The sequence below is a fragment of the Podarcis liolepis genome (assembly GCF_965112155.1).
Source record: "Podarcis liolepis genome assembly, chromosome: 3".
Classification (NCBI taxonomy): Eukaryota; Metazoa; Chordata; class Lepidosauria; order Squamata; family Lacertidae; genus Podarcis; species Podarcis liolepis.
The window spans coordinates 6,361,103-6,649,460 of NC_139557.1; the positions used below are offsets into that span (position 1 = coordinate 6,361,103).

Below are 288,358 nucleotides of genomic sequence, written 5' to 3' on the forward strand. Positions count from 1 at the left end.
TTATGCGCCCCCTCGCCCAGCTTGTCCGGAGTTTTGGGCTGGGTTGCCATCAGTATGCTGATGACACCCAACTCTATCTGTTGATGGATGGCCATCCTGACTCGGCCCCAGACACGCTGACCAGATGTCTGGAAGCGGTGGCTGGATGGTTACGTGGGAGCCGGTTGAAGTTAAATCCTTCGAAGACAGAGGTCCTCTGGCTGGGGCGGGACGATATGGGATCGAGGGGGCAACTCCCATCTCTTGCGGGGGTGCAATTAGTGCCAGCACCGTCCGTTAAGAGTTTGGGTGTAATCTTCGATACCTCCCTCTCTATGGAGTCGCAGATTACAGCTATAACAAAGGCGGCATTTTTTCATCTCCGCCAAGCTAAGCAGTTGGCCCCTTATCTCTCTCGTCCTGACCTAGCCACTGTGATCCATGCGACGGTCACCTCCAGACTGGATTATTGTAACTCGCTCTACGTGGGGCTGCCCTTGAGACTGACCCAGAAACTCCAGCGGGTGCAGAATGCCGCAGCGAGACTCCTTACGGGGTCTTCGCTGCGGGATCACATTCATCCGGTGCTATACCAGCTGCACTGGCTCCCGGTGGAGTACAGGATCAGGTTTAAGGTGCTGGTTTTAACCTTTAAAGCCCTATACGGCCTAGGACCCTCGTACCTACAGGACCGCCTCTCCTGGTATGCCCCACAGAGAAACCTACGGTCTGCAAATAATAACATCCTCAAGGTCCCAGGCCTCAGAGAGGTTAGGCTGGCCTCAACTAGAGCCAGGGCCTTCTCGGCTGCGGCTCCAATCTGGTGGAATGCTCTGTCACAAGAGACTAGGGCCCTGCGGGACCTGACATCTTTCCGCAGGGCCTGCAAGACAGAGTTGTTCCGCCAGGCTTTTGGTCAGGGCGCAGCCTGACTCCCTCCTCTGGCAACCTGCACAGAATTTTGTTTAATCGGTTGCCATCAATTTGATTTTAACTAATTTTTATAATGAAATATTTTTAGAATGTGTTATTATTTGATTGTTTATTTGATTGTTGTTAGCCGCCCTGAGCCCGGCTTTGGCTGGGGAGGGCGGGATATAAATAAAAATTATTATTATTATTATTATTTGTAGAGAGCAAGCTTTCTGTAGAGCAAGAGGCCTTCAGCACAACTTCTGCCATACTTATAAGGTATTCTTGTCTCAATCTCATGCTACAATCACAAATGATCTGAGGTTGTTTCTGTGAAAAACTGTGGAGGAAGAGAGAGATAAGCACTAGCTGTGAGCTGCGTAGGCCCTGTATAATGCAGGTATCTCTCTGGGGATCTGATGTGGAGCAGCGTATCTAACGGCTGCTGTGCTGCTTCCTTCCACCTCTGCTCCACTTGTGCATCTGTAAGTAAACCAAATATTGCAAAAGCAGCAAAAGCGGACCCTCCAAGTGTCCCTATTTTCTAGAGTGACTCCTCTAATATTAACCATCTTTGACCCTGTGGTGGTAGGGGGAGGCTTCTTGCTAATGCTGCTCTTGGGTTGGTGCTGCCCAGATGGCATTAACATCTCAGATAACAACAATCAGCAGATTGTTGGTGATGCTGCTGGGTGCTGCCCAGTTGGCGTGAACCCGCAACAGGGCATACTTGGTGAAGGTTCCACCCTCCCTGGTGAGGCATGTCTGTCTCCTTCATTAATGTTCAGATATCCGATGGTGGAAAGACACTGTTCCTGGCAACCTTGAAATTATTAGCTGTGATGGCTACTTTGAGATGTTCTTAAGTACATTCAATAACATTTTGCTAATTTGTTCTTTACCACCCTGTGCTCATTTGGGAAGAAGGGCAGGGTAAACATTTAATAAATAATGAAAATAATTTTTAATGGAAGCCAAACCAGATAATGATGACAGATAATGGGAGAACGAGGAATACAAAGTGAGGTTGCAGGGAACCAGGCAGAGGGCCTTCTCGGTAGTGGCACCCACCCTGTGGAACGCCCTCCCATCAGATGTCAAGGAAAGTAAACAACTATCTAACTTTTAGAAGACATCTGAAGGCAACCCTGTTTAGGGAAGTTTTTAACGTTTGATGTTTTATCGTGTTTTTAATATTCTGTTGGGAGCTGCCCAGATGGGCGGGGTATAAATAAATAAATAGTAATAATTATATTTTGTTTAAGCTGAGGACAGCAGCCATGAAGCAATGAAATAATCAAGATAGCACAGAAACACAGACAGTGGTGAAGAGTTTGCACCGCCTCAGTGACCTTTTTATAACTCTGAGACCGACGCATCATATTGTAGTACAAAAAATAGGATGACTTCCGGTTTCCTTGGTTTGCAACACTACAGCATATTTTTAGAGGTAAGAGCCTGGGTGGTAGGAACCACACAGCAATTATCATGAAGACATTAGCTAAATGAGCAAGCTTTATCTTCCTCCTCTCTCTTCCCTTTTCATTGTGGAACCACTGACACATTTGTAGTCCTGTCAGCATTGATGACTTACAGGAAAGGCTAGCAATGAGTAGTTTCCCCTTAAAACATTAATTTTTAGAACTCAGAAATAATGATGAAACATGTACATGATTAAGGGTTGAGGCATGGTGTACGTGACCCTGCCCACTTTTCCCCATTTAAAAAAAAAACACGTTCTTGCTGCTGCTGTTGTAATCATTCCTTGAGTCCAAAATGAGAAATTTGTTCAGGGACTTGAAATTATACTACATGTAAGGTTATGGGGTTCAGAGGCGCTGTGCTGTGATGACCTCCAGTTCCACACGTTATGAAATTATCAGAATTTCATATTTGCGGACGTTAACTATTTACCAGTACTGGAAAGCTTTGGTGCTCACTTGTTTTAATGTTTTGCCCTCTGTCCCTCTAACTGCTCAATTTAATAAGATTCTGCTTAAGTTAAAGATTTTTGTCTTTGTGGAACTGGAATGATGAATCTGTTGGTGATCTCCTTTTTACACTGCAGGGAGGCCAGAGTGAGGCTGATTCCTCCAGAAATTTAGTACTCTTCCCAGATATTTTGATATTTTCTGTTCATTTGATGATTATGGCTACATTACCGATAAGGTAACTGAATTCAGTGAGCTAGTCATCAGTACAAATTAGGGAGCAGGTAATAAAGTCAGAACGTCCTTTTGCTCCCTTTATAAATTCGCCTGGTTTCTTTTTATGCTTTTGAATTCTAGTGCTGGAGGAGACTCTTGAGAGTCCCATGGACTGCAAGAAGATCAAACCTATCCATTCTTAAGGAAATCAGCCCTGAGTGCTCACTGGAAGGACAGATCGTGAAGCTGAGGCTCCAATACTTTGGCCACCTCATGAGAAGAGAAGACTCCCTGGAAAAGACCCTGATGTTGGGAAAGATGGAGGGCACAAGGAGAAGGGGACGACGGAAGACAAGATGGTGGGAAAGTGTTCTCGAAGCTACCAGCATGAGTTTGACCAATCTGCAGGAGGCACTGGAAGACAGGAGTGCCAGGAGTGCTCTGGTCCAGGGGGTTATGAAGAGTCGGACACGACTAAATGACTAAACAACAACAATTCTGTTTGTAACACATTTCATTGTTCTTTGGCATAATGAATTTATGCATTCATTCAAGCAGGTATGTCACACAGCTTTACTAAGTTTTGGGGTGCACTACACTATATCAATCCCACTTTTAACAGAGAATTTCCCCACTCACTCTGGGGAAAGAAACCAGAGGATCTTGATTTCTATCATTCTGTCTGTGCATTATCATGCATTTTTTAGCAGCAATGTGTGCACACATTTTCAAGCTTACCTACCACAACCAAAATGGCTGATATACTCAGAAAGGTACTTCTGGATCAGGTACTACACTCTGTGGGCCATCTGTGTTGTGGTGTTGTAGCCTTATGAGGCTTTGCCCTCGGGTGGGAAAAATATTGCGCCTGGGAAAGGGAAGTGGGAGTCAACAGACACTCAAGGAATAGTTAAATGCAAGGATGTGAATTGGCAGACAGAAAGAAACAGAGCAGAAGGCTTTGAAAGCCGCATGGGACAGAACTGTTAAAAAAAAAAAGACAATTAAACCCAAGGGATTAAAAAACCCTAGGATTACAATACTGACCATTGAGGAAATCCTCAAGAAAAATGCCCTGTTTTCTCCAGTCCTTGCAGTGTCTCCACTCAGGAACGGGTGGCAATTTCTCCCACGAACTTGGCAGGATGTGCACTGGAACTGCTGATGCCGATCCGAGCTGTTCACCACAGGGACGCCTTGGACCCACATCCCTTATCCTCAGGGAATCTGTTTTTCCCAGCCAAACGCACCAAGAAATGTAGCCTTATGAGGCTTTGACCTCGGGTGGGAAAAATATTGCGCCTGGGAAAGGGAAGTGGGAGTCAACAGACACTCAAGGAATAGTTTCGGAGAAAAGGCTTTTATTTCTACCATCCATGAACTGGTAGAAGGAGCAAGTGTGATAAGTCACAAAAAGCATGCACGAGTTCACAATCATGTGCACAAGCATATATACCCCTTTCTAGTTCCCTCCCCCTTTCTCCTCCCTCAGGAGTCCTGCCCCATGTTGAGGTTCCTGAGCATGTACAGAAAGCTGTCTTAGGACTATTGTGGACTCTTGGCAGGAAAGGGGGTTGAGGGGGTTTTCAGAGTGTTCTCGTTGTTTCATTCTTGTGCTTTGGCATGGTTCCCGGAGAGAAAGCAAGTTGCAATGTGGTTCTGAGAAAGGCCTGAGAAGACAATGGGCTCTGTTCTCTACCTTGTTGCAATCTTTTTAGCTACAGCAAGCGGAATGTTTCTGATGCTTAGCTGCTGAGAAAATGATTTTGAAAAGCTTTGAGAAGCTTTGAACCTGCTTGGGGGGGGGTGACTTCGGGCCTAGGTGAGGTCACCTGTCCTCACCTTCCTTGTGTCATCTTGACACACTCAGTCCTGCCCTTTAGCATACATTCATTCTGTTACATCTTTGAGCAGTGCAAGATTCCAGGCCTTTCCCAGGGTTGTCTCCGTTGGAAAGAGCAAGGCACAGCAGAGGCTAGTGTCTTTAAGAAATATGTTCTATTAGCACATATTTACGCCTGGAAATCTGCAATGGAGGGGGTGCAGAACCCCAAGTGTCTCCTGTTGCTCCTGTCATAGCTTCAGCAAGCTGGGGTTCAAAGCAGCAGTCAGACATGGCTCCCAGTATCTGTGTTGCAGCACCTCCAATCAGTCAATCAGTCAGTTTTATTGCACATAGCCAAAGGCTGCCGCAATGTACAATGTACAATGCACCTCCAGTCAGTAAAAGGCAAAGGTAAAAAGATCAAGGACCCCTGGACGGTTAAGTCTAGTCAAAGTCGACTATGGGGTTGCAGCGCTCATCTCGCTTTCAGGACGAGAGAGCCGGCGTTTTTCCACAGACAGCTTTCCGGGTCATGTGGCCACCATGACTAAACCGCTTCTGGTGCAATGATGGAAACCAGAGGCACACGGAAACCCTGTTTACCTTCCTGCTGCAGTGGTACCTATTTATCTACTTGCACTTTTTGGCGTGCTTTCGAACTGCTAGGTTGACAGGAGCTGGGACAGAGCAATGGGAACTCACCCCGTCATGGGGATTCGAACTGTCAACCTTTCGACTGGCAAGTCCAAGAGGCTCAGTGGTCAGTAGCCAATATAGCTCTGACTTCCAGCTCCTGCGTGGACTTCTGGCCTGCCCAGCTGTTTGTGGAGGCCTGGCCTTTGCCCTCCTCCTTCTTTCCAGCACACCTCTTGCCAAAAACCCAAACCTCCCATAAAAGGGCACTTTCTCCTGTCAGCTCACAGTCCTCCCCATCGCCTTGGCAACCCCTGTTTTGCACAGACCTGTGAACTTTCTGTGTAGGTGCCTGGCATTGTTTCATAAGAGTTTGCATTCAAGCAGCCCAGCCAGGAATTCCTTTCCTAGCACATTTCTGTACCTTGCATTTTCCTTTCCTCGCTAGATTCTGACATTCATTATTGGGTTATAATAATAATAATAATAATAATAATAATAATAATAATAATTATTATTATTATTATTATTATTATTTATACCCCGCCCATCTGGCTGGGTTTCCCCAGCCACTCTGGGCGGCTTCCAAAAGAATATTAAAATACTATGATACATCAAACATTAAAAGCTTCCCTAAACAGGGCTGCCTTCAGATGTCTTCTAAAAGTCTGGTAGTTGTTGTTCTCTTTGACATCTGGTGGGAGGGCGTTCCACAGGGAGGGCGCCACTACCGAGAAGGCCCTCTGCCTGGTTCCCTGTAACTTGGCTTCTCGCAGTGAGGGAACCGCCAGAAGGCCCTCTGTGCTGGACCTCAGTGTCCGGGTAGAACGATGGAGGTGGAGACGCTCCTTCAGGTATACTGGACCGAGGCCGTTTAGGACTTTAAAGGTCAGCACCAACACTTTGAATTGTGCTTGGAAACGTACTGGGAGCCAATGTAGGTCTTTCAAGACCGGTGTTATATGGTCTCGGCGGCCGTTCCCAGTCACCAGTCTGGCTGCTGCATTCTGGATTAGTTGTAGTTTCCGGGTCACCTTCAAAGGTAGCCCCACGCAGAGCGCATTGCAGTAGTCCAAGCGAGAGATAACCAGAGCATGCACCACTCTGGCGAGGCAGTCCGCGGGCAGATAGGGTCTCAACCTACATACCAGATGGAGCTGGTACACAGCTGCCCTGGACACGGATTTAACCTGTGCCTCCATGGACAGCTGTGAGTCCAAAATGACTCCCAGGCTGCGCACCTGGTCCTTCAGGGGCACGGTTACCCCATTCAGGACCAGAGAATCCTCCACACCTGCCCGCCTCCTGTCCCCCAGAAACAGTACTTCTGTCTTGTCAGGATTCAACCTCAATCTGTTTGCCGCCATCCATCCTCCAACCGCCTCCAGACACTCACACAGGACCTTCACCGCCTTCATTCAACCTCACTTCAGAGGTGTCCCCCCAAAAACCCTTATAACAATACCTTGGCGACATCGTTCCTATCAATCAGGTGGCACTGTGGGGGTCTATACTAGATGGCACAAGTCAAAGAGGGGATGCAGTGCATCCATACCAGTGGCGGCAGAACCCGTTGTGCTGCCCTAAATCTGCTTCTGTCAACAGCCCCTGCAGCCAGCCTTGGCCTACTTACTATTCAAGCTCATCCAAACCAGACTGAAGTGATAGATACTGCAGTGCTCTTTCTAAATGAGGCTTCCTCAACCTTGGCCCTCCAGATGTTTTTGGCCTACAACTCCCATGATCCCTAGCTAGCAGGACCAGTGGGAATTGTAGTTTCAAAACATCTGGAGGGCCAAGGTTGAGGAAGCCTGTTCTAAACCATGGTTAGCAAACCTGAGGTTTCTCCAGATGGTGTTGGGACTTCAGTTCCCATCAGCCCTCGCCAGCATGACCAATGGCCAGGGATGATGGAAGTTGCAGTCCAGTGACATCTGGAGGCCCACAGGTGGGCAACAGTTGGTCAGGAGTTACCAGTACCAGTCAGATCACCCAGGAACTGACCGGTCCGGTACGTTTCCACAGCAACAGAATTCCCGGACTTGTAGCAGAGCGGGCACAGCGAGTGCTTGACTTGTGAGTGAAGAGAGAGTCCACATGCTGTAGTTCTTCTAAACTAGACAGCTTTATTTACATCAGACAGATAAAACAACAAGCACTCCATCAGAAACAGCAGACATGATGTCTCTCTGGCTCTCTCCGCAGAAAAGTGAAAGTAACTCACAAACAAAGAACTCAGCTTTCCCGGATGTTGGGAAAGCTCCTCCCCAGATGCAGGACACACAGAGATGTTAACCCTGTAAACACCAAACCTCACACCCCCTCTTATCCTGCACTGAGAGAATGTAAGTGTGACCACTTACCCCAAACACAGACCTTCACAGAACTCCCCATGATGCTGGAAGGTCAGCGGTTTTGTGAACTCATCTGCCAGGTTCTTCGAACTGGGGCAATATTTCAGTTCCACTAATCCCAACTGAACACTCTGACACACATTCTGGAAACGGATGTCTAGGTGTTTGGTTCTAGCCTTAAACTGCCCAGACTCTGCCAATTTCAGACAGGGTTGTTTGTCCTCCCAAACTGTGATGGGCAAGCAACACTCTCCGCAGATCTCTTGAACCAAGCACACATAGAACTCCAGTTCCCTGCAAATCTCAGACAGCGCACTGAACTCAGCCTCAGTAGAGGAGAGCGCTATGAGACTTTGCTTTCGGGACTCCCACCCAACCAAAGAGTCCCTGAACTTCACCACCATACCAGAAACGGACTTCCTGTCTTCCAGATTCGCCCAATTGCTGTCTGCCCAGCACGTCAACTTGACGTTGCCCTTGGCTGACTGCTTGAGACAGAAGTCTTTGGCATCTTGCAGGTAACGCAGCACCCGCTTGACACCATTCCAGGCTTGTACGCTTGGGCTTGTAGCTTCTAGGCTGAGCAGATTGGTAGCAAAAGCTATGTCAGGAACAAGAGACAAGGAGCAATGAGGCTTCCCATTCTCCTTTAAGGGTTAGTGTTGAAGATGTGAGGAGAAAAATGGATTCAATGCAACTTCCATCATCATTTACTGCACAATTTATTTGATTCTCATAACTCCTTATCAATGATTCAGTCTTTTCACAGGCTGGTTGTTATTCAGAGCAAATCCTGTCCATTTTATGGCCAAGACCAAAAAAAGAAGATTTGCTTATCTCAGCATTAACCATTTCTTTCTATCTGGTGATTAAGCTACTTCATGAGATAGACTGGAGTTGTGAAATTCAAACTAATGAGTATTGAACTCATTCCACTTTCACACAGCTTACATAAATTCATCTGTCTATGCTTTTTGCACAAGTTGTGTGTGGTATCTGTTTCATTTTTTAAGTGGAGCTCATTATAAGTATGTAGAAGCTTCTATGAGTTGGGCTTGTACTGGGAGACCCAGGTTCATGTTCTGGCTCAGCCACGAAGTTCACTACCAGTCACTACCTCTCATTTTATTTTATTTTATTTTATTTTTATTATTATTATTATATATATATATATATATATAATTTTTATTATTTTATTTTATTTTAATTTTATTTTATTATAAGGTGCTTTTAAATTATTCTGTGAAAACTGAAAATTCAGAAATTGTTTGCTTGTGCAAAAACAAAGATAAAATAAAATGTTTCCAATGATAAAATTGGAAATATGTAAATATATACATAATGTACATAATTTGAAGTTAGCAACAGTGTTGTACCCAAATGAATCAACTTGGGGGCCAGTCCTAAGGGTTTTTAATCCTAATTAGACACATGTTCAGGAGGCAGAGAGAAGAGAGGCTTTGTCTCTTTCCCCTACTCCAAACCACTTGTTTAATCAGAGTTTTTAAACCTTAATTAAACATATGGGAGGGAGGCAAGCAGTAGTGAAGTAGCAAGATTTGCCCCACTACTGTGTCTGCATCACGTGGCCTCACCCCTCCCACTCTCCCTCTCAGTAACCAGCAGCGATGTGTAGCATTGGGAAACCAGGTAACAATGCTGCCCTGCCCATGCCACCTTGTTGATCACTTTCGAAAAGTATGGCAAGGGAAGGAAAGAAGGGGAAGAGATTCCTGAGACAATTGCTTGTACAGTGTGCTTTAAGAAAGCCAGACAGCCTGTCTTCAAAATGTTGCAAAGCAGCACCATATTGGGGGAATGCTGTGGTGGCTAGACATGAGTTGAGCTTTGCTCAGCGACAGCTCCAGCTTCCAATCCAGGACTAGAATCCAGTCACAGTGCTTGGGGAGAAGGGATGGTGAATTGTTAAAGCTAGTTAGTTGGAAGTCACATTTTTTTAAATCATTTTTTATTTTCTTCTTTATATTTCATCATCATCAATCTGTATTACGGTCCAGAGACCCAACAAAACATTACAAATTAATACAGAGTTCATACCATCTACCTCCAGGTTAATCAAGCACTTTGTTTGGAATATAGGGCTCGTTTGTTATTGCAACCACCGATAAAAACTTTCTCTTTTTCCTTTTTCTTAGGAGAGTATAGTGCTTATATTTTTTATTGCAATTATGTCTGTACAGTGGTACCTCTGGAATGCAACGGGATCTGTTCCGGAGCCCCGTTTGTATCCAGAGCAGAATGCAACCTGTGTCTGTGCATCTGCGCGTGCATGGGTCATGATTCGCCGCTTCTGCGCATGCTCATGACGTCATTTTGAGTGTCTGCGCATGTGCGAGTGGCGAAACCCGGAAGTAATGCAACCTGAAAATGCTCAACCTGAAGCGACTTTAACCTGAGCTATGACTGTACCTGGCTTTATTCTGTTTATTTGTATGATTTGTATTTTTCCTGTTTTATTGTATGATGCATAAGTATAAATAAAGTAAAAAAGACTCCCAAAAAAAGAAAAGAAAAGAAAAAGAAAAAGAAAAAAGCAGGAAACACCAGAGTAGAAGGTTCTGGAAAGCTGGAAGGGGTAGCAGATCCTGCCTCCGTGAGCCTGATATTCCTATCCATGCTCTAACCCAGCAACCTTGACAAACGACAGTTCTGGGTGGGTGCCATTTTCTGGTTCACCTCAGGCAGCAAGGTGTCTTGGGCCAGCCCTAGTTCCCTGTCATAACTTTGGGTTACAGCTTTGGGTTAAAGTTACAAGCCCTACTCTTATCTAGAATAGCGGCCTGAAGCCTGTGGCTTATTCAGTGACCACAGCAGTGCTGGCTGTGTGGATGTGGGTGCGTGTGAGACAGAGCGTGTGTATTTTTATACATGTATGTATTTTAAAAATAATAATCCTCACCATTCTTCTCATTGGCTCATCAAAGCAAGAAAGCAAGAAACAGACAGAAAAGCAGTCCATTTTTCAAATATATATATATATTTCCATGACATTAGCTGTAGTTCTAATACTCTTAGGGCAAATAGAACTCCATTTACTTCAGTTGGGGTTTATTACAGATACACATATATGCGAAGAGGGTTAGGATTCGTTAAAATACAAAACTCATTTTACAAACAATTCCCCCCAAACCACTACCATATGCAGAAATCATAAGGGTTACGTAACACTTAGTCATGCATCTGCCTTAAAGTAGCATCTTCTTTACTTGGTGGTACATGAGAAAACTTTCCAGACTGTTGTGACGAGGCCAAATGATCCTGTTTTGGATAATGGGAAGGTATAGAAAGCGAACAGGACACAGGCATATGAAATACTGTGCTAATTCTAAGACAGGTTATTGTCAAATAAAAGTTTCAGAGTTATAGCCACCCTGGTATCTGTGAATGAGAACAGGGTACAGATAGCCAGTTGTGTGGAGAAACCCATGGAACAAGAGGCACTAGTATTTTGCTAAAGCTTATAGTTCTTCACTTTCCAGTCCTGGAAACCACTTGAACGGCCTTGATCCATTCTGTACGTTCTGCGGAGGTGGCTGCTTGCAAGATGTAGTGGACCTCATTTGCAGTAATGATTTCAAACAGGTTGCCCCCGACATCATTTTTCTTACCTAATTGTGAGAAAAAGAAGACTGTGAGCAAAGGAGTCTGGGAGCTGTTTCAGTTCTTCTGGCTCAATGGTCTCTTCCATTTTCACACGACTCTCGCAAATACAATTGAAAATCTTCCAATTTCCACGTAGAAAATCAACTCTACATACATATATAAGCCTGTATTTCATTTGAAATTGGGAGTCATCATGCCAGCATCATGGTTAGCTAAGCCAGTGACCTAGCATGGTGGGACTCTAACCTGAGCCTGAGCCAGCACTAATGGTCAGAAACGGTGACTGTTGTTCCCACTCCTTTTTTAAACCTCTCTCATGCTCTGTTTAGGCAGTGTATGGATATTGAATACTGATACTGAAAAGACAGAATAAATCACAAGAAAATTCTAGCCAATGTTGGTTTTACCTGCAGATTTAAGCATAAATGAACAGATCAAAATGCCTTGATGACAAGGAAATAGGGATGGGGAAGGACATTCAATTCAGCTCACATTCAAAGATAATTCTATCTAATTGACATATTAAGAGGGAAATGCTGACTTTTTTTCATGTGACTGCCCCAGTTTGGGAATCAGCAAAACGGAGTGTTTGAGCCATTTGCTTCCAGGCCTCGAATATGTTAAGAGGCAGGGGTCACCAACCTTTTTAGACCACCAGGGACATTTTGAATTTTGAAAGCATGCTGGGGCTGCCATAGAGGGGATGTGGCATAACACAAAACTAGAGTGGCAACCACCCCTTGACCAGGGCCGTCTTAAGTATATGTGGCGCGGAGTGCATACAAAGATCCGCCTGGCGCCCCCCCTCCAGGTTGCCCAGAGTTGTCGACTTTTTTTTAGGGTGCTGCTCAGAAAAAGAAAACAGGAAACAAAAAGAGCCCAGCGCAACAAACCAGCCCGAGGCATCGGCGGCTGAGCAAAGCTTGGCACCTCGTGGTGTAAGCAGCATGCGCTGGGTGGGCCTCTCCACAGCCCTACGCCAATCCCAGGTGCGCAGGAGGGTGGAGCTGCCTGCCCACCTCAGCACCTTGCTGGCTTGCTCGCCCCCAAACTCGCGGCGCAGAGCTGCCCACAGCAGAAGAGCCCGCCGCGGCGTTCCGACCAATGTGCGGGCTCTTCCCCGGACTCCAACTCTCGGGCCCCGGACTCTTGGCCTGGTGCCCCTCAGATCCTGGGTGCCCCACACCCCTGGTGCCTATGGTTAAGACGGCCCTGCCCTTGACAATCTTATGCATGGTGTTATGTACTGAAGTTCTCACCCTGGGCCAGCAGGGGGATACTGTAGCTAGTTTTCACTCAGGTCTGCATATGCAAATAAGGAATTGAAAGTGACGTTCAGTGATTGGATAGTTACAGAAAGTTGCTACTGTTGTTTTGTAGTTGAGCTCTATATAAGCAGGTTGGCTGAACCCCTCAGCCCTGTTCTGGCCTGCGAATAAACAAGAGCTGTCTGAAGAATCGCTGTGTCGTCTGATATGTTCACCCACAACTTAACAAATACGATGGAAAGTCAGCTATGCATTGCTGTTCCTCTCTAAAACCAAGAGGTAGCATTCCTCAGTACCAGGAGAAATCTACAAGGCAGCCATACCACTCTTGTTTCTCAGAAATCTCTTAGAGAATTTCGGCACATTTTGCTTCACAACTTTCTTTCTGAGAGGACTGGAGACTTACTTGAAAGAAAGAAGGAAGGAAGGAAGGAAGGAAGGAAGGAAGGAGAAAGAAAGAAAGAAAGAAAGAAAGAAAGAAAGAAAGAAAGAAAGAAAGAAAGAAAGAAAGAAAGAAAGAAAGAAAGAAAGAAATGTCTGAGGCACCTGCCTAGGGGCACCACCAGAAGTCTTACAAAGACTTCTTAGAATGAAGCATGAACATGCACAACACGAGGGACAGTCTCTATGTGCTGCTGCTTACCATCTGGTGAGTCTTCAACTGCTGTCACCACACAACCCCTCAAGTGAATGGCTCCAAGTGGCTCTTCCCCCTGAAATGTTTCAAAATCAAACCATTGTTAGCTTGGCTAAAAACTCATTTTGGAAACCATTTTTCGCTTCCAGCTGAAACCAACACAATAAAAATTATTACGGCCATCAGTGTGTGTGTTTATGCAGGCTATGGTGTAATCTAGGAGGAAATTATGAAGAACTTGAGTCTCTTATCTTGGTTAAAAACTCATTTTGGAATGAGATGGACATGGCTATGGCTGTGTGTGTGTGTGTGTGTGTGTTGGCACAGGCTATAGCATAGCTGTCAACTTTCCCCTTTTCTTGCGAGGAATCCTATTCGGAATAAGGGAATTTCCCTTAAAAGAAGGGAAACGTTGACAGCTATGGGCTATAGGCAATCGAGGAGTAAAACCAGAAAATCGGGGTTCTTCAGTGTAGAAGAAAGGTGAAGGAAAGTAGGTTTCACCGGGAGTTATTGACATTATGAACCATGTGGAAATAATGAAAAGGTTTCCCCCCCCTCTCTCAAACACATAACGTTAGAACTCAGTGTGTTGGCAGGAGGGTCAGAACAGATGGAAGAAAAACTGTGCTAGAACAACAGAACAAGCCGCAAAAGTTGGGGGATGGGAGCCACTTTGCTGTCTGAAGCTCATTTGCCAAAGGCTTTCTGAAATAGGTGCATTTTGTACTCACTGCACACACCCAAAAATTGGGATACCTCCCCTTTATTGAGGTATTTATTAAATGTGACTAAACTAGAGAGCTGTTTTATACAGCTTTTTTGGCTGCATAAATCTATTCACTTATTTTATTCACTTATTTTAACTTCGGGCTGCCATATGTCAGGATTTTTGCGGACATGTCCAGGAATCAGCCAGCAGAATGGCGTCCAGGTGGATTTTTGCCGAATTTGCAAAATGTCTGGGAAACCAAGATGTATGGTGGGGAGGGGTGTCATTTTTCAAAAAATAATCCATACAAAATTCCAAAAAAGCCCCCAAACTTCTTCCTTTTTGTGTGGAGATGTTCCTAAAAAGAACTCAACAATTTTGACCTAATCCCCCCCCCCAAAAAAAACCCCCACCTCAACAACTTTGCCTGGATTTTAACTTTTGTAATATGGCAACCCTATTTTAACTAGCCCATGTTTTAAATAATGATTGTACCGCTGCCATTCAGATTTTGCTTCACTTTGCATTGTATTGCATTTTTATTACACATAAGCTTCCTTGCGTGGGGTTATGCCCTGAAAGATGGCCTATAAATAAGTTGATAAAATATATTAGAATATACAGCCCTGAAGATACAGCAGCAAGGATTCTAACAGCAAGAAATTGGAAAAGCGAAATTATCCCATCAAAGATTGAGTGGCAAGCCAAATTGATAAGAGTACTTACAATTAGCAAGGAGAACAGGAACAGTGAGAGGCAACTCAACACAAGAAGTTACCATAAGGAATGAATAGTAATTAAGGAATATCTCAAAGGGTACTGTGACCATGAAAACTTCCTGGCAGATACTGAATGAGCCATGTCATATAAAGTACAGTGGTGCCTCGCAAGACGAAAAGAATCCGTTCTGTGATTCTCTTCGTCTAGCGGTTTTTTCGTCTTGCGAAGCAAGCCCATTGACGGATTAGCAAATTAGCGCTATTAGTGCTTTTAGCGGCTTTTAGCGGCTTATCGGCTGATCGGATCAGCTGATAAGCGGCTTAGCGGCTTAGAAAAAGGGGGGGAGGGAAAAAAACCAGCAGGAACTCGCAAGACATTGTCGTCTTGCGAAGCAAGCCCATAGGAAATTCGTTTTGCGAAGCGCCTCCAAAACGGAAAACTCTTTCGTCTAGCGAGTTTTCCGTCTTGCGAGGCATTCGTCTTGCGGGGCACCACTGTAATTGTTGGATAACGTCAGATTTAAGATGAAGAGAAACAACTTTAGGAAACTGTGTAAATAATAGCTTAAATGTGAAATGGTGCAATGGGTTTAGTCGGAAGTTTCTTTTCTTTTGCTGATGTGTACTTCAGATGCAAGTATATTCTTTTTCTACTTCTACTTTTATTTCTTTTAATTCCTTTTTTCTTTTTGTTCTCCCCCCCTTTCTATTTCAATTCTTTATAATCTTTATAATTTATGGAATGTATGTAATGTATGTCGGTATGGAATGTATTTTATTTTATTTTTTATAAGATGTTTATTAAAGTTTTCAAACGGTATGGAATGTATTTTAAGGTTTTTCTTGTTCAATAAAATAAATAAATATTTTTTAAAAAGAAGATACTTTTTTTTTCATCAAGAGGAGAGGTCCCAGCAACTGAACACAATTCACATAAACAACCCTGCCATTCAAACCAATGATTCTGAAGGCGGGTTTCATATCAAACGTCCAGCAAAACCACAGAAAATGGGCTTACCCCTGCAGGGTCATAGTAATGCATGTAGGCAGGGTCTTCTCTCAGGACAAACTTTCGTACTTTCCAGTTTTTCCTCCGGTGCCCCTAAATAAATGTAATGAATGTATGACTTTCATTTTCTGCATTGCAATAACAAATCCCAAAAACAGAACTGGAGAACGCTGTGGTAGCCAAGCGAGAATGTTGTGATAGCTGCACCCAGCGGTTTTTTCTGGGGGGGGGGGAGTTGGGGAAATTCACCAAGAAGTAATTTTGTTTTTATTTTTTTGTTTATTGCAGATCCAGTCACATTGCAACACCTCCCCCCCGCCCCCCCGGGCAGTGTCTAAATGTAAGATATTGTTAATAAACTCAAGCAGACAGTGGTCTGGATTAGAAATGACCACAACTTTATTGATTACAGATATAGGTGGATTTTTGGCTCAGGCATTGGGTGTATATCTGTTCCAGCTCCCCTCTCCCCCGGCCAAAAAAATAATCATTTAATTTTAAAAAGGTATGTTCCTGCTCAAAAAATCCCCTGGCTGCATCCCAGGAATGTTAGAAGCAGAGTATCCATGGGTTTTGCTGGAATTCTGCTGTTTTTGCTTCCTCAGCACAATCAAGACCCTAAAAGTTATTTTATTTTATTTTATTTTAGGGATGTATATGTCACCCTTCTATAGAATTCCCAATGCAATTAAAATTGACCTCTAAAACCAATTGCCACATACAGTATCTTCACTTTCAGAAGGCTGCTGGTTCTTTCTTGGGTGGGAAATAGCCATTATAGTTTGGCAACGACTGCTCTAAACTATTTTTCCCATGAACCATTTGAAAATTGTTAATCACCACTTCATGATTCTTTCTGCCTCTTTTAGCAATTGCAATGCAATGTGCTAGATGCTGTGTGATTTCTTACTATTTTCATTGCTTCCTTTATTTCTTATATTTCATTTGCCTTCCACAGAATTCAATTTGCAATCCAATAAAGTACAATATAAGAAATTAAAGAAACAATAAAAAAATCAATATGTCAGTTTAATGTGAACATGCTGTGGACCACCTGAATAAAGCTCACAGACCACTGGTGGTCTATAGACCCCAGATTGGGACCCTCTGGTCTAGAGCACAGACTATAATGAGTATTATTCCCAAGAAGGAATGAAGATCTGTGGCAACAGTTTTTACAGGTCAGTTGTAGACCTTAGGCAATATATTGTTCAGCCTCAAACTAGCTATAATGCAAGCTTTTCTTGCACCAATGCTTACATCCCAAAAACCTCTTAAAAGTGTTCGCTTGGGTAACTCCAAATACACACCCTTTTTAAAAAGTGGTACTTTTGCTTCCTTATACGTAAAACTCAGTATCTCTTGAAATAATTCAGACTGAAGAATGTCTCTAGAGTACCAGAAAGAAAATACAACATTTAGAATTCATTTCCCCTTCACATTTTGGATACTGTGCCACTTATATTCCTGAAAGTGCCTCAAAATTGACGGCCAATGTTCTACTGTGGATTCAGTCTGTGATCATTTCCTCTCAGTGCTGCAATTTCTTCTTAGGATTGCATGAAGCCAGTGACAAGCTCCGTGAGTCACATGGTTATAAAGTCTTCATATGCCCCGTGCGTGACGGCAGTGTTGCAATTCTGTTGGAATTGGGCAAAACCAGATCAATTGTGACATCCCCCTTGGAGGATTTGAAGGATGCCCTGTTTCACCAGCTGATCGCCACTGAGCAACACAGCAGAGCACAGCACAGCTATGAGAATCAAGAGAGGTTTCAGCATAGGCAGTTTTCCTAAGAAGGCTTATATTTCTGTACTATATTGACTGCTTTTCTGAGCCATCACAGCAAACAAGGTCTATACCAACCTGTTTCAGTAAACATCCCTGTTTGACCACTGCGCCTCTGAATTCTTCCTTGAAGATCCCATCATCATCACTGGAATTCCCTTCACTGAAGAATCCACTGTCTGCCTGTTTTAAGGAAAGAACAAGACCATGTTGCTAACGTCACCTGAAAGAGTTTTGATATGTACTGAGTGAATAGGATCCAAACTGCAGCAGTTTGATTGGTTCTAGAACAATAGGATCCAAGATGCAGCAGTCTGATTGGTCCTAGAACAATAGGATTCAGAATGCAGCAGTCTGATTGGTCTTAGAACAATGCAGCAGTATGATTGGTCCACAGGAGCCACCCAATTCAGCTCCAGGTGGAAGTGAATCTGCAACCTGATTGGCCTACAGGAGAATCCCAGAATCAGCCAATCACATGCAGCCCATTGTGTAAATAATGTATATAAAGCAGATATTGTGAGGGAACTTTCATTCCTCGCTACTATGAGCTGAATAAAGAGCATGAAATCCACACTCGACTCCGAGTATATTTCAATTTTGATGTGTCACTCTAGATTCATTGCTTTGCAATGAAGGTTAAAAATATTTCTAAATAAGACAGCAAATAATGTCAGCATCTGCTGAACTTTCCAAAGCTTCCAAACAAATAGGCTGTGAGCTCAATCTCTCCCCTATCCCAACACTGGGGTCCCACTTTATTTGTCATTCTTTTACCTGGACTAGAGACTAAGATTTATGCATCGTAGTGAATACATGCACGATGCACAAAGCATGTATATAGGAAGTATGCACCAAATTCCTTTTTCCTTTGTGGCAAACAGCATTTTAAGTTACTTCCTCTCCGGTGTGATCAGTAGAGGCTCAGAGAAAGTTCTCGCCTTGCTTTCTTGTGCACACAAGTCAATATCCGAGCGAAATGGATTGAGCAACTGAAATGCAGAATATGGGGAGTACGCTTTCTTCCTCTCACTGGTCACACTGGAGCAGGGTGGGGTGGGGTCAAGGGAGGGTTAAATAACTCTTGTCTTCATCTGCATTCTATGAAAAAGAAATTTAGAGTGCCTAATATAGGGAAGCCCTTGTCATGGAGGAGTGAGTCAGATGGCACAACCAAAATTGTTCAGCAACAAAATATGGCATGTGTTTGTTTTTCTTTCTTTAAAAAGTTGCCAACCAGAGTTGTAGAATCTCAGGACTGATTATATGGGACCTTGCCAACAGCTATGCAACTAGGATTCCCTTAGACAGCATCAGCAAATGAAGTTGGCAGTCTAGATAATCATGCATACAGAAGACTGAGAAGGCCAGTCTTAAGGCCACACTAGTTGTGGAAGTGAGAGCTGGACCATAAAGAAGGCTGATCGCCGAAGAATTGATGCTTTTGACTTATGGTGCTGGAGGAGACTCTTGAGAGTCCCATGGACTGCAAGAAGAGCAAACCTATCCATTCTGAAGGAAATCAGCCCTGAGTGCTCACTGGAAGGACAGATCCTGAGGCTGAGGCTCCAGTACTTTGGCCACCTCATGAGAAGAGAAGACTCCCTGAAAAAAACTCTGATGTTGGGAAAGATGGAGGGCACAAGGAGAAGGGAGTGACAGAGGACGAGATGGTTGGACAGTGTTCATGAAGCTACAAACATGAGTTTGACCAAACTGTGGGAGGCAGTGGAAGACAGGAGTGCCTTATGAGTTCCTCCCAAGCAGAGGAAGGCTGTGTTGAGGGGGTGAGCGCCTCCTCTGGGCCTGTCTGGCATAGGACCCTCCTGGAGCGAGGGGTCAGAGAGTCTGTAGGACTGGGACTGTCTCTGCACCCTTGACCTCTCAGGTCTCCTGCTTCTATCAGTTCCCAGCTCATCCCTTCTGCTGACTGCTCCTCAGTCCACCCCCCCCCCCAGGCTCTGGGCTCTAAGGTATGGTTACCAGACGTCCCTGTTTCCTGGGGACAGTCCCTGGTTTTACAAATCTGTCCCCAGACAAAATTTGTCCCCGGAATGTCCCCGGATTTCATTTAATGTCCCCGGATTTATATTTTAAGTGTTGTAGATTTATTAGTAGGGAATGAATGTTGTGTGATTGGTTCAATGGCACAAGACACATCATACATATGGGGACTTCCGGCGAGGCAAAATGGAGGGCGCCACCGCAGCGAGCAGCTCCTGAAGCCAGCAAGAGCCAACTGCGCTACCAGGCTGGCTCCAGGCTGCTGAGACTGCCACTGCCAAGGGGGAACCACTGACCGCCCCCCGTGACCCAAATCGAGCCGGGCGGCACTCCGGGGCCAGGAAAACCCCGGAGCCGATGCAGGGAGACATATATTTCAACACACATGCACATATATACAGTATACACCTACTCACAGAGACTGCATTAGATGAGACCCTCATATTGCAGCCAGTCTGAAAAGCTATATTTTCTAGGGTTCCCGTGCTCCCCCACCTCCAGCAATCCCAGAAAGTAGTGTCATGCATTGCTACTTACAAAATAATAATAGGCGTCTTCATGGTCAAGGAAGGAAGTTTCTGACAGGCCCTCCAGTGCACTCTTGGATATATCTCCAGCAGGCTGAAAATAACCTTCGTTCAACAGGGCAGATGCCAACATTTGGCCCTCTTGGCGATTCCTGCTAGAGTTGTTTGACAGGAGCCAATCAACCACACAAGTACCTAAGGGCAAGGAAATGAACCAAGGTGTTTGAGCAGAAAGGCACAAAATGAAGTACTGCAGACTGCAAGCAGTTAAGCAAATTAAAGAGACATGTTCTCAATTAAATTCAAATTGCAATTACAGTTTGGAAATATGAAGCCAGCGGTGACTATATCTGGGCTTGGCTTGAGCCAGGTTCTGCCAAATATTCCAATTGCCAGTGAATATGTACCATATTTTTTGCTCTATAAGACTCACTTTTTCCCTCCTAAAAAGTAAGGGGGAATGTGTGTGCGTCTTATGGAGCGAATGCAGGCTGCGCAGCTATCACAGAAGCCAGAACAGTAAGAGGGATCGCTGCTTTCACTGTGCAGCGATCCCTCTTGCTGTTTTGGCTTCTGAGATCCAGAATATTTTTTTTCTTGTTTTCCTCCTCCAAAAACTAGGTGCATCTTATGGTCTGGTGCGTCCTGTAGAGCGAAAAATATGGTAAATTATATGAAGTATTTAGGGCTGTGTCCAGTCTATATTAAAGACTAACAAATTTGCTGTGGTATTAGCTTTCAAAACTCAAGCCCAATTCATCGGAAAGCCTTGACCATGCGGTTTTCACATTCTGTCTACTGGAAACAATTTCCCCTCTCAATGCCGCCACATTCTGCCCAATATCTATAGGACATTTTTCTCAGGAACTGGCAGGTTCAACTATTTTGGAATGGCAACTGACATTTTCCTCCAAACAAACTGTTTCCTGTCGCGACTCCATTTTCTAGCACCTGTTTTACTCAACGGAACATTTTTTGAAAGGGAAAAATAAGAGGTCTTTACCCGTAAAGCAGTGGTTGAAGATTTTCTTGTCCTTTTCCAGCTTCATTTCTCGTATTCCTTTGTCGGGGTCTTTCATTGAGAGATACAGTTCACTGTGCAGTGAGAGAAGTGAGGCAGAATTAGGAAACAATGTTCGACTTGGCTCTTTGGGGTTTAAATTCCTCCTGCAAATGCATCAAAGGGACTCTGCAAACTCCAGTCCGGCTTGTGGGCCGGTTAAATGACCCCCGTGGGCTGTTTGTGGCTCATGGGCCTTAGGTTGCCTACCCTTGCCTTAGACAGGCATAGGAAATGCCCAGATCCTCTAAGAAGGCTCACCTCATGCTTTTATAACTTAGACAACTAATAAGTGGCCTTTCTATGAAAGCTTTTGTCCATGCTTCTTGGGAGGAAAGCAATGACAAACCTAGACAGCATCTTAAAAAGCAGAAACATCACCTTGCCAACAAAGGTCCGTATACCGTAGTTAAAGCTATGGTTTTCCCAGTAGTGATGTATGGAAGTGAGAGCTGGACCATAAATAAGGCTGATCGCCAAAGAACTGATGCTTTTGAATTCTGGTGCTGGAGGAGACTCTTGAGAGTCCCATGGACTGCAAGAAGATCAAACGTATCCATTCTGAAGGAAATCAGCCCTGAGTGCTCACTGGAAGGACAGATCCTGAAGCTGAGGCTCCAAGACTTTGGCCACCTCATGAGAATAGAAGACTCCCTGGAAAAGACCCTGATGTTGGGAAAGATGGAGGGCACAAGGAGAAGGGGACGGCGGAGGACGAGATGGTTGGACAGTGTTCTCGAAGCTACCAGCATGAGTTTGACCAAACTGCGGGAGGCAGTGGAAGACAGGAGTGCCTGGCGTGCTCTGGTCCAGGGGGTCACAAAGAATCAGACACGACTAAATGACTAAGCAACAACAACACAGTTGAGATAATCATACAGACATAAGTCTAAACACAGGGTGCTTCCAGGCTGTCGCTGTTTTCAGATGGAATTCAATCACATCCCAGCAAATTCAGGTTGCACAATTAAAGTTGATTTGGAGCTCTTGCACAATAAATCTGCTTCCCTCAAAGACTGGACTTTCTGCTTCTACAGAATGTTGTGATGGCCACCAACTTGGATGGCTTTACAAGGATGTTAGACAAATTCATAGCACCTATTTCCCCTTTCAGAGGCAGGATGGCTCCAACTGCCAGCTGCTGAGAACCACAAGTGGGGAAGAGTGTTGGTCTACAAATGTCCTGCTTGTGGGTTTTCAACACATATCTACTTGGCCCCTTAAGAACAGGATGCTGGGCTATAAATAGGCCTTTGGACTGAGCCAGCAGGGCTCTTTATGTTCCTATCCTAAGTGAATCTAAGTGAAAGTCAAATTGCAAGTGGACTTGGAAACAACAACAACAAAAATCAACTTCCTCTTCTGTCAATTAATATTTTTAACTTTTGTAATCTCAGTGCTTTGTTCTAGCCAGGTTCTGAGTTTCTTGTGTGTTTTGGGAATAGGGGAAACAAAGCTTCGCTTTATGACAATGCCTGGTGCCTACCAATCTGCCCACCAGCTACTGTCACAGGAAAGCAAAGAAATGATGACTCAATAAAACCAGATTACTACAACCCAAGCGTGAATGCCGTTAAAATAGCTCCACACACATATATCCTTTAAATAAATAAAAAGCAGCTTTGAGAGATGGGAATTTGGAGAAGAGGATGTGTGTGTGTGTGTTTAATCCTTTCTCTACTCACAATTTTAATATGTTGTTTTTTTTCAGGCTCCATTGGGGGATAAACAACTGGGATATGCGATTGGGGGGGAGGGAGAGCTGGGGAAAGGATGACGCACTCCTCTACCTCCCCATCACTTATCCAGCCCAAATTTCCATCTCTCAAGGCTGCTTTTCTTTTCTTTTTTGAAATCATAGCATCACATTTATGTGTAATTAAAGGTAAAGGGACCCCTGACCATTAGGTCCAGTCGTGGCCGACTCTGGGGTTGCGGCGCTCATCTCGCTTTATTGGCCAAGGGAGCCAGTGTACAGCTTCCGGGTCATGTGGCCAGCATGACTAAGCCGCTTCTGGCGAACCAGAGCACTGCACGGAAATGCCGTTTACCTTCCCGCCAGAGCGGTACCTATTTATCTACTTGCACTTTGATGTGCTTTCGAACTGCTAGGTTGGCAGGAGCAGGGACCGAGCAACAGGAGGTCAGCCCATCGCGGGGATTCAAACTGCCGACCTTCTGATCGGCAAGTCCTAGGCTCCGTGGTTTAACCCACAGCGCCACCCACATCCCTATTTTGAAATCATAGCATCACATTTATGTGTAATTAGCCCCTACAGAAACAAGAGGATATGTTCCTGCCTTTTAAATTAATATTTGAAGAAGTCTATTTTAACAAACCCCAGGTTGATGGTGGTTGGAAGCTTAATAGACTTCCTGGTGGATTTCCTAGAAAACCGTTGACCTCCCGCGATGCACTTAATGGCCTTCTTGATGTCTTTCACCCAGACATCTCTGTCCTCGAGATGAGAGGCTTGGAAGAAGTGGTCCTGTTGCTTGGCGGTAGTGAGCTTCATGACAAACTAGAAGAGAACCATTTCATAATGATTTACACTTGTCCATTGCATAAGGGCTGCATGCACCCTAGACCTTTAAAGCACATTTTCCCCTTCAAAGAATTCTGGGCACTGTGGTTTGCTGAGTGTTGCTTGGAATTATAACTCGTTGAAAGGCAAATTACAATGCTCAGAATTCTTTGAGAGAAATCATATGCTTCAAATGTGCTCTAAAGGTACACTGTGTGTGCAGGTTTCATATATTTGGCAGCACAGCTTATATGAACAAGCAACTAACAGAACAAGCATGCACTTGCCTACTCAGAAGTAATTCCCACCAAGTTCAATGGCGCATATGCCCAGGTAAGTATGTATAGAGGTAAAGGGGACCCCTGACCATTAGGTCTAGTCGTGGCCGACTCTGGGGTTGCGGCGCTCATCTCGCTTTATTGGCCAAGGGAGCTGGCGTACAGCTTCCGGGTCATGTGGCCAGCATGACTAAGCCACTTCTGGAGAACCAGAGCAGCGCACGGAAACACCGTTTACCTTCCCGCCGGAGCGGTACCTATTTATCTACTTGCACTTTGACATGCTTTTGAACTGCTAGGTTGGCAGGAGGAGGGACCAAGCAATGGGAGCTCACCCCGTCGCAGGGATTCGAACCGCCGACCTTCTGATCGGCAAGTCCTAGGCTCTGTGGTTTAACCCACAGCGCCACCCGTGTCTCTTAGTATGTATAGAATTGCAGCCTAAATACAGCAGTATAAACTGCTTAAACTGGGCAAGCTGGGAAGGAACTGTAATGTAGTATGGAACAGAATAGAATTTTTACACCATTATCTGCTCTTAGAATCATAGAATTGTAGAGTTGGAAAGGACTTTTAGGATCATCTCTAACCCCCTACATTGCAGGAATATGCAGGTGTCCCATCAAACCTGCAACCTTGGTTTGATCATGCAGTACAGAAATAACCAGGAAACAATCGTGCTGATTTATTGTTTATACACAAAGACACAACATAGCAAATGCTGGGTATCTACTTTATCTTAGGCTAGGGAATTAGCACAATCCACACACTATTGAAGAAAATAGGGTTGTATCCAAGGAGTGCTCAGAATAGACCCACTGAAGTTAATGGAAATGACTTGGTTAGGTTCATTCATTTTAATGGGTTTGTTCTAAGTTGGATACAACCGTTTGAACTGAAAGGGACTTGGGATCACATGCATGCTTTCCAAAGTAGGACTATTTTAAACTATTGCTCTCACGTTGCCCTTTCTGGAAAACTGCAGGTCTAATCATCTTTCTGACTTCTCTGGCCAGACGGATATCTGAGAAAGGCACCGAGCACTCAGACTACTACAGTGTTCCAGGGGTGGAAACACTGAATCAATTTGCCCCAATCTTGGAAGACTAGCACAGTCTGATCTTGTACATATTAATTTGGAAAGAAATGGTCCCATACAGTTCAGCAACAGTTACATGCTCAGACTGCTGTTCCTCCTAACTGAAGAGCATTAGTTCCAGCCAACAATTCCTACTGCCCCTTACTCAGATATGTGAGTTTTTCGGAGACAGAGAAGCTGTCTCGCCACAATATCAATAGTCCCCAGTTCTTTATCTGTGTGAAGAACTGCACTGTCAAAGTATAGTCGAGATGCATGCTGGACCTTAACCACTCTGTTTCATGTAAATTCCCATAACAATAAAAATCTGTCAAGCAAGGGTTCGTCCACCCTTCCGCTCATCCCATGCTTGGTTTTCTGCTTTCCCCATCTTTCTAGACACAGGCCCAAGTGATTTTGCCATTGTCCCACCACAAAACTGGAACAGCAATCCATGAAAAACCCAAAGGCTACTTGTTCTGACTGGGTTACTCCAGCGGAAGGAGGCAGGGCAAATGGAATAAGCCCTGAGTCTATCCTTAGAAAGAAAACAACCAGCATTGTTTTCTTAGCACAGGGCTGGGGAAGCCAACAGCTTTCCAGCTGTTGGTGGACTACAGCTCCCATCATCCCTGACCGTTGGCCGTGCTGGCTGAAGCTGATAGGTGTTTGAGTCCAACATCGTCTGGTTCCCCACCCTGTCTTAGCATTTTGCTGGGCTGAATTTGCCTGGCATCCTCTCTAAACACTAGGAAGGCTAGTATCAGCTTCTGCAGCCAGCAAGATCTGACAATATCTTAACTACAGTGGAAAAAACCTAATCCAGAGCTTAAACCCCCCACCTTCCTGCCTGCTTTCTTCAGTGTACTTCAGAAGAATACTCACCATTCTTTTACCAAAATCCTGGCAGGGACTTGTGAAGGTGCTTCCCTTCAGAGGAATCATTCCTTTAGGGCTGTTGTCTGTCTTCTTCTTAAAGTATTCAATTCCGTCTTCTAACAAGACTACCCACATAGGTTTCCAGGTGTTAAACATGCTACCCTGTATGCAAACAAGTTTAAGACAAAATTATCTATGCATCCTGTGACAATGCCAATGAAAGCATTTTTAATGAAGTTGCATCTAAATAAATCCTTATTTACCCAAAACATGTCAAGCACCTATTAATCCCCAAAGACACAAGGAGATTCTAAAAACAATGTAACATACAGTATTAGGGTTATTTATTCATTTCCCCACCCATACATTTAGATCCTTCCTTTCTTCTATTGTGGAACCCAATGGTTCCCAAGCTTCTTCTTTGGCGATCACTGATATCCGAGTAAGGTGGTCTTCCATGAACATGGTTTTAACAGTGAGTCCGTAAGTGACTGTGGAGGCCAACTCTGGATCCACATATCCTTACACAATGTGTCTTCCTCCCTTTCATCCTGAGTTTGAGCACAACACCTTTGGTAAAGGCTGTTCTCCAATTGGCTCACATGCCAGTGTTTTCCAATTGTCAGTGTTTATACTACATTTTTAAAAGATTTGCCTTGAGAGAGTCTTTAACCCACTTTTGTTGACCACCAGCATTACGCTTTCCATTTTTAAGTCTGGAATAGAGCAGTTGCTTTGGAAGACGATAATCAGGCATCTGAACAACATGACCAATCCAGTGGTGTTGATGTTGAGGAATCATTGCTTTGACACTGGTGATCTTTGCATCTTCCAATACACTGGCATTAGCTTGTCTGTCTTCCTAAGTGATGTGTAAAAATTTTTGGAGACACCATTGATGGATACTTTAAAGGAGTTGGAGATGGCATTTATAAGTGGTCCATGTTTCACAAGCATGCAGTAAGGTTGGTAGTACAATACCTTTGTAAACAAGCATTTTGGTTTCCCTGCGAATGTCCCAGACCTCAAACACTGTGCACTTCAATCAGGAGAAAGCTGCACTCGCAGAGCTCAGGCGATGCTGGATTTCAGCATCAATGTCAGCCCGTGTGAAAAGATAACTGCTTGGGAACCATTGGGTTCACAAGGGCTGACATTGATGCCAAAATCCAAATCAAAACGCTGACCTTTAACGTTGATGCTTTAAAGGTGCATCAAATGTGCTTTGTATATATGGGGTTGATCTGTCCTTATGTGTGTATTCTACCTTTTAATGAAATGAAAGGAGTATACAACAGGCACAGGCACAATAGAGCTTTGGGTTCCTGCAGAAGTCCTCTCCTCCTTTTTTCAGCTGCCATTCTGGAAGAATGCCTTACTCTTAAAAAATTTGATGTTTGCTGCACTGGGCTCCTCTGGGAAGAAGAGAAAGATGCAAATTAAATAACTAAGTAAATTGTGCCTATTCCTAGAGCTGGGAGGGGAATCTGACTGACCCGATATTCAAACACCTTAGACAATATAATTTTTGTATCAAATGCCATGTGATCTCTGCAGTAGTCTGAAAAATAATAGGGGAGCAGGGGGTTAAGGGAAAAGGAGTGCTGAGCATTATGGAACAGTGGTTAGGTTAGAACAGCATTTAGTGGTGACTTGCAATTTCGCAGTTCTGTATAAAGTGTGAAGCAACTAGCTTGGTTACTTAATTCTCACACTATACTGGCTGTTTTGAGGTTTCTCCAAGAAGCAAAAACTAACATACCGATATCTTAAGAAAACAGGCATGTATGGCTTTAGGACAGGGTTTTAAAAACAAGATGTCCCTGATTATTCAACAGAGGCTGGTAATTTGTGATTAGGAAAATAACATATATATGATCTGTTGTGTACCTGTAAGTGGTGGTCAGCAGGATCGCACTACAACATAAAGTAGTTGAAAAGAAGAGGTCTCTAAAACAAGACCCATAAAGCTTTAATTAATGGCTGCCCAAATTGGGGTTTCTGAATTATTTGATTCAATCGTGGTTTGAAGGCCTAACGTTGCCTCAGTTCAGAAGCTCTGTACACATCACAGAAGGATGTCATTGCTTGCTCAGGTCAAGGTTGCGCCAGGGGATGGGATGGGAGGCAGAAAGGAGAGAGAAGGGGAAGGGCCTGAGAGGGCGCTATAAGGCTCAGGGACCAGCACGACTGCCTTTGAATAATGACTGCTCATTGACATTGGACAGTAATGTCACACTGAATGTAACTGACCTGCATGAAGGACTCTGTGACTGGAAACAGAGAGACGGTATGCACTTTTAGTAAAAACACATTAGAAAGAAAAAGAAAAGGAAAGTCGCTTTGGATAGAAGGAGTTAAGTTAACACAAAGGGCTGTGCTCACGGTAAAAGTTGAGCCCAGAATCCCTTTTCAGTGCCAGGTCAACGCCCTGAAACATGAGACATAACCATTCAAGAAAGTGCTTCAGAGCAGCACAGAGTGCCTTGCCCTCACCACAGCACAGTTATGGTCACATAATTGTACTCACATGAGATTAAGAAGCAAAACTTAACAGGGAAATCATGTAGTTTCCCCAGCACTTCTCAACTGAAGAAGCTGAGAAAACCACAAGGTGCTGTCCCGTGTGAAAGCGAGAAGCATTCTCTTTCATTACAATTTGTATGCTGTTTGTGACATGTAGTGCAATTCTGAGGACTAGTAGAGAGGTTGCATTCAACCCTGGGTTTGAGATTCTGTCCCCTGGTCACACACTCAGATTCACAGCCCACGGACTTACACTGAGCTTCCTTGAGTCCCAAGTAACTCAGTACAGTCGTACCTCGGGTTACATACACTTCAGGTTACATACGCTTTAGGTTACAGACTCCGCTAACCCAGAAATAGTACCTCGGGTTAAGAACTTTGCTTCAGGATGAGAACAGAAATAGCACAGCAGCAGTGCAGCGGCAGCAGGAAGCCCCATTAGCTAAAGTGGTACCTCAGATTAAGAACAGTTTCAGGTTAAGAACGGACCTCCGGAACGAATTAAGTACTTAGCCTGAGGTACCACTGTATAGGGTTATAGCTTCAGAGGTCCATTGTATACCGTTAATTGCTTTCTCCGTAGCTTGCTGTTGTTACCTATTCATACTGTAAGGCTTCGCAATGCAAACCACTAGGCCGGTCCTGGTTAGGGTCAGGGACATCTGGAGATTTGCCGGCACATCTTGGCAAAGCAGTTTATATTAGCTGACAAGCAGCTTTTTGCTTCAGCGGCAGCACCATGACCAAGGCAAGGCAGCCGCCATTTCAGATCTCCCACAGTGACTCAAATGATGCTGCGTCTGATCAGCTGCTGCTGCCTGGTTAGGGATCAGAGCTGGGCCTGGTTAGGGATTCCTTGAAAGGGGAAGGGTTGCAGTTCAGAGCATAAAGTATGCTTTGCAGACAAGAGGTTTCCTGTTTGATCCCTGGGTAGGGCTGGAAAGGACTGAAGTCATGGAGAGCTGCTGATCAGCGTCAATCATACTGAACTAGATTGATCAATACTAAGATTGTAGGACTTCTTTTTTTAAAAAAAATGATATTTATTAATATTTCAGAAACAATAAAAACAAAATCCAACATTTAAACGTTTAAACATTTAAACTACAAAAACAAGATAAATAATAATACACAGTAGAAAAACAGTTGATAGAAGAAAGAAAGAGAGAGAGAAATAAAGAATAAAAAGTAAGAACAAAGAGAAAAGCCAGAAATCAAAGCTAGAAATAAGTTAATATTTTCAAATCTTATATTTTCTTCACTAGTTTCTTGACCTCCTCACACCTCCCATTTTGTATTCCAGTTCAAATCTTAAATTCAGCAAATCCTTACCCTCTAGCATTTATCCTTACTCCCTAGATTAACCTTTTGTTATAAATATCCATTTCTAATTATCAATCCCTAATTACATTTTCTTAAGCATCTCTTTACCAGTACCACTTATTTTCAATCAAACGTCATTTCAACATTCCTTAATTTTACAGTGCTTCTGCAGGTAATCTTTAAACTTCTTCCAATCTTCTTCCACCAACTCTTCTCCCTGGTCACGAATTCTGCCAGTCATCTCTGCCAGTTCCATGTAGTCCATGACCTTCATCTGCCATTCTTCCAGTGTGGGTAGCTCCTGTGTCTTCCAAGATTGTAGGACTTCTTACATGTATGGGATGTCTGTTCTTTGTGCACGAAGGCCAGAGAATCTTTGCTGCCTTCTGTGATACCTTACGGCTTTATCATGGCAATGTTGTCCTATTTCATGTAGAGTCTGATTTTCTACATTGAAATCGTGGCTACTCTCTACTTCGGAATTGCTCCCAAAGTTCTATCCTCATACGCATTGTGCACCATCCCAAAAGAGACTTGTAGGCTCTGGCTTGCAAATAATTAATGGGAGATTTCATTTCTGAAAAGCTTGTAGGGCTTCACAGGTTGTGATGTACAGAAGAGACAAACTGTGCTCTCCAGAACTGATAATCAAATGACTAGGGCTTTCTCTTCCTGGCACGCAGGCCTGGAGCTTGCAGTAATATTTCCAAAGCAAGCTGGAAGAAGTTTGGCTTTGGAAACCCCAACCCCTGGAACCCAAACTGAGTTCATGTAGGGGAGGGAGGGATTGGTTTCACGTCCTATGGTGTAGTAGGTTAGTCAGATGGAAAAGAGGACAGAGCTCCTGTAACTTAAATAATTATATAGACGCAGAGCTACACTTGCTGAAATTCCTATGCAATTAGTAAAGAAGCAGGAGACCTGGCCTCTTTTGCATCTACACCCCCCCCCATGTGCTTTTGTTTTAACCCATTGTTGCCGACTCTTTCAATCAATCAAAGAACAGAGCCAAGACATAAGTTGCCTGAATATTATTCTCAACTGAATAATACTTCTTTTCTTTTCTTTTTTTAGGAGGGGAAGAGATAGAAAACTAGAAGTGTGGCCTCTGGGCAACTTCCCCAAAATACCACTTCTTCTTTCCTTTGAGTCTGTTACACCACATGCCTAAACACAACGGCTGCTCCCAGAAGCCCCACCTGCTGAACCCCGAGAGCTGTACCACATATATTCTGCTGGTAAGTCAAGCCCATGGCCAGCATGCCCCAGATGAGAAAGCCTCCCCACATCTGTTGTCATAACCTAGCCCCAGATAGATCTATTGATTTGGGTTCATTTGCATCTCATTTTTCCAACTTAGGTTCAGGTCATTTCTGCAGGAATGTGCAAATATTTATCTTTCTAAATTCCCGTGAAGACTTGCTCACATTTTAGTGCTGATTTCTCCCAGTAAACAAATTTTTTTTTGGTATGTGGAATTACTAACACATATATTTTTTGCAAAACACTCTCCCTGAATATAATGCATTTCTGTATGTTAATATTATTGTTATATGTATTTTTATCCACATTTAACCCTCATATATTTCTTGGCTAGGGAAGTGGCAAAATTCAGAGAAGTGTGAATCTGGAAGAATGGCTGTGTTTTGCTTTGTGTATTCCCTAAATTCATTTCTTACCTTTGTAAGGAGCGTCTCCACCCCCATCGTTCTGCCCGGACGCTGAGGTCCAGCCCCAAGGGCCTTCTGGCGGTTCCCTCATTGCGAGAAGCAAAGCTACAGGGAACCAGGCAGAGGGCCTTCTCGGTAGTGGCGCCCGCCCTGTGGAACACCCTCCCATCAGATGTCAAAGCGATAAACAACTACCTGGCATTCAGAAGACATCTTAAGGCAGCCCTGTTCAGGGAAGCTTTTAATGTGTGACATCTTAGTGTATTTTTGGTCTCTGTGGAAGCCGCCCAGAGTGGCTGGGGAAACTCAGCCAGATGGGCGGGGTACAAATAAATAATAATAATAATAATAATAATAATAATAATAATAATAATAATTATATAGCTGACTACATTCTAGCCATGTAAAAGTCAGAAGTATACACACACACACAGAGAGAGAGAACTTCATTCAGGCAAGCAAGAGGCATTATTGCAGGGAAAGAGCACATTCCAGCCAGGCAAAAGCATGTGGAGCATGGCTGCTGAGGGCAGTGGCCTGGAGAGAGTCCCAAGGGCCAGATAGAGATGCTAGGAGGGCCACATTCTACCCTAGCCCTGAGGCCTCAGACCAGCACATCTCATGAATCACCCCCTTCCATATGAATCTGCTTGATTCTGAGGCCCTTCTGGTTTTCCCTTCACCAGCTAAAGAGAGAAGGTCTTTTCAGTTGTGGCACCGAAACTATGGAATAGCCTGTGAAAAGAGGCCCCATGCCTTCTCCTGCTTTTAAGACTAATTCAATCCAGTGGGCATTTTTTTATTTGAGCCTTTGATATGTCTTTTGTCTGCTGTTGATAATGGTGTTTATAACACTGTGTTATGACACTGCTGTTTCCTTGTTAAGTTTGTTTTGAAGAAGAAGAAGAAGAAGAAGAAGAAGAAGAAGAAGAAGAAGAAGAAGAAGAAGAAGAAGAATTTATTATTTATACCCCGCCCATCTGGCTGGGTTTCCCCAGCCACTCTGGGCGGCTTCTAACAAAACACTAAAATACAACAACCTATTAAACATTAAAAGCTTCCCTAAACAGGGCCACCTTCAGATGTCTTCTAAAAGTTTGGTAGTTGTTTTTCTCTTTGACATCTGGTGGGAGGGTGTTTCACAGGGCGGGTGCCACTACCAAGAAGGCCCTCTGCCTGGTTCCCTGTAACTTGGCTTCTCACAGCGAGGGAACCGCCAGAAGGCCCTCAGCATTAATTCATATGAATTGCCCCAGAAAAGTAGGGTAGAAATGTCCAAAATAAACTTTAGGCAAAGATGAAGCGCCAGCTCTTTTGTTCTTGTTTGTGGCACTTAGAATTCCCCAACAGAAAAGTTTCTGCTTTGGCAAGTTCCTTATCAGCACACAAGAAGCCTCTTTTGGTTCCTCCCTTGCCATCTTACTTGGTCTTGTGGTCTGGGCATTTCCTTGTAGGGTTTTCCTACTCATCAGACATTCCATCTTGTGGGATGTGGGTGTCAATTACCCCGGAGGATTCTCATTGGTTTAGAGAGAAAGATCACTTGCTTTAAGTTCAGTCTTCTGTGGTCTCATCCAGCATCAAATAAATATTTATTATTTGTACTTAAAGCCTGCCCTTCACCAGCTGATGCCAGCTTTTTTGGCTAACCCATCTTCTTGGATTATGATGTCTCTCTATCCAATTTCTCCACAACAGGCATAATTTCATACGTAGAATCATAGAATTGTAGCGTTGGAAGGGACCACGAGGGTCATCTAGTCCAACCCCCTGAAATGAAGGAATCTTTTGCCCAACATGGGGCTTGAACCTCACTTCACGTGAGGTGAAGTGTCTCATGCTCTACCAACTGAGCTATCGTGGAAGAGGCATGTCTGTCCTGTCCCCCTGCCCCGCTTGCCATTGCATGCTCACAGAAAACAAAAGGCACTCTATATTTCAAACATAAATATTACCGAGATTAACGAAGGCTTTTACGTTCTACATAAGTGCCCTGTCCTTCTGCCTGAGAGTTATAGCTCTGAGGTTCACAAGCTCAAGCATAGTGAACTAGGCATTCCAGTTTGCTCAGATCAAGCATTGCCCTCCCACAGCTTTTGTCCGAAATGGTCCGCACATACCTTCTTGACGAGGTATCCTTCCCTGATATGCCTGGGTTCTCGCTCGGGTTCCATCTCTGCGCTGCTCCTTCTGCTCCAGCAGAATTCAAACACATCTGGCAATGCAAAGGTTTCGCCAGCTGCATTTATACAGCTGTCACTTTCGCAAATCCCTCTGCTTGTTAATCACATGAAAGCAGGCTCATTTCCTCTTCGGGAAGAAGGAAATGCAGAATCATGTGTACATGGCAAGTTAAGAACTTTTAAAAATACAGTATAAACTAATAATAACATTGTTTACACTGAGCTCTTAGCACAAACTGGGTGGGGGAAATAACCACCAATGTATTTTCTTTTTCCAGAAGTCTCAGAGAACAGAGCTTCTCTTGTTAAATTAAGTGAGTACACATTTTAAGAGGTGCTCTTGTGGAGTGGCAGCCTGGGATATTTGACCCAGACAAAAACAATGAAGTTCTCCTAAGGACAATGACCCGGCAGCAATGGTATCACAGCACATCTTTTCAGCTTTGTTTAGGATAAAGAATATTGAAGTAGGATTCTCCCCGGATAACTCTGGTCACCAACTGAGGTTTAGTCAGGAAGCTCTGTTGCCTGTTCCATCCATCATCTTTGGATAGCAATGGTTATAAGCCATGCTTCCCCCCTGCCCATATGCTGATAGGTGGAGTTCAAGGTTGAAAGTCCTTAACAACTTGGGTCCAGGTTATTTTTTTAATTATTATTAAAGATTTTCTTGTTTTACAGAAGTATGTGTAATGTCTCTCGTATTTTTTCCATGTAACATTTTTACAAATCAGTTTCATTTGTTGAGACATTAGAGGGGGAAAAGGGGTGGAGGGGGGGGAAGATGGGTGGGGGTGGGGTCGGGTGGCGATGTTTCTATTTTGCTTAATTTATGTAGGGTTTGGTGTCAGCGTTGCTCGTGCAGGTTCTCTGCTGTTCATCTGTGTTTCTTTGGTGGTGAGAGAGGTTGGGGTTGGCCTAGGGTGTGGTTGTTTGTTTGTGATTGGCTGTGGTGATCTTTGTTTTCATGTGTGAGTGGGGTGGGTGGGTGTTTTGGGTCCAGGTTATGTCAAGGTCTGCCTGGTGTCCCTGCCTGATCACCAAGGTCTCTGTGGGCATCACTGTTAGCAGTCTTCTGTGGCGTGGACACATGGCTCAAGTCCACCAGGAATCATGCATTCACTATTGTGGGCCCAAATTTGCGGGACTCCCTCCAATATGAGGTCAGGCTGTCCCCACCCCTATTGAAATTCCAGTGCCAGCAGGCATGTTAACTCAATTCTGATTTTATCATTTTAACCTCTTTTCATTGTCTTGCATTCCATGTACACCACTTAGAGGAGCTTCCTGTCTGAAATGTGGGGGTAACAACACGGACCGTGATATGTTTGCTTTAGTTTTCACATTGTGTTTAAATTGTGTACAGTGGAAACCTCAGGTTAAGAACTTTATTCGTTCTGGAGGTCCGTTCTTAACCTAAAACTGTTCTTAACCTGAAGCACCACTTTAGCTAATGGGGCCTCCCGCTGCCGCCGGAGCACGATTTTTTCTCATCCTGAAGCAAACTTCTTAACTCGAGGTACTATTTGTGGGTTAGCGGAGTCTGTATCCTGAATCATCTGTAACCTGAAGCGTCTGTAACCCGAGGTACCACTGTACTATAAACCACTCTGGAATTTATCAAGGGTGATATACAAATTCTCTAATAAAGAATCACACAGGGATGACCACACATACATAACACAATAACAGCAGAGTGGAACATCTGCTCTTGGAGGGCTGCGATCAGGATCACAATAGAATAAGGCATCTGAGGCATTTTGAACACCCAGATGTGGGGAGCCTCCAGATGTTGCTGGACTCCAACATGGCCAACAGAAAGGTATGGTAGGAGCTGTAGCTCAACAAATCCTGGTGGGACCACAAGTTTCTTCAGCGCTGTTCTATATAAAAGACTAAATAAACCCCAAAGATGAAGCATTACTACAGAAGGAGAGCTCTGCTAGAATTCACTGCTTTTTAAAAGAAGCATATATAACATAAGGGTCAGAATAGCGTGCAGTGGGAGAAGGATTTGTTGCCACAGACACAATCCAGTGGTAGAACTCCAGTCATATTCACAATTGAAATGAATGTGTTAGCCATAGGGCATATTTTCCCAGGGACAAAGCACAAGACATTCAGTCCTAGAACAACTCAATATCCTCGCAAGGGCTATGCTGAGGAAAGATGTCAGGGTGCCCCGCAATAACTGCATAAGAACAGTATAGTTACTGCAGGTTTTTGGGGGGTTTTAAAAATCACTCTTCCTGGTAAGATTTAAAAATTGCATGCCTACTTCACCATAGTCTACTCGGCTGTTATTCTCAGTTATAGAAGCGCCCTCTTCTGGTACTAGAAGCAACCAGAGATATTTATAAAATGTTCATTTCTATGGATGTACCGTATTTTTCGCCCCATAGGACGCACTTTTTCCCCTCCAAAAATGAAGGGGAAATGTGTGTGCGTCCTATGGGGCGAATGCAGGCTTTCGCTGAAGCCTGGAGAGCGAGAGGCATCAGTGAGCACCGACCCCTCTCGCTCTCCAGGCTTCAGGAAGCTATCCGCAAGCCTTGCAAGCCCGGTGGGAGTTCCCGCGGGCTCACAAGGCTTGCAGGCAGCAGCCTGCAGCCCCCGCAAGTGTCTGCAAGCCTTGTGCGCCTGGCAGGAGGTCCCGCCGGGTGCGCAAGGCTTGGAGCGGCAGCCTGTCGCCCGAAGCATGGGGAGCCCTCCGGAGGGTGCCCCGTGCTTTGGGCAGGTGAGAGCAAGGCTTGGGACGGCAGCCAGGGCGGGGGGGGTATTTTTTTAAATTCATTCCCCCCCCCCCAAAAAAACGAGGTGCATCCTATGGGCCGGTGCGCCCTATAGGACGAAAAATACGGTACCTATTTTGGAATGCGTTTGTGTGACAGCCCTCTTTTCTTTGATTGTAGTCAAATGTGACACTAGACTGCTAAAGCTTCAGCTAAACTGGTAGATGGAAAGCAAGGTTGTAACAGACGCTCCTCCTACACGCTCAGGTTCAGACATACAAGAATTTTAGCGTTGCCATATTTCAAAAAGTAAAAACCAGGACACCCCGAAAATTGTTGAGGTGGTTGACTTTTTCCCTCTCCTCCCCCTTTTTTTAGAAAAATGCCAAAAAAACGTTTTTGATTGACTTGCCTAAGATCCAGGACAAAGTCCCGCCTTTCAGAAATCCCCCCCCCCCTGCAGACGTCATTTCCACCTTTGAAATCCCAGTAATGTCTGGGGAAATCTGGACATATGGCAGCCCTAGAGTATTTAAACCCATCTTTGAACACATACAGATTATCTTGCAGCATTTACTGTTTCTTAAAGCCCTGGATAAATTTCACATCTTATAGCAAATTTGAATTATTTTTCCCACTAGGAAAAGCCCTCATATATGTGCATCCTAATCTTGCTAGGGGTTTAATATGCATTCAGTCTTAGGGTAGCCAGTTGACCAGAAAAAAATTGTCTAAAGATTTTTCTCTCAGTGCTGCTGGAGTGCATTTGACGATGGGCAGACTTTGGTAATACAGTGCCCTGGGTGAGGACAAAATTTGGTGCCCCACCCTTCAATATTTCTTATTTTCACAATAATTCATTTTGGTACACTTGCTTTTTAGAGATCTTCTCAGACTGTGCCATATAAATATAGGGGGTATTATTATTATTATTATTATTATTATTATTATGAAAGCCAGAGAGTTCCAGAAAAACACCTACTTCTGCTTCATTGACTATGCAAAAGCCTTTGACTGTGCTGACCACAGCAAACTATGGCAAGTTCTTAAAGAAATGGGAGTGCCTGATCTCCTCATCTGTCTCCTGAGAAATCTCTATGTGGGACAAGAAGCTACAGTTAGAACTGGATATGGAACAACTGATTGGTTCAAAATTGGGAAAGGAGTACGATAAGGCTGTATATTGTCTCCCTGCTTATTTAACTTATAAGCAGAATTCATTGTGCGAAAGGCTGGACTGGATGGATCCCAAGCCAGAATTAAGATTGCCGGATGAAATTTCAGCAACCTCAGATATGCAGATGACACAACATTGATGGCAGAAAGTGAGGAGGAATTAAAGAACCTCTTAATGAGGGTGAAAAAGGAGAGCGCAAAATATGGTCTGAAGCTCAACATCAAAAAAACGAAGACCATGGCCACTGGTCCCATCACCAGCAAATAGAAGGTGAAGAAATGGAGGCAGTGAGAGATTTTACCTTCTTGGGCTCCATGATTACTGCAGATGGTGGTAGGAGTCACGAAATTAAAAGACGCCTGCATCTTGGGAGAAAAGCGATGACAAACCTAGACAGCATCTTAAAAAGCAGAGACATCACCTTGCCAACAACAGTCCGTATAGTTAAAGCTATGGTTTTCCCAGTTGTGATGTATGGAAGTGAGAGCTGGACCATAAAGAAGGCTGATCGCCAAAGAATTGATGCTTTTGAATTCTGGTGCTGGAGGAGACTCTTGAGAGTCCCATGGACTGCAAGAAGATCAAACCTATCCATTCTGAAGGAAATCAGCCCTGAGTGCTCAGTGGAAGGACAGATCCTGAAGCTGAGGCTCCAATACTTTGGCCCCCTCATGAGAAGAGAAGACTCCCTGGAAAAGACCCTGATGTTGGGAAAGATGGAGGGCACAAGGAGAAGGGGACGACAGAGGACGAGATGGTTGGACAGTGTTCTCGAGGCTACCAGCATGAGTTTAACAAAATGCGGGAGGCAGTGGAAGACAGGAGGGCCTGGCGTGCTCTGGTCCAGGGGGTCACGAAGAGTTGGACATGACTGAAGAACAAAATTTATTATTATTATTGTGTTTAGTCATTTAGTCGTGTCCAACTCTTCATGACCCCATGGACCAGAGCACGCCAGGCACTCCTGTCTTTATTATTATTATTATTATTATTATTATTATTATTATTATTACTTTGCGCCCCCTCAGCTTGGCACCCTGTGTGCTGGCGGAACTCCCTGCACCACCCTAAATCTGGTGCTGATTTGACTCCACCTGTCGATGGACTGTTAAGCAAGTAGGGAAGAAAAGAGTCAAAAGCTGTTTGCTAGAATTATAATAAGAAGGTAACAAATCTACAAAGCAGTTGATTCTGTTAAGCCTATAAAAAAACCCAGTTGTTTTTCTAGGCAGGAGAAAAATCCCAAAAGGTATGAAATGAGCTAATTAAAAAACCCCCACAATGCCACAACTGAGCTCACAGCCTGCAGCATAAATTTCACAGGATGTTATTTTTAGAGAAGAGTAGACTTTCAGCTTCATTCCACTAATTTAAAGCCTCCACATTAAAGTGCTGAAGCCTTCCTAAACCAAATGAGTCTAAACAAATGCACACAAAAGAAACATTTCCCAGTTTCCCCTCACTGTTCCAGATACTCTGGCAGCCACATCTGGATGGCCACAAGCTGAGAAAGGCAGAAAACAGAAAAACATAATATGCCCCAGAGTAGGTCTGTAGCCCTTGCCCCCTAAAATGTATTCCTATGCCTATTATTAAAATGTGAAAAGGAGATCTTGGGGGCAGGAGTTTTATTAAATACAGTGGTACCTCGGGTTAAGTATTTAATTCGTTCTGGAGGTCCGTTCTTAACCTGAAACTGTTCTTAACCTGAAGCAACACTTTAGCTAATGGGGCCTCCTGCTGCCGCTGCGCCGCCAGAGCAAGATTTCTGTTCTTATCCTGAAGCAAAGTTCTTAACCTGAAGCACTATTTCTGGGTTAGCGGAGTGTGTAACCTGAAGCGCATGTAACCTGAAGCGTATGTAACCTGAAGCGTATGTAACCCGAGGTACCACTATATATATATAATTATAATAATAATTTATTATTTATACCCCACCCATCTGGCTGGGTTTCCCCAGCCACTCTGGGCGGCTTCCAACAAAGTATTAAAATACTGTATATATGCCACAGTATCACAATACCTTTATTAGAACCAAATAAAGTATCACAAAATGGTGATCAAATTTTTGGATTCTCCATTGGACAAGATGCTGAGGGGAGAAGAAAAGTGTATTTACCCTCAAGCCTGCAATTCTTACGAGAAAGTGGGGGTGGGGTGGGGTGGGGGGATCACAGCAGCCATAAATGGATTAGTCTCAATAGACAGTTAACAAGATCTATATTTATCACATGACCATAGCAGTAGACCTTTAATAAGCACAATAATTATCAAATGTTTAATTTGGACATGAGGAAACACTCGTCACTTACTTGTGGAGGACTTGTGTACAGTGGTACCTCGCGTTACATACGCTTCAGGTTACAGACTCCGCTAACCCAGAAATATTACCTCAGGTTAAGAACTTTGCTTCAGGATGAGAACAGAAATCGTGCTCTGGTGGCACAGCGGCAGTGGGAGGCCCCATTAGCTAAAGTGGTGCTTCAGGTTAAAAATAGTTTCAGGTTAAGAACAGACCTCCGGAACAAATTAAGTTCTTAACCTGAGGAACCACTGTATATGCAAATGTGTGTGTTCCCACCCATGCTTACAACAATTGAGAGCAAAAAGGCCCTGAAAGCAGTGGGGCTCCCAAGGATTGAGTGCCAAATTTACTTCAATGAAGCATTATGACAAAGCCACAGCATTGATAGAACTTGGCCCACATTTAATTAATGAGATGAAAAAGAAAGAGCTTTATTCTAGGTCTATTTATTTGCATCATTTATTATTCCCATCACTCTTATTTATCAAACCCAATAAAAAGTTATTTAGATAGGGAGGGAGGGAGGGAGGGAGGGAGGGAGGGAGGGAGGGAGGGAGGTAAATAATAGATAAATGATAGATAGATGATAGATAGATGATATCGATGATAGAGTAGATACTGGAGACAGAGATAGAGATAGAGATAGAGATAGAGATAGAGATAGAGATAGAGATAGAGATAGAGATAGAGATGATAGAGATGATAGAGATGATAGAGATGATAGAGAGATAGAGAGATAGAGATAGAGATAGAGATAGAGATAGAGATAGAGATAGAGATAGAGATAGAGATAGAGATAGAGAGATAGATAGCGCTCTTAGTAGCTCTACCACTCTCAGAAGCTTGAGGAGATACTGGCCCAGGAGAGGGCATTTTCTGAAGGACCACCTCATTTGTGAAATTCCCTCTCCACTGCCGTGCATCTGTCACCTTCATGACACATTTCCTTGAAAGCATTTCTGAACCCTGGTCTTTGACACTTGAGACATATATTTTCAGGACCCACCCCATTTTTGTAATTGTAAGTTATCTTAAACTGTTCTCATCTTCTGCAGCTGCAACAAAACATCTCTCTCCCATATCGGTCTCCACAGCCACAGCAGGCTCTATAACCTTCCCACAGTTTGACTTCACCCCCAAAAGTGCACTCCTCCACTGTCTCCCAAAACATATGGATGCCAACACTACCCAGGGATTTTTGAGTGAAGAGTAGGTCAACAACAACAACAAATTATGCTGCAAAACTCCCAGGACAAGAAAAGAAAAATGCCACTCTCCCTTTGTCTACATAAAGCTGTTTGTTCAAATGGAATAAATATAAAAGGCCGGCAATGGATTTAAACTCATTATAGATCCAGCCTATTGTTTAGGAGAAAACAAATTCAAATCAATACTTTCAGCTCCACACAATTTACCCAGGCATGATATGCCCCACTCAAGCGAAAGTTCTAATTGATTGCTCATTCTAGCCAATGTGCTAGTCACTGTTCTGGCATTCTGCCTTCTGCTATTAGTTCTGCTAATAGTTTGACTACTTGTTTCTATGCATCTACCTTCCTGTGTTATCATTTGTTACTCCTCAATTGGATAATGAAATGTTAGATTAGCTGGAACTCACAAGGTTTGGGCTCTGTAGGAATTAAATAGCTAGGGGGAGGGCGTTTACATCGAGTAGCTGTCTCTTAGCAGTGTGTAAATCAGTTTCTTAGTTGGTAACTGTCCACATCTATGGTGCTGAAAGAACCCTGGGTGTCTAGACAGGAGCAACTTTCAACCCCATGTCAATAATTTACATTGCTAAGACATACTTAGAGCTAAGTTAAACATCTTTATAATGGGAATGAGCCCATCATTTTATTTTATTTTCAATTCTAGTCTTCTTCTCATATGCCAGCACCAGTATTGTACTTGTTGTTTGCCAGGCATTTTCACCCCCTGCCCCATGTGCTTTCGATTCTCCAAATCTATTTTGCAAAGTATTGCAGTAACTTTCCTTGTTGGCCAATTTATCATGTTGGTATGACACAGCCAGATGCCTTTCTCACCTACGATTATGCAAGTGTTCTAAGGGTGTGGCCTCAGGATGACTTTGCACAAATGACCTACTTTTTTAGTACAGCCTTAATTGCCCATTTGCCTGTACAGTCAGGATGATCAATGAGTGGTAAAAGAGCAATTTGCCCTGTTTTCCCAGTGCAAGTGGCTATCTATCATCTATCATCTATCATCTATCATCTATCATCTATTATCTATCTATCTCTATCTATCTATCTCTATCTATCTATCTCTATCTATCTATCTATCTATCTATCTATCATCTATCTACTAACTTTGCATTTAAAATATAAGTTCAAATAATAATAGCTGTAGCAGTAAGCAGGTGCTACAATATGAACCCTGACCTTAAAAATGTAATACTCACAAGCATTTAGAATGAGCCCCAAATACAAGATGATATCCTGACCACCCTCTCACCCTCATCATGTGATATAAAGTGGTATATCTCAGTTCATCATAACTGTAGTGTTTATGTACAATACAGTACAATGGATTTTCCAAACACCCCAAAACTGAATTTAGGTAAATTTGGGGGGAAATAATTCAGTACAAATGTAAACTCCACTCTTGAAAATAGCTGATGCTCCCCTTTCTCATGCACACTTTTCATGTACAATTCACATTAGATTGCTTTTTAGTTCCATGTCCCATCTCTCAAAACAATGCTGAAACAAAATTTTAAAATTCCTTCCAGTGGCAGCTTTGTTGTTGTTGTTTAGTCGTTTATTTGTGTCCGACTCTTCGTGACCCCATGGATCCATCATCTGGACTAGATGATTTGAAATGCTTGAGACAAAACAGTGCATTCTATTTGTGATTTTGGCAAATGTAGTGTGATTCAGTGGGTGAGTTTCATAATCAGGTTGAATATCTCTGAGGAGTGGTGGTGAGGGGGATATCTCTGGACTACTCTCTCCTGTCTTCCCTGACCGTTACCCTTGCAGGCTAGGTCTGATGGGAACTGGAGTCAAACAACATCTGGTGGGCCACAGGTTGTCTAGTCCTGGGGTAAGGAATCAGTAGAGGACTAGATGAGACCAATGATCATCCAGACCATTTCATATTAGCCTTTCTATTCTTTCTTTCAGACATTAATTAAAAACTAATAGAGCAACTCTAACTGTCTACTCAAAAGCAAGACCCATTGAATTTAGTGGGGCTTACTTGCAAGCAAACAGGATTCAGATTGCAGTACTATTCTGACCAGGTATCAGACGTGGAGTCCTCAGAGGATGAACCAGACATCGCAGAGGTTGAGGACTTGCTAAATCCAAGCCTGAGGAGCCCCTTCCAGGCTGCTACCTGATGAACAACCCCTGGAACTGGCAGAGGAGGAGTGTGCCCCCCTTCCTCCAGAGTGCCTGCACCAAAAGCCTCAGGTCTCGGCATGGTAAAGGTAAAAGGACCCCTGACCATTAGGTCCAGTCGTGACCGACTCTGGGGTTGCAGCGCTCATCTCGCTTTACTGGCCGAAGGAGCCGGCGTACAGTTTCCGGGTCATGTGGCCAGCATGACTAAGCCGCTTCTGGCAAACCAGAGCAGCGCACGGAAACACCGTTTACCTTCCCACCAGAGCGGTACCTATTTATCTACTTGCACTTTGATGTGCTTCCGAACTGCTAGGTTGGCAGGAGCAGGGACCGAGCAACAGGAGCTCACCCCGTCACGGGGATTTGAACTGCCAACCTTCTGATCGGCAAGTCCTAGGCTCTGTGGCTTAACCCACAGCGCCACCCACGTCCCTCTAGGCATAGTATCTGTCTACAAACCCAGAGCCAAGCTACTTTTGAGCAACTGCAACTATTCATGAGTAAGGGAGTCCCTAATACTCCTTCACTACCAGCGGTTGTGGTTAGGGTGTCATTTAGGAGCCCAAAGTATATATGGCTTCCCCTCCTGAGTCTTCCAGTTTGTGGAAACAAAGAAAAGTCTTTGGTAGCTAGTTCCTGGAGCTGATTTCCCTGCCTTGTGGTGTTGTGTCTGGCCTAACCTCCCTGTGATGTTAACCTTAGACTGTCGCCTGGCCTTGTCTCTGGATCCAGCGGCGTAGCGTGAGTTGTCAGCACCCGGGGCAACGCAAGTAATTTGCGCCCCCTAACCCGGGGCAAGGCAAGTAATTTGCGCCCCCCCAACCCCTAACCTGCGAGTTGCCGCGCAAACAACGCTGCTTGCCCGGAGGAGGATGGAGGCAGAAGCAGCCGCCGCCTGTGGCTGGGCCGAGGGGATGGCGGCGGCGGCAGGGTGCAGAGGCTGCCTGTGCCCGGCCAGGCGTCGGTGGCGGCGTCGGCGCTGCTGCAGCGGCTGCTCCTCCTGCGAGCAGTGAGCGGAGCGCAGCCACAGCGACGGCGGGGGGGGCGCGCGCGCTAGGGCGCAAGGCTGGCGGTGGCGGCGGGGAGCCCGGCGGAGGAAGGAACTTGTCCCTTCCCTCTGGACTCGCGCCCCCCCCAGATGTTGCGCCCGGTGCGGTCGGCACCCCTGGCACCCCCCACGCTACGCCACTGTCTGGATCATGTTTGGACCTAGACTAATTATGTGTGCTTGACCTTGATTTGCTTGGACCGGGCTGCATCTGCAACCCTCCCCACACTGATGAGTACTTTGGTGAAGGCTTAGATCAGGGGGCCGGTCCACTGTCCCTCAGACCTTGTGGAGTGCAGGACTATATTGGGGGGCGGGGGGGGGGGGATGAACGAATTCCTATGCCCCACAAATAACCCAGAGATGCATTTTAAATAAAAGCACATATTCTACTCATGTAAAAACACCGGGCAGTCTCCCCAAATAACCCAGAGATGCATTTTAAATAAAAGGACACATTCTACTCAGAAACTCCCAGAAACTCCAGCGGGTGCAGAATGCTGCAGCGAGGCTCCTCACAGGGTCTCTGCCATGGGAGCATATTCACCCAGTTCTTTTCCAGCTGCACTGGCTCCCGGTGGAGTACAGGGTCAGATTTAAGGTGCTGGTTTTGACCTTTAAAGTCCTTCACGGCATTGGTGCCAAAGAAGGATAGAACTTTCTTTATGTATGCAACAACAGCAGCAAGAATACCCATCGCAAAGTACTGGAAGACACAAGATCTACCCACCCTGGAAGAATGGCAGATGAAGGTGATGGACTATATGGAACTGGCAGAAATGACTGGCAGAATCCGAGACCAGGGAGAAGAGTCAGTGGAAGAAGATTGGAAAAAGTTCAAAGATTATTTACAGAAACACTGTAAAATTAATGAATGTTAGAATGATGTTGGATAGAAACTAAGTGGTCTTTTGCTGTAATGCTATAAGGGAATATGAGAAAATGGTTATTAATGGGGGGGAATTAATGTTATAATATTTAAAAATTGAAGATTAAGATGAATGAAGAGGGGAGGGATTTGCTGAATTAACAATTGGAACTGGAATACAGAAAAGGAAGGCGTGAGGAGGTCCAGGAAATAAGCAAATGAAAAATATGTGATGGAAAGATTGAACTGTTTTTTAACTATTTTTATTTTGTATTTTTCTTTTTTCTTTTTCCTTTTTATTTTGTAATTTTTTGAAAATCTTAATAAATATCTTATAAAAAAAAAAAAAAGTCCTTCACGGCTTAGGACCCTCATACCTATGGGACCATCTCTCCCGGTATGCCCCACGGAGGACCTTCTCAACACTGGCTCCGGCCTGGTGGAACGCTCTGCCTCATGAGACCAGGGCCCTGCAGGATCTGATTTCTTTCCGCAGGGCCTGTAAGACAGAGTTGTTCCGGCTGGCCTTTGGCTTGAGCCAATTTGATTCCCCCCCTTTCTTTTTCCTTTCTCCTCCTGTGATGAGGCTGCATTTTAACATTTTAATATTTTACTGTTTCAATATTTTAATGTTGTATTTTAATCTTGTTTTTAAGTTGTATTCATTCAACTTGTTTTTATTATTGCTTGTTAGCTGCCCTGAGCCCAGCCTTGGCTGGGGAGGGCGGGGTATAAATAAAAATTATTATTATTATCCTGACCACTCTTCCAAGGCAGCCCCATGTGGAATGCATTGCAGTAGTCTAATTTTGAGGTTCCTGTGGTCTGCATCTCTGTGGCTAAAAGTTCATTCAACTGGTGTAGTAGGCAAAACTACTGGCCGCTGCCATCTTTGGTTCATCCTGTAATAGCCAAACTCACAAGCCCCTTCAAGGTGCAAATCTTCTCTTTCAAGGATGGGTGCGTGGAACCCCATCCAGAATAGGCTCAGCACTTGATCCTAGATCAACCAGATTGCTTCCCACCAATCAATCTGAATTAACTTTCAGTTTGTTAGGCCTCATCCAGTCTATCACCATCAACCAGTAGCGTAGTGTGGGGAGTGCAGGGGGGGGCCGGCCGCACCGGGCACAACATCTGGGGGTTAGGGTTAGGTGGCGCAAATCCACGGGTTAGGGGGCGCAAATTACTTGCCTTGCCCCGGGTGCTGACAACCCACGCTACGCCACTGCCACCAACTTCGGACACCTGGACCTCACTACCTTGCTGGGACCTAAGGAGAGAGCTAACATTGATGACACCCAGCATCAAAACCCGACCAGCAAGTATGGAAGATCATAATAAAACCTATACAGTGGTACCTCAGGTTAAGTACTTAATTCGTTCCGGAGGTCCGTTCTTAACCTGAAACTGTTCTTAACCTGAAGCACCACTTTAGCTAATGGGGTCTCCCGCTGCTGCCATGCCGCCGGAGCACGATTCCTGTTCTCATCCTGAAGCAAAGTTCTTAACCTGAAGTACTATTTCTGGGTTAGCGGAGTCTGTAACCTGAAGCGTATGTAACCTGAGGTACCACTGCATTTATTTGGGCGCCTACTGAGAAGACCCTAAGAAAGCAACTGTACAGAAATGCATTGCAGAAAATCAGAAATATTTAGGGAGGGGGCGCCATCCTCGCTCAGGGCACCATATTCCCAAGGTCCATCTCTGGATGTATGATCTAGTTGAGACCCCTGTCTTGCAGGGGGTTGGACTAGATGACCCCTCGGGGTCCCTTCCAACTATCAATCCACGGCACCCAAAGCCCAGCTTCTTCGTGGTGCCCCCCCCCCCGAGAAGATGCTCGGCAGACAGCTGTTTCCACCCGGAGCGATTAAATCCGAGCCAGAGCCCCCTTCGCACTGATTTTCGTAAAGCAGCCCCGCCCGAAAGGCGCTCGGGGGGTTTCCCTTCTCCGCTGGCCGCGTCTGACCGAGTCCGCGGGGAGGGGCCCGGCTTGGCTGGGGGGCGGCCCAGAATCAGGCCAGCGGGGATTAACTTCCGCGCCTCGCCTTGCGCACAGACCAGCGGCGCGCGCGCTCCGCCCGCCCCGCCGCTCTTTCCGTCCGCACCCGAGCGCGCACCCGCGCGGGAGGGGGGGTGGGGTGGGGGTGTAGCGGGCCTCCGTCGTCATCCGTGGCGAGGGGGATCCGGGCGGAGATCCTGCCCTCCTCCTCCCTCTCCTCTTCCCTTGGCGCCTCCATCCTCGCCGAAGGAGCGGAGCGCAAAGACGCAGCCATGGCCGAGGTGCCCACCGTGGTGCGGATCAAGATCTCGCTCAAGATCCAGCCCAACGACGGGCCCGTCTACTTCAAGGTGGACGGCCAGAGGTTCGGGCAGAACCGGACCATCAAGCTGCTCACGGGGGCCAAGTACAAAGTCGAGGTGGCCATTAAGCCCGGAGCCATCCAGGCCACGTAAGTGGGGACCTACCTGCCTTCCTCACCTTTCCCTCCCCAGGGCAGCTTCTGCGTCTTGCAGCGCGCCTGCCCGCCCGCCCAGATTTCTTCCCTGGCAAAGGGACAGGCTTCCATCTTTATCCCCGTTCTTATTATTATTTCCTTTCGGCATCTCTGCGTCCTGACCCCGCACAGCGGCCAGCTGGACCCGCAGCGCCAACGGGACCTGGGCAAAAAAGGAACCGAGCCCCCTTGCTGCGTTGCGCCCGAGGAATAAAGCGCCGAGCAGCCTGCCAGCAGAAAAGGGCCGGTGCGGGTGCAGGGAAGGGGCTGGAGAGGCTCGGCTCGAAGGCCCGGCGAGGTGCGGCGCTGGAGACCGGAGGAGGGCGATGCCTAGGGGATGGGGGGGGGGGAACAATCCAGCGGATCTGCCCGGCGTCCTCGCTCCGGCTTTGCTTATGTAACCGGCCTCCCCTCCTGCGCGCATCCTCTAGGGGTGTCTTGGAAGCAGGGCGGATCCAGGGCTTCTGGAATTAGGGGACACCGCCCCCCGTGACCTCGTGCAGAGCTGCAGGTGGTGAGGAGGGGCAGCAGCAGCAAATGGGCCTAAGGTTGACTCCTGGACCGCCAGGGGACTGATCCTGGTCTCTGCAGCATCCTTTACTTCGGAATTTGTAAGGGGGTCGCGTTTGCCAGCGAGAGATTTACTTAAAACATTCATTTTCTGACTTCCATTCAAACGGTTGTTTTTTTTTTGAGGGGTGGGGGTATTAGGGTAATGTCAAAGACAAAATCACTAGAATCAGGACCTTAAAGCAATAAGTGCCGCAGCATCCAAATAAGCCTCTCTCCAACCCAGACCCTGCTATCATCATCATCTGAGGCCTCTTCTTTGCCCCCTCCTGAAGAGGCCAGGAGGGTGACTCCCCGTTTGTGGGATGTGAAGATGTTTGTCTATAACCAGTCCTTTGACTAGCATTCTGTGCCCTTTTAATTGGAGGGGAGGTTGGGGTTAGTGGGTTGCTTTTGTTTCATTTTGCATTCTCATTTTGTTGTGAACTGCCCTGCGATCTTTGGATGAAGGGCAGTGTACAAATTTAAGAACTAACTCACTGAATAAGCAAGGTAAAATGCAGCAAGCTAATGGGCCCCCAAAGTCTGAGGTCCCCCCCTTTCCTTTCCTTTTACTTTAAGAAGGTATTACCTTTTCTACAGTGAAGTGGAGCTTATTCCCAAGTGAAGTTGCAAACCTTTCCCCCACTTGCCTGGCAGAGCTGGATCTAGGGGAGGGCTACTGGTTTGCCCACACTAGGTGCTGAACCAAGAGGGTGCTGCAGGGGGCGTCGCAACAATGACTTGGAACGGAAGGCAAGAGGCCACCAGATTTTGGTGTTGCACGGGGTGCTGCTGAAATTCGAAAGCCCAAAGTCCGCCACTGTAGCTGGAAGCAGAACCCATTGAATGAAATATGAATTGCTTCTGAGTAGCATCAGGCGGCAGAAGGTCCATTTCATTCCTGAAGCCGTGGTGGTGCTATGCTCCTAAGTGAGTTTAAATGTGCATACACATGATCACATGTTTTATCTGAGGACTGACAAACTCCTTGCTTGTTTTCCTCCCTTTCAAAGCAAGGAATGGTGCTTGCACCAGACACACATCTTGCACTGTGCTCTCTTTGAACCAAGGCCGTAAACCTCACTTAACACAATATTGCTGCACTTCCCAGCTCCAAAATAGATATGCCTGGTGGACGTAATGTGAATAATAGATCCTGTTCTATTTACTTAGAAACTTTGAAGCAACTGTCCAGGCACCATACGGTGATCCTCCCAGGGGCAGGGTGATCGGAGCGGTGGTGATCCGCCCAGGGGGGATTTTGTCACACATACACCCAGGATGACACCCGGGGTGGACCGCCCCCCTTCCTACGCCCCTGACACCATAGCTCCATTTCTGAAGTGTTGGTAGCTGAGCTGGCTGTCTCTAAGGGAGGTTTATAGCTCAGTGGTAGCGCTTTGCCCGCACTAGGTCCCAGGTTCAGTCCCAATAATCTCCAGGTAGGGCTGGGGAAATCCTATACCTGAAATCCTGGAAAGTCACTACCAATCTCTGCAGACGATACTGAGCTATAAAACAGTTTGCTATGTTCAGAGGCTCCCATAGGACAAACACAGAGGTATTTTCTTCTGAGTCATAAAAGGCAGGTTTGAAAACAAACCCCTCCAATTTCTCCTTGTTACAGCCCAATTTTCTTCTTTGGCTTTTGTGGCGTTTCTGTTCAAACTGTTCGACTTATTACTCATTTGTATTAATTGAGATTAGTGGCACATAATCAAATTGTTTTGAACTGCAGATATATGACATAGACAGATACCTGCAAAAAGAGTCGCCGGCATATTTTAAGGGCATCCCTTGGGGAGGAGAGAATATGATTATTTATCTCAGGGCAGTTCACAGCATAAAATACAAAATAAAAATGCCAAAAAAGAAAACAAACCCATAACCCTCTCTCCCACAAGGACATTTAAAAGTGATGTGAATCATTCAAAGGCCTGGGAGCCTAAAGATGTATAATGAAGGTACCAGGCAAGCATTCCACAAACAGGGAGAGCATTCCACAAACAGGAGCCACTGCAGAAAAGGTCTGTTCTTGTGTTGCCACCCTCTGGACCTCACGTGGAGGAGGCACATCTTCTTTGATGGCCTCCTGAACAGAAAGTGGTGGAATTGAATACTTCTTTGTTTCTTGAGAGTATCTGTCCATTGTATGTCCCCCCCTCCCGCACTGTAATGAATGACAGTAGCATGCCACTTGTACTGCCTTCCTCCCTCTGTTACATTCTGATATATGGACAGAAAACTAAAGGGAGCTGGTTATAATCATGGCAGATGTTTGCTTGTAAACCTTACTTTCTCTCTCTCCACATTAGGAAGAGACGCTTGCTAAGAATATTAACTACTCTTTCAGGACTATGGGTATCGGGGGAGTAACGTTCCCCCTGGAAGAGAAGTCGAGAGACCCCCAAGCTGTTACCTACACTGGAATCTACGATACAGAAGGCGTAACTCACACTAAAAGTGGCGAGAGGCAGCCCATACAAATCAACATACAGGTAGTGTGTGTTTTGGGGTGTGGGGTAGCATAAGTGATGTTGTCTGGGCACGGGCAGTGCATTCTGGACTGTTTAAAAGGTATAGCACTTGAGAACATAGCACTGTCTGTTGTAATCCCCCTTTACCTTGGACTTCTCTCTTTTTAAGCATCTGTGACAGCGTAAACCTCCAGAGGCCGACTGGCCATTACTCTGCAGAGCCCATGACCTCAGCTGACCCATTCATCGCTCCAGTTCACCTGAGGTTTAAGGAGCGACATGTGGTCATCCGTGACTAGACATATTCTTGCAGCAAAACTGGGCCATTCAGAGGCAAGCACAATGCAGGCTGGGACTGACAGGAGTCCCACATTTTCTAGAGGGAACCAGGTTGGCTTCTTCTGGCTTGGGCATTAGTTTAAAGATATGCGCCCTTGGCTAAAACACTCAGAATTAGCTGTGGCTGACCATTAACATGCTAGCATTTCCCATGTTTTTCATCATCTCTTTATCTTTATTGGGAGACTCCAGTCAGGGTTCTTGAATCCAGAGCAAAGGATTACAGCTTTTCCTTTCCCCTGCCATCCTTGGTGGTGAGGTGCAAGGAATCTTTTACTGCTGTATTGTGCTATTGCAGCAATGTAAGCTGTGTGGCACTGTGGCACTGTGGGTTAAACCACAGCGCCTAGGACTTGCCGATCAGAAGATCAGCGGTTCGAATCCCCGCAATGGGATGAGCTCCCGTTGCTCGGTCCCTGCTCCTGCCCACCTAGCAGTTTGAAAGCACGTCAAAGTGCAAGTAGATAAATAGGTACTGCTCCAGTGGGAAGGTAAACGGCGTTTCCGTGCGCTGCTCTGGTTCGCCAGAAGCGGCTTAGTCATGCTGGCCACATGACCCGGAAGCTGCACGCCGGCTCCCTCGGCCAGTAAAGCGAGATGAGCGCCGCAACTCCAGAGTCGGCCACGACTGGACCTAACGGTCAGGGGTCCCTTTACCTTTAACCTGTATAGGATTCATGTTCACCCATCTCGCCCCACTCAAAGAGCAATCTCTGCCATATAGACACATAGCAAAAGCTACCAAATCTGGCCAAACTGTGCCCCTTTAAAAGTTATTTAATCCCTCTGAGTTGCATTTTTCAGCTTATTGCATCCTCTGTCAACACATCACCTCTAAGGTGTTGTTTGTTACTTATATCATCTTTCATATTTGGCTGTAATACCCACACTTTCCATTTTGCAAGCCATCTGCATCTCTGTTAGCTGTGAACACCTTTATAAGATCACTTATTTTCCTTCTCTGTTAAGAGCTTCTGCATCTCATAAGCCTTGCATTCTTATAACTGTGGAATGGAGGCCACCTTTCAGAACTGGGCTTTGCATTTCGGTGGAAATGGAGGGTGTTGGGGGCAGGATTCCTGGCCCACTGCATCAGATAGCCACAAAACTGCAAGGTGTATGCATATAAACCATGATGATTGCTGAGCAGCCTGCATAGTAAGACCAGGAGAATGGAACAGCTGCCATGTCTGGTAATAAACTCACACAGGCAGGAGACATGTAAAAACCAGTACCTTGCAAGTCTAGGTTTTCCTTCCTGGCATCATTGCTTTGTGCAGTTTTGTGCTAAAGGCACAGGATGCACCTCTGCAGGAAGAACGCTGACCTGGCAAGCCTGAGAGCAGGTGACACGGCAGAGTTCCAGCCTTTGGACCGATTTTAACATATCTGTAGTGGCAGAAACATCATGGTTTGGGAGTTGGGCTCAAATAAGCATTGCCTTGCACAGGAGCTGAAAGCCTAGCTGTTACGTAAGATCCCTGAAAATCTCCTATGAACAGATGTTCCGATTGCAAACATCTCTGGCATGCCTAAGCAATTATTCCTTCACTCATCTTAAGCCTGGGTTCCCCAATGTGGCACCACAGCCTCTTCAGACATCTTCCACTCTCCCCACCAAGGCCCTTTGCTCCTTCCATTTTTTAAAGCTGTGGCCTTTGGGAGAGGTTTGGTTGCCTATTTTATCTATGTTCTTATTTGGGGGGAGCATAGGTGCTTTGCCTGCCTGGGCTGGAGGTGAGCATCCTCTGTGAAATGGGTGTTCTGTGTGCCTGTGACAGTTCTTAAATTTCCAAATGTGCCTCCAGGTCCAAAAAGGTCAGAGGTCCCTGGTTTATGCTGTCAGTGGGAGGCTTATCGTGCAACTCAGACATTCAGTGCGGCAGCATTTGCACTTTGGACATCCCTGCCTATTGAGAACCTTCACAGCAGTCATTTTGGCACCTGCTAAAAGCATTCCTGTTTAGACAATCCTACCCAGATGCTTTAAAAGTTTTGTTGATTTTAATCTGTATTACCATATTGACCTGAATATAAGCCTCACTTTTCCCCCAAATTCTGACCGTGAAAAGTTGAAGTGCGGCTTATATTTGTGACCTTACGGTATGTGGCCAGGAGCACAGGGCAAACAGCAGCAGGAGCGCAGCAAAGTGGGGCCCCTCCCCACATCTAGTCCCCCATCCTCTTCCCCCAAGGCCAGGATGCCCCCCCCCCCCAGTATGCAGCCAGAAGCAGCGAGAAAAGGAGCAGCTTATATTCGGGTATTTTTTCTTTTTTCTCTCCCCCCCCCCTTCAATTTTAAACGTGCGGCTTATATTCAGGTGCGGCTTATATTAGGGTCAATACGGTAGTCGCAATTTTTTCTCGATTCTGCTGTTTTATCTTTTGTAAACTGCTTTGAGATTTATTATTATTATTATTTTTACCATCAAGCAGTGTATAAGTTCAGCTCATAGGTTTTACAGTTGGAAATGTGGGCAAAGTCATGTGCATCCTGGTTAACCCTTGCCTCCCCTTTTCTACCATTCTCTTCTTGTGAGGCTAACAGTTGCTAATTTCATTTGTAAATTCCTTGGGGCAGAGATCTCTCTCTCTTGTTATTCTGTCAGAAGTGTATCCTGGGGCCACTATATAATCTAATAACAAGCAAGCCCCCCCTTCGTGTCTGTTAGGTGAGACTCCGAAGCTTCTGATTCTGACTAGGCTGAAAAGTCATCCTGGAATTTGCTTACAATAATCACTGGTCTGGAAAATCTTAGATGCATTTAGATGAGCAAAGGTCAGCTCTTGATCACTGGGATGAAGGCACTTGACAAAGATTAGCTGTCAGTAATAACATGACCAACTGCTTTCAATTCTCTCTCTGTCCACCCCATCTTTCAAGACCTTTTGATTTAAGCAAGTCGAATGTAGCTGCAACAAGTCTTTGTCAGCTGTGATTTACAGTTTCCGTTTTCCAGTGCTCCTGGCCTAATCATAATCATAATAACAACAATAATGGTTTATTACTTATACCCCACCCATCTGACTGGTTGCTCCAGCCATTCTGGACAGCTTCCAACAGAATATAAAAAACATAACGAAACATCATCCATTAAACACTTTCCCAAACAGGGCTGCCATCAGATGTCTTCTAATAGCTGCATACTTTATCTCCTTGACATCTGATGAGAGGGCATTCTAAAGGGTCAGCACCACTACCAAGAAGGCCCTTTGCCTGACGCCCTGTAACTTCACTTCTCACAGTGGGGGAACCACCAGAAGACCCTCGGAGCTGGACCTCAGTGTCCAGGCTGGACGATGGAGGTGGAGATGCTCCTTCAGGTATACTGGGCCAAGGCCGTTTATGGCTTTAAAGGTTAGCACCAACACTTTGAATTGTGCTCGGAAACGTACAGGAAGCCAGTGTAGATCCTTTAGGACTACTGTTACATGGTCCTAGTGGCTGTTCCCAGTCACCAGTCAAATTCTGAATTACTTGTATTTTGTGAGTCACCTTGAAATGTAGCCCCACACAGAGTGCATTGCAGTAGTCCAAGTCATACCAGGTCATCATTTTCAGTGGACATAAATGAAGTTATTTCAAAACTATATTGGTGGTCACTGCCTCTTGAAGCAAGCTAATTTCTTGCTGATGTTTCCCCAGCTGTGCATTTTATTTGTGCAACCAGTTGCACCAGGTTCTACTTTATATACTAACGCAAGAGACATAATTGTAGGTGAAAAAACTAAGAGGTGAAGGGGTGGAAATTCACAAAGTAATTCATTGGGGTTGCAGTAGGGTTGTGGTTTTGCCACAGTTCTGTAGAAGCATGGAGCGTAGTGTCATGAAAGGGAAGTGAATAGTTTAGTTTATTATTATATTTATACTTCTGGAAGGAAAGGAAAGGAAAGAGTTTGCTCATGAGCTTTTCTGTCTATGGTGCAGGCCAGTCTGGTCTACTGCGCATCTTGACTGGGGAGATGCAAGGGCAAAATGTATTAGGCTGGTCCTGTACTAGAAGACACATGGGCAATTGCAGCCGAAATATAGAACAAGATTTATGGTAGTTAGGGTGGGGCTTTACTGAGAGTAAGGTAAAGGTAAAGGGACCCCTGACCAGTTGTGGCCGACTCTGGGTTTGCGGCGCTCATCCCGCTTTACTGGCCGAGGGAGCCACCGTACAGCTTCCGGGTCATGTGGCCAGCATGACTAAGCCGCTTCTGGCGAACCAGAGCAGCGCACAGAAACGGCGTTTACCTTCCCGCCGGAGCGGTACCTATTTATCTACTTGCACTTTGATGTGCTTTCGAACTGCAAGGTTGGCAGGAGCTGGGACCGAGCAATGGGAGCTCACCCCGTCGCGGGGATTCGAACCGCCGACCTTCTGATCGGCAAGTCCTAGGCTCTGTGGTTTAACCCACAGCGCCACCCGCGTCCCTTTTTCTGACAGTAGACCCATTGAAATTAATGGACTTAACATGGTCCTGTTCATTAATTTTGATGCATCTACTTTGAATAAAAATTAGTCACATTCCAAAATATATTTTATTACATTTATATCCCACCTTTCCTCTGCTCAAGATTGTGGACATGGACTTTTCTGCCGCCATTCAGGGCTATAGCCAATGGGGGAGCAGTCAGTATCTCTGTCCCTGACCTTTTCCCAAGGGCACCAGGCCTCCCACCTGTCAGCAAAGGGGGGGGGGTGGAGTGGACCTGTGGCTTGTAGAGATAACAGATAACCATTTCATCTTAATCCTTCATTTACAGAGCATTCAATGAGTCAAAAGCCAGGTAAACAGGGAATAATTGCTTGACAATCAAGCTAACAGGGAGCCCCAGCCCCATAACCCCCCCCCCATGGTAACAGGATCTTAGGAAAACAGGATAAGTTAGACAAACACACCCAGGTATTTTAAAGTCATGTTCTTTTGTGCAAACCCTTTCAATTTACTCTTACTTTTTCATTTTCCCTTTGGTCATACAGTCTTAGAATTCCTCAAATGATCTATTACACTCTGAGGAGATCTACTTAAGGTTGAATGAAAGCCACAGACAATTCTACTATTTGCAGAGACTTCTCCAGCCTCTAACTACTTTTTATGCCCCTTATGAACAAATGTGTTGAGTTGTGTGTGTGTGTGTGTGTGTGTGTGCGCGCGCGCATGCGCAAACACACGTGGGGGGAGGTGCTGAACTGGGTCTTTGCCCTGGGTGACAGAAAGTCTAGTTTCTGCCCTGCCAAATTTTATGCTTGCAACAAATCTGTCAGATAGGTTAGACTGAGAGCCTATGACTACTGGCCTAAGGTCACCCAGTGATCATCATGGCTGAGTGGGGAATTTGAACCCTGGTCTCCCAAGTCCCAGCCTGAGACCCATGTGCAAGTTTTCTTAATTTGTAACTTATTCAGGTGGGAGAATTCAGTTTTCTTTCGTAAGAGAATTTAGATGTATTATTACTTCATTATTTAGCAAAATTTATATACAGCTTGATTGTAACATACCATGCAAGTGGTTTATAAGAAATATCTGAATTATCAATAAAAACAGTTTAAAAATTAACCAAAATGCTTTAAAAGCAGTTGCAATCAGCAGTAAACTAACACGAGATTAAACACATCTTGTCTATCCTTACAATAGTCTGGTAATTGGCCCACCTGCAGGTCCATATGGTAAGTGGTGTCTGATCCTAGAGGGGTGACTTTGTGTGTGGTTTTTCAGCTACAGTGGTGCCTCGCAAGATGAAAAGAATCCGTTCTGTGATTCTCTTCGTCTAGCGGTTTTTTCGTCTTGCGAAGCAAGCCCATTGACGGATTAGCGCTATTAGCGCTTTTAGCGGCTTTTAGTGGCTTATCTGCTGATCGGATCAGCTGATAAGCGGCTTAGCGGCTTAGAAAAAGGGGGGAGGGGAAAAAACCAGCAGGAACTCGCAATACATTGTCGTCTTGCGAAGCAAGCCCATAGGAGATTCGTTTTGCGAAGCACCTCCAAAACGGAAAACTCTTTCGTCTAGCGAGTTTTCCGTCTTGCGAGGCATTCGTCTTGCGGGGCACCACTGTACCACAATTTTTTAAGCATCTTCGTGCCCCATATGAGTTGCTGTGGAATGAAGCCAGATTTGATTTTGTTTTGGCATAAGTATCTGTCATAGAAGTGGCCGACTCTGGGGTTGCAGCGCTCATCTGACTTTATTGGCCGAGGGAGCCGGCATACAGCTTCTGGGTCATGTGGCCAGCATGACTAAGCCGCTTCTGGCGAACCAGAGCAGCGCACGGAAACGCCGTTTACCTTCCCTTTATCTACTTGCACTTTGTGCTTTTGAACTGCTAGGCTGGGAGGAGCAGGGACCGAGCAATGGGAGCTCACCCCGTCGCGGGGATTCGAACCACTGACCTTCTGATCAGCAAGCCCTAGGCTCTGTGGTTTAACCCACAGCGCCACCCACATCCCTTAAGTTTGGTAATAAGCTGCAATTCAGCAACTTCTCTTTCCAGTCTATTTCGTTTCTGATTAGACACACATAGGAATGTGTTGCTACTCACGCCACAGAGTTAAGCAAGCACTGTCCTGCAAAAGCTTGATTTCAAATAACTTATTTTATTTAATGTGCAGCAACTCTGTTAATTCTGATACAGTTGTTTAGGTTAGTATTTGTCAGGGTACAGGGCATTCACAGGACCTCTGATTCTGCAGTCGTGCAAATTTTGCAGCTCTTTAAGAAAAAGAAAAAATACTGTATTTTCCATTTTTTCATTAAATCTCACTTTTTCTTTATTTTTCTCACTCTGTCCTTCTATAAATGAAATTCTTAGAATCAAATAACAGTAATGATGATGATGATGGTTTTTCTAGCTCTTAACAAGAAGTGAATTGGGTTTGCTCTCTCCAGGTCACTGACATCGGTGCTTTTGAAACAGTCTGGCAAGTCAAATTCTACAACTACCACAAGCGAGACCACTGTCAGTGGGGAAACAGCTTTGCCTGCATTGAGTATGAGTGCAAGCCGAACGAGACCCGCAGCCTCATGTGGATCAACAAAGAAACCTTCTTCTGAAGCAAAGTGAGGCAGAGGAGAAAGAACAATCTCTTGGTTGAGTGAACCTCTCTTCAGACCAGTGCAAAGCCTTAACAGAGGCGCTCTGTATAGATGCTTTTGTTTGACAAATGAGACTTCAAAGCACACACTCACTTGGGGATAAGCTTATTTTGAAATCGATGGGACTTGTTTCCAAGTGAATGTGTTCCAGATCATGGGCGTAACATCAGCGTTACTGGGATTTTGACATTTATCCTCTTCCCCAATCTGACTGTTCCCACACCTTCGCTGTAATGAACACTGGAGGTGTGTCCATCGAGGTCTGAAGTAGGGTTGCCATATTTTGAAGAGCAAAAGAGGAGGACACATTTGCCAACTTCTGCTTTTAAGTATGGATCGTTATGACGAACTCTCATTTTACATACCCATGAAAAAGAGGCCACTGTCCTAGAAAAAGAGGACATATGGCAGCCCTATCTGAAGGCTCCTAGCTATGTTTATCCCATGCTGCAATATGTTGGTGACAGCTTCTTGTGCTTTTTGTTTAAATCACTGAGCTCCTTCACCCTAGTTAGTAGGCGCTTCAATGTGGCCTGCCTGCCACGTGCCATAAACTTCAATACACCTACCTACCTACCTACCTCTTCCTAGTAATCTCTTTCTACCATGGCACACACAAAGAATATAAATTCCCAATGATTGTACACCTGGTACCAGAATAGTCACACAACCCTAATCAAGCTGGTTGTTCTAGGGGAGGGGGTAAGGAGAGTGTGATTGTTGGATCTTGTAAAACCTTTCCTATCCTGTGAGATGTTGTTTTCCTGTTTCCCAGTCTCTGAAACAACTCTTACAGTCAACAGCAGTGGTGGAGTTCTTGAGAAGTGTGTAAGAGAGTGGTGAAACGATACGTCCATGGTTTAAGTTTTTTTTGTGTGTATAATGCTAATACCTGAATATGCAGTAATTCAGTATAATGGTCATGTATCAAGCGCATTGGGTTTTCAGGTTACCAGTGATATTTTTGTATGTGAAATGTAACGAAACTGGGCTGCTAGTCACTTTTGAGCTGCAAAAGCTCTGTTGCACTGAATGACAGCCTTTCGGGTTAAGCATAATCACAACAGAGCTCTTTCCAAAGTAAAAGGAAAGTTGCATAAGCTTGCATAGGGGACTGAACTCCGGTGCTATGTCCTATGTAAACCTGTTTACAAAGCTGTGACAAATGAGAAGCACATTCTTATCTCTAATAAAATAGGTGGAAAGTTGCTTCGCTCATGGAATAAAGATGGTCTTGTGTCTGTGTAACCGTGCATACCAGCTGCGTTCATGTGAATAATTGAAATTGTTATAACTTTTGACCTTTGTAATAAAGGAGCTGGAAACCTGTGTTTTCTCTCTAGGTTTTGTCACATTTTACTTAACTGACATTCATGTCAATATGTGAACTTTTTAAGGATAGGTATCCTTGTGCAAATTGTACTTCAAATATACCAAATTAGCAATTCTGCCTCTTTAAAACAAGCTCTTTTGCTATCACATTTTTATAATTTATTTATTTTTATCATAAATTTTCTTTAAAAGGCCACTTTTTTGGGAAATGCCCACCCAAAGCAGCTTATGATTAAACCCTTTGGGTCCCTTCTAACTCATAAATTTAAATGATTCTATGATATCCAATGCCATACTCAGTGTCATACTCAGAGTAGACCCATTAACCTTTGGGTTATTGCTTTTAGTGGGACTGGCATGGGAAACAAAATCAAGTAAATCCCCCCCCCCATTGTTTTATGATAAAAATAAGGTGAGGCCTCCATGTATGTCTTTGCAGGATTGATGTCTTGGTATCTGCATAGCACATGAAAATAGGATCCCCTCAACTTGGAAAAGTGGGTGTGGTGTTTAGTTGTGAAGTGTCTTGTTATTTATCTTAGATCAAAGAATAACCCTCATGAGCTTGAATACTGCCAGGAATAACATTGATCGTGTCAGGTTTTTTTTTTTAAAAAAAACAATTTTAGAATTCCCTACATGAACCTTTGATGAATTATGCTCGTCCTTCAAACACCAAAAGATTCAACACTATGGCATTAAAAAACAATTTTATGAGCAGACTAGATTGCCACTATAAAAATGGTCTGCTACCGAGCCATTGTCTTGCACCATTCAAAGGGATTGATGATAAATAATAACGATGACCACTTACGTGTAGGTTTCACTTGTATAATTAAGAGCTGCTTTGTTTCTGCCTGCAGGAAAAGGTAGTTTTCAACGCTGTTGATAAAAAAAAAAAAACCTGTAACAGCAGAGTAGTGTAGGATGAATCATTAATATATCTAAATAAATAATTTCATTAGCCATCAACACAGTCTGAGCTGTGTAATCAAAGCATATTACCAGAAGAAACCCCTCTCAACGAGGCCTCATAACGCGAACAATCTGACAGCCCTTATCCAACGTTTCTGTATGCCTTTTGACTGTGTTTCTCCCTGTCAGAAGGTTCACCCAGGACTACCATTGCACTATCACATTAGCAGCAGTTGCTGGAGTGTTTAAAGGAGAGCTTGCCTTTGCAGAATTGCGCTCAGTTCTAGTTCAGGGACCCATCACTGACTTTTCCCTACCAGGGACTTTTCCCTACTGAGCACAGTTCTGCCACTGCTGGAAAGGCAAGCTCTCCTTTAAACACTCCAGCAAGTCTTCAATTATTTAGTTGTTCCATTTTTCCAGTCATTTCCCCACAAGTTGCCAAATGTGCTTTTATTCATTTATTACGGGGAGAATCCGACGTTTCACAAATGGACGTTTGCTTGTGCAATGGGATTTCATCTTTCTTTTCTCCACCCTGCAGATCCCTGCCCAGACCCCCCAACTCCCCAGAGCAGTTTTTCAGGGTACATGGGGGAAGAGGTAGGTGAAATATCTTTGCAAGAGCAGAGGTCCATCCCGCTCATGGATGGACAGCATGGAATACAACCCTTGGGCATTTACTTCCCATCCCCTGCCTGTGATGAAATCAAACACAGGACAATTTACAATAAAAGAGCTTAAACAGCCAAAATGAGCAAGATAACCTTAGAATAAAGGTTATAACATTTGGGGCTTTTCGTTTAGAGAAAAGTGTTAAGTTGTGGGTGAACATATCAGACGACACAGCGATTCTTCAAACAGCTCTTGTTTATTCACAGGCCAGAACAGAACTGAACTGAAAAGTTCAGTCAGCCTGCTTATATAGAGCTCCAGTACAACGTAACTGTAACAATTTTCTTAAACTATCCAATCACTGAACATCACTTTCGATCCCTTATTTGCATAACTATCTACAGTGTCCCCCTGCTGCCCCGGGGTGAGAACTTCAGTACATAACAAAAAGGGGAGCGAGAAGGGACATGATAGAGATGTTTACAATTCTCCACGGTCTGGGGAAAGAGGAAAGGGCGATGTCTCTGTCCCTCTCATAATGCTAGAACTCAAGGCCACCCAATGAAGATGAATGTTGGAAGCCTCGTGGCAGTCAAAGTACGTCTTCACACAGCACATAGTTAAAACTATGCAATTCCCTTCCACAAGAAGCGCCGTATTTTTCTTCCTAAAAAGTAAGGGGAAATGTCTGTGTGTCTTATGGAGCGAATGTGTGGTCCCTGGAGCCGAATTGCCCAGGGGAGAAAAGCAGATCATGGTTTGTTTTTTTTAAAGAGGGAAGTGGGTGTTGAAACAAAGCCGCTGATCGTTTGCCGATCGGGGAGAGAGATAAGGGACGCGAGAGATAAAGGAGGCTGCCTGGGAGGGGGGAGGTAAAGACAGCAAACTTGCAAAGGGGGGAAACAGGAAGACTAAAGCAATAAGGAGAACACTTCAATCTCCCAGGACATTCTATACAAGATCTCAAAGTAGCTGTTTTACTACAAAGGAATTTCAGAAATAGACTGGAAAGAGAAGCTGCTGAATTGCAACTCATTACCAAACTTAAAACCATGGAGAGACCTGGTCTGAACAGAGACATTGGATTCTTATCTCATTATACATGACTTAGCCATTTCTCACCTTCTCACCCCTTGCCTTTTCCTGTAAGACCTATTACAGTCGTTAAGAGTCGTCAACAGGCTCATCTCAGCTATCTGCCAATCTCCCATTCCCACCACCCTTCTGAGTAATACCCCTCCCCACCTTCTCACTATATAGAAGGATCTGGCAACTTCTGTTTCAGTGTATCTGAAGAAGTGTGCATGCACACGAAAGCTCATACAAAGAACTAACTTAGTTGGTCTTTAAGGTGCTACTGGAAGGAATTTTTTTTATTTTGGCAATAAGGAGAGAAATTAGAAGAAAAAGAGGAGCAAAAAACAGCAAAAAAGACACTAAGGCAAACAAGAGGGAAGGGAGTGTTGAAAGGAAGCAGCTGATCGGTGGGACTGGGAGAGAGATAAGGGATGCTACGGAGGCTGCCTTTCCATACTTTTCCTGAGGACCCCTTAGTCCTCAGAAGCAACTTCTTGGGCAGTGGGAGATGGAACTAGGAATTTTTTTGGATACTCCACCATGTGCTAGCACAAAGTCACCATTGGGTGCTGCCACATATCAATAGCAACACACTAGAAACGTATATCATTTCATTCCATTTTAAATTAGCATTCCTATGTTACCATACACAAAGTAAATTACAAGCTGAAAAAACAACAAAATATACAACAAAGATCATACACCTTACAAAGGTATAAAAAGAAAGGCAAATGACCCCTGGACAGTTAAGTCCAATCAAAGGCGACTATGGGGTTGTGGCACACATCTTGCTTTCAGGCCGAGAGAGCCGGCATTTGTCCACAGACAGCTTTCCAGGTCATGTAGCCAGCAGGACTAAACAGCTTTTGGCACAATGGAACACCGTGACAGAAGCCAGAGTGCACGGTTTGAATCCCCACAACGGCGTGAGCTCCCGTTGCTCGGTCCCTGCTCCTGCCAACCTAGCAGTTCAAAAGCAAGAGGAAGCAAAGGCTTGGGGGGTGGGGAAAGCAGCTTTTTGTTCTTCTTCCCCCTCTTGCTGTCAGCTAGAAAGACTGGTCCGTGAAGCTACGGCAGCTTGGCACTTTCTCCCCAGCCCTGAATATTTCTTTTAAAGCAAATATACATAATTATTGACAGAGCAGTCCAGTGCCTTTCTATTCAGAATTTAGTTCCACTGTGCTAAGTGGTGCTTGCTCCCAGGTAAGCTGGTACCGTGGTACCTCAGATTAAGAACTTAATTCATTCCAGAGGACCGTTCTTAACCTGAAACTGTTCTTAACCTGAAGCACCACTTTAGCTAATGGGGCCTCCTGCTGCTGCCGCGCCGCCGGAGCACGATTTCTGTTCTCATTCTGAAGCAAAGTTCTTAATGTGAGGTACTATTTCTGGGTTAGCGGAGTCTTTAACATGAAGCGTATGTAACCTGAAGCGTATGTGCCACTGCATTGTGTTTTTAATATTCGATTGGGAGCCGCCCAGAGTGGCTGGGGAAACCCAGCCAGATGGGCGGGGTATAAATAAATTATTATTATTATTATTAGCTTCCCTCCCTGACATCTACAACATGGGCAATCGTAACACTCACTTGCCTCCCAGGTTTGCTGTGAGGATTACAACGGGATAATGCATATGTGCACTTGAAAGCACAACAAAAATCTTAGATATTATTATTATTTTCATACCACTCTCTTCCATTTCCTCATTTCCATTTCCTCTTCCTCACACCCATAACCCATCTCTGTTTCTGCTTTTTTCTTTCCTATCCAAAAGGTTCCTTTAAGCACCAGTATGAGCCCATGGCTTTGTATTTCTCTCCCCCCCCCCCCGTCATCCATTACACAACCACAAAATAATCCCTTCTCCTGTCCTTGCTATTTCCAAAGACTCAAGTTTTCTTTGCATCAAGTTTACAAGCAGTTTATATAAAAGGAAAGCAGGACTGCTGGATATACTTATGTATCAAAGCCCTTATGGTTGTCACAGAAGTACATTTCTTTGGTCTGATTTGGATACATGACTCAGGTTATTCTTCTCCCTCCCTGCAGTATACTGTAGAAGAACATGTTCTACTTCCCCACTAGATGGTGGTAAGAGGAGAGAAATAACTTACAGCACTAGCTTCACCAAGAACTCCCAGGTTTCCTTATATACACAGAGAGATTTTTCTGTTGCTGATCATTGTTGTTGTTGTTTAGCCATTTAGTCATGTCCGACTCTTCGTGACCCCATGGACCAGAGCACGCCAGGCACTCCTGTCTTCCACTGCCTCCCGCAGTTTGGTCAAACTCATGCTGGTAGCTTCGAGATCACTGTCCAACCATCATGTCCTCTGTCATCCCCTTCTCCTTGTGCCCTCCATCTTTCCCAACATCAAGGTCTTTTCCAGGGAGTCTTCTCTTCTCATGAGGTGGCCAAAGTATTGGAGTCTCAGCTTCAGGATCTGTCCTTACAGTGAGCACTCAGGGCTGGTTTCCTTAAGAATGGAGAGGTTTGATCTTCTTGCAGTCCATGGGACTCTCAAGAGTCTCCTCCAGCACCATAATTCAAAAGCACCAATTCTTTGGCGATCAGCCTTCTTTATGGTCCAGCTCTCACTTCCATAGATCACTACTGGGAAAACCATAGCTTTAACTATAAGGACCTTTGTTGGCAAGGTGATGTCTCTGCTTTTTAAGATGCTGTTCCTGATCATAAGCATGTTTATTTGTACTTAATACAGTAGTAGATAGGTAGCCGTGTTGGTCTGCCATAGTCAAAATAAAAAAATTCCTTCCAGTAGCACCTTGAAGACCAACTAAGTTAGTTCTTGGTATGAGCTTTCGTGTGCATGCACACTTCTTCAGATACACCGAAACAGAAGATGCCAGATCCTTCTATATAGTGAGAAGGTGGGGAGGGGTGTTACTCAGAAGGGTGGTGGGAATGGGAGATAGGCAGATAGCTGAGAGAGCCTCTTGACGACTCTTAACGACTGTAGTAGGTCTTACAGGAAAAGGCAAGGGGTGGGAAGGTGAGAAATGGTTTAGTTATGTATAGTGAGATAAGAATCCAATGTCTTTGTTCAGCCCAGGTCTTTTCATGGTTTTAAGTTTGGTAATGAGTTGTAATTCAGCAGCTTCTCTTTCCAGTCTATTTCTGAAATTCCTTTGTAGTAAAACAGCTACTTTGAGATCTTGTATAGAATGTCCTGGGGGAGCTTCCGGTCGGTGCCAGCGCTTAATGGCGGTCCTAGCCCCGAGCTCCGGGGAAGGACTGCTTCGCAAGTTCGGGTCTTACCTGCTACGGCAAGCGGGGGACCCCTAAAATCCCAGGCGCTGAAGCCTGAGAACAAGGAGACTCGGTGGGCACCTTTGCGCCCCCCGGTACCGTGAAAGCGACACCGGGAGCGAGCGCGGTGCTGAGAGTCGCTACCCAGCCTGCGAAGTGAAGCCGCGTCGCCATTAGCGGAGAGCGCCGATTCCTTCCTGAAAAGAAAATTCGGACTGAATTCCCGTGAGTAAGACTTGAAAAATAACGGGGACCCTCTAAACTTTAAAATTTGAACTAAAAACGGGGGAGATCTAAACAAAGGAAGTCTGCCTCCCCCCGACTGCATGAAAGTGAAAGCAACAGAGCTCTAAACTTGCATCCGTTTAAACCAGCTCTTTAATCAGCTAAACCGGACATTTGGACCTTTGATCTCCCCTCCAGCTAGCAGGGCAGAGGGGAGGTGAATTGGACTAATAATTGCATGATCTATTGGAAGTTAAAAATCTCTGCCGTCTCACCCATCTGAAAGTATGAAACGGTCTGCCTTTTTTTTTTTTTTTTTTAGCACACTGAACTGACTTTTCCCTGTAAAGTGATATTTTGATACAAAGTTCCCACAGTGTCTGGCTACTCTGTAGTATAAGAAGAAATAATACAAACTGGATAACTGTGGCAGCTTAAAGCTACAAGCTTTCTAGCAATATTGATTTGGACTGTGTTAAGCTCTTGTTTTGTATTCTGGACAATCTCCCCTGTTTTTTGGTACTTGGAACATTGTTCTATGGCCATTTTGATTTGCTCCCTCTAGAGGATAAAGTAAAGTTTGCCACAGCTTGACAGTGGAACTTTCCAAGGGAGAAAATTCCCGTGGGAAGTGACCTTGACATGAGTGGCCCACAAGAAGAGATAGTCACAAGAGCTAAGACCAAGCACCATCAGCAACAACAACAGCTGCAGCAACAACAGGCAAAGAAAAGAGGATCAATTTCAGGCCCAACAACTGGAGCAGCAGGAATAGCAGGACAAGATAAAGGGACAGCCGTCTCTATGGAAGCTGTGACAGATGCGCTGCTTAAGATCAACCAAACTTTGGAGTCTTTAACAAAACAGACCTCAGAGAACACACTAAAATTAGCAGAAATTTCAGTAAGATTAAACCAGAATACAGAATCTATAAATAAACTGGTGGAGGAAAATGCCACTACGCGTCAAATTGCGGAAGATGCCAAGGCTACGGCGGGAGAGACACAGGAGAAATTAGAGCCGATTGCCAAGAAGGTCTATGAGCATGACTCAACTTTGGCCTTGTGGGACTTACAGAGGAAAGAGAGAAACTTAAAATTAAGACTGATCCCGGAGAACGAAAGAGACAACCTTGTGGAATATCTGACACGGGAGTTTGTGGACTGCTGGGACCTTGAGGAAGACGAATTCAAAATTACGACTGCTTTTAGATTGGGAAAAAAGCAAGACAGAAAGACCCCGAGAGACTGTTTGATTACATTCAGATCCAAGGAGGAAAGAGACAAAATATTAAGACTACACTTTGAAAAGGCCTTGCAAATTGGAAATTCAACTGCACAGTTCTTCAAAGACATCCCAAAACATATTTTGGATTTAAGAAACTTCTACAAGGACTTAGCTCTTCTGCTAAAGAAAAATTCCATCCGTTTCAGGTGGGAGTTCCCACAAGGACTGTCATTTGACTACAAGTTAAAGAAGGTAAAAATAAAGACAATTCAAGATAAAGAAAAATTTTTGGCAAGATATCAGGAGGAGCTACAGAAGGGGATTGTGGACGTACTTGGAGAACAGAGGAGAGCACTGGAGATCCTGAATCTCTCGACTGGACAAAAACCACCACCATCAGAAGAAGAGCAACAACTTGGAGCTGTTGGAGGAGCCTTAGAAAAATAACAAGATGGCTCTGCAATTCCTTAGTTGGAATTGTAATGGACTCAATGTGCCTTTGAGGAGAAGACAAGTATTTCACATACTGAATAGAGAACAATTGGATTTGATATGTCTACAAGAAACTCACATAACCAGAGCCCACAGGAGACTACTTATAAATAAAAGGCTAGGACAAGAATTTATCTCATCAGACAAAGTCAAGAAGAGAGGAGTTGTAATATATGTTAAGGAAAAATGGGCTCCAAAAATGATATTTAAGGATGAACAAGGGAGATATCTGGCAGTGGAAATACAAATTCAAGGAGAAAAATTTTTAGTGGTTGGAATTTATGCGCCAAATGAAGGCAAATCGGACTTCTTTAAGAGACTTCATGAAACTCTTTCTGACTATTTGGATTACAATATGATAATCATGGGAGACATGAATGGTGTGGTCTCCACCAACATGGACAAGGCACAAAGACTAACAGTTAGTAAAGAAGGGAGACTCCCTAAGACTTTTTTTGAAATGACAGAAAATATGGACTTGATAGACATATGGAGAACAAGGAACCCTCTGGAGAGAGAGGGAACCTTCTTCTCCCAAGCAATGACGACCTGGACTAGAATTGATCAAATTTGGGTTACTAGTGGAATGGCTCCAAAGATTAAGAAAGTGGAAATCTGCCCAAAAACTTGCTCCGACCATAACGCCGTGAAGATGGAGATGAAACTTACAACAACTGGTCAATTCAGATGGAGAATGAATGACACCCTCTTTCGGGACAAGGAGATTCTTATGAAGGCCCAAAAGACTTTAAAAGATTATTTCGAAATAAATATGAGGACCGACGTGGAGAAAAGAGTGATCTGGGATGCAAGTAAAGCGGTCATGAGAGGATTCTTGATTCAACAAAATTCAATAAAGAGGAAAAAACAAAACGAGAAAAAAGAGAAGCTATTGGAAATGATAAAGGAAGGAGAGAGAAAATTAAGAACAAAACCAAAATCTCAGGACATCTTAAGAGAGATCAAGTTATATCAAACACAATATATGGAATTGATGAACCAAGAGATTGAATGGAAGATAAAGCAAATGAAGCAAAAGACTTTTGAATCAGCAAATAAATGTGGTAAACTCTTGGCATGGCAATTGAAGAAAAGGCAGAAACTAAACACAGTTACAAGCCTGGAGGTGGATGGAAAGAATATATCTAAACCTAATGAAATTAGAAACTGCTTCGTAAGTTATTTCAAAAAGCTTTACACTCAAGGCCCCCAAAATGAAGAAGATATAGACAAATTCCTGGGAAAATATGGATTACAAAACATCTCTCATCAAAGTAAGATGGACTTGAACCAGAGAATCTCAGAACAAGAGATAGAGGCTGCTATTCAGAACATGCAATTGGGCAAATCTCCGGGACCAGATGGATTGACTTCCAGATACTACAAATCGTTGAAGGAATGGCTAACTCAACCACTAAGAGAAGTGTGCAACGAGATCCTTGAGGGAAAAAGGGCCCCTGAATCGTGGCAAGAGGCATATATTTCACTCATACCAAAGTCAGAGACTGAAAAGACCCAACTTAAGAACTACCGCCCAATATCACTCCTCAATGTGGATTACAAAATTTTTGCAGACATTTTGGCAAAAAGATTTAAAAGAGTATTGATGGAGAAGATTCATAAGGACCAAGCAGGTTTTCTCCCCAAAAGACACCTGGCAGACAATGTAAGGAATGTAATAGACATTCTGGAAAAGCTAGAGGTGAATATAAACACTAAAGCAGTACTGATTTTTGTGGACGCGGAGAAGGCCTTTGACAACATTTCTTGGAGTTTTATGAGAAAGAATCTTCATGGGATGGGGGTAGGCCAGGGTTTTGAGAATGGTATGGCTGCAATATATTCTGAACAAAAAGCTAAACTGATTGTAAATAATGTTATGACGGAGGAACTTAAGATAGAAAAAGGAACACGACAGGGGTGCCCGATTTCCCCATTACTTTTTATTTCAGTTCTGGAGGTGTTGCTGAACATGATAAGAAATGACCAGCAGGTTAAAGGTGTGCAGGTCGGAGCTAAACATTACAAGTTAAGAGCGTTCGCAGATGACCTGGTATTGACTTTGCAAGAGCCAAACACTAGTACAAAAAAGGTTTTAGAAATAATACAACAGTTTGGCCAGGTAGCTGGATTTAAGTTGAACAAGCAAAAAACTAAAGTTTTAGGGAAAAACTTAACAGATATGGAAAAGGAGAAATTTCAAGAGGAAACAGGTTTGACTGTGGTAAAGAAGGTGAAATACCTAGGGGTTTATTTAACATCTAAAAATCTGAATTTGTACAAGGATAATTATGAAAAATGTTGGTCAGAAATTAAAAAAGATCTAGAAATATGGTCAAATTTGAAACTGTCAATGCTAGGCCGAATCGCTGTGATTAAAATGAATGTATTGCCTAGAATGCTTTTTCTGTTTCAGACCTTGCAGATTCTCGACAAGATGGAATGTTTCAAGAGGTGGCAGAAAGATATTTCGAAATTTGTCTGGCAGGGCAAAAAGCCCAGAATTAAATTCAAAATATTAACAGATGCCAAAGAAAGAGGGGTTTTTGCCCTGCCGGACTTAAAATTGTACTACGAGGCAGCAGCTTTCTGCTGGCTGAAAGAATGGATGCTCCTCGAGAACACTGATATCTTGGATCTGGAAGGTTTTAACAATGCTTTTGGTTGGCATGCATATCTTTGGTATGATAAAGTAAACAGCGCTTTTAAAAATCACATTGTTAGGAAAGCATTGATTAATGTTTGGATAAGATATAAAGATCTATTGGAAAATAAAACCCCTAGATGGGTGTCACCAGTGGAGGCCAAAGCAGTGAAGAGACTCAATACGGAGGCCGGATGGCCGAAGTATTGGGAAATCTTAGAACAGGATGGAGACAAGTTCAGACTACAAAGTCAGGAGAAATTGAAGCATAAAGTTGGAAACTGGTTTCAATATCGTCAAATAATGGAATTTTTTAAACAGGACAGGAAAATTGGTTTCCAGGTGGAAAAATCAAAATTAGAAACTGAACTGTTAGAACCCAATACTAAGATTTTATCTAGAATGTATAACTTGCTGTTGAAATGGAACACACAGGATGAAACAGTAAAATCTGCTATGATTAAGTGGGCTCAGGATGTTGGACATAACATCATGTCAGCTGACTGGGAATGGTTATGGAACACCGGTATTAAATTTACGGCATGTAATGCCTTAAAGGAAAACATTATGAAAATGGTATACAGGTGGTACATGACCCCAGTCAAGCTGGCAAAAATCTACCATTTGCCTGATAATAAATGTTGGAAGTGTAAAGAGACTGAAGGTACCTTTTATCACCTTTGGTGGACTTGCCCGAAGATTAAGGCCTTCTGGGAAATGATCTATAATGAAATGAAAAAGGTACTTAAATGTACCTTTCCCAAAAAGCCAGAGGCCTTTCTTCTGGGCATTGTCGGCCAATTGGTGACAAAGAAGGATAGAACTTTTTTTATGTATGCTACAACAGCGGCAAGAATACTCATCGCAAAGTATTGGAAGACACAAGATTTACCCACTCTGGAAGAATGGCAGATGAAAGTGATGGACTATATGACATTGGCCGAGATGACAGGCAGAATCCGTGACCAACGAAAAGAGACGGTGGAAGAAGACTGGAGAAAATTTAAAAGTTATCTGAAGGACTATTATAAACTTAATGAATGTTAAAAATGTCGTGGTTTTTAGAAACAAGGGGGTACAGGGATATATGGTCAGAAGATAGAAAAGGACTAAGTTGACAGAGATTTGAAAGCAATAATTGGGAGTTGCTAGTTGAAGTATGGACATTGGGATGCAGAGAGGGGGGGTATGGGGAAGTCCAAGAAAAGAGGTTTATAAGAAAATATGTACGAAACTATGCGTGTTTGTTTGTCATTTTCATTGTTTGTTTGTCTTTTTAAAACGTTGTAAAACCAATAAAAATTTTATAAAAAAAAAAATATAGAATGTCCTGGGAGATTGAAGTGTTCTCCTACTGGTTTCTCTGTTCTGTGATTCTTGATGTCAGATTTATGTCCGTTTATTCTTTGGCGTAAGGTTTGGCCTGTTTGTCCAATATAGAGAGCTGAAGGACACTGTTGGCATTTGATGGCATACACAATGTTAGACGATGAGCAATTAAATAGTCCCGAGATGGTATGTGTGATGTTGTTGGGGCCAGTAATGGTGTTGTCCAGGTGTATGTGGCAGCAAAGTTGGCATCTGGGTTTATTGCAGGCTCTGGTGCCAGTGTCTGTGTTAAGTCTGGTTGTAGTATTATTGTGGGTTAGGAGTTGTTTAAGATTGGGTGGTTGTCTGTAGGCAATGAAAGGTCTTCCTCCCAGAGCTTGAGAAAGAGAACTGTCATTGTCCAGGAGAGGTTGTAGATCTCTGATGATGCGTTGTACTGTTTTAACTTGGGAGCTGTATGTGATGACTAGAGGTGTTCTGTTATTTTCTTTTTTGGGTCTGTCTTGCAGCAAGTTCTCTCTGGGTATCAGTCTGGCTCTGTTGATCTGTTGTCTAACTTCATCTGCTGGGTATTTTAGTTCTGAGAAGGTTTGCTGTAGATCCCTTAGGTGAGAGTCTCTGTCTGTAGAATTGGAACAGATGCGGCTGTAACGTAGTGCCTGGCTATATACAATGGACTGTTTGGTATGTTTGGGATGGTAGCTAGAGGCATGTAGATATGTTTGTCGGTCAGTTGGTTTGCGGTATAAGGTACTTGTACATGGACTTGTACATTGACTGCTTCCGCCACAGAATCCAAACAGATGTGACCAGAAAACATCATCGCTTACAACAAAATCTAAACCATGCTGAAAGGAGAGCCATAAATAATCTCAGAAACAACCCAGACATTATAATTAAAGAAGCAGACAAAGGTGGAGCTGTCGTCATCATGAACAAAACTGACTACATTCAGGAGGCTCACAAACAACTTTCCAATACCGCCTTTTACACAAAATTGGACTCAGACCCCACACAAGAATACAAGAAAGAACTAAACAAGATTGTTAAGGAGCTACCCCCACACATCCAAGAACAGATCCTCACCAACACACCAACAGAACCTCGACCAGGAACTTTCTATCTTCTACCCAAAATACACAAACCAGGAAATCCAGGACGCCCCATCATTTCAGGTATTGGCACTGTTACAGTGGGTGTCTCCGGTTATATGGACTCTGTTCTGAAACCATATGCCATCAATGCTCCCAGCTATGTACGTGACACCACAGATTTTCTGAGGAAAATACAGTCTTTAAATAATCTTCCCAACAATACTATACTAGCTACTATGGATGTGGAATCTCTGCATACCAACATCCCACACAACGATGGTTTACAAGCCATAAGGAACACCATATCAGATAAAACCACAGCGGACCTTGCCACCAAACTCTGCCAATTTGTCCTTACCCACAACAACTTCAAATTCGGTGATGACCTGTTTCTTCAGATCAGCGGCACAGCAATGGGCACCCACATGGCCCCACAGTATGCCAACATCTTCATGGCAGATTTAGAACAACGTTTCCTGAACTCCTACCCACTCAAACCTCTCTTGTACCTGCGATACATTGACGATATTTTTATCATCTGGACACATGGTCAACAGACCCTGGACACCTTTTGTTAAGTCGTGGGTTGACATAGCAGCTGGCACAGCGATTTCTTCAAGTAGCTCTTTATTATGGTAAGCTGAAATAGAACTGACTGCGAACAGCTCAGCCGGCCTGTATTTATAGGCAGCCGGCTGTCAACATTGTAACCACAACAGCCCAGAGTTCCCGCCTAAAATAACTGCCGCGGACCTGAGTGAAAACTATCTACAGACCTGAGTGAAAACTATATACAGTATCCCCCTGTTGGCCCAGGGTGAAACTACACTACATAACACCCCTCCCCACCGAGATAAGGCGTTAGTTACAATCGTAATGGTTCCCTTATATACAGCACTACGCGTAATGGTTCAATTAAGCACAAAAGCATATCGGTTACATTTCCCATACTTAGACCAACAGTGATACCTGTCCAACAACATAGTCCTTTAAATAAGTTGGGCGCTTGGAAACTCTGCCAGACCGCCGGGGACTGGTAGCCAAGTCCGGAGGGCCACACAGTTCTCGCTGAGGCTGTGGTGCGACCCTAGGTGGCGTTGGAACCAACTCCCCTGGATCCGCTGCTGTGGGTGGAGCCTCCGCAAGTGGAGTGGTCTGAGTCTGTTCTGAAACGGCTTGGTTCGGCTCCACGCTGGCAGTTTGCGAGGGAGGTGTAGGTGGGGCCTCGCCATCTGTACGTGTCTCTTCTGGAGCCGCAAGCGCAGTTGGGGGCACCTCGGTAGTGTCCAAGTCCCCAACCCTGCGCCTAAGCTGGTCTATGTGCCGTCGCCACAAGCGTCCGTCTTCGAGTGCCACCTGGTACGAGCGAGGTCCAGTGACTCCCACTACTGTGGCTGGCACCCAAGGGATGTCCCCCACATAGTTCCGGGCAAAGACCTGGTTTCCTGGGACAAATGACCGTGGTGCGTTGGCACAGCCTGGGGGTTCAGCCACGGCAAAGTCTGGGTGTAGCCGGTCGAGCGGTGACCTGAGGCGGCGGCCCATAAGCAGTTCAGCAGGACTCCTCCCTGTGGCCGCATGAGGGGTGATGTGTTGCACGAACAAGTATTCGGCGACCCGCTCATGCCAGTCTCCCCGGTCCAGGCGCGCCAGTGCCTCTTTTGTCGAGCGCACCATTCTTTCTGCTTGCCCGTTGCTGGATGGATGAAAGGGTGCCGTTAGGGCATGGCGGATGCCCAGTCCCAAAAGATACCGCTCAAACGTGCCTGACGTGAACTGCGGTCCGTTGTCAGAGACAAGGACATCAGGACACCCATGCGTTGCAAACAGGCCTCGCAGCACCCGGATGACAGCTTCGGTAGGGGTGGAGGGCATCAGGGCGACCTCCAGCCATTTGGAATAGGCGTCCACCACTACCATAAAGGTCCGGCCGTGAAAGGGGCCAGCCAGATCGATGTGCACCCTCGACCAGGGTGTCTTTGGCGTCTCCCAGGTGTGTCCCTTAGCTGCCGGTGGTGCAGGCCTCGACTCCTGGCACGCTTGACAGGCGGACACCCAGGCAGTGATGGCATCGTCCATATTAGGCCACCAGACGTAACACCGAGCCAACGCCTTCATTTTGACAATTCCCGGGTGGCCAACGTGCAGAGCCTCCAGGACGCGCTGACGGAGTCCCTGGGGAATCACGACGCGGTCTCCCCACAGCAGGCAGCCGCGATGAGCTGAGAGTTCATGTTGTCTGGTTGCGAAGGGCTGGAACTCCGATGCAAAAGGCCCTTGTGGCCACCCCCTCCACACCCAGTTGAGCACCCGGCTGATGGTGCGATCCTGGGCAGATGCGGAGGCCACAGTGGCAGCCGATACAGGCGCTGCCGGAAGATCCTCAATCAGAAGGAGCGATGAAGCTGGAAATGCTGGAAGAGGGCAACGGCTGAGGGTGTCGGCATGGCCCATCGATTTCCCCGGGCGATGGATGAGCCGGTAGTGGTAGGCAGCCAGGAAAACAGTCCATCGCAGCATGCGTGGTGAGAGGACCGGTGGAGTTGGACGATCACCGGTGAGGAGGCCCAGGAGTGGCTTGTGGTCAGTGATGAGGTCAAAAGTCCTGCCATAGAGGTATTCATGGAACCTCTTCACTCCAGCCACAAGTGCCAATGCCTCCTTGTCGAGCTGGCTGTAATTCCGTTCCGTCGGAGATAGTGTCCTGGAAAAGTAGGCGAGCGGTGCTTCTCTTCCATCTGGAAAACGGTGACTAAGGACAGCACCGATGCCAAAAGGTGAGGCGTCGCAGGCAAGGACCAGCGGCCTGGATTCACTGTACTGTACCAGCACACTGTCTGAAGAAAGGAGAGCCTTGACCGCGTTGAAGGCCGCCGTCTCCCGATGACCCCAGGCCCAAGGAGTCTTAGTGCTAAGGAGTCGGTGAAGAGGCTCAGCCACTGTGGCTTTGTGGGGCAGGAACATGTTATAAAAGTTCAGCAGCCCCAGGAACGCCTGCAACTCCGTTTTGTTCTTTGGGGTGGGGGCCTGCTGGATAGCGCGGATCTTGGATGTGGTTGGATGCAGACCGGAGGCATCGATAAGATAGCCCAGGAACTCTACCTGTGGAACGGCGATCTGGCACTTCTCCCTCTTTACCTTGAGCCCGGCCTCCTGGAACCTGGTCAGCACGGCACGGAGGCGCTCGAACAGCTGCTGGTGTGAGTCTGCAGACACCAAGACGTCATCAAAATATGGTACCACGCCCGGAAGCCCTTGCAGGAGACGCTCCATAAGGCTTTGGAAGATGCCAGGAGCCACACTCACCCCGAACTGCAACCGGCGGCAACGGAATGCCCCCCGGTGGGTGACGATCGTCTGGGCTTCAGCAGTGGCATCATCGACTGGCAGTTGTTGATAGGCTTGGGCAAGGTCCAGCTTAGCGAAGACCTTACCCTCATCCAGGGAATGCAGCAGGTGTTGGACAACAGGAACCGGATAAGCGTGCTGCTGAAGTGCCTTGTTGATCGTGCACTTGTAGTCAGCGCAGATTCTCACCGACCCATCTGGCTTGACAGGCGTGACGATGGGGGTTTCCCACTTTGCGTGGTCAACCGGCTCCAAAACTCCTTGGGCGATCAGTTTGTCCAGTTGTTCGTCCACCTTAGCCTTGAGAGCAAAGGGAACCCGGCGTGGCTTTAGCTTGATGGGGGCGACTTGTGGATCAAGGCTAAAGGAGATGGGCGTACCTGTATATTGGCCCAAGGTGCCGTCAAAAACCTCGGCAAAGTCTTTGACCAGACCCTCAGTCTCTGCGTTAGAGATGCAGTTGATGCCGGTGACTTCCAGGCCGAGGGCATCAAACCAGTCTAGCCCTAGGAGGCTTGGCCGCTGACCTTCGACCACCACCAACCGGAGCAGGCCCGAAAAATCCTTGAAGGCGATCCGGAACCGGCCAACGCCTACCACGGGAATGTCGTTTCCCTGGTAGTCTCTCAGGTGTACGCGGTGAGAGTCGAGTTGCCTTTTGGACACTCTGAGTACCAGTCTTTTTATGGTGCTCCATGACACGATGGACAGGGCAGACCCAGTGTCGATCTCCATGGCACATGGAGCTCCTTCAATGAGCACCGTGACGTTCAGCTTGCGTCGCGTAGGCGAGTCGGTTTGGCCAATCGTGGTTCCAGACGGGCAGCGGCAGTTGGTGAGAGCGAAACAACTTTCCTTGGCAGACTGGAGTGAAGACTTGGACTTGCGAGTCGATGAAGGGGGGGTGTCAGACGGAGCCGATCGGCAGACCTTAGCGATGTGGCCCCTTCTGGAACACTTCCTACAGATGGCGTCTCTGAATCGACACTTGGCACGGGAATGGTTGCCTCCGCAGCCAGCACATTCCGGTTGGCCCTTGGACTTCTGTTGGAACTTCCTGCGCTCCCGCTTTGTCTGGTGCACGTCATCGTCTTCACTGGAGGATGCCTCCTCACTGCTGGCCTCTTCATGATGCACCGGAACTGGCTCCCTAGCCAGACGCGGGCTGCTGGACTTGCGGATCTCCTGGGCGGAGCGTTCAGCAGCTTCTGAGGCCACAGCCTCCTCAATGGCTTTCTGTAGCGTGAGGTCTGGCTTGGCTAGGAGGCGCCGTTGCAGATGGATGTCCCGGACCCCGCAGACGATTCGATCCATCAGGGCATCGTCTAAGTCTCGGAACTCACAGTGCATTGCAGCCTGTCGCAGGGCGGTGGTGTAGTTGTTGATTGACTCCCCCTCTGCCTGGTTCCGGTGGTAGAACGCATGGCGGGCAGCAATCTTGGACGGCTTTGGTGCGTAGTGGTTGCGGAGCTTCTCTTGGATCGTGTCCCATGGTGTTGCCTGGACTGCTTCAGGCGCAACCAACGCTCGGGCCGTCTCAAACACCTCAGGCCCACAGAGGCTGAGGAATAGGCCCCGCTTCCGATCCTTTGATACTGCTGTCAGCTCGTTGGCTTGGAGGTAGCAGTCGAGCGAGGTAGGAGTCCCACGATTCAGAGGCTGGCGCAAACGGCGGTAGAGGCACAAGTGAAGCCATGATTCCGATGCCGGCGTGAAGGGCGATGGATGGAACACAGTGCTCTAGCCAGAACAGTCAGCTCTGAATTGGTTCTGCCCAGTGATTTCGCTCAGTGATTTCGCTCTGTGATTCAGCTCAGTGATTCAGCTCAGTTCAGAGGCTGGCCGCATCTGGCTGTGCTCTGATGTCCATCCATCCCATCTTCGTCGCCAGTGTTAAGTCGTGGGTTGACATAGCAGCCGGCACAGCGATTTCTTCAAGTAGCTCTTTATTATGGTAAGCTGAAATAGAACTGACTGCGAACAGCTCAGCCGGCCTGTATTTATAGGCAGCCGGCTGTCAACATTGTAACCACAACAGCCCAGAGTTCCCGCCTAAAATAACTGCCGCGGACCTGAGTGAAAACTATCTACAGACCTGAGTGAAAACTATATACAGTATCCCCCTGTTGGCCCAGGGTGAAACTACACTACATAACACCTTTCACCAGAAATTTAATGATTTTCACCCCACAATCAACCTTACAATGAATCAATCTATGCAAGAAATACATTTTTTGGACACTACTATAAAAATACAGGATGGGCGCATAGACACCACCTTATACCGCAAACCAACTGACCGACAAACATATCTACATGCCTCTAGCTACCATCCCAAACATACCAAACAGTCCATTGTATATAGCCAGGCACTACGTTACAGCCGCATCTGTTCCAATTCTACAGACAGAGACTCTCACCTAAGGGATCTACAGCAAACCTTCTCAGAACTAAAATACCCAGCAGATGAAGTTAGACAACAGATCAACAGAGCCAGACTGATACCCAGAGAGAACTTGCTGCAAGACAGACCCAAAAAAGAAAATAACAGAACACCTCTAGTCATCACATACAGCTCCCAAGTTAAAACAGTACAACGCATCATCAGAGATCTACAACCTCTCCTGGACAATGACAGTTCTCTTTCTCAAGCTCTGGGAGGAAGACCTTTCATTGCCTACAGACAACCACCCAATCTTAAACAACTCCTAACCCACAATAATACTACAACCAGACTTAACACAGACACTGGCACCAGAGCCTGCAATAAACCCAGATGCCAACTTTGCTGCCACATACACCTGGACAACACCATTACTGGCCCCAACAACATCACACATACCATCTCGGGACTATTTAATTGCTCATCGTCTAACATTTTGTATGCCATCAAATGCCAACAGTGTCCTTCAGCTCTCTATATTGGACAAACAGGCCAAACCTTACGCCAAAGAATAAACGGACATAAATCTGACATCAAGAATCACAGAACAGAGAAACCAGTAGGAGAACACTTCAATCTCCCAGGACATTCTATACAAGATCTCAAAGTAGCTGTTTTACTACAAAGGAATTTCAGAAATAGACTGGAAAGAGAAGCTGCTGAATTACAACTCATTACCAAACTTAAAACCATGAAAAGACCTGGGCTGAACAAAGACATTGGATTCTTATCTCACTATACATAACTAAACCATTTCTCACCTTCCCACCCCTTGCCTTTTCCTGTAAGACCTACTACAGTCGTTAAGAGTCGTCAAGAGGCTCTCTCAGCTATCTGCCTATCTCCCATTCCCACCACCCTTCTGAGTAACACCCCTCCCCACCTTCTCACTATATAGAAGGATCTGGCATCTTCTGTTTCGGTGTATCTGAAGAAGTGTGCATGCACACGAAAGCTCATACCAAGAACTAACTTAGTTGGTCTTCAAGGTGCTACTGGAAGGAATTTTTTTATTTGTACTTAATACATTTATAGCTTGCTTTCTGTGCAATATACTCAAAGCTCACAACTTCATTTTAAACAATCAAAAACATATTGCAGTGTCAGTGAATCACTGACAATTAAAAATGAAGCAACTGCCAGAGGTTATGTTCAACAGAACTTGATTCCTGGTAAGTGAACACAGGACTGCAACCTTAGAGCATTTTCATAAACGTGTGGTTCATTCCGATTTTTAAAGAGGTAAAATTTGCTTTAGCTGGAGGGTCAGAGGTTCCCCGTTCCTGCCTGTTGCTATTATAGTAAAGAGCCACTGATAGATCTCATCTCCGCGACAACATTCCCTTCCTTTCCATTCTGAGGCTGTAAACCTCTTTCCGTGAAAGAAAATTTAACTTAAATCACTGGATCTAACTACCAAGTAATGAACATGGTTGGAACTGCACTGCAAAGGTGAAAAAGGTACCAGCTTCAATGTCCAGGATCTCCAGGTAGAACTTGGAATGTCCTCTGCCTCAGACCCTGGAGAGATGCTGCCAGTCAGTGAAGACGATTCTGGGCTAAATGGACCAATGGTCTGAGGCAGCTTTCTATGTATTCTGTGTTTCCTGCCTTTCCTTCCTTCTATCTTTGATCAGGAAACAGTAAACCACACCCGCTAAATTTATGCCACTTTCTGCAGCAGCGACATCAAAATTACATAATATCTTGACCTTACAAGGAGTTGAACAATGTAGCTGTTCAACTGTTTCTCATAAGTTTATCAAATGGCAATGTAGAGCTTTTGTTTATTCTAAAACTCCAAAGGTATGTCCAACTGTGTACGTCCGTTCTTCCACAGTTCTAGAGATTCCATCATTTGAATTCCTTCCTCCTGGGAACTATCTTCCCTTAAGGTGAAGATTGATCAACAGCAATTAAAAGGTAAAGGGACCCCTGACCATTAGGTCCAGTTGTGGCCGACTCTGGGGTTGTGGTGCTCATCTCGCTTTATTGGCCGAGGGAGCCGGCATACAGCTTCCGGGTCCTGTGGCCAGCATGACTAAGCCGCTTCTGGCGAACCAGAGCAGTGCACGGAAACGCCGTTTACCTTCCCGCCAGAGCGGTACCTATTTATCTACTTGCACTTTGACGTGCTTTTGAACTGCTAGGTTGGCAGGAGCAGGGACCGAGCAACGGGAGCTCACCCCGTCGCGAGGATTTGAACCGCCGACCTTCTGATCGGCAAGTCCTAGGCTCTGTGGTTTAACCCACAGCACCACCCGCGTCCCCCAACAGCAATTAGCAGGAGATAAACTTTAGTTTCATGTGAAGAAAAAACTACCTGCTGATGTATGCATATCAAACCTATGTTAAAGGCACAAGAAAATGAAAGGCCTGCTCTTTGCCTGGCCAGTTGGCAACCCTATGCAGCTCAGAACATCAGAGTACATCTCATTATTGTTTCTGAAAGGTACAAAATTTCATCACCCAGAAGACATGGCTATTTCTGGAGGGAAATACCTGATCATAATATAAATATTCCATTGTTCGCTGTAATAACTGTAGGAAATACTATGAAATATCAAATGGAAGCTGTTGTAAGAGACTCCAAACTTGCTAGTGTGTGAATTTGACCACTAAATTCAAGCTGGCGGCGGGGGGGAGGGGAGCTAAGTGATGATTATGCAGATGCCGTGGGCCCCCAACTTCCATTGGTCCCAGTCTGTCTGGCCAAGAGTCAGGAATGATGGGAGTTGGAGTCTAGGTACAGCTCCAGGACTGTAGGTCTACCCCCACCCACCTTATTTACACCAAGCAGCCAAATATTTGGTGGCAAGTCCCCCACTTTCCAGCATATTTGAATTACGGTAGATGATAAAGCATCTATTCATTAAGCTCTGTAATTGCCAATATCACCACAAACGGAGCTCAGCTTTAACTAGCAAACTGTTGAATATGCAAGCTCAGCTTGCAGCATAGTTGCCAGTCCTCCCATTTGCTTAATGAGAAAGCCTCAACTTCTGTAGTAGGAAGGTTAATAGTAACTGCTCTGAATCTTGTCCCTGGAGGCGACGCTCTCTCTGTATGTCACAATGCAGTGATGTACATAGCCAAGGGACAATCAAGCTTAAAGCTCCACTGTTCTAATCATCTATTAACTAGCCCGTCACATTCCCTTTGGTCTAGTTTCTATTATGTACTCCTCTTGATACTTGCTGTTAAGTCTCAGCAATGCTAATGGGAATTGTACAACTGGGAAGACTAAACAACTGAGATTTCAAGAAGTAGTAATGACCTAATACCCAAGTAAACATATTTTGTACGAGATACTCATTATACCAAAGAACGGGGGTGGGGTGGGGGGAGGCTTCTAATACCTTTGCTGCCATAGCACCCTCTGCATCTGCCAAGAGGGCCAGAATGGGAAAGTCCTGAGCATTGAGGAAGCCCTGGTCTGAAAGGAAAAAGCAAAGGCAGAAGCATGCGGGCAGCCACTCACGTTGCCATGTCAAGAACACCCCATGCCTCCCAAATGACCAGGGTCTTAATGGGCTAAACAACCATGGGCAAAATGCCAATGCCAGTTTGTATGCACTGCAACGCTTCAACAGTAAAATTTGGACCCATGTTACAGTCAGGATCTCCGCTCGGCCAAGCTGATAAAGCTCATTTTCTTCCCCCGAGTCCTTCAGAATCGCCTCCCGACGTGTTTAACGACCTGAGCCTTTGAAAAGGCCTCAGGCACATTCTTCGGCAGAGTTTCCAGCACAGGAAAGAGACGAGAGGTTTGGGCTACATTGCAAAGAGTTTTATTTCTAAGCTACGCAGACAGAAAAGACATCCTCTCTCCTTGAAAGCAGAGAGCAACTGAACAAAGGAACAAAGGAAACAGGAAACCACTAACGTCACATCCCGTCTCCCGTCTCCTGTGAGACTTCCAACAGTCTGGAAGGACTCTGGAATATAAACAGAGTCCTGTGATTCCAAGCAGCTGCTCAGTGGCAAAACAGAAAGTAACAGTTACGGCGTACTAGTGTATAGTGTCAGATCAGATTAGGTGGTGCTGCCACGGTGGCACATCCCGTGGACAAGACTCCCCCCCCCCCACCTGCAGGCCTCAGACAATCTCTGCATGGGCCTGGACCATGGGCCTAGAGCGGCAACTGAAATATCTGTGGCCTTGAGGGACGCTTCCATCACTTCCTGCCTCTGCTATCTGGGCCAGGAACTCAGTGAGAAAGCACTGACTTGTCAGACTGAACATCCTGCTGCTTGGACAGCCATTTCTGGACTGGGGGAAACATACATATTCTTGTTGCAATTATGGACATTGTCATGCTGTCTATTGCTGGGGCAGGGGGAGTTCTCAGCCCAAGGACTGCATGTCCTTTTGGGTGGCTTTCTGTTGTTGTTTTTTTAAAGTGATATTTATTAAATTTTACAGACCATATAAAATTACAAAATTAAAAATAGGAAATAGAAAAAAGTAACAATAATAAAAGAAAAAGAAATACAAAAATACAAAGACAAAATACATAAAAAGTAAAAAAAAGAAAAACGTTAGAAAAAAGTCCATATTTTCATATCTTATATTTCACTTGTTTCCCGACCTCCTCACACACCCCTTTTTTGTATTCCAGTTCACATGGTTAATTCAGCAAATCCTTACCCTCTATCGTTTATCTTCACTTAATATCTTAACCTATTATATCTATATATTTCCAATCATTGTCAATCCATATTTACATATTCTTGTTAATCTTTTTACCAATACCGCTTATTTTCAATCCTACATCCCTTTAACATTCATTAATTTTACAGTATTTCTGCAAGTAATATTTAAATTTCTTCCAGTCTTCTTCCACCACCTCTTCTCCTTGATCTTGGATTCTGCCGGTCATTTCTGCCACTTTTGGGTGGCTTTCTGGGCTTTTCATGCTGGTGGCAGACACAGCCACAGGCAAAAGCGGGCGGAACAACAACTGCGATTTTTATCTTTCTATAGTAGGCTAGGTTCTACACACACTCACACGCCCCTCTGTATCCGTCACCCAGGTAAGCAATACACATTTTCAGAGTTCAAAGCTACATTGCAGCCAAGTCAAGGAGGGATATGGCCTGGGGAGAATTAAAGGGGCTGACAGAGATGCCTGAAGGCCCATATTTGGCCCCCGGGTTTCAGGTTCCCCACCAATGATTTTACTTACTTACTTATTTACTTATCTACCTACAGTATTTTTCTGTGTATAAGACAATGCTTTTCGCTTAAAAAAAACTAGGCAAAAATTGGGTGTCGTCTTATACACAGATAGTGAATGCAGAGGGGGGGGACGTGCGATTAATGGCAGCAGCAAGCAGGAGATTGGCAGCGGCGATTGGTGGTTGCGGCAAGGCCTGCTGGCGATTGGCTGTGGCTGCGGCAATTGGGCAGGTGATTGACGGCTGTGGCGAGGTGTGCGATCGGCAGTGGCTGTGGCAAGCAATCGGCAGTGGCAGGAAGGCGGGTGAGCGATTGGCGGAAGTGACCTCCCCCACCCCACCCCTAAAAAGCTAAACAACTTAATTTTTTAATTTTGGATTAAAAAAGAAAGGGGGTCGTCTTATACAGGGGGGTGTCTTATAGACGGAAAAATACATACATTGCATTTATATCCTACTTTTCCCCCTGCAAGGAGCTCAAGGTGGCATACATGGTTCTCCCCAGTGGCGTAGCGTGGGTTGTCAGCACCCGGGGCAAGGCAAGTAATTTGCGCCCCCTAACCCGTGGATTTGCGCCCCCTAACCCTAACCCCCAGATGTTGCGCCCGGTGCGGCCGGCCCCCCCTGCACCCCCCACGCTACGCCACTGGTTCTCCCCCTCTTCATTTAATCCCAACAAGCCCTACGAGGCAGGGTTAGGCTGAGAGGCACTGAGCAGTCTCTCAGAAAGTTCATTTAGTAGGCAGAGTATATATAATCCGAAGAAAACAATAAGCCCCCCCCCCGCCCCGGTTTATGTGTTGAAAAATATGACATATGTATTCAGTTCTTCCCTGTATAATAGATGTCTTCATTTTAGCCTCGTATTATGAGAAACCACAAGAGTTGGAGAAAGTTGAACTCAGTCTTATTGATTTTGCCCTTTCTGCTTTGCGCTACCATCGTAATCACTTCCTCTTTTGGTAAAGTGAGTATGTGGCATGTAGTCACACGGGACCCAAGAATCGGCTGGAGGAAGACAGTTTTAAGGAGGCTTCTGCAAATGGAATGACCTCTGAAGTTTTCAGGAGAGGGTTTTAAAACACACCACCTTTACCCCCTCCGCCCAAAATAAATCTCATTAGCAAATTAGCCGTTAATTCCATCTTTTTATTACAATAATTCTTCAGCTGAGCTTTCTTTCTTATCTACTAGCATTACATGGAATTCAGAACATTTCAACCAAAGAGGAACACCCTAGTCTAAGAGACACTAAGGAAGAACTTCCTGGCCTGGAGGTAAACTAGGAGGAGACACTCAAATTTGAGATGGGTGTGTTGATGCGTGAAAAAAGCACTGTGTTGTGCCGTGACTATTAGGCCGTGACTATAAGGCAGAACACATGAGGCAGAAATCATTTACATCTGAGCACAGATATATTTACCATGAAGAACAATTTGCCCTTCCAGTACTGGAAAATGGATTCCGAAACACGTTGTGCTTGAAAGGTAGATGTAGTGAGTATTAACAATTCAACAAGAACTGCAGAATGTCCTAGTGTGCCCAATAATGGAGCAATTTGTCATGTACTAACTGCATTCTGGACCAGAATAGATGCTATGGAGCAAACATGCTTGTTTGGTCATGAGTCTGTCATCTACATTTAAAGCAAAAGGGGGACATGATGTTAAGGGGAAACCGAACCTTTTCCCATTTTGCTTTCTCACTTCACACATGACCTGATTCACTTCAGATATGCGAAATGTGTGCCTGAAGCGACATAATGCAGAAAGTAAGGTGGGGAAGAGTTCAGTTAACGGCATCTGCAACCACCTTATGTTGTGAAAATAAGATCTCCAAACCAATCTGTGAAGAAGCATGGCTTCCCAATAATGTCTACTTTGAACTCCTTGGGAACATTTAATCAACCAGGAAAACATATTAAAATTTGGGGTTACAGATGGTACATTGCAATTAATTGTAGCAGAACATATAAGGACAGTCAGTATCTCTATTGCGATGCAGAAAACACACACACTCCTACACATTATGCCCTTACTTTCATTACAGGTTCAGAAATATCCAAGACACTGTATAAATGCATTTGATACATACATAAAACAGATTAACAAAACCACTGGTTTCCAGGAATCTTATTAGTATATTGCTCGCCAGTACACAGATCAATGCAGCAAATCAATTTCATACCAAGGTTAAAAGTAAATACAATCCAAAGCTTGTTTACTCAGAAGTAAACCCTATAAAAATCAATGGGGCTTACTCCCATGTAAGGATAGAAGAAACTATCAATTTTAGTTCCTTCAGTTTCTCACTGTTCCAATAGTAAATTCAATTCTCTGTGTTTCTGCATCAATTTGCAATTTTAAAAAAATCCTCATGAAAATTCTTCGACACTTTCTTCTAATAAACACATTTTGGTATGCAGTTTTGACTAATGTACAGATATTTGCAAGCAATATAATCCTAATGTAATGCATTTTTGTATGTTATTTTTACTAATATATTCGTTTTACACAACACCCCCCCCATATATGCATTGGCTGGATTGAGAACGGCATTGTAAAATTCAGATGAATTTTGAAGGTTGGCTATGTTTTGGTTCTCGTACTGTTTCAGAAAATGTACATTTGATAAATTTGGCTTTAAATGCAAACTGAATCAAATTTCTCCCCCAACCCTATTCCCAGATAAGTGGGGTTTAGATTGTAGCCTAAATCCATAACAAAGGCAGAGAAGCCAAATCTGATTCATAAGGTATTTGAGTTTTGCTGTTTTTGGGACCTGTAAATGCATTCATTTCATGTAATCCGAGACGTGAAACGAGGAATGGCCTCACGCAGAATCCATTTTCAAGGAAAACTGCACTTATACACTATATAAAAATTGTCCAAGTTTTACTATTAGACACCCCACAATTCTAGTTCAAACCATAGAAAGTAAACATCAAAAAATCATGACGACATCACTTGAAAACAATTTATGGCATTATGAAAAAACAACAACAAAAAGCATGCTAGCCGAGTCCTAAATGAGAAGCAGCTTTGTTTGTATAGCATTTAATGGGCCCCAATGGGAGCAGGAACAGCTGTGTAAAGCTTGGTTGTCCAATTTTTCCTCTGTATTTACATGTTACCCTTGTTTTATGGGTCGAAAATGCCCAGGGAGTCTACAGACACGCAGTCTGATTATTCACAGATCTCAACATACTGGGTTTATAAAACGGCATCTGGGCTGCGCAGTAAGCATGAGTTCAAACACCAAAAACCAAAGAAAGAAAGAACATAAGGGAAGAAACTGAACATTGTTATCCTGAGGTTGATTACTATGGGGCCAAGAAGGCAACTTCTATTATATTTTAATCTGTTTCGTGTGACTAAGAAAATGTGTGTGATTCCTACCCTGGGAAGTAAAAGGAGGCAGGAAACACTGTGTAGCTTTAAAACAAGCCATGTTGACTGGAGTTGGAGTCCCAGTAATGGCTGGCCATAGGTTTCCTACCCCTAAAAGAGACTTATAATTTTTATGTCACTGATCTTCCTAAGGGACGCTGCATACATATACTCCAGTTATATTTGCTCTTTTATATCCTTAAGTGCCAACCTTGCAATTCGAAAGCATGTCAAAGTGCAAGTAGATAAATAGGTACCACTCTGGCGGGAAGGTAAACGGCGTTTCTGTGCGCTGCTCTGGTTCGCCAGAAGTGGCTTAGTCATGCTGGTCACATAACCCAGAAGCTGTACGCCGGCTCCCTCGTCCAATAAAGCGAGATGAGCGCCGCAACCCCAGAGTCGGTCACGACTGGACCTAATGGTCAGGGGTCCCTTTACCTTTACCTATCCTTAACTGTATGGCTGGCAAAGATATAGAATTCTAAGTTCTATGAATCAGTGATGCCTTTGGGTCCACAAAGGCATCCGTTTTATGCAACTCACGGAGTGGAATTTACCTAAATAGAGCATTTGCCACAAAGAGAATGAATGGTAGCAGAGACACATAATCAGTGCAAGCCTGATGAACATAAAGAGGGAGGACTTGGTGTACTAGGGCAACTATTAAAATGTCAATCCAATAAAATAACACTGTGTCCCATGTTGACTGATAATTTAAAAGGAACATTAAGTAAGCATTTCTGCTTAACTTCTGGCCTCTATTCATATCTGCACCTGTAGAAACAAGCCAAGGGGATGGGTGGGCAAGGAAGTAGAATTTCAGCTAAAATTTAGGGCGTCTGCTTTCTACTCCTCTGCATCTGTAGGGGAATTCTAAGTTCCCATAAAGGTAAAGGTAAACGGCGTACAGCTTCCGGGTCATGTGGCCAGCATGACTAAGCTGCTTCTGGCGAACCAGAGCAGCGCACAGAAACGCCGTTTTACTTTCCCGCCGGAGTGGTACCTATTTATCTACTTGCACTTTGATGTGCTTTCGAACTGCTAGGTTGGCAGGAGCAGGGACCGAGCAACGGGAGCTCACCCCGTCGCGGGGATTCGAACTGTCAACCTCCTGATTGGCAAGTCCTAGGCTCTGTGGTTTAACCCACAGAGTTAAGTTCCCATACTGGAGGTCAATAATAAGAAGGTATGAATCAATAAGCATTTATTGCATGTCCCCTATGCAGAAGTCGCTACAAAGGATTCAGTTGCAAAACAAGCATAGATATAGCAACCTAAAATCATAAAACCAACCCCTTCATTATGTTAGTTCAACACAGAAAGTATATTTTAGTGATACTAACCAATTAGCAGTTTACACCTTTTGACATGCGCAGTTAGTCTCATTTGTTGCTACCCTATTTTACATCGTCAGCTAGGCACAAGTGCTTAATCTACAATTCTCTTTGAAGCTGCTACAGCATTTGTTGCATTCTCCATCTCCTGATGTTTCTAATGTTTTCTGTAACATAGCTTGCCTACTCCCTTTCAATCATGTCAAATATGGCCTTGTTTTCTTTCCACCCAGAAGTTTCTCTTCAATGCAACTTCACTAAACAATTTAACAATTTTGGCTCCCACACATCTTTCATTGAAGGTCTGCCCCAAGTTGTTGAATGGAACCTAATAACTTTGCATGGACTGCAGCATTAAGGTACAGTCCCACATAGTTTACTACATTCAAATCCCATTGAAACTGACGGGGAGTAAACATGTGCTGGACTGTAGTCCTCATGGCCATTTCAGTGGTCTTGTATGCAAAAATAAATAAATCACACACCTAGGAAAGCAAGTCCAATCTTAAACTGTGATCTAGGACCAGTTTTAGGACATTGGATGCATTTGAAATAATTTCAGTGGACAGGCTCTGGGTATTTTGGTGACCAAGCAGGAGCCAAACCAAGAACAATAGGACAGGCACCAGAGCATAGCTGTCAGCTTGCAGATTTGAAAATAAGGGACCAGCAACCTCGGAAATAAGGGATCAGCAGCCAAAATAAGGGATTTTCAGAGCACAGGTATGTTCGACTTCTGAGCCCCTCCGAGCCAAAGGCAGAAAGCCCAGCCAGCAGCCAAACAAAGCCTCAAGCGGTGGTTCCCACAGCGCAGCAACCCGGCAAAGGGGATGCAGCAAGGAAAACCACCGTCACTTCTCCGCTGGGAAGCGCTGAGCAAAGGCGAGTCCCCAGGCAATGCGGCCGTTTGATCGGCACAAGGCATGCAAGCTCCACCCCCAGTCATTCTTAGACTCCTTATTGGGTGAGCATCACAGCCAAGCAACACCGTTGGAGCCTCCCTCCTCCCTGGTTGGCAGGAAGGGAGGGAGAGGAGCTGCTTCCTTTGAAACCCGGGAAATTTAAGGGACATTATCAATAAGGGACAGCAGCGGGACACGGCGCTGGGATAAGGGACTGTCCCGCCAAATAAGGGACGGTTGACAGCTATGCACCAGAGTCTGCATTTAGCATTTAACGCAGCAGACCAACATATTTCACAATATCCTGCCTCATTTTGGAAACCTTGTATCACCAAGGTGATATAAACTGTATTGGTAGCCCTAATGCACCTAAGGTACTGTACATGTCAGCAGAGGAGCCAGAGGAATATAACCCCCTTAATTTCCCAAACTTTTCAGCAGCCTTCAAAATGTATTTGTTTACTTTTATTTATTTTTCACCTTCCCTCACGGAATTCTGCTCTGGTACAAGCCTACCCATACAGAGTGATCACCTGTGGATGCCATCCTCCAGCTTCTCCTCTCACCTGGGTGCTGATGAGAGGAAAAGGCTTTCATGGGGGTACTCTGCTTGTGGAAAGCTCTTGCCATAAAAGTTTGCCTGGTGTCTACTTTGATGTATTTTCCAGGTCCACTGAAGACCTTTCTGCCCAGGCCTTTTAACTCATTATTATCTGTTCTAATTACACTGCTTTTATCAGCCATCTTTGGACTTGATTGTTGGTTTATTATGCAGTGTGTTCCGTAGTTTGTTCTAGCTGTTTTATTTGCCCGCAAAATATTTTGTATTGATGTGTGGCATATAATTTTTTTTTACATATATAAATCAAGAAGAAAAACTTGCTCCATGCCCAAATCTTGCTTAGCCAACTCTAAAGAATGTTAACATCTCTCTATGCTGGTTGTCAGGAGACGGGTACACTAAACATGGAATTATAATAAACATTAGCCCAATGTTTGTGGAGCTTCAAAAATGGCTCACACTGTGAGCCTTTCCAGACCATTTAAACATTGTAGGAGTTGCATAATTCCTGCACTATGTTGCTTAAGGTCGGTGACTAAGATGGCAAAAGAACATTTATATGTTCTTTCTTTGATCCGCTGTCACTGCTAGTTAATTGTAGCCTGCAATATATCAGGCATGCAAGTCCAAATTATTCAGCACCTACTTTTGCTTTAAAATCTAACAGTTATGCTGGAAAAGATGGCAAGTAAAGGAAATGTGGATTAGAATGGGATTTTAAGTGGGGGCTGGTTTAAAATAGAAAATACCGGTAATTCCCGTTGAAATGGAGGTGGAAGTCATAAAGAGAAAGAAGATTTACAAAACTAGATGGAACGCTTTGTACATTTTTAGCACACTGTTGAATCAGCCCTGGTGCACAACGGCTAGAAGGTTTAACGATTTCAGTGATATAACTGACTACACTGACTACTAAATAAATATCTAGTTATGATAATAGTACAGGGAGTTCAAGGGACCTGGATTTAGTTCTAATGAATCATGGGAAGGAGGCCAACTACTGCAAAGCAAACACATATACAAACACCAACCTAATTGTTTGGGTACTGCAACAGTGCAGCAGCAAATTTGTGGAATATCACTTGCTCTAGTGAACGGAAAATACTGCACAGAAAAAGAATCACAGCATGAAGACACCATAGCTCAGCTGTACTGAAAAACTCCAGGGCCCCCAGTAAAGCACCATGCTCAATTCAAAGCTCTTGTCTTGATGGTTAAAGTCCTACATGGCTTAGAACTGAAATACTGTACCTGTCTTCTTTCACATCATTTTGTTGTTGTTGTTGTTTTGTTTCTTACTGCTTTGTTAGACACTCTGACAATATAATATTGGCACAATGGACAGTACAGTGGTGCCTCGCAAGACGAAATTAATCCGTTCCGCGAGTCTCTTCGTCTTGCGGTTTTTTCGTCTTGCGAAGCACGGCTATTAGCGGCTTAGCGGCTATTAGCAGCTTAGCGGCTTTAAGAAAAAGGAAACAAACTCGCAAGAACTCGCAAGACGTTTCGTCTTGCGAAGCAAGCCCATAGGGAAATTCGTCTTGCGGAACGACTCAAAAAACGGAAAACTCTTTCGTCTAGCGAGTTTTCCGTCTTGCGAGGCATTCGTCTTGCGGGGCACCACTGTATGGTGCAGGGGCTGCAGACAGGGTTGGAGTAGGCAAGGTGATCCCCTTTCCTCTGAGAATATGCAAGGAAGTATTTTCTGTTCCCACGTATGGCCCAAAGCCTGGGGCTGCAAATGAACATCAGGCAATTAGTGTGACAGCACACACCAATAAATGTTTACTTGGAAGCAAATCCCATTGTGTTCAAGGGGGTTTTTACTCCCCAGGGAGTGTGTTTAGAATTACAGCCTTCTTTCAACAATATAGATGGATAAAATTATGATTTACAGAACAGTTCTATTGTACTATATTTTATAAATAACCATGCGGGGGTGGCAACTATTATGCTTATTTCATGTGTGGTTAAGAAAGCGAAAGAGGTAGCGATTTACCAAACTCATCCAGAGTTGCTTTGTTTGGGTAGAGATTGGAATACAACTCTAGGTCCCAATTTAGGATTGCATCTCTTTGACCACATGCAGTAGGTTTCGTATATTTGCCAGGAACAAGGTGGAGTTGGAATTCTCTATACATAATGCACTATACATCCATAAATCAATGGTTAAGGTTACACAAAGCTCACAAGCCATCTTTAATTACACTGACAGCCTACTTACTGTAGCAATAACTTATTCTTTGAAACATAAAAAATGAACTACAGACCCTCATCCATTACTCTGGAACCTGTTTCAATCATTACATAGAACGCCAAGATCATAAACTAAAAATGCCCCCACTATACTACTGTTTTCCCAATGTCCTCATCAAACATAGAAAGATAAAAATAATGTGACTAGGCATAAAAATACCTGGCTATTGCAGAAGTATTAAATTTCAAATAGATGCCCTACTATAGTATTACTAAGTATTAAATTTCAAGTAGGTGCCCTACTATAGCATGATCTGGAAGCATATACTATGTCCTCCATTAATATACTATTATTCTTCCTCTCCTTTACCTGTAAGCTTACCGTAATTTGAGACTTAATGTGGGGGTTTTTTTGTCTCAATACTTAGAAAGTAAAAAATCTTTCCACATTTGCTATTTCCTCGTGAACATACTTTTTAAAAAAAACAATATTTGGGGGCAGCTGTATTCTCAGTTTTGGGGGATCAAAACTCTTTTCCTGGACAGCGACCCATACTGAATAAAGCAACAATACTATACACAAGTTATCTGGCAGTAAACTCAATTGGACTCAGTGGGACATACTTCTGAGTAGGCATATATGGGTTTCCACTGTAAAATCTTTTGAACAGTAGTCTCAGATTTGGAGTGGTATACTTGCCTTTTTCAGAATTATAAACCCTGGGGTTATATTTCCCATTACTACCTGTAAATGAACAAATACTTTGACACAGCTGGAAATCCTGGCTTGTTAGAGTTTAGGTATACCTATCATATATTTATTATGATTACGATATTATTACAATTTATGACCCACTCTTCACCCTACAGTCCTAGGGCAGTCTACGATAATTAAAATACAATATTACAAACAGTTTAAAACAACTTAAAATTACAGATATAAAGCACATTTGCTGAAGGGTGCATACAGATGGTGCTACCCTCCAAGCTTCTAAGGGTGGTGGAACAACCAAGAAGGCCCCCTCTACTGATCTGAGTACACAAGAGGATGTGTAGGGAAGGAGCAGTATTTTGGGTATTAGGGGCCTGAGTTGCTTAGGGCCTTAAACAATAACGTAAGTACCTTGAATTGGGCCCAGGAATGAGCTGGCAACCAGTGCAGCTGTTTAAAATGTGGGTTATATGAGCTCTGAACAGAACCCCAGCCAATATTCTGGCCACTGCATTGTGGACTAGTTTCTGAGTCACCTTCAAGGGCAGTGCCACACAGAATGCATTACAATAATCTAATCTGGAAGTTACAGAATGCAAATAGAATGCATTACAATAATCCAATCTGGGGTACAGTGGCCTAGTCATCTCAGCCCCAAAAGGGGCCGTAGCAGGTGAACTAGCCAGAGCTGATTTCCTGTGGAACTTAATATACTGCTATATTTTCTCCAACAGTAGAAGAATGGCAGATGAAGATGTTGGACTTTTTGGAGCTGGCTGACCTGACTGGAAGAATCCGTGATCAGAAAGAGGAGGAATATCAAGAAGAGTGGAAGAAATTTAAGGACTATTTAGCTAGATATTCGAATATAACATACCGGTAAGTAGAATCACTTGTAAGTACCAAATTGGCCTAGGATTAAAATATCTTGAAATTTATAACATTATGGACTGAAAATATTATGAAAAGGAAGGAAGACAGAAATTTGAATAAGTAAATTTTATTGGAAAATAGATATTGGAAAACTGTTACAATGAGATTTATTGAAATTCAGTTAGGAGGGATTTGAGGAAGTCACTTAACAATGTAAACTGAATTGGACCTTTAACAGTTAGGTTTTTATATGTTTGTTTTTATTTCTAATACTGTAATGTTTTTTTTCTTTTTGTGTGTTTGTTTTAAATTTGGGAAATTAATAAACAAACTGAAAGAAAGAAAAATATTTTCTGACAATGCCAACCCCCAGCCTTGGCCAATATCCTTTTATGATTATCCCATTCAGTGATGGTTCTGTAAAACTTTCTGTAATGGTAATGGTTCTGTAAAACTAGAATTAAAAGCTTCCTATTTGTGATCTTTGCCCCTGTAATTACTTCTTGTTCAGCAACCACAATATTACTAAATAATTGTTTTTCGTTAGCCAATTCAAATTCTCCATAGTTTTCCAATTTTTTTGTTTTTGTGTTAAGATAGGTAGATAGTGTTTAAAATTTACAAGGCGAAGAAAAAAGTTAATTTGAAAAAATCAGTAATTGCCTTTTGGTAAGAACAGGAACTTACCAAATAAGGGACAATATGGTAATGCTATATTCCTGCTCAACAGGAAACAAATACAGGATAGAAATCATAGGGAGAATGTTTATAGATAATCACACTACAGTATAACCCTAAATAGCTACCATAACACTTCACCAGTCCGTACTAGTGTTGCAATTGCATTTTAAACTAGGCTTTAAAAAAGATGGGAAGACAATACAGAAAACAATGATATGCAACATGTTGGCAACAATGCCTGTATTCTTCTTTACAAGTGAGTGCATGAAGATAGCAATTCCAGATTAAACAGATAATATGGAAGCAACATTGTTTCCTCATTGTAAATAAAAACGGTTGCTTGTTAAAACCATTGCCTCTCAATGGCCTTTCTTCTCAGATTTATTTGGGAAGACTAACACTGAAAATTATTTTGGAATGTGGTTTTGATTCCCCCCCCACCATGGAAAACATCTATTGTTGACTGTAGACAGATTCAGAGAATGTGACAGCAAATAATCAAGATTTTACTTAACAGGCTTGCTCTTTTGCAGATAAAGTGGCAACAGTGAAAGAAATGAGATTCTAAGCATCAGGAATACAGTGGTACCTCGGGTTACATATGCTTCAGGTTACATACGCTTCAGGTTACAGACTCCGCTAACCCAGAAATAGTGCTTCAGGTTAAGAACTTGCTTCAGGATGAGAACAGAAATCGTGCTCCGGTGGCGCGGCAGCAGCAGGAGGCCCCATTAGCTAAAGTGGTGCTTCAGGTTAAGAACAGTTTCCGGTTAAGAACGGACCTCCAGAATGAATTGAGCACGTAACCAGAGGTACCACTGTAACTTTATGATGGTAAGAGCTGTTCAACAGTGGAACGGACTCCTCAGAAAGTGGGGGACTCTCCTTCCTTGGAGGTTTTTAAGCAGAGCTTGGATGGCCATCTGTAATTGATATGTTAATTGAGATTCCTACATTGCAGGGGGTTGGACTAGATGGCCCTTGGGAGCCCCATAGAATCTATGATTCTATGAATAGCAATAGACAAATTAATAACACTAAAGGGTCTCCTATTTCTCAGCTCGTATTTCTCTATTAACTTGAATAACATTTTGAGGGCCTGGCTACTTTACACCTGCTAAAACAAATTTAACTGAAAAACCTTCTGTTGGAGCTGACACAAGTTAGTCAAAGTTTCTGTCTGAATTGTGATGATCATTTGATGCCAAAATCATCAGCTATAAACATGTCATTACCCAAGGGAAACAAAAGAACAAAATAGACACCCAAATGCTTCTTGATATTTACCACTTAGGTAAGATCGCAAATATAAACATCCTCCAAATTTGAATACAATGCCCTGTAACATTCTTCAGACATATGCCACAACATTTGTCATTTTCCCCAGGTCAAACACCCTATTAAAGCAGGCTAATTTTCAAAAGAAAATCATTTCACAATATTTTAAAAGTTGTTCACCTACCTAGAATGATTCAAAAGAATATCCCATAAGAAAAAAAAGCCTAAGACTGCAACCCTAACCCCACTTACCCAGAAGCAAGTGCAACTGGATTCAGTTGAACTTACTTCTGGGTAGATATGGTTAGAATTGTGCTGTAGATTATGATAAAAATTCTCTATAGAATATTCCAAAGACATTTCTCACCCCCACCTATTTCCTGGGCTACCTATTAAGCTCACATATGCATGCATTATTGAGATGCTAAGCCCACACAATGCTTCAGGGAAGTGGGGGAGAATAGCAAAAATTAACTGCTCTCTAGTTAATTGCAATAGCTTTGAAGTTGTATTAATTCAAATTTAAACCCGGAGTTGTAACAAGATAAGCAATAAGAGCCCACAATTTTTGCTGCTTTTTCATTCAAACCACCTTCATCCATACAATTCAGGAATTCAGTAGACTGGGTCCTTGCACACAGCCTACTCCTGCTTTGGAACAGGAATAGATTAGTATAATATAGCAGTATCTGCTGCTAAGAAGGAAAGCAGAAGTGCTAGGCCCCATCAGTGGCGTAGCGTGGGGGGTGCGGGGGGGGCCCGGCCGCACCGGGCGCAACATCTGGGGGTTATTGTTAGGGGGCGCAAATCCACGGGTTAGGGGGCGCAAATTACTTGCCTTGCCCCGGGTGCTGACAACCCACGCTACGCCACTGGGCCCCATCACTAACTAGGGACAGCACATGTCCCTATGATTCCTCACTGCCCACAGAGTGCTTGTTATATAGCTGTTGCAGTGTTCCTCCTAGTGGTGGTGTGTGCCGCTTCACCGCTAGAGGTGAAATGGGAATTGCTGCCCTGCCCTGACACTGCTGCCGCCACCTATACCACCCAGCCACCTGCGGAGAAGCATAGCTGTCAACCGTCCCTTATTTGGCGGGAAACTCCCTTATCCCAGTGCCGTTTCCCGCTGCTGTCCCGGATTGATGATGTCCCGTAAATTTCCCGGGTTTCAAAGGAAGCAGCTCCTCTCCCTCCCTGCCTGCCGGCCAGGGAGGAGAGAGGCTCCAACTGTGTTGCTAGGCTGAGTTGCTCACCCAATGAGGAGTCTAAGAACGACTGGGGGGGTGGAGCTTGCACGCCTTGTGCCGATCAAATCGGCCGTGTTGCCTGGGGACTTGCCTTTGCTCAGCGCTTCCCAATGGAGAGGTCACAGTGGTTTTCCTTGCTGCATCCCCTTTGCTGGGTTGCTGCGCTGCGGGAACCACTGCTTGAGGCTTCGTTTGGCTGCTGGTTGACTAAAATCCCTTATTTTGACTGCTGATCCCTTGTTTTCAAATCTGTAAGTTGACAGCTATGCGGAGAAGTAGCACTGGCATCGATTTTGGGTGAGAACTCATGTATTTTGAAAGATCAGGCCCAAAAGATGGCTGCTCTGACCCTGGTCCCACCTCCATATCTGTCCTCCATGCAAAGACATGGTAGTGACCCAGTTTCTGTGACTGTAATGAGTAGATATTTACAAAAGGTTTGGATTTTATTTGTTTTCCGCTATGCTCTACATACCTTTTCCTCACCTAAAAATACTAGATTTTATTTAAACAAGCCCAGGGCATTCCCAAATAATCAGCCCAGTGTCAGAATGGTGCTTTATTTGCCATGTTTTACTTCAGAGAAAGCAAGAAAATTGTTCAGAAAATAATTAAGTAGTCTTGTTTTCTTTTCAATTTTTCGGTGTGCATCCATCAGGAAATAATACACATGGCATCTTGCTAAATAGGAGCTGTAAAATTAAACTGTCAGTTTCCTGAATTCACATTGGCAAATATGCTCAGCTGCAACCAATAGAAAAGTTCACATTTCCATGAACATTTTTACACATGGGATGGTATTTCTCTTATTTATTAAGTAACCCTCTTTCTCTTGAGTTTTGGGAACTGCTAACTTGCCTTTTAAGAAGTAGTAACACAACCATTTCTCAAAACATTAAAAAAGACAGAGGAACCCTTTCTAAAAATAAATGTGAGTTTGTACAACAGTCATGAAGAATTATATGTGTGTGGTTTAAAAAAGGCAGACATTTTAGAATGAAACTGCACATGCCCGAGGGTTCACCCGCTTTGCTTGGAAAAGCTGCTTATGGCCTTTTAAGGGTCAGAGGAGAAGATTAGTTAATTAGATGGAGTCCCAGGCCCTGAGTTAACTTACAAGTGAAAAATAAGGCAGCTAGTGACAGATGTGAAAGAGGTGTGAGGAAATTGTAAAGGGCAAGACTCTAAAAGACAATATAGAAGATGATGGTATATCAAATTCAGTAGGTTCCTTGCAATGAAGTTTGTTCCTATAGTGAAATAAGATAATTTACATAAATAAATTATGCACATATATTTTATTAGGCAAAAGGTCAAGTTTCAAGCAATATTGCTGAAATATAAGTTATAATATATAACTTACTGCTTATGTTAAATGTTCTTATTTAAGGCAGCAAAAGCCACTGTGAGAGGAAAACCCCACACATATTTTGACATCTAGAAGCCTTCTCAAGGCTAAGATAACTATGGACATTTATGTAACAATAGCAACATAATGGTTTGTTTACCATTATTCAGTTCACTTCTTGGAACCTATGGTATGGTTAGTTAGTTTCTTGGTTCTTATGCTCTATCTGGTCAAGAGCTACTGAGATAAACAAAAGGCATTATTTAAATATCAGCTCATTATTTAAATAACAGCTCACAAGAAGATAATTACCGTACTCTACTGTATTTCAGTACTGTAGTCCAACACTTAGAATTAAGCTGTATGAACATTATTACTTAATATAGATATACAGTGGTACCTTGGGTTAAGTACTTAATTCGTTCCGGAGGTCCGTTCTTAACCTGAAACTGTTCTTAACCTGAAGCACCACTTTAGCTAATGGGGCCTCCCACTGCCGCTGGAGCACAATTTCTGTTCTCATCCTGAAGCAAAGTTCTTAACCTGAAGCACTATTTCTGGGTTAGCGGAGTCTGTAACCTGAAGCGTATATAAGCCGAGGTACCACTGTATATATATTTGGTTGCAGCTGTAAGACACCTGCCCCTCAAATCTACTATATTTTCTCTAACGGTAGTCCCCCCCCCCATACTTATATGTACACAGCCGGTGGAAGATGAGGGGGCAAAGGAAGAAGAGTTTGGATTTGATATCCCGCCTTTCACTCCCCTTCAGGAGTCTCAAAGGGGCTAACATTCTCCTTTCCCTTCCTCCCCCACAACAAACACTCTGTGAGGGGAGTGGGGCTGAGAGACTTCAGAGAAGTGTGACTGGCCCAAGGTCACCCAGCAGCAGCATGTGGAGGAGCGGGGAATCGAACCCGGTTCACCAGATTACGAGTCCACCGCTCTTACCCACTACAGCACACTGGCTCTTACTGACCAGCTAGTGGCAGATGGGCTCTGTACTGGGACAAGGGTAAATCTTGCAACATAAAATTGCTGGTATGCTTTTCTGCATATGTGGCCTTGGTTTGCTGCATTTGTAGCACCGAAGTGACCTCTCCAGGGCGATAGCCTGGGCACTGTGTATACAGGACTCTAGTGACCTTGGTGCTCTGTGCCCTTAACAGCATTTTGCGTAGAACAGACCCATGTCTGGACATACTCTTGATAAAAAGAATGAGATAATAAATTTATCAGGCGACTCTTTTCCTATCAGTTTACCCTATGTGGAAGCCATATTGATGAAGCTTATTCCCTAGGTAAGTTTGGAAACTTCCATGAAATGCAGCAATCTATTTTCTGTGATGGATGTTTTAAAGCAGAGGTTGGGTGGCAACCTGCTCATAGCTGTCAATCTTCCCTTTTACGGTTGGAAATTCCCTTATTCCAGTGCCGTTTCCCACTGCTATCCCGGATTGTTAGATATTCCGTAGACTGTCCCTGGGACAAGTGAGCCTGCTGATCCCTGATTTTTGATCCCTTATTTTCAAATCTGAAAGCTGACAGCTATGAATCTGCTGTGGGTGCTTTAGTTGAGACTCCCCCATTCAGGGGCATACCTATGGGTTGTCCAGGTTGGTGCGGGCCCAGGGAGGCGCAAAAAATGGTCTCTCCACTTTGGCTTGGAGAGGAGAAGGAGTCCCTGGCAGAGGATGAAAGGCGACGAAGAGACTGGCACAGCCTGGAAGGTGGTGAAGAGCAGTCCCTGGCAGAGCGTGAAACACAAAGAAAAACAGAGGTTTGGGGAGGTGCCGCTACACAGCTCCCTGCCAAGAGACCCTAGGTACACTTCTGCCTGCATTGCAGAGGGCTGGACTGAAATGTAGCCTTATGAGGCTTTGCTCTCAGGTGGGAAAAATACTGCGCCTGGGAAAGGGAAGTGGGAGTCAACAGACACTCAAGGAATAGTTTCGGAGAAAAAGGTTTTATTTCTACCATCCATGAACTGGTAGAAGGAGCAAGTGTGATAAGTCACAAAAAGCATGCACGAGTTCACAATCATGTGCACAGAGTTTACCGTATTTTTCGCCCCATAGGACGCACCGGCCCATAGGACGCATCAAGTTTTTTGGGGGGGAAATAAAGGAAAAAACTTTTATTTCCCCCCCAGGCGCTTGTGGGGCCGGCAGCGGGGAGAAGCGCTCTTCTCCCCGCCGCCCGCCTTGAGATCAGGTCCAGGGACAGTGGGGAGACGCGCTGCACCTCCCAGCTGTCCCCGGAGCTTGCGGGGCTGGCGGCGGGGTCTCCCCGCCGTCACCCTCCAAACCACTTTGGGAGACAGCGGGATGGCGGCGTTCCGCCTCCCTCTGTCCCCCGACCTTGTGGGGCTGGCGCTGGGGCTCTCCTGAAGCCTGGAGAGCGAGAGGGGTCGGTGCGCACCGACCCCTCTCGCTCTCCAGGCTTCAGCGAAAGCCTGCATTCGCCCCATAGGACGCACACACATTTCCCCTTCATTTTTGGAGGGGAAAAAGTGCATCCCATAGGGCGAAAAATACGGTATATACCCATTCCAGTTCCCTCCTCCTTTCAGAGTCCTGCCCCATGAGTTCCTCTGAGCATGAACAGAAAGCTGTCTTGGAACTATTTTGGACTCTTGGCGCCCTTCCCAGGAAAGGGGTTTCAGAGTGTTCAGATACGTTTCAATCTCTTGTTCTGGCATGGTTCCCGGACAGAAAGCAAGTTGCAATGTGGTTCTTTAGCAAGGCCAGAAGGCATGAGAAAGGCCTGAGAAACAATGGACTGTTCTCTACCTTTGTTACAGCAGAGCGGAATGTTTCTGATGCTTAGCTGCTGAGAAAATGATTTTGAAAAGCTTTGAGAAGCTTTGAGCCTGCTTTGGTGGGGGGTGACTTCGGGCCTAGGTGAGGTCACCTGCCCTCACCTTCCTTCAGCATGACCCTCAGGGGTCCCTTCCAACTTTCACGGCCTTATGGATTCTAATGCTGGTTTACAGGCGCTGCCACGCCATGCTTGTTTTGGCGTGTTGTTTCTGATAGACGCCCCTATTCCCTCAGGGGCGTCTAATGGCGCAGAGAAGCACCAGAAGCCTGTTTGCATCTGCACCTGCCCTCCAGGGGCAAAGCCGTTTGGCTCCAGCCGCACATTCAGCGGGGTGGCGACTGCCCTCTCCAGCGCAGCGGCCATTGGCGGCTGACGCGATTTGAGCGTCGCTTTTCAAGGCGAGAGGGCGGAAGCTTTGGGGTTTTTTATTTTTGTGTGTGTGTTTGTGTCGTGGGGGGTGCTTTTAAATTCAAGGCTTTTCCTCACGCGGTGAAACCAGAGCACGAGCTGAGGCCTGGGGCTTATAATAATAACAGTAAATTTTTATTTATATCCCGCCCTCCCCAGCCGAAGCCGGGCTCAGAGCGGCTAACAACATCTGTTAGCTTGCCCCATTTCCAACGCCCCTCACGGCTAAAGCCGCCATTTTACAGCTTCACTCTTCTCCCCCTTCTAACGCCTCCCCCCCGCGGGTGACGTCACGCGCACGTCCTCCCTCCCTCCCACGTATGCAAATGAAGCCCGTGGTTGAAGCGGCGGCGTAGTTGCCCGGATGTTGGAGGCTCCTCCCCTTTGCTGTCGACCGTTCGTGCTTCGGTTCCCCTGTCTCTCTCTCTCCCTCCCTATCTCTATCTTTTTCTCTCTCTCTCTCTTTCCTCCTCCTCCTCCTCCTCCTTCCCCTCCCCTTCCGCGAGGCTGCGGGTCAGCGCGAGCCCACTGCGGCGAAACCGTCGTCGGCAACAACCACAGTAATAATAATAATAATAAAAAGGAGGGGCGGCGGCGGCGGCGGCGGCGGCTCTTGAGGCAGCGCTTGCGAAGGGACCGAGGAGCGTGAGGGAAAAGAGGCGGAGGAGGAGGAGGAGGAAGGAGAAGAGAAGAGGAGGAGGAAGACGACGACGAGGAGGAGGAGAAGGCCGGCACTCGGCGGTGGATTCGGCTGCGGGGAGGCTCTCGAGAACCCGCCACCATGGTAAGGACCTTCGCCGGCCGCCGCCCCCCGCCACCTGCAGGCCCTGAGGGGATCCCGTTCTCAACCGACCGCGGAGGGGGGAGGGGAAGGGAGCGAAGGCGGCGGCGGCGAGCTCTTCCTCTCTCTCTCCCCCCCCCCGCCGCGAAAGGAAGGAAATGAAGCGCCCCCCCCCCGCCCCCGCTTTCGGTGTGGTGTTCCTATATATATATATGAGAAGAGGCGCAATCCGCTCTCTCGCTTCCTCCATGTCAGGCCTTCTCTTGAGACCCCCCCCCTTCTGGTAGAAGGCTCCCCCGCCCCCTCACCCACCCGCCAGCAGCCCCCGTATTTCCCCACTGGCTTAGCGACCTCCTTTCCGCATCTCATCGAGAGGCGCCTTCGGTGTCCCCCTCCCTCCAAAAAAACCCCGACACCGCACCCCAAACCCTCCCCGCAAAAGGAAAAAAAACGACACCCCCGCACGCAAAAAAAAACCCCCCAGGACCTCGTGTGTGTGTGTGTGTGTGTGTGTGTGTGTGTGTGTTTCTCTCCTATCTCTCTCTCCCCCCCCCCCTTTACTAACAGTGGCTTTCCTGCTTTTCCGGTAGTTGCCTTCACCCAGCAGTGACCTCTCTTTCCCTGCAGTGCCCCACCCCTGGCAAAGAATTCGTCTCCTCAATATGTGCTGTATTACTTTAACCTGCCCCCCCTCCCCACGCACACACTTTTCACGCGTTAGTTTTCTCCCCTCCCCTCCTGCGATTGCTTTCTTGAAAGCGCCCCTCTTTTCTGTTACGAACTCCTCCTCATCTCCCTGTAAAGGAAAAAATCCTGCAAATTTTCTTCATCCCACGCAGCTCCTCTTGCGTATTCGCACTGCTTGCTTCGCAGCAGCGGCAACCCCCCTCTCCTCCTCTGCAACCTTTTCTACCTTGTATAGCTCGCTGTCACCTACTAGGCGCCCTTTCTTCTTTCTTCCCACCTCACATGTGTGTATCTATGCCTGTATGTATGATCGCACAGCGATAGGAAATCTGGCACACGGCATAACATGATCCTGCCTCTGCGCCCCGAATAACAGCCACGGTTATGGGTGCTTGGTGAAAACAGATGGCGGGACTCTGTATTTCACCCACAAGCATGCTTTGAAGCAACTGGAAGAATTTGCTTTTGTTTTAAGTGTGCGTGTGTGTGTCTCTTTTTAATCACCCCAACTGGTAGTGAAGAGGGTGGTTAATGGGTAACTAGTTTCAGGTGGTTAGCTATGCTAGTCCGTTGCAGCAAAAATGGTTATTGCAGCATCTTGTAGATTTACATATTTACTATGGCATAAGCTTTCATGGACTAGAGGCCACTTCATCAGATGTGGCTGCAATCCTGTGCATGTTTAGTTGGGGATAAGTCCCGTAGAGCACAGTGAGACTTGCATCTGAATAAGATTGCTTTTATAAATCAGTATTAAATCATCTTGACTATGCGTATATTCAGCTTTATGCTATACATGCCTGCTTGTTAGTATCACTGTGTTCCATGGAATTTACAGCCAGGTAAATGTGTCTAGGATCTTGCATAGGATCCTGCCTTTCTCAGTAGCTGTCTTAACTGTTTTGCCCTGTAGCATTCACAGACTTCACAATATTCCTTTATCCAGTTTTAACTCCATTACTCTGCCTGAACTTCCACATAGTGAAAACTCCTGGATTTGTGTTGTGCTGTAATGAAATGTGTTCATAATTTTTCATTTCCTGGTCAGATTTATATTAATTTCTTCTTGCAGTTGCCTCTACCTGTCATATTCCTTTCCCTTTACTGTCCACAAGCAACCATAGAGAAAGGTCATTCTAATTTCATTTGAAGCCTTGAACCCATTTCCAAAATGATTACTAAAGTGTCATATTATTCAGTTGCCTTTCAAGCATAACCTGCACAGCAATTTTTATTACACTTTTTATGTAGCCTTCATTAATCTAGACTATACTTTACCTCAGTATCCTCATTATAATTGTCCCAACACCATAATTTCCCTGTATACACCACCACAAAAATAATCCCCATTCACTGATCTTTCTCAGTGGTCCCTGAAGTATACAGATAAACCCCCTCTTTACTAACCTTCTGCTAGGTGCTAATAAACAGACATGTTCTCACCATTTAATGCATTAGCCACCCTTTCTTCACCATAGGAATGTGTCCTCCACTTGTACACATCCTCTTTCTACAAATTTTTATTTTATTTTTTAAAATTGCGACTTAAATTTGTTCAGGGGTCTTGTGCACCAAAACATAAAGGCAGGATTAAAAAATAATAATATTTTTCTAGTGTGCTGGTTGGGATTTTTTTGTGTTGTGTTTTTTTTTGCTGTGGTACAGCATTGTTTGATCTTCATATTTTAACTGAGATGCTACAGTGCACATAGCCTTTGCACAAAGCATGCCTGATAATATGTATTTCAGATTCATTAAGCAATGTTAACTCCGGAATATAGGAGTTGATATGTCCATGACCATTCAGGTTTCAGTGGATAAGGAAGATGAGGTAGAAAGGAACTGCCTACCTAAAAATCATGGCGATCAAAATTTGCTGTTCACTGCTATAAAATTAATCTAGTAATACTACTGCTGTAGTATTTTATGTCAACACTAGGGGTGTCTCCTGCTTGCTGCTAGTGCCAAGAATCAACGCCCTTTTCTACAAACATTTGTTAGCTTAAATTATCTATTGCCTTTTCTTTTGTAACAAAATATGTTTTTTTCAGGGGGGGTAGACTTGGAAAAGGTTTATGCCATAGCTTGATTTTTGTAATATGTCAGTTGCTTAAAATATTTCTTATTTGTAGCTTGTGTGTACTATATCTTCAAGGCTGAAATGGTTGTATATTGTGAATTAGAAATGTGTGTCAGAAAAACACAATATTAAGGTGAACTGTTTTAAAAAGTGACTTAAAATGTGAGCCATTTGTTGAGCATAATTCAAAATAGTTGCAAGCTACATTCTTTAACAAGGTTCAGCAGCATGTACTGTTTTTTATTACCTAAACAAACAAGCAAAAAAACCCCCAAGGCTTCAATCCTAAGTATGTATGCTTGAAAGTGTTTGCAATAAGTGATTTCAACTAAGTTGTACTCATAATAGATCCATTGACATCAATAGACAAGTTACTTAAATACGTTGATTTCAGTAGGTCTACTTTGAGTATGGCTAATTTTGGATACCATCCAATTAAAGTTAATCAGATTTTGTTGTTAGGAAACCTGGTTTGGATAGGTTGTTAAAAAGAACTACTTAAGAATAAATAGTTTTGAGGGGTTTCATTATAACAATTTGCATTTCACGTTCAAGTAAACTCAGAGCGGTTCATAATCGTTTTAAGAATATTCTGGTGTGCAGATTTCTCTATTTTATGAAATCTATCATTATGTTACAGGGTTGTTTTGGAATGTTAATTGCTATTCATATTTAGCTAAGTTTCAGGTATTTCTATGCAAGTGGTGATAAATCTGGTTAAGAGATGAATAGATGAAGCCTTTAGTTTTCATAGGGTCTACCAGAAGAATTCCACTTTTAAATCCTGATTGTTGCCTGTTAGATTATTCAAGCATATGTGTCTTAATCCAGGGATTAAGCGCACCCAGGAGTTGTGCATGCCCAACAGGTTTTTGGTCTTAAAACAGCAGACTTCCTTGCCCTATCGCAAACTTATTTTTTGAAATAAATTGTCCCTAATAGAGTAGTACAAAGCAGCCTGGTCACACAGAAGTGGCATTGTGGTTCCCTTGATTGTCACAACTATCACTACTCCACCTGCAGGCCTAGCAAACCATTTAAAAAGGATTCCATGGGCAGTTGATGGACATGCTTATTATTTGAGAAGTGCTGCACTACATTCATACATAATTTTATTTGTATGCTGACTTTTCAGAGTTGAAACCTGCTCAAGGCAGTTTGCAACATGTAAAAATTACATAACTGCAAACATAAAAAGAAGTAATAATAAGCAATAAATAAAACAGCAAAAAGTACACAACCAAACTGAACAATTTCCACCTAAATCATAAGAACAAAAATAAAGACCCCAAAATTATTACCAATAGAATTCTCTAAGTAATATCCCAGCCCAAGAGTCTGTTTAGCAGCCTCAGCTTCTGCAGCTAGAGTGAGGTGGAAAAAGACCCACAAGGCAGGGAGCAGGTCTTCAGATCTCACAGCCATGATGATACAAAAATTATAAACCATCTTCTTTATATATTTTGTAGGCATATATACTGTACACTTTGGGCCTCTATACACTTTTGCTGCATTCATTTTTTATTTGTAGAGAAAATGTGTATTTATTATGCAATCTTCTCTTATTAAGTTTCTGTTGCTAGGATACCATATGTTACCATCGTTCAGGTTGCAATATTTTGTATTTCGCCAAACTTTTGACTGAGATTAAAATCTGTGACCGAGATTATGACTCCCATATTTATGTGCTGGATGTGGAGGGGATTCTCTCCAAGGACTGTGAACAAGAGCATCTCCCTGCAGAGGACTTGTCTCGACAGGCATTTCCCAGCCTGAGCCTCACCAAAATGTCCCCGGGACCAAGATGAGAGTAAATCTGAGGCCCACAACACATTGCTCAGGATGGACAGTGAGGCCCACAAGATGGCTGCTGAATTTATTGAAACTGACACTGACTTCCTCAGGCCTCGCCAAAGCTTGGACTTGGCTGAGAACAAGGGACTCCATCTTCCTTCTGGAAGGTGGAGAGGAGGCACAGTCAATCCTGTGCAATGCTTTCCCCACAGGTCAATCAAAGTCCCTCTTCTGTAGTAGCCTCTGTAGTATAATCAGTTCGTCCTCAGTATTTGAGATTATGGCCTGAGTCCACCTTTGAAGAGAGCATTGACTATAAACCCTTGACCAGAGCAGAGTTTAGAAGTAATGTAATACCTATTAAATAAGGTTTAGTCCTTGATAGTACTAAATAGCCTCACAGTTCATGGTTTGGGGGAGGAGAGTCTGAAACCCTGGAAAACCACTACTGCCAGTCAGAGTGGACAATAATGAGCTAGATCAGGGGTCTGCAACCTTTAAGACAAAAAGAGCCACTTGGACCCGTTTCCGAAGGAAAAAAAAACCTGGGAGCCGCAAAACCATTGTGACATTTAAAGCATGCACGCCGCTGCCCTCCAATCTGACAGCGGGCGGGAAGGTGACGTTGGGACGGTGCGTGACTAATTTACGCACCGCCCCCATGCGACATCACAGCCAGTACAGTGCCCGCCACGGTGGGGAGTGTCGGGGCGCACAATGCGCCTCCTCCCCTCGCTAGTATCCGCCCCGGAGCCGCGGCAAAGGTGTAAAAGAGCCACGTGCGGCTCCGGAGCCGCAGGTTGCAGACCCCTGAGCTAGATCAATCAAGAGACAGCTTTTTGTGCTTCTCCTTAATAGCAAACTTTGCTAGTGCATTGTGTGGCTGGAGTGTTGCCTTCTGGATCTTTTATGTGATGTCACCAACGACGAGGGACAAGCTCTTCCCTAGTTCCCCTTCTCAGGAGCTTTCAAATTCCATCTTTTAATCAAGCAAGCAATACTCAAGAGACTATGCACTGTATTGCTTCATTTCAGTATGGATAATTTTAAGTACCTAACTTTTAGAGCAAGCATCCTGGAGAGGGAAGTGATGGAGATAATGTGCTGTGAAGCTACTACAGGCACACATCCACACCTTGGCCCTGCAATACAGAGATGTTTTCGGAGAAGAAAAGAAAAATACTGAAGGGGATTGTGAACTTCCACGTTTGGATTAACCACAGTTTAGTGTTGCATCTGACCCTAAACTACTGTATTTTTTCTTGTATAAGACAATGTTTTTTGCTAAAAAAAATTATCAAAAATTCAGGGTTGTCTCATGCATGGATGGTGAATGCACAGGTGTTTTCTTTTTCTTCTTTTTTTTTATTAAAAAAACTACTTACCTTCCCACGGCTGCTGTGAAAAAGCTGCTGGGACCGCCATCCCTTTCACTTACCACTTCTGCCAACCAGGCGCTGGCAGGGGTTCCTAAGCTGGTGCTTTGAATATTTAATAAAATATCAAAGTATTTCTGTTTGACATTTAGAATACTGATTTCTTAATTTGGGGTTCAAAAAAATAGAGGTCACCTTATACATGTGGGCATCTTATACACATAAAAATATGGTAGCTAATGTTGATTGTAGTTAGTCAAAACCAGCCAGCTTTGTAAATTGTGGTTTGTTTTTCCTACCCAGCGTTAAGCATTATTTGCAGTTTATCCTTATTCAAACATTATCATCATCATTAATAACAATAATAATTAATAAACAACAAATTTATTTACCCCGCCTTTTCCCCTGATGGGACTCAAGGTGGCTTACTGGTTAAAGCAAAAACTGCTTAAAACATAGCAAAATCAATAATAAAAATGCAGTTAAACAAAATCATTAAAATACAATTAAGCATCACAACGATTTGGGTTTAGTAAAAATGAAATCAAACAATTCAGAGCTTCTCATGGCTGCACCAGAGGAGAAAACAAACTGCAAGAGCCAGAGCCCTACTGCAGTTTGTCCTCATTTACCCTGAATCACATTAGTCCATGTGTGCAATTAAGCACAAAATATGTGTAAAGTAAAACCTTGCACAAATTTACTGGCATATGCCAGTTGTCAGCTTATTTAGCCCCCCTCCCCAATGTTATTACTTCATATTTTAATCAATATATTTCTAATCAAGAAGCTTCCAAGAAATATTAATTGAACAGCTGTAAGGGCAGTTCAAATACCTTTAGATAAAGCAATACAGTGGTACCTCGGGTTACATATGCTTCAGGTTACAGACTCTGCTAACCCAGAAATAATACCTTGGGTTAACTTTGCTTCAGGATGAGAACAGAAATTGTGTGGCGGCAGCGCAGCAGCAGCAGGAAGCCCCATTAGATAAAGTGGTGCTTCAGGTTAAGAACAGTTTCAGGTTAAGAACGGACCTCTGGAACGAATAAAGTATGTAACCAGAGGTACCACTGTAATTAAGAACAGGAGAATAAGCTGTATATTTCATAGTGCTTCCTATGGCCTATCATTTTGAATTTCAGTTTATCAGTAAACATTAAAAACCTCAAAGATGCATATCTTTTAGAATGTGAGCAACGTGGGATTAGTTTTCTAAACTGAGTTGTTGTTTGGATCAGATGTACATGCATAAATAACTTTAATAGGGGTATATGTTCACTTTTCTGTTACTTCCATTGTTGGCAGATTTGCAAGTAAGTAATCAGTACTGACCAGCTTTTGAAATTCCTCCATTTCAAGTATGCTGTGAGGCATCGTGGATTGAATTAAATCAAGGCAATTTAAATCAACAGGGGGAAATGCCAATTTAAATAAGTGATTTTAATCATGTTTCCTGTTGATTACTTCATATATTTCCTAAGCAGTGGTGCAAATTGAATATTAAGCCATACTAATTTACAGTTAAATAGGGTATTACTTATATTGTTTCTTTCACCACAGTCTTGTGTGTCACACTATATATATTTTGCAGGTTTTCCTCCCCCCCTTTTTTTACAATAGAAGGAATGGGCAGAAACAAGTGTGTGAATAGACTTCTGTTTGCACAACAGGAATTCACTACTTCTCCTGTTGTTGTTGTTTAGTCGTTTAGTCGTGTCCGACTCTTCGTGACCCCATGGACCAGAGCACGCCAGGCACTTCTGTCCTCCACTGCCTCCCGCAGTTTGATCAAGCTCATGCTAGTAGCTTCAAGAACACCATCCAACCATCTCATTCTCTGTCGTCCCCTTCTCCTTGTGCCCTCCATCTTTCCCAACATCAGGGTCTTTTCCAGGGAGTCTTCTCTTCTCATGAGGTGGCCAAAGTATTGGAGCCTCAGCTTCACGATCTGTCCTTCCAGTGAGCACTCAGGGCTGATTTCCTTCAGAATGGAGAGGTTTGATCTTCTTGCAGTCCATGGGACTCTCAAGAGTCTCCTCCACACTTCTCCTGCACAGCCCCAAAATCTGTTAGAGTAGATTTTTAGGGTTTACAGAGGACTGTGGGAGAGACGGGGGACTGCAAAGTTCCATTGAGCAAACAGAAGTCATTTAAGCTCACTTGTAGACAGTGTTGTATGCAACCCAGTGTCTTTAATATATTTATTTTATAAAACTTTCTTAACACGAGTAGCCATGACAGTTTGAAAGATGGGAAGTATGGGAATATAGGAACCTGAATCCTGGATGATGTTACATTCTTTTCAATATCTTTCATTTCTGCTTCACTTTGCCTTAGCCTAGCCTCATAAAAAGAAGGTGGCAAACAAGAGATAAAATGCCCATGACTGATAGTTCTTTGGCAGATAGGTTGATTTCATCAGGTGGAAATGAAATTCTTACGTTTAGTAAGTACAAGCATAAATATTCATATCTGAGAAATTGCCAGACTGATTCAGCTTTTACATAGAAAAACCTTTCTGTGTAAGATGTATTTGGTGGAGGCATTGAACCCAAGGGCTAACACTTTTTTATAACCTGATTTTTTATATAGAGAAAGTCTTGCTTCTTCTTCAGTTTGTTTTGACGCAACAAAGGGATTTCTGGACAGGCAAAAGAAACCTAAAATCCATTTGGACTCTTGGAACCAGTTTCATGCTTCTTTGGTTCCGGATCTTTGTTCTGTGCTCTGTGTATAACTTTTTACTAATAGTCAGCAGTAGTAATTAACTGTATATATAAACAAGCTGTTATTGTTCCTTAATTCTGACTGCATGTGATTATTCATAAATCTTATCCAAAGTCATTTTTGACAGTTTTTATAATACTAGAGGTTTGCTACTAGTGACACTTAGGTTTGGGGGGAAATAAATGCTCAATAAAGTTCCCTAGTTAGTCAGTGGGCATCAATTTTAACTGCTATGGCTTCATGGAATACTGTTTCATGAACAAAGGCATAATAGGTGTGTAGCAAGTTATCACTAGTAATCTTTCTGGTTTTTCCAAGGTCTGGTTAACTAGTGACCAGATTTTGCTTCCTTTCTTCTCCCTTCTATATGATTTAGGTTTTCTTAATTGTCTGCTGAAATGTAAAGGTAAAGGGACCCCTGACCATTAGGTCCAGTCGTGGACGACTCTGGGGTTGCGGCGCTCATCTCGCTTTATTGGCTGAGGGACCCGGTGTACAGTGGCCAGCATGTGGCCAGCATGACTAAGCCGCTTCTGGCGAACCAGAGCAGCACACAGAAATGCCGTTTACCTTCTCGCTGGAGTGGTACCTATTTATCTATTTGCACTTTGTGCTTTCAAACTGCTAGGTTGGCAGGGCTGAAGTGAATACTGTACTGCTAAATAGGTCCATTTCTGCGCTGTACCTTTTCCTTTGGCATGCTGTAATCTGGATAGTGCACCTGAGTTGGATAGCTCTTGTGGAACAGAGATGACATTTGGATGATTCCAATTTATAAGCAAATATTTGTGCTCATTGCTTCCAATTTAATATTAGAGACACAACATCAGTAGCAAACCTACTACTTTATAGCAGTGTTTGTGGTCCCCTGATTTACCTACATGTGCATATATATATACAGAGGATTTTTTTTAAAAGTTAGCCATTCCCCCCACATGACATCCAAAGCAATTTTAATAAAGAACAAGTACTACAGATCCTGAAGAGAAAATAACTGTTGCTACATAACTTTAGTCTTTTGACTGGAAATGCTCGGAATCTATACTCTTCTTTATAGAAAATTATAAATTCTGCTTATGGCTGTGGTTTTGAAAGGGCACATTTCTCATCAAGTATTAAGTTAACAGTATAAGAGTTGAAAATGCTAGTGTTCCTGTCCTTTTTTTATAGTGTGACTGTTTTGCCTTAAAAGGTTTCATAGATTGGTAATCAACTTTTCATAATGCCTTTGCCCTGGAGATTGTTTTGTGTTTGTCTTAATTCCAGTTAAGATAAACCAAAGTTGGCCTTGGATTTTGGTTTCCATTTTCTATGCTATCAACTTTAAAATTTAGGTGAAGTGCTTCTTTGTTATTTGATAATAAGGAATCGAACTTGCACTGATCTGTTGCAAATCATCTGGTGGCCTTCAGATAGATTCCAACCCCACTTCTGCCCACTCCTCCTTTTGAAGATGAATTGAGCTATGGCAATATCACAGTCCAAGCTGGTTTTTTAACAATGCTACTGTTTAAATGTCTGTAGAGAGGGTTAAGGCATTTTCCTCTCTCTTAACCACTAAGCAAATGAACTATTCCAGGTGTGTCTGCTCTATAAAAGTGGAGTTATTATATATTCTTTTTAGAGATCATGTATAGGACCCAAAATTACACTGCAGGCAGTGAAGGATTGATGTTTCTTTAGTTTAGTACAAGTATTTTCTTTAATTGCTTGATTTCCAACATACTAGTATGCATCTGTGTTTTGTACTTTTTGATGTAACATCTGAAAAGGTAAGATATGCTTCTCTCTGCTATAATATGTGTGGACCTGACATGTTTTGGATCAAATCCTTATCATTCTTATGAAAAGCAAAGGATATTTTAGGGAATAAATCTCATTTCAAGTGACTGGAGTATATTCCTTTCGTCTAAGAGTCAGGCTGAATTTGTATCTTTAAAGAGAAATTAACATACAGTGGTGCCTCGCAAGACGAAATTAATTTTTTCATCTTGCGAAGCACTGCTATTAGCGGCTTAGCGGCTATTAACAGCTTAGCGGCTTTAAGAAAAAGGAAACAAACTCGCAAGACGTTTCGTCTTGCGAAGCAAGCCCATAGGGAAATTCGACTCAAAAAACGACTCAAAAAACGGAAAACTTTCGTCTTGCACGTTTTTCGTCTTGCGAGGTACCACTGTATGTATTTTTTATACAAACTTGTGTCATGGAGCTGTGCTGATTCCTCACAATGCCCCTGTAACTGACACACACCACTTAGCATTCTGTGTCTCAGCTGATTGTGGCTCTCTCCCATTTCCTCTGAATGCTACAAGATCTGTATTTCTACTACTCTGAACCATAAAACTTAATAGACTCTCATAGCCTGCCTGACCTCTGGTTGCTTTTAGACCAAAGAAGAGAATCTCTGGCTCTGCTGGTGTTGTTGGACTACATGTTCTATTACTCCTCTCCAACAGCCGTTCTGGCTGCAGCTATTGAGAGTTGAGGTTCTGATAATATCTGGAAGACCACAGATTCTTAACTCCTAATTTAGACCCCCAACCCACTTGGTGAAAGTGAGATCTGACCATAGAAAACTATGGAGAAATCCAGGAATTCACTGTAGTTATGAGAGGACAGCAGAGTCTTCCCACCCCACATTACCATACAGAAAGTAGCAGCTAACACAGACTGTCTCTGGCTTTCACTGTGAACCTGACAGTTCCCCCACTAGACTATTAGATAAGTTGTTTTCTTAACTCCAGTCCCTCAGCCTTGAAAACTTACAGATGATTGCTGCACTGTTTTGGAGAAACTCAAACATTATCTGTCTTTTTAATTTTCCATTCTGATAGGCATTCAGTCACCCACGTCTGCTACTAGAGCAGTGGTAGGGAACCTCTGGCCTGCAAGTTTAATTTTGTCAGGCAGGGGTCCTAATTTGGCCTGTGAGGCTGTTTTCCGCAAATCTCACCATTTGCCCCACACCTTACATGATACACTTCCAGTTGGTCCTTGGCAAGTTAGAATTGCAATGCATTTCCAATTGGCCCTTGGCATGTTGGAATTCTTGTAAGTGCCAGCTAGCTGCCGATGGGTCAATCTGTTCCCTGCCACTGATGCCCCTACCAGATTTATTGTCTATGCTCATGCAGCAACAAATCCAAAAGCACAATACTGTTATAAATTCCCATGGCATCTTAGCCGCTATGTATCGATAATAATGATGTTCCTAATGATTTGCAACTTTGCTGTCACATACACCCGGACAACACCATTACTGGCCCCAACAACATCACACATACCATCTCGGGACTATTTAATTGCTCATCGTCTAACATTGTGTATGCCATCAAATGCCAACAGTGTCCTTCAGCTCTCTATATTGGACAAACAGGCCAAACCTTACGCCAAAGAATAAACGGACATAAATCTGACATCAAGAATCACAAAACAGAGAAACCAGTAGGAGAACACTTCAATCTCCCAGGACATTCTATACAAGATCTCAAAGTAGCTGTTTTACTACAAAGGAATTTCAGAAACAGGCTGGAAAGAGAAGCTGCTGAATTACAACTCATTACCAAACTTAAAACAATGGAAAAACCTGGGCTGAACAAAGACATTGGATTCTTATCTCACTATACATGACTAAACCATTTCTCACCTCCTCACCCCTTGCCTTCTCCTGTAAGACCTATTACAGTCAAGCCCTCCCAGCTATCTGCCTATCTCCCATTCCCACCACCCTTCTGAGTAACACCCCTCCCCACCTTCTCACTATATAGAAGGATCTGGCAACTTCTGTTTCAGTGTATCTGAAGAAGTGTGCATGCACACGAAAGCTCATACCAAGAACTAACTTAGTTGGTCTTTAAGGTGCTACTGGAAGGAATTTTTTTATTTTGACTATGGCAGACCAACACGGCTACCTATCTACTACTGGTTCCTAATGATGTTACCTATGTATGAAAGCTGCCAATCAATACATGGCCTATTGATTATTTGCTCATAGCGTTGTTGGAGCTACTTAGATCTGGACAAATCTGTGGGAAGGGTTTGGCTAAACACCTATAATGGTAATTTGAGATGCTTCACAGCTGTTTTGAACTACCATGCACACAGATATGTTGCAGCATTCTCAGTGGGCACAGAATACTGGCTGTTGTGGTCAAGGGGAAGAGGAATGGAGTGAAGCAACTTAAACCCTAAACAGAAGCACTCTACACTGCAACATTTTGTTACAGGACCCTACTTGTTTTTGTCTAATTAGGCTACTAATGGACAGAGTTGGTTTTGGAAGGAATCACCTTGTGTGGTTACATTTTAAAGTGTCGTGCAGCTTAGTATTTTTTCCTCCATTTCTGCAACTTTCCACAATTCAGGCAATCATTTGGAATTTATTTATTCCTGAAGGAAACAGATTGGGTCTCTGGGTGCCCTTCCATGCATATAACTAGTCCTTCAGTGAAAGGAAGAGCGTGTGATCCAATGGAAGCTTCCACTTAGATGAAGATTGGCTCCTCCATTCTATATCATACTACCTTTTTAATCTGTGACACTATCTCACATGCTGTTCCTATGAGTCCCCCAAACCTTGGGAGCAGATTTTTTTGAGGATTCAAGTTGCTACATGAGGGAAGGGAAATATGTGAAAATTACTTTTCTTCTGGTTATGTGTTGGAAGCACCCTTTCTGTTGCTGTGGATGGAAATTATTTCCTACCTTTGAAGAGCTTCTTAAGTTTCACCTGACTATGTTGTGTATATTGAGTGTTCCTGCCTCTCTGGTGCTTCTCTTCTGGTCTCTTGTGATCTTTTAAGGCAGTTGTTGTCCACAGTAGGCATGCATATAGCTGCTTGTAGCAAGCTCTGAAATAGGCATGCATATTGAAAAGTGCAACACTCTTAAGAAAACTGAGCTACATATTTGCCAGCAATTGTAGCAGATTTCAGAACTGAGTGGGATTAAGGCAGGCTCAATTTGTAAAAGAGGGTCTTTCTGTTTGCATTAATATTGATGGTCATTTCTCCAATGCAAAGGATTAATTTTAAATAGAGGCTGATTTAGAAAACAATGATGTCATTCTATCTCTGTTCTAAGGGGCATGACTTTATAATATTTCTAAAAATGCACAGGCTGGTCATTACTGTTCTATGGTGAAGAAAAGCTACTCTGTCATGCTTAGAGGCACATATCTTTTATGGCTAAGTTTTGACTCTAAATACAGGATTTGGAACTGAGCCCTCCAACCTTCCAGTTATTATGTGAATGATATAAGTAATTATTTCAAAATAATCACATTAACTAGCACAGGGCAACTACTTCCATTATAAGCAAGTGTTTAAGTCATGGAGTAGTATTTCTAAAGGTCTAGTAAATTGTGACATATTTGCTAGCCTACATGGAAAGGTAACTGTGATCTGATGAAGTATCCCTTAAGAAAGCTCATGCCACAGTAAATTATTAGTTAGTCTATATAATGGAAGGCCGGGTTTTTAAATCAAAGTAGTGGCGAATGGAAAACTGATCTGTATAAAAGGTTGGGGGAAAGACACTTTCTAAATGAACACATGGCTCATATTTTATATAGAGGAAAAGAAGTGTAAAATCTCTATTATGTTACATCTGCAGCAGCAACGCCAGGCAGGTCCAACACCAGTACCAGGCAGGTCCGGCACCAGCAAGCAGCCGCACCATTCTTCTGTGAGTTTAATAGAATCAGAAGTAGCATATTCCTTTTAATTTACTACTATCATGTTTGTCCTTTCAACAGTCCTATGAGGAGGTAGACTATTATTTCCATTTTTCAAACAGAACTGCGCCTAAGGGTCACATTTATAGGGAGTCTGTAGCTGAGATGGGACTTTATCTTCTAGATTAAAGTCAAGGTCTCTGTTCATTGACTCTCAAGTTAGACCAACCTGAATAAAACTGGAATGAGGAATTAATACCAAACTGAAGTATACTTGAAGAGGAAAATAGATGTTGAGTGTGGATTTTTTCATACAGAACTGAATTTTGAAGCTGAGCAGGTGTGAGGCTACAGACCATGCTCACTGAGTGAAGTAACCTCAGATATGACATAATGTCATTAGCTTTTTCATGTTTTTGAAGTATGAATAGTTCTATTTCGGTCTTGCATTTATGTCTTAACTGTTTAAAACTGATCATTATGAAAGACAAAAAATCAGGAAATTTTAGTTGCTAAGAGTACAGGGTAATGTTTAGATGGGAGCAAAGTTCAAAAATCTAGAAAAGCACAACTCCAAAAGTGTAGTTAACTTTATATTTGATGCAGGAGCACTGATCCAGGAATTCCAAGCCTTAGCCACATTTTAATAGATTCAAAACTGAAGAACCTAACAAGACATCACATGCATTAGAGTTTTCAGTGGGAGTTAAAAATACTATATGATCCTTTTGCATCAAAGCAAATGCATTTTGTACCTTAAAGCCTTTTTTATTTTTGTAGAGCATTTTTCTACCAAATTTTATGTAAATGTTTGGAGTTTAAATGTACTTTTTCTTGCCCTTCAGTGGCAGAAGACACTTGGTGTTATGGATATCTTTTGTTACTACCCTTTAGTATCTGTTTTATTTATTTGTTAAATTTCTAACCTACCCTTCCTCCCAAAGGAGCCTAGGGCAGCAATTTTCCTTGATTTCACAGTTTGGGCTAGCTTTATAAGCACTATTGTTTTAGTTTTTAAGTCTGTAAGTAATACTAAATTAATTAAATACATGTCTATAGTTAGTTATATGTTACTTGCCTTCTGACGGCTTACAGAAGAGCAGCAGCTCATTGCAGTTTCTGTACTAGGCACAGGGGAGGCATGAAGTGCTTTATGCCTTCTCCACCAGCCTGTTCATTTGTCATGCACTTGCCTGTGGTTGTCAGGATAGTGCCTAAATACAAGGCTGTTTCAAAAACACTTAGGTAAATTAACATAATTTATCAGTATTTCTATCTGATTTTTTTTTAAAAAAAATCGTGGAGTGTGGACCTCCAGCTTGAGCTCATTTCTCTTTAATTCAGTGTACCTTGCTCATTATGTTACTTACTTTTCTTTAAGAAACATCAGAGCAGCTTATATCCAACGGTGTTCCATCCAGGCACTTTATGTCACACTAGCTAACTGTTCAGTTTTGTTCAACAAAAATAAAGATGAATAGGAGAGTGGTAGGTTTGTCCTGCTTACAGAGGTTTCTAGGTGGGCTTCAGGGAAGATTCTAGCAGTGTTTGAAATTAACAAGGTGCCAGGTGCATTTTGCACCTGACTATTGGCCACTTGCAACCAAGTGAAGATGCCTGGGCATGGCACCTGACATCGCCGCCATCTGGAGAGTCATGCCTGGGGATCATTGGATCTTGACGCACACTGATACCCCATCCTGTAGATTTCTATCAGTTATATTTTACATGCACAATCAGAATGAATTTCAGGAACCAAAATGCATTTTTCTGTGCAGCCTGAGTAGGAGCAGTGAAAAATGTTGTAGTTGATTGTTGTAGTTTGCCTTCACTTACCCCACCCCACTGCCCTGCTCACAGTTGTGAAGAATATTCCTATGTTATGAATGGTCACCATTAAGAAAAAGAGGTAGGAATAGGTCAATATATATATGTGGACTGTCCCTGGATCAAGAGACTTTTCTTTTTTAAGTTCTCAAAGTTCTTAATCTAGCGGAAGGTTGTCAGATGTTTTAACTGTTAACTAGCCAAATGTTTAACTGATAATCACAGTCAGGCCCATCAGTTGAAAAATATTCCTTTAGAGCCATCTTGCCCCCAAATGGCAAGTATACATTCTGTTTTGGCGACTGCAACCTTAGTTTAAGAAGCCATTTGGCGCCTGGCTTATATATGAGTTTCTAACACTGGTTTCTAGGCTTTGTTGGAACCACCATATCCCATAGCTCTACCACACATTTATTTAATCACATTACACCCTACTATTCCTCCAAGGAGCTTATATTAGCAAATGTGTGGTTATCCTATATTCCCCTCAAAATCTGTTTGAGGTAGGTTATCTGAAAGAGAATAGCCTGGTTTGCATACAACACTCAGTGCAATCCTAACCATGTCTACTCAAAGTAGGTCCTACTGAATTCAATGGAGCTTCCTCTCAAGTAAGTGGAGTTAGGATTGCAGCTTAAGTAAAGGTTTATTAAGCTACTGTATGTTTAATCATTTGATATTTTTTTTCCTAGTGGCTTAACTAGGTTTGTTTACTGTCAAAAAACAAACTCACTGTTTGTTGATTTAAAAACCTTGGTTAATTTTAACTGTTGCTTGGCATTATGTGCAAAACACTGTTCCTTTCTTAAGTGTAGATTGTTTGGCCACCCATCCTGGATGCTCATTAAGTCACAAAGGCACAAGGCTAGAGCACCTGGAAGACAATAACAAAAAACATGCACGAAGCAAGCTGCAGTTTCTTTGGTCATCTATGAGTTAACTTGTGGTTAACCATGGCTTAGTGTTGCATGAACAGGTCTTCCTATTGTTTTCTGATTTAGAACCATGAGATAGTTTTGATGCAAGTACATCTTATTCCTTTGCTAAGCAGAGCACTCTTGAAAATTGAAAATTTATGAGTAGATTGAAGAAAGCAGAGAAGGCTTTTTCTCCTTTTTAATTCTGATTTTGTTTTATGGGGTAAAAACCACTTCACAGCCTGAAATGTATTATTAAAAGCATGTATGTGGTGATGGTTGTATACATGCATATTCACACAGGTTTGGAAGAATATACTTTTGGAGGGACAATGCACTCACCTTTCCCCAGAAAATATGGAGAGTGCTAGGATAGACAGTTGTTATTAGTATTGTGTTGTTAGTTTTTCAGTGCTAGTAGAACCACAGACTCACTCTAGTAGAAAGAACTGCTACTATGTTTTGGGAGGGGAGAAGTTAGCACTTGCATAGGACCACAGGAGAGGGTCCTGGTGTGCACTGGTGGAGGAAGACGGGTGCGGGGGAGTGCACCGCCCCCGGCAGTGTTATCCCAGTGGGGTGCCATCATGGCTGCCCCCCCCGGCTGCCCCCCCCTGCACTGGGCACCATGCCCCTGCAGGCGGCACGCCCTGGGATGTACGCCCACCACGCCCCCGCTGCTCTCCGCCCACCCCCCCCATACCCCGGTGCCAGAGCACTGCCACTGCTGGTTTGTTTGTAGTCATGGTGGCTAAACCCCTAGAGGTGTGTGATCCTAGTGGGCTTAGGGGTGGAGATCCACAATCTGTCAGAAGAAATCACTGTCTCCAACCCCTCAGATATGCCTGCCCAAGCATTGCAGGCCAAGGAGCTGCCTCTGGTACCTCCCCTGGCTGCACAAGAGCCATCTCCTGAGGAGGTAGCTGGGAGTCTCTCAGATGCTGAGCTGGTCCTTAACCCCTTAGCCATTGCCTAGAACACAGAATCTCTGGCATGTTCAAACCTAACCCAGTTGAAGGACTACTTGTCCAGTCTAGGAACTCAGCTGTTTGCTGTGCTTGCACCACTCTTCAAAGGGGATGTGTAGCTTGTTGGTTCAACATCTTAGCTCATGCTTAGCCATGCCTTTTGGCTCTCTTATACCCACTGACTCCTGTAACCTGTGACTTGCCTTATATACCAATCTGGTCTGGAAAAAAAAACCCTTCAGAAAAACCGGAGTTGTGAGTTCCAGTTCTTTTTCAGTCAGGGGGAGCTAGGACACTGTTATCCTGATGCTGTGGTTTTAGGCATACTGTGCTACACATAGTTGATCAGAGAAGTGAAGCATTGCCCATGTGGGTCTGGTCAAAGATAACCATGTGAGAAAAGCTTGTTGAATATTAGGGTTTTCACCCATGTTACTGAACTTGGCTCAACTCAAAAAGGGTAAATTCTTAATGCTAGTATATGAATTGGTTCCTCTTACCTTTGTCGCCCAGTGATGAGAGAAAGCCCAGGTAAGCACCTCCATTTTAAATATAGGAGCATGCTGAATGCACACTCTCTGGCTTCCTTTTCTGACTTACCGTAATCACTTTCTTGTCCAAAGGCTGCAGTAAGTGGCAGCTTTGTGGCAGCCTTCATTTTCTGTTACCAGAGCCTGCTATTAGAATATTTATCAATCTTGCTTAGTGCAAAAGATGGTGTCTGTAAGCTCATGTTTTGGGGGAAGAGCATTGTTGTAGGTGAAATCTGCTTAACTAGGTATTCAGCTAGTCACATGGTGAATTTGGAGGATTTGTTAGGATAAAAAAAGTTAGTAAGCATCTTATACACAAGAAATTATAATACAATGAAAAACATTATTCATTTTGAATTTTTGTACCTTTACTATTGCTATTTATTTTTATTGTTAATGCTCAACTTGGTTTGTGTAAAAAACAAATAAAATGTAAAAAAACAACAACCACAACTATACACCTGTGATTCAATATGGGGTAAACCAAACCTGATTCTGGAATCTAGTCAGGTAAGTTATCTTTTACTTTCACTTTACCAGTGTGTTGCTTTACAGAGTAGCGTAAGCAAAAAAAGACAGAATCCTGCTCTTAGGCTCTTGCAATAGTAAATTAGAAGGGAGAGAAGCACAATCCTATGTTCTGTCTCTTCCACCCTCCCTGAGCCAAAATTCCTGGCAGTAGCCACTGAATTAAGTGTAGTTTGTACTTAACTAATGACAATAAAAGCAGGAGTTGCAATAGCTGGCCCAAAGTACTACATGGCAGGAACAGGGGTTCAGTGCTTCCTTTAAAATAGCTGCTAGTTGGTTTGAGCTAATCCTAGACAAAAATGAGCCACATACACAGTATGTCATAAGAGGATTGTAAAGAAGTGTTTTGAAAAGTAACTACAAAATAGCTACTCTTGTGTTTATCATACACTACTGTTAAGATTCTCAAACTACCCTGGGTGGGATCCAGACTCAACCTCAGTAACTGAATGAATAGAGGGATGATTTTGGTGATTACTCCCTGTGCCCCCTCTAACCCCTCCCCCCCAAAAAACCCCCACCCTGCTCTGGAGCTGACACTGGGGAGGGTGGGATTACTGAATATAGTGTCTCCCTCTTCTCCTCCTCCTCCTCATAAATGCTTGTTCTCTAGAGCTCCCACAAAACCCCTGTTGATCTTGGCATTGCCACTTATTTTAGGAAAGTGGAAGAAGTAAAAAACTGTTCTAGTTCAATAAAGCATGCTATAATCACAAGTAGACTAAAAATCATTGGTGCTGAAGCGTAACAGTGGCTGAATGCTGTAACAGCTTTAACCTGACCTGATCCTGGTTGTAATCCTAAATCCTGCAATCCCCTTTGCCGTGGTTCATTATCTCTGATGTCTACATTTTTAAATGCTCTGTTCAAGAGGTATTAATCTTCATTTGAATTCCTTTAGTACTGAAGGTCACTTATAGAAGGTCACTTATTTTAACTTATTGGTGAAAATAATAACTATTAAATTTGGACTGGCATGCGATTGTTAAATCTAAAGGCTCTCTTTATATAAAGTTTATCAGTTTTCTAAACCTCAGATCTTGCCTAAACATGGTATCTTAATTTAAATTATTCTCTGAATCATAGGTTTTCAACCTTTTGAGTCCACTGCTCCTTTGACTAACTACATTCTTTCTGCGGCACCCTGCAGGGCTCAGGAGCCCAGTTATGTCACCCCTTGCTTGCAGGCTCTCATCCTTTTTCAAACACCCTCCCTTTTGGAGTGTACCCTCAGCCTTCTCTCCTCCCCCCTCTACTCGGAAGTCCTCTGGGCAATTACTGTTGCCGTCCACTGCTCTAAATCATTAACAAACACAACTTCCATCTCTTTTTCTGTTTAGTTTGCTGTGACACCTTTGTTCTCCAAACCATCAGCAGAAACCATAGTTCCGAACTAAATTTCCACTTTGGTAGAGAGGGCAAGTGATGCTCATGGTTTGGTGTTTAGCTGCCACAGCAAACTAGGGGTAGCCTTAAACAGGCAGTCATGGGGAAAGAGGGAGTTTCCCAGTCCTTCAAACCATTGTAGTGTTGTATCAAGTTTTTATAAATCAGGATTTTAAAGGGGATGCCTGGCTTCTGGGGTGGGGAGGAATAATTTAGGATGAGCTTTTGACAAAAAGAAGCTCTTGTAAGACTGAGAACAGACATTGAAATTAAGACTAGGAGTTGATTATAACTGTCTGGCCAAAATGTGCATTTTAAGAATTGTAGCAAGTTCAGAAAAGGGATGTCATTAATTTTTCTCCTCTTGGGAAAAATTATTTGCAGACTGTCTGGCCAGCTCAGAACTATCCCCAGCTACCTTGCCATCTCTCCCTCCCTCCAGAGAGAACTTTCCCCCAAACAAATCCCATTTCCAGGTGAGGCAGTGAAGCAGGCAGAATCCAGACCCACCACTTCTTACCCCACATCCAAAGAGGAATGCCCCATTTTCTTTCATTTTGTTTGCAAACCCCATGATGCTTTTTCAGTCACTAAATCCTCAACCCCTCCAAAAGCTTTGTTTTGTTGAGATGGAAATCTCCCTCTAAATTGCGGCTGAAAACTTCTGTTCTGCCAGGCCTATGCAGACAATGAAGAGGTATCTCCCACAATGGGTTACTGATCTTTGTTTTTAACTTTGCTGTTTTTAACTTTTTAGCATTTTATGCTTTTATTGTATAGTTTTATTTTATTTTTACTGTTGTGAACTGATTTGATACATTTTGGTATATATTTTAATTAATAAATAAAGTATTAATTTATGCCATTAAATTTATATGCTGCTAGATTTCGGAAAAAACTCAAAGTGGTTTAGAGGCACAGAGCAAAAGAGACAAATGGCAAAGTTCAGATGGGGCGGGCTGAGGAAATTGGCAAAACTGCTTAACCCTCTTCACCGGTGAGATTCCTTCATTAGCTCAAAAAGTCTTCTGTGGATGGAAGGAATGTCTCCACGAAAGGCATTATATAATATCCATTCTGTGAAGTCTGTAACTGAATTCTGTTGAATGTCCAAAAGCAGTAAAGACGTTTTCAGAAATTGGAATTTCTAGATTGCATATCTGGACTGAGGGTAGTGTTGTTTTTTCCTATTAACCCATAAACAAGAGTTATTATTATCAGCAGACAAGTATGGTGTTTACATGATGTACAAACTAAAATTTATTTTGAAGGTGAAATGCATATAAACACACCAAGTTTATAAGTTGATTCAAGAATACTTAAATGTTGGGCAAAACTATCATCTTACATCCTTCCTTTGTTTTGTTTTTGGCAATAGCTTACTTTCCTTTCTGCCAAGTTTCAATTCCAAGAAGCGACAAAGTATAATTTTACTGCAGCGCTTCTTGTGGGAGCAGAGGGAGAGTGATTCATGTTGACTGAGGTAATGTGTCAATACAATATCCACTAAGATGGACACTGTCATTTTACTATGGTAACTCATCCATCAATTCTAGGAAACCAAGAGTCCAGTCTAATACCTAATCCACTACTTCTGCTTCCTTGGCTGTAATTTGAGCAGGTGGAGCATTTCTTCCTAATTTCATTGAAACAGTAAAATAGTAAAAATGAAAATTTCACATATATTATGACCTGTTTTTCAAAGCTGCCTGTTTCCGTGCATCATGTTTTCCACATTCCTTTCCACATTCTTCTCTGTTGGTTCATTGATCTCTCTCATACTTTCAACTTAATACTCCCCTCTAGTAAGAGAGAGAGAGTGTGTGTGTAGGAACAATATAATTATGAAATTCTCTTTTAAGCAATCATAGGAAAACAGTGAGTTCGCTTTTGAATGGTTCCTCGGGGTCAGTGTTTTTTAAAAGAGAAAAGATTGCTCCTGTTGCAGATGCTCCACTACACACAGGTCCTAATTTGCTTGAAAGTGTGGAGATATAACTTGCCTCTGGAACAAAATGTGATTCTCTTACCAACTGAATCCCATTTAATTTATGTCTAGTCATGCTGAGGTAACATGAAACTTTTTCTTTTGAGGCAGAAGACCGTAGGTGTCTTACTTGAGTTATACAGTTTCATTCCTACCCCACGGGTTGTTGGTAACAGCACATTCCATCAAAGCAACATGGTTTGGTAGACCACATAGCCTCCAAATCAATGAAAAGTACGTTTGATATTTCTCTATATGCTTAGCATTGCTTTTCACTAAAGGGTTGGCCAAGCAGGTCATTGTGTTCATTAGCCATCCTGTCTAAACTTCTTTTCTCTGTTACTTTTGTATTGCACATAGGTTAGACTGCTGTGTAGTTTTCAAATTAAAATATTTGTGTTGCCTAACTTTTTTCTCTCTGTGTGCTTGGTCAGTAAAAGGACCACATTCTCTCTCTCTCCACTTTTCAAGAAGTGTCATGGCAATCAAACATCTCTTGGACTACAGTGGCCTAGTGATGTGTAGGCCTCAGCATTCATTGTTTCTGATAATAGGGCAAAATAGCTCAGAGGAACTTTAAAGTTTTTGTGTTGAAAGTAAATACTTTTTACTTTGACCAAATACTTTTAAATGGTCAAACATTTTAAGGGCCTGTGATTTAAACTCCGATGTCTCCATTCCTGAGATCTACTGCTGTGATAGATCTGTGCATTACAGCCAAGTCTTAAGTTGATTCCTCTCCATGACTATAAATAGTTAGTGAGTCATAGACAACTGCTCCCCAGGTTAAGTGTCCGTCAGCTGTAGACCTCTCTTTCTGTCCTCTGGTTTTCAGTGATCTTAATACTAACCTTTCAGTATCAGGTTAGAAAATCTTCACTGCTTGAAGTCTCCTTTTTCATCCTCCCTCAAAAGTTTGACCAGATTCCTCTGTCGTTAAGAAGAAAAATACAAACATGACATTAGCTGTGCGCTTTTCTGAGTTTGCTATATTACCAGTCTGGAGAGTTGAACATTATTATGTTTCTTATTTTCAGAAGACCTTGTTACAACCTGATACATGCATTGCACCTAAAGAACCCCATTTGAAGTCCGTAACTTCTTTTTCCATTCCCTCTTAATACTGTGACCGGATGCAGATTCTAGGGCTTCCATATCAGTTAATTCCCCCCCCCCACCTTCCCCCCCCCCACTTCCCTCCCCCCACTTCCCTCAGTTGCACTGTTTACCATTCCATCCAGAAGTGTGGAGCCTCAGACCTTGGGACCAAATGCAGACTGCCAGCCTCTCTTGTCTGGTGCTTTACCTTGACTGTACTGTGTCTTTGAACTGTAGTAATGGATTTTGCTTGCCTGGATAGAGGGATGTAGTGTAGGAACTGCTGAGTTTATGTTGCTGAACCATAGCTTACCGCAGATAGATAGAAGTCACATCTGTTGCTGCAGCCACTGCTGGCATGGGGCCCATGCAGGGTTGCCCATGAGCCAATGAGGTCCGCTGGCTGAAATGAATTCACAATCCCTAATCTAACATGATAAAGAGTTCCGGAGAACACAAAAGCTTGCACCCTATCTTGTGATATTTTGGTTGGCTTTATAAAAATATTTCCCTAATATGGATTTTTTGGAATAAAGCTGCACAGTGTTTGAACATACAGTGGTGCCCCGCAAGACGAATGCCTTGCAAGACGAAAAACTCGCTAGACGAAAGGGTTTTGCGGTTTTTGAGCTGCTTCGCAAGACAAAAACGTCTTGCGTTTTTTGCAAGTTTGTTTCCTTTTTCTTAACACCCTTAATACAGTTGCGACTCTCATAGAACGCGGTGTGGTAGCCTTTTTTGAGGTTTTTGGCGATTTTTGAAGCTTTTCCAAAACTTTTCCGACACCGTGCATCGCAAGACGAAAAATTCGCTAGACGAAAAAACTCGCGGAACAAATTAATTTCGTCTTGCGAGGCACCACTGTAGTCACTGGTTTGCACTCTAGCTAAGCAGTGTACAGCTATATGGTAGGCACGCCTGCATTTGCTCAGTTTGGGGTGATGCATGAATTGTGTCCACCTAGAGAAAGCAGATCTGGCCGTAATGACACATGATACAGCATCATCCTAACCATGTCTACTCAGAAGTCAGTTCTATTAAATCCATTGGGGCTTACTCCTAGTATATTATAAACTGTATAGATTTGATAGTGTCTGTACTTTTCTCTCTCAGTACTTATTTACTTGGTTATGCCAGAATAACCGAGTTGTGCTATGGTGTTTGTAGAAATAGGTGTGTTTTATCCTTGAGTGACTTTGAATGTTCTTGGTGCCATCCTTTGCAGTTTTTCTGTGAGTGAAAAAACCCCAAACTCTGTTGTGACAATGTGATAAGCAGGTGCTTGGGATTAATGCTAGATTTGATTTGGTTTTATTTGAGTTTTTACTCCAGATGTTACTGTGTGTTTAATTGGTTTTGTGTTTTGGTTGTTCCATTATTGGTATGTCAGCTCAGTTGCTAAACAAATCGGCTCCCAAATGCCACAAACCTGGAAGTGTTCTGGTTTGCGAATGTTTTTTAGAAGCTGAATGTCCGAAGCGGCTTCTGCTTGAGTGCAGGAAGCTGCATCAATCGGAAGCTGCGCCAACAGTTTCAGGAGTCAAACGGACTCCCAGAACGAATTAAGTTTGAGAACCAAGATACCACTCTAATTTGTTACTGTGTGTGTGTGTGTGAGAGAGAGAGAGAGAGAGAGAATGACCAATGAAAAGGGTTAAAGGAATACTGTGGGAGGTAGCATGGAGGAGGAATTGCAGGAGTAAGGGGTGCTAGGTGAAAATCACCACCCTTCCTCCAGTGAGAGCCTCTGCTAGAGACCCTTCCACCAATCAAAGGAGCTCTGATATTTGCAGGAAGGGTATATTTGGATCCAAATCACTGACTAGGCTCTCACTTTGACCAGTTACTGTGCTAAAAGCCTCAAAGATGACTTAAGGGTGGCGCATGCTCATGGTAGCTTTGTATACCCAGGTTCAGCACATAATTAGGCTTTGGGAACTGTACTGTGAAAAAGCAGTGTTTTTCTTCTGATCCACCTCCATGTTCTTTGCAATTAGCAGCTATGTTGGCTGCCAGCCACATAGAAATGTTGAGGATGTGTGCCGATTTGATAAAATAGCATAGCTTGTTGTGCAATTTCAATTGCTTGTACCCCTTTAAGTCTAAGAGCAGAGCTATAGGATTTGGAGGCCCAGGTGGTATTGCCTTCACACCTTAGAGGTAATTGGGAGGATTTATGGTAGATAAAGTGATTCTAGCTGTGAATTAGGTTGTGAATTTTGTATGCGAAGACTTGTTAGCTGATGGAAAAATGTATCACCACCAAAGTGTCAGTTCTTTGGATAGGTATCTTTTTGGGGTGGGAAGACGGGAGAGTGACATCATCAAAATGGTGACGAAAAATGTGCTTATAGTTTATTTACAGAATTGTTTATTTAATTCACTTGCTTGAGGTGTTTCAAGCTTGCACTCTTTTTCAAAGGCAGCCCTGTGAGTTGGTTCTAAAGGCCCAGATTATTTCCATTCTCCAAGTGACCCCAAATAGCAAGGAGCTCAGAAGTAATCTGAACCTTTAGAACCACAAGCACTGTACACCAGAAGTGGTTTAGTCATGCTGGCCACATAACCCAGAAAGCTGTCTGTGGACAAATGCCGGCTCCTTCGGCATGAAAGGGAGATGAGCGCCACAACCCCATAGTCGCCCTTGGCTGGGCTTAACCGTCTAGGGGTCCTTTACCTTTACCTCTTTACCCCTGGAAAAAGAGCACACCTGAGGATTCAGTTAAATCAAATGACTACCTAAATAGAATTCTTTTCAGGAGCCAAGAGCTCTTGTCTTTTTCTTTTTTTGTTACAAGACTACCGTGAACTCTGTGCATTCTGCTCTGACTCAGCTGAAAGGCTACTGTAGAAATGTTCAATAAAGGTTATTGAACATTTATTTTTCTAGAAAAAGAGGCGCTGGAACTCAGCATGAACACCTCCCTTGTTCTCTTATAATGACAATGGCACCCACCTGAGAGGTGTTGGAACTCAGTTCTGGTGAGTTCCTGCTGAAAACAGCTCTGGAAATGTCATAATACAATAGCATCAATCTAAGTCATTCTCAGAATGCACACATTGAAATAAACAGGCTTGTTACTGCAATCCATTGATCTCAGTGAGTGTACTTTTGAGTATTACCTGGTTGGCTTGTACTCATAGTGTTTCAGGGTGTTTTTTCCATATATAGCATGTAAAATCTTGAGATGTATTTAGACTTGGACCTGTTCTGTTCTTACATATTTTATATGTAAATTGATTTACTCTTTTATTAGGATTTTTATTAGCTGCTGATGTTTTTCCTGGGAATAAATTCAGTATATCAGGAATTATTATTTATTATATTTCTGTCCCACTTTTCCTCCCAAAGGAGCCCATGGTGACAAACCTCAAAATGTTAAAATAATGCAATTTTAAATAAAAAATAAACATGTTAAAAATATTTTAAAATAATCATTTAGAGCATCTAAAAACATTTAAATAATAATGTACCTCACAGTTATTAATTTCAAGGTTACAATATCCTGTAACTTTCAGACATCAAATGCTTAATTAAATAGGATGTTTTTGAATAGTCACTAACGAGGGATACAACTTAGCAGGAAGGAGATTCCACAGACAATCACTTCTGAGAAGGCCTTGTTGCAGGTCTGTGCCAAGAAGGCAGCAACCAGAGGTGGCACCACTACCTATTAATGACTTAGAATGAAATTTCTGGTGTATGTGGTTTTATAAAATAAAAACAGGAAACAAAAATAGGTATATAAAAGATTATTACTTAACTTCACAAAGAGTCTATAAAGGTGCATTTTTAACTTTGTTTCCCCCTTTTTTTTCAGGGAAATGAGGCAAGCTACCCACTGGAAATGTGCTCACATTGTAAGTTCAAACCTACGTTAACACTTTTTTCTACTAAGCTATGATTTTGAAGCTAAGCTATATAATGTAATTGTAACATCTTTATAACTTATTTCATAATTTTATAAAGTATGTCTTAGTGCAGTTTTTAGTTATTGCATCCTTGTAATGTATGCTTCTTCACGTGAATACTTGGGGTTGAATCCAACAACGTTTGTGCACAAGCAGAATGGAATTCCACTTGCACAGTATGACGTCCTCACACTTCACAATCAGTTTCAAAGGGTAGGGGATTGAACAGATATTGGTGGTGTGGTGGGAGCGTGGCTGTGTGTGTGTGTGTGAGGGGAGAGGGAGATGAAATCCTGTTGTGTAAGTGGAAGTACGCTTGCACAACATTGAATTGCACCCTTACGTATTTATGGTAGAGTCTAAACCAGCAATTAAAAGCCCATGCTAATGTGCAGAATGTGCATCTATTCCGGTACATCATCTGTCATGCTATCTGTTCAGAAACCTCCTATATAGCCTGAGACCTGTGAATGTCTCTGCCCTCCACATAGAATCATCTTGCCAGACAGGGCTTCCACCTTACACGGAGACACACTGCTCATGTTGACACTGTATGTTTCAACACACGCACAACAGTATTAGTAGGGCTATTCACCCCCCCCCCCCGCATTTCAATATGAATTTGGTAATCCGGATTGGCCCGGGTGCGATCCAGACTTGATTCCAGAATTGAGATGGTGATCAGGAAAAACTAATATTTGCAAATCTAAACAAAAAAGAGAGACAAGACAATAAACTAACCACTGCTAATAGAATGAGGGCCTGGTAGTATAGGAAAGAATTACACGCATCAAGAGAACAGCTGTGCTTTCAAAAATAGGGCCAAAATTGGAGGAATGTGTGACACTGCCCTAAATAAGATAAGACAGACAAGAATTATTATTTTTAAAATAAGAGGATGGGGCTGCTGGTTTTCTTCCATCCTTTCTTTCCCCAATCAAACATGGGTATAAGGCTGGAAAGGACTAGAGAAAACTCAGACAAGCTGAAATATTAACAAAACCACCAAACTAACTGATCACCAACTTTTTCAAACATTCTTATATTGTGTCTGTTCAGCATTTAGGAGACAGTGAATTTGGGATTTCGAATAATATCTCCAGCACAAACTGGTTACACAGCCCCGGTTGTTAGGCTAAGACACCCTTCTGGGTTTCTTGAATATGACATGATTCTATGACATAAGAATGTAACTAAAGAACAGAACAGTTTTATTGGGTACCCTTTCAGTCTTTAGCCAGCAGGCCCAGCTCCTTTGAGTTCTCTCCCACTTCCCAATTTATCAAAGATCCATTTTTAAATTGTAAACCTTTAAAACAAGGTTACATCTTGCCTTCTGTCATTTATAATCACAAAGTTGCACTATCTAGGTTTCAAGCATCTGCACTGGTTTCTTCTAGTCTTCTGGCCTTGATTCAAGAAGTTCTACATACTGAGGGGGATCACTTTATTTTCCTGTATCCTGACACAATCATTGAAATCGAGCAGTTTAGAAGCGAAATGGTGTGCAGGAATGCATCTTTCACAGTAATTCCTACAATATTCCTATAGGCATGGCTCACCTTATTTTCACAAATGGTGGTCTGCATAAAATCACCAGTGAATTCATTATTATGTTTTGATTTGAAACAAGAATTAATAAGTTCTATCTTCATCATAGTAGCTACTCCTGCACATGAATTTCATAAATTTTGAACAGCATAAATATACAAAGAGGTGGGCGGTTTCCTAGCTCCAAATTATACTTCAACTTTAGACACCTAAAGCTGGGTGTCTTCTGAAGGCAGTATGAGGTTTTCTTTATTACAGCAGAATTGACTGACCGCATTTGACAGCCCTTTTAATTATTTGCATAACCTTTTTAAAAATGCTATGTAACTCCTATGTGAAAATTCCAGAATAAAGTTCTGCTAGAATTAATACTGTGACCATATTCAGACAGAGCAATCTTAACCCTTATCTAGGGAATGATTGGAACAGCTGAGCCACACCACCATCACAATCAAAATTCTGAGTAAAAAATGGGGGGATGTTTTGAGGAGTGGTGCCAAGGGACCCAGATCAGACCCCTTTTGACGGTGAAGCATCTCCCCCATCATTAGTGAGCCTGGGCTTCATTTTACCCCCCAGAAACAAACACCAGAGGGTTAGAATTGCTCTCTCAAACTACCTTCTTCAATATGAGAATTCCTTGTTTTCTCACAGACACATTTGAATTCTGTTCAAAGGAGAAGTAAAACTGCAAATATAAAGCATTTTCTGCAGCCATCGTTGTTTATAAACTGCTAAATGGCAGGTTTGGGTTTGTTTCCCTGTTAGATGCATGGCAAGTAAAGCTAAACTGTTTTACTCTGCCTTTCATTGTGACTGCAACTTTTCAGGTGTTGATTTCTTGTAACAGTTGTAGTTTGAACAAACTTTTAAAAATCGATTGTGTTCCACCTTTTGAGGGAAAATTTTTAGCCAAACTTAGAAGTTTTTCAGTACTCATGCAGAAACGAGGTCCTGGAATGAGACCATGCCCATCCCATCCATCAAGAAAACAGATTTGATTTTCTTTTCTCCTACAGAAGAGACAGCTGTGGTGAATTCAGTTCAATGCAATCTAATCTAGTATCTGAATAGCACATTTTGTATTTCTACCTAATCACAAGGAATTGAAATTGATACGAGATTTAAATGATTGAATTTCTTTTTGAATGAATATTAGCTGACTCCTTTTTGAAGATCCTTGATGATGTTATATACGGTTTAACAGAGCGAGTCTATGATCAAGCAGGATGGATGTTTATATAGTTGAGCAGCCATGTGACTAGAATTAGCTAGTATTATCACTCCTTTGAACATTTGAGTCAGCATACAGTAGTTTATAGTGAGCTGTAAGGTTAAATGTGTCATGGCATGCCCTGTGAAGAAAGGTAAGCAATTTGAATTGGTAATGTTTAAAGCTAACTCTTTTGTATAGAAGTATGTAGAGTTACTATATACTTTTAAAGAAAGACCACTGCATTACAGTGTCATTGCTTCATATAAAATAGTACAGTGAACTGTTTCTAACAATATACTTTTTTCTCTTTGCTTCCACCCCAGTTGATGCAGATGAGATTAAACGATTGGGAAAGAGGTTTAAAAAGCTTGATTTAGATAATTCTGGTTCTCTGAGTGTGGAAGAGTTCATGTCTTTGCCTGAGTTACAACAGAATCCACTGGTACAACGAGTAATAGATATATTCGATACAGATGGGAATGGAGAGGTAGACTTCAAAGGTAAGAAGCCATTCTCTCTGGATATATTAAATTTAATATGGGAAAGCAGTGTGTTCACACTTGGACTCTAGTTAGAACATTCTGCTGAAACTTGGCTTTTTGGTTTTTTTCAGCGCAATCCTATACATGTCTGCTTTTTCAGTCCCATTTAGTTCAGTGAGACTTACTCTCAGGTAAATGTGTGTAGGATTGCAGGCATTGTTTGAATTAGTACATCCCATAGAATATGTGTGATAATTTGGTTCTTTGCTTGGGAAATATTTCATGAAGTAAGGAGGAGGAAATGGAATAGTCACCGTTTTGGGGTACTATTTTGTGAAATTTATGTTGCTGCTCAGTTTTTGGGGGAAGGACCTCTAATTTTCCAAGTGCATAGAAAGTTGTCAGCCCCACTCACCTCACAGAGTGTTTGTTGTGGGGGAGGAAGGGAAAGGAGATTGTTAGCCGCTTTGAGACTCCTGAAGGGGAGTGAAAGGCGGGATATCAAATCCAAACTCTTCTTCTTCTTCCTATAGCATTATAGGGAACATACCAATTTAAATAATGGTATTATGTAAGATCATTTCCCTTAAGATCTAACTTGTGACTAAGGCTGCAGTTTTATAACATACTTATGAGTAGTCCCTTGAACCCAGGGGGGTTTGCTTCTGAGTAGGCATGCATACGATTGTGAATGCTGACAACTTATGTGAGGCTGTTAACTGCCAGAACATATTTAAAAACTTATTTTGGCTTCCACTTACTTAGGCTTGTTTGAAGAAAGTCATAATCCAGCAAAAGTTCAGCAATTTTTCCCCTGTTTCAATGGGAGGTATTTTAAACATATTCTTAATTCTCCCATTAATTCAATATTACTTAAAGGAGCTTTACTTTGGCTTCATAATTTGGGGGATATATTACATGACAGAAACTTAGCTCACATATTTGGCTATAGTAATCTTCACTGGTTATTGCTTGTCACTACTGGGTTTGACACACAAAATTTAGAATGTGAACATTGAAGCTCTTACTTTAAATTCTAAAATTGGTCGCTAGCTGACCTTAACTAGGATGTCAATTTCAAAAACATAAATAGCTGCTCCACTGAACTAATACATTTTTTCTGCAAACAGTGGCTGGATCTCGTGCATGTATACAGATAGTGGCTTAGGTCTGTGAGTTGATAATATGCAATTCATAATCTCATTGTAGTAATCATCATTTTATGCCCTTGTTTCCTTTGTCAAATCTTACCTCTAATTTTTCTATTTGCAGCATAGGTCCCAAGGGGGCAGGGTCTAGGAATGAGCAGCTTTCCTTCATACTAGTACTGGCTCAAGTTATTACCCAGAGTACCTGGGTAATGTGGAAATCTGGGGCCTTAATAGGATTATCCTTTCACCCATATGCACATCTGAGCAGTATTATCCATACATTCTCTCTTCCCCCCCCCCTAAACAAGGGAAGAGAAATAATAACCTGGAGTATATTTTATTTTAAGCATTTATATTCCACTTATTTGCACTACCAAGACACTTTGGCCTCCTGAGATAGGGTTGTATCTAATAGCACCTTCAAGCAGTGAACTTGATCATTCAGGAGGAATGCAACGCTATCCAGAACAGAGCACACAACCGTTCCCAAATGAGACAAACAGTTCAAATAAAACTATGGAAGCAATACAAAGCAAGGAGTTCAGGAAGTTTTCTCCCTTCAGTTTTAAAGGGAAAGCATGCCAGGTATGGTAAACAGTAGCCTCACATTTGAAGATGGTTCCGTCTGTCCTAGTACTCTAGAACTAGATATTCCAGTGAGCACAACCCAGCTATACTGATGTGCTCTGCCTGAAGGTATTCTTCTACCCAAGAAAGTATCAAAGATGTGCATAACTATGGAAGCCCTTTAGTTATGTTCTTATATTGCAGGACACTTACATTTGTATATTTTAAGTCACCACCTACTTTTAATTCAGCCTTGACATAGTTTCAAGCTTTTGGATAAGGTTAGGATTTGCATTTAAAGTGTCGTTTGTGTGCAGCTTTTTAATGAAAAGCCACAATATTACAAATTAGAAGGATGACTTCAGCACTTAAAAACTATATTATGTGTGTTTAATAATTAGAGGCCTGCTGCTCACATGCAGTTTTTCTACATATTTTTGCTGAATTTCACTGGTGCCAAACTATAGTGACTATAAATATATGCTTGTCTGCCTCCCTTCTTAAAATGTAGAATGTTTTTTTACCTTTGAGGGAGTAGGTGGGGGACTTAGAAGTCATAGCATCTGAAATGCAGTCAACTTTGGTTAGTTTCATTCTTCATTGCCACCTCTTTTAGTTGTCATAATATCAAGCCTCTAACTGAGAGTTGGAAACTATGGGTGCTTTTAGTTGGGGGTGTTACCTCAAAAACTTCTTATTCAGATCCATTTTTTGAGTGTACAATGGGCACACAATTATCCACACACTCTCATTCTTTCAGTCATGATGTTCCTTGCTTTTATACCACCTGCTGTCCATATGAGTGGGCAGAGCTTGATGAAACCATATGTAGACTGCATATCTGTCATTCCCCTGCCCTTTGCTAACTTTTTTTGTTCAGATCATGCCTGCAGATATTTCTATCCCTGTGCACACACACTTTAAAAAGAAATCCAAGAAGTGCAAAAGAGCACAATTGTGAACATTATAAGCGTTAGCATGTTTCACAATGGGCAAAATGAAAGCAGGGGTGTGTGTGGAGAGGGGTAATGATTTCCATTTGGCTTTTCTTCATAAATTGATACTGAGGTCTTGTCCAAGACTATTCATTTACCTAACTAAGGCTTTTAGAGGGACACGGGTGGCGCTGTGGTCTAAGCCTTGGGCTTGCCGATCAAAAGGTTGACGGTTCGAATCCCTGTGACGGGGTGAGCTCTCGTTGCTCGGTCCCAGCTCTTGCCAGCCTAGCAGCTTGAAAGCACGCCAAAAAGTGCAAGTAGAAGGGGGAAGGTAAACAGCATTTCCGTGTGCTGCTCTGGTGTCGGTGTTCCATTGCGCCAGAAGCGGCTTAGTCATGCTGGCCACATGACCCAGGAAAAACTGTCTGCGGAGCAGAGAAACGCCAGCTCCCTCAGCCTGTAAAGTGAAATGAACGCTGCAACCCCAGAGTCGTTCGTGACTGGACTTAACTGTCAGGGTTCCCTTTACCCTTTACCTTTTTAAGGCTTTAAGAAGAGTGATTAAGAGGTCTTTCACAACACTCCACTATATTGTTTTGAAAACTAGAAATGAGATTAGTCTCTGAGGAGTAACCCCCTATTTGCTTTGTAGAGCTCTTGAGAGAAAAGTTACTCTGAAATTTGCCTTCGGCAGGTGGTAGTTGGTGGAAATAGTTAGGCACATCAAAACAGAATGGCTAGGTTATCCTCACGTGAGGAGCAAACACAAGTAAGGGTATGGTGATAGGGGGCCACTGACCAAAACATTACCAGCATTTGGTGAAATAGGCCACCAACCTAAAAGGAGCTATCACACTAGCAGTGACTGTGTATATATTCTCTGCAGAATGGATAAATGGAAATCAAACCAAGAAAAACTATGGACTGGCATTTTAAATTACTTTGCGTGGACACTGCAAAAAGTCTATGGCAGTATCAATTCCATCTGGAAGTACCCTACATATCTGAAATGAAAGCTGAGATTTTTATGAGTATTGTGAAGCCCATAGGATGCCGTAGCACACAAAAACATTGACCAACCTAGGCAGACCGCATTCAGGATTGACTTACTTCGAGAGAATGCTAGACGTGCATTACTGAAGTCCACAGGGGGTAATTGTATGTTATGTAATATGTAAAATATTTTATAAATGTTCTTCTTGCCTTTATAGAATTTATAGAAGGAGTCTCTCAGTTCAGTGTCAAAGGTGACAAGGAACAGAAGTTGAGGTGTAAGTATCAGATATTTCCTTAGCTGGCAAATAAAGTTTGCAATTGGGCAGTTGGGGGGTGTGTGGAGAAGAAAATCATCATTGAGATGCCTGTTCTGTAATAAAACAGTAAGTACTTTGAAATAACTTGAATATCAATTGAAAATCCTTAATTATGTGGAGAATGGAAAATTAACACACTAAATCTTTTGTACAGTTCAAGGTGAAATACACAGGCTTTGTGTTAGGAGCTTTTTTTTTTGTAATTGAAAGTACCTTAGTGGGTGTTTTAGATTTGTAGGTACATCACTAAAGCTTTTCTGGCCCTGTTTGTTTTTTACATAATGAAATATTGTGCCTGCAAATATTGTGTCATTTGCCAATAATAAAGCATAGAATGATTTCTCCACCCCGCAGCCACCCATATAGATATACACCCCACTAGATAATTCAAACTTAAAGCTGTCCTAGCATAGAAGGCTTTATCAGTTTCTCCTTCCTTCTGAAAAGCTCCTTTGTGAGAGGTTGTATAGGGGCCTTCGAAAACACGTCAAAGTGCAAGTAGATAAATAGGTACTGCTCCAGCGGGAAGGTAAACAACGTTTCCGTGCGCTGCTCTGGTTCGCCAGAAGCGGCTTAGTCATGCTGGCCACATGACCCGGAAACTGTATGCAGACTCCCTCGGCCAGTAAAGCGAGATGAGCGCTGCAACCCCAGAGTCGTCCACGACTGGACTTGAACGGTCAGAGGTACCTTTACTTTTACCTTTAACAGGTAAAAAATGTTTTCCCAGACCCTGCCAAGGAGCAGACGGGGCACTCTAGATCAGGGGTCAGCAAACTTTTTCAGCAGGGGGCCGGTCCACTGTCCCTCAGACCTTGTGGGGGGCCAGACTATATTTTGAAGGGGGGGAATGAACGAATTCCTATGCCCCACAAATAACCCAGAGATGCATTTTAAATAAAAGGACACTCATTCTACTCATGTAAAAAGATCCTGATTCCCGGACCACTCACGGGCCGGATTTAGAAGGCGATTGGGCTGGATCCGGCCTCTGGGCCTTATGTTGCCTACTCATGCTCTAGATCCACCTCAACATATTTAGTTAGAACTAAGGCCTACTAATATAAGTGAAACATATTTCCAGCTAATTGGGTTTAGGGTTTCAACCAGTGTAACCAACTCTGAAAGGGAGTACGCCAATCACTTTGTAGCCAGACAATTACAGTGACATTGAAGGCAAATTATACCAGTGTTTAGGATTGAAATGGCACAGCTGATCCTAATAGAAGCTATTTTTTCATATATCTCTGATACCCGATATGACTGTAAAAAAACAAGATGTCTATATGAAGTAACACCGATCTGCAGTAAAGTGTTCCTGCCAAGTCTCCTCTTCACTCTTCCAAAGAAAATATAAATTTTAAAATATAAATTTTTAAAAATACCTGAAAGGAAGTTGATCTTCTGTCTTTGGAACTTCACTAAGTGGTGAAAGTAAGAGCCTTGGCTTCAATTAGGAAACTGAATGAATGCTGCTTGCCTTCTATCACTGTGCCATTGAGAGCGTGCTCACTTATGGCTTATGTGTGTGGTACGGAAGCTGTACTACCCAGGACAGGATGGGGTTGTGCAGGGTTGTTAAGGCAGCAGAGAGCATTGTTGGCTGCCCACTCTCCACCTTAGAACAGATTTATGCCACAAGGTGCCATAGGAAGGCACTGGACATAGTAAAAGATCCATCGCATCCTGGTCACTGTCTCTTCGAGTTCTTGCCGTCGGGACGGAGATACAGGGCGATGAAGACAAGAATGAGCCGTCTTAAGAACAGCTTCTTCTCCAGAGCGATCTCGGCCCTGAATGGGAAGCCCAGACTTTGAAAGTCATCTAATCTCCCTTGCTGTATTATATTGTATTGTTTAATTAGTGTTTTTATGGAGCAGTCAAGTAATTTCGTTGTCCCCGAAGGGGGCAATGACAATAAAGATATTATTATTATTATTATTAAAAAATAAATAAATGCTATAAATAAATACTCATTGACGTAGCTGCTAAGATAAAGAATTCTTTATGAACATTCAACTGCTCAGAAGTTATTAAACAATCAGAATAAGTCTGTTGTGTTAATAGAAAACAGTACAGAAAAGGAGAAAGGGTATCACCAGCGTGTGAGAGAAAGAAAACATTGAACAGGCCATATTTGCTACTGGGCTTTTCTTTTCTTGCAGTTGCTTTCCGTATCTATGACATGGACAAAGATGGCTATATCTCCAATGGGGAGCTCTTCCAGGTTCTGAAGATGATGGTTGGGAACAATCTCAAAGATACCCAGTTGCAGCAAATTGTAGACAAAACCATAATAAATGCAGATAAAGATGGTGATGGAAGAATATCATTTGAGGAATTCTGTGCTGTAAGTTCATTTTTAGTAAAGTATGTTTATATACACATTTTTCATTTTCAACTTTGCCCTTGCAGATGATGTCGTTATTTTCTAGAAAATAACCCATTTAACTTACTCCATTGTTTTCTTCGACATTCGTCTTCAATTCTTTACAGGATAACGTATTAATTTTGCTTTAAGCCCTTCCCATTTTAAGACTCCTTATTGACTCAACTGTCCTGGCAGTTCTTTTCATTCACATCATATGGGCATTCGGAAGACTTGACATAATTATCCTCCTGCTACTAATTTGATTGCTTCATTTATCATAGATTAAAGCTTCCCCGCCTTCAAATGTTTTAGGTCTTCAGAGATGAGAAAAATTAGGTTGGCTACAAGAATCTGTTGCAAAACTAAGTTGTAATTTCATTCTGTGCTAATTATACCCACTTGGTAATTCAGGGGTGGGCAGGCCACTTAGACTGCCCACCTGTCAATTGCCTGGTGTCATTATGACACGAGGTGAGCAATTTTTCCGCTGCAGCGTGCAAATCATACTACAAAAGGAAATACAAGCCAATTGCTGCTTGAAGTTGATGCTCAACAGCTTGATAGGCTGTGACTCCAAGCCAGTTTCCTGTACCATGTTCCCATGGAGAACTCAGTCGTACAGCCAGTTCGATGGGCTTGAAGTCTCAACCTGTCAGCTGATAGGCAGTGGCTTTAAAGTTCCTCTTGCCCCACTATGCACACAGTCAGCTGCCTGTGGGGAACTAGCTGTCCCCAGGCTTTCTCTCACTGCTGATCAGCAAGCCTCCATTGTCAATGCGCAACTGAGAACACACTTTTAAGGCTCCCAGTTGTACACTGGCAACAATATCTCTACCTGCCCCACACTTGATTCTGTGCTTATTATACCCACTTGGATTAATATGTTGGCAGGTGGCCATAACTGTCTTGCATACTGTTTTTGACTCATTACTTAGGGTTGTAGCCAAGGAAGCCATTGCTTCGACGGAAAGATTTCTGCTCATGCACGGAACTTTGCCTCCCTTTCCTTCAGCCCACACAAGCCCTGAAGGGTTGGGGGGAAACCCCAGAGCACATTTGGGGGTGTGCGCACTGGAGACATGTGGGAGAGGGAGGTATCTTTGCATGAACAGAAGTTGTTCCAACGGACCTTTCTTGAGGTGAGAGTCTATTTCTGTGAAGAGCAGATCAGAATCAGTTGATTTAAATTACCAGCCGATACTCTACTGTCTTGCGAATTCTCATATAATATTCTTATATCAACATTTCAGGTTGTAGGAGGCCTAGATATCCACAAAAAGATGGTGGTAGATGTGTGACTCTTTAGGACACCACCCAACACTTTTGCTTTCTTCTCCATCTCTGAAGATCTGCTCAAGACGTCCAGCAACGCTCTCTGTGTATTTAAATGGAAGTATTTTTCTCTGTGAAGCCACATTTTCCAACATGAGCCTCATGAAGCCAACTAAGTGTTATTGAACTTTTATTCTCTCAATAACTCAAAGTGTAGCACTTTAAAGTCTGAAGGACAGCAAGATGGAAAGAGCATATCAGTGTGGTGGAGAAAGGGAAGGGGGTTGGCTTTTTAATTTATTTTTCTCATCTTTTATAACAAGAAAATATCTATCTATATATATGTGTGTATTTATATATAGATATATATGTAGCTTTCTATATGTAGTAGTTAAGTGGGCTTTAATTTAATATACTTGATTCAGAAACAAAAATAGAGTACAAAGTGCCAAGCAGAACATTAACAGTTCGATATATGGATATACATCTTTACTTTTATGTCACACAGTTTTATATATATATAGTAGAAGAATGTAAAGTTTTAAATGGTTGTTAGGTCAACTCTTTCCTTTTTCCTGTGACTATTTCAAATATTTATATATTGACTGGCAGAGAAAGCATTGTTTCCTGTTAATTTCCCTAATTACATTTTTTGTAAGAGAGGAAACTGAAGTTTGTTTATATACCTGTTGATATATTACCAGGGACTGCATCTTTGCTTGATAGCTCTCAGTACAATTCTACTTATTAGGATGAGAAAATGTAATTTAATGTTAATGCCAAGAACTAGTCCTTGTGTGCAAATAGGATTTAAAAGATTCTTATGGCCATTTCATCCCTTCACTTACTAAATGGATGCAGTTGCACATAATATACCCTTAGTAAGCATCAGCTGTGATCCATTAAGTCTAGATAGAACAGTTGAAAGTATTTGCATTTGTTTCTCAGCACTTAGCTTAATTAAGAATTTAGGATTAACAAGACAATTGTATAGAGTTCCCATTGCACAGTGAGACTATAAAACCTTTCTTGCCATTAAGTTATGTCCCAACCATATAGATTCTTTTATGCATTTAATGTAGTAGTTCCAAGTTGCATAAATAAACTGGTAATATTTTATATATGTGTATATAGGATTATTACGGATATTACGGGGGAAACATTAACCAATGCCATAGGGAAGGAGGAAAGCTTCACTTTATCTAAATTTATACCTCTTGTTCTTCTCCAGCATTTGGAGAGGTTTTTTTTTCTTTTCTAGATTTGTCCATATCATGACTTGTAATGGATAGTAACTTTATATGTGTGATATAAAAGTAGCGAGCCATGTTCTACAACTTTATATCATCCCTTTCCTTTTCTGCAATGGTACTATTGGCTAGAAGAAAAAACATTCATTAGACTTTTAGGATAGCGCACCCTTTCCTGTGTAGCAGTTTTTCCTATTTAAAAGGTTTTATAATTGGCAATGGAAAGGGCAGGTTGTATGGACTTAAATCAGCTGCCTGCCTGCCTGCCAGCCATAGCTGTTCCTTCAACTGAGTGCTGCACATCATGGGCTCTGTCTGTGAGAGAGAACTCCAGGTGCTTGGTGTCCTTGCATGACATGAAGTTTTGCATGTAGATCGATTTGAAACGTTCCTCTTGTTTACATGATTTGCATAATTTAAAACGATAATGTTGCCAAACTTTGGTAAATGTTAAAAACAGAGAATCTCCACTACATGTAACTTTCTTCCTCTGGATCAGTCCGTGGCTTAGAATCCCAGCCAGTGGTGGTATCTGTTCCAGTGTCAACTGCCATGTGCTCTGCTTCAAGGGGGAACTAGTCTTTTGTGAATTTTTTGTACATAAGTATTTGTTACAAACATTTTAGCAAATGCTTTCTATTTCTTAATTGCTTGTGCATATCCTGGCTGGCGTTATAGAAAAATAGTGCTAACATTACTTTCTTATTGGGGGATGAGCTTTTTTTTTTTAGTTTGTGTGTGGAAAATGCGTTATGTTGAATGTTTAGATTTTCCTCTGCATGCTACATCATACACTGTTGGAACTATAGGAACCTTCATACTGTATGAATAAAAAATAAAATATTTGAACTTTACCATAGAATTGTTGAAGCTTCTATAGAACAGGCAAGTAAACGCAAAACTAAAACATTTCCCCTGATTTCAGGTTTAATATGCCAGTTATGTGTTTATGCATAAATCCCAAGCAGTATTTCACCAAATAATCAGTGACAGATATTCAGCTGCCTCAGACTTACCGTATTTTTTGCTTTATAAGACTCACTTTTTCCCTCCTAAAAAGTAAGGGGAAATGTGTGTGCGTCTTATGGAGCGAATGCAGGCTGCGCAGCTATCCCAGAAGCCAGAACAGCAAGAGGGATTGCTGCTTTCACTGCGCAGCGATCCCTCTTGTTGTTCTGGCTTCTGAGATTCAGAATATTTTTTTTCTTGTTTTCCTCCTCCAAAAACTAGCTGTGTCTTGTGGTCTGGTGCGTCTTACAGAGCGAAAAATACGGTACCTTCTTGGGATGCTACTGTGTTAGTCAAAACTTCCTGAACAAAACTAACTTGTAGCAAGCTGGTGGAGATATATAAATAGTCTTACTAATAAGACAATGGGATGTAAAACCTTAATCATAGCTTCAAGTGTAATTTGGACTACAATTTAATGTACACACACCGGCCATCAATACTGGCTTGGATGCAATGACATTCATGCATGATTAGAAAGCACTTCCTAAATGCAGAATAGGACACATTTCTCCTGAGCTACATCATATAGTAGAGTTCCAACACTCATAACTGGGCTTTTGAGTACGCAGGCCTAAAGACCAAGTTCAGCACCCATGGAAAAGCACCGTTTGCACCCCAGGGGGAACACCAATACAGGAGTGAGATCTGTACCGTACCCTCAGCATGAACCAATTCCTGTTCAGTACTACTTAAACTGTGTTCAGTAATTTACATAAAGCTTTCAGGGGGTGCGACTTTAACTGCTGCATCGACAAATTAGTTGAGGTGATGCATTCACTGTCTTGTCATTTCAAGCCCAGTATCTTTAGTAAGGGACGCGGGTGGCGCTGTGGGTAAAAGCCTCAGCGCCTAGGGCTTGCCGATCGAAAGGTCGGCGGTTCGAATCCCCGCGGCGGGGTGCGCTCCCGCTGCTCGGTCCCAGCACCTGCCAACCTAGCAGTTCGAAAGCACCCCCGGGTGCAAGTAGATAAATAGGGACCGCTTACCAGCGGGAAGGTAAATGGTGTTCCGTGTGCTGCGCTGGCTCGCCAGATGCAGCTTTGTCACGCTGGCCAGGTGACCCGGAAGTGTCTCTGGACAGCGCTGGCCCCCGGCCTCTTGAGTGAGATGGGCGCACAACCCCAGAGTCTGTCAAGACTGGCCCGTACGGGCAGGGGTACCTTTACCTTTAGTAAGGGACGCGGGTGGTGCTGTGGGTTAAACCATAGAGCCTAGGACTTGCCGATCAGAAGGTCGGCGGTTCGAATCCCTGCGACGGGGGGAGCTCCCGTTGCTCGGTCCCTGCTCCTGCCAACCTAGCAGTTTGAAAGCAAGTCAAAGTGCAAGTAGATAAATAGGTACCGCTCCGGCGGGAAGATAAACAGCATTTCCGTGCGCTGCTCTGGTTCGCCAGAAGCGGCTTAGTCATGGTGGCCACATGACCCGGAAGCTGTACACCAGCTCCCTCGGCCAATAAAGCGAGATGAGCGCCGCAACCCCAGAGTCCTTCACGACTGGAGCTAATGGTCGGGGGGCCCTTTACCTTTATTATTCATAATACTTAAGCTACCCTACAATAATTCTTCACACCCTAGTTTATTGGGTGCATTGTGTCCTATTAAGAAGAGATGTAAATTAGCCATCTAATGCAGTGTTTAAAACGGTCATAGTCCGAATACAGTAAACAGACTATGGCTAGTTTCTAATTTGAGGGGTATCAGTGGTGGAGGTGAGTTTCCATGTCAACACACATCTCACTGGTCCAACGTCTGCTACCAAACATCGCTAGGATACAAGTACTATTGTGGGATCACTGCATAGAATTATTAAATTGGACATTCACATTGAAACACTGAGGTGTTAGGCAAGTTGGCTATAGCAAAACTTTTGCTTGCCATCTTTATTACATATGCTCATCAGACAATATGTCTGCTGGAGAACAGAGTTACACTCTTTCCTACACCCATGTTGGAGCGAAGAGTTGCCAAAGGCTTTTTTTTCAGTCCCACAGTTTCTGTATACGAGTCATTGTACAGAAAATCCATTTAGCTTCAAATCCAGCATTGTTCGTCTTAAAACCTTTCTGCTGCTCTGCTGGCCACTGCTCTAATATTGCCATAAACCTTTGATGGAGGACTTCCTGTAGAAGAAAGCAAAGTATTAGTACTGCTGATAATGAAATTCAGCACTTAATGTGTGTGCCTCTTATGGAGTGAAAGAAAATATAATTGATACCAATATTGATCTTACTAGACAATCCTAAGACATAAGATGAATATGCACACAAAAGTCATGCTGCTAAGGAATAGGAAAAATGATTAAAAATAGATAAAACCATGAGTACTAATATATTCAAAAGAAGCAGCTTTCAAACAAGTATTTAGAGATGCGTAGCCCTGTAGATTGTAGTACAAAAGCTGCCTCTGAACCTAACTTCCTTCTGTATGGATACTAATAGTTATACCTAGCTCTTACTACCATTCCGGATTATTAAAGTCATAAGTAATTATTTCTGCTCAGAAATGTACTGTCTCGGCCATCAATAGAAGCAAGGCCAGTTAAAAGTCCTAGCCCAAAGCAGGGCTCTTTAAATCCAGATTTCCTTTTGTTAAAAGAGGCTTACCTAAGATGAGGTTGCAGATTGCTGTTCGTGCCATTTTAATATTCTGGAAAGACCCTAAAATATGAACTTTCCTGTAATGAAAATAAGAAGTTTTACTTTACATGTGGAATGTACAGTATTTAGGAATATTTGACTAATACTTGAAAAAAATATTTTTAGTGACCCCAAAGGACCAAACAGTCTCACACTGGTAGAATCAGCACCTGACTGAACTGTGTCTCCATAAGGAGAGATTTCAGTCATCAGATGCTCAGCTCTTCCTAAATCCTAAGCATTAAAAGTAGCCATGGCATCGTACTGTCCTCATCTACTTCATTTCAGATCCACTTTGCTGCACTGCATGATAACCACCACACCATCTACCGTAGCACACCGAGGGGGGCGGCAGCGGCAGCTGAAGAATCCATCTTAATTGGGGCTAATCCATTCTTTACTTAGTGCTGTATAATACAGCTGTTTCATGAGGAATAAATGCCACAAGAAAACATACATAGCTATTTGAAATTGTTGAGAAAATATACCTAGATTTTTCATCAGCTGCCTAATAAATGACGTAGCCAGATAGCATCTTACCGCCTATTCAGGGTCCCCTACAATCACTTTTAAAAAGTCTTGTCCAGACAGAACGTTGCATGAAAGTACACCAATTCATATTCATACCACAAAAAAATGTTATAGGCTACTGGGTTATACTTACGAGTCTGCAAGAACTATTCGTGTTCTGGTCACATTTTCAATAGTGAATTTTGTTTTTCCACCTTTCCCAGCAATTCTTCCTATTGCTCTAGAAAGATGATCTCCTTTTAACGGCTTGACTAAAGAGAAAAGGTCAATGTTACTTCATCGTACAATTTTTTCCAACTAGTCGTAAATAAGTTTGTTCTGGGCTTAATGAATGATATGCGTGAATGCGATGTTGCACAACTAATGCTCAGTAGCTGTGAACCAAGTTAATCTCTTGAATAGGAGATCACTTAGAACCACATGAGAATGAAATACTTTTAAATGTTTATTCCAAAATGAATAATCAAATTGAAGCAAGCTGTTTGAAATTAATAACACTTAAAACTATTAACTGTTAAAACTAAGGCTGCAAGCTTTAACAGGGAGATCAGACAACTAAAGTTAAGGACACACAGGCTCTGCAATCATTTTATGTGTTGTTATAAAAGTGAAGGAAAATGATATTTAAAACAGCCTTTCATTTTAATAGTGAGCAGTAGCGTTTGTTACTTAAGTGTAAGTGTTTACACATCCCTCAGTAACTGAAAAAATGCACCTATACTGAGGTTTTGAAAACACAAGACCTTAAAAATGGAAGACTCACCATCTGTTACTTCAAAGGATTCCAGAAAAAGGTCATCTAATCTGATGAGAGCAAGTGCATCCTGGAAGAGAGTTGTGGAATTTGAAACTTCGTATAAGAAACAAAAAAATACTTCTCAAAAAAACAGTAATCTTACAGGTCAGGCACAGGACCTAATTAGGGACAGTATGAAAATTAGAACAAAAATAGAACTGACTGGCAGCAGCTTCTGAATTTTCCTTTGCAGCATGGCTAAAATGGGTCACCTGACGTGGGTGACATCCAGTGATTGACAGTCCTGTGAAAATGGCTCACGGAGGGTTGAAGAACCCAGGATATAAAGGGCGAGGCAATGTCACAACAGCAGGTGTGATGGGGACTTCTTCCTTTGCTCCCCCAATCTGTCCTATGGGGTTCTTCTGTAGCCTTCTTAGACTTTACTGACTGGTGGGGTCTGTGTTGCTCCCGGATGGGAGGAAGGAAGTCAAATGACATCAAGGTTGATTCAGAGAAAGAGTTTATTCTGCTCTCCGGATAGCAGAAGGCACTTGCGTGGTCAGCCCACAGCAAGTCCAAAGAAATGAGAAATTTCATGCAGAATATATATCCTCCAGGCACCCTCTTCCCCCCTTCCCCAGGAATCCAAGCACGTCAGCTTATACACGTAAATTGACATCCATGACCATAAACAGTTGTTCCTGTTCCAGCACTCTTGACCATAAAAGGTTGTTCCTGTTCCTATAGTCTTATCTTGGGGCAGGAGGTCACCAACTCCTGGCGCCGTTCCCGGGTCTCTTGTCAGACTTGACAAGGTCTGTGCATCTTTGTGGTCAGGATGTAAGATAAGACCCAGACGTGCCATCCCTGCTCTACTCGGAACTGGCAAGGCCACTCATTGCCATCACGGACTGATAAGGGAGAGGGCTTTGAGCACTGTTTATACAGCTGGGTTTTCTGTTTATACATTGACTCAAGAGCTCAAGTTAATGCATTTTAGAAATGCTCCCTTGGGGAAGGAAAGATGTGGAGTTTGGGTCCGGTTTCAGACTGACTGCACAGAAACCCATTCCTTCACCTCAACCCTTAAACAGATTTTTTGGGGGGGTTGGTGGGCATGGAGAATGCAGGAGGAAGAAGGGATGTCTCACTACCCAAAGCCCAGTGCATGGAGGACACCACAGTTGGCTATCATTTGCAGCTTTTAAAAAATACAAGTTCCACAACAGGATTAAGGTATATTTTCAAATATTAAGGAAAACTTTCCAAAGTCAATATTAATCTGGTACTTTTGCTCCTATTTTTAAACCATCACCTTTACATCTTTGTTTTAAAAACCTGGAAACATCCACTCTGGCAAAACATATTCCCCTTTTGACTACAAAGCATCCCAAAGAAAACACCTTTAATAAATTCTAAAACAGAAATTATACATGAAAGTCAAGCATGCAGGGATGGCTGGAACACAGCACAACAATACAAAGTCAATTTCTTCATTTGGATAATATTGTTAAATCTCCATTGTTCAAAAGACAAAAGAAATCCTTTACCCTATGCATGCCAGAGAATCTGTTTAAAAACAAGTAACTCACCTCAACTTGAAATCCAAGTAGAAAAGCTTTCACAAAATCAACTGCTTTTGTCAAAGCACCTACATCTTTTGTTTCTTTACAAGTCTAGAAGAGAAAATAAGTTGTCAAGGTTTGGGCAATGGAGCGCTGGGAGATTTAGTATACAAGCTGCTCTTCTCTACATCATTCAACTTAAAAACCAAGCTCTGTGCTTCCATTAACATAAAGGTGACTGACTACCTGTTCCTTCCTCCTACAGAAGATTATGCTGACAACTCCCAATGATCAACTTCACCTTAATTTTACCCATTCCTAAATCTGTATTGTATTCACCCTTACAAAAACACTCTGCAACAATACATAATGATTTTGTAAGGTCATTTCAAACTGTTTTATTCCGCATTGAAAGTTAACTCTCCACGATGAATGGCTCAGATCTAAGTTGTTATATCTTTGTGTTACTAAGAAATAAGTGAGGTTCTCCTGAGATAAATGGAACTTCCACAGCACTGATTTATCCACTAACCTCAATGACTCTGCCCCAATGGCCTCATTATTTAAATTAGCTAGTTAAACAGTAGAATCCATGCTGTCTGGTTTCGGCTTTATCTGAGATCCGCCGCAACTGCTCCAATGCCAGCCACCAAATGGCATTGCTGAGACTATACTGCTTAAATCCAGCCCACTACTACCTGCTGAACTTTTTCACTAGGAACTAGGGCTTGACCCTGTCTCCCACCCTGCTTGCATGTCACATCTTTTTAGCCTGTAACTGCTGTGTGAGCCCTTTTCAGCTAAAGAGAGGGGGGGAGAGAATGCTTTCATTAAATAGCAAATACTAGGCACTCCTACTTTACAAAGCACCAGATGACATGACATGGGAAGAGAGGCTGCTCGATTGCAGGCCGTTCTCCTTATCCCAGGGCCAAAGACCTCATACATTAACTAGCACCTCCCTCTCTGCTACCATCAATTCTGCTCAACACATTCTGGGTAGCAATGGGCATGCTGAATTTGGGACAGCCAATTGTCTGCTTGTGACTAAATTTGCCCCTTAACTCATAGTTTAATTAGAATGGACATGGGATTAGTTCAGCAGTCAGGTTTTCAAGCCTTTCTTATCTATCAATTATTCCTCCTGGCATGAGGAGACACAGGTGAAAGTAGAGGGGTAGGCACAAATGAGCATTGTGCCCCTGTACACTCTTTGGTCACGACGGCTTACCATTATACGTTCTAGGAAAACACATCCTACAGCTCACCTTTATCTCTACATTCCTTGTTTTTAAATTAAACCTAATTTGAAGCTGTAAGTGTTCTACAATAGGCGTAAAAATTTTCATCCAGTTTTCTTTAAGAGGTGTGTATCTGTTTGGTGGTACAGAAATTTTCCTCACTTCACCTTTTCCACCCTGTAATAAAAGACCAAACAAGAAAGAAAGAAATGTTGGTTTTAAGCATTTTTATTATATCAACTGTACACTTCCCTGAGAAAGCTTTTTTTTAATGCAGTATATAAATTCCTATGTGTACAAAGATCCCTTTGCACCAGAATCTAAATTACATGACAAGTAAAATTACTCTAAGTATTCAATTCAATGATTATCTTAATGTTTTGCTTTCAATAACCTTAGGAAAACTGTGGCTAGTAAGCCCAGTTGACTTATTTTTGCTAGAAACTTTTACTTTAAGTCTGAGTGGTTGTTGTTCAGAATTGGTAACCAAGTTTATACTGACCTAACAAGCAGTACAGAAACATATAAGGAAAATCATCCCATAACAGTATATTCTAGTGAAGACAGAACTTATTCAGAATGATCAAACAGAGTTGAGAAACTAGGCTGTATAGCAAAAGTTTATTCAGGTTTGGGGAATATTCACATACTGAATGTTGAATCATTCCAAAATGACAATTTTCAACCATAATTTGTCTCCCTGCAACACCCATGAATTCAGAAATGGGGAGGCAGAATAACAGCAAAAACCTAGCCAAGAATTTAAGTCTTGATCATAACCCATTGAGTGACCTGCGCTGGCCAAAGCAGGATTTGCATCAGAATGCAGAACCAAACCAGTGTCAGAAATATAAGTTAATCACCAGGTTACAGTTGCCACAACATACTGTTTAGTCGCCATTCCCCCCCACAATAAGGTTATTGTTATTATTATTAATTTCATTTCTATTCTGCTTTATATTTTAAAGAGAAAAAAATCAAAGTGGTTTACAACACATTAAAACATCAAATACAACAATCAAGAATAAAATAAGGACAAGATGTCCAAAGATCAGCCAGCGGGCAGCAGTGTCTCTTGATGCCGGGGCATGTGGGGGCATGTCTGAAGCAGAAAACACACCAGCCAGGTGGAGATGTCCATTGCCAAAACTGGCGACAAGACATCTTCACTTGTTGGTAGCAAATGGACCCACACCAGTCGCAAAACGCAACTGGAGCCTGTGGAATTTCGAGCACTGAACCAAATCAAGGTCTAATCACAGTACCCCGTGTCAAGTAATTCACTGTGATACAAGTGCCCGTTACATCTCAAAACACAGACTCATAGAATTATAGAGTTGGGAGGTACCCAGGGGGCCATCTATTTTAATTATTGAATTAAGTATTATTTATATACTGTCCTTTACCTGCATGGTGCAGGGCAGTGCACAGAATAAAATCAAAATATAAAACCACAAAATACATAATCAAAATAAAAGCAGCAACAACCTAATACGCTCCCCATCAACCAAAGGCCTGGTTAAAAAGGAACGCTTTTGCCTGGTGCCTAAATATGGGTAATGAAGGTGCCAGGCGAATGTCCCTGGAGAGAGCATTCCACAGATGTGGAGCCTGTTCTTGTGTTGCCACCCTCCAGACCTGTATGACTCCTGGCACAAGGTGCGCTGGGAAAAACCAACTGTACTTCACTTGAAAATGATAGCTGCACCCAGGAATTGCAATACCCAAAGATTTCCCATAACGTGATGTAAGATCTCGTATGATCACCGTGCAGAAAGTGTAGTGCAGTAACTAATGTTTCCAACTCTTCAAAAGATCCCATCAATGGTGTATCTGAAAAATTTTACACATCACTTGGGAAGACAGGCAAACATTGCTGTGTCGAAGCAATGATTCTTCAACATCAACTTTGTTGGACTGGTCATATTGTGTGGATGCCTGATTGTTGTCCTCCAAAACAACTACTCTAACTTAAAAATGAACTGAAAGGGTGCTGGTGGTCAACAAAAAGGTTTAAAGACTCTCTCAAGGCAAATCTAAAAAAAAAAAAATGTAGTATAAACATCATCAATTGGGAAACACTGGCTTGTGAGCGCTCCAAGTGGAGAACAGCCTTTACCAAAGGTGTCATGGGCTTTGAAAACACTCAAACTCAGGATGAAAGGGAGAAAGGTGCTAAGAGGAAGGCAAATTTGGCACACCCTCACCGTGATCAACTTCCGCCTGGAAAACTATGTCCCTGCCGACAAAGGTCCGTATAGTTAAAGCTATGGTTTGCCCAGTAGTGATGTATGGAATTGAGAGCTGGACCATAAAGATGGCTGATCACCGAAGAATTGATGCTTTTGAATTATGGTGCTGGAGGAGACACCTGAGTGTCTCATGGACTGCAAGAAGATCAAACCTCTCCATTCTTAAGGAAATCAGCCCTGAGGGCTCACTGGAAGGACAGATCGTGAAGCTGAGGCTCCAAGACTTTGGCCACCTCATGAGAAGAGAAGACTCCCTGGAAAAGACCCTGATGTTGGGAAAGATGGAGGGCACAAGGAGAAGGGGACAACAGAGGACGAGATGGTTGGACAGTGTTATAGAAGCTACCAACATGAGTTTGATCAAACTGTGGGAGGCAGTGGAAGACAGGAGTGCCTGGCGTGCTCTGGTCCATGGGGTCACGAAGAGTTGGACACGACTAAACAACAACACTGTGGAAGGACATGTGGGTCCAGAATCGGCCTCCACAGTCACTTACGGACTCGCTGTTAAGACCATGTTCATGGAAGACAATCTTACTCAGCTACAAGCGATTGCCAAAGAAGTAGAATATGTGACTGGCGCAGGCATTGTGACGAAACAAACATGGCTGGTTTGTCTAACACATAGCCCCTCCTCTCCCCAACCAGATATGCCCTAGTCCCTCCCCAAAAATTATCCAGAGTCTTGGGGAAAACTCCAGAACAAATTTAAGGCGAGAGGAGCAGAAGGAGGGGAGAGCATCCCATTTTATTTGGGCTAGGGAGATGCTATCTGGCTACGTCATTTACTAGGCAACTGACGAAACCTCTAGGTGTGTTTCTCAACAAATATATAAAAGGACTGGGGAGAGCAGGGTTCGAATCCCCCCTCTCAGCCATGAAGCTCACTGGGTGACGTAGGGCCGATCACTAGCTCTGACCCTGACCTACCTCACAGGGTGGTTGTGGGGATTTACATGAGGAGGAAAACCACGCGAAGCACCTTGGAAGGAGCACAGCTCTATAAGCGTAGCAAGTCAATACGTCACAGAAATAAAAACGAAGCCGGAGGCGGGACGGGGCCCCTGAGCCGCCCACGGAGGGCCTGGAGGGCCCGACTCGCCCCTCCCCGACTCACCCCGAGAGCCTCCCCGCGGAGAGGGGGGAAATCCGGCCGCTTGAGGGGCGGAGGGCCCTCGCCCGTCTCCATGGCGCCTTCCTGGCGCTCGCACGCGCGCCGCTTCCGCTTGCGGACCCGCGTGAAGCCTTCGCCGGCAGCCTGCGCCTCCATGGCCGCGACCCCGCTCTCGCCGGCAGAGCCCTCCATGCCGAGTCCGCCGGACACGCCGAAAGGAAGGGGCGGGGTCGGCGGCCTCCAGAAACGTCATCACGCCCGCGACGCCACTTCCGCCGCTCTAGTGATCCTCTTTCGCGCTCTCTATCGTCTTGCGGCCTCCCGCCCCCCCCCCCATTGAATAGTAGTAGCAATAATTAAGAACAACAAAAGTAGAATCATGCATTTCGAAGAGACCATGAGGGTCATCTGGTCTAACCCCCTGCAATGCAGGAATCCGAAGTAGGGCTCAAAAACCCTGAGAGTCTCTTGCGCTACCAACTGGGCTTATTAACCAGGCATAGGCAAACTAGGCCCTCTAAATGTTTTGGGACTACAACTCCCATCATCCCTGACCACTGGTCTTGTTAGCTAGGGATGATGGGAGCTGTAGTCCCAAACATCTGGAGGGACGAGTTTGCAACAACAACAAGCAGTACAGTACATCCAATTTCTACGCCCATCTAAAAGGGGGCATATATACTGAATGAAGGGTCGCAGGTGGCGCTGTGGGTTAAACCACAGAGCCTAGGACTTGCCGATCAGAAGGTCGGCGGTTCAAATCCCCGCGACAGGGTGAGCTCCCATTGCTCAACTCCTGCTCCTGCCAACCTAGGAGTTCGAAAGCATGTCAAAGTGCAAGTAGATAAATAGGTACCACTCCGGCAGGAAGGTAAATGGCGTTTCCATGCGCTGCTCTGGTTTGCCAGAAGCGGCTTAGTCATGCTGGCCACCTGACCCGGAAGCTGTACTCCAGCTCCCTCGGCCGGTAAAGCGAGATGAGCGCCGCAACCCTAGAGTCGGCTACGACTGGACCTAATGGTCAGGGGTCCCTTGACCTTTACCTATACTGAATAAGGTAACTGTTAGCTGGATTTGTAGCTGGTTGACTGACTGAACCCAAAGAATGGTCAGTAATGGTGTGTCATAATCCTGTGGGGGGGAGTGACAAGCTCATCCAATTTGAAGATGACACTAGACTGGGAGAGGTAGCTAATGCTGCAGAAGACAGAATCTGGATTCAAAATGAATTTTACAGATTAGAGAGCTGGTCTCAAACTAACAAAATTAATTGCAACAAATGTAAAGTTCTGCACTTAGGCTGGAAGAACCAGACACACAAATATCAATCAATCAATCAATCAATCAATCTTTATTACGGTCCAGAGACCCGACAAAACAAATACAGTGGTACCTCGGGTTAAGAACTTAATTCGTTCCGGAGGTCCGTAATTAACCTGAAACTGTTCTTAACCTGAAGCACCACTTTAGCTAATGGGGCCTCCTGCTGCCACTGTGCCACCGCTGCATTATTTCTGTTCTCACTCTGAAGCAAAGTTCTTAACCCGAGGTACTGGGTTAGTGGAGTCTGTAACCTGAAGCGTATGTAACCTGAAGCGTATGTAACCCAAGGTACCACTGTATAAGATAGGGACACCTGGCTTAATAGTGGCACATGTGAAAAGTATGTGGGGTTTTAGCAGACCACAAGTTCAACAGGAGTCAACAGTGTGATGCAGCAGCAAAAAAAGCTAATGCTATTCTAGGCTGCATCAATAGAAGCATAGTGTCCAGGTTAAGGGACGTAATAGTACCACACTATTCTGTCTTGGTCAGACCCCACCTGGAATATTGTGTCCAGTTCTGAGCACCACTGTTTAAGAAGGATGTTGACAAGCTGGAACATGTGCGCAGGAGGGCAACCAAGGTGATCAAGGGTCTGGAAACCAAGCTTTATGAGGAACACTTGAAGGAGCTGGGTACTGTGGTACCTCGCAAGACGAATGCCTCGCAAGACAAAAAACTCGCTAGACGAAAGGGTTTTTTGTTTTTTGAGCTGCTTCGCAAGACGATTTTCCCTATTGGCTTGCTTCGCAAGACGGAAACGTCTTGCAAGTTTGTTTCCTTTTTCTTAACACCGTTAATACAGTTGCGACTTGACTTCGAGGAGCAACTCCTAGAATGCGGTGTGGTAGCCTTTTTTGAGGTTTTTAAAGACTGGTGATTTTTGAAGCTTTTCCAAAACTTTCCCGACACCGTGCTTCGCAAGACGACAAAAATCGCAAGACGACAAAACTTGCGGAACGAATTAATTTCGTCTTGCAAGGCACCACTGTATGTTTAGCCTGGAAAAGAGGAGGCTGAGAGGAGATATGATAGCCATCTTCAAATATCTCTAGAGCTGCCACATGGAGGCTCGAACCACATGGAGACTCGAACCAATGGCTTCAAATTACAAGAAAGGAGATTCCAACTTCACATCAGAAAGAACCTTCTGAAGGCAAGAGCCGTTTGACAGTGCAATGGAACTGCCTCAGAAGATGGTGGATTCTCGAAAGGGGTCAGGTTCACCGCATGTACTGTGTTAAAGGAAAATATAATGAAAATGATGTACAGATGGTATCTGACTCCTGTAAAATTAGCAAAGATATACAATAACTGTGATAATCTATGTTGGAAATGTAAAGAAAAGGAAGGAACATTTTATCATATGTGGTGGACCTGCCCCAAGGTGAAAGACCTCTGGGAAAAGATATATAACGAATTGAAAAAAATATTGAAATATACATTTATAAAGAAACCAGAGGCCTTCTTGGAATAACAGGTTTGGAATTGCCCAAGAAAGATGTAAAATTATTTTTGTATGCCACAACTGCGGCTCGTATTTTGTTAGCTAAAAAGTGGAAAACCCAAGAATTACCAATGATAGATGAATGGCAGATGAAGATGATGGATTTCTCGCAGCTAGCCGACCTAACCAGAAGAGTCCGCGACCAGAAGGAGGAGATCAGGAAGATTGGATCAAATTGAATGATTACTTAGTTAAACATGTTAAGTTAAACTAACTGAAAACAGCTTGCAGATACTTAATTGGCTTAGGATTTTATTCAAGTTAAGTGATGAATTAATAGGTTTAATTTCATAATGTGAAGATGTAAGGATGTTAATGTTTAAGTTAAATATTTTAAGAACTATGATTTGGAAAACCGTTAAAAGGACATGCAATGAAATTCAACCAAGGGGAAGCGAGGAAGTCACTTAATAATGTTAATAAGTGTAATATTTAATAAGGTTATGATTTATGTTTGCTTGTTTTATGTGTTTGTTTGTTTATAATGTTGTGAAAATTAATAAAAAAAATTTGGGAAGAAAATGGTGCATTCTCTTTCTTGGAGGTTTTTAAAGCAGGGGTTCAAGTGAAGAAGAGCTGCGGAAGGGACATGGAAGAGATTTGAAGGCCTCGGATATAAGATCACCAGGTTAATGTGCCAGATTAATGGGTTAAAAAAAAAAGGGACTGACAATCCCGGGACCGGGGAGAAGGGACGCTGGAAGAAGATTGGATTGTTTTTATTCTTTTTATTCTTTTTATTATCAGAAATGTTTTATGTACGTTGGAAAAATGTTGAAATTACTTGGCTTTTGTAAAAATGTTTAAAGAATTAGGCAAAAAGGTAATGGTTATGAGAAGCTGGTAAAAATAAGATTTAAGTCTTAAGTTTTAAGGTTTTTTATAAGATAAGATGAAAATAGAGTAAGGTAATGTAATGACAGAATATTATGAATTATGGAAAGGATTTGCTGTGACAATTATCAATCAAGATACGAGAGATGGGAGGAGGAGGAGGTCATGGAAAGAAGGTAAAGAAAGTGGAGAATTTGAAAGTGATGGTTTTGTTTTTTCTTTTTCTTTTTCTTTTTGTCTTTTTTCTTTGTAATTTAAAATTTTTTTTTCCAATAAATATCATTATTAAAAAAAAATAAAGCAGGGGTTCGAGGGCCACCTGTCAAGGATGCTTTGGTTGAGATTCCTGGATTGATGACTCTACAAATGTATGATTCTAACACATGCAGCTTTCCCTTTAACTTCCTATGATGCTGTGATTCTGTCGCGCGTGCTTTGCCCTTCCTACGTGAAACCGATTCCCTTCCCCCTCAGAAAACGCGCCTCCCACCAATTGAGTTTGAAAGCACCTGGCAACACACACAAACCCCGCCCAGCCCCACCGGGGGGCAGCTGCGGCCCTTCAGGAGAACAGGCCGCGCTGCCCCGGGGGCCGACGGGAGTTGGAGTCCCCCTGCCGCTGACGGAACCCTTATTGGCCAATGAGGAGCGGCGGGGAGTCCAGCGCCTGCGCCCGCTGCGTGCTTCCGCGCGGAGCCCGCTTCCTCCCGGTAGCCCGGATGTTTCCGTTGTTGGAGCAGCCGAAGACGCGTCGGCTTTGAACGGGGAGCCGTTGGGGCGCCGCTGCGGCCGCCATGTCGTCTCCGGGAGGCCCCCTGGAGAAGCCGCAGATCATCGCGCACGCGCAGCAGAGCCTGAACTACACGGCCTTCGAGTGCAAGTGGGTGCCCAGCAGCGCCCGCCTCGTCTGCCTGGGCAGCTTCCCGCGGGGCAGCGGCGTCGTCCAGCTCTACGAGCTGCAAGGCGGCCGCCTCCACCTGCTCCGCGAAGTGAGTGAGGGCGGCCGGGCGGGCGGAGCGCGGGCTCCCGCTGCCTTTCGCCGGCTGCTGCTGCGGAGGAATTTGGCCCGCCTCGTGTTTGTTCAGGGGAGGGAAAGGGAACGAAGAAGGGGGGAGGAGCGCGCGTTGAATGGGCTGCCATAATAATAATAATAATAATAATAATACAGTAATAATAATCAAATTCAACTCTAATCGTGCTCGTCTCCCATGTTGTGAGAACTACGCCCTGAGAACTACAGGTGAAGGTCTGCAAATTTAATAAATTATAATTATTCACAATAATTATTCAGTTTTTACACCCTCATTTGTAGTTCACAGGGCAGTTCACAACATACACATACTACATATATGTATACAGTGGTGCCCCGCAAGACGAATGCCTTGCAAGACGAAAAACTTGCTAGAGGAAAGGGTTTTTCGGTTTTGCATTGCTTCGCTAGACGAATTTCCCTATGGGCTTGCTTTGCAAGACGAAAACGTCTTGCGCTTTTTTCTTAAAGCCGCTTGAAGAGGCGCAGTTGCGACGGACCGTGCTTCGCAAGACGAAAAACATCGCAAGACGAAAAGACTCGCAGAACGAATTATTTTCGTCTTCGAGGCACCACTGTATGTATATAAACACAAAGTGCGTAATAAAAATAAGAACAAAAACAAACTGATAACACCCCCCCCCCCGTCCCACAACCTAATTAAAAGGGTATACAGTGGTACTTCGGGTTACATACACTTAAGGTTACATACACTTCAGGTTACATACGCTTTAGGTTACAGCCTCCGCTAACCCATAAATAGTGCTTAAGGTTAAGAATTTTGCTTCAGGATGAGATCAGAAATGCAGCAGCGGGAGGCCCCATTAGCTAAAGTGGTGCTTCAGGTTAAGAACAGTTTCAGGTTAAGAACGGACCGCTGGAACGAATTAAGTACGTAACCAGAGGTACCACTGTATAGCAGAGGTAGGCAGTCTAAGGCCTGGGGACCAGATGCGGCCCATTAGCCTTCTCAATCCGGCCCGCGGGCAGTCTGTGAATCAGCGTGTTTTTGCATGAGTAGAATGTGTCCTTTTATTTCAAATGCATCTCTGGGTTATTTGTGGGGCATAGGAATTCGTTCATTGCCCCCCCCCCCTCAAAATACAGTCCGGCCCACCGCATGGTCTGAGGCATGGTGGACAGGCCCATGGCTGAAAAAGGTTGCTGACCTCCGGTATATAGGGTGATAATTCGCGGAAGGACTGCTAATAGAGGAAAGTTTTTACCTGGTGCTTAAAGATACAGTGGTACCTCGGGATGTGAACAGGATCTGTTCCGGAGCCCCATTTGCATCCTGAAAAGAACGTAAGACACAACTGCGTGGGTTGTGTTTCACCGCTTCTGTACATGACATCATTTTGACAGTCTGCGCAAGCGGCGAAACCCAGAAGTAATGCGCTCCGTTACTTCCGGGTCGCCGCGGAGCGCTACCCGAAAATACTTAACCTGAAGCGTATTTATCCCCAAGGTATGACTGTATGCAATGAAGGCACTAGGCGAGGCTCCTGGGCGGGTGGGTGGATGGGTGGGGGCATTCCTCAAGGAGGGAGCCATTGCAGAATAGGCCTGTTTTTGTGTTGCCACCTTCCGACCCTCCTAAGTTTTGCTTAGGAATGCAAGGAGAGCAAAATCCACCTAGTAAAGCATTGTAAGAATCTCAGCAACTAGCAAGTGCTGGTTGCCAAAGGAGTTGGGAACCCGTTGCCAGACCCCCATCATCATGCCCAATGGTCGGGGGGGGGGGGAATGGGAGTTGTGCACCAGAAACATCTGGAGAGCCACAGATCCCCCACCCTTGCAGAAGTCCAATTTGCCTTCTCATGCCAGGATTCTATGAAGAGTTGAAATAGTGTGGATTCATGCTTTTAAGCAACAAGGAAAAGGCAGACAATGTTAGGAACTATGCGTTTGTGAATTGCAATTCATCCTGAACTGAAGCATGCCAATTCTGAGTTCAGGTTATTACGTGGGAAACAGGAGTCAATATATGGAACTGCTTTCATAAGTTATGGTTCCCTTTCCAAAGACACACCCCTCCTTAGCCCCATTTAAAAAGGAAAGGGAAAAGGGGGGAGGGAGTCACAGGGTAGCCAGTCTTGCTGGTGTTTATTCAGAAGTAAAGCCTGTCAGTCAGTAGAGCATGAGACTAAGGCCTGGGGTCTGGATCTGGCCCAATCACCTTCTAAATCCGGCCTGCGGATGGTCCGGGAATCAGCATGTTTTTACATGAGCAGAATGTGTGCTTTTATTGAAAATGCATCTCTGGGTTATTTGTGGGGCATAGGAATTTCTTCATTATTTTCAAAATATAGTGCGGTCCCCCACAAGGTCTGAGAGACAGTGGACCGGCCCCCTGCTGAAAAAGTTTGCTGACCCCTGCTTTATATGGCTAATATATTTGGTCACCATTGTTCACTCCCATGTATCACGTTCTGGCCATTGTAAGTAGTAATCTAATTGTATTCAGTGAGTGAGGTGCCTTAGGTCAGCTAAGTAAGTTTGTGACTAAGATGATATTTGAATTGGGCTCATAGCTCACATTCTTAGGTAAAGCTGCCTTGAGTCCCTAGTTGGGCAAAAAGACAGGATATATAATAATAATAATAGTAATAATAATAATAATAGAGACAGATTTAGAGATGGGTGAAGAAGTGTAAATATTAAAAATAGCTTCAAGATGATAACTAATTTCAGTTTCAACTTTTAATTAGGAAGATTGATAATGAACTGTAAGCATATCCCAAAGCAGGATCAAATAATAAGAGAATCATGTATGGATTGGCATAGATAAAATGAAGCAATGTAATGTTTGTTTTACTCAGCATTTGGCAAACTAACGTTCAGTAATCAAGCACTGTTTAGAAACCAATAATGATGGGGAAAACCATGCTGATCACCATGGTGATAACCATTAGCTTTGCTTGTCTACACAGCCCTTTGCTTCCCACACAGCTTTGGTTGCTGTAGCTATAGCAATGTAGGAGAACACAATGTTGGCTGCCTTATGCATTGAGGAGTAGATTGTGGATAAAGTATTGAGGAGTGAGAGTCTTTTCGTCCGATAGATTGGCTGGCCAGTTATGGAAAATCAATCATGAGGTCTTCTCAATGAACAACTACTACTTTTACTGCTTTCTACCATTCAGAGAATGAAGTTTTATTTCAGCATTGTTCTCAATTACTAGCAGCCTATTTACAGCACTTGTTTAAACATAGGATTGCATCCAGCAATTTTTTTCCTTTGTGCAAGGGTTTCCACCTGAACAACAGAACTTAATCTCTCTTTCTCCTTCCCTGCACCCCACATCTATTGTTATCCCCACTCCTCTGAAACAGGTGGGGGTGGGAGTGGGGCTGAATGGAGAAAGGAGGAGAAGAGGAATCCCACTGCGCAGGCAGAACTCTTTGTGCTGGAAGGATGACATAAGTGGATGCAGCTCATAATTTTTTTATAATCTGATTTTAGTTACGCAATCCTATCCCCAAAACATGTGGTATATAAATAATACTAGTTCTGATATTTGCCAATTTAAAAAATATGAAAAGGAGAGGGAGAAAATAGTAGGTAAGTTGCAATCTACTTTTATGTTTGCAAACTATCAGCAGTTGCTAGGTTTACTAACTATGGACATCTCTGAAATAAATTGGAAAGAAGAATGACAGCTCAGTCTATGGATGCCGATCCAAGAATGAGTCCAACTGAATTCAAGTGGAATTTACTCCTAGGCAAATGTGTATGGGATTGCCGCCACAGCAACTTAAAATAGCCTTATTAATGACAAATCTCTCCCATATTCACTTAGACAAATCAAATTTCATAACCAAAAATCAGACTAAAATGTGTGACTTGTCTGTTAATATCAGTATTCATGGTGCATATTTGAATTTTGCTAAAGCCTACCAGCAGTAACTCTCAAGAGAAACTGGCTTTTGACGTTTACTTTTTTATCAGCACAATACTAACAGAACCAGTCTGTTAGAGTGGACAAGATAATAAATGTAAAATTATTAAGCCTTCCTCCTAGGTTTTTTTTTGTCCTTTCCAGATTGAAAAATCAAAGCCTGTTAAATGTGGAACCTTTGGTGCTTCTTCTCTGCAACAAAGATACCTAGCTACAGGAGATTTTGGTGGAAATTTAAACATATGGTAAGAACATTTTTGCTGGTTAATACTGTTTAAATCTCCATTTCACACTTCACCTATTCTTTTGTTCTCCACTAATTCAAATTTGTCACTTTATTTAAGTCGTCTTAGTTTAGGATCACAAAGGTTTTAGGCAGTTGTAACCTAATTAAGTTATATAGAAAAATTAGTTAATTATGCCACCTCTGCATGGTTTTGTGACTTTCCAAAGCAATTTGTGATATGCAATCGTAGACTACTATTTTAATTTTTAAATATCAGTGAACATATTTAGGTAGTGTTTTTAGATACTGTTGTTTTATAAATTTCACAGTCTTTTTGAAGTACTCCCTTCACAGGTGAAAAACCACCAAAGATAATGGCACTTGGTTGTTGTTGTTGTCTTTTTTGGGAGTGGGGAGCTTTCTGCATGCTTACCTTTTGACCCTTATTAATCATGGTTTCACCAGACAGAGAAATCCATGAATCTGTATACCTTGTTAACAACTTGCTTTTGTTTTCTGCATTAGTTCTCCTAATACATGTATTAACTAGATTAAATAAGAGTATTTTGCATTTTCTTCATTTGTCCTGATAAGCAGAGGGTGTATGCGGGTTGTTGAATGATAGTAGCATTGACTAGCTAGAAAGAAGCACTGTGTCCAGATGCTAAAAGAAAAAGTAGAATTTAAGGGAAAAAGAAAAACCCTAAAAAGAACAGGATTTGCAAATATGGTAAGATTACTATTGAACTCACAACCCAAGGGGCACATTTTACAACCTTCTGGTTCTTGATGTCCCTTTCTTGAATGATTTAGAAAACTTCAAATGTTCCTAGATGTCAGTAGCTAATACTCAGGCACAAGTTATTTGCTTTTGAATTCCCGCCTCCCTTAGGATTTCGCCCAACCTTATCATAAAGCTATAAAAAAGTTAAAGGGACATATTTCAACCTCCATTCTCCCATTTCTTTTTCTTTCTATCTCTCTTTTACATTTTTACTAGCTCTTACTATTTGAACCGGTTCTCATGTAGTACTAAGTGAAAACATGATTTAGTACCAGATAGCACAGCAGCAACAGGACTGGGGTGGGAGGGAATCCTCCAGGAACCTGCAAATTTGCGTGTTTGCACTAAGCTATGATTTGGCTTAGCACTGCATGTGAACTGGGCCTTTGCAGGCTCAGCATACCAATCAAAAAGTTGAATTGTAGTCTTGAATTTTTGTAGTTTGGATTGTGAAGGTGTTTCTTGAACCTTTGGAATTCCATCAGTTTTTGGTGGGAAAGGAAAGAACACAGTTAAAAAAAATGTTTGCATCAAATTTGTCATTGTAACAAATAGCAACGATAAAAATGTTGCTTCTTAAGGCTTGAGCAGGTTCAGATTTTGATTAATGGGTTGTTACTCTTAAAACCACTTTTGGTTTTTGCATCACAAATTTTTGCATATCATTTTAATAATCACTGCTATTTGAAACTGAATTGAGAATAGTTTGTTTTAACCATTGTGGTATAAAATATCCCTAATTCAATTTACTGAGAACCATTAAAGAACACAAAACTAATTATGCCATAAGCTCTCATGGATTTAAAGTCCAGTTCCTCAGGTGCACCAGTTTATGACACGGTAGTTGTATTTGTCTGTAAGTTGCCGTAAGACTCTTAGCTTCATTTTTGGAAATCGTAAAAAAATAATTGTTCCTTTCTGGTGTTTAGGAATTTGGAAGTTCCAGAAATCCCAGTGTACTCTGTGAAGGGACATAAAGAAATAATCAATAGTATTGATGGCGTTGGTGGCTTAGGAATCGGAGAAGGAGCACCAGAAATTGTGACGGGAAGTCGGGATGGTGAGTTAGATCTACTGCAGTGTCACTGATTAGAAGGGAAAGCGAAGTGGGTTAGGATAAATCCAGCTAATAGCTTCCAATGATTACCATTCTTCTGTCTTCATATGTTAGTGTTATGAACCAATTTAGTCCTCTTGTCTAAATTTAAAGGGTGTTTCCATCTATTCAGAAGTAAGTACTGTTCAGCTGAATGGGGCTTACTACCAGTGGAGATTGGCATGTGAGTAAGCCTGATTAACACAGTGGAACCTACAAGTAAATGTGCCCAGGATTCTGTCACCTGTCTTTACCATAAGATAGTTTCTGAGACCTAAGCAATTCTAAAACATTGTCTTTTCAAACTAGGACAACTATGTAGGGATATTGAGAATGGGAAAGTGAGAGGATTGAGAAGCATGGGGGATGGTCTAAGGTAAAGGTAAAGGGACCCCTGACCATCAGGTCCAGTCGTGACCAACTCTGGGGTTGCAGCGCTCATCTCGCTTTATTGGCCGAGGGAGCCGGCGTACAGCTTCCGGGTCATGTGGCCAGCATGACTAAGCCACTTCTGGCGAACCAGAGCAGCGCATGGAAACGCTGTTTACCTTCCTGCTGGAGCGGTACCTATTTATCTACTTGCACTTTGATGTGCTTTCGAACTGCTAGGTTGGCAGGAGCATGGACCGAGCAATGGGAGCTCACCCCGTCGCGGGGATTGGAACTGCCGACCTTCTGATCGGCAAGTCCTAGGCTCTGTGGTTTAACCCACAGCGCCACCCGCGTCCCCTCGGGCGATGGTCTACTCTTGCTTAAAAAACTACTAGATCAAAATATCTTGCATCTCCCAAGCATCGCATGGTCAAGGGTTGTACATGTGCACTTTCTTGAGGCCACTGGATTCTAAGCTCCAGCAGCTGAGAAGGGCATTGTCCCTGCCTTGCTAACTCAAGGTCCCAGTATTTTTCTGGGAACTGGACTTGGCTGAGTGCTCACCTGATGTCTGACATTAAGGGTAGCATCATGGACTTGCGTCCTCCTGCCTGACGGATCCAGAGCCGCTCAGTGGAGAAAGTTGCGGAGGCCAATGCTTCTATCATTTACTGGAAAGGGGAGGGGAGAGTGAGATGCAAGTGGAGACTGGTTTGTCACTCTAAACGTGAAAGAACATGAATGTGCCTGAATTTGTGGAGGGAGGACAAAGGAATGAAGATCTATTTCCTCTCTGCCCCCACCTTTCTAGCAGTTCATTTTCTGATGGGTCTTCACTTGACTTGTTTTATTTAATGTGGCCTTTTGCTTTCTATGAGTTCAGTTACAAGCTCCTATGACAGATAGGTAGCCGTGTTGGTCTGCCATAGTCAAAACAAAAAAATTCATTCCAGTGGCACCTTAAAGACCAACTAAGTTAGTTCTTGGTATGAGCTTTCGTGTGCAAGCATCTGAAGAAGTGTGCTTGCACACGAAAGCTCATACCAAGAACTAACTTAGTTGGTCTTTAAGGTGCCACTGGAAGGAATTTTTTTGTTAAGCTCCTATGAATCACTTTACAAGCATAGCAGCTTGTAGGATGGGGAACTAGTGAATAGCTGTTAATTGCAGCAGTTCTAAAGTAACACCGGATGATGATGTTTTGAGCTGTGCCTATGTGCAGCAAAAAAGGTGGACGGTTATATTGCTCTAGCAGGGACTGACCAGGGAGGTGAGTGGCAGCAATCGCAGACCATCCTGTCTGATATCAGGTGCTCCAGAGGGTGCTGTACATTAGCTTAAGATAGGTCATTGGCGTTGTGGTGTGTTTTTTTTTTAAAAAAGAACACCAGCTGGAGCAACACTGCATGGCTGTATCTCATTGGGCAAGCAGAAATGCCACGGGGTCTACAGAGATGCAAATCAGCATGGGCATTGCTACAACTAAGAGGTCCCCTGAGGATTAATCTGTACTGAGCATTTGTGGCTGTCTTACAATGTTTGCGCATGCTTGGGCACATTAGCTGTTCTATAAACTAGTAACTGATAGTTTTAAATAAGTCAATTTCTTGTGTACATTCCTGGCACAATATCTCTTGTTTTTAATAGATTGCCACCAGATGTCAGAGCAAATCAAGTTTATTTAGGTATAATAGGGGAGCAAAAAAGAATGAAAATAAGAAGAGTCTTTTTTCTGATCTCCCCACCCTTAAATCATGTCAAGCTTTCGTTAAAACTTATTGAATTATAAGCCTGTAGTATAAAGAAGCTTTTTCTATTATTCTGTTTCAAAGGGATGTCAGATGAGGACCAGGCCTTTTTGCGGGGTGGGATGAGTAGGATATGAAAAAAAGCAAAGCAGCAATCTAAAAACAAAAATCTGTCAGATTTTTAAGACTAGGAAGAGGACGCTCTTACAGCACTAATTAATAAGACTACACCTACTGATTAGTCCAATCTATCACTGCTTATCCATAGTTGTCCTCCCCGCCCCCTGCCCAGCTAGTATATACTTGGTAACAGCAGTCTTGGCCAGCCTTTTTCCATTCTAGGTTCCTCCTCAGCTGCCATATGATATGGTTACAAGGGTACTGCAATCAGATCTACATATGCTGTATGTTCTATTTTGAGTCCCACATAGAACAGGGATTTCACATAAGTCATTAGAGGGCTGTAGCAAACTGATATCTGCATATGTGAAGATACAAAAAGAAGAACATAAAGCAAGACAATTGCAGAAAGATCTGTATAATTTACATATAAAAATGTGTGGTATTAGTCGGCCTGTCTTCTTAATGGAGATTACAGCTTCCAGGAAACGGAAGCTAGTATTTTAGCTGAGTTGCATCTTCTTTCATTTATCAGTTAGTCTGCTCATTGGATGAAACAGCTCATCCATCAAATTGTGAAAGCATTGAAACAAACTCTTCTATTATTATTTTTTAAAGTACATTAAAAATGAATAGGAGTAAGGGGGACATTAATAGTGTTTTATTAAGCAAGTTACTGGGGCCGAAGTGATATAATAAATGCCACCAGGTGTTTTATCAGTAAAATAATAATCCATTATCCACTTTTGCAGGGACCGTGAAGGTGTGGGACCCAAGACAAAAAGACACTCCAGTTGCCAATATGGAACCAGCCCAAGGAGAGAGCAAGAGAGACTGCTGGACAGTTGCGTTTGGTAAGGCCTCTCTTGAGCTGGTTGATTTTTGATGGCATACAAACATATATCATGGAACTTGTCTTTGCTCCCATTGCTTTTGTACCATAACATGGAGTTTAAATGACTCTATACGAAATGGAGTCTGTAGAGTGCTGCTTTTGGAAATATAGCTTGCAGCTACTTCCTTTTCTCTTCGATCTTCTCAGGGTTCTAGCTTTCTGTTGCAGAAGCACCACTTCTGTCTCCAAGAATGCAGTTTTGACATTTTAAATAAAATAAGTAATACAGAAAGACAGTAAAAGGTAAAGGGACCCCTGACCATTAGGTTCAGTCGTGACTGACTCTGGGGTTTCGGCACTCATCTCGCTTTATTGGCCAAGGGAGCCGGCATACAGCTTCCGGGTCATGTGGCTAGCATGACTAAGCCACTTCTGGCGAACCAGAGCAGCGCACGGAAACACCGTTTACCTTGCTGCTGGAGAGGTACCTATTTATCTACTTGCACTTTGAGGGCTTTCAAACTGCTAGGTTGGCAGGAGCAGGGACCGAGCAATGGGAGCTCACCCCATCGCAGGGATTCGAACCACCGACCCTCTGACCAGCAAGTCCTAGGCTCTGTGGTTTAACCCACAGCGCCATCCACGTCCCTACAGAAAGACAGTAGCTTGCACTAAATCTTTCCAGCTGTTGCCCTTGTCCTTTGTTAAATGCCTTTATCTCTTCTTGAATAGTAGTAGCCTGTCATTCCAGGACTGGTTTTCTACCAGAAATGCATTATGCTTTTATAACAGAATAGGTGCACAAATGTGACTTGTTATAAAAATTGTTGGTCATATGATTTTTTAAGCAGTGCCTCTTTTTTTCTAACTAGGTAATGCTTACAATCAAGAGGAACGTGTTGTATGTGCCGGTTATGACAATGGGGATGTCAAATTGTTTGACCTTAGGAACATGACACTACGGTGGGAGACCAACATCAAGAATGGGGTAATGTTTCACAAATGTATGTCTATTTTTTGCAATACAGATACTTCTAGTCTGGGAATTATGCTTAGTGCGATTAAAATTAAGCTGCATATTTAGTTATTTTTTTCTGTGCACTTTTTTGGGGTATGGCAAAAAAATATTACTCTTTGTATGACAGTAGTCAGTACAAGTTGCTAAGTTTGCATTTGTCCTCAATACTTTGTAGTTCAGGCTTTGGAAATGACATTGAAGGATGTCTTTGTTACAAGGCACGGATCTGTAGAGGAATAAAATCTACACAGTTAGAATGAGAAATATACCATATTTTTCTGTGTATTAGACGAGGTTTTTTGACTAAAAAGTCATGTCATAAAACTGGGGTCGTCCAGTACACGGGTAGTGGTAAGGGGTGGGGGAAGTGGTGTGACTGCCAGTCAGCCGGTTGGCGGGACCGCAGTTTCCCCTGATGCTGCAGCGAGTGCAAAATGATCTAGGGAGTTTTTCCTGCCCACAGCTGCATGGGGGGAGAAGCTAAACAACTTTGGGCCATCTCCCCTCATTTTCTTAAAACTGAGTCTCAAAAATGGGGGGCGGGTTTCTTATACATGGGGGCATATTATAGATGGAAAAGTACAGTAGTTCACTAAATGAAAAGTGTAGTTCTATACAGAGTTCAGGGTACCCAGTCCTGTTGGCTGGGATTCCCTCCTTTCCCCTAAAAATCACGCAGTAGGTCTTGGGTCTGTGTTCTGGAATGGCAAGCTCCCTTGCTACAGGTCAAACCACTTCTGAAACTCTTTTTTAAAATTTTTTTTAAATTTTCAGTGCAAAATTATAACAAAAATTGCAAACATTGAATCCAAGATAATACTATACAAACAAGAAAGAAAAACAGAACACCAAAAAGGAAACAAAAAACAAAAGAAAAAGCACACATCTACAAATAAAACCATATCTTCATTCTAATCTAGTCATTACATACATATACACATATTGACCTTGTTTCTTTGTTCCTTTTACTCTTTCTAAATTGTGTCTAATGTAGATTACTTCTATCTTTATACTTTTTTACACCATTTTTCTTTTTCTTTAGCCCTGTAAAGCATCATTCATTACATACCGATATGTTTATTCCAGAGCAATGTTTTTTCATATACTCTTTAGCACATCCCCATTCTTTTAATAATTTCTGGTCCTATTGTCCCCTTATGAATGCTGTGAGTCTTGCCAGATTTATAGATTCACAAAATTTAATTTGCCATTCTTTCATTGATGGAATTTTTCTCCCTTTCCAATTTTTTGCTATAAGCATCCTGGCAGCTACCACTTCTGAAACTCTTGTAGTCTCAAAGCCAGATTACAGTTGATCATGGAGGTCTGGTGTTATAACAGGATTCCCACGAGGCATGCCTAAGCTTTTGGATTGCTCCCAAGGTCCCTAATTACACTTCCCTTGGCAAGTGTATTTGCTGCCCCCTGTCAGAAAATCCCCAATTGTGTAGCTAGAGAAACAGCTTGAGGTTGTCTTTACTGTTGGACGGTATTTTGGAGGTGCTCAGAACGCCCCCAGAGTTCAGTGCAACCGCAGTGAAAATCCCTTCCTGGTAGGAAAGGAAGGCACAGAAGCACACCTAAAAAACAGCAAGGCCCACTCTTTTCATTTTGAGCTGAAGACTTGTTATGCTTGCCTCTACGCTTCTGTGGTGCTCCAACCCCCTGAGAAGGTAAAGAAGAAAATAAGTCCCAGCCTGGTCTCCAGTTGGAATTCAAGGCATGGGACAGGCATCAGCCTAGCATTGTGCTGGCTTATGAGGCTGCTTCTTAAATTGCCCTACGATTCAGGAATATTCTCCCCTATTCCAAACTTCAGAGTAAGGGAGGGTAGCAGGTGATTGCCCATAACCCTGGATTGTATTGTGGCAATTGGGGAAGGACCCTTGGAAATGGGTCAGGATCTCAGAGACTATGTAGTTTGGGTTGGCTGCTACTGCCAGCCAAAATTTGTGAATCCCCGTTGAGAAGGAGGAAGAGGGTGAGAGGACAGCCACAAACTCAGGGCCTGTTCCAGCTGGACTGTCTTCCCACTCTACCCCACCCCAGTCAACTTTACATTTTATACTATTTATTTTAGTCCTTTAAAATTGTAAGCTGCCTTTGGTGCCTTGGCAGAAAGGCGATATATGAATGAATGAATGAATGAATGAATGAATGAATGAATAATATGCATATATAACCATACCCCAGAAGCATCACTTTGATTCTAGGCATACCTAAATGTACATAGGAATGGCCTGCATGGCTTTCCATCTTGAGCTCTTTCTCAGTGGGCCTTGCTTCTAAATAAACACAGTTAGGATTGCACCGCAATTCCGCTGAAGTCTTAATGCTTGCTTGCTTTATGCTTCTAGGTTTGCAGTCTTGAATTTGACAGGAAGGATATAAATATGAACAAATTGGTAGCAACATCACTTGAAGGAAAGTTTCATGTTTTTGACATGAGGACTCAGCATCCAACTAAAGGTTTTGCTTCAGTTTCAGAGAAGGTACGGTATAAAACACAAGGCTGTTCATTGTTCTGACAGAAAATACGCTACCCTTGCCATGGGGAAAAGGCAAAGCAAAAGGTTTAGGTGGGAACAGATGCTCATAAGAGTACTATGACTGGGGCCCTAAACCTCTGGAAGACTTTCCCCCCTGAACACTCTCATGGGGCAGTAGTCAACTATTTGCAGTGGGGATATTTTTGGTAAACGTCTATGAAGAGGTTGTTTTTTCCCCCAGTCGTATATAAATGTTGTGAAATAAATTGTGGGACTAGGGCCTTCTGGCGGTTCCCTCGCTGCGAGAAGCCAAGTTACAGGGAACCAGGCAGAGGGCCTTCTTGGTAGTGGCACCCGCCCTATGGAACCCCCCTCCCATCAGATGTCAAGGAAATAAGCAGCTATCTTATTTTTAAAAGACATCTGAAGGCAGCCCTGTTTAGGGAAGCTTTTAATGTTTAATAGGTTATTGTATTTTAGTGTTTAGTTGGAAGCCGCCCAGAGTGGCTGGGGAAACCTAGCCGGATGGGCGGGGTATAAATAATAAATTATTATTATATAATTATTATCTTTGAGCGAAGAAAAGGCTAAGTTTGGAGTGCGGTTGGATGGTGCCTTGTATGCCTCCTTCCAGCAGCTCCTCCAGCCAAGCTGGTGCCAAATTTCTGAGCTGCCCCGCCCTGCCCCAAAGGAGGTGCCTCCTCACACTGCCCCACAGGGGCCTGGGAAGCACCCCCATGCCAGCTTCAGAGGCACCATTTGCCAGGGCTGCTGCAGCTAGCAGTCACACAAGCTTTTGGGAGGCAGAGATGCGAGAGGGCATCAGAGGAGGGAAGGAAGGAAAGAGGGACAGAGGCCTGTGTTGCCCGTGGCACCCCTGACCAACATTCAAGGCACGCCAGGGTGCCATGACCCACTGGTTGAAAATCACTGGACTAGATTAACGTTTGTACAATTTTTGTCTAACTTTGTTGTTAGGCCCACAAATCAACCATGTGGCAAGTTCGGCATCTTCCACAGAACAGAGATATATTTGTGACTAGTGGAGGAGCCGGAAACCTTCACCTTTGGAAATAGTAAGTATTTACTGTTCATCCGGGTGGGGGGGCGTGCAGAGGAGTAGGACCAGGTTTGTCTGAGTAGCCCTAATTCTGTACATTCAGTTACGGTGATGGTAGCTTTTCATGTCGTAGGAGAGCTTTCTGTTAAGACCAGATTATTAGAAGTGGCTTAGCTTTGCATCTGCAACCCAACATTTTTTTTTGGCAGTGGATATACGTTGCGGGGGACGTGGGTGGTGCTGTGGGTTAAACCACAGAGCCTAGGACATGCCGATCAGAAGGTCAGTGGTTCGAATCCCTGCGATGGGGTGAGCTCCCGTTACTCAGTCCCAGCTCCTGCCAACCTAGTAGTTTGAAAGCACATCAAAGTGCAAGTAGATAAATAGGTATCGCTCTGGCGGGAAGGTAAATGGCGTTTCCGTGTGCTGCTCTGGTTCGCCAGAAGCGGCTTAGTCATGCTGGCCACATGACCTGGAAAAACTGTCTGCGGACAAACGTTGGCTCCCTCAGCCTATAGAGTGAGATGAGCGCGCAACCCCAGAGTCGTTCACGACTGGACCTAACGGTCAGGGGTCCCTTTACCCTTTACCTTATATGTCGCAGGGAACTTAAATAATTTTGCCATCACTTTGTGTTCAAACGCAGCTGTACATTCCTCTGCCAAATGAAAATATATGATCTTTGTTCCATAGATTGAGTACCTTACTAGTGTTCCTAACAGTGACTGTCCTCCTGTAATATGTTAATGCTAACAAGTCCCTGAAATAATACTTGACCAACACAGATTTGTTTCTAGTCTCCCTGTAAGTCTGTACAGGGAACACACTGTCCGGTGGCTTAAGCCCTTTGTTTCTTCTCTGCCTAGCTCCTATAAACTGACATAATTTCATTCTCCCTTTCTCAAGGGTGGCTAGTTAGAACTAGAGTATCAGGGTGGAAGTTTTGCTGAGCTGCTAGGCTCTTCCAGTCTGTGAATTGGCTTGATGTTTATATGAGCCTTCTTGCTCCAGAAGCAGTGTGCTTTGCTCCAGTACAGATGCCATTTAAAACTAACTTCTGAACAGAACCACAAACTCCTTCTGCTCTTGGGTGGGACAGACAAGAGAAGAGGCTTTAGCTCTTTTAAATGGCTACACTGAGCACATACTGAATATAATAAAATTCAGGAATAGCATACATCTTCTGTTTTTAATGTCTGTCTTTATCGTTTTTAAAATTACTCCAGCTAGAGGTTTTTTTGTAAGTAGCATACACGTCTTGATAAATAAATTTCAGCATACATATTTATGTATTTTAACATTTTACCAAGGAGCTTTATAGAACAGAAAGCTTATTGACACAGCCTTGATCAGGCATAGGCAAACTTGGCCCTCCAGATGTTTTGGGACTACAATTCCTATCATCCCTGACCACTGGTCCTGTGATCATGGGAGTTGTAGTCCCAAAACAGCTGGAGGGCCAAATTTGCCTATGCCTGACCTTGATGTTTAACGTCCTTCTGAGCTTTGGTTTGCCAAAAGCTGCAGTATTCACTTGCCTGGGATTACGCCCCATTGAATTCAGTAGGACTTCTGAACAGACGTGCATAGGATTGTACTGTAACTTAGCATTATTAAAATTCTGGAGTCTTCTGCATTTCCTTTGTGATATCTCCCATCTCCCGCAATGTCAGTATGATATAGTTTCTGGGGGTTGGATTTGAATGTGAAGAAACCAGGTTGAGGAGTCACTTGTGAGATCCAGGCAGTGACCTTGGGCAAGTCACGATCTTAGCCTAAACCAACTTACAAGATTGTTGTGAGGGTAACATAAGATACCCATTGTAAGTGACCCTGAACTCTTTGGTGTGTGCTTATACTCTTTGGTGTATAAGCAGGTGGTGTGTGCTTATAACAGGCTTTTCACATACCTTTTTTGATCTCTTTTCCAGTGAGTATCCTGCGCAGCGGTCTAAGCAAGATTCAGAGGGAAATGAGATGGGAGTAGCAGGTTCGGTTAGCCTTTTACAGAATGTGACGTTGTCAACACAACCTATTTCAAGCCTTGACTGGAGCCCTGACAAAATGGGTCTCTGTGTCTGTAGTGCCTTTGATCAGACTCTGAGAGTACTCATCGTCACTAAACTGAACAGGATTTGACAAAGGACTTCTAAGGAGCAAAAATGTATGAGTTCCAGAGCAAGAACCTTTTAGAAATGTAATGGAATCTCTGTATGACCTCATGCTACAGAACAAAATGTGAAACATTTTGTCTGGGGTACTTTTCACCATTTTGAAGTGTAGCATACATTTCTACAACCTGTGCCTTCAGTTTTAGCACATTAAGACCTGTTTGTATGTGACACACTTAAGTTCAAGGTTTCTTGTGGTTGTGGCCTTTTTTTGTACAGCAGTAAAAAATTGTTGACATTTGCTTAAATCATTTTTAATCATTTTGTGTGTCTGTTGCCCACAAAACTAAACCATATCTTAGAAACCAACTTCCAGAACTAGCAAGTGTTTTTCCTTTAAAGTACTGCATTTGTTAGTATGTTCACCAAAATGGCTTGGATTGCACTTATTTTCTGCAGTTAAAATTTGAACAGCTGTGTTTTAATGTAATAAAGGTTAATGTTTGTAGTGATATTTTTCAGTTATTGGCTGCTTATTTAAAATATGATAAATAAACATGAATGGAATAGTATTATAATTTGAGTGTAGTTTGCTATACTCCGGCCAGAAAGATGGGTTTCTGCACACCTATTTTGATATTAAAACCACACCTACCGTATTTTGATATTAAAACCAACTTTGCTCAATTTACAATCATTTTACCTTTAAGATCAAATTTGCTTAAACTTAATTTTGTGCTTGTGCTTAGAAATCAGTTGAATATTAATCAAATTTAATTCCCCACATCAATTGGGTGTTTTGAACAAGCTATTATTCTTTTTCAAGATCAATGTAAAATCTAAATCTAAATCTATAGACAATAAAAGCATAATAAAATAAGTTGAAAGGTTTAACAGATCAACAGAAAATAATATAAAATGTCAGACAGGTCTTAAAAGCACAGTAGAAGCACTACATCTGAATCACTGAAGAGATTCCAAGTCAAATTTTATTTTGATTAAGTGAAAAACGTCTAAGCTTCCAAAGTATGCATATACAGTGCACTGAGAATCACTTTGAACATGATTTTCCACAAGGTTGGAAAAATCCACACATGCCGGAACTGGATGCTTGCCTTGTGTGAAGCTGTGGACAGTTTTAAAATAAATAAAAAATAAATAAAAAGTATTTTGTCATAGAAGTGATATGTGTGACCAGTCCTGTGAAATAGTTTGCAGTCTTGAAGATGTTCATTAAAAATAAATAAATTGTGCAGTAGAAACGTATTGCAAAGTTTCAGATAGAACAAAAGAATTGTAAAACTATGATTTCCAGAACTTCTCAAGACACCACATTATTACTGCATCATTATCCAGGCCAATAGAATGATCTACTTGATGACTTTGTGTCAAACATCTTGATTTCTGTCTGGTGGCAGCATGGATCTTGCTTGTTTTGGAAGTAAACCCCACGGAGTTAAAGGGTCTTACAAGTAAATTGTACCCAGAACTGTAGCTGCGTAGTGTCAGCCTATACATGTCTACTCAGAAATAAATTCCACTGAACTCAAGAGGAAATACTCCCAGTTAAATGTGCATAGGCATGCAGGCATAAGACGTTCCAGACAAGGAATGACTGCTGGGAGGAGCATAGAAAGAAAGAAACATGTTGCATCTGCTGCAGCACAATCAGGCACCGAAACACTCCCAACGGTTTGACTTCAGCCCCAAAGGCGCACTCTTCCACCATCTCCCGAGACAAAGGTATGTCAACTTTTAAAGCGTCTCAAGCCTTTTTGTTTTAATCTTAACACTGTAGAGCTGAGAGCTTCAGTAACTGAACCCTAAAATATATGGTAAAGGTAAAGGGACCCCTGACCATTAGGTCCAGTCGTGGCCGACTCTGGGGTTGCGGCGTTCATCTCGCTTTATTGACCGAGGGAGCTGGCATACAGCTTCCGGGTCATGTGGCCAGCATGACTAAGCGGCTTCTGGCGAACCAGAGCAGCGCACGGAAACGCTGTTTACCTTCCCGCCGGAGCAGTATCTATTTATCTACTTGCACTTTGAGGTGCTTTTGAACTGCTAGGTTGGCAGGAGCTGGGACTGAGCAACGGGAGCTCACCCCGTCACGGGGATTCGAACCGCCGACCTTCTGATCGGCAAGCCCTAGGCTCTGTGGTTTAACCCACAGCGCCACCCGCGTCCAAAATATATGGAGGACTGCCAATTTTGCAGCTAGAAATCCTAAAACCAACTGGGGAACAGCAGGCCTTAGTTCAGGGTGGAATGTGGGGACGGGTTTCTCGTGTTTTCACTGTACCATCTCTGAGCTGCCTCTGCTGATGGGCCCAAGAATTAGGTTCATCAAGAAGTCTATATCGTTTTGTTTCAGGGCTTTCTGGAGAAAAATGCCAGTAGTAGTTTCCTATGCAGCTAAACACAGTGGGGGACTTTGCAGTGGCAGAAGCCCCCCCCCCCATTGCTGATGGGGCACTTCCAACATGTCCTTCAACAAAGATCAGGACGTGAGGGCTGCAATGTTAAAATGTCTATAAACCGAGCTTACAGAAAATTGGCTGTACATAATATGTCCATCCCAATGTTATGCAAGCTTGTAATAATAATAATAATAATAATAATAATAATAATAATAATAATAATAATAATTTATTATTTATACTCCCGCCCAGCCAGATGGGCGGCTTCCAAAAAAATATTAAAATACAGTAATCCATCAAACATTAAAAGCTTCCCTAAACAGGGCTGCCTTCACATGTCTTCTAAAAGTCTGGTAGTTGTTGTTCTCTTTGACATCTGGTGGGAGGGCATTCCACAGGGTGGGCACCACTACCGAGAAGGCCCTCTGCCTGGTTCCCTGTAACTTGGCTTCTTGCAGCGAGGGAACCGCCAGAAGGCCCTCGGTGCTGGACCTCAGTGTCCGGGCAGAATGATAGGGGTGGAGATGCTCCTTCAGGTATACTGGACTGAGGCCGTTTAGGGCTTTAAAGGTCAGCACCAACACTTTGAATTGTGCACGGAAATGTACTGGGAGCCAATGTCGGTCTTTCAAGACCGGTGTTATGTGGTCTCGGCGGCCGCTCCCAGTCACCAGTCCAGCTGCCGCATTCTGGGTTAGTTGTAGTTTCTGGGTCACCTTCAAAGGTAGCTCCACATAGAGCGCATTGCAGTAGTCCATGAAATGACAAAATGCCAACCCAGTTTGGCCAAATGGCCTGATAAGAGTTAAATTACATGTGCCATACAAATTCCAGCAGCATGTCTCATAGTAAACAGAATAGATATGTGTCTGAAAATGTAAGTGAATATGAGTCTGGGATGAGCTGCACAAACTATTAAGCAGCCTAGTGTGGAGGCAAGTCTAGATCTAAGATAAAATGGGTATTTCACTCCCCCTGGGAATTCCAATAGCTGCAATGCATTGCTTTTTTGTGTTTCATATGAATCAAAAAAATAATCTATATCCAAGAGTGAATAAAACCAGACTAATATTAGCATTGTTAAGCAATTTCAGTGTTGAGTTGTATTGTCGCCTCTTTTTTTTAAAAAAGGCTTAATCATTTGATACGAAACAATGAGAATAGCTCTGGGTTAAGGAAACTGTGAATACTTCTTGCTTAAGCTACCGTAAATGTAGAGCAATGGCCTTATCAATATATTTGATTTGAGATTATGTGCCTGCAATTTAAGCATTTTATTTCAGAGTAGGTGCAGGATTTCCAAAATGGACCATGCCGTAAAAAGCCCCGTCTATCTTACGAAACAGTGGAAGGTATTCTGACCCTGTCCTCTAGTGGGGAAATGTCAACATTGCAGAAGGTGAAGCCGTGTTTTCCAAGCAAGAGGAGAACTAAATAAAAGTTATTCAGTACAGTATATCGGAAAGGTACAAATCCGAACTGATTCAAATGTATTATGATTTCCAGGCCTTTTGAGGAACCTGAACAATCAAGGTGACCTTGTTGCCGTGACTTACATGATTTCATTTTAAGACTGAGTTCTACAGCACGCAGTAGATTCCTACAGGCATGTAAGGGTTGCATGTATCTGGGCAAACAGAAGGCAGCTTCAAAAATTTTGGAATCCAGCTCCTCCTCTCCATTGCGTAAGTGGTTTAAGTGCTAAACAAAAGGAGGAGGGATTGTCAAGCTAATGCACTACACTTAATTGTCTTTTCATTTAAGTTTTTTTTTTTTTTCATCAGACAAGTCTGTTTCATTGGAAATCAGTGCTTCTACCTGAACTTTTCTCTGGGAGCTATGCCATGCCTGAAGGCAGCAAAATGTTCCAGATGACAGGTTCCTGTGCCACAACCCTGTGTTGGTGTTTTGGTGTGTACACAGGTGAAACTCGGAAAATTAGAATATTGTGGAAAAGTTCATTTATTTCAGTAATTCAACTTAAAAGGTGAAACTAATATATGAGATAGACTCATGACATGCAAAGCGAGATATGTCAAGCCTTTATTTGTTATAATTGTGTACAGCTGATGAAAACCCCAAATTAACAATCTCAGAAAATTAGAATATTAAATGAAATCAGCAAAACAAGGACTGCAAATAGAGCAATACTGGACCTCTGAGAAGTAGAAGCATGCACATCTACTCAGTACTTGGTTTGGGCCCCTTTTGCATCAATTCCTGCCTCAGTGCGGCGTGGCGTGGATGCTATCAGCCTGTGGCACTGCTGAGGTGTTATGGAAGACCAGGAAGCTTCAATAGCAGCCTTCAGCCTTCAACTGAGATGTGTGAAGTTATGGACTGATAGAATGCTTTGGTTCATCCACACTGAATATTCTCTTTTACACACAACAAACTGAGTGTCCCAACACATTCTGAAAAAATGAGAGAGATGCTTTGGTTATAAAGAGAGCTCCCTGAGTATGGTTTAGGATGGGGCCCAAGATACCCTGTTCTTTTCTGCAATGGCAGCATTAGAATAGATTGGTACCTGCAACCCACAGATAATCACATGCAGTATCTCAGATTGTAACTTCATGAAGCATGCATGCTGGATCCTATAGACTGTCCAGAAAAACACTTGTGGCTACATGGTACAGTACTTTGATATGCTTGCCAATAAAGCTCTTTTCGCCTGCTGTAAGTTATGGCCATTCAATTTGTTCAGGAGCAAATATGGATTGTGTGGCTACTGGTGAGTGTAATTTATAGCAGAACAGCTACTAAATCATGCCGTTGGCATTCTTCATTACAATAAAGTTGTCTAATTGAAAGAAGTCCTCATTGACAATCTGACAGGTGGGACCTATCTTAAAAATGAATTTTGAATTATTGTGACTGCAGTTCCTAAATCGAGCTACTGTAGCTGTTAATCCTTGAAACAGGGCCCATATTCACCTAAAGCAGAGCTCTCAAGTGCTCTCTAGGTTCAAGCATAATTTGTTCCCAATCTATAGACTGCCAAATGAATTTGATGCTTTATGGTACTGAAATCAAATAAATCACCTTTTGATCACCTGAAAAGGCCTGCTCCAAATTCTAGGTTGTATAAAACAGACAGAAAACGGGGAGATTTTCCCCTTGACACTCATCTAGTCAGTCTAATTTTGCCATTAATAGAGCAAAGGTGACAGTTCTTTTTGTCAAACTGAGCTGGGTTTATGTCACCTTATCAAATACTATATTTGATATTAAATAGAGCTGCAGCAATTAAATGAAATTGGATAAACTTTTAATTAGCTAAATTACCAACCCAGCTGCAGATATTGGTTTAAGTTACTAATTTTTTTTAAGTGCTTATAAAAATTGCAGGTGATAAGCATCAATGTAAAAGATGTATTCTTTTGGGACGTTCACTACATGTGTGATCTTCTAAAAAACACACTTCTTGCTTCAGAAATGTTGTTCTTTGCCCCCATGCAAATTTATTTGATAGATCCTAGCCTCACTATACCTGGGAGTAAGTCCCATTGAATTCAAGAGACTTGCTTCTTCATAGGCATGGTTAGGATTGTGCCGCAATTGATTAAAACTCAGATGCTCATATATTTCAGGTGATGCTCACCTGACTATCCTGGCCAAAGTCAGATGTCAAAACAGGAGAAAAATGTCCAAGATGCTAGGGAGCTGTATCAGTATGCAAGGGATATTGCCCATGTAATCGAATTTAGTACAGTCATATCTCGGGTTGAATGTGCTTCAGGTTGAGCGCTTTCGGGTTGCGCTCTGTGGCAACCCGGAAAACGGAGCGCGTTACTTCCGGGTTTCGCCACTCGCACATGCTCTCAAAATGATGTCACGCGCATGCGCAGAAGCAAAACGCGACCTGCGCACCGTCGCTTCTTACGTTCCATTCAGGATGCGAATGGGGCTCCGGAACAGTTCCCATTCGCATCCCGAGGTACCACTGTATATGGAAAATGTGCTAGAGAAATTTGGGGCCTTTTGTTCTGTCTGTCGGTGCCCTTTAGAGCCTGCCACAAACCAGACTAAAATATAAAGACTTATTAGATATAAAAATATAAAATATAAAGACTTATTAGAAAATAAAACCCCAAGGTGGTTGTCACCAATGGAAGCTAAGGCCCGGAAAAGACTCAATATGGAGGCCAATTGGCCCAAATATTGGGAGATACTAGAAAAGGATGGAGATACTTGGAGACTGCAGAGTTTGGAGAAACTAAAGGACAAAGTGCGAGATTGGTTACATTATGCTCAGATTAAGGAGGTTTTTAATTCGGATAAAAAAATAGGATTCCAGGTGGAAAAATCGAAATTAGAAACAGAACTGTTAGAACCTAAGACTAAGGTACTTTCCAAAATGTACAACTTGCTGTTAAAATGGAATACACAAGATGAAACGGTTAAATCAGCTATGATAAAATGGGCACAGGACATTGGGTACAATATTATGTTTGCTGACTGGGAAAGGTTATGGACCACTGGTGTGAAGTTCACGGCATGTAACGCCTTGAAAGAAAATGTTATGAAAATGATATATAGGTGGTACATGACCCCAGTCAAGCTTGCAAAAATATATCACCTGCCTGATAATAAATGTTGGAAATGTAAGGAAACTGAAGGAACATTCTTTCACCTCTGGTGGACCTGCCCTAGGGTTAAGGCTTTCTGGGAAATGATATATAATGAATTGAAAAAGGTATTTAAGTATACCTTCTCCAAGAAACCAGAGGCCTTCCTTTTGGGTATTGTTGACCAGAAGGTGTTAAAGAAGGATCGAATTTTTTTATGTATGCAACAACAGCAGCAAGAATACTCATCGCAAAACATTGGAAGACCCAAGATTTGCCCACCGTGGAAGAATGGCAGACGCAACTGATAGACTACATGGAATTGGCAGAAATGACTGGCAGAATCCGAGACCTGGGAGAAGAGGCAGTGGAAGAGGACTGGAAAAAGTTTAAGGACTATTTACAAAAATATTGCAAATTGTATGAGTGTTAAGAAAGATGCAGGACTGAAATCAACAGGGCACCAGCAACTTAGTTGAAAGAAATATGAGAACGAGTAAGATTTGAGATATAAGATATACTTGGGAATAACATTATGTCCAAATTAAGTTTCTAATTATTTGATAATAAGTCCTTAAAGTCGGGGACATAATTTTTGAAAACTACAAAATAAGTGTTGAAATAAGGTGATAAATTGCTGTTTATAATTTTTAACTGAGAACGCAGAAATGGGAGATGTGAGGAAGTCCAAAAGCTTAAGAAAAGATGAATGTGGAATGTTTGATTCTTTGGTGTGTTTGTTACTATATGTTATTATATGTTATCTTTGTTGTTTTTTCCGTTTGTTTTTTGCTGTTTTTCTTGTGTTTTGCATTGTGTTATATGTGAATTTAATGTTTAAAATCTTTAATAAATATTTTTTTTTAAAAAATAGAGCCTGCCACAAACCAACAATAACCTGTTATTGGAGGGTTAAGTGGGGTTAAGATTGCAGCCTTTCATCTCCCAGTTTCCTCCTGCTGGTATTTCCGTATTCCAGTACGATTCCAAGTTTGGGAATACTTCATATTAGAATACATGATGAAAACTCAAGTCAATCATGTAGACTTTACATTGACTACACTTGGCTGCATTAGACCACAAGGGATCGGGGAGTCCAACACTGAAATTTATTGCCAATGAAAAAAGCGTAATCAGCACAGAACATACCGCATCTATTAGAGCATCAATAGCGTCCTGAGTTTATTGAAGCCGCAATTCTGCACAGTATGATCACATCTTGTGCAGTGGCTATATTCCAGGAGGGGGTGCATATATGCAAAAATGTATATACCTGAACCACCTCCCTGGAACTGCCCCCGTTTGACCATCTTTATCTTCCAAGAAAGGCAGAGAGCTTTCAGACCCTCAGACTTGCTTACCTGGCTCTGAGATGCGCTCACAAGATCCCACGGGACTGTCTGAGTTCCTGCAAGATCTTGTGAGAGCATCCCGGAGCCTGCTAAGGAAGTCTGAGAGTTTAAAAGCTCTTTCCATGCAAAAGGAGCTTGTAAGCAGCGGCGTAGCGTGGGGGGTGCAGGGGGGGCCGGCCGCACCGGGCGCAACATCGGGGGGGGGCGCTCGCACTCGCAGCTCTCTGCCCCTACCTGGCTCCACGGGTTAGGGGGCGCAAATTACTTGCCTTGCCCCGGGTGCTGACAACCCACGCTACGCCACTGCTTGTAAGCTCTCCGCCTTGCGTGCAATTAATTTGCGAGATTTCAACCGGTTGGCTTTCAACTATGTAAGGTTGAAATTGTGCAAAATCGGATTATACTGTACACACTTATTTGGGATTAAAGCCCATCAAACGCCTAAGACTGTGCTGCAAACAGTGTTGGATTACCCAATAGGCACCCTAAACATGTATTTAGGATGCCAGCAAAGGATGTCGCCAAAAAAGAGAGACAGAGTACTGCTCTGCCTCTCAAAGCATAACCATTTTTAATTTACAGATAGGTAGCCGTGTTGGTCTGCCATAGTCAAAACAAAAAAATTCCTTCCAGTAGCACCTTAAAGACCAACTAAGTTAGTTCTTGGTATGAGCTTTCGTGTGCATGCACACTTCTTCAGATACACACTTTTACAAGATCACATTTACAAGATCATGTAAGAGATTTGCCTCCGACTTACAACATATAACAAAAGCCTTCATTTAACCAAACCAGCTCTGCTCACGCAAAATGTTGCCCTAACACATCCTGTCATTTAATCTAGCTCATGTCCAGGAGACTCTTTGTGGTACGTGCCAATTACCCTAATCTTAACCCGTATCTTTTCTATCTACCATTTTGAAAAAGAAGAAAGACTGAAAAAGCTTTAATCAGAAAGCCCTGTATGATCTCAGAGAAATAACCCTGGAGTGAAAATCATGCTTGTTCTCTTGTATCGTTTACTTTTGCATTTAAACGTTGATGAGAAACACTCCCTTGTAAGAGGGCAGATAGCACATCTTTCTAATAGAATTACACCAAAAGGAAGCACAGTCCTTTGACTCAAAGGCTAAAGTGGTAATGTGGGCAGGCAGAGAGACAGGACCATCGATGGCACAGTCAGGATTAGCCAGTGAGGCAGGGGCCTGAGGCTCTGGCAGCAGTCCCATTAACAACACCCCCAGCCATAGGCGCCGACTCCATGGGGCTTGAGGGGGCCCGAGCCCCCTCAAAAATTCGTTTGGGGGGGCTCAGCCCCCCCAATAATCTCGGGCGGCGGTGGGCGCGTCCGCGGCTTTTATACGGCGCCCGGCGCGCACCAGCTCGATAACGGGCACCGGCGCGGCGGGGGGCGCCGGGCCGGGGGAGGGGGGCGGCCGGCCTGTCTCCTTGGCAACCCCATTGAGCAGCGCCGGCTCCCCCGGGAGGGCCATCCCCCCGCGCCGCCGATCCCCAACACCGCCGACGCTGTGGCTGCCCGAGCCCGAGCCTGAGCCTGAGCCCGACCCGGAGCCCGAGCCCGAGCCGGAGCCCGAGCCCAAGCCCGTCAGTCAGGAAGGAAGGAGAAATGGGGAGGGAGACGAGGGAGGAAAATTGCGCGCAGGGTGAAGAAAGGAGAAGGGCGAACGAGACGAGCTTCCAACCCAAAAAAGGGCTGGAAGACTGGGAGGATGAAGGATCGGGAAAGAAAGCGACGCCTTCCCCGCCCTCGACGTCGCCCGCTTGGCGCAGGGCCGCTCCGCAGCCGCGGAGGACAGCTGCGTGGCTAGCAAGGTGTGCCGCGTAGAGCGCGGCCCTTGTGTGGCCCGGTGGCCAGGCAAGCTCGGGCGGGGACCCCCATGCAAATCTAAGACGGGAGAAGAGGGCAGAGCAAAGGGGGTCCCTTCCCCAACCTCCGGCTCTGAGACTTCCCTGAGCCCCAGAAAAGCGAAAGGATTTTCTCTTCTTCTTTTTTTATAAATATTTTATTAAGTTTTCAAATACAAAGTTAGAAACATACACTGAAGAAAAAAGTAAAAGAACAAGAAAAAGAAAAAAAGAAAAAGAAGAAAAGAAAACCAACCATTCAACACATTTTTTATATAACTAACTGGACTTCCTCGCATCTCCCTTACCCTGCATTCTTTATAATAAAGATATCAGCAAATTATTACCTTGTTTCGTACCTTATTTTGTACTTTTCAAATACTATACCTCTAAATTTAACATACTTTTCATCAGTTACTTATATCTTAAATTAAACATAGTATTACCTTAGATTTTGACCTTTTCTTACTTAAAATATAATTTCCTGTTTCCCAAATCTAATTGCTGAAGCTATAGTTTCCGAATCGTGTAAATTTTTAACATTCATACAACTTATATTGTTTTTGTAAATAGTCCTTAAATTTTTTCCAGTCCTCTTCCGTTGTTTCTTCTCCCAAATCTCGGATTCTGCCAGTCATTTCAGCCAGTTCCATGTAGTCCATCAATTGCGTCTGCCACTCTTCCAGTGTGGGCAAATCTTGTGTCTTCCAATATTTTGCGATAAGTATTCTTGCTGCTGTAGTTGCATACATAAAGAAAGTTCTATCCTTCTTTAACACTTTCTGGCCAACAATGCCCAAGAGGAAGGCCTCTGGTTTCTTGGGAAAGGTATACTTAAATACCTTTTTTAACTCATTATAGATCATTTCCCAGAAGGCCTTCACTTTTGGACAAGTCCACCAGAGGTGAAAGAATGTCCCTTCAGCCTCCTTACATTTCCAACATTTATTATCAGACAGGTGATATATTTTTGCAAGCTTGACTGGGGTCATGTACCACCTATAAATCATTTCCATAATATTTTCCTTCAAGGCATTACATGCCGTGAATTTCATTCCGGTGGTCCATAACCTTTCCCAGTCCTCAAACATGATGTTATACCCAATATCCTGAGCCCATTTTATCATGGCTGATTTGACTGTCTCATCCTGAGTGATTTTCTCTTCAACCTGCCCTCCATCCTCTTGCAGAAAACTCTTTGCCTGCCCTGCCCGTATTTCGTTTTTGCTTTTTAATTCCACACACGCACCCTTCGGACTTCGTGGCAATCGGGCGCGCGGGTGCGTTTCCTAAGAGAGTGAGGACCCCCGCCTCCTCCCCACCTGCTCCCTCGCCAGCCAGCCAGCCGCGCGCCCTAGCCGGAGAGCCCCGGCCGTCCCCGTCGCGCAATCGGCTGGATCTCCCTTCAGCAGGCCGTGCTCACAACTCGGCCCAGGGACCCCCAGCAGCGGATCTCCGGCTCAGCTGAAGAATCCGGCAACAAGCCCCCTCCTCCCCAATCGCTCCGCCGAAATACGCTCCAAAACCCCCCAGATAGGCCGCTGGCCGCCAAGTCTAGTGGCGCCCTGAGCGAGGGTCTCTCCCCAACACCGCCACCTCGAACTGCGTTCTCCCGGCTACCCGAGCGAACCAGCGGCAGGACCCCGGTATGGGCCCCCCCAATATTTTTTATAAGTCGGCGCCCCTGCCCCCAGCCCTCTATAGCAGCCCACTTGGCAGCTCCTCAGTTAGCCTGCTGCCCTCAGCACCGGTGGAGGATGCTGTTCCATTACCTATGCCAAAGTAAATCTAGTTATATTTTCTGCATATGCCTTTTGTTGGGGGAATCATGTAATTTTTCAAAAAACATGAGACTTTTCTAACTTACCTGATGCCATTATAAGCAATCGTCTTTGCTATACTCAGGCAGAAAAGTGGAGTGTTTAGGAGAACAAATGGCTGAGTGTGTGTGTGTGTAAAAGGTAAAGGGACCCCTGACCATTAGGTCCAGTCGTGGCCGACTCTGGGGTTGCGGCGCTCATCTCGCTTTATCGGCCGAGGGAGCTGGCGTACAGCTTCCGGGTCATGTGGCCAGCATGACTAAGCCGCTTCTGGCGAACCAGAGCAGCGCACGGAAACGCCGTTTACCTTCCCGACGGAGTGGTACCTATTTATCTACTTGCACTTTGACGGGCTTTCGAACTGGTAGGTTGGCAGGAGCTGGGACCGAGCAACGGGAGCTCACCCCATCGCGGGGATTTGAACTGCCAGCCTTCTGATTGGCAAGTCCTAGGCTCTGTGGTTTAACCCACAGTGCCACCCGCGTCCCGTGTGTGTGTGTGTATGTGTGTGTGTCTGTGTGTGTGTGTGTATATATATATATATATATATATTCACACCATATTGCCCTTCAAATCAGGAAGCAAAATGTACCAGGCTGGTCCTTGTCACGGTGGCAAACAGCTGTCTGCCTACAAAGTATTGATATCGGACTGGGGAGGAAGGCTGGTCTGGATGGCATCTGTGGGTCCCCTCTGAGCCTGTATTTATATCTACATAACGTAGAAAGAGAGGCTGTTAAAAGTTGCCAGACTTACACAATACACAGCTGGAGTGTGGTCTACACATCACACAAGACACCTCGTTTGCTAGAAATGTCTGTGTCATCCTTTCCTCCCATTTATTGTTGAAAAAGCACAGTTTAACTAGCCAATCTAGTTGTTTGTTACTGTGTTATATATTTTTGTGTTTTTATATTGTAAACCAACCTCTGATCATCAGATGAAGGGCAGTATAGACATTTAATAAAGAACTTAACAGATGCCTTCAGACTCTATGATGGAATATTGCCCTTGATTGCTTAATATGCCCTGGCCATTTTTGCAGCTTAGCAGACCGTTCCCCCCCTCTCTTTTCCTCAGTCTTTGCATGCAAAAGTGAAAGCATTATACAGGGGGACCTCGGGTTAAGAACTTAATTCGTTCTGGAGGACCGTTCTTAACCTGAAACTGTTCTTAACCTGAAGCGCCACTTTAGCTAATGGGGCTTCCCGTTGCCGCCACACGATTTCTGTTCTCATCCTGAAGCAAAGTTCTTAACCCGAGGTACTATTTCTGGGTTAGTGAAGTCTGTAACCCGAGGTACCACTGTATTCTATTCCTCTCCTGTGGACTGCCAGGCCTAGACCTTCAGGGCCTGCCTCTTATAGACACCAGCCTCCGTTAAATAATCCTGAAGAACTCCATGAGATAAAAATTAGGTGCCTAGTGCCTGTCGGCTTTCCCAGAATCTGTGGTTTTTCATTACATCTGATTTACACACACACACACACACACACTCTCTCTAATTAACATATGGAATCAGCTACCATAGGATAGCTTTAGATGGGAGTGCATGGAGGATACAGTTATCAGTGGATCTCTGCTGCCAGAAGGATCACAGGCGAGGTGGGAGTTGGGGGTGCATTGATGGCTCCCTCTTTGTGGCTGACTCCCCAAGGAGGCTTCATTACACACCTTGAGGCACCAGGCGGACACCTTCTTCAACCAGCCCCTTGGCTAACATCTGATACCCTTCAAAGGGGAGTTGGGGGGCATTTGTGGGAGGGAGGGAGGGAGGGGTTTTTGTTTTGTTCTTATTATGCATTACATCTCCTTGTATTGTTTTTTATGCTGTGAACCGCTCTTGCATCCCTTCTCTTTTACACCTCTCTTTTAAATCAGAACCAGTGAAGGTCCTGTGTGAGTGTCTGGAGGCGGTTGGAGGATGGATGGCAGCTAACAGATTGAGGTTGAATCCTGACAAGAGAGAAGTACTGTTTCATGACTCCCTGGTCCTGAATGGGGTAACTGTGCCCCTGAAGGACCAAGTGTGCAGCCTGGGAGTCATCTTGGACTCACAGCTGTCCATGGAGGCACAGGTCAATTCTGTGTCCAGGGCAGCTGTTTACCAGATCCATCTGGTACGCAGGATGAGACCCTCCCTGCCCACAGACTGTTGCGCCAGAGTGGTGCATGCTCTGGTTATCTCCCGCTTGGACTACTGCAATGCGCTCTACATGGGGCTACCTTTGAAGGTGACCCGGAAACTACAACTAACCCAGAATGCGGTAGCTAGACTGGTGACTGGGAGCGGCTGCCGAGACCATATAACACCGGTCTTGAAAGACCGACATGGGCTCCCAGTACATTTCCGAGCACAATTCAAAGTGTTGGTGCTGACTTTTAAAGCCCTAAACGGCCTCGGTCCAGTATACCTGAAGGAGTGTCTCCACCTCCATCATTCAGCCCGGACACTGAGGTCCAGTGCTGAGGGCCTTCTGGCGGTTCTGTCACTGTGAGAAGCCAGGTTACAGGGAACCAGGCAGAGGGCCTTCTCGGTAGTGGCACCCGCCCTGTGAAACACCCTCCCACCAGATGTCAAAGAGAAGAACAACTACCAAACTTTTAGAAGACATCTGAAGGCAGCCCTGTTTGTTGTTGTTGTTTAGTCATGTCCGACTCTTCGTGATCCCATGGACCAGAGCACGCCAGGCATTCCTGTCTTCCACTGCCTCCCGCAGTTTGGTCAAACTCATGCTGGTAGCTTTGAGAACACTATCCAACCATCTTGTCCTCTGTCTTCCCCTTCTCCTTGTGCCCTCCATCTTTCCCAACATCAGGGTCTTTTCCAGGAAGTCTTCTCTTCTCACGAGGGGGCCAAAGCTTCAGGATCTGTCCTTCCAGTGAGCCCTCAGGGCTGATTTCCTTCAGAATGGAGAGGTTGGATCTTCTTGCAGTCCATGGGGCTCTCAAGAGTCTCCTCCAGCACCAGAATTCAAAAGCATCAATTCTTCTGCGATCAGCCTTCTTGATGGTCCAGGCCTGTTTAGGGAAGCTTTTAATGTTTGATGTATTTTAATACTGGGTTGGAAGCCGCCCAGAGTGGCTGGGGAAGCCCAGCCAGATGGGCGGGGTATAAATAATAGGTTGTTGTTGTTGTTGTTGTTACAGCTACATCAGTGCTATTTTTCTAGAAAAAAGAGGTTCCAGAGCTCATCACGAACACCTCCCCCCTTCTTTTTAGAATGGCAAAGGCGCCCCCCTGAGAGGGGCCGGAACTGAGCTGCTGGGAGTTCCGGCGGACAAAAATCAGAAATAAATCCCCGCGCCCCGCTAGCAATGTCCCAAACTCGGGCGCCGTCAGCTGGCAGTGCGCTTTGTCGCCGCCCCCCGCTTGGTCCCCCCAGCAGCCCCTTAGGAAGGCCCTCTTTCCAAGCTGCCTCCCCCCAGAAAGGCACAAATACAAGATGGGTGACACCTGGCTTGAGAGCAGTACATGTGAAAAGGATCTAGGAGTCTTGGTTGACCACAAACTTGACATGAGCCAACAGTGTGACGCGGCAGCTAAAAAAGCCAATGCAATTCTGGGCCTCATCAATAGGAGCATAGCATCTAGATCAAGGGAAGTAATAGTGCCACTGTATTCTGCTCTGGTCAGACCACACCTGGAGTACTGTGTCCAGTTCTGGGCACCACAGTTCAAGAAGGACACGGACAAACTGGAACGTGTCCAGAGGAGGGCAACCAAAATGGTCAAAGGCCTGGAAACGATGCCTTATGAGGAACGGCTAAGGGAGCTGGGCATGTTTAGCCTGGAGAAGAGGAGGTTAAGGGGTGATATGATAGCCATGTTCAAATATATAAAAGGATGTCACATAGAGGAGGGAGAAAGGTTGTTTTCTGCTGCTCCAGAGAAGCGGACACGGAGCAATGGATCCAAACTACAAGAAAGAAGATTCCACCTAAACATTAGGAAGAACTTCCTGACAGTAAGAGCTGTTCGACAGTGGAATTTGCTGCCAAGGAGTGTGGTGGAGTCTCCTACTTTGGAGGTCTTTAAGCAGAGGCTTGACAACCATATGTCAGGAGTGCTCTGATGGTGTTTCCTGCTTGGCAGGGGGTTGGACTCGATGGCCCTTGTGGTCTCTTCCAACTCTAGGATTCTATGAAAGGCCACGGCTTGCCTTCCCTTCGTCTCGCTCGCCCATTCGGGGACGGGCGTGCGTAAAGCGCAGCCTTTCCCCGCGCGCAGCCCGGCCGGAGAGCCGCGGGACCCCCTTGGCTCGGAGGGGTCGAGCTGCGCAGGCCCGGCCTCCGCGTCTCCCAGCGAAGGAGCGCGGTCGGCGGCCAGGCTCCGCCTCGCCCAAGCCCGGCCGGCCGAGCAGGCGGGCGGGCGGGACTCCGGGTGCGCCTCCCCGACTTGTGCGTCAGAGCGCTGCGCGCCAGCGGAGGCCCGCCGTCTCCACGCCGCAGGTAGGAAGAAGCGCCGCTGAGCGAGGAGCGGGGCCCCCGGCTCGCGAGGAAGCAGGCAGGCGCTGGCCTTCCGTTTAGCCCGGTGGCGGTGGAGGGACTTCTCCGCAGGACCCGCAACGCCAAAGCGGGTGGCCTCGGGGGTCCCTGGGCCCAGAGCTGGTTGCGCCTTTCCGGGGAGGGGGGAGATCTGCTGGATCCGGCCGCGAGGGGTCCCCTGACCCCCCCAGAGGATCGCCCAGGGGCCTCTTCTGGAAAGTGCCCCCAACACCCCCCCAAAAGAAAAGGAAAGAAAGGAAAAGCTCTCCGCAGTTCTCATTTACTTACTTATTCTGTATACCGCCGCCCTTCATCCGTAGGTCCCAGGGCGGATCGCAGCATTAAAATCACCAAATACATATTAAAAACAAGAACAGGAGGAAAGCAAATCAGTAGCCCCCTTCTCCCCACCCCCTTCCACAAACACGTTTAAAAGGGTGTTAAAAATGTGTTTCTGGGAGGGGGTGGTTTTGTTTTGTTTCGATTATGTATTTTGTGTTTAGAGTGGATCCACACTAAGCATTTGTTAAAACATGTGCAGCACATGTTTAATGCACATGGCTTCCCCCTGCTGCCAAAGAACCCTGGGAATTGTAGTTTCCATCCTAGAGGGGCTACAGTTCCCAGAATTCTTTTCTGAGGGGAGAGGGAGGAGCCATGCGCTTCAAATTGCGGGGTGTGTGTGCTTCTATGTGCTTTAAATGCATGGTGTGCATGCGGACCTGGGCAATTCATTTGGCTATTGTAGTTAATGAAGCACTTTTTCCTTTTGAGTTGCATCTGCTGGGTTTGCAGGAGCAGAAAGAGTTTCTGCTTGTGTAAGGCAGGCTGCCTGGTTTTTGTCAAGAAGCACCAACCTTTGCTGCTGCTGCTGCTGCCTCCGTTTCCACCCAGGGGTGGGGAGAAGCCGCTCTTATGTGATTATGGCCAGGAAAGATGAAGTAGGGTGCGGGGTGGAGTCAGTGAAAATAGTGTGCCACCTTTTTGTACAACCCTTCGTGTTTGGGGCCAGATTAGGACACTGGCTGTGGGCACATTTTGGCCTACTTTGATTCCAGTCTGCTCCCACTACATGTGTTGGAAGCAGTGTTAGAAACTGAGATATGAAAGCTAGGAGCTGAATAACACCTTAAAACCTAGGTAATGGGTGCAAGAATGGAATGCCTAGGTGCGCTTTTTAATAACAGGAATACAAACTGAAAATGAATGAACTGCAGCTAAAATATTAAGTTAATTTTTCACATGGTCTAATCCTTCCCCTAGGGACGCAGGTGGCACTGTGGGTTAAACCACAGAGCCTAGGACTTGCTGATCAGAGGGTCAGTGGTTCGAATCCCCGCACCGGGGTGAGCTCCCAACTGCTCCTGCCAACCTAGCAGTTTGAAAGCACGTCAAAGTGCAAGTCGATAAATAGGTACCGCTCCGGCGGGAAGGTAAACGGCGTTTCCATGCGCTGCTCTGGTTCGCCAGAAGCGGCTTACTCATGCTTGCCACATGACCCGGAAGCTGTACACCAGCTCCCTCGGCCAGTAAAGCGAGATGAGCGCCGCAACCCCAGAGTCGGTCACGACTGGACCTAATGGTCAGGGGTCCCTTTACCTTTTAGTCCTTCCCCTGCCCACCCCTCTAATATTCTTAAGGGGTCTCTTCTCAACTCTTCAGAGAGCAGCTAGAAGTGGGGAGGCAGAAAAAGTCCTTTCCCTTCACTCTGCAGTTTTAATCTGAAATCTTAGTACTGCGCCCAGAGCTCAGAAACTGCTCACGCCAATGAAATTCCGTGTCGCAAAATGTGCCTAGAACAATGGGAGTTTCGAACACTGGTTTGTAGCTGAGTCCACGTGGCATTAGCCACAGTACCTTGTAGCTTCTTGACAAAGGCTCAGACAGCCCTTGCACTGGCACAGATGGCAGCTTCAGTGAATTGGAGTTTGGTTACGGGCCTGGGATGAATCTGTAGCCCTGCCACCTGTGTGGTGTGAACATCGACCAAGAAAGCAGCTTGCAGCTCAGCCTGGGGTGGGGATGTGACCTCACTACGTTTCAGGCCTCTAATGTGTACACAGCCTGTAGAGCTTGCCATCCTTTGCGATAAGCATCAGAGAGGCCTCCTTGTTAGCCTGCCTTTATGATAAGTTAGACTGGCAGCCACTAAGGAAGGCCTGTGTTATAAAAGGACCCTATTCTATGAGAGGCTCAATGAACGGCCCCTTCAGTCCAGCACTGAAAGCGGCTTTTAACTGATGGGATTTTATTGGCCATGGCAGTTTCTGTTGCTTGAATTACACCGTGAAATATCGGTGCTTGCTTATATATTGCATAACGTATTATGTAAGTTTTAAATATATTTTATGTTTTTGATGTTTGCCAGCTTGAGAAAGACTACACAGAAAGGCATGAGGAGGTATTGACAAATAAAACACCTGCCTAAACTGATTTCAGCAAAATACAGCAAATGAATGGATGAAGGCTTTTCAAGGGAAACCGCCCTCCAACAGCTATAGGTGAAAGTGCATCTGATTCCGGATTATTTTAAGCAAGGTACTGTTTTCTGCACACTTAACCCTACTTCTTAAATCATCTGTGCTCAGTGCACATACTGTTTTTTGGAGTTCTCAAACTCTTTCCTGAATGCTTGCACCCTGGTACTTTGCATTGTGCTGAGGTCCAAGCGTTCGGGCAGCTGTGACTGCAACGTGTGGACTGTGCGCAGCAGACGAGAAAGAGGATTCATTGAAACAGGGCGGTCTTTATTCCAGATTACTTAATCCAGAATGCTTTGGGTACTGCCGCTCCGCTGCTGGCACGTACTCCCCAGAAGGTTAGCCACAAGAGAATTGTAACCCAGCCCAGCTGATAAAGGTTCCTTCCTCCTGATTTACATGGTAAAGGAGACCAGGAAAAGGTCCAGAAATGGCCCCCCGCTATCGGATCTTTATGCTTCTGCATACTAGTTGCTGGAAGAAGGGAGGGTGCTTTAGAGCTCAGGTCTTGCTTGCAGACTTCCCACAGGCCTCAGTTTGACCACTGTGAGAGCAGAGGCTAGATTGGCTTGGTCCAGTAGGCTCTCCTTATGTTCTTTGTTGTTGTTTAGTCGCTTAGTTGTGTCCGACTCTTCGTGACCCCATGGACCAGAGCACGCCAGGCGCTCCTGTCTTCCACTGCCTCCCGCAGTTTGGTCAAACTCATGCTGGTAGCTTCGAGAACACTGTCCAACCATCTCGTCCTCTGTTGTCCCCTTCTCCTTGTGCCCTCCATCTTTCCCAACATCAGGGTCTTTTCCAGGGAGTCTTCTCTTCTCATGAGGTGGCCAAAGTATTGGAGCCTCAGCTTCACGATCTGTCCTTCCAGTGAGCACTCAGGGCTGATTTCCTTCAGAATGGAGAGGTTTGATCTTCTTGCAGTCCGTGGGACTCTCAAGAGTCTCCTCCAGCACCATAATTCAAAAGCATCAATTCTTTGGCGATCAGCCTTCTTTATGGTCCAGCTCTCACTTCCATACATCACAACTGGGAAAACCATAGCTTTAACTATACGGACCTTTGTTGGCAAGGTGGTGTCTCTCCTTATGTTCTTAAGTGGATTCAAATCAGATATGGTGCTTTATGTCTGTTAAACCCCCAGTACAATGGCTATTGTAAGGGAAAGAAGCAGGGAGCGATCCTCAGCTATTCCTGCCTGTCATGATATTCAGGGTTAGCAGTTTCTGAGGGGAAGCATGTTTGGAGGACGACTTTTTTTACTGGGTAAAAGCCTACAGATAAAATTTGAAGTGGTGGTACTACACAGACTTCTAAATACCTGCAGGCACAAGGCCGTTATTTTAAAAAACAAGCAAGTAGAAAGCGAGCCCTTTCAAATTTTGGATATATCTGTTAAAAATGAGGTACAGGTTTGATGTCCTGGAATTATTAGCCTGCTGGAGAATGCTTTCGTGGTCATTTTGTCCTTACATCTATTCATATCTCTGTAATAGTTTAAGGCTACAGCTTTGTAAATTAAGAGTAATCAAACTCTTCCCAACAACTCTCTGCAACACCACACTTGGAATATCGCCACAATAAAGTTCACGGTATTTTTTCAAAACCATAAATATATTTCCAAGTGTCCAGAAATGGTACTTTATCTTCTAGTGTGGCATGAGGTGAAGGAAAAAAACAAGGAGGGGTGTATTTATTTCTGAAGCCTCTCTCCGGCCTTGCCCCAAAATGTGGGACATCACTCCTGTGTGTAACCTTTTCTCCAATCGGAATGGAAGAGTCTAGGTTAGAGGTTCCCAGAGTTCACAAGCTTCGTCCCGGTGACCCACAGCAAAAATACAATTTAAAATCAGGTGGCGCTGTGGGTAAAACCTCAGCGCCTAGGACTTGCCGATCGTATGGTCAGCGGTTCAAATCCCCGCGGCGGGGTGCGCTCCCGTTGCTCGGTCCCAGCGCCTGCCAACCTAGCAGTTCGAAAGCACCCCTAAGTGCAAGTAGATAAATAGGTACCGCTCCAGCAGGAAGGTAAACGGCGTTTCCGTGTGCTGCGCTGGTGCTGGCTCGCCAGAGCAGCTTCGTCACGCTGGCCACGTGACCCGGAAGTGTCTCCGGACAGCGCTGGCCCCCGGCCTCTTGAGTGAGATGGGCGCACAACCCTAGAGTCTGTCAAGACTGGCCCATACGGGAAGGGGTACCTTTACCTTTACCATTTAGCACAGCAAAGTGCAATTGCTACAACAGCTGAAGACCTTTACCAATTTCAAAGTGGACTGGAGGGGGAGAGATTTGCTGGCCATGAGATTTGCTATTCCTGTCGGTTGCCTGAAAGCAGTACTTCTGGGCAAAAATATAAGGGTCGCCCTTTTAAAATCATTCCTGCAGCATCATTCAGTCGTGCCTTCATTTTGCAGGAACTGGCCAATATACATTTGATTCAAGTAGTGTACTTACCCACAGAATAGCTTCCCTTTTATACATTCCTTGCTTAGTGGCTCTGCAGAATGTTCTATTCTGCCCCCACTTTTTAAAAACCTTTCTGGCCTTCTCTCAGAACTGGGATTATTTGAAAGGAAATTTTTGTTGCTGTTATGTAGAACCATCGTTCGGTTTTGGCACAAGGCATGGGGCGGAAAGGCAGGCCAGAAACTGATCAAGTTTCTGCTTGTTGTATGTAGGAAGTACCTTTTTTGTATAGTTTGAAGTAATTGTTTTGCAGATTAAGCAAGGGAAATAAACAAGGAGTCCAGGATTGCCTGTAGATATATGGAATCATTCACATTGCTTTATTTCCCCCTTAGCAACTTCTGTTCCATAGCAGTTTGTGTTGATTTTGGCAACCAGCTGTTTTGTTGAAGCAGGCAATGGTCTTATTTATTGAAGATTAAAGATTGAACACAACTGCTTAAAACTAGGGGTGTTGCCTGGAATCTGGGTCATTACTATGAGTTGCAACCGATTTCTGAACTAAGTGATTAAAACACAAGTTTTAAGCTGCCATCTTAAAAAGGGATCTGATTTCTCTCTCTCTCTCTCTCTCTCTCTCTCTCTCTCTCTCTCTCTCTCACACACACACACACACACACAAGCTGTGCCACTGACTTGTGGTCAATTTGGGGACACCTCTTTAAATGATCCAAACTTTTTAAGTTAAGTGGACCAATCAGTTGTCCAAACAACTTTTAAACTCTGCCATAGCAGCAGTACATTCTCTGTGGTCATCCTCTGGCCTCGGCCAGCTCAGTTTTGTGTGTGTCTTTTTTGAGGTAATAAAAAGTAGTAGTCTCCCCACCCTCCGAATCAGTGGAGGTGCACAATTTCTCAATGAGAGCTAATGGGGCACTCATTTATTTTATGAATGTGCTTTCTGGCTGAGTCCATGTGATGGAAATGAAAAAAGTTGCCCACCTTGCAGACATCCATGTTCCTGGCCCACGCCCCTTTTCTTTTGAAAAAAAGCGCTATTCAGATGATATCTTTTCAATGTGGTTCCTGAACTCCATTGTCTGGTTCCCACATTGTTATCAGTAGAATATCAAATTATGTATTACACGGGGTATTTTCATGCCAACATCAGCATTCTGGTTCCAGTGGTGAGCAGAGAGCAGCATGAGAAGTAGTCTTAACCCACATCTAAATCTTTAAAATGGGCGGGGAATCTATGGCTCTCCAGATGTTCATCATCTCCATCTCTTATCATCCGAGACGATGAGCCATGCTGGTTGGGGTTGGTGGGAACTGGAATCCAACAACATCTGGAGGGCCATCTGCTTTAAATGATACCAGTATGATCTAGGTCATGGGTAGGCAAACTAAGGCCTGGGGGCCAGATCCGGCCCAATCGCCTTCTCAATCCGGCCCGTGGACGGTCCGGGAATCAGTGTGTTTTTACATGAGTAGAATGTGTCCTTTTATTTAAAATGCATCTCTGGGTTATTTGTGGGGCATAGGAAATTGTTTATTTATTTATTTTTTCAAAATATAGTCCGGCCCACCACAAGGTCTGAGGGACAGTGGACCGGCCCCCTGCTGAAAAAGTTTGCTGACCCTTCTAGGTGCTGCACATTTATTAATTTTACTACATTTATATCTTTCCTTTCTTCTGTCATGGAACCCAAGTTGATGGTGGCTTTCTGTCAGGAGCTCGTCCTACTCTCGAGTAGGACCCTGGCAGAGACACATGCGCAACTGGCATGTTCCCTCCCTCCTGGTCGATTGTTCAGGAGCTTCAAAAGCTTTCTTCTGCTCGAACATCACAGCAACCGATGCCAACAGACATCGGCACACTTAGGGATCCGCAGAGTTTGCGCAGCTTGCGTAACAGGCCTCAGCAACTCAGCATTTCGGCTGATCTACTTTATTTACATATAAACACACACGGAACACTGCAACATGGCTCCCCCTCTCTCTAGCATCAGACAGCAAAGAGGAAAGGACAAAGGACAATAGTCCTACTTCACGGAACACAGTAACACAAACATCCTGTCTCTGTCACTTCCCACTCTGTGAAGTCAAAACATACACTGTCATGTGAAAGACAACAATCCCATGACTGCAATCATGGAGCAGGAATTCTAACACTTTCATGAGGTGCATGAAAGTGGTACCTATGCTATCATGATAATATTTGAAAACCTGTTCAAAATGAAAAAAGTTGCCAACCTTGCAGACTTCAGGTAACTTCTCTTGGTTATCTAGGACTGCCAACCCATAGGTTGACGTAAGTGATTTCTTTAAGAGCTCGCGGACCATTTCATGAGCCTAATGTTTCTGTGTTTATCTACCTGTACTGTAGGTTCTTGTGTGTAGAGCATAATGTCGGAGAGTGATCTTGCTGGAGAAGAGTACCCAGCAGAGATCCATGATTACCTTTCGGGCTTTGATAAGTCTCTTGGTTTTGTGGATGAGATGTTGAAGACTATGATGTCTGTGTCGAGAAGTGAGCTTCTCCAGAAGGTAAGAAGCAGGTGAAGGCACAGCAGTGTTTGTCTTTTAACTAATCAATGGTGGAAGGGAGGGTCCCATCGGTCTTTCATAATAGGGTGGCTTGTACTTCATCCAGAAACCAAAGTACGTTCTCTGCTTGCCTTATTTCTGGAAGTGGGGTTTTAGAATAAACTTGCCCTAGAATGTAAAATCTAGGTGTTAAACTGCTACCGTACCCATTCCAGCTGTAGGAAGAACAAATCTAAAAGAATATATGAAGTATCTTTTCTTTCTCACTTTCAACACCCAGAAACAGCACAAGGCACTGCCCGAGGCCTTGGTACATGTATCGATGTACCTTAACATTTAAAATCCAATTTGTAATTTCTTTGGGGCAAAATAAAAACTCGTCCATCAGGGAGTTTCACCCCCGAAGCTTTCCAAACATGAATAAATTATAAACACAACGGTCCTGACAACTCAGCTCTTTGACAGCATCCATGTTCAATCTTGTAAGCTGCACACTCACGTAACCTGAGTTTCCTGGAAATCCTGTAGGAACGAAATGATAGATTGGGTTTGACAGCCAAAAAAAACACGTTTCTACCTTTTGGTGTACAGCTGCAATATCCCTGCATGCATTGTACACTTAAGTACAGGTGGCAGCGATCCATAGTCCCCAGTGCCGTAGGACTCCTTCCTTGCTTGTGAAGAGAAGCAACACTGTGAGCACCTGGGGCTTTGGTAGTTGGCTGTGAGGAACGTCCAGAGGTTACCTCGTTGGGTCACTGCCAGGATTGACAAGTAGATAATACATGGGAGCAGTGGTGTAGCATAACGGCTCATAGAGCTTCCTTTGGTGGTGATGTTGGTGGAGGAGACTGCTACTTCTGAAGCCCAGACAGCTTGCTGGGGGCTGGGGTGGAGTTATTATTTCCTAGGTCAGTGTTTTTCAACCACTGTTCCGCGGCACACTAGTGTGCCGCGAGATGTTGCCTGGTGTGCCGCGGCGGCGGTGAGGAGAGGTCGCCCAGCGCGGGGCTCCCGGCGTCTGCCTGCCTGGCTGCCTGCGAGCTCGGTGGGCAGCGCCTCCATCCGCAGCGCCCGCCTCGCGACTCTCATCTGTTTAACCTTGAAGTCGTCCCCCCCCCGGCGCGCTCTCCTTCCTCGGTGCTCCAAGCGGCGCTCCGGCTCCGGGGGGCGGAGGAAGAAGCTCCCGGGCTCCGGCGTGTCCTCCCGGGCGAGCGCCACTCGAGAGCCGCGAGGCGGGCGCTGCGGACGGAGGCGCTGCCCGCCGAGCTCGCAGGCAGCCAGGCAGGCAGACGGCGAGAGCCCCGCGCTGGGCGACCTCTCCGGGGAGCGAGAGGCGCCGAGGAAGGAGAGCGCGCGGGGAGGGGGGGGGACTTCAAGGTTAAACAGATGGACGTTGTGACCACAATCAGTTCGAATCCCTCTTTTTTTTCTAAGAAAATAAACATTTTACTGTTTTTAGGTATTCTCGTCTTATACCCATTCATGCAGTCCAGTGTGTTTAAAGAATAATTGGGTAAACAGGGTGGGAGCAAAGCACCCCTTTGGAATTATCCTGTGAGAGGATGTTATTTTAAAGCACCTGTGTGCCAATTTGGGATGTCTGTAGAGTTTATTTTTCCACATTATAAAAATATGATACTCTCTCTTCTCAAAGGCAGATGTAATATTTTTAACAAATATTGTCATGAGTAAAAATAAGCCTAAGGTTTTAAAAAAAAAAGTTTCGCCCACTAGGCGAAAATTTTCGCCCACTAGGCAGGCGCCGGACTGTGTCCACCCTATTTCCCATCCGTCCTGGGTGGGGTTCAGATCGGATGGGATCGGATGAGAGCGGACAGGCGGTCTGCTCTCATCCGATTCCCCATAGAGAGCAGCGGGGCTCTGACATTTCCCTCTCCGCACACAGTGGTGGTGTGCCTCGTGATTTTTTTCATGAAACAAGTGTGCCTTTGCCCAAAAATGGTTGAAAAACACTGTCCTAGGTAAAGGTAAAGGGACCCCTGACCATTCAGTCCAGTCGTGGCCGACTCTGGGGTTGCAGCGCTCATGTCGCTTTATTGGCCGAGGGAGCCGGCGTACAGCTTCTGGGTCATGTGGCCAGCATGACTAAGCCGCTTCTGGCGAACCAGAGCAGCGCATGGAAACGCTGTTTACTTTCCCGCCGGAGTGGTACCTATTTATCTACTTGCACTTTGACGTGCTTTCGAACTGCTAGGTGAGCAGGAGCAGGGACTGAGCAACGGGAGCTCACCCCGTCGCAGGGATTCAAACCGCTGACCTTCTGATTGGCAAGTCCTAGGCTCTGTGGTTTAACCCACAGCACCACCCGTGTTATTTCCTACCACAGTCATTAAAAAAATAATAATATTTCCTTCCCATTGACTGCAGCAGATTGAGGAGGATAAAATAGGCCAGCTTCCAGGCTGGCACAGTTTGGGGAGTATTGGGGGAACAAGGACGTTTAGGATCCTGGAATGCCTTGTGTTGTCCTTTGACATGGATGGTTTCCCCTCCTGTGGAACAGTGATGCTTCTCTTTTGTGGGATTCTCTTTTTCACCCACGGAAAGATCTGAAATATCCACACTCGTTTTCCTGGGAATATACGCAAGCTCCCCAAATTGCAAACTGTCAAGTCCTGTTAGAATCAGTTGGCTTTTGGGAAGCTGCCCCTCCACCTGCAATTCAGGGACAATAATACTAGCCTACCTTACAGAGGTACAGTGGTGCCTCGCAAGACGAAAAGAATCCGTTCTGTGATTCTCTTCGTCTAGCGGTTTTTTTCGTCTTGCGAAGCAAGCCCATTGAAGGATTAGCGGATTATCGCTATTAGCGCTATTAGCGGCTTTTAGCTGCTTTTATCGGCTTATCTGCTGATCGGATCAGCTGATAAGCGGCTTAGCGGCTTAGAAAAGGGGGGGGAGGGAAAAAAACCAGCAGGAACTCGCAAGACATTGTCGTCTTGCGAAGCAAGCCCATAGGAGATTCGTTTTGCGAAGCACCTCCAAAACGGAAAACTCTTTTGTCTAGCGAGTTTTCCGTCTTGCGAGGCATTCGTCTTGCGGGGCACCACTGTATTGTAAATATTCCTGCAAATTATGTGAAGCATGTGCAAAAATGTGAATCGTTTTAAATGTTCAGAACGGATACATAGATTCTGAGCTGTGTTATTAGCTTATTTCAGCATACGGTGGACACTCAGGTTGCGATCATAATCCGTGCGGGAGACACGTTCGCAACCCGCAGCGCTGTGTCTGCACATGCACGGCTTGCGATTTGGCGCTTCTGCACATGTGCAAAGTGCGATTTAGCGCTTCTGCGCATGTGCAACCGCCGAAACCCAGAAGTAACCCATTCCAGTGCTTCCGGGTTCGGCGTGGTGTGCAACCCGGAAACGCGCAACCTGAAGCGTCTGTAACTTGAGGCATGACTGTGCTTTGTGGATTTCCTGACGTTTTGTTGGGTTGGGTAGGTAATAGGTAATACTTTAATGGGACAGTTTTATTAGGTGTCTGAAAGTCAAGCCCACAAATGCAGATCATGCCTACATAAATATTACTTTCTATTCTTTAGAAATTTGTTTACTTGAAATTATTGGGTAGGATTCCATGAACAATTTGATTTTTTTTTATTGAACTTTGAATTCTGCGAAGTACTGTTAGATTCCTGATTGTGGGGAGTGTGGCATTGACGCTATACTGTGATAGTAATTGGTTCCTGTAGCTGGAAGCCTTTTTTGATGTCTCAGTTAGATAATGAAATGTACATGATGACGTTTGTATCTTTTGTGTTTTAGCTGGATCCTCTTGAACAAGCAAAATTAGATTTGGTCTCTGCTTACACATTGAATTCGATGTTTTGGGGTGAGTGCGGAGTATGAAATTTATGGTGGTAATTTAGGCACTTTAGCATGTAACTGCATATTTAAATATGCAACTCGGCAGCTAAGTATCCATCCTATTTCTAATGATGATTTTACAGCCACTATACTTTTATAAGTGACACTTAAAGAAAAGCTTAATTATTTAAGCCTTCGCCATTTTTGTAATAGCTGATCAATTCCCTTTTCTTGTTCTTTGGTTCCTCTAGCAACCTTTCCGATTCTCCGTGGAGCCTTTGATTCTATTTCACCCAGCTGTTAGGCGTTTTATATTATGACGAATACCACTGAGTTCAGTTTAGCAAAGCAGCTTCACAGTCTTGCAATTGATGTGTGCTTTTGCAATTTAGATGTGTAGTAAGGATTCTATTTGCTAAAGTCTCTCACAACAACAATAATATTGAGTAATAAAATTCATTTTACAGTATATCTTGCCACACAAGGAATTAATCCAAAGGAGCACCCAGTGAAACAGGAGCTGGTAAGATTCTTATTTAAAATGCAGTGCAAAATCAGATTCTTATTTAAAATACAGTGCAAAATTCCTGGGATAAATGCTTGCACAATGTTAAATCCTCTCTCTCTCTCTCTCTCTCTCTCTGTGTGTGTTCATGGATGGATCCTCAATTATAACCTTATTTTATATTTTTATTTTATTCCAAGCATGTCAGGGTGATATTCCTAGTTCTTCCTCTGCCCCAATTTAACCTCTCAACAACCGTGTGAGGTTGATTAAGAGTCACTGACTGGCCCAAGGCCGCCTAGACCAGGCACCCCCAACCTTTGGTCCGCCAGATGTTTTGGACTACAATTCCCATCATCCCTCCACTGGACTTGTTAACGAGGGATTATGGGAGTTGTAGGCCAAAACATCTGGAGGACCAAAGATTGGTGATGCCTGACCTAGACTTCATGGCTGTTTGCACCTTCATCTCCCGAGTCCTCTTCCAATGTTAACCCAGCCTTCCTCAACCTTGGATCTCCAGGTGTTCTTGAACAAAAACTCCCCTGATCACTGGCCATGCTGGCTAGGAATGATGGGAGTTGTAGTCCAGACATTTGGGGTCCAAGGTTGAGAGAGCCTATGTTTCCCCCGCCCCTTTAAAAAATACTTTATTTTTCAATTTTCAAAATAACTGCATTTTTTCTTTTGTATGTACATATCCAATCCAAATTTGCATTAAATGACTCCCCCATCCACCCCTCTGGTTTCCATTTCCCCCCTTTAATTCTCCTTGCATATAATTATATCTGTCCAATTAATTATAACTTCTTTTTTCCTCCTAATTCTATTATTAGTTCACAAATGTTACATCAAACCTGCTAATGTTTTAACATTTTTACAGTATACTTTAAAGTAATCTGTAAAATCTTCCCATTCTTGATTGAGTTTTTCCTCATCTTGGTGTCTGATCTTCACGGTAGGTTTAGCCATTTCGGCATAGTCTATCATCTTAGTCATCCATTCTTGGGACATTCTCTTCTTTCGAGTTCTGGGCAAGTAACATTCTAGCTCCTGTAGTCGCACACATAAACAGTCTCTTTTGCTTCTTTGCACTTCTTCTTCTATTACTCCTAGTAAAAAAGCCTCTGGTTTTTTAACAAACGTATTCTTAAACATTTTGGAAATTTCATTGTATACCATTTCCCAGAAGCCCTTTACTTGCAGATGATGAATGAACTTTATTACGGTCACAGACCAGGATAAAAAACAACAACAACAACATATAAACAAAATAGCAATTAGGATTTTTTTTTAACTGATAGTTGTTAGAGCAAATAAGGACAAAGAAACAAGCATAGGATAAAACATCTGAATAAAATACAAGATTAAACACGGATAATGGATGGATAAAAGCTGATAATTAAAACAGATAAGAATTAAAAACAATAAAAACACGCAGTTAAAACAACTGTAAGAGCATAAGAACGAAAAGACTCGCAGTTAAAACAACTATAAGAGGCTGCAGAGTAGAAGCCTCTGAAACAGAGGACACTCACAACATTAGAAACTGATGTGCAGATATGGTTAAAACAGACAATTAAAACAATGTACAACAATAAATTTAGAAACAATTTACAACAATGAACTATCCCAGGGAGTTGACTCAGAGTCACCCATGGAACCGAGTTTGGGGATTTTCATGCCGGACTATTTTGAGTTGGGCCTACAGATTTGTACACAGAATCTGGCGACCATCCAGGTCATCTTCCTTTACTTTTTTTACACGTCCACCACATATGAAAAACTGTACCTTCTTTCTCCTTGCATTTCCAGCATAAATTAGAAGAATTTTTATACATCTTAGCAAGCTTTACTGGAGTCAAATACCACCGGTACATCAGAGAGAGCCTATGTTAACCACTTTTCCACACTTGCTTCCAGTACAAAGCTTTTGCCTCCATGCGTTGGTGTACTGCCTCCAGTGAAAATTTGCTGAAGCAAAGCCACCATTGAGTACGACCACTTGTTCATATGATTTGCTCACCTTCCTAAGCTAGGAAGGCATTCCCAGGAGGCGAGCGTTTCTTTGAAACAGTCTTGTCTGTCTCTGCAAGCAGAAGTTTCAGTCTCGGTGAAATTCCAAAAGGGCTACAAGTTAAAAGTCAGACAATCCTTTCTGATGCCTCTCCCTACTGAGAGTCGAATTTTGTGCCAGCCACCTTTTCACTTGCGGAATGGAAAAAATGTTGCACATCTAATAATTATTTATAACTTCCAGTGCAGTGTGTTTTCCTATAAATACTTGGACTTGTGTTAATCTCTGAGGCTACCTTTCCTTACTCCTGTATGACTTTAAAAGTATCATATGGTTGATTTACTAGCAAAAACGGGAAAAGATTCTCCCTCCCCTTTTCCAATCCCTCCATTAATTCATTTTCTCAGCAGTAAAGAATCCAGTTCGGCAACAAAGCTAAAAGCTTTTTTGGCACCAGTTGTATGTATACTGTCCAGTAATTCTACATTAGTGACATATTTACTGCCTACAATAAATCTTTTCGGTTTGTCTTTATATTCCATTTAGATGCATGAGTACAGTATATGAGGCTGGATACCTTGGAAATTCTGCTGACTTCAAGAATCAAATCAAATGATTTAGCTTGAAGAATAGAAAAACTGCAGATCAAATCTATCAGAATAGTTGTGACATATACATTGTATTATTCTATATACACGCACACATCGTTGCTAAAACAATGAACAGTGCGTAACCATAAAAGCAGATGGTTGGCAGAACTAATTGCAGAACAAAAGTTACTCTTGCGTAGAGAACTATAGCTTCATGCCCATACATAACGTGTGGCTAGATTTGCGGCGCATTCTTTTAGAAAGAAGATTTGCATTTGTTCCAAGATCTTATCTGAACCAAATTGCCATTCAATTTTTCTTACCTCTTCCCAAAACTATGTCAGTATAGCCTATAGAAAATATATTTAGTGTTGAAAATCTCAAGCGATGTGTGAATTGTTCGTTTTGCTGAAAGCTTGAACTCCCTGAGAGGAAAGGGATTATTTTCCAATTCTTCTAGTTCCTTGTAAACATTGCATAATGAAGTGGGGGTGGGGGGAAGGAGAGAGAGGTGGATGGTATTTCTTTCTGAAGGATGACGTGATGTCCTTATCTTGCATATGGATGTAGTCGCTGCTTTCTTGCTGTATGTCTGGTACTTAGGACCAAAGGGAACATACATGATCGGTTCAGTGGAACTTTTCAATCAGGTTGTGAGAATCCATTACATGTGTCATTGAATGTAAATTTCTTCATCAGCTCCTTTTACCTACGTTGACCTACATTACCTACGTTGTTGGAGCACTCCTGAGGCCATCACACAACATGTTATGATGGTCTTGAGAAAACAAGGTCACTATCTAATCAAACGTTTGTTGTAATGGGATTAAAGGGAACTCCGTATACTCGTAATTTTGGAAATCTTAATCAAAAGATCGGTGCCAGCCCAGGACATTCTTCTGCCTGAAGCAGAGACAAAATGGCAGCCACACCATCAGAACCCCTACCAGGGCCAGCATTTTCTGGATCATTGGCACCAGTTCCTGCCTTTTTCTATGGTGACACCATGAGGTGAAGAGGCCACTTAATTTATATTATACACCCCATCTATGTAGAATCCTTTTCTTCCTTGAACCACTGCTATCTGACATGACATTTTATCTAAATGAAACAACTGTGGTGAGTGGATGCTTTGGAATTTACACAACTACCCTTCCAGGTGATTCAAAAGAATCTGATAGTGTGTTCTACTAGTAGTTGTGCATGTAGAACTGCAGGTTTAAATAGGCTGGATAATCTGCAAGAAAGTTAAAGGTGCTTATGGGGCGTGGGGTTTTTGGGAGAGGCGTTTAGTGTAATGGGGAATGAAAAGAAGATTATAGGTCCCCCTTTCCCTCTAAGAGTTATGTTTAAAACAGTTTAGGGCTTTGTAGGTCAGTAGCAAAGTATAAAGTCAGATAGCCAGTGCAATTCTTCTAGAAGTGGTGTCATGTGCTTATGGTACATCCCTCTACTCAGCCACCCAGTCAGACCACACCGACCCACAGCACGCAGTTCGCTCAAGACCCTTGCCCGTGGCGTCTGATGGTCATGGTCAGGCCTCCAGAGCTTCAGTGGATCCCACCAAAAAGGACTAGGTGGTTCCTTGGATACCCCTTCTGGACCTGTTACAACCATGGTGTCCCAACTTGTCATGGTGGCAAAGTATTTTATCCACTAGGTCCCTAGAGACATGTCCCAGCAGGCTTTTGGGGGCTCCAGTACTTTGTTCACTTAGATATAAATAAACTTTGCACCACTTGGAATAGCTCTGCGGGCTGGCTTTTTGAGATGCAATTGAGGCAACCCACAATCCTGTCTTGCCTTCCCCACTACTGTAAATAATGGACAATTATGCATTCTTAATGCACATTGGGGCCAAACTTCTCTGCTTTCCTTTGGACCACATCAGTGAGGCTGAGGCGTGCATGTCTTGTCGTCAGGGCAGTTGGTCCAGGTTTATGCGCTCCCTTACTTAGCCATTGCTCCATGGCCCTTTTCACTGCAGGGCCGCCTTAGCTGTGGCCCCTCAGATATTGCTAAATTACAAGCCCCATCATCCTTGATCATTGGTCCTGCTGGTTGGGGCTGATGGGAGCTGGAGTCCTTGAGGAGTCTGGAAGGAGCAGCTTCTCCATCCCTGAGCTAAGCTAGCGACACTTAACAAAAGGGTCTCAGACATGAATTTTGCATTTAGCCCTTGAGAATTAGATTTTCGTCTTGGAGGAGAGTCCCCATTGTGAGTTAGTTTTCAGCGAAGTTGAATTCTGGAAAGTGCAAGCAAATCATAGTTTGAGGTGGGTCTTTTGTTTACCGTTTTGCTTAACAACCCCTACACTTTTTTGATAGGAATTGTGATCTTTCCATGTCTTCCAGGAGAGGATAAGAACCTACATGAACAGAGTCAAAGAGATAACGGACAAGAAAAAAGCTGCCAGGCTTGATAAAGGAGCCGCTTCGAGATTTCTGCGGAGTGCCCTCTATGAACCCAAACCTCAGAACAAGTCTGCAAAGAGAACTCCCATTCCAGCCAAAAAGAAGAAAACACACTAGGATTTCCCTGTTTTCATTGGTATAGGCGGAATGAATATTTTAATTGAATGTGTCATGTTTCATATGCAGTAAAAATACGTTTTGGTGAAATAAATTTATAACAAAAAACCATTTGAGATTTGTCACCCTGCCTCAGATCCTGTTGTTTATTTTGACTTTTGACAGTGAAGCTGAAATTAACTAATTAGGTTCTTCCAACCCACCTACTTTTTACAAAGTAGAACTTATAGCTAATTTGTCTTTTCATCTGGGAAACACGACAAGGTATCCATATGCTAGGCAGCTTAAGAGCAACTACTGCAGAACAGATAGTTCGCAGATTGCACCATCCGTGTTCAAATGTATCTGCTTGTCCACATCTGACCCTTGTGTGCAGTTCTTTCATGCTAAACCAGCTTAGCTGCTGCCATGGTTTATCAAGTATCCTCTTGAATAAGTCTGCTGTTAATAAGAATTGTTTCCTTCCGTTCTAGTTCTGCTGGTGCTCTAGTTCAGGAATGACGGAGCCTCCAGAAGTGGCTGCACTTCTGTACAGCTCCCACCAGCCTCTCTGCCCAATGGCCATACTGGCTGGAGCGGATGGAAGTTGGCAGTCCAATATCATCTGAAGGGACACAGGTTCTTCATCCCTGCTCTAGCTCAACTGGTTAATGTTTTTTTTTGTTTTTTATAACATTTTTATTCAGTTTTCACCAATTTTTTAAGCAGCCAGAACAACACAAACAAACACAAAAGCAAATAACAAGTATAATTTCATATCCTTATTTTCTTATAACTTGTTTCTCCGACTTCCCCATACCTCCCCTTTCTGCATCCCATTTTGAAAATTTTGTTTCAACAAATCCTTACTCTTAGTTTTATCTAATTTATAACCTCCTTTTTTCTTTAAACTTAACCCTTACAGCTGTTAACCACTTAATTTTTTCAAACCAACGTCGTTCTAACATTCATTAATTTTGCAATGCTTCTTAAAATAGTCCTTAAATTTCTTCCAATTCTCTTCCGCCGTCTCTTTTCCCTGGTCGCGGATTCTGCCAGTCATTTCTGCTAGTCCCGTATAGTCTATCACCTTCGTCTGTCATTCTTCCAAGGTGGGTAGATCTTGTGTCTTCCAATACTTTGCAATGAGTATTATTGCTGCTGTTGTAGCATACATAAAGAATGTTCTGTCTTTCTTTGACACCAATTGGTCGACAATGCCCAGGAGAAAGGCCTCTGGTTTCTTAGGGAAGGTATATTTAAATACCTTTTTCATTTCATTATATATCATTTCCCAGAAAGCCTTAATCTTTGGGCACGTCCACCAAAGGTGAAAGAATGTACCTTCAATTTCTTTACATTTCCAACATTTATTATCGGGCAAATGATAAATTTTCGCAAGCTTGACTGGGGTCATGTACCACCTATAAATCATTTTCATAATATTTTCCTTTAAGGCATTACATGCCGTAAATTTCATACCGGTGTTCCACAACTGTTCCCAGTCAGCAAACATAATGTTATGACCAATATCTTGTGCCCACTTTATCATAGCTGATTTCACTGTTTCATCTTGTGTATTCCATTTCAACAGCAAGTTATACATTCTTGACAAGTTCTTAGTGTTGGGTTCTATCAGTTCTGTTTGATTTTTCCACCTGGAAGCCAATTTTCCTGTCCAACTTATAAACCTCCATTATTTGGTAATAATGGAGCCAATCTCGCACTTTGTCTTTTAATTTCTCAAAACTCTGCAATTTCAATTTATCCCCCTCTTGTTCCAAAATTTCCCAATATTTCGGCCATTTGGCCTCCATATTGAGTTTTTTCACAGCCTTAGCTTCCATTGGCGACAACCACCTTGGGGTTTTATTTTCCAACAGGTCTTTATATCTAATCCAAACGTTATATAATGCTTTCCTGACAATATGATTTTTAAAAGCTTTGTGAGCTTTAACCTTGTCATACCATAAATATGCATGCCACCCAAAAATGTTGTTAAAACCTTCTAAATCCAAAATGTCTGTGTTCTCAAGAAGCATGGATGTGAGGGGGATCTGGCTGTGACATCTGTCACCCCATTGATCGCCAGGGTTGATTCGGCTGATCTGCCTGGCTAGGCGGGTGTCCCCTTCCTCCCTCACCGCTCCATGTGCGTCCCTCCTGAAGCTGTGCGCTCGGTGGAAGAGGACGGCTATCCCAGATAGAAGGAGTGTACCGTTCTTCGGTCAAGGGTATACGATAGCTGCGCTCCCCTGCTAGAACCTCCAAACAAGCTCAAGGTCAACTGGTTAATGTTTTAGTTGGTGTTCTTGCTGGAGTGACTCCCCCCACCCACCCTTCAGTTCCATTCATGTTGTTGTTGGCATCTATCTTTCTCAAGAGACAATGGAGTGCTCTTCTGGAATCGCAATCAGACCACTGGAGAATCACAGCGCCTGCTGTGGCTGCAGAGACTATAACTCCTTACTGCTGCCTTCCATGTTGTTTTTTGCTGCATTAGCAGCACTGAAATGACCTCTCCTGGGCACAGACCTGAGCAAATGGAGGTCCAGGGCTGCCCAGAAGACAAGACCTCGCTGCTCAGACTGATGTGGTCCAAAGGAAAGCAGAGCAATACCAGCTTGGCCGCAGGAGTTGCCAGAAGGAGGTGCATAAGACACTATCCAACCATCTTGGGGACTTCACTCCAGATTTGTGTAGGGTTTACTCCTAACCCTTTTCATCTCCCGAAGATGTTCTACAAGGCATCCATTAATATATGTGTCAGCTAAACCACCCACAATCAGAACAAACCAGGTTACCCTTGACAGTTCCTTAGAATGTCAACTTCATCTGATAATTCCCCCCCCCCCCCCCCAGACTTTGAAAGCATTTTAGGATGTGAAAGGGGAAAGGGAGACTTCTTGGTGGGCGCCACTTGTGAATTTCTCTTCATGTCAGTTAAGCTTCCCATAACTAGTTTCAGTATCTACAGGCAGCAATGTATATTTTGTATTACAAAAATCAGCATTATAAATCGCAGTAACCTAAGGTCAAATTTATGGGACGTGGGTGGCGCTGTAGGTTAAACCACAGAGCCTGAGACTTGCTGATCAGAAGGTTGGTGGTTTGAATCCCCGCAACGGGGTGAGCTCCCGTTGCTCAGTCCCAGCTCCTGCCAACCTAGCAGTTTGAAAGCATGTCAAAGTGCAAGTAGATAAATAGGTGCCACTCCGGCGGGAAGGTAAATGGCGTTTCCGTGCGCTGCTCTGGTTCGCCAGAAGCGGCTTAGTCATGCTGGCCACATGACCCGGAAGCTGTACACCAGCTCCCTTGGCCAATAAAGCGAGATGAGCGCCATAACCCCAGAGTCGGCCACGACTGGACCTAATGGTCAGGGGTCCCTTTACCTTTACCTTTACCTTTAAGGTCAAATTTACAATGTAAAATAAGCAAATATGCATACATATCCTTACTGCAAACAGTGGAAATGACTAGCACTATGGAAGCCCTGGTTAATAGAAGCCCTGATCAGAGTCTCTTGGGGTTGGACTAGATGTCCCTTGGAATCCCTCCTACCCCCTACACTTCTGTGATTCTGTGCTTCATCCTCTCTCCTACTCATGAAATTTCACCAGGCTGGGTTTGAAAATTTTCAAGTAGTCATAGGGCTTAGAAACTTGTTTTTTCTTTCAAACAAACAAACAAGCCCCCTCAAGCATTTGCGCTGTTGGTTGCGGACTGACTCTGCAGAGAAGTCTGTTAGTTAAAAAGGGAAAAGCCAATTTGTACTAACTTGCATCCTATACCCAGTGAAAGTGGAACCACCAAGGGCCCAGCACATAGCTTTCCAAACACTTCATGTTGGTGACACTTTTTAGACATGCTTGAATTTGTGGCGCTGTGGGTTAAAACACAGAGCCTAGGACTTGTCGATCAGAAGGTTGGTGGTTCGAATCCCCGCGACGGGGTGAGCTCCTGTTGCTCGGTCCCTGATCCTGTCAACCGAGCAGTTCGAAAGCACGTCAAAGTGCAAGTAGATAAATAGATACCGTTCCGGCGGGAAGGTAAAGGGCGTTTCCGTGTGCTGCTCTGGTTCGCCAGAAGCAGCTTAGTCCTGCTGGCCACATGACCCGGAAGCTGTACGCCGACTCCCTCGGCCAATAAAGCAAGATAAGCGCCGCAACCCCAGAGTTGGCCACGACTGGACCTAATGGTCAGGGGTCCCTTTACCTTTACATTTGGTTTTACTAGCAAACCGGAGGTTAAACGAAACCCTTTCCAGCCGTGGGAGGAGCACGGGGAGTGTACATTCAACACACCTACACACTGCAGCCAACACACTTAACATGTCACGACACACAGTTTGGAAATCTCTGGCCTAGCAGATTGAATTAAGGTGTCTGTTTGCTATTGCAGTGAACATTCAGTTCACACTCAATTTACTCTGGGACTCTCGTTTTAAGCACAATTCTCTCTGTTGGTTTAAAATTGGGACGTGTTAGATTTCCTCCGTTCCACTTGGTTGAGAACCATCGTTCTCATCACTGTTCTCCAGATTTACTTCATAATGTGACTACATTTCGTCTAAGCTGTTTGATTAGTTTGAGATGCTGTCCCCACTGCTTGTTTCTGCTAAGCTGATTCTTTAACCCTCATATGTTTGCAAAAGCATTTTCCTAATCACAGAATCAAATGGAATATAGAATATCCTAATGATAGAATATAGTTTAGTCATATTTTTTTTTTTTGGTGGGGAGAGGGAATGATTTATTTGGTAATGACTCAAATTCAGTGTTTACACGTGAAATAATAAGGAATTTTTAAAAAGAGATTAGAGGTATACAAGGATCATATTTTGGGAACTGTGCTGATATTTGTTAGTTCCTGCGGGATCTCAGCAATTGACTTAAGGTCTCTTCTTATAACTTGAAGTCTTCTGAAGGTGCGAATAAAGAAACCTTAGCTGGTTACTCCTTAGCTGCGGCATCGATGTAAAGCAGCAAATGAATTAAAGGAGTTTTCATCACGTTGGGTATAATTTAGGCCCCCGTGTGGTACTTTCAAGTAAACATGAGGCCTACCTCCTGGGGATAACAGATTTGGATATTCCGCAAAAGAGGAAGGGTATCTTTTTATATGCGACAGCGGCGGCAAGAGTTCTGGAGTTCTGATCGCAGCAAAATGGAAGAGTAATGAAATCCCCTCTATACAAGATTAGATCCAAAAGCTGACAGAATATGCCAGATTAGATGGTCTATCAGAAAAAATAAAGAATAAATCAAAACAGGTATTTGTTTCAAAATGGGAGGTTTTCAAAGAATATCTGAAAAATAAATATAGTAGTTTAAATTCTGTTGCAGCAGTCGAGGAACTTCAGTAATAGTTGCAAGGTAGATATAAGAAATTAGATATATTAAGAAAAAGTTTAATTATGATAAAAGTGTGTATTGGCAATAAGTAATATGAAATTGAAATATGGAATAGACAGGAGGTTGGGTCTTTAGTGTTAAGACCAATATATGTTTTATTGTTTGCTAAGAAAATTATGTGTCTATGGTTATTCCTGTGTGTAATTTGGTATTTGTGTTTTTTTTCTTTTTTCTTGCTGTATCAATAATTTTTTTTAAAAAAAAGTAAACATGAGGCAGGATTAGGCCGCATCTGTAGCACTCATGCAGTTCCTCTTCCGTAGCTGGAGGAGTAACACCTGCATAAATGTCTTGCAGCTTCAGAACCCGCCAGTCAGCCTCTCCTTTTAAAATATTTGAAAACTGTCAACATACTGCCTTCCTTTCAACTACCCCTCTCTTCACAGATACAAAGTGCTATCTGTACACAGTTGCAGCTAAGTACAAGTACAGCAACACGATCTATCTTTGAACGCTGTTGATTGGGACTGCTTTTGATTTTCAGTGAGTCGTCACAGACATTTAATCAAAACATTATTTAGGTACACTGAGCACACGGATAGCTGTTTAGACAGGAATCAGCCAAGGAGTTTTGAACTGCCAAGTGTTGCAAAGGTAGCAGGCTGCAGAGGTGGATTTTGCTTCAATAAACCGCCTCGTTGGCTTGGTTCTGCCAGCCAACCAAGGGAACTCAAATAGCACTGTGTTTGCATGCAGAAATAGTTACAGCACTTTATGTAGCTGCGCAAATCACCCCTCTACCCCCAAACTGGGATGATTGTGGGAGAGATAGTGCTTCCCCTTTTATGTGCCGAAAAATAAGTTTGGAGACAGTTCTATATCCTTGAAGTTCTTCTTAAGAGAGAGAAAAAACCACGATTTTATTTTCATTGACTGAGGAACATTGTCATTGCCCGTTGGGCAGATATTCTGGACGTCTCTTAAACCTGGAACTGAGAGATGGCTAAAGGTAAAGGGACCCCTGACTGTTAGGCCCAGTCGTGGTCGACTCTGGAGTTGCGGCGCTCATCTCACTTTATTGGCCGAGGGAGCTGGCATACAGCTTCCGGGTCATGTGGCCAGCATGGCTAAGCTGCTTCTGGTGAACCAGAGCAGCACACGGAAACGCCGTTCACCTTCCCCCCGGAGTGGTACCTATTTATCTACTTGCACGTTGATGTGCTTTTGAACTGCTAGGTTGGCAGGAGCAGGGAGCTCACCCCGTCACTGGGATTCAAACCGCTGACCTTCCGATCGGCAAATCCTAGGCTCTGTGGTTTAACCCACAGCGCCACCTGCGCCCCTCATGAGATGGCTAGGGAATGACTAATTCATGTGATTGCTAAGTTAAACATGAATGTAGATGGATGTGTTTGGTGGAAAAGAAAGAAGGCTCAATGCGCAGGGCAAATGATAACGGCATTTCTAGTCTGTTGCTGTTTCCACGTGGGATTTGGTCACATCCTGGCAAATGCACGCCATGCAATTAAAGCTGATGTGGAGCTCTTGTGAAACAAACACGCTTCCCCAAAAGATTGCATTTCTTGCAATAAGGAAAGTGACAGGAAGATTCACTGGAAACCCATTCTTTGAAATGGCATCTAACAGCTGGGGAGGGTTGCAGGTAGCAGAAACAAAGAAGTGAGACTGTTGCCCATGTGTTGTAGGGCCAATTGCTATCTCTTAACCTGACCTTGTGTGCTTGTTTCAAAATGGGAATGCCCCAGGAGCCTTGAGCTCTTTGAGGAAGGGCAGGATACAACTCGGATAACTTGAATGATAATAGCCAAGTCTTTCTAGACATGGGTTTTGAGAAAGGCTATTAAAGGGGATCAGATGGTGACAGCAGTCATGAAATTAAAAGACACCTGCTTCTTGGGAGAAAAGCAATGGCAAACCTAGACAGCATCTTAAAAAGCAAAGACATCACCTTGCCAACAAAGGTCCGTATAGTTAAAGCCATGGTTTCCCCAGTAGTGATGTATGGAAGTGAGAGCTGGACCATAAAGAAGGCTGATCGCCGAAGAATTGATGCTTTTGACTTATGGTGCTGGAGGAGACTCTGGAGAGTCCCATGGACTGCAAGAAGATCCAACCTCTCCATTCTGAAGGAAATCAGCCCTGAGTGCTCACTGGAAGGACAGATCCTGAAGCTGAGGCTCCAGTACTTTGGCCACCTCATGAGAAGAGAAGACTCCCTGGAAAAGACCCTGATGTTAGGAAATATGGAGGGCACAAGGAGAAGGGGATGACGGAGGACGAGATGGTTGGACAGTGTTCTCGAAGCTACCAGCATGAGTTTGACCAAACTGAGGGAGGCTGTGGAAGACAGGAGTGCCTGGCGTGCTCTGGTCCACGGGGTCACGAAGAGTCGGACACGACTAAATGACTAAACAACAACAACAATTAAAGGGGATGGCTGTTGCTGATACGGAGATGCCAGCAAAGTTTGCAAACTTATCCTCCGCCTCTGTCATATTGTACCAGCCTTCCAGCCTCCTTGCCAAGGTTGTCAAGTGATGGCCTTTGGTTAACAAAAGATTAAGCAGGTCCCCAGGCCTTTTTTGTTGCTTGGATCAAATGCCTTTCTGCTTAGTTCTTTTGAATGCTTCAATGCATTCACCATCTTTTGGCTTCACCAAAAGGCCTCCAGTGTTTTGGGCAGTGTTCAAAATTTCATTAAGGGGAGGGCAGGCCCTCCTGATTTCCTAAAGATGTGATCCACAAACTTGCGCTAATACCCAGCATTAATGCAGGCAGCCTCGACCCAGTTTCTGCTGCTGCTGCTGATCAAAAGACATTTGAGAGGTGGCCAACCGCATGACTCAAGCTGCGCTACAACTTCCCTGGGTCCCATCCAAACAGATGAAATAAGTAGCTCTTGGCTGGAATCTTGTGGCATTCAAGACCTCTGAATGAATACCGTATTTTTCCAGACCATAAGACGCATCTAGTTTTTGGAGGAGGAAAACATGAAAAAAAAAAAAAATTCTGAATCCCAGAAACCAGAACAGCAAGAGGGATCTGGCTTCTGGGATAGCCTCTTGCTGTCCTGGCTTATGGGATAGCCGCACGCAGGCTCTCCCGGGCAACGGAATTGTGATGGCCTGGGAATCGGATTCAGAGGCTGAACCTGAGGAATCCCAGCCTACAAAGGAGTCCCTGCCTCCAGGACCAGCTGTGCCGGATCCTCAGGAGCAGACATCAGCTGAGTCTGCTCTGGCTCTGGAGGAGATCAAGGACCCATTGCCTGCAGGTGCTCCACTCTCAGCCCCGTCAGGGAAAGAGGAGGTTGCCTCTGGGTCCAATAACCCTCCAACCTCTCCTCAGTTGCAGAGGCTCAGGGCAGAGAGGCGGAGGGAACTAAGTTCCCGCAGGAGGAGTGCTCTCCTCCAGGCCAGGAGAGGCAAGTCACCTGTGGACCGGGGCCACCCTGTGTCTCGGGGCACATAAAAGCCAGCCAGCCCAGTCCCAGGTTGCGGGAGCAACATTGTTGGTAACCTGTCTTGGACCCTGCTTCAGCCTTGATGGACAGCCTCTATACCACACCCTTGACCTTGGACTGGACTTGGACCACTCCGCACAGGGGACCAGCACAGGAATGAAGGCTCCCACTGCCTGGGAGAGGCTGCGTGTGGCTAAGCCAGAAGCCAGCGGGAGGAAGTCTCCCCCAGGAGCCGCGCTCCCTTTAAAGAGCTTGCGGAGCATGTGTGTGGCTCTTGGGGGCTTTTCCCCTAGGAGGGAGAAGGGCATCCCTTCTCCCTCCTCGGGGAAAAGTCCCCAAGAGCCACACACACACTCCACTCGGCTCTTTAAAGGGAGCGCTGAGCAGAGCCTGCCGCCTGCAATCGCTCCATAAGACGCACACACATTTCCCCTTACTTTTTAGGAGGGAAAAAGTGTGTCTTATAGGGCGAAAAATAAGGTAAAATATTGGGGGTGGGGGGCAGTGGCAAGGTCCTACTTGCTTCGTCTGTTTTTATTATATTAAAATACAAATTGTAAGTGCCCTGAACCAGACACAGCTGCAGATGGCGATATGCACCTAGGCAAAGGCATTGCCATTTGTGTTGCAGTATAGATGGAAATGTACACCCCCAGCCATGCTGTGTAGTGCAACTGCAAGCAGCATTGGAGGACTCGCATCACGGTGAAAGTGCACACCTGGATCCAATAACTGCAAAGGGTTCTCAATCCAGCATAGGAACCCCAGTCACAAGAAGGTGCTTACCTCCCTTGATGGATTGGAGCAAAACTGTAGAATTCAAAACCAGGATCTTAAGCCTATCACAGCAGTTGCTTTATGATTGGTATTACAAAAAACTGTAAAGAGAGGGAGAAATGTATTGTTTACAAATGCAGAACATCTCAATGTACTACTGCATGTTATTTTGCCTTTTTATGAATTGAAAAACAGAAGACATAGTGCTATTTGGAAACGTCAGCATGCAGATCTGCGTAGGCTCTGTTCCATGTCTGTATAATAGGAAGAAGAACGGCTTTGGCTACTTCATGGAACGGCTGTTGAATTCAAAATGGTTCATCTTTTTAGAAGATTCCCCCCCTTTCCGCCCTGGGTTTCAAGAACGGAATCTTGCATTAAATAGCAGCTTAACTGGTATTCTTTCTATTCAGCTTAATTTTGAATTGGACATTAAAGCCAAAATATAAATCTCAAGTAACTCATTGCCAATCAGATATATTGTATATTACAAATATCACGGACTGATTAATCAAGGATTTTCCAAATTACTGCAGAGGTCTCTTGAACAATTTGAGCAAATATGTAGTCCTATCACACCCGTATCTCAACACTTAATTGCCTGTTGTAAAAAAAAAAAAGGGGGCCTTATTTTTTGTAATAGAGAATGAGCCCCCCACCCGGTTATGGCTCTGGAAAGGAGAGCAAATGTAGGTGGAGTAGAAGGTGAGGGGGAGATTGTAAGAATGAGGATGGTAGCGGCTCCAGCCAGCGTGGTCAGAGGTTCTGGGCATTGTGGTCCAAAAACATCTGGAGAGTCAGAGTTTGCATTCCTGCTCTAGTCAGGGGGTTGTAGATTCCCAAACAGGTATATGCAAGAACACTCTTTCCAAGTACAGTGGTACCTTGGGCTACAGACGCTTCAGGTTACATACGCTTCAGGTTACAGACTCTGCTAACCCAGAAATAGTACCTCAGGTTAAGAACTTTGCTTCAGGATGAGAACAGAACTCGTGCTCTGGAGGCGCAGCGGCAGCAGGAAGCCCCATTAGCTAAAGTGGTGCTTCAGGTTAAGAACAGTTTCAGGTTAAGAACAGACCTTCAGAACGAATTAAGTTCTTAACCCAAGGTACCACTGTATATTCCAGAATACATGCTTTCTTTAGGGAGCACAGAAAGACCCTTTGATCTGGGGAAGATCCTTCTTGGAAAAGGACAGTCTTCATAAAGACAAATTGCTGCTTTCTGGTTCCAAATTCATGCCTGTGTCTTCCTTCATTAAACCAAAAGAAATAGGCAACAGAAATTGACTCTCTTTTGTACAAAGGGTAAAGGTAAAGGGACCCCTGACCATTAGGTCCAGTCGTGACCGATTCTGGGGTTGCGGTGCTCATCTCGCTTTACTGGTCGAGGGAGCCGGCATACAGCTTCCGGGTCATGTGGCCAGCATGACGAAGCTGCTTCTGGTGAACCAGAGCAGCGCACGGAAACACCGTTTACCTTCCCACCAGAGCGGTACCTATTTATCTACTTGCACTTTGACGTGCTTTCAAACTGCTAGGTTGGCAGGAGCAGGGACTGAGCAACGGGAGCTCACCCCGTCGCGGGGATTCAAACCGCTGACCTTCTGATCGGCAAGTCCTAGGCTCTGTGGTTTAACCCACAGCACCACCCGCGTCCCTCTCATTTGTACATACAACTGTTGAAATCTATCGTTTTCCCCCCACAAATGAAACTTGGGGGCAAAACCAGTAATGGCACCGTCAAACTTGGTGGGGTCACTGGGACCAGATAAATTAGGGGAGCCAGATGCTGTGCATGGAATCCCAGTTCTTTATCCTTCTAATTAGGTCCTGTGATGGGCCACAGGGACACCAAATAAACTTCATTAAAACAAACACGTTTTGTAGGCAGATGAGTCGCTTTCCATAGCCTAGAGCTAGCAAACTCGCAGCCTGCGGGCCTCATTCTGCCCACCAAGCCCTCACCCTTCTGACCCAATTTGGTGCCACCGCTGGGGAAACAGGTCAGAGGAACAGCGGAATTTCATTCTCATTGTGATGTCACCCCCACCTGACTTTGAACGCTGGTTGGGCAAGGCTCTACATTGTCTGGGGTGCCCGGATGGGGAGAGCAGGCACTCAGCTTCGGATCTTTCCCCAAAATGCACGGGGGGCATCAGGGATGCAACAATGGGGAGGGGTCAATGAGTGGATGGCAAGGGCGTGTCTGCAGTGGAACTTGCTTTAGGTGGCATTTCTGCTCTCGTACGATGGAAATTGTTTGAGGCATAACGCCAAACGCAGCTCAACAAACATTAGCCTTGGTCACAGCTCATGAGTTTTCAGCAATGGAACGGCAGCGGCTTGTTGAAGCCTGCCAAAGTTTACTGTCAGGAGGTTTCCCCTAGATGTCTACAATGGAAAACTTAACTCAGCTGAGACTTGTTCCTGCGGCTGGAGATACCCAAGGATATCCAAGCATTCTCAGGTTAGGCTGAACAGGCCTCCTTTGTGTTAACTCCCCAAGCACGCATCTCCAAAAAACTCAAGCTGCAAGTTTCCAACGCCACACCTTCTTCTCAACATACCAGGGCTAAATCGCACCATCGTTTGACTCCCTGACAGGCACACTGTTCTAGTCAGCATTTCTTAACCTGCTTCAGAATTAGCCTGCTGTACAACTGCTGCCATCTACCGTCTGCCTGCCCCACGCTGACCAGTTGTACCTCAGTTGGCTCTTCACATCACTTTGAGCCATGGAAATCTAGTGGGACTTGTCAAGCCAATCTGGGCCAAACCTATACATGGCAGGTTGCATCAGTCATGACGTAGGCCCCAAATATCACCACCTTTCCTGCAGCCCCTCAACAGGGGACCCTCTTGCTGGTTCCGTTTCATCAGAAGTTTGGTGTGTGGCCTAGGAAAGTGCGTTATTTGGGGGCATCCCCCAGGTTGTGCAATTCCCTCCCCACAGAGGTGCAGCTGGACTCCAGTATCTTCATTACACTTTCTGTTGCATGCTGAAGGCTCTTTACTGCCTGATATATCACTACATGCCGCCTGAATTTCCACAGCAGTGTGAGATTCCAGGGTTTAGAGCATGGGTAGGCAAACTAAAGCCTCGGGGGCCGGATCCGGCCCAATCGTCTTCTAAATCCGGCCAGCGGACAGTCCAGGAATCAGCTTTTTTTTTTTACATGAGTAGAATGTGTCCTTTTATTTAAAATGCATCTCTGGGTTATTTGTGGGGCCTAGGAATTCATTCATTTCCACCCCCCCAAAGTATAGTCCGGCCCCCCACGATGTCTGAGGGACAGTGGACCGGCCCCCTGCTGAAAAAGTTTGCTGACCCCTGGTTTACAGTTAGGCATGCCTTACCCAGGGTCCATTTTTCCTTTGGAAATGAGGCACAGCAGAGACAGTCTTTATGATACATGGTTTATTTACGCAAATATACAACCTGAGTCTAGATCGATAAAGTTTAGATCATTCACATTCCTTTTTTATAATATTTTTTATTAATTTTAACATATAAATTATAAAATGTACCACAAAACATATCACTTATACAATCTTTTTGGACTTCCATCAGCACCTCTGATGATCCACAGTTTTAACCACTTCTTATGCATTTCTTAACTTTATATTGCCTTTACATCTCTTAACAAATCATCCTTCCCCATTTATCCATTTTTAAAATACTTCTAATAATACTCATCACAAAACTTCTTGCAACCCTACAAACGTTGTCTGTTCTTCACAATTACTTTTCAAATAGTCCGTAAATTTACCCCAGTCTTCCGTGAATTTCTGGTCTTGCCGGTTTCGAATCCTTCCTGTTAGTTTATCTAATTCTGCATAGTCCATTAACTTCAATCGACGGTAACTCTTCTTGCTTCCATTTTTGGGCCAATAATATTCTTGCTGCTGTTATTGCATATAAAAAGAGCTTACCGTATTTTTCGGACTTTTGGACGCACCGGTCCATAGGACGCACCTAGATTTGGGGGGGAAAATAAAGGCAAAAAAAATTTATTCCCCCCCCGCCAGGCGCGGGGCTGGGGCGGGGAAGCCCGAGCTTCCCCCTCCCCCAGAACGGGACCCAGAGCCATGCCGAAGCTGCGCGCAGCTTTGGCATCGCTCTGGGAGCTTGCGGGGCTGGGGGAGGAGGAAGCCTTCCGCCAGCCTCCAGATCAGGTCGGGGAATAGCGGGGTGGCGGCTCTGCGCCTCCCCGCTGTCCCCAGCTTTTGGGTGCAGGCTGCTGCCCGCAAGCCTTGCGAGCCCGCGGGACATCCCGCCGGGCTTGCAAGACTTGGGATAGCTTCCTGAAGCCTGGAGAGCGAGAGGGGGCGGTGCGCACGGACCCCTCTCGCTCTCCAGGCTTCAGCAAAAGCCTGCATTCGCACCATAGGACGCACACACATTTCCCCTTCATTTTTGGAGGGGAAAAAGTGCGTCCTATAGTGCGAAAAATACGGTACATTCCTTTCTATTTATATCACTCCCTAGATCATTCACATTCCAAGGGGGTTCCTTGCTTCTCCCACAGGCACAGCAGGCTTGGGTCTCAGAACAGAGAAACCTGCCATGCTCCCTGTCACAGTCAACTCACTCTTTGCCTCCATCTTCCTTGTTGTTGCTAACAGGCTGAGGATTTCTCCCTGGCATTCATCATCCCCAAACTGAAATCCTATAGCCTTTTGGTCCCATTAACACTTCTGGAGGAGGGACCCCACTGAATGTCCTGATGGCTCAACAACTTATAACAATATATAAAGTGGAGTAATCTACTACAGGGCCTAATGGTGAAGAATGGCTAAGACAACACCCCCCCCCAAAGCACAACAACTTTTGTGTCCAGATTTTTACTTTTTGAAATATGGCAACCCTACTGTCTTTGGTAGTAAGGATTAAAAACTATGGCTGCTGCCGTGAGCTTATATAGTGGTTAATGAAAACAAGTCTCTGACAGAGACACTGAAGGAGTGTTCACATGCAACGTCCCACGATGTAGATCTTTTTCATCATCATCAAACCTTTTATTGGCATCACATCCAAACATCCAAAACAAATCGATACAGAATTACCACTTCCCCAGCGCCACAAAACATTTGCTAAAAGAAAGGAGGCAGAGCAGTCTATCGTCACATCTCTAGGTCTCCAGGGAGATCAGACGTCTGCAGTGTATTTCGATGACAAAAAACCAAATAGAGATATTTAGCCACTAACTTGGTGAGCTCCTGATCATTCCCCAGTAATAGAAAATGTGTGACCTCCAACTCTGGTTTCCATTTGGGGATACAGAGTTGATCTAGAAATTGCTGGCAGAGATCAGCATATAGTTTACAATTCAATTGAAAACCATTTGTGTGAGGGTTTCCACCAGGTGGTCTTCACATGGGCAAGTTCTTTCTCCTTCCACCCTGCCTGAGAACCTTCCCCAAAGGAGGTTGGATGGATTTGAATTAAACTTGGCCAGCGAAAATGCCCTTCTTTCTTGAGGGTTAAACAGAAATTCAAGGTAATTGTGGTTAGTTTCATGTGCCCAAGAAAGTTGAAAATAAAGAGGGGAACATGTTTTCTCTGTGCTACTGTTAGTTCTTGGCGTTCATTGATCGTAGGGACATTGATCGCAAAAGTTCCATTGATAGCCCGAGTTGCTGTACCTTCTTGTTAAACTGTTGTAGCCCTGGGGAAAGAAAGGGGTCTAACGAAACTTCTTTTCTAGCCTAGCCTTTGTTGTTGTTGTTTAGTCATTTAGTCGTGTCCATTTAGTCGTGTCTGACTCTTCGTGACCCCCTGGACCAGAGCACGCCAGGCACTCCTGTCTTCCACTGCCTCCCGCAGTTTGGTCAAACTCATGTTTGTAGCTTTGAGAACACTGTCCAACCACCTCGTCCTCTGTTGTCCCCTTCTCCTTGTGCCCTCCATCTTTCCCAACATCAGGGTCTTTTCCAGGGAGTCTTCTCTTCTCATGAGGTGGCCAAAGTATTGGAGCCTCAGCTTCAGGAGCTGTCCTTCCAGTGAGCACTCAGGGCTGATTTCCTTCAGAATGGAGAGGTTTGATCTTCTTGCAGTCCATGGGACTCTCAAGAGTCTCCTCCAGCACCATAATTCAAAAGCACCAATTCTTTGGCGATCAGCCTTCTTGATGGTCCAGTCCTGTTTAGGGAAGTCTAGGATTGCCATCAAAAGCCAATGGTCAAAATCCAGATTCCGTGCACTTCAGAGATATCTTCCTCTCACCCGATACTCTTAAATGATTTTGTTACTTATCTTTTGGGATTTCCCCCCCCCTCTTGTTTCACACCTAATCTCTAGCCTCTTGGCTGATCTGAACTGTAAACTCTTCAATGTTGAGGACTGATCGGTCAGAATTCTGATTGGCAAAAGCAAGCTTCTAAACTTCCAGAGGCTAAGCTTGGCCAGAAAAATCTGTTGTTTGCAAATTCGCTGTTTAATTGTTTTTTTTAATTAAAAAAACCTTACAAACATGGGCAAAAACACATACTAAGACATGCCCCTTGCCCTAATGCAATACAAATGGCGAAATATTTATGGAAAAGCCATCCTAAAGTCTATGGAAGAAAAATGCACAATATCTGCTCCAACAGACCAGCCTCAAAGCTTCCTTCTCTACACTGCCAAGTTTCAAAACAAATCCTTGAAACATTTTCCATGTTGCAAGTCTTAGAACCTATTGCCCCCTCCCATGATGGAATGATTCAGGGAATCCACTCTTATTAATAATGGGACCACAACTGCGGCCCTAAAATGAATAAATATGCTTCCATCTCTTCTCTTTGCCCCACCACTGTCCCTTTCTGTCCCTCACACAGCAATGCGTCTGTCATTTTCAGCTGACTTGCCCCTTCAAAACAACAGTCCACATTCTTTTGACTTGGAAATTTAATCAGCACTCAATTTCACACGTGGGTTTTGATGCGCACCGTTGGATCATCTCATGAACGGCCACTGGGTGGCAGCAAAGGAACACCAAAGGCTGTAGCCACGCTGCAGTTATTTGCGTTGAAAGATCCTTTTACAGTTCAGGTATGTCGTCGGCATAGCGGGGTGTGGGTGGAATAGTTGTTAAAATAGAAAATTCTTACACAAGTGCAATAGGTGAGATCCCTGCAGATACAACTTTTCCCACCTAGTAGGTTGCCATAGTTACAAATCCAAGAACCTCCTTTCTTTTAATATCCCCCCCCCTTTTTATAGACCATAGTTGTTTTAATAGACTATTGGGATTTGTAAACTCATTTGCCAAATATTTCCCCATCAGCAAACAGTTTTGTATTTGTCTCTGCAAAGGCAAGTAGTGGATTTTGGATGGTGTGGCTATACTACTTAGGATATTATTTACACTATTTCTTACTACTTTCACTTTGGGTGATGGTTGCATCAAAGTTTTCTTCAGACGCTGTTGCAGTTTAGCCTTTTGCTGTATTTTCATACTACATCTCTCTTAGATTTTAGCATGTCATTTCATTACTGTCCCCCCCCCTGAAATTGCTTAGATTACTGCCCCCACCCATAAAACGCTCTCTCTCTCCCCCCTCTCTCTCTGGTATAAAATGAATGAACGAATTGTAACTTTGCCATAAAGTATATATAATAAACCAAACAGCATCCTCTTAAGGAACAAAGGGCAGGTTCATTCCCCAAGCTTTTTAAATACTATAACATCAAGTTTTAAATTTGGCTTTGCTCAGCTCAGTGCAGGAGTAAGACAGACCTGGAAGCAGCAAAGCCTTTATGCTCACACCTTCCCTGGAGACCATAATTTGGCTTATTGGGTCATGCAAAGCAGCCCACAGATCCCTTCTAAGAGACAGAAGTCTGGGCACCTGCACATCCAGAACTTCTCCCTTCTCTGAATCGCATGATCTGTCTCTTCAAGGATTTCTGTGGCCATCGCCTGACGCTGGAGGGCTCATAGAACGCCAAGCAGGAGTGCTCTTCTTTGTGCAATGTGCTTCAGAATGAGTGAAAATCCAGCAGATCTTACTATTTATTTATGTATTATCCACATTTTCATGAAGATATATCAAGGCTGTGCATAGCATGGAAGAATAGAACCAACAAACATCCGTAAAACATGCTAGATCAGGGGTTAGGCAACCTAAGGCCCGGGGGCCGGATGTGGCCCAATCACCATCTCAATCCAGCACACGGGAATCAGCATGTTTTTACATGAGTGGAACGTGTCCTTTTATTTAAAATGCATCTCTGGGTTATTTGTGGGGCCTGCCTGGTGTTTTTACATGAGTAGAATGTGTGCTTTTATTTTAAAATGCATGTCTGGTTTATTTGTGGGGCATAGGAATTCGTTCATTTCCCCCCCTTCAAAATATAGTCCGGCCCACCACATGGTCTGAGAGATGGTGGACCGGCCCATGGCTGAAAAAGGTTGCTGATCCCTGTGCTAGATTGCTTTAAATACCAACATCCTTCAGTCCAGGGATAGCAAGTTGTGATGTCCTTCAGGCGTTGGACTACAACTTCCATCAGCCCCTGTTAGGTTGGCCAAAGGTCAAGGATGAGAAAGGTTGTAGTCCGGCAACATGGCTAATGGGACCATTGCAAGTTGGAGTGCTGTGTTGCGGCAGGTGATATGTCAGAGGCGCCTCTATTTGAGTTGTTCTGTGAAGGCTAAACAACAGCTTTTGAATACCGTATTTTTTTGCTCTATAAGACTCACTTTTCCCCTCCTAAAAAGTAAGGGGAAATGTGTGTGCGTCTTATGGAGCGAATGCAGGCTGCGCAGCTATCCCAGAAGCCAGAACAGCAAGAGGGATCGCTGCTTTCACTGCGCAGCAACCCCTCTTGCTGTTCTGGCTTCTGAGATTCAGATTTTTCTTCTTCTTGTTTTCCTCCTCCAAAAACTAGGTGCGTCTTGTGGTCTGGTGCGTCTTATAGAGCGAAAAATACGGTAGATTGTCCGAATGCAAGCCATGTCTCTTTCATGGGGTTTCTTGGTTTAATGCAGGCAAAGCTCTCTGTGCACAAAGATCTGTGGTACCAGGTCCTCAAATCTATAGAGACACCATGCATTTTTTTTAAACCCCCCCCCCCCAGTGCATATGAGTAAACTTTATCTCAGCAGTTTATCAGCAGACTGAACCTCTTTGAATGCAACTCATTCAGATAAAGTTAGAAGGAATTCTTTCCAAGGCAAAAGGCTTTCTGTTTATACTGCATACTTCAGAGTAAGGATGCAAAACCCTGAGCTCCCAAAGCTGGGCTAGTTTATAGTCACCCCGGTGGAGATTTAATCTGTTATTTTGGTTAAAAAATGTAAACCAAACCAAAAAAAGGGAGCTGGAGATCATCCAGAACTTCATTTAAGTTCCCCACGTCGTCATCTTCCTTTGTAATGCTTGAACAATTCGTTATAGCTCCCCCCTCTCCCTTTTTTGTTCTGTTCGAGCGGACTGCTGTTTAGAATAGAGGCAGGAATTGGAACAGAAGACTGATCCAGGAAGAAGGAGCCATTCCCGACGAGATGCCTTTGCATCTGTAAGGCCTGGATTCAGTTCCATATGGAATTCCTCAAATAACCTTACATTTCCACACCCAGCCTTTAAAATTAGCCTTGGGTCTTAGAGGCATTGTGACACACGCACACACACACATGCACAAATACAGAATTTAAATATACCCATGCAAAGTACATTAACACGGAGTAGCTATGTAAATCTCTGGGTAATTCTAGCTGCAAAAGTCCAGCATTTCTTCAAAAGGAAGTCAGATGAGGTTTTTGATACTTTCTGGCCATTTCCTCTAGGCAACTGATTTTGTGTTTTTTTAAAAAATAATTTTTTATTAGAAATTTAAACAAAACATATTATCCAAAAACTTGTCATCTTTGGTCCCACCCAATTTCCTCCCTCCCCCACCCTCCCATACAAACCCCACCCCTCGACTTCCCTCAGTTCCAATCTTTGGTTTCTCTGTAAATGCTATTCTCTGCGTGTTACAAAGTTGTATAAATCCTTAAATTATCTAACTGATTATTGTCAATAAAGAGTTTGTGAGTGTTTGTTCAAAACCTTCCAAGGAGTCCAATTCACTTTGTTGGGTCTTCAAATACTTTGTAAAGGGTTCCCATTCATCTTTGAAGTCACAATTATCCTTGTCCCGTAGCTTATGTGTCAATTTTGCCAATTCTGCATAATCCAACAGTTTCTCTTGCCATGATTCTTTAGTTGGAATTTCTTCAGTCTTCCATCCTTGTGTTATTAAGACTCTTGCGGCCGTTGTCGCATACATGAAGATGTTTTTCAGCTTTTTTGGCAGGTCTTTCCCTACAATCCCTAACAAAAATGCTTCAGGTTTTTAAACAAATGTTAAGTGGAACATTTTCTTCAATTCATTGTATATCATTTCCCAATTTTTTTGATTACATTACAATCCCACCACATATGATAAAATGTCCCCTCCTTTTCCTTACACTTCCAACATATATTTGAATTAGTTTTGTACATTTTCCCTAACTGCACTGGTGTCAAATACCATCTATACATCATCTCCATATAATTCTCCTTCAACAGGGAACAATCTGTAATTTTTAAATCGGTTTTCCATAACTTTTCCCAGTCTTCCTTCATGATGTTGTGACCTACATCTTGTGCCCATTTAGTCATAACTGATTTTACCTCTTCATCTTTCATCTCCCATTCTAATAGTATGCTGTATGCGGCCTTCAGTAATTTCACTTTCCCTTCGATCACTTCCGTTTGAAACCTAGATCTTGTATAGCTGAACCCTTTCTTACTGTCTTCTTTATATGTTTCATGTAATTGTTGATAATGCAACCAACTCTGAAAGTGATCTTTAATCTCATCATAATCTCTTAATTTCCATTTTCCATCATAGTCCTTTAATAGATCAACATATGTAAGCCATTTTCCTTTCCCCCCAAGTGGTTTAAGCAATAGTTCTTCATGTGGTGGAAGCCACCAAGGTGTTTTTTGTTCCAATAATAGGCAACTGATTTTGAAGACCATTCAAAACCTTTGCAGAGACTCCAGCCTGGATAATCGCAGTTCCTATAGAATTAATGTCTTTGTCCATGCCAGCATTCACCAGGGCTTGGCCCTGTTTTCAGGGCTGGGGCTCTATCCTGAAGCACATGAAAGGGAATTAAGAGATGAAAGAGCCCCTCAACAGGTAGAGAGCAGGGGGACCCCTCAGTTCTGTGTCCACCTCAGATTATGAGGTGTTCTGGGGAAGGAAGGCTGCCATGTTTCTGAGTTGGATCATTCACTAACCAAGAGTCTTATTCTCAAGGCAGATCAGGGATTCCCTGACCTGATCTTCTGTGCGGCTGTGTGACTTGGGCTGTGCAACAAGCTAGTCGCTGTTCTTCCCACCCCCACCCCGCCCCCCGGGAAAGGAAACCAAGCTGCTTAGGGAAATGTCCAGAGCGCGAGAGGGGAGCGTTCAATAAAGCACACTTGGGGAGCAGTCTTTCATTCGAAGACTCCCGGGTGCAGCAGTTTACCCTTCACAGAGTTAGAATTCCCAGCAACCCCTCCAGAACCAACGGTGCCCAGAACTCTTTGAAGGAAAGAATGTGCTTTGAATCGTCATCGTTGTTGTTATTTATTAAATTTCAGGAAGGCAGCAGTTTGGCACTCCTGGTAGGATGTTCCATGGTCAACCCCCATCACCGCATGCTGCAGCTCAGAGGCTGGGAGCCTGTGGCCTAATTTGAAAGTTTTCTGCAAGCGTTCAGTCCAGACATCCAGCAAAAGCAATCCATTCCTTTTCCTGCACGCTATTGCATGGAGAGGAAGAGGGTCGAAGGGCAAAGAACAGGGTCTATAGACACACAAAGAGGTATCTCTACTAGTTCTGGCCTTTCTAGCAGAGAGAAAGCATGTGATTTGGTATGCATTCAAATAATGATTCTATATTTGATTTATGGTGCTATCTCGGGGGGCGGGGGGAACAACAGGGAAAAATTAAAATGGAAGGTGCTGGAGGAGGAGATCGGGACACTATCGTAAACACAACAGGAAACAGAAAACAACAGGAAATGGAATTGGAACATATGGAACTGGGCATGAACTAAAGGATATATAATAAGGAGAAAAATATGGAATGTTATTCCAATATGTGACCACAGTGGAGAGATTTTAATATGGACATGGATGGAATAATTTATTATTACCCAAGACGGTATGGAGGAATGGTGGTGCGAATTAATGGTGGGAAAGTTAATTACTAATAATATCAACAATTTGGGAATCTCTCTTGGGCTTTTCATGGGAAGAAGAAATGAGTGATTCTGAGACACTTTGACTTAAAAGAAATATGGTTTAACAGAAAGTGGAGATGATGGGTATTATTAACATGGGCTGAATGACTTAGATAACGTTTACTTATGTAACCCGAAGATGGAAAATTGGAAACTACTTTTCTCTATTTCTAATACTCTATTTCCCTTTTGTCTCCCCCACTTCTCTTTCCCTCCTCATTTCTTGTTCTCTTTCTCTTTCTCTCCCCTCCCCCCTCTTTCTTTCAGAGTCCTAGGTTTGGGGCCTTTGCTAAAGTCCAGGGATTAAGTACTCATGGGTGATTGATGGAGGATCCTCGGTGGGAGACAGGGAAGTGTTGCTCTCCCAGGGAAGGAAAAGCAGAGACCCCAGGTGGGGACTGCAACCTTCTGTAGGTGGTGGGGCTGATAATTTTCTCTAGGAGAGGACTCCATATTCTACTTGTCCTGTTTGTAGTTTTGGAAGCTGTGAAGGGCGTGTCTCCCAATGCTGCCTCTACAGCAGCCTCTTGGTTGGGGGATGCCATTTTGTGATTCACCTCAGGTGCCAAAATGGCTCAGGCCGGCCCTTCCCCTGACAGATTACCCCTGACGGAATATGGCCCTCAGCAGAAAAGAAGTTGCCTGCCTCTCCCCGGAGCAGGCAGCAGTACCAGGCCAGCTGGATAACTTCAGTTTGCCTCATTATAAGGCAACTTTCTCTGCTGCATAAAACAGAACTCTAGCAGTTTAAACTCCTGGAACATTTTGGAGAGTTTTGCTTCTTGACAAGGCAGCACGTGCCATTTCATTTCCTAGGCCCTTCCTGGCAGAGAAATGTATTGCTCCTAGTCTATTGAAGACAGTGTAAAAACTCCCGCTGGCTTCTTCAGTGCTGTTGGATTGGTCCCATTATGATGAATGATAAGTGGAAGTCAGCGTACAGATGAGATGAAGGCAATAGCCAAAGGGGATGTGGAGTTTAGATTGTTAGGAGTGTTGCAAAGCGAGGCATACCAATGTTATCTACAAGTCAGGAGGACTGGAACGATCAACCGAGCACACAGGAAATATTCCTTTAGGGCTTTGGGCTTCAGCCAATAGCTCATGCTCCAGAAAAGCAACTTTGCCCGTATTTTTGCATATGTTTTATTGCACCTGGAGAAGAAAAACAAAACTAAAAGGGAAGCCCAGATTCTCCATGCTGCTCTTTTTGTGGGCAGGCGGCAGGAAATAGATATTTCTGATCACAGTCGTCCAAGGGCTGCCTGTCATCTCGAGAGATATCCTGTCTTCCAACTGTGTCCAGCAGGTAATGGCTCAGAGGAGTGTGCAGGAACAGGGCGAAGCTGCCACTCCACTTTCACAACAGAGGCTTTTACATATCCCTGGGTACTTAGCAGAAAATGGCTTGGGCACAGATCCACTGGCTGCATGTCCAAATTAAAAAAAACCCCCAGCTTTCCGTTTTGAAAACGTTTCCAGTTTGAATGATTGCAAGGAGTGTGAAGCTGGTAGGAAGACGCTTCCTTCGCCTGATTTTGCAATCCCTTGGATTTTCATTCCACAGACCAAGATTCGAGAAGCTCTGCTGCCTGGGGCTTTCGCATCGGAGGGCTCTAATTTTAGGAGAAGGCAATCACCATCATAAAAAGTGGCTCCATTCAAAGGTTCCAAAACAGCTCAGCCGAAATGGGGTGTCATTTGAAAGCACAGTATGCAGGCAGTACCAATCTGGTTCACTTGCTGATCTTCAAATGGGATTTCAAACTCTAATGTTTTCTCACTCCTCTTAGCATTGGTTGCTCATCGCTGCTGCGGCATCAAAACTCACATCCTCTCTGCCTCCCAAGGCCCACTGGGATACAGAGTGCTTTCAGATAAGGACTTAATATTGCAAACGTCTCATTCAAATATCACAAATAGGTCATCGGCAACAGGCTTTGTTTGTTTGTTTAAACCTACTAGATTGCCCCCTTGTTGTTGTTTAGTCGTTTAGTTGTGTCCGACTCTTCGTGACCCCCTGGACCAGAGCACGCCAGGCACTCCTGTCTTCCACTGCCTCCCGCAGTTTGGTCAAATTCATGTTTGTAGCTTTGAGAACACTGTCCAACCATCTCGTCCTCTGTTGTCCCCTTCTCCTTGTGCCCTCCATCTTTCCCAACATCAGGGTCTTTTCCAGGGAGTCTTCTCTTCTCATGAGGGGGCCAAAGTCTTGGAGCCTCAGCTTCACGATCTGTCATTCCAGTGAGCACTCAAGGCTGATTTCCTTAAGAATGGATAGGTTTGATCTTCTTGCAGTCCATGGGACTCTCAAGAGTTTCCTCCAGCACCAGAATTCAAAAGCATCAATTCTTTGGCGATCAGCCTTCTTGATGGTCCAGCTCTCACTTCCATACATCACTACTGGGAAAACCATAGCTTCAACTATACGGACCTTTGTTGGCAAGGTGATGTCTCTGCCCCCCTAGTAAGGTTGAATCCATATTAAATGTTGGACTTACATGAGCTGGCATTTTGATGCCAATGATGCTGCAGAAAATTTATATTGCAACAAGCCCCCACCCTCAATAAATAGTAATCTGGAAGCCCCTGTAGACTCTGGGCTCATCCATACTGCCACATAATGTGAATAGTAAGCATTCTGTATTTCCATTGATTCTCCATTGTCAGTGGGACGTTCTCTTCCAAATCACTGCTTTCCCAGACTTTCTCCTCTCCCAGTCCAGATTTTTCTCATTCGAGGGATACTCTGCAAATGAGAGGGTGTCAGAAAACTGCACGATGGGAGAGGAAGCACGAGAAGGCAATATCAAATGCCTTATGGACAAGGAAGAATTAATGGAACAATATGGCAGAGCCTGCAGTTGCAGATTTGATGCCGACTTCCGTAGAGTGGTCATAACAGCCATCTACTCCACAACGAGATGAGGAATTGTTGGCATTCCTGGCCCGACTCATGTGTTTGGATGACTGCATGGGGGCTTCAAGTGTGGAAGCCCACCCCCCGCTTCCATGTGATGGGTCCACTTCCACCCATTGTGTGTTGAGCATGAAGAGTTGAGCAGAGGCATTTAAAAGAACACGACTCCCCCAAAGGATCACGGGCACTGTGGTTTAACACTCCCTGAGCTACAATTCTCAGCGCCTGTGACAAATTACAGTTCCCAGGATTCTTTGTGGAAGTCACATGCTTACAGCGCAAGGGTGTTCATGTAGTGTCCAACTTAGAAGCTGATTTCAGACCTGTGTGCTGAATGTGGGAAGAATGACAGGGAGGCTGGGATGTGCTGGGATGTTGGGTGGGGCGCAAGGCCCCCAGTGAATGCATAGGGTGAGCTACAAAATCTAAATAAACCAGAGCATTAGCTGTTGACTAAACAGCCCCCCCCCAAGTTTTTTCTCACTCCCACTGAACTGGGTCTCCCCACTGCTTCTCATAGCAATGAGTTCCATGGGTTAATTAGCAGTTATTCTCATCCTGCATGATGTATTTTGCGCATAGCCATTTCCCAGCTCCAACAGACAAGCCTGTTAGATTTCAATCTACTATGGAAGGACTGGCAGCAGTAGTTCAAGTTATATAATTTTGATTAGAGGTTAATTAAATCTTGATGATGGATGAGTTCAGGAAATTTACAAATACAGCCCAATGACACAAGGTTAGCTTGCTGGTTGTGGCTAAATATAATTTTCTAGCTGTCTTTAATGATTAGGGAGATAAGTCCTTAAAGCCATAGTATCTGATCCTCATCAGATGTAAATCAACAACATAATTCCCTGAAAGCTAATGGCTTTATGCTGATTTATAGCAGCTGAGGATCTGGCCTTTATTGTACTTTGTCACAGATGTAATTATTTTTTATGGTTGTTTTAGTTTTACTAGCAATAAAGAAAGGAGACGTTTATAATTTTGGGTTGGGGGTGGGTGGAAGGGAACTTTGCATCTATCCCTCAGAGAAAACAAAACAAAACCTATTTTCTCTTGCTGCTTGCCTATAGCCCCTGTTTGATATTGCCTGGCCCAATATATGAAGGTATTTGGGTGAGAGCTACACAGGAAAAAGTAAGATGGCTGATCTGTGACATCATCAGGATGTGACGCATACCAGGTAGTTTTAGTTTCAGGGTGTGTGTTTTTTATAGCGGTGGAATGTGGTTGAGCCTATGCTAGACATTTCCAACTTCCAGCAGCTCCCCAGATGTTGCTGGACTCCAACTCCCATCAGCCCCAGCCAGCATGGCCAAGAGGGTTGAGGGGAACTGTAGACCTGTAGAACTGAGGCGCCTGGCTGAGGAAGGCTGGCCCTTGCTTCGCACGCATCAGGTCTCAAGTTCGACCCCAATTGTAAGAAATCTTTCAGGCCTAGGAAATATCCCTGACCTTGGTGAGCCACTGGGCATCAGCAACAATACTGGGTAGATGTAGAATAGCGTCCCCCAACCTGGTGCCTTCTAGACAGGGTTGGCACTGAGGCGAACCACAAATTGGTGACCCCCCTGCCAGGGAACAAGGGGTAAGTGAACCCAGGAACAGGAGTGGGAGGAGACCAGCAGTGCCTCCCGTTCACTGAGATGCCATTGTATCTCAGGCTGCCAAGGAGGCAGGTGATCCAGTCTCCAAGGAGGCAGGAGATCCAGCCAAGAGATCCAGCCTCCAAGGAGCAGCCACTGCAGCAGCAGCAGACGATACATTTTTTGGAGGCCAGATCTGCTGCCCTTGTGGATCCTGCCATCTGAGGCAGTTGCCTCATCTTGCCTCACTGGTGGGTTGGCTATGCTTCCAGATGTCATTGGGTTACAGTGCACATCATCCCTCACTATTGGCTGGGCTGGGTGGAGCTGATGGGACTTGGAGAGAAGCAATATTTGGAGGGCACAAAATGGGGGAGGCTTATATAGACCAACGGTCTAACTCAGGCATAGGCAAACTCGGCCCTCCAGATGTTTTGGGACTACAACTCCCATCATCCCTAGCTAACAGGACCAATGGTCAGGGATGATGGGAGTTGTAGTCTCAAAACATCTGGAGGGCCGAGTTTGCCTATGCCGGGCCTAACTGCATAGGGCATCTTCATGTTGTCCCCATCTTCCAAAACGGGGAAAAGGAAGACCCAGGTAACTACTGACCGGTGAGCTTGACATCAATACCAGGGAAGGTCCTAGAACAGATAATTGGTCTGTGAGCGTTTAGAAAAGGATGCCGTGACTGCTAAGACCCAACATGGGTTTCTCAAAAACAAGTCATGCCAGACCAATCTAATTTCTTTCTTTTTTTAATGGAATTACAAACATGGTGGATGAGGAAATGCTGTGAGCATAGTTTATCCTGATTTCAGCAAGGCTTTTGACAATGTCCCCCATGATATTCTGGCAAGTGAGCTCATCCCTATTTCTGTGATTCAAGTCACATTTGCACATTGCAAATTGGGATGTCTTGACCCAAACATTACCTGTTCGGTTTCCCCACACTTGCCCCCCCCCCCGAACTCCTATTCCTGTGCCGTTAACGTCTCATGCACAATGGCTCTTTTAAATGTACACACCTCTGCTTAACCATGAAGTGAATGTGGCTTACATTTTCAAATTGGGTGGAAGCACAACTTCCAAGATGTGTATTCCTTTTGTTCGTTTAGTGTACTTGTTTTAATGGAAATTGTGGTTACTTTCAAATGATCGTTGATAGCAAAATGAATTCCTAATGTGAACATGATAGGAGAAGAATTAAGAGTACAGTGAAGACATGTGGGAGAGAATGTGCCCAGAATTCTCCTTCTTCCACAGTCCCTCTAACCAGCCTCCAGCTTTGCTCTGTCAGCCTCCCCTAATGTCAGTTCTGTTTACTCCTTCCGCAAATGTCTGATGTCACTTTAATAAATTCAAACCAATATGAAGCCTGTCATTTGATTATTAAGATTATATACTGCACGATGTGCAATGTATTTACCATTTAGGCTTCTGCTTGATTTAATTAGCAACATAAAACTCCCACAAAAAGCCTCTCCTTTTGCATCTCAAAATGACTGACGCTACTACTTTTGCAGTACCTGCTTTTGCCTTTAAAGACGGGAACACCGTTACCTTTCCTAAGGAAGACATTTCGCCAGTCAGAGTGTGTTTTAACACCTGTGTCTTCCAACTCCATTTCACTCGAAATTTGCAAATGACAAAACTGTCCTTAGTGTATTTACTTAAAAGTAAGTTGAACTGGAACTCACGTCCAGGTAGACATGATAGGACTGGTGCAACTCCTCAAAAACCAGGTGGCATTGCTGATGGGAGGTGAAGTCCAAAAACATCTGGAGGGCTGCAGGTTCCCCCGTCCTGATTTAAATGAGGGTAGTAAGTCCTATGAGGGACGCGGGTGGTGCTGTGGGTTAAACCACAGAGCCTAGGACTTGCTGATCAGAAGGTTGGCGGTTCGAATCCCTGCGACGGGGTGATCTCCCTTTGCTTGGTCCAGCTCCTGCCAACCTAGAAGTTCAAAAGCACGTCAAAGTGCAAGTAGATAAATAGGTACTGCTCCTGTGGGAAGGTAAACGGCATTTATGTGCGCTGCTCTGGTTTGACAGAAGCGGCTTAGTCATGCTGGACACATGACCCGGAAGCTGTACGCCGGCTCCCTTGGCCAATAAAGCAAGATGAGTGCCGCAACCCCAGAGTCGGCCACGGCTGGACCTAATGGTCAGGGGTCCCTTTACCTTTAAGTTGCACTGGAACTCACGTCCAGGTAGACATGATAGGACTGGTGCAACTCCATAAAAACCAGGTGCCATTGCTGTAGACGGTTGGGATCATTGGCAAGGATACTGTGACATGAAGTCCAAAAAGTTCTGGAGGGCTGCAGGTTCCCCCTTCCTGATTTAAATGAGGGTAGTAAGTCCTATGGTGGACAACGTTTGCATGATTTGAAATGTGCTCACTCCCTGTGAAAAAGCACCAATAGATATTGGATTCATACCAGCCATGGTACAGACTGAGAAGTGGTTCTCCTTTTTTTCTGGGCCACACTTTCAGAATAAAAATTTGCTTGTGCCACACAGTATTGTTTATGGATAAAAAAATACCTTGGGGGGAGAAGAAGAAGTACCGACCAGAGAAGAGGGGCAGACCATGCTGATGGAATATGCAGAAATGGCAAGATGGACGGGAAAGATCAGAAATACTGGAAGGACTGGAATAACTTTTTAATATATCTGAAAGACCACTGTAGACAGTTGGGATCATTGGCAAGGATACTGTGACATGAACTTTGGTTACCAATATTATATAAAGTAGATGGATTACAGGAAAGGATGCAGGAAAAAAAGAGAGAAAGGAAATGGAACCCAGAGAGGGAGAGAAGGAGGTCTGAAGGTTCGAAAGAACCTCTTTTTATTTTTTGGAATGGTTATGTTTATTGTGTACAACTTTATGTAAAACTAAAAAAAAATTATTTAAAAAAAGAAAAGAAATATAATGGGAAACAAAAGCAAACAATGCCCAGCAGTGCTTGATTTATAACACAGAACACAACTACTTTATGAAATGATCATAAGACATCATAAGAACAAAATATAATATTGATTGTGCTTGAATCTTTCTCCTGCCACACCAGTGTGGCACGCCACACCACACCATTCGAGAACCATTGAGATAGAGCAATAATCCCATTCCTTTTGAAGCCCTGAGATTTTGTGGTGTTGAGGTAGCGAACAATACAGGGCGGTTGGTGAAGATCCCTTCTCTCTGCTGTGAAAGATGAAAAACCCTCCAAAGACATGCTCATATTTTGGAAATTAAAAAGCAGTGACACAAACTTCCTTCACATTTGGATGATTTGCTGCTCTCGTGAAATGAGTGAAAAGGATGATTTTTTTTTTCTTCATGAAAGGAGGGGATGGTGTGGGACACACTCAGCCTCTATAGAACTTGAAGTATGAATGTTGGTGTCGGGGGTGGCTGTAGGGGGAGTAAATGAAATAGGAAAATGACACAGCGAGTGGAGGAGGGAAGAACCACTCTTCACCTGTGCGGCTCGTAGGTAGCTCTTTTCGTGAAGGGCTTTTAATCAATTATATCTAACTTGCATGGAGCTTATCATTCGTAAAGTACTCATTTCCTGAACTATTTGAGACATTATGCTAATGTTTCAGACAGTCTGCTTGAAAGGGTTCTACGCTACCTTAAAAACATGATACCACCTGAGAAACTGATCAGGCAATCACTGTGAATATGGGACCGTCGTTCGTCCTGGGATTTTCAGACGTGACTTGATTCCAACATTATAATACAAGATGAGGCTAAGAGGCAAGACCAAAGACTTATTGCCAATCCTAATATAAAGCGAAAGGTAAAGGGACCCCTGACCATTAGGTCCAGTCGTGACCGACTCTGGGGTTGCGGCGCTCATCTCGCTTTATTGGCCGAGGGAGCCGGCGTAAAGCTTCTGGGTTATGTGGCCAGCAGGACTAAGCCACTTCTGGCGAACCAGAGCAGCTCACGGAAACGCCACTTACCTTCCCGCCAGAGCGGTACCTATTTATCTACTTGCACTTTGACGTGCTTTCGAACTGCTAGTTTGGCAGGAGCAGGGACCGAGCAATGGGAGCTCACCCTGCTGCGGGGATTCGAACCGCCGACCTTCTGATCGGCAAGTCCTAGGCTCTGTGGTTTAACCCACAGTACCAGGTCTGCAAATGCCACCTGTGCAAACTTCTATAAACAAGACTCATGGCTTGAAAAGGTGTAACTTTTCTAACGGTAAGGTCAGGTAGCCTGTCACTAAAGCTGCATACGCCTCCAGAATTGAGGGAGAAAGATCAATTTCATGTTTTTTTGCCCCTGAAAAGTGCTTCTTGCTTTCGTTCGTAAAAGAAAAGTTCACTGCAGATTCATTCTGGATTACCCTGCAGTGTGTCCATTTGAAAATGGCTGAAAGCAAATTTAGGCAGTCCTGGCAATGGGAGGAATGTATCCACGGCCAGCCTACCCATGAGGCAGGTCGTGGCAGCTGCCCTGGGGGGCGGAAGCCAAAGAGGTGGTGCCCCTGCAGGTGGGGAAACAGCGCCGGCAGTGCCTTCCAGTGAGATCTAGAGGGATTGTGCTGGTCCCGTGGGCTAACCGGGAGGTGAGGTCTGAGTCCAGTCCGAGGTCGAAGGTGCAGTATGGAGGCAGTCCGTAAAAGTTGAAGCTGGAAGCAGGGCAGGGAGTCGGGTGAGGTCAGGAGCTCCGGCAGGAGAGCAGGACAGGGTTCAGGCAGGAACTGTCAACTAACAATGTTGCTCCCGCAACTTGGGACTGGGGCTGGCTGGCTTTTATCTGCCCCGAGTCATAGGGCGGCCCCGGTCCACAGGTGACTCGCCTCTCCTGGCCTGGAGGCGAGCACTCCTCCTGCGGGGACTTAGTTCCCTCCGCCTCTCTGCCCTGAGCCTCTGCAACTGAGGAGAGGTTGGAGGGTTATTGGACTCAGAGGCAACCTCAGCTTCCTCTGACGGGGCTGGGAGAGGAGCACCTGCAGGCAATGGGTCCTCCATCACCTCAGGAGCCTGAGCAGACTCAGCTGGTGCCTGCACCTGAGGATCCAGCACAGGTGAGGACCCTTCAGGCTCATGCTCCAGCCCCGGCTCAGCTGGTTCTGGAGGCAGGGACTCCTGTGCAGGCTGGGATTCTTCAGGTTCAGCATCCGAATCCCAGGCCATCACAGGGATCTTGCCAAAATCTCACATGATCTCACCAGAACATGCCATTGGCACCGCTGCTTTTTGGGCGCCACTGTGCAACCCAGGTAAGGGAGGCCTCAGGTGGCGAAATGGGACATGCCACCCCTGGGTGCATCCACACCTGGCTAATGACTTGTGAGTTGGTATTTTCCAAGATCGCAACAACTACAGTACTTTCTTCTTCATTCACCTGGGACATTTGCAGGGAGGAAAAGGTGTTGATACCAAGGGAGGGTTTTCAAACACATACCAAGATACCACACCTACTGTTAAGTTGTGGGTGAACATATCAGACGACACAGCGATTCTTCAAACAGCTCTTGTTTATTCACAGGCCAGGACAGAACTGAACGGAAGGGTTCAGCCAACCTGCTTATATAGAGCTCAACTACAAAGCAACAGTAACAATTTTCTGTAACTATCCAATCACTGAACGTCACTTTAAAGTCCTTATTTGCATATGTGGACCTGAGTGAAAACTATCTACAGTATCCCCCTGCTGGCCCAGGGTGAGAACTTCAGTACATAACACCCACCCTTGTGGATAGCCAATGACAGGGCCGTCTTACCCATAGATGCTAGGGGTGTGGGGCACCCGGGCGCCAGGCTCTCAGGGGCACCAGGCTGAAAGTCTGGGGCCTGAGAGTTGAGTCAGTCGGAGTGCCGTGGCGGGCTCTTCTGCTGCTGGCAGCTCTGCGCCGTGAGTTTGGGGGTGACCAAGCCAGCGAGACGCTGAGGCAGCCGGCTGGCTCCACCCTCCTGCGTGCCTGGGACTGGGCAACCTGGCAGGTGAGGTGAGCCGATCTTTGCCCCCCGGCGCCGCATATGCTTAAGACAACCCTGGCCAATGATCAGGGATGATGGGATTTATCTCAAACAAGATCTGGAGGGACACAGAACCCTATCCCTGCACCAAGACTTTGTTCAGTGCTGCTGTCTCTGACAATCTGGAAGTGTTATAAGAAAGCAACTCCTGGTACTTGGAGTAAATTGCTCCGGTGCCATCAAACGCGAAGATAAAGTTAGGAAACTATTTTTTAACCTAGTACCATAGTTGGGTAGGCACCAGGGTTGGGCAACAGCAGGCAGAAACTCTGGGCTTCAGTCCAAGACATTGCGAAGTTTGAGACACGACAGTTACTAAAGTTGCTTGCTTGCAGCAAGTGCCAAGGCTCTCTCTCACTGCAGTGGGTCTGTGTGAGTGGTGCCACATCCTGTCAGGAGACAAAGGCTTAATTGACAATAAAGGCCTTGACTTCATGATTCAGAAACAAGAAATGAAACCCTGCTCTTCTTAATTTGACTTGCCAAAATCCTCTCCTTCGTTGGTTTGAGGCGGTTCAAGGTGTCATCTCTCTGCTGGATGTGGGCAGACGATTACTTTGCAATCCCTCCTCCTCTCCCATCTCAGACCCATACTGGGGCAGCATTTCCACGAGAAGCTTGCCAAATTTTCAGTTGGCTTTATTTATATTGTAGCTTTTCCTTTTCTGGATTTCTATGCCGTGGTCAAAATAAGTGATTTCTGAAATCAGCTTGGAATTTAACCAGAATGCAATGCAATGCTTTGCCCTACAGTTCTTTAAAATCTATAATTTTTATTAATCCACAGATTTCATTTGCTTCCGGGGGAATGTGCATAGGATTGCATTGTGAATCACCGATTTCCCAAACACTGAAGTGGCAAAACACCAGCTGTGCAGTGTAGCCAGAAGTACTAACATTTTGTGTTCGAAAAATGTGTTCTAAAGCTCACAGCATTATAAAAATGTGAATTTCAAATAGCAAAATTTTGAAGGCCTGCCAGGATCTGGAGGTGGTGGGAAAGCTCAGTGATATCCTCTCATTCTGTATTGGATCCTGGCCAAAGTGTTTAACTGCTTCTCCATCCTTCAGATGTTGCTGGACTCCAGTGCCCATCATCCTCAGCCAGCAGGGAGTCATGGCTGAGGAAAATTCAGTAGCATCTGAAGTGGGTACCAGCTGGGAGAAGGTTAACAAAACACACTTGCGTGTCAATTCCCTTGTATTGATTGGAATTGCGGTATTGGAAAAGTTTTCTACTTAGTCAGGAATAATAATAATAAATAATAAATTTTATTTATATCCCGCCCTCCCCAGCCGAAGCCGGGCTCAGGGCGGCTAACAACAATCAAAATAGTCCAATATTCTAAAACATTCATTATAAAATTAATTAAATCAAATTAAAATCAAATCCTTCACATGACTCTTGGAATAATAATAATAATATAATAATAATTTATTATTTATTATTTATACCCCATCCATCTGGCTGGGTTTCCCCAGCCACTCTGGGCGGCTCCCAACAAAGTATTAAAATACAATAGTCTATTTAAACATTAAAAGCTTCCCTAAACAGGGCTGCCTTCTTCTAAAAGTCTGGTAGTTGTTTTTCTCTTTGACATCTGGTGGGAGGGTGTTCCACAGGGCGGGTGCCACCACTGAGAAGGCCCTCTGCTTGGTTCCCTGTAACTTGGCTTCTCGCAATGAGGGAACCACCAGAAGGCCCTTGGCGCTGGACCTCAGTCGCAGAATGATGGAGGTGGAGACGCTCCTTCGGGTATACTGGACCGAGGCCGTTTAGGGCTTTAAAGGTCAGCACCAACACTTTGAATTGTGCTCGGAAACGTTCTGGAATCAGCCTTTTCTTCTTAAAGAAAATGGTACGAGAAGGACCTCTGGATTTTATAGCCATATTCAGCACTGAAAAGTGCCTAACACCAATTCATTTGTGAAGGTTAATGGCAGGGACAGATCTTTTGTTAAGCTGTGCATTAGAAAGAGGCACAACCCCTTGGCGTTCAGTCTCATTTTAAAAACCTTGGCGCCGAAAAATGACATTCACACAATTGCATAAATGTTTCCCTAAAAGGGAGGGCGGCTGGGTTAGATTTGATTTCAAAGGGATTTCAGAAGGATATTGAGTTTAAGGTTTTGTTGTAGCCCAAGCAATCATTCCAGCCAAAAGATTTCTAATCAAAAGGACCAACTGTATCTTTGCTTAATAACTAAGAAAACAATGGCCAAAGGGAAAAGATTTAGCAAGGACCACAAGTCACTCCCGTTGGCAGAATAATTGGTAGGCCATTATTTGCCTTGAAAACAATATAATTTGTATTTCTAAATTTGCAAAATTACTTAATTAATAGCATATGCTTCCCAAGCCTGATTGCAAAGCAAGCCTTCCAAAAAGAAAAGGACAAAAGAGAACATTTAAACAGTGATATGATGGGATCATAGGCAGGCCCAAATGTTATTAGTTATTATTCCACAAAGAAAATAAGGCCAGCTGTATTGGAGTGACACCTTGACTGACTAGATGCAGGAGAGAATAATATCAACAGTTATGCAGAGAGCATTTTGTCAGGAAAAACTCATTCTTATCATGGCAATGTGATGCCTTGGGACATTTCTCCCTTTTGTACAGCTCTAAGCTCTAAGCGTGGGTGGTGCTGTGGGTTAAACCACAGAGCCTAGGACTTGCTGATCAGAAGGTCGGCAGTTTGAATCCCTGCAACGGGGTGAGCTCCCGTTGCTCGGTCCCTGCTCCTGCCAACCTAGCAGTTCGAAAGCACGTCAAGTGCAAGTAGATAAATAGGTACTGCTCCGGCAGGAAGGTAAACGGCATTTCCGTGCGCTGCTCTGGTTCGCCATGCTGGCCACATGACCCGGAAGCTGTACGCCGGCTCCCTCGGCCAATAAAGCAAGATGAGCGCTGCAACCCCATAGTTGGCCACGACTGGACCTAATGGTCAGGGGTCCCTTTACCTTTTTAAGCTGTAAAATGGGATGTGCCGCTTCTGCTTGCTGGCAAAACCCTGACTTTCATTATTAGCTTGTACATGTTCTATTTTTGCCCTGGAGCCCTCTTTGTCCATGCTTTGGTTCTGGATAGTCCAGTTTTTCTGCCTTGCTCTGCCCTCCGTGCTTGCCAGGGCTCAGAGAGACTGTTGCTAACAGGAATTGCTAAGTCAAAATAAAAAAATTCCTACCAGTAGCACCTTAAAGACCAACTAAGAGAGCCAGTGTGGTGTAGTGGTTAAGAGCGGTAGTCACGTAATCTGGGGAACCGGGTTCGCATCTCCGCTCCTCCACATGCAGCTGCTGGGTGACCTTGGGCCAGTCACACTTCTGTGAAGTCTCTCAGCCCCACTCACCTCACAGAGTGTTTGTTGTGGGGGAGGAAGGGAAAGGAGAATGTTAGCCGCTTTGAGACTCCTTAAAGGGAGTGAAAGGCGGGATATCAAATCCAAACTCTTCTTCTTCTTCTAAGTTAGTTCTTGGTATGAGCTTTCGTGTGCATGCACACTTCTTCAGATATTTGAAGAAGTGTGCATGCACACGAAAGCTCATACCAAGAACTAACTTAGTTGGTCTTTAAGGTGCTACTGGTAGGAATTTTTTTATTTTGACTATGGCAGACCAACACGGCTACCTATCTGTAACAGGAATTGCTAAGGGCGCTGTGGGCTTCTGGTCTGTGAGTAGCAACCCAGCATATGCCCAGGAAAATGAGGGCCTGCAGTGATGATCTCAGGCTCCCAGACTCCACTGGCATTTGGAGAGGCTTCTGTCATCAAGTAGCTCATGTATGGGAGCTGTAGTTGGGCGATAGATGTCATGTCCCATTTTGTCCTAGTAATGCAGGTAGAAAACTCCTCATGCATTCATGGAAGTGTGTTAGCTTCATGCATATGGACCTCTTTGGATCCCAAACTATGTCTTGGTTTTGTATCTGCAAGCTCTAACACAGATTCAGATCCTTTATTTTTACCTGTGGATATAAAGATCACTGCAGATGGTGACAGTAGTCACGAAATTAAAAGACGCCTGCTCCTTGGGAGGAAAGCAATGACAAACTTAGGCAGCATCTTAAAAAGCAGAGACATCACCTTGCCGACAAAGATCCGTATAGTAAAAGCTATGGTTTTCCCAGTAGTGATGTATGGAAGTGAGAGCTGGACCATCAAGAAGGCTGATCGCCGAAGAATTGATGCTTTTGAATTATGGTGCTGGAGGAGACTCTTGAGAGTCCCATGGACTGCAAGAAGATCAAACCTCTCCATTCTTAAAGAAATCAGCCCTGAGTGCTCACTGGAAGGACAGATCCTGAAGCTGAGGCTCCAATACTTTGGCCACCTCATGAGAAGAGAAGACGCCCTGGAAAAGACCTTGATGTTGGGAAAGATTGAGGGCACAAGGAGAAGGGGAAGACGGAGGACGAGATGGTTGGACAGTGTTCTCGAAGCTACCAGGATGAGTTTGACCAAACTGTGGGTGGCAGTGGAAGACAGGAGTGCCTGGCATGCTCTGGTCCATGGGGTCACGAAGAGTCGGACACGAATAATGACTAAACAACAACATAAAGACTCACCTGTGCTTTATTCACTTTAAACCTACAGCAGCTTTAGTCTTCTTCTGTATCTTCCGTATCTTCTGGGATGCTGAAGACCATGAAACTTCCTTTCCAAAGCTCTCAACATATGAAGCAGAATGTACCCCCCCCACTGCCTTTAATATACCAATTCCAGGAGTTTATCTTCCTTTTGTTCTCTTCCTCACTCCAGTTTTATTTTCTGGTCCTCAGAGATAAAAACGAAACGAGCAAGGTGAGGCCTCCAGGCTCATTTTGTTTAACTTCTGCAGTCGGCCACAGGGATGACTTGCTAAAGTATCTCACAATGCTCCATACCCTGGTTAATAAGTGAGTGTGTGTTCACCCACTCCTTTAGTTACCGTACTTGATTAAGCATTGTTTCGCACTGATGAAGTAGCCTGCTCCCTTCATGATTCAGATCCTCTTCATAATTCTATTTTTCCCTGTAACTTGTTTCTAAAGCTATAATTACTTCTTTCTGTGGAGTGCATAACCTAACACCTATATACGCTGAGTGCCAAGGATTTGGAACCAGATTAAGCAGAACCTTCTGAGGCATTATTTCCATCATTAGAGTACAGTTAATCCTCTGGAGAACATTAACATTTGAAAATGTGTCAACTTGGGTATGAAATTTGTCATGAATGTGGACCACCTGCCAACTCATTAAAATGCAACATTCTGATTTCCTGTTCTCCAATATTAATCTAACATTTGACACCTCTCTCTCTCTCTCTCTCTCTCTCTCTCTCTCTCTCTCTCTCCACCCCCTCCATCTATTCTCTGGTATCTATGCATTTTCTCGAATAATTTCCCAGGGAAACATGCCTGGTGCCATCACTGTCAGTTTTTAGGTGCCAGGCTAAGACATTTTTATTTACCCAGACTTTTGCTGGTTAACGCTTTTTAGCTCACACTTGTGTGATGGTGGGGCAGGATTTGTCCTTTAAACTGTTATTGTTGGATAAGTACTTCATGAAATTTTTATTCTGTGCATTCTTTTCCTTTTCCTTTAGCTTTCACATTATTTTACCTGCTTATATTTTGTCTTGTTGTTAAGTTGTTGTGAGACATTTTTTTAAAAATAAAATGACAAATGGAATCAATAAGAATAAGAAAAAAAACATTTATATATCTATGTGCAAAATGCATCCAGTCCACAATGTTGTTTTGATTAATTTTATCAGAAGAAGTACAAGAGGCTAAACATTAAGCTGCTGAATGATCACCTTACTTGTTGGTAAAGCTCTGTCTGGGTTGCACCACTTTAGATCTCACCGGGCTCTTTATACCAATAACAGTGTAAAAGAACATGGTCCACAGATTTCCCTTCCTCAATTCCACAGGGACAAAATGTTCATTAAGCAGAATCTTATTAAATTGGCTAGTTAACAAAGCAGAAGGCAGAAGCATTAAATATTTTAATAATATTGTGGTAATAATACTGTGATAACTGTGAACTGTGAGTTGCATCGTGAAACTTGTGTGGCTGGTAAGAAGGTTCCTTTCAAATAAAGGGCAGTGTGGGAAGGAGACAGTTAAAAAAGGAAACTTTCCCCTCACTGGTTCCTTCAGCACAACAGCGCCCATTTGAACCTGAATGGTCACATCACAAAAGATACATTCTCGGCAAGTCCTAGGCTCTGTGGTTTAGACCACATTGCCACCCACATCCCTTAATGTAGCCTCAGTCTAAACCACTGAGCATCTTGGGCTTGCTGATCATAAGGTCGGCAGTTCGAATCTCCATGACAGGGTGAGCTCCCGTTGTTCGGTCCCAGCTCCTGCCAACCTAGCAGTTCGAAAGCATGCCAGTGCATGTAGATAAATAGGTACCACTCTGGCGGGAAGGTAAACAGCGTTTCCGTGTTCTTCTCTGGTTTTGCCAGAAGCAGCTTAGTCATGCTGGCCACATGACCCGGAAAAGCTGTCTGCAGACAAACATCGGCTCCCTCGGCCTGTAAAGCAAGATGAGCGCCGCAACCCCAGAGTCGTTCGCGACTGGACTTAACTGTCAGGGGTCCCTTTACCTTTACCTTTTTAGCCTTAATAAGGAACAACAAACTGATGCTTGTGAATGTGTGTATGTGTCACTGAAACCCCTTTTCTGCTCACTTTAGCCCACCCTTCCCTAATCTAGATACCGCTGGACTACAGCTGAAGTCCCCAATAACATAGGAAGGACACAAGGCGGAATGCAGGTAACTTTCAGTGGAAAAATGACCCCATCCTCCACTTTTACTATGATTTTACAGCCTGAATTTCTCATACTGCTTTCAAATAGTCTTTTGAGACAAACACACACACACACACACACACACACACACACACACACACACACACAGAGACATTTCCTAGATGGTTCTAGAAGCTTTGAAATGGATTCTCTATTGTGACTGTTCAGCGGTATCAGCGCTTCTGAGGCTATTTAGGCTGTGTACCAGCTGTTGTGCTTTGAAGAGTTAAACCCAACCTAAAGCATGGGACCCAAAGGGGTGAGCCCTTGAAAACACAGATGTTCTTTCAATTGCCAGACATTTGTGTTTTGGTTTGCTCTTACTTCAAGGGAGGTGGGGGGAGAAACTCATGGAAGTTCCGTTCAGACACTGTAAAACCCAGACACTGTAAAACTGGACATGCTGGGCATTCCCACGGAAGGAGTAACATCTGGCCGGGTGCGACTAGGTTGGAAGTTGCTGCTTCCCAAATCATGTGAAGATGGCAGGGAAGAGACTGGAGGCAGCACCTGGCAACATGTGTCGAACCGTTGGGGCTTGAATCGGAAATGGTTGGATCTGTGTGCCAATGCCCTTTGTTGCATCATCTGCCGAAGCAGCTTAGTAGCCTCAGACCATAGGATGACCCTGTCCAGCCAGGCTGGCCACTGGATTCTACTGGACACGAAGAACCAGAAGAGGCCTTGCTGCTCCAGTAAAATCTTCTTGCATGATCATCAAGGTCTTCCTGAGCTCTGGCGACCATTTGGTACCCCACTGGGTATGCATCCAATTGTTTTTTTAAAATAATATTTTATTAGGTTTTGACAATAAAAGAGTTTTTTTAAAAAAGGAATAGAAAAGACAAAAAAGATACAAAATTATAAAATACAAAAATACAGACATTAAACATAAAAAAGAAAAGAAAAAACACATATAAAAAAACCAAACAAAAATTCCCTCTTTCTTAATTTCTCCTCTTTGATTAACTTATTTTCCTGACTCCCTCACGCCTCCCATTTTTGTATCCCTTTTAAAAGTTGGTTCAGCAAATTCATATCCTGTTAGTCTATCTATTATTAGTCCAATCTTACATTTTACCTTGTTGCTAAAACCCCTGCAATTCATTTCAATGTCCTCAGCATTCAAAAATTTTACAGTATTTCTGCAAATACATTTTATATTCCCTCCAATCTTCTTCCACCGACTCTTCTCCCTGGTCTCAGATTCTGCCAGTCGCATCCAATTGTTTTTGGCGATTGCAAGAGGGGAGAGTATTACTGCACTCATGTCCTGCTAGTAGGTTTCCATCGGGCATCTGTGAGAACAGGGTGTTGATGGGCCTTTGGACTGGTCTAGCAGGGCTCTTGTGTTCTTATCCTGATCTGTTCTCTTCAGTTATGACTTCCAGCTTGCATCTCAATCCTGCCTCTTGGTTTGTTTTTGGGTCTTGTCTACTGGCTTCATCCAATGGCTTGTGGTTCCCAGTTCCTGGGTTACCTTAGGCTGCTTCCCATGGCTGAGTGCTGACAACAAGGTTGCGCTGGAACAGATGCTACATGCTGCTTGCTACTGCATCCATGTATACATCTGGCCTGGATAATTATACAGTCTCCAGACTGAGTCATAATCCCACCGGCTTCAAAATCATCATCATTGGCACAGTTACTGTATGTTTCGCTCCATAAGACGCACCTGACCATAAGGCACACCTAGTTTTTAGAGGGGGAATGCAAGAAAAAAAATATTATATAAAGGGAGCGCTGAGCAGAGGCTGTATGCATCCCAGGCTCTGCTCAGCGCTCCCTTTCACGAGCTGCATGGAGCGTGTGTGCGGCGCTTGCAGGCTTCTCCTTACTTGGAGAAAAGCCCCCACTCCGCACGGCTCTTTAAAGGGAGCGCTGAGCAGAGCCTCCCGCCTGCACTCACTCCATAACACACACACACATTTCCCCTTACTTCTTAGGAGGGGAATAGTGTGTCTTAGAGAGCGAAAAATACGGTAGTTCTTATAATTCTGTCTGGGGAGTGAAACTGAGCCTAACATTCTCCACCCCGCATCCCCCCATAACAGAGCAGTGCCGTTTATTTTTCTACAAAAAAACCAAATTTGAATGTTTACTTAAATGCTTGTGCTGAACCATACTTAGAAGGCATAAAATAAAATACAGGCTTGGAATAAGAAAGCAAGATATTACCTTGATGGTTTGTAAAAGTTGGGTTGTATTTGACGGAGGGCTTGTCAACATTTACCTTTCCTCTGCTCTTTCCAGGCATGGCCCAAGCTTTAAAGCTCAGTATCCAAGCAGCTTTTTATTTATTTCTCCCCCCTAGAGCTTTCTCCATGAAAAGCTGCTCTTTAAAGCTCAGTCGGTGCAAATGTCAGTCCGCGGAAAACCCAGATAGATGTTTGCTCCGATTCAGCTTTAAAGAGTGGTTTTTGTGGGGAAAGCTCAGGGTGGAAAAATAACATAGAAATACTTGGACATGGAACGTAGAGCTCTGTCTGGAAAGAGCAGGCCAAAAGGTAAGTGTGGATAAGCCCTAGTTCCCACTGAAAACATCTGCACAGCATCTGCATAGTGTGCCTTGGTCTACCTCACCAAATCCAGCATTCTGGAGGTGTTGAAGCAAAGCTTTTGACTGAAATGCTGGAATACGCAAAGCCTGGTAAACATAGAGTCAATGAGATGGACTTGGCAGCAGGGAAGACGGCTGTCGCTCATCACACTGTGTCTTTGCTAAGGATGAGCTTTGCTGGCGCAACACCAGGCCAGAGGAGGAAGTCAAACAGAAGAATCCCACCCTGGAAGGGTCTTGTGACATTATTCTTCCCCTGCAAGAAACTCAATTGTGGGGCTGGGGTTGGGAAAATGTCCTCCGATCAGGAGAATGGCATCGTGTAATGTGATAGCAGACGCTGCAAAGGTTATCAGTGATATTATCAAATCTATTTGTTGGACAAAGGGTCTTACTGTATAGCTAATTAAAACTGATTTTTGGAGCTTCCCCCCTTTCACCGATTCCCATTTTGTTACTATTCAGAACCTGGCTGCAAAGCACTGGAGCGGAAACTTGGCTCTCAATATTTTAAGACAAGCCCCTTCCAAAACCTCTTATCAAAAGCCTGTTTTCCAAGCTGCATGAAAGCCTGATGATGAAGCCATTTGCAGACAATTGCTGCCTGCCCATAAGGTCAGTTGCAAGGGGAAAAAGCAAAGGGTATATTGTATTCTTGTTCCTTACATTTTCTGCAGTAGAGGCTTTTCAATTTTGTCCATTCAGTCCACATCTGGACCCCAGAACATCCCAGCATGCTCTTTTCTTCAAGTTTGCAGACTTTATTGCTGTCTGAAAACTTCCTTAGGACCCAGGTAGACATGACATACTGACGCACCTAAGATTATACACAAACGGCTTATCCACACTTACTTTTCTTCTGTGCTTTCCAGGTAGGCTGATGCTTTAAAGATCTTTGAGCTCGTCCACATTTCTGCTTGTTCTTTGCCTAGAAAGTATGGTTTGGAGCGCTTTTCTTCTTTACCCACAATTTTGAGGCATTTTGCCCCACCCCTTTCCCGGGGAACCCTGCTCTTTAGTGCTAAATCAGAGTAAACATCAATCTGGAGAAAACCTGATCTGCCGTTTGTGCTGATTGAGCGCTAAAGAGCAGTTTTCTCCGGGTGAAACCAGCAGGACAAGAGGAAGTGAGGATGAGCCCCAAGTCTGAGCACTCTTTGTTGATCTGCAGATTTGGTGCATCAGCTTTGAAGGGTGGGTTTTCATGGCGAAAGTGCCCAGACCCCAAAAAGAGCTCTGGAAAATGTGGGGCAAAAGGTAAGCGTGGCTGAGCATGGATTTCATTCCAGGCCTTCCTGGGCCAAATCCAATACTCTTAAGGCAGGAATCACCAACTCGGTACCCATGGGTGCAATGGTGCCAGTGAAGGCTTTTCTTGGTGCATGTGAGCACCCGGTTGGTGACCTTCATGATTTTTGAGTATTTCTTTTGAATTTCTTTTGTGGGGAGGGAATGGCTGGCACTTCCTTCACCCATGAGGGGCCTTTTCTGAATGAATAATAATAATAATAATAATAATAATAATAATAATAATAATAATAATAATTTATTATTATTATTAGTAGTAGTAGTATTAGTATTATTAGTATTATTATTAATAATACCCTGTCCATCTGGCTGGGTTTCCCCAGCCACTCTGGGCGGCTTCCAACAAAACACTAAAATACAATAACATATTAAACATTAAAAGCTTCCCTAAACAGGGCTGCCTTTAGATGTCTTCTAAAAGTTTGGTAGTTATTTTTCTCTTTGACATCTGGTGGGAGTGCATTCCACAGGGCGGGTGCCACTACCGAGAAGGCCCTCTGCCTGGTTTCCTGTAACTTGGCTTCTCGCAGTGAGGGAACCGCCAGAAGGCCCTCGCCGCTGGACCTCAGTGTCCGGGCTGAATGATGGCGGTGGAGACGCTCCTTCAGGTCTACTGGACCGAGGCCATTTAGGGCTTTAAAGGTCAGCACCAACACTTTGAATTGTGCTCGGAAACGTACTGGGAGCCAGTGTAGGTCTTTCAAGACCGGTGTTATGTGGTCTCAGCGGCTGCTCCCAGTCACCAGTCTCGCTGCCACATTCTGGATTAGTTGTAGTTTCCGGGTCACCTTCGAAGGTAGCCCACATAGAGCGCATTGCAGTAGTCCAAGCAAGAGATAACCAGAGCATGTACCACAGAGTATGTACCAAGAAAGGTCTAGGACCATCAGGATTATAATTTTACCTTTCCTTTTATCTTCCTGTGCAAGTAGCTGGGCACCAGCCAAAGAAACCTATGCTTGGATTCGTAGAATCTTATTTAGGATTCCGTCCACATCTTCGTATCATGAACTGATAGCCCGTCCTTTCAATTCTTCTCTGCACTGCAAGAGAAATAAATCCACATTCTCTGCTAATTCCATGATTTCAGGTAATTGCTCATTGTGGCTGTGGGGGCGGCAAGTCTGAAGGGGAGGCAGGGAGGGACTTCAAAAACCCTAATGATGAAGGACACTTCAAAATTTTGATTGAGGCCCCTGTGTTCCTCTATGATCCTTTCTTCCTCAGGGCTGAATACGACATGTGATGTTACTTAATACCTACTCTGCAGCACTCTGGCACAATCAAACAAGTCAAGAGTGGAATTTCCTTTCATTTATCATTCTGGGATGCAACTATTAAGGCTGACCAGTGCATGGAACCCTTCCCATGGCCTGGTGTTGTGATTTGAGCTCCAGGAGTTTTCCGGCCAAGAATGTTTAAAAGCTGGAATCTCTTGAAAGGGAACAACAACAACAAATAAGGACTGGAGGGATAACCTTTCATGAGAAAGCCACATTCCAGGCCCATCACGACCCCCTCCAGTCCTGAACTGAACTTGTCCTTCTAACAGAGCTGTAGATTGCAATGACACTTGCAAATGTACCTAGCCAATGACACACATCACACGATATTTCAAATTTTGTTGCTGCTTTAGAATAGGCCGTCCACAGTATGGCAACATTTGAAAATCTCGCCTCTCTCAGGTCTAGGCTTCTTCGGTTGACTAAGAACTCTGCACTGCCAGCTACCAAGATAGATAATCTGATGTGTGAAGCCACAGTCGTCGTCATCATCATTTAAATTTGTATACCACCCTTTATCCAAAGATGGTTCACAACAGAAAAGTACAAGAAGAGAAAATGCTCCACCCCAGGGAGCAAGGCCGGAGCCAAGAAGGGAACAAATTGGACAAGGCAATGATCTGGGATTTTAAAACTGGCCAGAACTTTATTGATTCCAGATGTAGGTTGGATTTGGCTTAGGGCAGGGGTTGGCAAGGCTTACCAGGATGGGCTGGATCACTCCCATGGAGATCCTCTGTGGGCCGGACCAGTGCAGCACAATGCCGGAAATCGAGTCTGCGCATGTCTGCGGTGCCAGAAATCGCTGCTGTGCAGGCGCGATTTCCGGTGTCTGGGCATGCGCAGAAGCGATTTCCAGAGCCGCGGAAGAGAGTCCCCATGCCACTCTGCACCGGTTTATTTATTTATTTTTTTCAATCTTTTTTATTGATTTTCCAATTTTTTTAAACAAACAAACAAACAAACAAACAAACAAACAAACAAACAAACAAACATCTCGACTGTATTTAAACCAATCTTAGTGACATTGTTAAGTGACTTCCTCAAATCCCCCTAGCTGAGTTTCAGTGTATATCATTGTAACAGTTTTCCAAAACCAACTTTCTCATAAAATTAACTTATTCACTTAACATCTTTCTTTCTTTCTATTTTAACTTTAAACATATTAATCTCTAACATTACATATTTAAATCCTAAGCCTATTTGATATTTGCAAGCTTTTCCAATCACTCTGCACCGGTTTAGCCCAGTGCACACAGACTCACCGAGTGGGTGACTCGGTTCAGGGGTGGCTCGTGGGCTGGTTAAACGGCTTCCGCTTCCGGCCCATGGGCCTTAGGTTGCCAACCCCTGGCTTAGGGTTTGGGTATATATCCCTCGGGACACGGGTGGTGCTGTGGGTTAAACCACAGAGCCTAGGACTTGCTGATCAGAAGGTCGGCGGTTCGAATCCCCGCAATGGGGTGAGCTCCCGTTGCTCGGTCCCTGCTCCTGCCAACCTAGCAGTTCGAAAGCACGTCAAAGTGCAAGTAGATAAATAGGTACCGCTCTGGCAGGAAGGTAAACGGCGTTTCCGTGTGCTGCTCTGGTTCGCCAGAAGCGGCTTAGTCATGCTGGCCACATTACCTGGAAGCTGTACGCCGGCTCCCTCGGCCAATAAAGCGAGATGAGCGCTGCAACCCCAGAGTCGGCCATGACTGGACCTAATGGTCAGGGGTCCCTTTACCTTTTTATATATCCCTCACAACCCCCTGTTGGAGAGTTGACATATGACAGGGTCAAGCCTGAACTAACAGGTCCTCCGAAAGCTGCAGCGCTACATGCTTGACCCTTCTAAGCTGCTGAAGGAAGCGCTATGGCTCACCCACCACAGGCTTTGGACAGAAGCTGACCTTTATTGGCTCCCAAACCCCGCCCACCTGACCCAGCCGAATTGGCCAGGATTCAAATAGCCTATGGCAGGAAAGTCCACCAATCCATAGCTGTCAACTTACAGATTTGAAAATAAGGGACCAGCAGCCTTGAAAATAAGGGACCAGCAGCCAAAATAAGGGACCTGCAGCCTCACCTGTTCCAGGCACTCCAGTCTTCCTGTCCTCCTGCAGTCCGGTCAAACTCATGCTGGTAGCTTCGAGAACACTGTCCAACCAACTTTGTAACCAGAGGTTCAACTGAATAGAATCTGAATCACATGCACCACAAGGCCTATGCAGCCTCAACTTAAGATGGCTCCCCAGCCTGGCTTTGCACTGCAAAGTTTGCAGCAGCACGTGCAACAAAATGGCGTCCAGCATTCAAAACCCCCCTCAGCTTGCATTAACTAGCCACACACAAGGCATGCAAGCTCCACCCCCCAGTCGTTCTTAGACTTCTTATTGGGTGAGCAACACAGCCAAGCAACACAGTTGGAGCCTCCCTCCTCCCTGGCTGGCAGGGAGGGAGGGAGAGGAGCTGCTTCCTTTGAAATTTAAGGGACATCATTTAAGGGACATTTAAGGGACATCCATCAATAAGGGACGGCAGCGGGACATAGTGCTGGAATAAGGGACTGTCCCTTCAAATAAGGGACACTTGACAGCTATGCACCAATCTCCCATGGCTGGCCAGGGAATTCCCCACGGCTGGCCACCTAGCCCCAGTGTTGCTCCCAAGGGGGAGGGGCCCAGTGCAACAGGCCGCAACAGCCACTCACCCTGTGACCAGGTGAGCAGCCACTGTCCCCGTCATTATCAGTTACTTTCTGTTCCCCACACACAGTGGGGTTTTATTTTATTTTTTTCAATTTTTTTTTATTAGTTTTCCAAATTAATAACAAACATAGCAACAACAAAAAAACACCATAACAATATCAAAAACCAACCAACCAACCAACCAAACATTTATCCTAACTGTTATAATCCCACTTTGGTTATCATTGTTGGGTGACTTCCTTGAATCCACCTAGCTGAGTTTTCCAACACTATTTTCATGTAAAATTTACTTGTTCAATTAACATCTTTCTTTCTATTCATTTTGACTTCAATCCATAATATTCTACAATATCACATATTTAAATCCTAGGCCAATCTGTTACTCACAAGTAGTTCTATTTAAGTTATCTTAACATATTTAACTAAGTAATCTTTAAATTTCTTCCATTTCTCTTGGTACTCCTCCTCCTTCTGGTCGCGGACTCTTCCGGTCAGGTCGGCTAACTCCAAAAAGTACATCATCTTCATCTGCCATTCCTCCACTGTTGGTCCTTCTTGTACCAACATTTCCAATTTTTGGCCAGCAAGATTCTAGCTGCAGTTGTGGCAGACAAAAACAATCTGACATCTTTCTTGGGCAATTCCAAATCTTTTATTCCAAGTAGAAAGGCTTCTAGTTTCTTAATAGAGCGGTACCTCGGGTTAAGTACTTAATTTGTTCTGGAGGTCTGTTCTTAACCTGAAACTGTTCTTAATCTGAAGCACCACTTTATCTAATGGGGCCTCCCGTTGCTGCTGCGCTGCCACCACACGATTTCTGTTCTCATCCTGAAGCAAAGTTCTTAACCTGAGGGACTATTTCTGGGTTAGTGGAGTCTGTAACCTGAAGCGTCTGTAACCCGAGGTACCACTGTAAATGTATATTTCAACATTTTTTTTCAATTCATTATAAATCTTTTCCCAGAAGTCTTTCACTTTGGGACACGCTAAACAGTCAGGTTTTAATTGTTAAAATAAAAAATTCCTTCCAGTAGCACCTTAAAGACCAACTAAGTTAGTTCTTGGTATGAGCTTTCGTGTGCATGCACACTTCTGTATCTGAAGAAGTGTGCATGCACACGAAAGCTCATACCAAGAACTAACTTAGTTGGTCTTTAAGGTGCTACTGGAAGGAACTTTTTTATTTTGACTATGGCAGACCAACACGGCTACCTATCTGTAACTGTTTTAATTGTTGTTTCCCTTGCATTCTTTTCTCTTTTTAAAAAAATTCTACAGGTTTTCAGCAAGAAACGTGGGGGACCCTGATCCTGTCTTGGAGGAGCAGATTCTGGATCAGGGCCCTGCGGCTGCTTTTCCACCCAAATGAAAGTGGTGCATTCATTTTCATACATCTAAATGACACAACACATAGTTTAACTCAAAGGAAGAATGATCAGCACGCCCATCAAAGCCCGGCTCCCAGGATTCTCTTGGGGAAAGCATGACAATTAAGCAGTAGGTGTAACGGCAGGTATAGCAGCAGTTCAAACGTGTACCATAAATGCCCTCTTTGAAGGTATGGCAGTGCTGTGTTGCTTAGCACACCTACTAGGGGACTGCCAGTGTGGGGTTTTCTAACCGCTATCATTTGTCTCAGCTGCCTGGTGAGCACCACAAAGGCTTGCGCACTGAACTCAGAATCAAAGCACGACTACAAAGAACCTTACTATTTAAAAAGGGAGAGAGGAAACCTGGAGTGTGGGAATATGAAATCAAATGGGTCATGAAGTCATGTTTAGCAGAAGGGAATGACCCCAGCGGCAGGGCTGAAAAGTAAACAGCCCTCCCCACATCTCCTTGTATTACAAGAGAACATAATTTTTTTGATCTTTAATTGTACATGTTAGGTGCCAGTCATTTTCAGACTTCCTGCGATTTTTATTTTATTTTTTTACCTAATTACAAACTCAAAGGGAGTTGTGCAAAATGAAACCCTAATTGAGGTGTAGGTGGGAGTGTGATGTGGAGGCAATCATTCTTAAAGACAGAAAGTCAGACACGAACTAAATCTGTGACTTGCTTTGGGACCTCAGGGTAACTCTTTGAGCCAGGGGTTCTCTGAATGTTAGAATGAGGCTCAGCGAAGACAGCTTCATGGATCTGGGGGGGGGGGAAACATGCAGTCTGTCATGGCTGAATGGAATCCTGTACCATCCTCCTGGATACATGAATCAAAATCAACTATACAATGCAATGCATATACATTGCTGTTAAGACCCAGGGAAGAGGTAAAGGGGAAAAACAGTGTCCAGTGATGCTTATATTTCTTCCTTAAGCCTAGAGCATTGGCTCCAGATAGCTATTTTGAAATAGTTGAGGGAGTTGAAAAGTTCTTGGTGAGTGGCACTCTTATTTTCTTTCTTTGTTGTTTTGTAAAGCTGATGATTCCACCTCAGACCACACGTAGGATAGTCTTCTATCCACAGTGATCCATGCTTGACTACTGTAATTCGCTCTACGCGGGGCTGCCCCTGAAGCTGTCCCAGAAACTCCAGCGGGTGCAGAATGCTGCAGCGAGGCTCCTCACGGGGTCTCTGCCATGGGAGCATATTCACCCAGTGCTTTTCAAGCTGCACTGGCTCCCGGTGGAGTACAGGATCAGATTTAAGGTGATGCTTTTGACCTTTAAAGCCCTTCACGGCCTACGACCCTTGTACCTACGGGACCGCCTCTCCCGGTATGCCCCACGGAGAGCCTCAAGGTCCATAAATAACAACACCCTAGTGGTCCCGGGCCCTAAGGAAGTTAGATTAGCTTCAACCAGAGCCAGGGCCTTTTCAACACTGGCTCCGACCTGGTGGAACGCTCTGCCTCATGAGACCAGGGCCCTGCAGGATCTGATTTCTTTCCGCAGGGCCTGTAAGACAGAGTTGTTCCGCCTGGTCTTTGGCTTGGAGCCAATTTGATTCCCTCCCTCTCTTTCTTTTTTCTTTTCCTTCTCCTCCTGCGAGGAGGCTACATTTTAATATTTTAATGTTTCAATATTTTAATGTTGTATTTTAATCTTGTTTTTAAGTTGTATTCATTCAACTTGTTTTTATTATTGCTTGTTAGCCGCCCTGAGCCCGGCCTTGGCTGGGGAGGGCGGGGTATAAATAAAAATTATTATTATTATTATTATTATTATTATTATTATTATTATTATTAATGCCATTCCCTCACCCCACATGGTCCCATTCTACACAGCTGCTGAAAGGTTAGACGATGCTCTAAGACAGGCTTCCTCAACCTCGTCCCTCCAGATGTTTTTGGCCTACAACTCCCATGATCCCTAGCTAGCAGGACCAGTGGTCAGGGATGATGGGAAACGTAGTCTCAAAACATCTGGAGGGCCAAGGTTGAGAAAGCCTGGCCTAAGATGCCTCTTATCTGCAACGAGAGAAAGCCTTGGAACGTTTCATTCACACTTTTGCCTTGGGCAATTAAATTTATTAATGGCTGTCATTGTGTGTTCTCATTATCATCATCTTCATTATGTAGGCTGGGCCATTAGATTTTTATGCCTGGCCTGCTTAATTTTCATTATGCACCCGAACATGTATAATTATAAGCTTTTTAAAAGCTCATTTTTGGGTAGGACTCTGGAAGAGTGGCAGGCGTAATGACAGGAGGCAACTGTTGTTTGGAACCAGTCCTAGTTTTGCATTCCTGAAGCCGATGGAGGTCACACTGGTTATCCATGAGCCAAAAGGAAGGATATTGTGCCCTCAGTATGTGCAGTCACATGCAAAGTGGTTTTCCAGACATGGCACGCTGATCTTTGCTTTTAAAGGGCCAGTTCCATACTACAGCGGCACCTCTGGTTACTTACTTAATTCATTCCAGAGGTCCATTCTTAACCTGAAACTGTTCTTAACCTGAAGCACCACTTTATCTAATGGGGCCTCCCACTGCTGCTGTGCTGCCGCCGTGCGATTTCTGTTCTCATCCTGAAGCAAAGTTCTTAACCCGAGGTACTATTTCTGGGTTAGCAGAGTCTGTAACCTGAAGCGTATGTAACCTGAAGTGTATGTAACCCGAGGTACCACTGTACAAGTTTTTATTCACAGTTTGCTAGATTTTCTGTGGCGGTTCGAGTTCTCAATGTGTTTTGGTTTATTAAGCTGTACTCCACTCTGGGATGGATTTTAATAAAGAGTGGATTTTAAATTACATAAATAAATAATAATAAACACATATTTGATAATAAACACTCCCTACCATTAGGGATGGGATGCGGGTGGCGCTGTGGACTGAGCCTTGGGCTTGCCGATCAGAAGGTCAGCGGTTCAAATCCCCGCGATGGGGTGAGCTCCAGTTGCTCAGTCCCTGCTCCTGCCAACCTAGCAGTTCCAAAGCACGTCAAAGTGCAAGTAGATAAATAGGTACCGCTCCGGCGGGAAGGTAAACGGCGTTTCCATGCGCTGCTCTGGTTCGGCAGAAGCGGCTTAGTCATGCTGGCCACATGACCCGGAAGCTGTACGCTGGCTCCCCTTGGCCAATAAAGTGAGATGAGCGCCACAACCCCAGAGTTGGCCACGACTGGACCTAATGGTCAGGGGTCCCTTTACCTTTACCTTACCATTAGGGAGAGTGCAGTAGCTGCCCCAGGTGGCAGACATTGGATGCAGTTGCGGAAGCCCCTTGACTGTTTCTCCTTCTCCAGAGGAAGGTATACATCCCATAGCCAGTCTGACATCCCTGCACTAGCCTGCTTGCCTTCAAACGTGCTTCAAAAAAGTTATATTCTTCCCAGTATTAAAGTAATATTCATCTGTATATGAAATAGGGTGGCAGGGGAGGGGAATGTTGTCTTTTGCCTCAGGCAGCAAAATGCCTTGGTTCAGCCTTGCAGCATGCCCAGTTAACTTGGTTAATCTGATGTCTGGGACAGAAGGTCTAGCACAATCCTGGCCCACCCATGAGGCAAGGTGAGGGGCAGGCAGCAGGATCCATAGGGTCAGCAGATCCTGATATATTATCAGTGTCAATTTCATTTCTATGCTGCTTTATACTTTTAAGAAAAATAATTCTCAAAGCAGTTTGCAACACATTAAAACAACAAATAAAACAATTTAGAGTAAAATATTACTGAAGAAAGTCGACCATGAAGTACTAAAGTTCTAGAAGTCCATTGTTAAACCAAAACCATTTTTAAATTGAGGCGCACTTTCCCTAATGAGGCCTCTCGCCGCCAGTGCCCTTCCACCATTCAGATTCTGTTCTTAGACCGAGGTCAAGTTCTCAAACTAAGACACTATTTCCGGTTTTTCTCAGCTACAAATCTTCGTTGGCTATCTGTGAGCATGATATCTCACCTGAAAGTTGTTTCCCATATACTGGGCTGCAAATGGTACCTTGTCTTGAAGTCATAGTTGATGCCTATTTTTCACCCTAGTGGTCTGTGGAGTTTGATAGCTGATATAGCTGAACCATGCAGCCTTTCCTGAGCCGTTTTGTTGTTGCTGTTTAGTCGTTTAGTCGTGTCTGACTCTTCGTGACCCCATGGACCAGAGCACACCAGGCACTCCTGTCTTCCACTGCCTCCTGCAGTTTGGTCTAACTCATGTTAGTCCTGAGCCATTACTAATTTACATCCCAGCTTTGTACAGTGGCGCCTCGCAAGACAAAATTAATCCGTTCCGCGAGTCTCTTCGTCTTGCGGTTTTTTCGTCTTGCGAAGCACGGCTATTAGCGGCTTAGCGGCTATTAACGGCTTAGCGGCTTTAAGAAAAAGGAAACAAACTCGCAAGAACTCGCAAGACGTTTCGTCTTGCGAAGCAAGCCCATAGGGAAATTCGTCTTGCGGAACGACTCAAAACCCTTTCGTCTAGCGAGTTTTTCGTCTTGCGAGGCATTCGTCTTGCGGGGCACCACTGTAAATGTGTTTGTTTGCAAGCCATAACTTCCTGGACTATGCTCTGAGTTATTTTATTTATGTATTCCATGTATAGAAAACCTTTATCTTCCAGGGATCCCAAGGAGGTTACATGATTCTCCTCCTCCGAATTTCATTTCATCCTCACAACAAACCTTTGAGGTAGGTTAGGCTAAGAGATGGTGACTGGCTCAAGGATGCCCAGTGAGCCTCACACCTGAGTGGGGATTCGAACCCCGCTCTCCCAGGTCACAGTCCAACACTCTGACCATTACGCCACACTGGAGGCACAGGCACATTCTGACTCTTATTGTTTCTCAGGCAGCTGCTTACCAGCTTTGCTGCAGTTTCAGAGAACTTTTGCTTACCGCTCAACATTGCTGAAAGTTACTGCTCACCTGTGCAGGTAATGGAGCCGCGAGGAAAAGCAAGTTAATCATTTGGATGTGTGCCAGCCCAACCCCCCTAAAGCAGAAATCTCTTTGCACCTCTTGTGTCCCTCCAGCCTCCTAAACAAATAAGGGCTGGTTGGGTTGGGGGAGGGAAGTGTTGGTTATGTGCCCCGCTTGCAAAGAGTGAGCAGGAACAAGGACTCAGGGAAACAGATTGTGTGCACTTTCAGGAGGGTCTGTAAATCCTCTGATGACACAATTGCAAACAGAGCACTACTCTACCAGTGAGAAAGAATCTGCCACGGATGAGAAATAAACAGACCCCAGGGAACATACAGCATATGGAAAAAGAAGGAGAGCACTCGTTTCACCAGGGCAGGAATTAAATTCCAACCTGAACGTGTCATATGGAGGCTAGTCAAGAAGCCACTGATAGACAACTAGACCAAACGTATTAGTCTTGCCTCACGTTGCAAATGGGAATTTCCAAATGCACAGTTTATGCATCATCCTGCTCTTTCCATGCAAGGTCCTGGACATTTATCTCTTCTAACAATCTGTCCACCCTTTCTCCAATGCCCAACATGCAACTGCCCCATTCAAGTCCACATTAGGTATATCTGCACAAACCCAAGAGCAACTCTCCAAGCAATTCTAGGTCAACAGTGGCAATCGCAAATGTAAGTTACAAGTGTGGTCTCTGCCTGTTTTTGTCAACAGATTGCAAAGCCAAACTGCACCAACGAGATGTCATAGGAGGTCTGTGATTTTCCAGGCACGGAGCTCAAATGAACAATTGTTGCCCATGGGCCCATAGGATTCAATTATTGCATTTACCCAGTGCCCTTAGAATTTGGCTGCCTCGGCTTATATAGCTATTTAGTATACTTTTATTCCACTTTGGAGCTCCAAGCAGCTTAATAACAAGTCTCACAGTAAAAACAGCACTCACATCTGGTATCAGGAAACAGCATGGTGATCCTCTGGTGCCAGGATTATTCAGGATTATTTCGGTGGCGTTCCCTGCCCACTGGTTACTAGGCAACAGTTCCCACCGGAGCTCTCTGAGGCACAGGAATGGCGCTGAGCAACTGGAACCCCCTCGGCCCATGATGGAGGCAAGTTGTTGCCCGTTGCCAGGTAACAGACTGGCCACTCTTTCACGCCATCAGTGGCTCGGCCTCTCTTGCCTGTAAAGCCAGCCTCACTGTAACATCTGTGAATCAAAACTATTTACTGGAACTTTCATTTATTAAGGGTGTTTATACCCCCCTCCCCCGTTTGCAAAGCAATTTCCGCCGCACAATACAACTCAAGTTGTAGAAACATCGCTGAAATGAATTAAAGCCAATCATTTGTTTTCCCTTGAAATCTTATTTATTTCTTACCTGCCCTTCCCCATAAGATCCCAGGGCAGGTTACAGCAAGAGGGTATATCACTATAAAAAGACATGCAGCTGTTGCCACTGTAAAACAGGTACAGTGGTACCTCGGGTTAAGAACTTAATTCGTTCTGGAGGTCCGTTCTTAACCTGAAATTATTCTTAATCTAAAGCACCGCTTTAGCTAATGGGGGCTCCCACTGCTGCAGTGCCACCGGAGCACAATTTCTGTTCTCATCCTGAAGCAATGTTCTTAACCTGAGCTACTATTTCTGGGTTAGCGGAGTCTGTAACCTGAAGCGTCTGTAACCTGAGGTACCAGTGTAAAGCAGTTCAAAATGGAACAGAATGGTATATGCCTTTCCATAAATTAAAAAAGGAGATGAACAGGGAGAGAGAGAGAGAAAAATAGAGAGCCTTCTTCTCGTATGCTGCGAGGATGGGGGCTAGTGAAAGCATAGCTCTATGGGGAACTTTCCTTCTATGGGGAAGGGGGGGGGAATTTTCATTTAAACAGGTGCATGAAATTGTGCAATACCTCATCCTCCAACAATGTGCTCACAGGTAGAGACACATTTTGAATCACGTAGTCTGCTTGCCTGCCAGCATAGAGAACTCACTGGAAGTCCCCCTCTGTACACAATGATGGCCTTGGAAATTCAACCCCTCCCCTCCAAAAAGCAGGTGACATCAAGTCTCAGGTGGGATAGGATTGTGGGTAATTATGACATCATGCGATGGGGCTGGGGGGTCGCACAAAGAATCAGTTCCTCAGTGTGCATTTGACCCCCAATTCTGTTTCACAATTCTTTGCTTTGCCTACGGTCATATTCTTTTTCCATAGTAGCAGGGAGGAAAGATTCCGAATAAATTTATCAGCAGGGAGAATGTTTTCCAGGTGACAAAAACAAAATTGCAGCTGAATGCCGATCAAACAGGAGAGTGTTGGAGGTGAGGAACACCTTGTACATTTTCTGTACCACGGATATCTGAATTTCACCTCCAAGGTGGGCCTCTGCCTTTTATCATCCTGTTTTCTAAACCTTGCAGCTGAGTGGCAGCCAAAATGAAACAATTTGTGCAAAGGGAGGTGGATTAAAATAAAGAAGAAGAAGAAGATGCCTCTCACAAAATGTGATGAAGGAAAACAAGCAACTCTTCTCTCTCTCTCCCTTCCTCCCCCACCCAGCAACACTTCCCCGTAACATTTTACGCCCTCATATTAATCTGCTTGGATGATCAAAAGCCAGGAATAAGACAATTACAGCCTCTGCCAAAGCAAGAAATTTTAAAAGGAAAATAAAACCTTGGCAAAGTGAATGACAGTCAAAGGAAAAAAGAAACAGGAAAAAAATAAAATCTTAGCCTTTGGCATTGAGGTGGGTTTTGCGAGTCTTTCTTTTCTTTAGCTTTTTTTTCCTTTTTAAATGACAATAAAGCAATTCCTTTTAACACGTAATAGAAAGCTAGTGACTATAATAATGTTTAAGCTCACCTAGAGCAACGGTTCAATTCTATTACTTCCCTGCATGGCAAAGGTCAGCCAGAGAGATGGAGAGAGACGTTTGCTGCTTGGCTTCACACTCTTTTCGTTGCGGCTACTGTTTAAGCCCACAGTTTCATTTTTTTCATTTTTTTTTTAAGGCTGCAAGATTCGAAGACTATCGACACAGGAAATAAAGGAGGACAGACAATCCCAGCCACCTGGGCACAAGGTTAGAAGTGGGAAATGAAAGAAGGGGGAGAAGCAGCAAAACACACTTATTTTCTTTGGGAGTCATTTCACATTCGTTGAGGCCGCCTGGCTGGGTGCCAGGGCTTCCACAGAAAGTGAGTTTCTTTTATTGAATCACATCCAGAGATATCATAACCTCAAAAGGCTAGCATTACCGAGAGGGTTTCATCCAAGCATGATGTTTGAAATCCGAGTAGTCGCAATTGTCAGTCGACAAGATGTGAGGCCTGTCAAAAGCCCCTTTCCAAGGCAGAATCGTTTACATAATCTGACCTGATCCCCCTCTCTGCCTGCCCCCACCAATTTGACAATCTAGAGGTAAAAGGCTTTCCACTGCTAAAGCCCCTTCTCCAAGCAGGTGCAGATGTTGGGAGTGGAGGTGAAGGGGAGGGAAAGTGCTCCCCTTTGTCTTGTCGTGCAGGAATTAAACATCAAACACTTGAGGTCTCGGCTGATGTAAAGTCCCAGGTCACTGCAAGACCTTTTGGATTCCGAAAGACACACCCAGTTCAGAGTTTAAGTTGGCAAGGTGAATAGTAAGATAGCATGGATTACATCCAGAGAAGCCCTTCTGCAAATGGAAGACCACTGTGTGAGTGTCTAGAGACAGGTGGCTAACAGATTGAGGTTGAATCCTGACAAGACAGAAGTACTGTTTTTGGGAGACAGGAGGTGGGCAGGTGTGGAGGACTCCCTGGTCCTGAATGGGGTAACTCTGCCCCTGAAGGACCAGGTGTGCAGCCTGGGAGTCATTTTGGACTCACAGCTGTCCATGGAGGCACAGGTCAATTCGGAGTCCAGGGCAGCTGTCTACCAGCTCCATCTGGTACGCAGGCTGAGACCCTACCTGCCTGCGGACTGCCTCGCCAGAGTGGTGCATGCTCTGGTTATCTCCCGCTTGGATTACTGCAATGCGCTCTACGTGGGGCTACCTTTGAAGGTGACCCGGAAACTACAACTAACCCAGAATGCGGCAGCTAGACTGGTGACTGGGAGCGGCCGCCGAGACCACATAACACCGGTCCTGAATGACCTACATTGGCTCCCAGTACATTTCCGAGCACAATTCAAAGTGTTGGTGCTGACCTTTAAAGCCCTAAACGGCTTCAGTCCAGTATACCTGAAGGAGTGTCTCCACCCTTATCATTCTGCCCAGACACTGAGGTCCAGCTCCAAAGGTCTTCTGCCGGTTCCTCACTGTGAGAAGCCAAGTTACAGGGAACCAGGCAGAGGGCCTTCTCGGTAGTGGCACCCGCCCTGTGGAACCACCTCCCACAAGATGTCAAAAAGAAAAACAACTACCAGACTTTTAGAAGACATCTGAAGGCAACCCTGTTTAGGGAAGCTTTTAATGTTTAACCGACAAGTGTATTTTAACATTGTGTTGAAGCCGCCCAGAGTGGCTGGGGAAACCCAGCCAGATGGGCGGGGTATAAATAATAATAAATTTATTATTATTATTATTATTATTATTATTATTATTATTATCATCATTATTATTATTAAAGCCATTGCACCATCTCTTCAACAAGGTCTTGAGCAATGTCTCAAGATGTGAGCTGGCACAAAGCACTGCATATTCAAGTTGTGTCAGAAGCTGAGATATCCTACCTGAGTGATTGCCTTTCTCCAGAAGGTGGGGAGCCAGCTGTGTTCCTAGTTTCCAAATTCCTAGGTAAACGAGAACCACTATTGCAAACCTGCTAACTCAAAAAATAAAGAGCATTACCTAGAGTGGCTGGGGAAACCCAGCCAGATGGGTGGGGTATAAATAATAAGATTATTATTATTATTATTGACAATTAAAAACGGACATTCCTCTTAAAGCAACCTTTTTATATATTTTATTTTATATTAATATCAAAAGCAAGGATGGATCAAAAGGGTAGTTCATACAGTTATAATTCATCTTTCTTCTCTGCTTAATCCCACATCTTAATATTAAAGCAGGCAAGTAGGAAACAGCCACATTCAGCTCCTTAAGGAATGGTGGGATATAAATGTGTTACTACTACTATTACTAATAATAAAAGGAAGAGTGTTAACATCAGCATATTGATTTTAGCCTAGAAACTAAGTTCTGTGACAAGTGGAGCTTCTTATATACAGTGGTACCTTGGGTTACATACGCTTCAGGTTACATACGCTTCAGGTTACAGACTCTGCTAACCCACAAATAGTACCTCGGGTTAAGAACTTTGCTTCAGGATGAGAACAGAAATCGTGCAGTGGCAACGGGAGGCCCCATTAGCTAAAGCAGTACCTCAGGTTAAGAACAGTTTCAGGTTAAGAACAGACCTCCGGAACAAATTAAGTACTTAACCCGAGGTACCACTGTATTCCAAGCAGCTAGTGCTAGATTACAAGAGTGTTACTTGCCTCGTCTTTAAGCTTCTAAGTGTAAGGAACAACATTTTGAGACGGCTCTTTAAGATATCAGAACTAATGCCTAGAATAGCACAAATGCCCATTCGTTTCTAGAAAAGAAATCCACCATTGTCCTGTGCTAGAATTACATCAACTACAATAATTTATCACCAGTTAATCTGCTGTCCATTTATGGTCAGACACATTTACTAAGCTCTCTTGTGTAGGTGTCTGCTGAAGCAGACTTGGGAGAGTCGGTCTGAAGGCACAAAGCAGGCGTTTTCATGTTGTCTAGAAAGGTATACCATTCCTACTGAAAAAGCATTTCTCAGAATTGGAAATGGTACAGGACAATTGCCCTTACAACAGCAGTGTTACACCTTGATCCCAGCCATGCCCTCACAGCTTTTCTGAACGTGCAACAAAGCAGAGCTCCCTAAGGAAGGAATGCCAAAAAGGGGCCACCACCAAAAAGAGCTGTTTGCTAAAAAGGGCAAAGTCAACCATGCAGTCTAAAATGTGGTGGAGAGATTTTGGCACATTTTTGTCATCATATTACCTATTTAAATGGAAGCGCCGCTGACTTTAATGGGGTTTATTTCCGAGCAAATATGCTTAGGATTGGAATTTTAGATTGAAAGAAGCAAACAGGCTTAGCAGGGTCTAATTTTGATAAAAGAAGACCCTGAATGACATTCTCGAGTCTTCACAATTTTCATTGTTAGGAGAAATGCAACAGATGAGACTTTTTGACCCTTATAGCTTCCTTGACTGATATTTAACCATGCTAGCATATACCGTATTTTTCGCTCTATAACACGCACCCGACCATAACACGCACGTAGTTTTTAGAGGCGGAAAATCCGTAGGCATGCCACCCGTAGGCATTCCCTCCATAACACGCACAGACATTTCCCCTTACTTTTTAGGAGGAAAAAAGTGAGTGTTATGGTGCAAAAAATACGGTGTGTGTATATATATATATATATATGTGTGTGTGTGTGTGTGTGTGTGTGTCTGGGGGGGGGTATTTTTAATCTATGAAGCAGATTTTATATGAGCAAGGTGTTGGACCTCCTGGTTGTCTGCTATTGAAATCCTTTTAAAATGTATTCTCCCTCTCTTTAGAAATAGCTCCTCTGGGAATCAAATAGACATTTCCCCTCTAAAATGAAGATCCTCAGGTCACTAGGGAATGAGTTTTCACTTTTAACATCACCAAGGCAGCTTGCTCCTCATATTGCCTGTCAGTGGCGTAGCGTGGGGGGTGCCAGGGGTGCCGGCCGCACCGGGCGCAACATCTGGGGGGGGGGGCGCGCTCGCTGCCTCCGGAGTCGCCGAAGAGCCTCGGGCGCAGGCTGTAGCGGAGCCGCATGTCTCGCGGAACCGACGAGCTGTGTGCGCGTCCAGGCTGAAGGCGCCCAGCAGGCAGCGGCTCTCAGCGCTCGCCGCGGAGGACGCGCCAGGCAGCCCCTCCTCACAGGCCCGCCTCCACCGCTGCTGCTGCAGCTGCCGGGCCGTTGCATTTTCCTCGCCTCTCTGCCCCCCTCCTCCTCCGGGCAAGCGGCGTCGTTTGGGCGGCAGCGCCAGCGGCAACTCGCAGGTTAGGGGTTGGGGGGGCGCAAATTACTTGCCTTGCCCCGGGTTAGGGGGCGCAAATTACTTGCGTTGCCCCGGGTGCTGACAACTCACGCTACGCCGCTGTTGCCTGTGATCAGTGCTGGCTCTGACCATTGTGATCCCCGCTCCTCCACCCTCCCCTCATCTACTTACTCGACTTCTGGGGCCACTCCTCTAACTTGCTGTCAGAGGAAAGTGGAGGGAATGCCAGCAGCTAGAAGGAAACACTGGAACATGAGAAAAAAGGATAGCCCTAAATTAAAGAGTTCTTCACGAACTCTTCCATCTCCACTGGCAGAATGGCACCGGCAGCTATTTCCCTTCCATGCATGGTTCCAATTCGTGTTGTCAGTCCCCCTGACCAATTCTTGTGCCGGATTTTCTCCCATACATTGGAACATTCTTTCTTCAATAAATCCGAGTGTCAGATCTTTCCCCACCTATGTTTAGCACCATTTCCCCTCTAATCTAGGCATGGTAGATGAAACGATTTAGCTAAAAATTATTTAAACTTTTTAAAAAGGGCACTGCTGCTATCTGTTCAAAAGGTTTTAATGCTCCAGTGACATTATAATTCTATGTGACAGCTAATGAGAAATGGCAAGGCTGTAAATATCGAAATTGTGGTTGAGGAGCACTAATTGAATCAGCACAGAGCTGCGCAACATGTGGCCAACCAAGCCTAATGCGCTCCACCAAGTCTATGTGGCAGCACAATCCCACCAGGCGCCTGATAAAACTATCTGTTTTGGTTGGCCACCTAGGACACGGTTGTCATCCGTCTGTCTCAAGAGACAATGGAGTGCGCCTCCAGGGGTAAAGTCAAATCACTGTGTTAGCAGACCAAAGGGACCTTCCAGGGGCACAAGTCTTTTTTTAAATTAGTTTTTTTATTCAAAATTAAAACAAAACATATTATCCAAAAACATATCATCCTTATTTTCCCCCATTCTTCCTCCACCCTCCCACAGAACCTACCCACCCCCACCCCCTGACTTCCCTCAGTTCTAGTCTTTGATTTCTCTAAAAATGCTGTTTTCTGCATGTTACACAGTTGTATAGATCCTCAAACTGTTTAGCTGATTATTATCAGTAAAAAATTGTGAATGTTTATTCAGAACCTGCCAAGGAGTCCAGTTCGCTTTGTTGTATCTTCAGATACTTTGTAAAGGGTTCCCATTCATCTTTAAAGTCACAGTTATCCTTGTCCTGTAGCTTGTATTTTAGTTTTGCCAGTTCTGCATAGTCCATCAATTTTTCTTGCCATGATTCTTTAGTTGGGGTTTCTTCAGTCTTCCATCCTTCTGCTACCAGAACTCTCGCGGCCGTTGTCGCATACATGAAGATGTTTTTCAGCTTTTTTGGCATATCTTTCCCTACAATCCCTAATAAAAATGCTTCAGGTTTTTTAACAAATGTTAAATGGAACATTTTATTCAATTCGTTGTATATCATTTCCCAATTTTTTAAAATTACCTTACAATCCCACCACATATGATAAAATGTCCCCTCCTTTTCCTTACACTTCCAACATATATTTGAACTAGTTTTGTACATTTTCCCTAACTGCACTGGTGTTGTGTACCATCTGTACATCATCTTCATGTAATTCTCCTTCAATAGAGAACAATCTGTAAATTTTAAATCAGTTTTTCATAGTTTTTCCCAATCTTCCATCATAATGTTGTGACCTACGTCTTGTGCTCATTTCATCATGACTGATTTTTCCAGGGGCACAAGTCTGGGCAGTGTGTTACGGGCTGCCTAGACGACAAGACTCTCAACCTGGCTGATGTGGTCCAAAGGAAAGCAGAGTAACATGTTTGGCACCAGCTCAGCTGCAGCAGTTGCTGGAAGGAGGCATGCAAGGCACCATCCAAACTGCCTTACCCTGCAGTGGTGTCCAAACTTTTTTCAAAGAGGGCCAGATTTGATGAAGTGAAGGCCCGTGAGGGCCGAAGAAAAGGGCCGACCAAAGTTATTAACCTTTTTTAGGATTGAAGTTGTTGAGCTTTTTAAGGATTTTACCACAGGAAATAAACTGCCACAGGGGCCAGATTAAACTGACCGGTGGGCCGGATTAGGTGGACATACCTTAGGGTTGGGCTTGTGTGTATAGGCTTTTCTTCTCCTGTAGGTGTCCCTCCAGGCACCTGAGTTCACCAGAATCAGGGGTTTTGTAAAGTACTTTGTTGGCCAAGAGTCCTGGCTTTTGTGCGGCATTCTACTGGGGTCATGTTATATACGCCTGAATTTCACGCATCTCTGTAAGAAATAAACTAAAAAACTAAAATAACGAGGGGCCTTTAACACATGGTACATTACTACCATGCAGAAAATCCAAAAAGTGAGTATATATTAAAAGTTTCTCTTTTAGATTTATCCCCCCCCACCCCCATTATTCATTCCAGGCTAAAGATCAGACGAGGCAGCAATCAAGAGACATATGCTTGAGTAATGGCCCCAAGGATTCAAAGGTTAGAGGAATTCTCTGAAGTCCCTTCATCGGACGGGTCTTCAGATGGATCCAGGAAACATGGCTGCACACTGTGCATATATATATATATATATAAACACATCAGGATTAGGGTTGCCAGGTCAAGAGCATCTCACACCCTGAGATTTCAGGGAAGAAGAAGAAGAAGAGGAGTTTGGATTTGATATCCTTCCTTTCACTCCCTTTAAGGAGTCTCAAAGCGGCTAACATTCTCCTTCCCCTTCCTCCCCCACAACAAACACTCTGTGAGGTGAGTGGGCCTGAGAGACTTCAAAGAAGTGTGACTGGCCCAAGGTCACCCAGCAGCTGCATGTGGAGGAGCGGAGATGCGAACCCGGTTCCCCAGATTACGAGACTACCGCTCTTAACCACTACACCACACTGGCTCTCACTTGAGACCTTGGGGCAGCCCTTGATGATGTCATGACGGTGGGCCCCTGGTGATGTCATTAATCACAACACAGTGAGCATTTACCGCAGTCACCGAGAAAATGTCATGTAAATGAATAAAAAGAGCCGAGCAAATGAGCAAATGTGTCAGTGGTTGGAAATTAAGATAGACTGCATGCATGATGTCACAGGCCTAGGCTTCATCATTAACATCTTCATCTGCATAGCAAAAGACATTGAGAGGTTCTAAAACCCTCCAATGGCATTTGCTGGTAGGTGGCCATCTAGGAGTGGCTGTGTGTGGCAGAGGAGCTTGGCTCCTGGCGCTCCTTTTCATGTGCTCTACTCACTTTTGCAGACCACACTCCTAACCCTCTCCTCCTCTTGTGCCCAAGACCAGTTCTTCTACTTCTTCCGCCCTCCTTCCTAGCACTGAGCCCTGGAGATAGAGGTTAATTGGGAGGAGGGAGCAGCGGAAACCAGATTCTCCCATCCTAAGTGTCTATGCAATAATTCGCAGCTGGCTTCTGCACACACAGTCTCCTTAATATTTATTTATTTAAAACCGTTGAAGTAAATCAAACACATACAATAAAAATAATAGATGTAAAGAAAGAGTGCAGCATATCTGGAAGAGACTTAAATCAGGTCAGTAGTCTTCAAAACAACAAACAACAACAACAACAACATTTTAAGGCACCCACAGTCACTTGGAGATTCATACCCTCTCACTGCCCCAGACAAACCTGTGAACTTTCAGGCCAGCCCCGAATGAAAGAATCCCGGAATTTATCTGTGGTTTAATCATTTCAGCAGATACATGTGGCTAGTCAGAGTTCACATGGCACTATTATAGCAGCAGATTATAGTGCTGCTTTGCTCATAATTCAATACATTTGTGTAACTAATGATGATCTCAGCTGTTTGGGGGAACAAACTAATAAGCTGTTTATCAACAGCAGGCATTTCTCCAGGGCTCTCCTGATTTCAAATAGCTTTGATTCTGGAGAAATATGAACCCATCACTTAAAGAGGACACACCTAGGTACTTTAATTTAGCTCTAAGAAATTCTGTTTGAAAGAAGAAGTCAGGTAAAGGTGTGGCCAACTGCATTTTATTGCAATCCTCAAGTGAAGTTAACCATCGTTTTCTCATCCTTTCCAAGACGCTTAATTTGAATGAGGCCTGGAACCGGTTTGAAATGAAATATTATTATTGTTGTTGTTTAGTCATTTAGTTGTGTCTTCTGGGGGCCGGGACCGTCCCTGGCCTTAGAGAAGATAAAGGTCAGTCAGTCCGGTCCCAGGTTGCGGGAGCAACATCGTTGTGGAGTACCAGCTTTTACCCGGACCTAGACCTGTACTACCAGTGTTCCTGTTCCCGCCCGGCTCCCTGTTTCGGACCTTCCAGTGTTCCTGTTTCCTGCCCGGCTTCCTGCTTCTGATCTTCGAGTGTTCCTGACCCCGCCCGGCTCCCTGTATCGGACCTCGCGTCTCAGCTTGTGAGCTGCTACCAGGCTAGTGACTCAGGACTGAACTTTGGCTACGGTAATAGTACCTTCCCCCCCAGGACCAGCACAGTCCAGCTCTCACTTCCATACATCACTACTGGGAAAACCATAGCTTTAACTATATGGACCTTTGTCGGCAAGGTAATGTCTCTGGGTAGATTACCACTGGTAACAATAACAACAATAATGTCTTCTATAAGTGGCTGCTAGCCATGATGGCTGTGTTGTCCCTCCAATGATGGAGGAGGCAAGGCTCTGAATGCTTGTTGCTTGGAATCATTCAGGTCCTCCTTGTGGACTTCCATAGGCGTCTTGCTGGCCACCGTAAGAACAAAATCCTGTGCTACATGGGGCCTTGGGCTTTCTCCAGTAGCTCTTTTTATGCTCCTATGATGGTGGAGATAAAAAGGTAAAGGGACCCCTGACAATTAGGTCCAGTCGTGACTGACTCTGGGGTTGCAGCGCTCATCTCGCTTTATTGGCCAAGGGAGCCAGCGTACAGCTTCCGGGTCATGTGGCCAGCATGACTAAGCCGCTTCTGGCGAACCAGAACAGCGCACGGAAACGCCGTTTACCTTCCCGCCGGCGTGGTACCTATTTATCTACTTGCACTTTGATGGGCTTTCGAACTGCTAGGTGGGCAGGAGCAAGGACTGGGCAACGGGAGCTCACCCCGTTGCGGGGATTCGAACTGCAGACCTTCTGATTGGCAAGCCCTAGGCTCTGTGGTTTAATCCACAGCGCCACTCGCGTCCCGATGGTGGAGATACAGAGGGTTTATTTCCTTCTACACTGTGCAACAATATCCTGTTTCCTGTGTTTGCAGTTCGAGGGACAGGTGTGCTGGACATATGCCCTGCTCTACAGAGGCTGGCCCTCTTGTATTCCCACTTAAATAATAGTAATTTGATATAAAATTAGCAGATGCAGTTGGCACACTTTTTGTGTCTTCTTTTTGGTGATATATTTCTTTCTTGGCGATGGCGACAAAGGATGGCATTCCACTAAGTTTTAAGCAGAACAGACCTATTGAAATTACTGAACCTACCTTAGTTACGCTTATTAATTTCAGTGGGTCTACTCTGAACTTAGTTGAACACTGTGGCAAGGAGGCCTAAGCAAAACAGTGACCCACTGTAGAAGAAGGGTCAGAAAAACAATCAAGATATTTATGTGAGCGATTGGGCAGAATATTGGCTTGATGCGTCATCTCATGTTGCCAGAAGTAAAAAGAGTTACAGACTTACTTTTAAAAAAGGGGAGGATTCAATTTCAGGGAAAGCCCTGGAATATTAATGAGTAGACCAGAGCCTCACAAAAGGCCCTGCTGCTGTCTCTTCTAAGACCACATAAACACCATGCATTTAAACCACCATTGTACCATTTTAAGATTCCTGGCATGTGTAGCTTATTAAAGATGCTGAGATTCCTGATCCTCTCATGGAGTAACAATGCCCAGAGTCATTTAACCATCAATGGTTCTTCCCAGGGAACTCTGGGAATTGTAGGTCTATGAGAGGAATTAACAAACTTGTTGTTCTTTAGTCGTTTAGTCGTGTCCGACTCTTCGTGACCCCATGGACCAGAGCACGCCAGGCACTCCTGTCTTCCACTGCCTCCCGCAGTTTGGTCAAACTCATGCTGGTAGCTTCAAGAACACTGTCCCACTATCTTGTCCTCTGTCGTCCCCTTCTCCTTGTGCCCTCCATCTTTCCCAACATCAGGGTCTTTTCCAGGGAGTCTTCTCTTCTCATGAGGTGGCCAAAGTATTGGAGCCTCAGCTTCAGGATCTGTCCTTCCAGTGAGCACTCAGGGCTGATTTCCTTCAGAATGGAGAGGTTTGATCTTCTTGCAGTCCATGGGACTCTCAAGAGTCTCCTCCAGCACCATAATTCAAAAGCATCAATTCTTCGGCGATCAGCCTTCTTTATGGTCCAACTCTCACTTCCATACATCACTACTGGGAAAACCATGGCTTTAACTATACAGACCTTTGTTGGCAAGGTGATGTCTCTGCTTTTTAAGATGCTGTCTAGGTTTGTCACCACTTTTCTCCCAAGAAGCAGGTGTCTTTTAATTTCGTGACTGCTATCACCATCTGCAGTGATCATGGGGCCCAAGAAAGTAAAATCTTTCACTGCCTCCATTTCTTCCCCTTCTATTTGCCAGGAGGTGATGGGCCCAGTGGCCATGATCTTCTTTTTTTGATGTTGAGCTTCAGACCATATTTTGCGCTCTCCTCTTTCACCCTCATTAAAAAAGGTTCTCTAATTCCTCCTCACTTTGTGTCATCTGCATATCTGAGGTTGTTGATATTTCTTCCGGCATTCTTAATTCTGGCTTGGGATTCATCCATCCCAGCCTTTTGCATGATGAATTCTGCATACAAGTTAAATAAGCAGGGAGACAATATACAGCCTTGCTGTACTCCTTTCCCAATTAACAAACTATGCCTAATAAACTTCAGATCCCAGGATTCTTTGGTGGAAACCATGACTGCTGGAGTGGTATAACTGTGCTTTGAATGTATGATGCAGATGTGGCCTTAGTTGCCAGTTCTAGAGTTAGAAGTTTCCTTAACCCTTAAAATGCTGTACCTCTCTGCCTTTAAGTCAGAGCATGCTAGCTCGCTTCCTATCTGGGCTTAAACCTCTCCCTCCCTTTCTCTGTCTCCCAACTCAGCAGCTTCATTGTCTCAGTTACAAACAATGAAGTTATTTGTCTTCAAAGAGCCATCGTGTGCTTGTGGATACAGTTTGCATACTAAGCATTTTGGTAATTGATCTTTTTGGCTTTTACTGTGCATTGCAGAAGGTTGTCAACTGCTCCTTTGAAGTTAACTAATGATTGTGCGAGCAAGGCATCTCAGGCAGGAGCTGGGGTCAGATTAGCATTGTCGAAATGCGAGTCCCACATGCAAGCTCTCATATTACCTCACACTGCATTATTTAGGTCAGCTTAGACGAAAAAGGCCTCTCGCTGTATTCGATGCTGAGTGAAGAAGAGACAGGGAAGTTTATTGTTACCAGACTTCATCTCGTGCCTTTCAAGCTTGTATACTGCTTCTCCTCCTGTACAAATCAGGGCCAAGTGAGCAAAAATTGCAGCGGAAATGTAGTCTTGCCAAAAAGGGGGGAAATGGTCACTTCCAAATAGAAGGCAGAAACTTTGCATGTGCTGATTTAGATTTATAGATGCAAATTTAGAAACAGTGACTATCATTTAAATAGAAATCCATCTTACCACTAGTTGGTCTGCGTGGCTGCTTAGTCTGCTAACCCGGTGCTAAGTACTGATGTTCAGCTTCAAGGCCCCATTTCATTCTTCTTATAGTTCTTTGCCTCTAAACCAGACTTGGACTGGATAGCCCTTTGAATGGAGGAGGCCTTCCAGCAGAGGACTAAGCTCTGTAAAGTAGGACATCTGATTGTCCTCTGAAAAACTTCTGGGCAGAGAGAGGTGCTTAATCCTGCTGTTGGCTGCCTCCAGCCACCTAGTCTAGGTTCAAAAATTTTGGCAAAGGTGTCTGGGACCCTGTAGGACAAAACAGTGTTGTGAGAATGATTTGTATTGGAGGGAGGGAGGGTGCGTGGGGCAACAGGCAGGGAAAAAATTAAGCACCGGCCTCGTCTTCTACATCACTCCTGAAAATATTCAGCTCCCAAACCGGTTTTTGTTAATAAAAATGGCCGTTGAGGCTGTTGCATATGCTTTACAGGTGATGCACAATTTGTCTCTAAAGTAGTCACATGTCTGAGTGTCCATTCAGTGGATGTGGACATGGGATTGCTCTCTTGTGAGCCAAAGCACTAGTGCTGAGAGAAGCCAACTATAGATCCCATTAGCATGTCTCTTTGGTCTCAGCTGCCCTTCATGAGATTCTCACATTAAGTCTTGCTTATATGAATGCCAGATTCCCCCAACCCATTTTTTTTTGTTCACAGTGCAATTATAAAGCAGAGAAATGCATGTCATCAGATGGTCACTTTTCACAACAAACTTGTAAATGGCTTTTTGTTGCAGTAAAGTGATGAAAAATCAGCCAGTTTCTCATCCTCCCCCAGTTTTCCACAAGTCCAGCTTTCCACATTTCCACATCAGTTTGCATTTTTTAAATAAAAAAAGTCCTCATGAAAATTCATCAGCGTTTTAGTGTGAATTTATTGTAGCATATACATCTGTATGCAGTTTTGCCAATAGATATAATTCTACAAGACAATTTCTTCCAGTATAACACTTTTAAAAATATATATTTGGCTAATATGTGCCATTTTATGCACATGTTACCCCACTATATGCATTTTTGTATGCATTGCTGGTGAACGGATTTGCAAAATTCGGAGAAGTGTGGATTTCAAAGGATGGCTGTGCTTCAGACCACTTACTGATTCGGAAAGGGCAAATTAGGTAGGTTCCCTATTTCCTTACCGACAGAAGCCTGTCTCACACATTACATAAACACATATTCATATTGAATGGCTCTCGCTGTTGAGCTAGCATAGATGATATTCAGTGTAGGAGGGCCCTTGGGCCAGACATCCTTCCTGGACTCCCTTGCCTTGAGTGATTGCACCACCTCCCTGCCATTATCACCATCTGCCCCTGCTGCTCCTCTTCTTCCTCATCACTGCTTCCACCTGCCTGCTTTTAAGGCAGAGGGCCAACCAGCAAGTAGACAGTCACATCTATGGCTCCCCCTCACCATCACTGTTTTCTGGCTCAAAGCAAGAGGCAGGTGAAGAAGCAAACAGGTTGCAAAGGTGAGCAGGAGGAGCCGGTCCAGAGGCGCTCTTCTCAATGGCCATTTGGCAGATGTCTGATCGTGCTGACCCTTGACTTGGATACTCATCATTGCATAGAATCAGCACTGGCCCATCCATGAGGCAGACTGAGACAGACGCCTCAGGCGGCAGAATCGAAGGGGTGCCTCTGGAGGTGTTTTCTCCCTCTGCTGCCAGAGAAGCAAGGAGAAGTGGTTGCAGTGGCTTCTAGAGAGATCTTGTGAGAGCCCCACGCAATCTCATGATATCTCACCAGAAGCTACAGTTGTGCAACCCCAGTAAGCAAGCTTCAGCAGGGGCAGGAAGAAGAGGGGGCTCTGATTCTATGCTCCCCAGCACACTTTGATGATATTCAAAGCGACGGGGGGGGGATCCCCATCTCTTGTTCTCTGAAAGCCTTCAATCTGCAGCGCTAAGCATTATATCACACCCACCAGCAGGCTAGTTCCTTTTCTTGTTGTATTAGCCAGTCAAGCATTTTGCACTGCTGAATGCCATCTTATTTAACATTTTCTTAAACAGCTTCTAAAGGTCTTAACTCTGTGACAGATGGGCCGCCGAAGGGGCATGTACTGGCCGAGAATCAGTGTGGTACGGTTTGGCAGTGTTTATTGTTGTATTGTAAAATTCTCTTCTTCCCATCATGGCTACCACCAGATTTGCTGTAGACCCACAGCTTGCTCATTTGAGATGGGATTTTGTTTCTTTATTCTGTAGTCTCAGAATAGTTTGGTCATGGACCATTAAGATACTGCCAGCAGGACCAGCCAAACATAGAAGAAACTTCAAAATGCTGGACTGGACAATTGAAATAATGTATTAGATACAAGTTGGAGAATTTGAAAAACTGGAAATGCATCATGATTCCTCAAGCTGTTGCAAAGTCCCATATGTGATTTGCAGGTAAAAACACATGTTATGTATATATATAGTATTTGTTTCGGAAGGCTTGATGGGCATTATATCAGGAGAAGTTTTGCAAAAATAATGCAAGGCAAGCCACTTTTTAGTGTTCCCATTTTACAGCTAAGTGGTTGAGGCTGAGATAAGAATGGCTTACCTAAAGGAACTTGAGTTTCAGGCTAAGGTTTGAACTTGGTTACACCAAGCATGTACTGAAGTAGCATCCTGATTTTTCATTTAGAGGTATGAAATTTGGAGACATGGTAGCTTATACACAGGAAACTAACCCTGCCAAATTCCAGATGGGTTGCACTGGGGACTTTTGTGTTAGCCACCCTTAACATTTGCTTTCTCCAGAAATGATTTTCTGTTATTTATAGTCGCTTATTGAATTTTCCAAAAAGAAATAAATGCAGCCAACAATACAAACTTAATCATAACTTTTTAAAAAGTGTCTGATATGTAGAAGTAAGGGGGAGGAGTGAGAGCAGGGAGAATAGTTGGTGGTCCAGACAAACTAGATCTATATAAAGCAGGCATGTCCAAAGTCCATTTCGGGGGGTAAAATCCTAAAAAAAGCTCAACAACTTTGGTTGGTCTTTTGGTTGGCCCCCATGGCCCTTCACTACATCAAATCTGGCCTTCTTTGAAAAAAGTTTGGACACCACTGAAAAGGAGTCCATATATCAGAGAACTTCCCATCTTTCTTGTGTTTATGGAAAGTCATCTTATCATATGCTGACAGTTGAATCATGTCATCTGTTCATTGTGTGGTCAGGATGGTGGTGGTAGACTTATCTTTTCAGTATTGAAACCTTAGATCATGGGTAGGCAAATTAAGGCCCAGGGGCCGGATCTGGCCCAATCGCCTTCTAAATCCGGCCTGCGGACAGTCTGGGAATCAGTGTGTTTTTACATGAGTAGAATGTGTGCTTTTATTTAAAATGCATCTCTGAGTTATTTGTGGGGCATAGGAATTTGTTCACCCCCCCCATATAGTCCGCCCCCCCACAAGGTCTGAGGGACAGTGGATTGGCCCCCTGCTGAAAAAGTTTGCTGATCCCCACATTTGATGTTTAGCCACTATGAATATCCTCAGAAACAAGTTAAATTGCCCTTCTGACAGGTTCCAAAGGACTAGTATCTGATAAGATAAGATCTCATGAAACCATATTGATGTGGCTGATGACTTCTGACTTCAGCACAGGACTAAATAACAGCATTTGTCAGTGCTAGTTGATTTTTTTCCTAGAAAGACAGTGTGGAGACCAAGAAACTCTGAATACAATTGGGTATCAAACCGAAGATAATATCTGTGAAAATCAGCCTGAGAGAGGCCAATGTTTTTTCCATTGTGATATGTGAACCGGATGCTCATTCTACTCTGAGTCCCTCCACATCTGGTTTAGACTTGTCTCTTAGGGTTTGGTAAAGACATATTACTGGCTTAGGATGTTGTTCAGAAGCCTTTATGTCATCCAAGAATGCAGGCATTTCAAAGGCACTTAGTGCTTCAGGGCCAAAGTAGGCAACAGATGTTTAAATTGCAAATATTGCCAGTTTGCACCTGACGGGAGAGAGTGTACTCCCATCAGATTAGAAAAGGGGAGAAATTTGTTATTTCCCCCCAATCAGTCCGTTTCCCCCAAAGAAAGGTTCCCCACTAATTTTTTAGTTTAGGGTCACACCAGAGAGTCTGTTTACCAGGCATATGTGAATCAAACCACAATTTCTGAGCCAACCTGCTCTATGTCTCACAAGCTAGTCAAGAAAATCACACCACCTTCCAGGTAAACACAGACAAGCTTCCTGGTGAGAGTCATAGAGTGGGTGGGAAGCAAAATAGTGAGAAAGTATAAAGTCAGAGTAGAGAGGAATGATGTGACCAAGAAGAAAAGCAGCCAGCTGGAGAGAGGGTCAGAGAGCAATTTTTGATGTTTGTTTGACTTCAATGCTGCGGTTATGGGAGAAACAAGACCCTTTTGAGGGTGCTGATGTTGTGAGCCCCTCCATCGTAGCCTCACGCTGTAGATATGTGCAGATCAACCATATATCCTAAAGACACCACAGTCTCCATTTCCAAAAGGAAACATGACCCCTGGGTGAGTGCTTGCAACCTCACACCACTTGGAGACTGAGAGAGGCAGGTGATGGAAGACCATTTCAGAGCCTGCCTGGTGTCAACTATCTCCTCCATCCACTAGGACATGCTACCACCAACTGCCCTGTGGGAAGAATCCAATGACATTTTCATCACCTTGCCAACAAATGTCCATATAGTTAAAGCTAAGGTTTTCCTAGTAGTGATGTATGAAAGTGAGAGCTGGACCATGAAGATGGCTGATCGCTGAAGAATTGATGCTTTTGAATTCTGGTGCTGGAGGAGACTCTTGAGAGTCCCATGGACTGCAAGAAGATCAAACCTCTCCATTCTGAAGGAAATCAGCCCTGAGGGCTCACTGGAAGGACAGATCCTTAAGCTGAGGCTCCGATACTTTAGTCGGACACGACTAAACGACTAAACAACAACAATTGTTTGTTGGATCTCACTCACTCACTCACTCACTCACTCACTCACTCACTCACCTTTAAGCTGCCTTGGAAAGATTAGTATCACAAAAGGCCAGATAGAACTAATTGTAATAAATAAATGTGAGTTTTAAGGATAACTCTGCTCTCTCTTTCTGCCTCTGGCTCATGGTTCTTTCCTTCAAGGAGCTGCCTTTCTGAACATTTGATAGACTGAATAAACATGTCGGTTAACCTCCAATTTAGAAATGCTCATTCCTTTTCCCAAGCAAGAACTCTGCTGCGTCTCAGTTGCTTCCTTTTGTCTTCATAAGGGTGGCTGCCTGGAAAGTGTTTTGGATTTCCGTGGGTGGAAAATCCCATCAGGCAACAGAGCTGTTGATGGCATTTACTGTTGGAGTTACCTTCTCTTATGCCTTTTGGCTACGATACATTTCCAAACACATCCTACTGTGATAGGATTCAAAAATGCAGAGTCGCCCACTTACTAATCCACTAGGGCGATGTGTTTCGGTTGAGATTTTGTCTCCAACTCAACCTGGAAGCTATCTGAAAGATTCCATGTAACTGTAGAGTGAGTGGCTCAGAAGTCTTGCTTTTAGAGAACTGAACTGTAACTATGGTTTTGATGGGAAGGTTATAGTAAGATAAATATTTAAAAAGAAGTAGATGCTTCCATTTGTGGGAAGAAATATTTCCCATACCAATCCTCTTCTTTGTTCTCTGGTAAAATGGGGGGGGGGACCTACATCTTATTTGTGTGCAACAGAACAGGTTGGGTTGTCTCTACACTGCTGTAGTAAAAATAACAGGATTAAACAGGGTCTGATTAATTTTAGGACTTTAAATTCTGCTCCTCATTCACCCCCGCCAACCTGAAAAGTGATTTGTGAAATAACAAAGTATTATAGTCAAGATCTTCTGATCGTTGCCCTTTAAAGTCTTTCTCACATGGCCGGGCTTCACAAAAAGCTATTTTACTAGAAGAAATTAGATTTCTGGTTAGTAGGAGCCCTAAATAGACATGAATTACAAGAACGTCCTTTGAAAACTCCATCCAGCACTTTGTTTCATTAAATCCCATGAAGCGACCTTAATTTAGTGGAACACTGAATGGGTTGTTCTTTTAACCTATTAGCACTTTTGGCCAGTGCCATAAAGCATATTCATGGATGATTCCATCAAGAAGGACAACAGTGGGATTAATATTATTTCAGGATACAGTAAATGCCACAATGATGAAGCTGTTTAAGATCTGGTGCTCACTGTGTCACACTGAATGCGTTGACATTTACTCTGCTATCATTTCATTTCCAATGCTCCTTCCAAATCAGCCAGTGCTAATGCTTCCACATGCAAGTGTATATTGGCCTGGAATAGAGCACCTCAAGGCGGAAGAGAGGGAGGGATAAGCTTCCTCTGGAGACTTTGGCCTTTGCTCACTACGGAAACATCACAAAGCCTTTGTGCTCCCCACATTTTAGACAGCCCCATCGCATCTCCTGAAAGGAAAGCTCTGTTCACGCGTTCAGCTGGATATGTGTGTCCTTGAAATGTTTAATAATGGACAAGCACACAGTAAAGGACCCAAATAAGTGCTTCACAAAAATCATAGGTAACCACTGTGGTCACCTCTCCAGATGTTGATGGATGACAATCCCCACCGCTTGTGATCATTGGCCACGCTGGCAGAGGCTGGTGGGAGTTCTAGTCCGTGGCTAAAATCCTATGATTTAGGAGTTAGGTATACCGTAATTTTCGGCTACTTCATGAACCAATGCATAGAACTCCGTTTTCTTAAATGTGATTAATTTTTTAAATAAATAACTGCAACATTCCAGAGTAGTTTACAAAATGTTGGGGAGCTGGTTTGGCATTTTATAAAGATTTATGAAATATTATAAGACCACAGCCAACAACATATCCTGAAAAGCCTGAAGTAACAGAGATGGGTGCCCTCTGAGCTTCCTTGGAAGAGCTCCAGAAATGTTTCTACCTTGGGTGACATCTGGCCTTGCCACAGACCTTCAGGGACCTCAGATGGGGACCTTATGAACTCGGGTTAACCAGGCCACTTAGGTCTTTGAAAGGTTAAAACCAGCGCCTTGAATTGATGGCTGCTCTGCTTCATGTGTAGTGATGTATGGAAGCGAGAGCAGGACCACAAAGAAGGCTGATCGCCGAAGAATTGATGCTTTTGAATTATGGTGCTGGAGGAGACTCTTGAGAGTCCCATGGACTGCAAGAAGATCAACACTCTCCATTCTGAAGGAAATCAGCCTTGAGTGCTCACTGGAAGAACAGATCGTGAAGCTGAGGCTCCAATACTTTGGCCACCTCATGAGAAGAGAAGACTCCCTGGAAAAGACCCTGATGTTGGGAAAGATGGAGGGCACAAGGAAAAGGGGACGACAGAGGACGAGGTGGTTGGACAGTGTTCTCGAAGCTACCAGCATGAATTTGACCAAACTGTGGGAGGCAGTGGAAGACAGAAGTGCCTGGTGTGCTCTGGTCCATGGGGTCACAAAGAGTCGGACATGACTAAACGACTAAACAACAACAACTGCTTCATGTGACCGCACTCTATTGAAGGGCGTTGCTTTTGAAACCATGCATGGAGATAATGAAAGTCCATTCAACACCTGGTACCATCGCTTGGTGTTGTAGTCACCAAGTGATAAACTGCAGGTGTGAACCAGTCCAAACGCCATCTAGTTTTGGGTTTTTTTTTTTTTTTACATTTGCCTGTAGCTTAGAGAAAAGCAGGCAATGAGGTGTTAAAAATCTATTCTAGTCAATGAGAACGTTGCCATATATGTCAGTGGAGTCAAGTCCCCCCACCCCCCGAACAAGTTGCATATTGATTTAATTGAATTTTGGAAAGAAGTTGTGTTCTGACTTGCACACTGCAAGTGATTGATTTCTTAAGCTCTGATCTTTTAAAACACTTGTGCTATTGGCATGTGTTTTGAGGGCCAAGCTTTCAGATTCCACCCACCCTCCAGCCCGTGACGTGATATTTGCATTGTTGTAGTACCAGTTTTCTTTCATGCTATATCAACTCAATCATCATTGAGCCGAGGCAGTCCTCTTTTAAAATAAACATCCCCAAACAATTCCACCAGGCCACTTAATTCATGTTTGAAATGCTAGAACCTCTTAAGCAGATGTCAGAATTTGACGCTGGCTTCCCCCTAAAAAGCGTGAGTCACAAAAATCCTGTCACAGAGTGTCTTTTGGGAGATGGGTGTTGGGTTTTCTTTCTTTCGTTCTTTTTTATTTAAAAAAACCATTTCCCAAGGTGATATTCCAGACTTACCGAGGTGGTGAAAAATGGTTTTGAGAGCCAAACAAAAGCCTTTGTTGCCTTTTCAAGACTCCTAATGCAGCCAGCGACTCTTTGACAAGTCTGGGAGTGGGGCCTTTGCAAGGCTGTGAAGGAAGCTGCGCTATCCCAAGGCAGAACATTGGTCCTTCTAGCTCACTGCTGTCCACACTACAGGTGGGGAACCTCAGGTCATGGGGCCATATTTGGTCCTCCAAGCTGCAGCATCTGGCTTCCAGGGCCAAGCCACACCCCCTGAGCACTTTTGCCTGGATGGCATGTGCCACCGAACTCAGTTAATGGCTCTTGCTTGCCTGGACAGAGGATAGAGAGGGATGTGTGGGTGTCTGTAGAAACTATCCTACTGTAAAGGTAAAGGGAACCTTGACCATTAGGTCCAGTCGTGGCCGACTCTGGGGTTGTGGCGCTCATCTCCCTTTATTGGCCGAGGGAGCCTGCATACAGCTTCCAGGTCATGTGGCCAGCATGACTAAGCCGCTTCTGGTGAACCAGAGCACCGCACGGAAATGCCGTTTACCTTCCCGCTGGAGCGGTACCTATTTATCTACTTGCACTTTGACGTGCTTTCAAACTGCTAGGTGGGCAGGAGCAGGGACCGAGCAACGGGAGCTCACCCGTCGTGGGGATTTGAACCACTGACCTTCTGATAGGCAAGTCCTAGGCTCTGTGGTTTAACCCACAGTGCCACCTGCGTCCCTAATCCTACTGTACAAGGATACATTTACATTTGTTTCTCCACTCACGTTGGCTCCAGCAAGTTCTAAACAGCCAAACGTGTTGTCCTAGTCACTGGATGTCCCAACAGGAGCAGCTGCAGCCAGTACTCTCTCTTTGAGAGAAATTGTGATTCCATACAGTGGCAGACTTGGGGTTTTCAAATTTCAGCGGCGCTTTCTGCAATGCCAAAATTTGCGATCCGCTACATCTCGCCTTCCGTTCATTATTGCCATGCCCTCTGCGGTGCCCTGTAGGCTCGGCACCCAGTGATGGTGAACCCAGTGGCGAAGCTGAATGCTGCGGCACCGGGGGCAGAGAGCATGTGGGGGCATGGCTGGTGTGCGTCCTGGGGTGTGTGGCATGCTATCTGGGGGCGTGGCGCCCGGCACGGTAGGTGCATGGCACGTGTCTGGGGCCCCCCCCGCGATGGTACCCCCTCCCCGATGGTGCCCGGGGGTGGTGCGCTTCCCTTGCCCCCCATTCCTCCGCCAGTGGGTGAACTGGTTGCACTCCCCTAAATTTGCCTCTGCTTCCCAATGGGAATGGAAAGATCTGCCCATTTCAATTCTCTCAGTTTTCCTACTTCACAATAAATCATGTCATTCCCACAACTACCGTATTTTTTGCTCTATAAGATGCACTTTTTCCCTCCTAAAAAGTAAGAGGAAATGTGTGTGTGTCTTATGGAGCGAATGCAGGCTGCGCAGCTATCGCTGAAGCCAGAACAGCGAGAGGGATCGTTGCGCAGCGATCCCTCTTGCTGTTCTGGCTTCTGGGATTCAGAATATATATTTTTTCTTGTTTTCCTCCTCCAAAAACTAGATGCATCTTATGGTCGGATGCAAAAAAAGAGCGAAAAATACGGTAAGTCATAAGAATGCTTAGGGCAGGGAAAGGAGAGGAAAAGAGCAATGTGTTCATTTCCTTGTTGACATGCTTCTGAATTAACACTTGGGTGGGGGGACGTTTCTTTCCTTGAGGTCAAGGTAGCAAAGCAGAGAAGCTGAGGGAGGTGGAAAGGTGGGTGGATGAGGCCTTTGGCAATGATATAGCCGTGTCCCACGGCTTCCCTTCTAGTCCAGTGTCCTGTTCTCACAGCGGCCAACCAGATGTCTCTGGGAAGCCTAAAAGCGAACCTCAACACAAGACCAATCACCTGCAGTTTCCCATGGGACAATTGGCCTAATCCAGCAGCCTCTTCTTGTGTTCTTAGAGACATAGGCTGTACTACACAAACAAGAACCCGTCACATCCTGCTTTCAGTTGTTTCCCTTCCATTGTCCCCATCAACATGGTTATAGGACAGCAGTAACATTATCTTCTGGTGTGCATCTTAGTAATAAAGGGGTGCTGTGAGTATCCCCTAATAGATGAGACAGTAAGGACAACCGTCAGGCTAGCTGCCGAATAGATGCAAGTTCCTCCAATGTAATAAATGTTTGTATGTTATTTTCATTTACAGTGGTACTTCGGGTTACATTCGCTTCAGGTTACATACGCTTCAGGTTACAGACTCCGCTAACCCAGAAATATTGCTTCAGGTTAAGAACTTTGCTTCAGGATGAGAACAGAAATTGTGCTCCGGCAGTGCGGCAGCAGCAGGAGGCCCCATTAGCTAAAGTGGTGCTTCAGGTTAAGAACAGTTTCAGGTTAAGTACGGACCTCCGGAATGAATTAAGTACTTAACCTGAGGTACCACTGTACATGCATTTTTATCCTTTCCCGTGATATGTGCATTTAGTTGAGAACTGTACGCCAGCATTCAGAGAAGTGCAATTTTCAAAGGACAGCTTTGTTGTGGTTGCCATGTTGTTTTACAAAGATTTTGTTCTTACGGTCTGCTCAGTGTGATAGAGGTTTTAACAACCTCCCGTTTTAGCAGTGTGAAAGAAAGAATAACCTTGCAAATAGACCTGCGTCCCTTGTGGTTTTAGGAAGGCATAGAATCCCATGGATAACACAGGTTACCCCTTTGCAATGACAGTAAATTGTACTTAATGCAGCTGGGTAACTTCAGTGTGAATGTGCTTCAGCTCTGCCCGTCAGAAAGCACCATTCAATTGACTATCTCAGCTCTCGGAGGATTGGCCCCTTTGCCAGGTTGCGTTGCATGTATTTGCACGCCTCGTTTCTCAGCATCCACTGAGTCTGAGCAGAACAATATGACATTTGCAAGCAAGCTTCCTGATATAAGAACCTCTTCATCTTGCTGATGGGTTTTTTGTTACCTCCATGTCGTCATGAACGCAGCAGATCCCGTCTGCATTTTTTGTGCTTTAAAAAAAAATCCACTGTGGTCGGAAAGCCCATGACGGCCGTTTCCTTTGTCTTCACAGATGTGCATAGATATATACAGTGAGATGGAATGCTTTTCCTTGTCAGGCAGCCAGCCTGCCCAGCTGGGGCAGTGTCAGATTGCAGCTGGCATGAAGACATTGTGCTCATATCAGCGGCAATCTGAAGAATTGCATCCAGGTCTTGTATACCATTATTCGCATGTCCTAGGGATATTAGGAGAGCTGAGCTCAGTTGCATGGGACCATAAAGCATCTTGACTTTATCATAATCCTTGTCTCCAATTAATAGGACATTTACCTTTTAACCTGCAAAAAGAAGAAAAAGTCCTGCTCACCTCAGTACTTTGGCTGGCCATGATATGCATAAGACAAGGAGATTCACATCAGCTGAGCAGGGAATATGTTTTCCCAGGATATATTGGCTCGAGGCTGTTAATCACCTTCTCCTGGGGAGAGGTGATGTGACAAATAAATTAGGAACATGACTCCACGGCCACAAAGCTTGTGGGTTCATGTACTGCTTGTTCTTGCGCTGGGAGCTGACTCCAGGGCTGGAGACAGATGGAGGTAATATTACAAAGGCATTGTTACCCTTCACCAGATACATCCTGATATTGTCGCTGCTACACTGATTTTGCAGTTTTTGCAGTGTTTCAAAAACCCAAAAAACCTGTTTAACTGGGGGTAAGAATGACACAGAAGTATTGTGCGTTGGCTTTTGATCGTTTGCATTTGGTTTGGGCAAGTACTCTTTGGTGAGTGAGCCCCAGCAGAGATTTAAAATCACAAAACATGCTGCAAAGTAAAGTGTGGAAATATAGGCTGTTAGACCTTTAAAATATTCCTTTCTAAGTCGCTTCCAAAGTTTCCCACTTCCTTTAGCATAGAAAGAGACCACATGTTTGGTAAGTTAAAATGGTTTACTTACAAAAGTTTAGATTCATTTGCTTTTCTATATAGCAGCAAGAAAGACAGGCAGTGTAACTTAGTTTCAGAAAGGTAAGGGTTTCTAAATTATTTGTATAGAAACACAAACATGGCTTGTTACGCTATGCGGTCTGAGCTTGGATCATCCACCTTAGACCTTCTTACTGGTTGAATTCACATGGTGGAAAAAGAGAGAAGTGAGTTTGGTAACCCTTCCTCCCAAGGTTAGGGTGTGTGACCTAGCTAGGCCTGGAAGGACAGCTCACTCTATGGTCTTATATCATCATGTATTAATTAGAGTTATGCATGTTGGTTATATGAGGCTGGATATATCCCACAAAGAGAAGACTCCCTGGAAAAGACCCTGATGTTGGGAAAGATGGAGGGCACAAGGAGAAGGGGATGACAGAGGACGAGATGGTTGGACAGTGTTCTCAAAGCTACCAACATGAATCTGACCAAACAGCAGTGGAAGACAGGAGTGCCTGGTGTGCTCTGGTCCATGGGGTCACGAAGAGTGCCTGGCGTGCTCTGGTCCATGGGGTCACGAAGAGTCGGACACGACTAAACGACTAAACAACAACAACATATCCCACAAGGGATACACCAAGCACATCCATAATTATATTACTCTGCTTTTATCCCTCTGTCTTGAAAATTGTTGCTAGTCGATAGTGCAATTCACCAGCTCCATATGAGATGTTCAGGGTATTATTAAAGATACAGTGATGAAGTCTGATAAGGTGATATAAGTGGGGCCAAGAGAAAGTACAAGAGGAGATAATCTTTAGGCTCTCCAGTCGGCTGAAGATTCCTCAGAAGTTTGAGGTCCAAAGCCTCTTCCAGGTGACCTATTTTGTTGAGCATTCGTCTGGATTTGATTGCATATAGCTTCACATGGAGGTTAGACTATGGCCAAACTTTTCTGAGCAGTTCTGATCTATTTGTGGAGAAGTTATACACCAATGAGCATTCATCTTGCTTTGTTCTTCCTAATTTATTTGTGGGGGTATACATCTTCCCAGTTAATCACCCTTCAAGGCATTTTCCTTTCAGCAGGAAGTTACAGGAAATACACTGATTGGAATTGAAGTGACATGTCCACCTTGAAACTGTTACAAGCTCAAATGTTACTGTGCAGTAATCACAAGTAGATTACTATTATGTGCATATCTCGGCCAACGTTAAGATGCATGGAAGCACCTCTGGCCAACCAGGGCCAGGCACCTGAAGCACATCTGGAAACAGCACATTAGTTGTAGCATTGAGGCTATTATTCTGTGGCACTTTCCATCCCCTAGAGCAGGCATGAGGAACCTGTGGTCCTCCAGGTCCAACTCCAACCCAGCCCAACATACTGGTTGGGTCTGATGGAGCTGATGGAGCAACATCTGGAGGGATACTGATTCCCTACCCTGTCCTAGTGCCCTCTACAAACTTTTATTTCTGGGACTTTCCACAGCATCTCCCTCACGACCCAATTTCTTTGAAAAGATTGGCTCTTTGTGGAACTTGTGTCTCCTGCACCTAACTAAAGGCAAACCATAAATAATGAAAACCTAAAAAAAGGGAAAATCAAAATTAAATGTTCGCTTTGCTTTACAAAACAATCACCTGTCAGA

The 288,358-nt window shown here is 44.0% G+C and overlaps 6 protein-coding genes and 5 long non-coding RNA genes across 14 annotated transcripts; 7 read left to right on the plus strand and 4 right to left on the minus strand.

Moving 5' to 3' along the window:
- Nucleotides 1–4,642: 4,642 nt before the first annotated feature.
- On the minus strand, nt 4,643–225,277 carry LOC310703239. Its single transcript, XR_014524029.1, has 3 exons — nt 224,680–225,277; nt 90,831–91,110; nt 4,643–4,894 (listed from the first exon to the last, which is right to left on the minus strand). It is a non-coding gene; the product is annotated as an uncharacterized lncRNA (long non-coding RNA).
- On the minus strand, nt 10,881–33,762 carry PLEK (pleckstrin). The gene is made up of 9 exons (XM_083495297.1): nt 33,598–33,762; nt 25,965–26,120; nt 23,539–23,720; nt 21,142–21,233; nt 20,149–20,333; nt 17,686–17,790; nt 15,829–15,912; nt 13,386–13,455; nt 10,881–11,479 (listed from the first exon to the last, which is right to left on the minus strand). The coding sequence occupies exons 1-9, from the start codon at nt 33,649–33,651 to the stop codon at nt 11,340–11,342; spliced, it is 1,068 nt and encodes a 355-aa protein (XP_083351423.1). The 5' UTR covers nt 33,652–33,762; the 3' UTR covers nt 10,881–11,339.
- On the plus strand, nt 20,719–143,621 carry LOC310703217. Its single transcript, XR_014524003.1, has 2 exons — nt 20,719–20,802; nt 142,978–143,621. It is a non-coding gene; the product is annotated as an uncharacterized lncRNA (long non-coding RNA).
- On the plus strand, nt 47,162–59,437 carry CNRIP1 (cannabinoid receptor interacting protein 1). The gene is made up of 3 exons (XM_083495350.1): nt 47,162–47,614; nt 50,565–50,709; nt 57,902–59,437. Exons 1-3 carry the CDS (start codon nt 47,436–47,438, stop codon nt 58,064–58,066), a joined length of 489 nt encoding a protein of 162 aa, XP_083351476.1. The 5' UTR covers nt 47,162–47,435; the 3' UTR covers nt 58,067–59,437.
- LOC310703237 lies at nt 83,017–93,749 on the plus strand. Its single transcript, XR_014524027.1, has 3 exons — nt 83,017–83,156; nt 84,495–84,577; nt 93,130–93,749. It is a non-coding gene; the product is annotated as an uncharacterized lncRNA (long non-coding RNA).
- PPP3R1 (protein phosphatase 3 regulatory subunit B, alpha) lies at nt 100,771–142,304 on the plus strand. Of its 3 annotated transcripts, none has more exons than XM_083495340.1 (7): nt 100,771–101,842; nt 116,120–116,191; nt 129,249–129,288; nt 132,430–132,606; nt 136,456–136,515; nt 138,723–138,907; nt 140,179–142,304. In XM_083495340.1, exons 1-7 carry the CDS (start codon nt 101,840–101,842, stop codon nt 140,224–140,226), a joined length of 585 nt encoding a protein of 194 aa, XP_083351466.1. In that variant the 5' UTR covers nt 100,771–101,839; the 3' UTR covers nt 140,227–142,304. The 3 variants fall into 3 exon arrangements, with proteins under 3 accessions (XP_083351466.1, XP_083351468.1, XP_083351467.1); XM_083495341.1 differs by having other exon boundaries at nt 101,421–101,842; nt 116,120–116,188; XM_083495342.1 differs by lacking the exon at nt 116,120–116,191.
- LOC310703205 lies at nt 142,856–210,495 on the minus strand. The gene is made up of 2 exons (XR_014523989.1): nt 210,300–210,495; nt 142,856–143,302 (listed from the first exon to the last, which is right to left on the minus strand). It is a non-coding gene; the product is annotated as an uncharacterized lncRNA (long non-coding RNA).
- Nucleotides 144,299–152,757, minus strand: PNO1 (partner of NOB1 homolog). Its single transcript, XM_083495327.1, has 7 exons — nt 152,542–152,757; nt 149,200–149,349; nt 147,959–148,042; nt 146,391–146,451; nt 145,761–145,878; nt 145,064–145,134; nt 144,299–144,580 (listed from the first exon to the last, which is right to left on the minus strand). The coding sequence occupies exons 1-7, from the start codon at nt 152,728–152,730 to the stop codon at nt 144,513–144,515; spliced, it is 741 nt and encodes a 246-aa protein (XP_083351453.1). The 5' UTR covers nt 152,731–152,757; the 3' UTR covers nt 144,299–144,512.
- DNAAF10 (dynein axonemal assembly factor 10) lies at nt 156,659–173,507 on the plus strand. Of its 2 annotated transcripts, none has more exons than XM_083495295.1 (8): nt 156,659–157,191; nt 161,279–161,379; nt 163,074–163,204; nt 166,233–166,334; nt 167,188–167,303; nt 169,691–169,825; nt 170,801–170,898; nt 172,814–173,507. In XM_083495295.1, the coding sequence occupies exons 1-8, from the start codon at nt 156,997–156,999 to the stop codon at nt 173,019–173,021; spliced, it is 1,086 nt and encodes a 361-aa protein (XP_083351421.1). In that variant the 5' UTR covers nt 156,659–156,996; the 3' UTR covers nt 173,022–173,507. The 2 variants fall into 2 exon arrangements, 1 of the variants encoding a protein (XP_083351421.1); XR_014523951.1 differs by having other exon boundaries at nt 156,903–157,191; nt 170,801–171,112; nt 171,487–173,507.
- LOC310703201 lies at nt 188,441–192,018 on the plus strand. Its single transcript, XR_014523984.1, has 3 exons — nt 188,441–188,455; nt 189,174–189,474; nt 191,879–192,018. It is a non-coding gene; the product is annotated as an uncharacterized lncRNA (long non-coding RNA).
- Nucleotides 196,800–206,546, plus strand: C1D (C1D nuclear receptor corepressor; the record flags this gene model as incomplete). The annotated part of the gene is made up of 4 exons (XM_083495355.1): nt 196,800–196,940; nt 200,738–200,804; nt 201,247–201,302; nt 206,247–206,546. 4 exons carry the CDS (start codon nt 196,800–196,802, stop codon nt 206,421–206,423), a joined length of 441 nt encoding a protein of 146 aa, XP_083351481.1. The 3' UTR covers nt 206,424–206,546.
- Nucleotides 225,278–288,358: the final 63,081 nt, after the last annotated feature.

What these genes read in the sequence shown, in the direction of transcription:
- DNAAF10 (XM_083495295.1), top strand. Translation starts at nt 156,997, where the DNA reads ATGTCGTCTCCGGGAGGCCCCCTGGAGAAGCCGCAGATCATCGCGCAC. An exon ending in GGTGGAAATTTAAACATATG is followed by an intron (nt 161,380 to 163,073) that starts GTAAGAACATTT and finishes TCTGGTGTTTAG; the next exon opens with GAATTTGGAAGTTCCAGAAA. An exon ending in AGACCAACATCAAGAATGGG is followed by an intron (nt 167,304 to 169,690) that starts GTAATGTTTCAC and finishes TTATGCTTCTAG; the next exon opens with GTTTGCAGTCTTGAATTTGA.
- PNO1 (XM_083495327.1), bottom strand. Translation starts at nt 152,730, where the DNA reads ATGGAGGGCTCTGCCGGCGAGAGCGGGGTCGCGGCCATGGAGGCGCAG. An exon ending in CAAGGAATGTAGAGATAAAG is followed by an intron (nt 148,043 to 149,199) that starts GTGAGCTGTAGG and finishes TTTCTCTTCTAG; the next exon opens with ACTTGTAAAGAAACAAAAGA. An exon ending in ATCCTTTGAAGTAACAGATG is followed by an intron (nt 145,879 to 146,390) that starts GTGAGTCTTCCA and finishes TTTTCTCTTTAG; the next exon opens with TCAAGCCGTTAAAAGGAGAT.
- PLEK (XM_083495297.1), bottom strand. Translation starts at nt 33,651, where the DNA reads ATGGAACCCGAGCGAGAACCCAGGCATATCAGGGAAGGATACCTCGTC. An exon ending in AGGGATGTTTACTGAAACAG is followed by an intron (nt 15,913 to 17,685) that starts GTTGGTATAGAC and finishes ACATTTATTTAG; the next exon opens with GGGCACCGGAGGAAAAACTG. An exon ending in ATTACTATGACCCTGCAGGG is followed by an intron (nt 13,456 to 15,828) that starts GTAAGCCCATTT and finishes GAAACATTTCAG; the next exon opens with GGGGAAGAGCCACTTGGAGC.
- PPP3R1 (XM_083495340.1), top strand. An exon ending in AGCAGCCGCACCATTCTTCT is followed by an intron (nt 116,192 to 129,248) that starts GTGAGTTTAATA and finishes CTTTTTTTTCAG; the next exon opens with GGAAATGAGGCAAGCTACCC. An exon ending in CAAGGAACAGAAGTTGAGGT is followed by an intron (nt 136,516 to 138,722) that starts GTAAGTATCAGA and finishes CTTTTCTTGCAG; the next exon opens with TTGCTTTCCGTATCTATGAC.
- CNRIP1 (XM_083495350.1), top strand. Translation starts at nt 47,436, where the DNA reads ATGGCCGAGGTGCCCACCGTGGTGCGGATCAAGATCTCGCTCAAGATC. An exon ending in CCCGGAGCCATCCAGGCCAC is followed by an intron (nt 47,615 to 50,564) that starts GTAAGTGGGGAC and finishes CTACTCTTTCAG; the next exon opens with GACTATGGGTATCGGGGGAG. An exon ending in CCATACAAATCAACATACAG is followed by an intron (nt 50,710 to 57,901) that starts GTAGTGTGTGTT and finishes TGCTCTCTCCAG; the next exon opens with GTCACTGACATCGGTGCTTT.